General features: G+C 40.3%; 2 protein-coding genes across 5 annotated transcripts in view; one reads left to right on the forward strand and one right to left on the reverse strand.

Annotated features, from left to right (window-relative positions):
* The first annotated feature begins 49,676 nt into the window (after nucleotides 1-49,676).
* pcdh11 (protocadherin 11) lies at nucleotides 49,677-173,344 on the forward strand. 3 transcript variants are annotated; one of them, XM_031862749.1, is made up of 7 exons: nucleotides 49,677-50,490; nucleotides 56,041-56,621; nucleotides 62,434-64,941; nucleotides 102,594-102,653; nucleotides 122,704-122,739; nucleotides 128,574-128,811; nucleotides 169,244-173,344. In XM_031862749.1, exons 2-7 carry the CDS (start codon nucleotides 56,082-56,084, stop codon nucleotides 169,702-169,704), a joined length of 3,843 nt encoding a protein of 1,280 aa, XP_031718609.1. In that variant the 5' UTR covers nucleotides 49,677-50,490; nucleotides 56,041-56,081; the 3' UTR covers nucleotides 169,705-173,344. The 3 variants fall into 3 exon arrangements, with proteins under 3 accessions (XP_031718609.1, XP_031718610.1, XP_031718611.1); XM_031862750.1 differs by having other exon boundaries at nucleotides 128,613-128,811; XM_031862751.1 differs by lacking the exons at nucleotides 102,594-102,653; nucleotides 122,704-122,739; nucleotides 128,574-128,811; nucleotides 169,244-173,344 and adding an exon at nucleotides 69,374-71,447 and having other exon boundaries at nucleotides 49,692-50,490.
* Nucleotides 173,345-242,485: 69,141 nt separating this feature from the next.
* klhl4 (kelch-like family member 4) overlaps nucleotides 242,486-265,958 on the reverse strand; it is a 29,205-nt gene continuing 5,732 nt past the window's right edge. The window contains exons 1-11 of one of the 2 annotated variants that reach the window (XM_031862666.1): nucleotides 265,191-265,922; nucleotides 257,629-257,796; nucleotides 256,487-256,623; nucleotides 255,952-256,148; nucleotides 252,610-252,822; nucleotides 250,956-251,142; nucleotides 250,640-250,864; nucleotides 247,436-247,598; nucleotides 246,224-246,436; nucleotides 245,007-245,178; nucleotides 242,486-244,670 (exon numbers count right to left, since the gene is read on the reverse strand). In XM_031862666.1, coding sequence (XP_031718526.1) covers nucleotides 244,611-244,670; nucleotides 245,007-245,178; nucleotides 246,224-246,436; nucleotides 247,436-247,598; nucleotides 250,640-250,864; nucleotides 250,956-251,142; nucleotides 252,610-252,822; nucleotides 255,952-256,148; nucleotides 256,487-256,623; nucleotides 257,629-257,796; nucleotides 265,191-265,645 — 2,190 coding nt within the window. In that variant the 5' untranslated portion in view covers nucleotides 265,646-265,922 and the 3' untranslated portion in view covers nucleotides 242,486-244,610. Of the gene's footprint in view, nucleotides 244,671-245,006; nucleotides 245,179-246,223; nucleotides 246,437-247,435; nucleotides 247,599-250,639; nucleotides 250,865-250,955; nucleotides 251,143-252,609; nucleotides 252,823-255,951; nucleotides 256,149-256,486; nucleotides 256,624-257,628; nucleotides 257,797-265,190; nucleotides 265,923-265,958 lie in introns of those variants that run through there. The other variant, XM_031862667.1, reaches the window with a different exon arrangement.

Genomic DNA, 265,958 nt, shown 5'->3' on the forward strand with positions numbered 1-265,958 from the left:
TGTGTGTGTGTGTGTGTGTGTGTGTGTGTGTGTGTGTGTGTGTGTGTCTTTAAAGAACAGGCATTAAGAGAATGGGGACATGCATATTAAATATTTGACAATTCCAGTTGCCTTCTTCTTTGAATTCTGAATTAACTACATTTCAATCAGATTCCACGATCAATTTCCTTGCGTTACGTTTTGTGTGTGTGTGCGCGCGTGTGTGGAAAATCAAATTTCCTATCGATGAATTTGAAATTGAAATTCTGCAGCAGCACCAAACTCCTGATCTTAATTGACCCCAGCCTCACCACGTATCACTTGTGTTTAGTCATCTCTCTCTCCTCTGGAACAACCAGCTATTTAATTAAGGCAATTATCCTGGAGGACGACATTGTTTTTCCGAAATAAAAAGTGAATTGCCATTGTTATGAACAAGGCACAATTTTCCAAAACATTTGAGGACTCAACACAAAGTCCATGAGGCCACTGACACATCAAGAGATATGTACGCTGAACAACCACCATTTACATGCTTGTTTGTCTGGAATTGTAGGAAATTACTGTTGTGCACTAAAAGCTATTCTTGTAATTGAGATTAAGTTAATTAGAAACAAGTCTTCTGTAAACAATTTCACGGTATCTATGCTGTACAAGGGACAGCCTTCAGAGTAGAGGGACTCCAAGTTTATTTCAGCCACTACAGAAGATGTCTGTTATGCTGCTATCGTAATACAAATTATTATGAAATCCTCAGCTTCACACCAGCAGACCAATAATGTGTCTGGTGAATGCATTATCTTGATAAAGTTCTTGACTTATAACATTTATCTGTACAGATCTGTATTGCATCTTGGTAAATCAATTCTGCGTCATTAAAAGTCACTCTGCTTGTTACTGCACGAGATGCCTCCTAATATTGCATTTTAAAAGTCAATTACGCAATCAATAAGGAGAAAATGTTTCAAACAGGATATTAAGAAAGATAAGATGCCAAGCTGTCAATATTATTAATAGGAATGTTGCTGTTCATAATATAGCTGTGTCCCCATGGGTACATTGTTAAATTCATTGAAATATTTGTCTACAAAAGGCCAAACAAGTGTACGAACGAGGATTCTGTGACCGGCTGCTCAAAACACCATAAATCAAGATTTTCCTTTCCTCCTGAGCTCCAAGTTAAAGTTCCCTAAATTGGTTGCACAAAACACCTTCAAGTCTTCTCCTTAAGGTTTCCTTAAAACATTCAAGTATTTAAGGTATTCCCTTGATCTTGGTCTGAAACTTAAGGAATCCCTTAAAGTTAGTTAAATCGTTGAACAAAAGACCTCAGCAACCAAAGCAAGGAAACAACTTAATTAAGGTACCTCCTTCTCCATCCAGCTCTATTTTAACTGTACTATGGCAGAGTTGATGGCGATCTATGAGGGCGTCAGGACGAGAGAGCTGGGGAGAGCACACCAGTGTTGGAAAAGTGCTGCCCACGGTGAAAACACACATGTAAAAGGAAGAAAATGTATTTAATGATTTACCAACGTTTCACCAAAATGAACGCATCCCAAGACGAGCGTTCCATGACCCGGAGAACCCAATGGATGCGCTCAACGATGAGCAATTGATTTTACACTATTGATTTCACCGGCTGTCCATTCATGATTTGTCGGACCTTCTAGAGTTCGATAACTCTACTTTCCGCAGCTGTGCTCTTCCAAACCTGTATTTCAATGCAGCAAATACCTTAATGTTTTTCACCAAGGAACAATTCTTAAGGGATTCAGTGCAACACCCTCAAGCAAGTAAGTCCTTCAGCGAAGGAGAAATTATGCCTTAAGTGTCATACTTAAGGAGAAAATTTAAGGTGTTTTGTGTAATCGGCCTCTGAAGCTTTAAAAACAAAAACAAACACATCATACACTGTTGAAGTCAGGCTTCTTCCTGAGCATCAAGTTTAATTAGTAGGATGGACTGGGGATAAGGAATGAACTTGTGTTTAAGAGTTAGAGTGTGGTAGTGACACGCTGCTTGATCCCTGGCCCCAGTCATCACCTGAGGGACTCCCTTTAAAAGACACGGGAGGTGAGAGAGTCCACTGATTGCCCTCAGGAGGATCACAGTTGCTGGCATGCAGGACTGGACATCTTGTTAAGGCTCAGTAGTTCACGGTGAAAATGAATAGCCCCCCCCCCCTCCCCACAGTTGAGTGGGAATTTCAGGAATAGGACCCTGGCTTTCTAACAAGCCATTCACAGAAGCCAATTAGGACTCGGGGATACCAGAGATTCCAGGGCTTAGGGAAGTGAATCTTGCCTTAGCCAGGCCCCAGTCTATAACTTGGAGGACGATTTCAGTGTTGTCTGCTGTAGAACAAACTCGGGCTCTGGATCAATCTCACCAGTGGACCAAATCAGATTTCCCTTGGTCCAGTGTGCAAGGACTGAATGCAACATTACTTGATATAACTTAGTGTTTTGACACGTTTCTGAGGCCTGTCAACAGGATCTGCTCTGAGCGTGTTCTTGGGTTCCTGCCCCAATTTTTTTTTCCAGTTTCTTTTTAAAAGGACTGTTTTAGAAAGCACAGTAAATATAAAGTACAGTAAAGTACCTGATTTGATCATACAGAGTCCTTGCGTATCATGCTGATCCATTATTCAGTCTTGGCAAGCTATATGTCCACTCTCTGTGCAACTGTGTGCAGTTATACATTGTTTGAGTAGACACAGATCGCCCCTATCGAAGATTGTCCTGAGGGTAGTAACTTGGTCTGTAACTTTTCTGCGAAAATCTAACCTACTGGACATTTGTGATACCTCTTAACCTGTATGTCTCTAAAAACTACAACAGAGGGCACACTGGAAGAGGAGTTAAGGGCACATAGATGCAGTGTGTTTGGTTTAGTTTACAGAGAGTGCACAGAGAACACACAAGGAAAAACAACTAGAAACTAAACTATTTTACTTCTACTGTGAATTGTATTATTTTACTTACTAAATTATAAATGTGTTTTTGGCACACGGATTTAATGTACTACTAAACTGAACTGTTATGGTCTGTCGTCACACCATCTGTAAGGTGTCACTGATACTGTATCAAACAACAGACGCATAATGCATCGGGGAATTAGGCTTTACACTGCAGAGTGCTGAGATTTGATTATACAAAGTCAGATTAAAACTGTTTGCAGTTCTCCACCTGTTCAAGAGTATTAATCACTTTCAACACAGTCTTTAATGATTGGACAATAACTCAACTAATTTCCTTTCTCGACTGCTAAAAACAAAAAGGATTAACCTGTTGGCCACACAGCCCTGACCAAAGCTAATGGGGCTTTCTTGAACAAATCAACAAGAATCCATTGTAGAATATTACATGGATCGCATGCCTATAGTGTGAGGCGGAATAGTTATAAAAGCAGATGAAGTTTTTGCTTGAGTACAATTTTCAGATGCTTGTACTACACAAGATATGAAGCAGGGTAAATGTGGCATCCTCAACCCCCTCTGTTTGATCTATAATAACACTGCACTGGGGCTAAGAGCATGCTTTGTTCTCTTTAAAAGCCCTACCTGCATAAATAATAATCTTTTAGAAGGAAGTGAGGCCAACTGGTCTGAAATCATTCCAAACCTTAGGGCAGCAGCATGTTTGGTGTTGGTATTACTAAAGTCTTGTCATATAAAGCACATGTTAAAGACTCAAGGACAAGAAAAGTAAGTAAGTCGACAAAACTGCTCAGCACAAGACTTCATTCAGTTCACCCAAATGATGCAGACACACACACACAAAATATAAAGTATAATACTGAACTTCTCTTGATATCTATGCTTTCTGTTCTTGTATTATTTGATCAGATGTTACTATATGCGTCACAGTGACTACTGCTGTCACCCCAATACAATTTGGGTGAATGAACTTTGTTCATGTTGTGAAACTCAATCTGCCTTTCCAAAAAAAAAGTCTCAGTTGCCCTGAATGATCAACAGACCACCATTTTATTGGGAACTATTTAATACCAAAACATAAAAAGTTGTCATGGCCACAGCTGTTCCAGTCTCCCTTATATTCTCTGTCCTCACTCCTCTTTTCATGCTGTTTCTGATTTTCCTTATTGTGTTTTTTTGTCTTGCTTGGTAATTACTCTACTCTACTTCACCAGGTACCCTTTGTGTCTCTCACACCCTTTGTGTAAATCACATCAGGTGATGCTACTCGGCCGATCAAATATGTGTATTCCAATAAGCATCGCAACTCCAGTGAAATATACACACACGCGGGAGAGAGATGGGAAGATAGACCCAACAGTTATAACAGAGTAGCTATTTCACATGACGTGGACAACAAGACCAGAGCCTTTTATGGTCATTCTTCACATTGACAGTTCAAACCCAGTATGCCAGTATGTTTAGAGACTGACGATTATAAAAAGGTTATAAAAAGTAATATGAAGCGCCACTACGAGACAAAGCACAAATCTTTTGAGCAAATGTACCCCCTCACATCCGAAATGAAGGCACAGAAAAAGAGCCCAATATGATCAGAATCCTAACACATGAATTCACTGCCCAGAAATGATGTTAACAGAGAGGATAATAGAGCTAAAACAAATGGTTTCAATAACCACTTGTAGACTTTAGAAGATGAAAAGAATATGGATATCGTGGTATTTTTTATTGACATCACTTCACACTTGAACATGAACTGAATTTAAAACTTCAGAGCAAGGTCAATTCAGTTAAATTAGTTTTACTTTATTTCAAGATAAACATTTTTCAAAACCTGTTATGTAATTTATTCTTAAATGCAGCCCTTATTTTACTTGAAAGAACATTTATAGTAACATTAACATTAATAAGTATATATTATTTATAATTCATCCAGTTCAATTTGAAATCTGACAACAAATATTGTTGAGGTATTATTCATCCAATGTAATCTAACCACTCATCCCAAAATATTTGGAGCCCAAATGCAAGCACCGTTGTAGTTCAGGAATGATCTAGGGTCACTTATGCTTATCTGGACTGAGAAACAAATTCCCTATCGAAGGGTATTTTGGGGGGGGGGGGGGGGGGATTGTTCCAACAGTATTATCCCCTGGCATGTAACATCATGGGGATATCGACTAAATGCACGTTTTAATTATTGTGATTTGATTTCAAATGTAAGATTTGGTGGAATATTGTTCACAAACAGTCTAAGGAATGACGCCTATTATTCTGCTTACTTTTTTGACAGACAATGATCTGCAGGAGACTGTCCCTGAGGCAAGAAAACATTTGAAGCTGACCTTTACTATACCTTCTACCACAGCATCTGTGGAGAGGACCTTTTCAGCGTTGAGGCGCATAAAGACATACGACCTAATCAGAATGGGACAGAAGAGGCCTCCGTCCTTGGCTCATGTTGCCATTCAGAATGAGAGACTTGTGAAACTGAGGAATACACCCAACAAGGAGGACTTCTACAACATAGTCATTGACATCTTTGTCCAGAGGGATAGCATTTTGTCTCATGTAAGTGCCTGGCACTTACACCAACACTGGCACCAAGCACGCTCTCTCAAGCGCTTTGTCTTTCTTTCTCTTTCTCTCTCTCTGTTTGTTGTGTAGTTTGTCTGCCTAACTAATGTCATCTATATTCTATCTATACAAAGTGGACATATCCTTATGCCACATTAATAGGTCACTGCCTGTCCAGGCAAAGAATTCACAGCATCTCACTCTTTGAATATCATCCGATTTTGCACTGATAATTGATGCTGTGTCTATGCGTGCCCCAGGGGTAACATGTAAATAGTAAATAAGAGGGGACCCAGTGAAGATCCATGGGGGACACATCAAAAGAGAAGTAAAAAAAGTAAATCATGTACTATACTTTCATAATTAGTTTCACCGTTCTCCCCCAGTTGATCAACAGTTATCATTCATCACTTTGCATCATTTTGCATGAAAAGAATGCTATTCACCTGTGGCTTTGACTAAGGCTGGTCTGCAATTTTTTTAGTATGCTGTTTTGGTATTTTCTGCTTTCTACCACTGTTGCTAGTCCATTGTGCTCTGTGTTACCACATTGTGATAATTTGTTGCTGTTTTTGTAACAGGTCAGTGTACCGAAGTGCCCACACTGACACAGAAGAATTCTTTATAGGCAATTAACATGGTCCATGTTCAGGATCACAGTCGGCACCAAGCAGGCAGGAAACAAGTCAGAGGATTAGCAGGAAGGTGTGACATCAGCAACGGGTTATTAGAACAGGAAGGCAAGTAACTGGAAGGCTTCATGAAAATAGAAATAGCTTGAACACTAAAACAACACACTCACAGGCAATCTGGCAAACGACACAAACTGCCTCTACATTTTCACACACACACACACACACATGCACACACCAATTGGAGATTAGGAGCAGCTTTAAAGGCAGACAGCAGATGAACACTGATAAGAAGCGCTGGGTAACGCCACTGATTTCCCGAATCAATTCTATTCCAATTGACAAGGTCCTGATTAGATTCAGTTCCAATACAAATATTGCCTGGATATGAAAGAGATTCTCAGAGAATTAATGCAGTAAATTGTACAAGGAACCCTCTAACCTGGTGCATTATTAAACATATGAATGTTTACATAAAGAACACACTTTATGCCCGTGTTCCGACTTTGATGCTGGCGGTGCTACGGTGTAAAAATTGCCAAGATCGGGTTTAAATTCAATCCACATGTTTACATATCACGTCGAACTAGTTGGATAAGAGCAGCGTAATGTGTGGCTGCAGTGAGTGAGTGAGTTAGCGATCGAAGTGGAGAAGGAATAAGCCGTAAAGTTGTCTCGTGTTATTAAATGTACAGTGTCACACACACACACTTTTTTTCTGAAATGAACTGGCGCCTGCTGCTTGGTGGTGCCTTCGGGGGACTAGCTCCCAGCATGTGTTGATTCAATTGAGGTTCGCTAGTTCATGCAATGGAAATGGCATATATTAAAACAAGGGTGGTCAATTAAAATTCAGCGAGCTCCAGTTAGAGATAATTTCCTCATGCAAAGGTCCGGAACATCACAACAATGTCTAACTTGCGCTATGATTTAGTGCCATATACAGTATATTCGAAGTAGCCTAGTGTTGTATCAACGTCTATGTAGTCAAGAACTGACTGTCAAATATAATGAAGAAAGTTCAATTTAAACTGACTTTTCAGTCCATAGAATGTTCGGGTGATATTTTGTGATCCAGTCTCAACAGTGCTAACCCTAGACTAAAATTCTATTTGTACTGTGATCTTTTAAGAAACGCTTTGCTTAAGCAAAAGGAACATATTCCTATTCAAATCTGCACACATTTTGATGTTTCTCAAACCAATGACTGGTGATGTCTTGTGTTCTATTTAACTGTTGCTCAGGGGGATCTTTGTCGCTTTCTGCCCTTTCGATGTCAAGTCTGGTTGCATACCGTTTACACAAAATAAATAAGTAGACATCTACTTGAAAAGAGGACATTTTCCAACCTAGAAGCATGAAAAGACTATTTAAAAAAAATAAATTCATTATTTGTGTAACAAATTAAGCTTTTGTGGCAGGTGACCCCAGACTTTTGAACCGTCTTTCATGGCATGCTCCCGACATACTGGGCAGGGCACACTTGACTACGATATGGCCTAATCGCTGGGTTCAGGGGAATAGAGCAGCTAACAGCTCAGCTGCTGATACCAAGGACAGACAGGATGGACCTCTGAAACATGATGCATCATTAACAACATGAATAAAACACCACAAAGTATATAGTAATCAGCCCGTGGCCTACTTGTCTGTATGTTTAACAATTTTATGGAATATTCATTCCACAAAAATGTCAGATTTGTCAGCTGTTTACTTTAAACATGAAGGCCTTTGCACGTAAGCTGTTGAATGTACGCATCGAGTTATAAATATAGTTATGCAGTTTAATCAGTTTTCATTTGTTTTCACCAATGTTGCATTATCGCAGTCTACTGGAGAGCCATGTATCTTTCCTTTATTTGTGATTTTGTAGAACTGTTTGGGTACAAATCACTGCATTTATTTAATGCATTGTGTTTCACAAGTTACATAACTTGACATTTGTTATGTTATTATTATCCTAACACCATAGACAACCATGCACACCTGAAGCTCCACAATATGCAAACAAGGGCAGAAAACAAACAAAATGCCTGTAGATAACTAAAAAAAGTTACATTTCAGCATGTCAGAGGATTACGTTAGCACCCTGTGTCTATGAGGGGCGCAGCTGATAACTGAAATGATGATGGGATGGGACAAGTTAGCTGTCAGCGAGACGTTAGCCATGCATGAGTTAGCAAGTTACTCCAGTGTGCTAAGGCACTTGCAAACATAAAACTGCCTAAAACAAAATGCTTGTTGCACAGGTGCAGTGAGGCATACTGAATGTCAGGATTCAACGGTTTTCCCATTACTCCTGCTGACGTCTCAAGTCTCATTTCCTGCATCCTCTGTTTTTTTCAATTCTGCAGCCTATAAACAAAGCGTTGGATTATTTACCCTGTTGGTAATGCATCCCAACACACAGCAGCTTTTATGCATTGTGATTGCTAGCAGACTGAAGTGACAAGGAGGTAACCATACCTTCACTCACTCACAGTTTCCGTGTAATCTTTTGCTCACTTCTGTCGGGTAAGATCCTGCAGGTGAGGTGTCAGTTTACCATTAGCAACCAACCCTAACCACTGCCGAGCCGAAGGCGATATTTCAAATCCTACTATAGCGACGCCATGACCCGCCCTACTCTGCCGTACTAGCCAATCAGAGGCAGAGTAGTGCGCCATATAGCAGACTTCGCAAGCCGCAGCAATAGTCAAGTGACATGAGGCAGGGTGGATTAATGTGTCATTGTAGATCCTTCAACCATGTAATTTATCTTTTTACCTTTGGTGAAAGTAATTAGTTTAAGGATTTCATACTTTCGATGATATTGTTCCGAGCAGATTCACAGGTTACCTGTTGCAATCTATCAGTACATGTTTGACCGTTTTGCTTTCATTACGGTGTGTTCATAGTCCAGTAGGGTGCTTCATAAACAGAGTAAATCATTATTATATAGATAAAAATACCATGAAAAATTGTCCCCACTGCACATAAATAGAGAAAATATATTATTATGAAAATAATGATTTGAGTGATAGTTCCACCACTGCACATAGTTAACACATTAGAAAGGAATAATTCATATAATACCACCTCTGCACATAAATTAAGTAAAAAAATATTATAAAATGTATCAATTTAATGTTGTGACAAACTATCGTTTGCACTCTGGCCGCACATTACACACAACTGTATGTTAAACCCTGTTAATGCCCTTATTCATTGAAATAATGAATTGCAATTCCCTGCAGTTGAATGACTCCAAGTCATAAATAATTACCCTTTCTGACCCCAGCACAAGCGGTGTTAACGATCTCTTGACCTAAATTTGAGGCCCGTAATCTAGGTGTAATTTTTCATTCAGAGTTGTCTTTTGATGCTCAGGTCAAGTGTTGCAGCCATGCTTTGTCCATCTGAGACAAGTTAGAGAAGATCAGGTCATTCTTTTCATCTGCAGAGCTCGAAAAGGTCATGCTTTGTTCTCCTCCAGATTTGCCTACTGCAATGTTATTTATTCTGGTATCAGCAGGCGAAACAAGGATAATGCAAACTTAGTATCTTCTCTTTAATCTCTTCTTAAATTTCACTTAAAGCCTTTTCTTAACTGCAGGTACTTCTTTTATCTTGTTTTACATCTAGTGTTTTGGATGTTATTTGCTTCTACCAGTACTGATTTCATACTTTCTTCATTCATCCTTACTACTCTTACTCATTCCACATTCTGAACAGACTTGAAAAAGAGTTGGTTGGTTTTCATGCTCCCATTCATATAATAAAATAAAATATATTGTGTTTGAAGCTCATCTCAGACTGAACCTATTTACGAAAAATTGATGTATGGAATTCCTGAAAGTGAAGAGTATTTTCATGATGGGATTAGAGGTAATTGAGTCATCTGTGCCTGCTTGTATTTCATTCCCTCCGTTTAGGTTTACACCGGGGTAAGATTTGAATTTTGTAATCAGCTGAACCAACAAGTAAGATGAGCTTGGAGCCCTTCCTGTTGATGCCACACCACATTACTCCCACTCTGACGGTGTATTATCCCAAACTTTGTTGTGGACCATGAAAGCCACTCAATCTTGTTATCGCTTATACACTAACATCTACTTAACAAAAGACTTCCCAAAGCCTTTGCCGTGGTTCGATCTTAATAGTCTTAGCAGCATTAGACTGAGAGCAGACACAAAAGGAAGATCACTCTTCCTTCCCCCACAATTAAAAAGAGATTTGGGCTATGACTCAAATCCACTGTATGTTTACAACATGGGAGGCATGGTGAGTGCGCCTGTTTTACTCAACAGAGGAACTTCATACCAAAGTAATGTTGACATGCAACTATGTCTTAGTACAGCCATAGATATAAGAGATCAGGAAAGTAACATCCCAAGGTCGTAGAAACACCAGCGACAAGCTGAAGTGAGCAACACAAGATTTTACCCTCTCAACGTCATTTGAAGAAAGTACAAGCCTAAGTTTTCCTATATTCTCCTTCCAAAGAGGCAAGCAGCAACCAAAGACAGTATTTGACTTCAATTGAAGTAGGCTTAATTAATCATTTGTTATGACTTCAACTATGTTTTCTCTATTTTAAAGTTTTCCACAATGATAAGTGTAAGAACAATACCGTTTGTGCCAATCATATAATACATTTAGTGTCAGGATCCCTGTCAGACCAGACACCTCCCATGGCCACACAGCTGCAGCCACTCCAGCCGATTACTTCCTGCAGGCTGACACACCAGACTCAGGTCCCACTAACGCTTCCCCTGGCACTATATAAACTCTGGTCCTGCAGTCTGGGGTTGTCAGGTCGTACCGTCTTTCACCCGCTTCAAACCCGTTGCATCTTCTGCCTCGAGCGCCTGCCTCCGGTGTCCGTCGGTCTGGGAATCCCCCGTGCCCTCCATTGTGTTAACGGACTACTCACGCCGTCAAGCTGCCAGCCCTCCGGTGTCGAGCCACGGGACATCACGCCGTCAAGCTACCAGCCCTCCGGTGTCGAGCCACGGGACATCACGCCGTCAAGCCACCAGCCCTCCGGTGTCGAGCCACGGGACTCACACCGTCGATCTGCCTACTCTCTGGTGTCGAGCCACGGGACATCACGCCGTCAAGCTGCCAGCCCTCCGGTGTCGAGCCACGGGACTCGCACCGTCGATCTGCCTACTCTCTGGTGTCGGACCACGGGCTCCACACCTTCCTGTCTTCTCTTTATTCAGGCTAAATAAAACCTGTTTATATCAACTTCTGTCTCCTGTGGTCTTGCGATTGGGTCCTAACCCATGAACTCCTGTGACATTTAGGTCTTATGGAGAATCATAAGTCATCTCCTATCCATCCTAGCTTTCTCAGAAGTGTTCACAGATAATCAGATATGTCTTTTTAATTGTGGGAGCTACAATTCAATTGGTATCTTACTGAAAAAGTGATGTAAGTTTTGCAATGCTTTTTCAGCTAATAAATCAGCGCGATAAAGAGTCCAGAAGGTTTCAGGGGGATAGGATTTCGATGACTACCTCCCTATTTGTGCACACACACATTAGAGAACAGACAGGCTCGTATTTGAAAATCCACTTAAAAGTCATCAATGGGATATTTTTCCTTGAAAGGTTTCAGAGGCGCACCTGTTTTGTCAAGCACACACTTAACTAGGGGATGCATCAAAAGGACAGTGTCAGTCCTTCAACAAGGACAGTCATTTTAGTGTACCTCTCTGTGCCGTCCGGGAGAATTAAGGATTCTTTGACAGCTTTCAAGTAGCTGTAGCCCCCCCTGTCTCTCAATTGAATCAATACAAATTCACAGGTGCTGCTCTTTATAATGTAAACCAGCATTACAACAGAGGGGAACATGAAAGGGTGAGACCTCTTCACATTTAATTAAAGATAATTTTGATCATATACCGAACAAATCCCTCAGTGTGAGTGTCACACGGCATAGATCCCAGGGCAATTTCTACATTTCAAAACGATTTCTTTTACATAAATGCTATTTCAATCAGGAGAGACAAGTGAATGAAGTGAAGATAATTTTTCACTGTAACAGATTCTTACTTTATGATAATGAAGTCTTTGGCACTTAGACTCTACAGGGAGATTTGTAATGGAGGGGCATCTGCTCTGAGCAACAAGACAAATGCCCCATGGAGACCAGGGCCTGGTGATGGTGGTGGCTGATGGTTCTGCTGACACTGGACGGTGATGGAGGGGCGCTCGATATACTAGCGTAAACGAATTAAAGGCAGAAAGAGAATCTTTATTTAAAAAAAGAGACAGTAGCAAGATGATAGGACAACGATGTGGCACTGTGCTATTGGATAGATGTGACCAGCTGATGAGAACAGCTGATGTCTCAATTGACAGCTGCAGACAATGACAACGAAGACATTGAGTGAGCATGAGAGGACTGAATGGCAGGATGTATGAGAAAATAACCACAGGCCTAAGCATGCGAAAGTATAGTCTTCCTGACTGAAATTTCGCTAGAACTTCATATGAATGGTTTAAAGGGTCAGGTTATACTACTTGTATACTACTTGGTCAGCCTTTTTACAGATATTGCAAATACTGTAACAATGCAGCACAACAAGAACTGCATAAATGATTTGTTTTTCAAAAGCAATATTATTATATGCACATAAATAGTTTATTGTTTATATTGTGTAAACAGAAGATTACATTGTGCTGCACCTCATATTTTCTTTGAATAGCTTGTGTGTGTGTGCGTGTGTGTGGGTACTCTGCTAAAGTAGCCCGAGTGAAAATGAATTGACACATTAGTGCCGGGGCTCTTTAACGATTTGTCAAAGGAAATTAGAGCGACTGCTCTTCATGATGGTGCTGCATAGGAAAGGAACTGGGGGAGAATAATTCTGTCTCAATTCATTTTAAGCTGAAGGCAGGTCAGGGTTGAATGGCACCATTTGGCTTTCGAAACTAATGCCCATGCATATCTTGATTGCCTGAACAAAAGCGCAGGGTGGCCTTTATGGGTCCTGCAGGATGGGTGTGGGGAGGGCTAAGCCTGTAATGCTCATTGCTGGAGATGATCAGTGACAGCTATAACCTTAAGGCACTATTACCACCAGCAGCAACCATCATTTGGTTATTACATTCAACAATGTAGTCTAATGGGTAGGCAATTGCTGACATCTTTGTTTCCTCATACTGAATACTGCAAGCTATACTGCTTCTTGTGGAGACTTATGGATTTAATATGTTGCTGGGATGAAAAAAATCCTAAATGTTGTTGCATAATATTTGACTAAACAATTACCTGGCTAAAATCATGGTAAAGACATTGTCTAATGGTTTAGAGTATAAACATTCTATATCAAGCAAGAAGATTCTCAAGTGTTTTAAAAGCAATCTGGGTTCTTGTTCTTTCTGCTTCAGCACATTTTAGTTGGAAGATGAGTCGTCTTTAAGAGGACCAATGCACCCAATGCAGTCCACAATTAGAGTCACCCTTCACATGGTACAGAACAGAGTGATATTGACTGCTTCCACTTCAGTGGAGTTAGTCGAGATTGACACACAATGAAAGCGCAGCGGGGGAGGGGGAATTGTGAGAAAAGTGTGCATGCTTTCTGTGGGCTTTCAAACATCTCATGTATTTACCATGAACTGTAGTTTAAAGAAAATGTCCACCATCATTGTAATTATAGTTTAAAATGGAGCCTGCATGCTTTAACCCAGCTCACTGTAGCCTGTGGAGCAGCACACTGACATTTCTATCTACCTGCTAATCAGGATTGCCTCACCAAGGTGCACTGGTACTGCTTTTATAAACGGTCATTTTAATCTCAAAACCAGCATCCACAGAATCTGCACCGCACCGAGCCTCTCCCATTTTCCCCACGAGACTTTGGACAACAAGGGAAAGTCACGCTAACAAGACCCACCATCTCTTCCTACCTCTAAAACGGGCGGGACGATGCGGTTGGGACTACACCTTACCCCACTAGGGTACTGGGAGCACACCACACCAATGGGAAACGACTGTCTTGTAGTGGTACATTCTAAAGGTGGCCAGCAGTTGCTATGAATCATGTTGACGAGCAACGAGGTGGAAGCCAACTATTTGTTCTGATCTTATCTGTAAGATTGTACAGTTCTGTCAACCACAGGCCTATATGAAACACCTAATCCTTCCACTTGCAGTAGACTAAGCAGGTTCAGCTGACCACACATACTGTGCTGTATAAGAAATGAGTTATCTTCTGCTCAGGGGAAGGTATTACCTGCTTACCTGCAAGCCAGGCTGAAATAGATACATTGAGCGGGGTCATGTTGCTGCTGGCAATGGCTGCGAGGAGGTAGGTTTTATTCAGCTAGTATACCGCCTCTGCTCCACTACGGGGGAAGCAGAACATCTACTGACCAGCTAGCTGTATAGGGTCAGCATACCAACACCAGAGTGGAATGTCTTGGATTTGCTTGACAGTCCATTGAAGTCACAAGGCTGCAAAGTCTCCTGCCAGACTTACTTGACCAACTGCCAAAAGCTGGTCATGAAAGGAGCATGAAACACAAACAATTTTGAAGTCTGTCTGAAACATGGGGCCAAGTTCAGGCAGAGATCAATGTGTCGGCATGGCTTCTGCTGTTCCTGGGATAATTAACTGGGAAGTCTTTTTCCACGGACAGTGGGGTAAACTGTGAAATCTTCATCGGGTACAGGAGCTTGCTGTCATCATCTTCTGGACAGACAGCTGGATGCTACCAGCAAGCACGCCCTGTGGAGAAGCAGGGAACTTTGTGTCATCATCGTTATGCCATAAGATCTTTCCACTGCTGCAGCTGATGAATTTACAGAAACACTCTGCGGTCAGACAGGCTCTACAGGCAAAGCTGTGGAGCCTGTTGGAGGGTGAATCCTGTGTGAAAGAGAGCTGCAATATCCGTCTATGTGATTAAACTAGCAATGTATCGTACATGGGGGCTCAGTGATAATTACATCAGAATCAAGGCTGACCATATTGTAGGACGGCATATTAGGGCAATTGTAATTAGTAATAATTGCGAAGCTATGGGAGTGGGGTAATATTCGGAGAAAAAAAATCCAAGATTTAAGTAGTAAATTTACGAGAAAAACCTCTCAAATTTGTGAGATTATAGTCAATAATTTATGAAAAAAAACAATAAAATACTGGAGTGCAAAACCGTGGTAAAGCCAGCCGTCTGAATTCCGTTTCTCCTAAACTAGTGTTATTATGGTAAGGTTGACGAACGACTTCTACCTTTGACTTCGCTGCACCACAGCTAACACTAAAAACCTTACTCCAAACACACATAGTTACACTGAAGCAAAGTGGTTCCTTGACAAAACCCTTCCACTATTTGGCATTAACATGGTTTTGCAATTTGTTTACAATTATGAGTTTTTTTCTCAGGATGTTGCTCCGTAATTATTCTAATGTTTTTTTTAACCTGCAATGGCCCTAATACACTGTCATAATAATCGTTCTTATATGTACAAGTAAAGTCATCTTTATTATTCACTTACCGGAGTTCTGTAATCACCAAGTATGTAAAATGTTGTGGGCAAAATAGTTAAATCATCAATATAAAAAAACTTCACCTCATTTGTTGTGAATGTTTTATCACTCTATCAGGAAACTGACCTGCTGTCTCAAATTACTGCAGGTGATACAGTCTGAGGTGTAATTAAAAAACAATTAAGAAAATGTGGCAAGCTAAGATCACCTTCACCTCCCCTCAACTAAACGAGGTCATTAAGCATTCTGGATATGACTTTTAGGCAATAACCAGGTGTGTGTGGAGGCAGAAACCATCACAGTCCATCAAAGTGCCACAAATGCATGTGTGGGAGGATTTATATTTTAATGTGTGTAGCCTGCTGCCTAATATTTAAAAAATAAATACCTGTGACCCTTCAGCAATCTGGATACTGCTGAAAGATTATTGTACGCCACAGCTACATGAGAGACTAATTAATTGATGATCAATTCATCGACTAATGGAAAATGAATCTGCAAATATGTTGATGATCTGTTCATCGTTTCAGTTAAGTTTTATGCAATAATGCGAGTCTTTACAATGTGAGGATTTGCTGCTCTCCTCGGTTTTACATCATTGGAAATGGAATGATTTTTTTCTCTCACACGTTTCTGTAATATCCATATATCACATCAGTAACAGGTTGTTATTTCAGCACTTGTTTACCCCTTGCTGGCCAGCTTTTGGTCATACCATTGACAATTCCAATGAGCCATTTGGGGTTAATCATTTTTATTTATAATTTTGGACAGAGATTAATCCATATAATTTTAGGCTAAACGTCGCTGGCACCCAGGTAAAATAGCATAACAGATTATTTCTGTCAAGTGATTCACACAAATTATTAATTACAAATTTCAGGGTACATATTATAACACAAATTATCAAAAAGTGCACTACCAGGCTCTGTGCTTACAATATGCTTCTTTTGCGTAACTCCAGACAATGAAAAGCAGCTAAAAACATAAAGGCACATTCATATTACTAGTCAATCTCATGCATTGCTTGAAGGCGTTTTAAAAAAATCTTTGGAGATTTTCTGTTGAAACCAGCTTCCTTATTTCCCTCCTTGAAAAGTAAAGGTTTTATGACTCCTCTTTTGTCTGTTCTTTTAGTCGCTGTCTTCATTCCCTCAAGCTCCAGTAAGGTCCATAATTTCACTGTTGTACCACGCAGCCTTCTCTGTTTACTGGCAGTTCTTTTTAAATTAAAAGTCACAATCTGGCTGTCAAGCAATTGTTTCTGCCTAGTGGCAATAAAGTCATCAACTATTTTAAGTGAAGATGCACTCTCTTCCCGTCGGTGCTCTAGACGATTAAATGGCAATAGTCTGCCAATATCACTTTGCATTAATTAGATTGAAGTCTGAGTTTGGTGGAACACAACATACATCCCCAAACATACCCAGGCACAAATTGACTCCTGTGTGTGTGTGTCCGCCATGCTCAATACACTTCCTGCAGTTTCCAGTGCAGTTTTTCAATGTCACACTACTGCCTACTGGCTTTCTGTAATATTATACTGCACTTGTCTTGTTCGACTCCGGGTTGGCTTACAGATCACAACTTTTGTCAGTGATGTGTTCATGCCCTTTAAGCCCCTATCCATCCACGCAGTGTGACCTGCAGTATACTGACATGATAGTGACATGGCTAGTGTTTCACAGCGGGGGCAAGAGGCCTACAGGGAAGTCATAATATCACTCTACTTTTAAAGTCAAACTTATTCTGATGCTATTACACATGGCTTAAATGTTATTTGCTCTTAGTGTAATAATGATAACATTGTAGTCAAACCTTTACCCAGTTAGGTTTGTGAACTACTTACGTACTATGTGAACTACTTACAAGCCAGACTTTTAATTCATGCCACACATGACAATACTATTACAGTACATAAACTCATGTAGCATATTATTCAGTAACAGAAAGCATACACTTTGACATGATCTTATTGGTCTTCATAGTAAACCTTATGTAGCTGATGGTCTAAAAAATGTGAACAACACTTCAGCGTTTTACAAAAGGTAATTATGCTGTTGGTGTTGGAAGATGATATAACGAGGAAACTGCTTTATCAAACAGCGTACTGCTCTGAATAACAAAACTTCATAAGTCTTCAAAAATTCTTTCCTAGTTTGGTGCATGAACTGAGTAGAATCAGGATGAGCAAAGCACTTCTACACTTGTTACCACGGAAACCATGCAAACCTAATCGCTGAGGAAGTGAGTGGGAACAAGCGAAAGTCTTGTTTTATCTCATCTTCCCTTTCATAGGAACCTGTATCAATGTAAAAGGCTGCGCACACAATAGACACTGTAAGCTGCGTCTCGAGGTTACAGAGCATCTGACTGATGTCAAGGCTTTTCTACGGGGTTGGTGAGACATGTCAACCGTGTGGGATGTACAATGGCAGTTCCAAGACTGGCAACACAGTGCAAAACAACAGGTTGCAATTATGAAGTCATAAGGTCCACAGAATTACAGGAAGACACAAGCCCTTACATTATGTGCTGCAGCCCAATAGAGCCTAAAGAAACCCATTTTCTTATTACCAAAGAAATAGAACCAATGCATTTGTCATTGTTTAATTGCCTTTCAAGATAAATAAATGCTCTAAAATAAAATAGGCGTGTTTTTTGATAACTGTGACCTAAAAGCATTACCCTACAATTGGGTATGTCTGTACCAGACGCCATATTTTGCTGTGTGTGCTTTTAATTCCCTCGAAATGTACCACAGACTCAACATATTAATGTACAAATTGGGTTATCCTTCCTTCAAGGTCTCCAGCCTTAAATTAATATGACATCTTTGGCAAGCAAACCAGAATGGCTTTTAAAAGAATTTAATAAAAAGCACCACTGATGAAATTAGCTAATGCCCATTGACATTTTCTCCTGAGCGTTATAAGAATAACTGGATTGAGTGATCATATTTCCCTTGGTTTCTGATGCTACCGTCTGATAGATTTTAATTTAATTTGTAAGTGAAAAGTTAGTCTTAAGGTCAGGTGTGGCACCAAGGTTTATTCTGAGGCAATAATGCAACTATGGTGCATTTAAAAAGCCAAGAAAAGGATTACTCCTTTTCTCTGGCAGCGTTAATCTCTCATAGCTTTGTTTTTCTTTTGTCGTGCTGAAATATTGAAAGCAATTTAGTATGTAGTCGGGTGATTGTCCGACTCAAACTGTAAGCTTTCACAAGAGAGTCTCTGTCTGATACGATACAGTATAATCTGATCTCCAAAAAACTTGTATTGTATTCACTGCTTTCGGCAACTAGCAATTACGAACATAGGTTCCCTGCCGTCATTCGCGTCTGAATACGCTTTTAATCTTACATTCTCGATTCACTAGACAAAAACTAGTGCAAATCATTTTCCTTGTTCCATATCACATGTCGGCTATAATGATGGAGGCCCACACAGAAGACTCCAGCAGACAAAAAAGCAGTAGCTGTACGTCTTGTAAACCCATGAGAGCAGCAGCCTGTGAAACAAAGCAGCTTTCACTTTTATGTCCTTTCTTTCTCTCTGTGGTTGTTGGTAAAGTTGTGAGTAAATTTGCCATTAAAATGGTGGCAAGAATAATAGTTGTTTGAGCTTCTCAATCCATTTGAAGAATTCTTTCTGGAGTATAATGGCAGGCTTTTTATATGCCATGCTGTTGCTCAAGGATGGATGAAAGTGTTGCATTTTTTTAACATTATTTATTTATTTCCTTTAAAAGTCTATTTTTCCCACTTTATTTATACATAAAAAAAACTTGATGTATTCTACAGCTTGTTTACACTTCAAAGACACTGGTGTGACTATGTGACTATCATTGGGATTAAACTGGATACAATCATGATAATGACAGTGCTGAAAGTGATACATTTAGAGATGCCTGCCCGCTTATACGTATGATATTTGATGAAATATCATCCATGGCCTGTAATGATGCACCTCTGATGTCAGTGTCACTTTGTTTTTTAAGGCATGCCCAAACTTTTTCTGACAGATAACACAGTATTGTTCCGAGTCAAATGACACATTATCTCAATATAATACTACTTTACAACATCTTGTTTTTTGCCTCACTAATAGTCCTATACTGACATTGTTCAAAAAGTAAGTTTATCATTTCAAACACAGAGGAAAATCAACACTTTTTTTTTCTTGTAAAAGTCTTCAAGGAGACCTTATTAAAGCACACTTCAGCTGTATGGTTAGCTGACTTTGAGCCATCGAATCAAAGATTTTGACAACTCCCCTCTAAACCTGATTCTACAGTCACTGCCTCACTGAGAGTCCAATTAGTAAGAAGAAAAGACAGACATCGCACAGTCTAAAACAAGCATTATAAAATATAGGAAAATAATGCACGTTCAGCTCTTTCAAATGGTTTTGTTCCTTAATTTTTCCAAACAGCAATTGGTATCTTAGCTGTAAACTCCAGGATGTTTGTGGCTATTACACAGCAATGATGCTGCATGTATGTAGCAGTGGCATTCAATGTGGCAATAGATTAAGATGAAGAGTGGTAATTGATCTGAAACAAAAATGCTAAGTGCTGTTAAAATATGTCTGGAAGGAGAAAAAAGAAAATCAATGAGAGTCAGCTGCCAGTCTGTCGGTGAACTGAGACAGGAACATTCGCCTCGGTTTCACTGACTTGTATTGGACTTCATTATTAATGACAAATATGCAAATATTAGATTAACACTGTATCTTTTTGGACAGTATTCTTGGCATATCATTTCTAGTTTACCAGCTCTTGGCAGCTGAGCCAAACATAATTTCCGGACACTGTAGCTTGGCAAGTTCCTCCAGTGCCATTATCATTGACCTCATCCATCTCTTATGTCTAATGTATACATTGGGGATATCTCAGCAAGGTGAACAAGTTCTCTAGCATTTATGTATTTATATTGTGAGTGCTCAGCTGACAGATTTCCTGAAAGCACAATAGCAGCAGCACATCCACATTACGAGAACTGTGTGCAAACAACAGAACCCTCTCGTCTGATAACATGTGAAACTAAATATTATCGTGTAAAGTAGAGAAGCACTGAAGTCAAACAAGCGCCACAAATAATTATCTTTTTCACCTTATGAAGGAGGCACAACAATGATCTGGAAAAAGGCTCAAATTCCTTTGTTCAGACATCAGCTTTGTTGCCATCTGTGTTTTATTGTTGAGGATGTGGTTTCTTCCCATGCTGCTCAGGTGCACCCCAAGTTGTCCATATGCGTCAGTCGATGTATATGTCCTGTGATGGACTGGCAACCTGTTCAGTATATGTCAGGGATGTATCCTTACCTTCTGCCCTGTGCGTGCTCAGAGCCGAACTTAACCCCTTCAGCAGCCAGACTCTGAATTACAATGAGCCTGTAAAGGAAATGAAGGGATATATGCGATGTTGAGGTATGTTTCAGCGCTCAAACTAAGAGTGTGAAGTAACCCACTGCTATTTGTGCTGAAATTCACACTTTGTTTAGAGTAACACAAATCAGCACTAAATACATAGATTAGCTTCCAGTAAATCTTGAGCTCTGTCTGGCTCTTCTGTAGCACAAGGCACAGAAACCAAGGGACCCTCATAGCTGTTATAATTGCTCATGTGAGCACATGCTCATCCGGACAGACAGATAATGTGGCATTATTATCACAGCGGCAGAAATAAGTGGTGAAGTGGCTTGGAGTTCACAGTGAGGAAAGAGCCGTATTTCTACTTATGATGACCCGAAGAAAAGCAGTCACACAAACACTGACAGTCATTTTGAGTTAAGAGAAACATCTGAAGAGTCAATTTGTCCAAATGTAATTATATTTCCGAAGAGCAGGATGTAGTTAAAATACCACCATGAGTGGAGGGCAGAGGTCTTGGTGGATGGATATCTGTGCAGTTTTTTTTTTAGATAGTACAGACTGCTGGTTTTTAGAGTGAGACTAATAGTTATAAATGAAAGAAACATGAAAATAGAGGTAAAAGAACTGTGCCAATGTCTCCACCTAAATTAAATGAACTTCAGATGCTCTGATTAAAATTGGATAATCCCCAAACTTTGGTTTGATAATCCAATTAAAACCGCTTGCAATTATGCTCAAGGGTAATGGCCCTTTCTTGTTCAACATTAAGCATGGACTTACAGTACATGTTTCAGCGCACTTTGCCTGAGCAATTTCCTAAAACTGCACTTGACACTGAATATAAGTGAAAAGGCAAGGGAATCAATTATTTTGTTCGCAAAACAAAAACTGAAAAGTCAGCAAATTACAGAGTAAACTGTGGACCTGATAAATGAAGTGGATTGCGGTACTGACAGATTACATATAATTTTAAGTGCACATTCGAGCTTGGTGTTTAACAGCAGGAGAGACGATCGAGCAAAAGTCTGGAAATCTGTTCTTAAGGTCTGCCTCTCCTTTAAAGACTTAGTACGAATAGTCTCTGTCATTTAGGGTCCATTCATTTAGAGGAGTACAAAGTGATGTTTTCCCTGAAGGATTACTTGTTTATAAGAACAAGAGGCTGTTCAGATACAATTTAAAAGCACTTGAATTGCTTGTCTACTGCTACGATATGTGAATATTTATGACTACTGTTCGGCTTTCAAATCTAGGAAGAATATACAGAATACAGAATATAATACAGAATATAATGTGTTAAAGTTCATGGGTCATGGTTGTGAAAGAGTTGTAAAATAGTGTATATTATGTTGGGGCCAATTCACCAACTGTTTTCAGGAAGAAATTTCTTCCTAAAGCCCGCTTATTCAGATGTTGGGAAGATTCTGACATTCACCAATGTTTTGTTATTTGGGATTTGTTCGTAGAAAAGAACAGAATTTACTTCAGTCAAGAGCACACTAACTCACGTTTGAGTGCTGACATGTTTGTGCCTATAGATTAATCAAAAAGCTTGGGACAGAATCATTCCCATACAAATGCTGTTTCAATAATTCACTTTCAGTAATCTAAGTCTGCATACATTGTTCATTTGGGGTCTTTTCATACACTAACCACATACGTAAAAATAATGATATATCTTTTTTTATATTAGGCAACGATAGCCTACACTTTTCAGGCCTGGCACTCGCACACAACTTCAATTTACGAGGATAATTGGATTCCTCATTATAAGAAAACAAATACAAACAATTCTGTGGTTTCTGAACACACCATGAAGCTGATATAGACTTTTCTTCAGAACATATTTAAGAAAAAACATAGAAATATATTGGTGAATAAGGCCCACTGTACTCCTGCTGTACTATCTCAACTGGTTTGCAGTTGTAATATTGTTCAGCTTATGTACACTAATAGAGAAAGAAAAGTAGCCAATGCCACACTAAGTAGGACGCCAGCAAAGATGTGACGGGCCTTATAGTCAGAGGGATTTTTGGACTCCAATCTCTTTTCGTTGTTTATGCAGGTCAGTTTCTACTTATTATTTATTGTGTGTTTGTGGAGTTTTTTTGTAATCTTTTTTTAGACATTTCAACTCCCTTGCAGAATGCAGATGGCAGGAAAACTGAAACCAGTCCTCAGCATTACAGAATTTGAGGTCATCTTTCATTGCACTCATACTGCCCTGGTTTCTAAGGAAAGCAGATAGCTTCAGAATCTGTAGCAAGACACCAGGTGTGAAGGTAGTGGTAGATTCCAGAAGATAAATTAAAAGAAAAATATCACAAACAGAAATGACAGAAAAAAACAAGAAAAAGGCCTCTGGGCAAATATCTGTTTTACACAGTCTGAGCCTCTGGGCCGCTCCTGGCAAGATACTCACCAAATGACAGCATTTGGTTGGTTATTTCATGGCTTCGAGGCCATTTGCCTTCATGTGACAGGTTATGTATCCTTCTCCACACTCCACACCAAGAATTGGCTGGCTTTATTTTATTTATTTTTAACTGAAATCAGCAGGGGATTTAATGGCACTCTGGCAGATCTGTTTTGCAGTTTGTACTTTTAATGCATTTACCTTATTTTCTGTTTTTTTTCTGTTGGCTTCAGGTAAGCTAAGGGTCAACAACAGATATAACCTTTTATTCTAAGTCCTAAAGTCATAGTATAGCTCATAGTCTGTAAAACGTCCAACCACAAGGATCATATGTACTGTTTGTGCCAATCAAAAGAAGAGACAAGAGACTCAAACCTTCCATCTGGTAAAAGCCCATGATTGACAATTTTGTGAGAAAATTCTGGTAAACTGAAGGGAACAATTAATTCCCCTTTGACAAATCCATCCACTTGAGGCCTGTTTTTGATCACCGATCGTTTAAAGTGTGGAGCAGATGCCTGTATCAGACCAGCAGATAAAACATCAAATTGCATAATTTTAATCATTTCTTCAAACATTACAAAATCCAACACAGCTTACATATTCACATATGATGCCATGAAGAGCCACAAAAAGATGCATGAGGCTGCATGCACAAATGGCCAAACACTTGACGACTCCATAGAAAGCCAATAGCGGCTCTGGGACATGGGACACTGTGGGCAGCAACGGTGACCATCCACCAGCAAAAAATTGAATCAGCGAGGCATTGTTCCTCAGAGAAACTCTTTCTGCCTCTGTGCTTCTGTCTTTCTGGGGACAAACATTAGATTTTATGACCTGGCAAAGGTTCCGCAAATACCTCCCCTCCAGTGACTCACTTACACCCATGCTGTCTGCAATAAACAGGACAAACAACATCCTGCAGTATGGAAGTATTTGCAACAGCATAGTGTAAGCGTTGTGGTAATTGGCCATACTCGTAAAAAGTATGTACATCTAGATAGCGTAACTTGGATTTAGCACTCTGTTTTCTTTACTAGCTCCTGCAAACACATTGCTGCATTCTTACAGAAGATTCTACTTAACAAATATGAATGGAAACTTCCGATGCTAATCCCTATTATTTGACAGCGTAATCTCAAACACATTTCTAATAGTGACAAGTTCATGCATTCAAACTCGCCAAGTACACATTAAATGCTGATTTGAATGCATATATACAAGTCTTAAGAACCTGACTCATCAGTAGAAGCGTCATTGTCGATGAGCGGCAGCAGAGTCAAGTGATGAGCGAGCTCAGTCAGCCCATTCATTCCTACACTATTGTATCTGTATATAGCCCGCTGTAGCTGGATAGAGAATCCAGCCAGATGCTACTCAGCGTCTGACACCGCACTCCAGTCTTGCAGTGTGGATGTTGCGTACGCTCTCTTCAGATTTCCATCCTCCTTCATGTAAATGATATTCATACAGCTGAGACACACGCATGAGCACCCCAGACTGGCTTCTGCACATCTGTATGTAAACCAGCAGGGAAAGGGCTCGGATGTGTAGATCAGCCAGAAGCACTGTAGCCACTGTCACAGCTGTAGGCTGAGTCCCTTAGGGAGCTCTCCCCCAGCCACCATGTAAAAAAGTGCCAGAGCACATCTGGGGCCCAGCAGGTGCTCTGCAGTCCCATGATAGATTGTCCTTTGCGGCTAAACCTTTGGACTGGTGTCCTTGTGCATCCGAGCTTCACATTCAGTTCGGATTACACCTGAAACATTGGGATAAGGGCGAGAAAATAGACGATGTGTGCATAAGTGTAAGAATTTTAGATGCCAATAATGTGGTGACAAACGTATTATTGAAGGAGGAAAATGTGTCTTTGGCGCTGATGATAGAGATGTGATTGTGTTGACAGGCTCACCCTGAAGGCCAAATATCAGTCTTGTAACAAGTGCATTTTATCACAATGTTTTGTGTGTGTGTGTGTGTGTGTTTTTTTCTTTTTTCTTACAATCAAGTAATCAACTGTGGCATGCTGTCCCCTGCCATCCATCTATGTAAATTATAATACTGTTGTGTCAGGAGTTTTGGGCCTTTAAGGACAAACTGTAAACATTGTTTACATTTTTATTGGAGTGTGGAAAGGACAAAACAAGGATAGCCAAATGTCATCCTGTCTCATCATTATTCTGTGCTGCCATGTGCCAATATCAGAGATAAGCAAGGGCTGCATAATTGCAAAGATAACTTTCATTTAAGCAAGCTCTAATACTTGTCTGTGGTTCTTAATTGTATATGTACTCTGCAGAATGTCACTGACCTTCGCATCCCCTATTGTTTATCAGTGAAACCATCAAAGTTATAACTAAGTATCTGAGAGGAGCACTGTGATAAATGATTGATTAAGGAGTCAAAGTGTCTAATTGCTTTCTATAAATATAAGAAAACAAGAACATTGCTTGTGTCAAAGTGTTTGTTGCTTACTTAAAATAAAACCATGAAACCATGACACTGTTTCCATTAACAACTAATTTTGTTTTGTTTTTAGTCAAGTGTATTTTTGTAACGTATTTTCTGTTGATATAATTTCAAAACAGCACCTAACTGTAAGAGTTTTCACAGAACTGAACAGGTTGATTTTAAAGTATGTAAGGAACTGTAAGGCTTATTAAAGCCTATTATAGGCTGTTAGAAAATACATAAAATGAAAATCATAAATGTATCAAATAGCAGAGCGTTGTATACAATTGCAATCATCAGACTGTGTGATTTATGAAAATGTAGACTAATGTACAGCCAGAGCCGCCAGCTTGCTGCATTTACATTAAGTATTTATTTAAGGGAAAACAACTTTGCTGCTGCCTAAAGACAGACGAGTCCCGAGTCCAGCAGGGTTCTTGTGATCCCTTCATCAGTTCATGCATGTGTTGTCTCGGTTATCAAATTAATATTATTATACAAGACTTCAGTTGGCATTGGGAAATTCTCAAAAGCAAAACAACAACAACGAGGAAAGACTACTTACTCAAACTGAATGCAAAACGGAGACGACGCTTCTCTGGCAGATGAGAAAGAGAAAACAAGTAAACAACAATGCAGATGTTTGAGTTAAATAATTCAAACGTCTTTGGCATCAGTGCTTTTGTTGAAATCATGCAAAGATCTCCCATGGGGAGCCTTGGGCTTGACACTGATGGCAGTGGGGCAATGCAGCATTTACCACAATGGCACTAAAGAGAGACAAAATAGGTAAAGCTCAAATATTCTTCCCTTAGAGTGATCGCTAGTCGCTAGAGGAGCCTGTGAACACATGTTTGGGAGTTCATGGGATAATAACTGAAAGGTAAAAAAAGGAAATCAGAATATGATTTGTGATTTTGCCTGACTGCACTAAATGCTTTATAACGTTATAAAAGAGGAAGCAGCTGCACCTCAACCAGGTCCAGATCCCACACAGTTCTCCCAACACCATTAATTAAGAGAAAAATGTCTACAGATAGTCACCACTGTCCATGCCAGAGAACCAAGTACAGTTTGGGTCATATTATAAAATATAGACAGAGCAATGGAGAAAAATGATCTGGTCTGGGATTGTGTGAGTTAAAAAAAAGTCTCATGACAAAAAGCATATCCCTTTCTTGTGACTTTTCTGAAAATGCTGCACATTTAAATTTTCATGGTTATCTAAAAAGCATTAAACTGTGGCTTGTGTTCTGAAATGATTTCCCCCCCGTCCCCCCCGTCCCCTCGTCTTTAGAAGGACATACATGTATATGCCATTTAGAATTAACATCACAGGTTTACACAAGTGGGTCAGTTACAGGCTTGGCCGTCCCACTTTGAGGCAGAGCAAGGTGTTGTGAAAAATGATTTTACATTGAGAGCAGACCCAAGTTTGAAAATAGCTAATTGGATTTTGATTTGAGCTCTTCCACCTCCAGGTCTAAGAAAAACATATTGTATGTTTGTGCATCTGAATCCTTTCCCCTTCAAATTGTCTGGGCTTTGATTTCTCGACATATTCCCTCGCTGCTTTTTTGCTTCAGTGCTCTGTGCACTGTGTTGTCTCCCATCTTCTTGTATCCGTCTCCTATCTCATCCCACATGTGCTTCCAGGCAACGCAAGGCTCACAGCCTGCTTTCCATAAAGATAACATTGCTGAGTTAAACAGATGGGGTATAAATGTTCTCTCAGTGATAAGTATTGGCTTAGATACACCAAGAGATAGAAAAGACTATTCATAGTATCTTGAATCTTCAACAAAATATATGAAATATTGAGTACAGTTGGCTGTCAGAACATGTGCAGAATGCATGCTTGACATGTTTCATGTAAGTATTTTCATCATGCATGCAAGCCTACATTCCTAATAGGGGGCACACTCGCACTCCCTCTGACGTGTTTGTGTCATGTGTGTGTCTCTTCTAAAGCTAATAGCCACATTATTTGTAAGCTTTACTGTGCATCTGTGGAGCTGCAGTTGATAGTCTCTAAAATTTTGTCAGCAGTAATAAAAACTCCCAGATGTTAAGATTCAAAAACACCCTGTCGATCCACATTGCCCATTAAAGATCTGAGACGCTCTCAACCCTTAACTTCATTTAAAACTACATTTTTAACATCCAAATGTTCAGATTAGATTGTAATAATGGTTGTGTATAGATCTATAAATCTGAGCTAAAATAGGACATGTATTAAATATGTAGAGTATGTACAGTGTGGCGAAGGCCACATGACCCGACATGTCCTTCTCTTAAATCCTTGCTGTGGTGGCATTTTTATTTAACACTGGTAGTTGCAACTTAATTCTAAGTGTTACTGAACTCCCTGTCAAACATTGATAAATCTCCTGGTTATACTTAAATCAATATGGGGGCAAGGTGGTGGGTGAAAAACCTTTATAATCCTTGCCCTCAGCAATCCTTTGCACGCAGGCCAATTTCAGTCTGGTTTTATCATTTGAGCCTGACAGTTTGCAGTATGTTGAGTGGACCCAATCCATATCGTCTGATACCACTCTTGGCCCACACCCATTAAGAATTCCAATCAAAGTTGCTGGACTGTGATTTTAGTGTCAAAGGAAAACCTTGTTTGTTTATGCACTTGTAAGATATCCAAATAGAATATCAATGTGGGAGGCAATTGAGCAAGTACTAATCAATTTCTGCTAACATGAAAAATGCAACAGTAGCCTCCTTAACGACAGAAAATATGATTACATTCTTAATGTTTTCATTTAATTAATTACAAGACATAAAGCAATGACACAGAAATGAGAATTGCATGTAGAATGATCTATCCTACATAATAAAAGCCACTGGATTCTTTTTTTAATCATCTCTAGTCTATGTGACTTTACTTTAGCAATTTATGCCAATTACAGATTTGATTGTTTACAGATGTTGAGCGTCACTTATAGTTTTACAATCATTGTAATGTTCATTAAGTGCCCCAATTCTGTCAATAGCTTGTGAGAAACTCACACATACTGTTGATATGTAGTTGTCCAGACATGTAAATGGTTAATATATTTTGAAACCCAAGAACCAGATCTTTTACGTATACTATGGTTATTGTTCCTTGTATTTTCACTCCAAATCAATCCCTCGTAACAAGTCAGTTTTTTATTATTCCCGTAATTATATGACAGTTGTAATGACATCTGGAAGTTCAACTGAATGATATATGAGTAAATCAGCTAAAACACATTTAAAATTGAGGTGAAGTAAAAAAGAAAATTGGAGGATTTTAAACTTTAAAAAAGTTCACAGTTCACTAGCAGTTGTCAAAGCTATCAGTTAAAGCAAAAAAAACATAAAAGTGAAAGATTGATGGCAAAATAACAAGGATTTCTTTCAGTTTGATATGTGAAGGCCTAAAATGGATCTTTGAATTATAGATTTCATAGGACACAGCAGGTAGATCTACATCAAATGAAAAGCTGCAGAGGTTGAGCTGAGAGAAAATGTCAAAATGAGTTTTTTTCATATTATATGTACTGACTAAGGGTCGGTAAGCCAAGTATATATAATAGTGTATTCTGTGATCCTTCTCTGTCGCCTGCAGGACAAGCGCTGATTGAAGCTCGGTGCTTCCCCTTTCGAGAATTTGTTAACATGAGCAGGTAAATGCAAGCTGTAATGAAAAGGTAGACTATAGTTACTTTGAAGAAAAAACAACATTTTTGACATTTTTCTCCGACCACACATCACATTTAGTGACAAACCAGCTATCTCGCTAGATGTCAAAATGAGACAACACTCCATCTCTTCTGTCTCATGTAGATTATTTGCTATTTGGCCGTGCAGGTTTTCATGTCTTCAAGGCGCTATATTGAACATCATTGGGATATCTTGTTAGCATTCCTCCAATTGAGGCCCATCTCACAGGTTGCGGGAGACAGAAACAATCTTGAAAAGCTCCTCCTAGGCTGCGAGAAGCATGCATCAAATGAGTGAAGCATCAGCACACCAACAGTTAGAGGGAAGCCACAGGGACATGTATAAAATTGGATCTGCCATTTTCTGAAAAATGTACTGTTGATTTGATACTTTTCGAGTCCAGGTTTTGTTCCAGAGGATGTCCATAATAGTCGATGAAGATAAATTACAGGTGCTTGCCACTAAAGGAAAAGGAAAGGAAAAGAAAGGAAGAGAAAACAGATCTCAGGGGATGTCGGTCTGATCTCCCTATACATTCAGAGAAGACTGTCCAGATACTGTACACGGAGCATTAGTCCATAGCAGAATGAATAGATCAGAAGAAAGGCTTACTAAAGGGTGATGTAGATTGACATTTAAAATCTTCATAGGTTATTTTGGTGTCCCAGAACAGTTTGGTCGATGTCGGTGAACTTGCATCAGTCTTTCCCAAAGCTAGAAATCAGAGGCAGAGCCCTTGAAGTTGTGATGTCACCAGGATGTAAAATCGGGGGCTGCTGATTTGTGGGGGCTGACTGCGTGCAGACGTACTAAGTTAATAAAATTCTTGCTCCTGTGAAGCAGAATGTGACCCTCATTTGGGTACAAAAATCTTACGACTGCACAAAGTCAGCATGCCATTTAAAGTCAGCTTTTGCCTTAACTGTCCAAGGGCAAAAGAATAACAGTTGGAAAATGTATATAATGTGTGACATTCCACTTTGAACACCGCGACCATAAAATTAGTTTGTTAACTCTTGTGTACAGTTGAAAAGGAATACGCTTCCTTTGAACTAGCCCGGTCCAAATTCAATGGGGGTTAAATTAAAGAGAGATGATGCCCTTATGATACTTTCAGCTAAGACTTGGTTATTCTTCAGAAAGGGATGTGTGTCTCCATGCACGCTCACAGATAAATCCTTATTTGTCTGCCTGTGCGTGTCTGTGCCTTGTATAAAATTGTCAGTGCTGGTGTGTTTGAGTGAGAGCCTGTGTTGTGCTGTAGTGGTGGCTGACAGCCTTATTGGCATTTTCTATGGTGATTTCTATGAGCTTACTCTATTAGAATCACAGAGGGCTTCCATCTAGTCCGTAGCAGCCTGCATGCAAAAGAAGTGTCCCTGGAGCCTCTGTTTACCAACCAAGTCGGATTTGCTGCTCTCATACGCAGCCAGGCTAAAGCTCAGCTACCCAGCAACCCCCTCCAGTGTCCCTCTCTCTGCCCTCGCCACCAACACCCCCACACACCCATCCACCGGTCCTTGAGGCTTTCATTTTGTCGCACATCCTTAGTTTACTTTTTGTCAGAATCTGTTCAAAACTTTCCAGACTGCAGGCTTTTATGTAAATCTTTTGGCACAAAAAAAAGAAGGAAGCCCTGGTTACAAGCCAAATCTGCATCCATGAAAGAAGGAGAAAAAAAAACACTTCAAAGAGAATTGTTTTAGTCTCCAAATAACAAAATTGAAGAGGGATTTTATTGTTGCTTTGACAAAGTAGAGGGAGGGACTTCAAGAGCTTGTTAATAAACATTGAATACAAGCCGTTTTGCCTGAGTGAAAAACGTCTTCAGGCTGCTTCGAAATAGAATAAGAATGTTTGTTTTTCAGGTATTTAAGCATTATTTGATGAATTTAAGCAAGTGGCGTGTTTTGTCATGAGTTTCTTATACTATTCTTTATTTTTCTGTTTGGCGCTTTGATATTCCCAAACAAAGTCATTCTCACTCTGAGTTTGAAATAAAATGTTTGCCTCCAAGAATTGCTTCTGGATGATACAGAAAACAATCCCAAGACAAGACAACAGCGGAATGTGTCCATCTCATCCACGCTGCTCTTCGGGGAAGAAACTTCTCACAGTTGATGAAGTTATCCACCAGCATTGTACTTCTGCTGATGTGAAGATGTCATACGCCTACTTTTTCCTTCACAAATATACTGTATGAGAGCAAAAAGAACGGAATCATTTTAAAATTGTCTTTAACAGGGTATGCAAGCATTTTATTTTCAACTCCCATAAGGTTTGGGAACTCACAAGAGGCAAACAACAACAAAAAATCTGGTCGAAATGGAAGCAGTATCTTGACTTTTAGTTTTTAGTCTGGGTCAAGCTCCAAAGACACTGAGTCCCCAATTTTCCAATGTGCACATGGATATTTCCGGTCATTGGACATCTCTTCATTAAAAAGGATTACTTTCCCCTTGAAATCGGAGATGTAATGCTGTGCTTATAAAGAAAACAACCAAAAAGAACATATTGCTTACAGAAACAAACAGCAAAATGGCACAAATTAATACTACACTTCAAGAAAGCTTCGTTTATCGCTTCTTTTTGGCAGAAAATATTTAGCATTTAACTCTGGAACACATACTTGGCTCTGTGTTTATTCGGCCTGGCCTCTCTATTTGCCCTCATTATAAAGGTCTGACCAGGCTGCCAACACACGAAAACAATAAAAAGTAAACATCAACAGTCAATAAGCAACAGGGATGGCAGTGTACCAAACATGAAAACAGGACAAAACTGATATCATCATCTTCATTATTCTTAGGAATTTTATTTATTTCTTTGGCAAGAAGATGAATGTGAATTTACACTGAGCTGTTGTCTTGGTATTCATGGACTGGCACAATGCTGTCATTCTTCTGATCAGAAATAAGCGGGAAGATAGTTCAGTGATGCCACGTTAACTAGTTGGCACCAAGTATTCGTATGACATTGTCAAGAAGAAATTACTTTCTGTCTTTACAGTAGACATCTGCTTGATAGTTTCTCTGTGCACCTTCAAAGCTGTTTCTCTTTCAGCTTTTGTCTGTTGCCAAACCGAGCTGAGTCACCGACTGTCACTTCCAGCTGCAGTCTGTAGGCTCACCAGACATGAAATCAATACTCAACATTTTCCCTCTGATGGACACATACAGGGGACAGACACATTCCCCACACCAAGACTGCACTTGATTGAGCTTCACTTAGATTGCTAATGTGACTGATGGACTGACACAGACAGCTCTACAGGAAGTTACTGTGTGATCTATTGTGACAATCTCTTGCTGACAGCAAGGAAGTGTATTTGAATGAGTCGGTGCTTTTGTGTCCAGCTGTTAAATGCTCTTTGCTTTTCCTTCCTTTTCAGAGGTCCACATCACGGCCACACATCCAACGCTGTATTTGTAGTTTTTAACCATTGCTTGTGTTGAAGACACTCTCATTAACACAAATGCTCGAACAAGGGTCCGTTTTTAAAGCTTTGTCTTATTGAGTTGGACAATGAAACAACTGCACACTAACAGCATAAAACAATACAGGTCTTCATCTCAAGGGAAGACCATGAATTGCAGAGTAAAATCCATTGTTTGAGACATTCATTCATCCATTCATTCATTCTACAGCATCTGGCAGTGTGGGATGGGGTCATGATCATGTCGTTAAGTTGCTTGCAGACATTCTAAAATGTAAATACTTTAGAATATTTTAGAAAATTATAATCTTAGCAATTAGCTTTCGTTTTTTTGAATATATCAAACGGAATTGTTTTTGGGGGTTTTTTTTGTGCAAAAATGTAATACTTCTTACAAATATGCATAAAGCAAAACAATGAAATAAAGCAGTGTGATGTGTTCTATTCTTTGTGCATTACCACACAGCAACAGCTAGGCCTCCTAGATGAGAGGATTCTGTGCATCAATATGTTGTTATATATGATGTGTACAAATACAGTCTAAGAAATAATCTTTGGGTGTTAACAAAGTTGCTCTATAGCAAAGATGACACATCACCGGTTCGCCAATGGTTTGAAATGGTATACACTTCCTGTCTCCTAAATGGGTGTGGTCAATGCATTTTTTCCTCTCTCCCCCATTCCCCCACCAGTGTTTGGAAGTGTTACTGAACTTACACTTAATCAGTACATTCGTCATATACATAAAAGTAGATACATGAAATTGGATTTAACCAAGCGGCAGAAGTGAAACCATTACGGTAGTGTCTTAAACTTGCATTCTTTCAAATGGCCATCAAGAGGTGACTAATCTGGTTGCAAAAAGAAGACAAAAGAAAAAAAATAAACTGACTCCTCACTTGATTTATTACCTCAGTAAACATTGTAAACATGAGTTTATGGTCTCAATCGCTAGTTTCAAGTCATCTTCAATACAGCATGATGTTGATTCAGTAAATTATGGTACCATTTAGAGTGAAATAGACCATAAAGCAGAGTATACTTTAGGGCGGGGCTACCTTCTAATTGACAGGTCACTACTTCCACCAGAGCCGTATACGGCATCTCTTATATATACTGATGGCAACAGTCACAATCCAAGATGGTTACGGCCAAAACTCCGAACTAACACCAGTCCACAAACCAATGAGTGGCATCATAACGACTTTGTCCACTTCTTATATACACAGTCTATGGATTTAACCCATTCTCCCGATTTAATCGACTCAGGACCTGCCACTAGTCTTCTAAAGGGGCGGGGAAGTGGCGAAACCCACTTGAATCAGGAAACTGACTCTCAGTGGAGTGTGTACTTTCTATTCTGTCTCTAGCGTTAACCGGCCCTGTGGTTGGCTGGCAACCTATCCAGGGTGCACCCGCCTTTTATCTAATGTCAGCTGGAATTGGCTCCAGCGCCCCTGTGAAGTGAGTATAGCTAATGGATCGATGGACAGTCAGCACCACATTTTACGGCTTTTAACACTTTTTTAAGAGTGCAATAAAAATGTCACACTTTTCAAAGTTTACATAAAAATAATGTGTTATTGCATTATAATTTTCTGCACATCCCATCCCCAGAATAGTTCTTTGGAGACAAAAAAACCTATGCTTAAAACCACATGTTGCTTTTGTTTCTGTATATACCAATGATTTTCCCCATTCCTGTTCATGGAATATTTATAAGTACGTTATTTAAATGTCAGTAATTTGTTTAGTTTCAAAAAGTTTGTATACAGTGGCAGACATGATATGAGGTTGAACCTTACCATTGTTAACCTGAGGGGGAACCGGAGAGGGGGTGCAACGCTTCAGCCATTATCAATTGTAATCCCTTTCTAAGTACAGTGCAGAGTGGCAACCATTAGCTAACCAGTAGAGTACACAAACTGGGACTTAGCAGCATTTATTAGCAGGAATATAATATAATATTCATAACTATGTTTTATTTAGCGTATTACTAGAAACTACATGGAGTCCGCTTTGTTGCACCGCCATGTTTCTACAGCCGCTCAGAACGGATAAACCAAACACTGGCTCTGGGTAGGGCCTTTTGCTTCTTTGCGTTCTTACATTGAAGGCCAATGTAGTTGTCCAAGCTTAGAAAGGGAAGGGTGAGCGGAAGGGTGTTCAGTTGGATGCAATCTGCAACCTTACCACTAAATCCTACAGTCTGCTTCTTTAACTGACGACTTTAATCTACTCCTCACCCTAATATCAAATGGTTAAACTTGTGGGACCAAGGTAAACACAAATGGGGGCAGAATCCCCATTATGTCATGGTGCGCTGCATTATTTTGCCACACAAAGTAACTGCATTGTGGTTCAGGCTTGTTCCTGTTATGCCTGTGTGTTCGAATTCTATCATTCATTTGAGCTGCTTGCATCTTATAGTTTGGTAAACTGGTGTTGACCTCAGAGAAATATATACATACATTTATTTTTTACAGTGTACAGAGATTACCTTCTCAGTTGGCTCTTAGATTCAATACCAATGCATACCATCAATTCCTATGAAGGAAAGCAACGCAGATGGCAGCAGTGTCCCTGAAGCAAGTTGCTGTCTACCGCAAAAACATTCTGTAAATGCCGTTGATGCGGACACATTTCATTTATTTGGTCATCATTGTCCTGGCAATGGCATTCGGCCTGCTGTGCTCCCTCCACTATGCTACCATTCCTCTCCCACTCTTCTGTCACCCTCCTGCTATTAGACCATGTCAAAGCAATGTGGGTAGTTTTGAAAACGTTTATTTTTTCTGTTCTGTTTGGCCTTGGATCTGCACTAAGCTGGCATCATACAAGAGTGATTTGATCCAAGGTCCTTACACTCAGGAATAACCGTTTGCCTTGGTCAGCAGCCAGCAAGTTACAACCCAACCTATGAGGTCAACATATGATTGTAGTTACTTTACAAAAGAAAGACTTGTCAAGGATAACATATCTTTTACATGACAGATATTTCAAATATCAAATATGTTTTCTCAATTATTTTGCCATCTTTGCCAATCACAATGCAGGCTCTATGAGAAACACAAAGACGCAGAAATGCCGGAATGAAGGTAAATATGGCAAGGACAAACAGAAAGTTCAGTCATGTTCTGTCTTTGTCTTCTATCAAGCTCAATGGCCTTGACCACTCTCCTCTGTGAAACGGTGTACTGAAATGTGTGAGTCGTAGTTTACAATATCGTCTTTATCTTTTCTCGAGGTCCTGAAATGTACTAGGAACCAATGGGCATTCTCTCTGATTTTGCAACTAAAAAAGCGACAGCACCTTCAGATGACTTATACAGTCAAGGAGGACTTCGTCTCATCCTATGCCCATTTGAAGCTGCCCTTCTTGTCCAGGTCTCACAATGGCAGGTGATCTTCAATTAGCCTTCAACATCTGCCTGAGAGCTCAGCTACTGGTGTCCAAGGCCATCAGCGTTGTTTGGATCCTCATGCCATGTCCACACTACTCCGTTTTCAAACGTAAACGGAGTTTTCAAACAAAAACGATCTCCGTCCAAACGGCGTTTCAGCACAGTTTTCGAAATGATCTCCGTCCATACTAACACGCCTGAAAACCAATATCACGTGACTCTTCACATACACTGGGCATGCTCGTGGGTGTCGATGTAAACAGGAAGTAGATTGGTTGCTTAGTTAAAAAATATACGACAGAGTAATAAAGTAGTCTTTAATAATGAAAGGTTGTGTTTGATACTCAAGATCTTCTCTAAAATCTTCCTCTATGAACTCAAACAGACACAGTTCGTGGAAAGTTTTATTTTTCAGACTTAGTTACAGCGCTGCAGGTCTGCTCTATCTCTCTCTCTCTCTCACATATCAAATTTACTTTAAAATCAACACTTACACGTAACAGTTTGCTAGATTATGGGTCCATAAATGTGGCCAACACACGTCTCTCACTCGTTTCCTCGGTGTTGTTGTCTGTTCTCACTCGTAGCTCTGCTGGTGGCTTAACTATCTGTCCTACTGAATAGCATTTACTGCTAACCGTGACTTCAGATGGCCGTTCCGTAGGGCTGATAACGCCGCTGGTCACGCTGGTCACGCTGGTCACTGATCGCTCCATTAACAGCTGCTTCCTCCGTAATAATGCAGACTTTTACTGAACAACAGTTGCTAGTAAAGACAACAAGGTCAGCAACGCCTGTAATCAGTTGTCCATGTTAAATTAACCTGGTAGTCACGGGATAGACATGTGACGAATCAGGGAAGGACACATCATGACTGCTAAGAACCAATCAAGTAGCGAACGCGGGTGTGGGCGTCATCGTAATCTTATCCGGTTTCGGCCGTCCACACGAAAATGCAACCCCGGAGTTTTCAAACTTATCTGACCTCGGGAGCCTTTTCAAACTTATCCGTTTACGGTGCTCTAAAACTCCGGCATAGTGTGGACGCTCAGTGTAAACGTAGCAAGTGGATGTGGATGTACTCTGTCTCTATACCTCACCTTAGGATCCAAGTGGGGTGATGAAACTTTCAGTCCTGTTGACACACAAGACTTCATTGTCCCTGCCAACAATGACCATCTCACACTTAGGCTATTGTTATTATACGTGGGTGAAGGAAGAAGGGTGTTCTCCTTTCCCCCCGACATATAAGCCTTCACCTTGGTAGAATGTTTTGCTCTTGTAGCTGGGAGTCTACACGTCCTTCTATCACTGTATCTTGAAGCTTGCTATTTCAGTTTTGCACCCCTGCTGGGCAGCAATAAGCATTTAGTCTGGGGTGAGCTGCTCTTCTCTCTCACTCCGTGCTAGCATCAGTCGGAGCTGGAGCAGGTGAACTCAGCCATTTTGTTGGAACCCTCTTCTTCTGACAAATTTCCCCAGCCAAGGCTGGGTGGTAATGCACAGACACTGTGAAACAAACATGCTTTTATTCTTCCCAGGAGAATCTCCAGACGGCAGAGCGACATCCCACTGGCTGTTTCACAAAGGAAGGCGATTGGTTCCAGAGAGGTTTTTTTTGCAGCACAGACATCTCTACCCATTTGCGGCCATCAGTAGTCAGAACAAAAATGTGACATAGACAGTGTGTGTGTCCTACGCTGTAACAGGCTTCAACTTTGTTTGGCAACTTCTTCTGGCTGTGTTTTTCTTATCCTTGGAAGGTTTTCCTCCGAGTACTGGTGGTGAGTTCCTTCATTGTTCACGCTGTTAAATCCTTTTTGGGCTCTCTGTTCAGCAACCCTCTCTTGCTTCTCTTTATTTTGCTGAAATTTGTTTGTTGGCCAAGTATCTGAACTGCTTACTGATTTTTGATTTGCTGGTAACCTTTCTCTCCTTTCATCTGTAAGAGCAACTTTGTGTGGAAGCTTTCCATAAACATATTAACATGTCATGTTGATGTCACAGCTGGAGGTGCCTCATCCCAGACTTTACGGTTAGGGAGCAAAAGCTTGGGGAATAAAACGAAGGTTTCCCATTGTAACCTGATCTAGGAGCACATTCACCAGTCATATACACTAGTATATGTACAGTATAGTACCTAGTGTCACAACAGGACCTAGCATAATCTAAGGTGCATGTAAGTGTGGTCTCGGCTTGTGCTCATAGAACTAATGTTACAATGTGTCACCCGTCTGTCTTCTCAAACATACTCCTTACCAACGGTGGTAGTAACACACCTTTCCGTGTTTGCCAACTACATGTAATATAAAGGAGAAACAATATCTTTTTTTGTATTGTTGTGACCACTCAGTGGACTCGGTTAGTGAAAAACATTTCAACATGTGAACAATATCTACCAGCAGTAGTGTGGACATCACCGGTCAGTGACCGTGTCAAGAGAGATTATTTCCACACTTTACTTTAAATAACACTTTGAAAGTTTTTTTCATTAGGGTGAGTGTAGAAATGTGGATGACTCATTCACCATCAGAAAGAGTAAATAAGTTTACTGTATGAGTGAATTTAATGTAGTCTTTCATGAGATTTTACATGGACATTTTACGGACAATTAGGGTCATTTTACAATCTCCATTCCTGTTAAACACGGATACACTACATCAAAATGCGAGCAGTGAAGCCACATTTGCTCCCATCATTACACTCCACCTTGAATTTAAGATTAATTGGATAATCATTCTCCAAAAATTTTAGCTGCTCTCCTTCTGCACCCATGGTTCTAACAATTTCATTGTAGTAAGTGAAACGATAAAAAAGTGTTAAAGTTCAAGTTACTGTGTCCTATAGGTAAGATGACACCCGTTCACCCAAAACATTTTTTAAATGTTGGATTAAACATGCTGATTCCCTCTTAACCACACTCCCTGTCAAGCTACACTTCTTCAAACCAGCTTTCTGTCACTTAGCCTTTCTCCTTCACCAGTCACCTTTAAGAAAAGCCTGTGCACTGTATCTCTTCTACGTAAACTGTCTCAGACATAGCAGGGTGAAACTTCCATTGAGATGACACCACCTTAACTGTACTTAGCAATGATTTAACATCCTTGTGTGACAGTGGTAATGGGAGCAGAAACCATTGAATCATCTTGGGGGCCATTATCAACTGTGCTGTTCATCAGTAACATTCATACATTAGATTAGATAGGCCACTACAAACATACACACAGTATTACTCATGCAGACCTCAGATTTCTCAAAGAAACACCTTGTGGAGTGGGCGAGCTAGCTACTAGCTCCTAAGGAAATAAAAATACATTTCAGAAAATCTATATAGTTATTTATGGTATCTGTTAATCACTACCTGATATCAGGCTGATCCAAATCGAAGCATTGTAACAGGAGTTGGTTAAAATAACATTTTTATAGCAAGATACTAAGGCATAGTTGTATGTATAAGTTGTCATGGATATATATGTTGTTAGATATTCATTTTGCCACTCTATTTACCTTTTCAGTCATAGAGCCATGTGTTCAAAGTTAGTTAACCCAGACATGAAACTTCCAAAATCGCATACTATGCACTACATACTTGTGTGCTATCGTTCAACGTACTTTTGTGTGAAAAAACAGCAGAGTGTATCTTTTTGGAAACACTGAAAAACAACGACCACGTCACTTCCTGAGAGCCTCTTTGCCAGTTGAAGACACGTAACCATGGTCACCCGTGTCAATGTCATGCGAAGAAACAATGATTTTTGAGACTCATGAAGTTTGAACTAATTTAAAACATATATTATGCCGAGCAAAGTTTAAACTTATTGACTTGTTATTGACGTTACAGAGCTTTCCGCCATTGTCTGTTATGAATGTTGTCGTTGCATTGTGGGATATTCATGCCAGCATCGTGTCCAGTGGTTGAATAGTTTGTGTAATATTGGTTTCATACTAAAGTTTCAGACATACCAAAAAATCCTGTTGTCGCATACTAAATGGCATGTTAATTTAATATGGAATTTTGTAGGCAATCATAGATTTCAAAAGTTGTTAGACTCATGAGAATCCTCCCACTGCTTCATTGTTATTCAATAAACAGAATATCAACGTACAGGTGAGGTCTTGAGAGTCTGTATCTTGGTAATGTTTGAATCCATTTGATGCCATCTTTCTGAAGTCACCGGAGTTTGTACTGCAAATCAATGCACGCAGTCTTTCCAAAACTGCGTGCATTGATATGCCCAGTTTTAGGCAGCAAAGCTAACATTAGGTTTAGGAAAAACATCATGGATGGGTTTAGAATAAGTAAAATTAAACGTAGTGTTAGTTTTGACAGGCCACTTAATAATCAACCTCAGCTCACATTCCAGCTATATCAGCTGATAGCCTCTCAAGCCATCCTAATCTGCCAGTGGATCAGCTAAATCCCAACTATGCATTTAAGTGGAAAATCCAATTCAGGATGTTTAAGCTGCTTTAGCCTGCTTACCCTTCCTCTGCAAGACGCTTGCAACCCGCCTCCACCCCGGCTCCTCCTCTTGATGCTGTGTCTGACTTAGGCCATGTTCACGCTTTACATTTTGAAAAAGCATATCTTGTGCTACGTTGACACTGAGCGTCCACACTAAGCCTGAGTTTTAGAGCAACGTTTAAAAACGCTCCCGAGGACGGATACGTTTGAAAACTCTGGGGTTACCTCCGAGTGTGGACGGGCGTAAACACATGAGTTTTAAAACGATGACATAGACCCCCGCATTGGCTACTTAATTGGATCTTCGCAGTCACGATGTGTCCTTCCCTGATTCGTCAGGCCTCTATCATGTGACCCTCATCTGGAAGAACGCAAACAAAAGCCTTGATTGTCGATCGACTACCAGGTTAATTTACATGGATAACTCATCAAAGGCATTGCTGACCTTGTTGTGTATGCTATCGGCTGTTGTGCAGTTAAATGTAGCATTTTATAATTCTACTACTGCCGACATGCGGAGGAAGCAGCTGTTATTGGAGCAATTATCCAGCGCCGTTGTCAGCCCTAAGGAGCGGACGTCTTAAGTTTAAGTTGAACTTTTATGTTTGCGGCGCAAGACAGGAGCACACACCAGGCGTACAGGGCACTTTTTACTGTTTTTTTGTTTGTAACAGGCTGTTAATTTAGCTTCAAATGTATACCATTATACTGCAACAACTTTGTTTATATGTTTGTGTATTTGAAGATAGCAGTGAGGGCTGCATAGGATTGTTTTCAACTCGTGTGATCCAAACATTTCCAATAACTCAACAGTATCTAAGAGTGTTGTATTGTGAAAAAAGATAGACTTAATCGTTTGAAAAATTCTAAACATGTTTTTATCATAACAAATATTCTGCTTCAATCTATATTTGTTACCGTTTAGCCTTTCAAAATCAACATTTGTTTTTGCTCTCCCGTCTGTTGCACATAAAAGGAGGATCCCACTGATGAGTTGAATTCATTAATGAAAGTTGATTTCATAAAAAATTTAAAAAACAACAACAAATCTTTTTAGTCAGATTGCGGATTTAGTTTTTTGGAGTGAGATCACTATAAAATATGACAGACATTCACAGCTTCGTTCGTAAACCTCAATAGAAGTTTAAAATGTAAAAAAACAAACAGAAAAAACATTCAGTACAGCCGTAGATAGTACTGCTTCATGCTTCATGTGTGGAAAGACGCTGATCTGAGAGTTCTAAAGCAAAGTCGTTTCTGTTCTTTGTTTGAACTATTTTTTTAACAACTGAGGGTAAATCTTCAGCACCAAGGACAATTCTGATGCCATTTATTGTTACCGTGGTATGGTTTGTAACAGACTGTTAATGGAGCTTCAAATGTACAGCAGGATTATCCAGCAGTGAGTTTGTGTATGAAACATGGTAATACAGTTTGCATTCGTTAGTCCTGATTTGTAGGTGGAAAACTTCGTCAACTTCAGAGTTCTGAGGTTTTCTTTTTTCTTGTTTGAACTTTTATTTGAATGACTGAGGGAACATCTTCAGTACCAAGGACAAATGGTTTGTAACAAGCGGCGAATGGAGCTTCAAATGTACACCACAGATTATCCTGCAATTAGTCTGTCTGCATAAAGTTAGTACTGCCTTGTGTTTAGTTTGGCTCATATAGCGGGCAATCTAGTGGCTGGTTGTTGCGATGATGCCAACTAACTAACTAGATTTAACTGTAGAAAATGAACTACTTCACATCTGTCAGTTGTATACAATCAAAATCATTACGTGAGGTTGTGGTCACTTCACGTATTTCTTTGAGATCATGTTGGATTTGCAGCCATAACAGCCTCCACTGTTCTGGAAATTAAGCTGCAGGTGGATGCTTTCATCCAGGTATGAGAGCATTAGCACTGATGTTGGGCATTTCAACAAGGCCTGACTAGCAAACGTGTTCCAGTTAATCTCAAAGGTGTTCAGTAGGGATAAGATCAGGGCTCTGAGCAGACCAGTTGAGCCTGTGCTGCACTTCATTTTGCACACTGAGACACTGTCATGTTGTTTCCAATCAATCAAAGGTATTCATGTAATGTTTGAACAGGCACCTCAATAGGGGAAAAGATGGCTTGTCCTCCAACGCTGGAGTAGATCTGTACTGCGCTCACTCAAGACCCAGGTCAAGCTAGAGGGACAGTTTCTGTCATCTAGAGTGCAAAGTGGGGAAACTGATGCCTGAATTAATTACTTGCTGTGTTGAAATTGGGATCTTGCCCGAGACAACAAAACAGATGCATGACTGGATGAATAGATGGATAAATGGTTGGATGAGCTGATTGATAAATTCAGTAGTTGGAAGTTGATTGATATTTGTCATTCTTTATGTTGTGTCTTTTCGAACAGATTTTCTCTTTGTGGCGCTAGCAGAGGCAGCCATTACAGATGAGGAAATCTGTTCTCTGTCAAGTCAGGGGATAATTTGTGCACTGCAACGAGTTAGTCATGAACTAAAATTAAATCTAATCTGAGGCTCGTGGTAGTTTAACATAAAACCATCATGCTAAATGGTTATTTTTCTTCAACTATAATAGCATTCAAGCTTTCAAGCATATAAAAGTTCTCCGTTTTTTTGCAACATAATGCAGTCTGCTTCAAGCCTCAAGCTAAGGAGCATGAAGTCTCAAGAGTGCAAAAGAGATGTCTGCACACATTGTCTTTGCAGTGCCATGTCTTTGGCAAAGGGGCATCCACAGTTAACAAGGCTTGCCTTCAATTTTACTCCTCAAACAATGGGTGTGTACACAGCCCATTCAAGGCAGGGAAAATGCAACACGACGTGACATGAACATCAAGCATTGGGCCATCTGGGGAGGAAGAGTGCCAAAAAATGACTCCTTAGTGAATATGGAAGCACTATTCTTTTTCTGTCCTGTCACACCCCAAAAAATTGTTAATGAAGGAGAAATATGCGTGAGTATTGATCTTCCCATGTGTTCCTGTGACATTGGTCCGATTCTCCTTTCCTGTGTAGAAAAAGCAACATTACATTTTTAAAATAGAGGGTGAAAAAAAGGCTGCGAATTCAAAGACGTTGATTGATTTCAAACCCCTCCATCCACCCTTAACTCACTTCCATGACATGTATTTTCCACTTGCTTTTGTTGCTAGCAGGGCCAGTTCCTGACCTCACAAAGGCTCCTCATTAAGATTGAAATCTTCACCACATAAAATTTTATTTGAAATCAATTCAGTGACCTTCACCATGCAAAGGCAAACGCATTGTCAAACCCGTCCCGATTTGAGGCACTGTGTTAAACGAGTGTTGCATATCTTGATTAATAAGTCCTCCGTGAGTGATTCTGAGGAGGTTAAAACTTCATCATGTCCGTTTTTTCACTTTTAAGGACTCGTGTGTGTGTTCTTAAAATAACAGGGGTGAGCAGTAGTAATGAGCAGTAGTAATGAGCAGTAGTAATGACCAAAAAGAGAAAAAACAAAAATGACTCAATAAAAAAGGCACCAAGCAGGATTAGTAAGGCTAACATAAAACACAGGGTTTGTATGAAAATATTTAAAGCTCTAAGTCTTTTCTGGAAGACAGAGTTATATAGTCTTGGTCCAGCCACTCCGTTGACAGGCCGCTCAACCCTCAGTCCAGTTCCTGACAACTGCTAGCTTGCTTTCTCCTTTCTGCTGCTACGCACTTGCGCCGCTGCCGTCGCCCATATAGAACTATGGTAACAGCCACCAGTTGGGACACCACATTAGTACTTGTTCACCCATCTTCTCACTTTGCCGCTCTCACACAACTTGTCCCAGCCGTCCAGACCACGTGCGGCTCACCTGGGTGAGTAGGCCTACAACTTGTGCAACTCCCACTTCCTCGGACCACCATCGGGTTCCGCTCTGCGACTGCGTTTGCCTGCTCAGTCTCTCTGCCTCTCTCCTTTCACTGCGTCTCTGTTCTGTTTCCTCTGTGGCTCCGTTTTGGCCAGCAGTCATACTCTGTCACTGTGCTCCCCTGTCAATTGTCTCCACAGGTGTGTTCAATTTAGCGGCTGGCTGTGGCCAAGTCGGACTCAAACAGAAACTACTCACTAGAATTCAACACAAATACATGCAAAACTAAGCATGTGTGTGCCAACCCAAAAAAATTAAAATAAAAAATATAACAAATATGAGATATAATGCATGCAACTCAAGACATAGCAACCCAAAATATAACTACAATAAAGTAATTAAAGACAGCAGCCCTTTGTAAAAGAGAATTTTGATCAAACTAGTTTGCCAGTGATTACGATCAGCAGTCCAAGTAGCTTTTCTTAAGGGTTTTTATGTTTTTCCCAACTATTGTGCGAATGAATGAATACACAAATACACATGACTACAGGGTGGGACTTTACTCAGCTGAATGTACAGGATAAAGCCAAGAAAACCATTCCCGTCTGACAGTGTTGCCCCAGGCTCTGTTTCACAGTAGACAGATGGAAGGAAACATCACCACAGCATGTACAATCGCCTTCATCAAACAATACACAAAGGCTGTTTTAACAGTTACTTCTTGAAAAAGGGAAAGATTTCCAAGAAAGCAGAATTATGATTTAGGCATCCATCTTCAAAAAGGAAACACTGTCGAGTTGATATCTGTTGATGTTCCGCATGTATTTTGGAGCATTTCTAATGTTTGTGTTTATTTTGAGCAAAAAGTGACAGACAAAAGTGAGTAGGTGAAACATTTGTTCTTCTTTTGCTCTGCAAATTGATCTTGCACTGCTACAGGAAGCAGATGTGTGATGTACATGAAAAAGAGCAGAACGGCATCACAATACTACCGTTTTATTATTAATTTGCATGCGTTGTCATTAGCTGCCACGTTTCCACCATTGCTTTATCATACAATGATCACATTTAGTTTACAACACATTTCAGCACAGAGGCCCTATTTTGTCATTTTAAACTTGTTTCTTTCTTTCTTTTTGAACTGATGGTGCAATTGCTTTAAGAAAAAATAATGAAACAAATAAAAATGTAGTATCTTTCACGGACGAACATGACATGACAAAACCACACAGAAGTCAATGCTTGTACATGCAATTAGTAGTTTTCAGACATGAACACACATTTGAATCAGCTCTCATTTAACAATAACCTATACCTCACACACACACACACACACACATACACACACATTAATTTGCCACTGGAACATTAGGCGAGGACATGTCAACTGACAATAATGGTGGTTCACAGTGCTGGCTGTAGTCTAATTGGTGTGTTGCGAATACATGTCACTCAATGCAAGACTCATTAGCCTCAAGAGTTGTGTGCCTTGTGATGTATTCTGCCTCATACCGCTTTGGCCAGGCTTCAACTTCTGACAGGATCTTGTTGACAGTGGTCTTCTCTGCAAAAGAATTTACTGTCAACTTGAGGCTGATTGGTTGATTGAGACAGGGAGATGTTTAATGTTTCACACAATTAAAATGGTGCTTCGGCCATTTAAAGATCATGTGCAGTTCTCTGCTGATAATATAAAGTTAGAATGACAACCGTACCCTTCTCTTAACGTGAACCGAACTGGAAGAAAATGATGTTAGATCTGTGATCATTTAGGATTTTTGTAGTTAAGCATGCAATGGCAGGCCAAGGCGTAGGTTTTAGTTCCTATATGGCGTCACTCAATCAGTTAGCTTAGGTGTCTTTTTAAGTAATTGACAAAACTCTTAAAATGCTGTTTCTGGGAAAAGTGTTAAAATAGCACGGTCAAAAGTCAAAGTCTAGAAAAATTCCATTCCAATTTCCCCCAAATCTAATCGCCACTGGATGTGATTTCTACAGTATACATAATATAAGGTAGAGACAAAGTATACAGTACATGAAGTAGATTTCTCAATGGTGGTTTTTGCCACCCAAGCAGAGATTATTAAAAAGCTAAAACAAGACTAAAATCTCAATATTTTTGTATGTGGAGACTTCCCATATTTTAAATGGTTGATCATTTTTAAAGCAATAGTCTGATACGGATGACCATGTGATGCCCTGGGATTTGTCTCTCTGCTTTTAGCTATTTTGCCTCCGACATGATAGACTGTAATCGTCTTGGCTGAAGGCCTTTTCTTCTTCACTTTACTGCTCTCGACAAAACCACCGTCATGCATGCTGCATATTCATACTGTATGGAAAAGTTCAAATATTATTTAATTCCGGGTATCTTTTTTTTGTCCATCTTGGGTTTCTACATCTTGTCTCTGAAATACTACCTCTGTTGCCAATAAGGCAAAAGCAAATATTGAATTGTCCTTGCTCTGTCCACTCCATCTTCCTCAATTCTCTTCTTTCTCCAGAGATCCTTCAGAAAGTGGGAGAGAAAGAGATATACAGAAAGAAATGACACAATAAGTGTAGTTTCAACTCGTGGTAAATCTCAGCGGTTCTTGAAAGTTGCCATGGATACAAACCTGTATGGACAAGACAAAAATAAGTTGTGTCAGGATGTCTCCAACTCTTCAAATGCGTCTGCTGTATTTCTACAGAATATTCTTTGGACACTTTGCACTGCCAACTTTCTAAGTTCTTTCGTTTTTATTGCTGGACAGAGAACATTTACAATTTAGGCTCAAATACTTAAGTATAAATAAAAGAAAGAGAAAAAAAACATGGCAGCATTTACCGGAGTGATGAACAAAGATGTTGGTACAGCAGCTATTTCATTGTGGTCTCTTTGGACAACTTATGCTGTTTAAGCTGAAAGGATAATAAAAAAACACAGAATGGCATTGAATCGAGTAGGCAAAGAATCTATCCTTTCTCAAAAACTCTGTCTGTTTAATACACGGCGACCTTGCAATTTAGCTCTTCTACCCCTTCCTGCAGCCACCCTCTTGCCCAGCTGTGCCAGACTGATAAGATATATTAGTGAGTGTGCTCTTTCTTCCAATTATTTCTTCAACATGTGTGCATGACAAGTCATGGATTCGTTAACAGCAAGCATGATTGAAGGCGAAAAAGGTATATTTGATCATATCTTAAAGAAACAAAAGCAAGCTTCTCTACATACCACTGAGTCCCTACAGGGAACCATTTTGATTTAACATTGTGGGGAACGGTTGTTATATTTGAATGTTTGGACAGAACACAAGTTAACAGTGATGTTTTAAGTCTTAATATCTTAATGTTAGCATTTCACATAACAGTATGTCCCCTGATTCTCCTATAGCATGAGATGTGTAATAGCCGTTCCACTTTCCGACTATTCCCAACTAACTGTTGATGTTTTCAAACTCAACCTTGAACTGTGTTGTATTTCAGAAACTAAAAAAATAGATGGGGGGGCATGTCGTGTTGGAATTATTGAATAGAACAAGAATCCGTGGTAAATGTCAGTGGCTGGACTATAAGAGATAATCTTCTGCTTTGGTTAAGATGCTACAACATTATAACCAAGGGTTTCTTGCCATAAATAATCAATCAAGGGTAAAACAGTAATCTCCACCAGTGTCAGACAGGTTTTACACACATAAAAAGCTATATTTCAGTTTGGTGAATAATAACAGCCCACTGATGCATCCTATAGGATTTGACACATGTAGATTTTCTTTCCAGCATATTAGAAATGCCAATAGTTTCCTCTGAAAGTTATTTTTTTAAATATAAAAAAGGCATATTGCATCATGCATGAGGAATTTTGAGCCTTCTGACAGATACTACTGCTTTTTGGCTGTTAAAAAGAGGTCTGGGGAACATCCTCAGAGACTAGCAGCAGAATTAAGAAAACACATATTGTTTGTTGTGTGCTGTGTTTTCTCACTGGATGAATAAAGATGGCTCTGCAATTTCCCAGCAGTCACTTTTAGAGTAAAATATTCTTTGGCCTAAACAAAACAGTCTGCTTGTCTTCAGGGATGAGTGTTGTGGCATGCAATGATGAGGGAAATGGTGAACAGGTGAAGAATGCTGTTAATGAAACCTTGCCAGGGGCTAAACTTGTTAAAATGCAAAGTTACGTCCATTTGTTGTATGAGGTGATGGCAAAGGGTAGATGATGATTTGACCTTTGCGTGACCATAGCCCTGAATAACCCCCATAAAAGCACCTGTTAGAGAGAAAAGTGTAAGCTTGATGGTTTGTGATCAGGGATGTTTGAGCCGGTCGATATGTTGCATTGATGCCTGTGTGACATTGTGCTCTTCAGCCGCGGGCAGACTTGTTGATGTTTCCCCGCAATAGGTTTTATGGTCCGAATGACACGCTGTTAAACAACGTTTAGCAGTTTGCTGAATATCTGATTCTCACGTTAGTATCATTTTAATGAGGCATTTGAGTTACATTGTCAATTTTTATACAATGACATTTTCCAGATAATTTCTTGTTGCCTTGCATTTCAAGTGTTCAAGGTTCGTAAACTGAACTGCGATAGGCTTATAGACCACAGGAATTAGGTTATTTGACACCATTTTATCCATGGAAACTATGGAAATTATGAGCAAACCCATTATCGGTCTAATTTCTCTTCTGATCCATGATAAGAGCTCTGCCACAGCCTGTTGACACTCTTGGGATTGTGTGAAAAGAAATTGAACCTCATAATTATTCAGAGGTGCCAATGATACAGGAGAACTAATTGGAAATGAAAAGCAGAAACAGAGCTCGGTATAAAAGTGAACAGTGCCCCCCTCTTGCTTGCAGGCGGATTTCTGGAGCACTGTAGCTACTGCAAACAGCAGAGGCATCTGTGGTCCACGCATACCCCGCCATCCACCTACATCTCAATGCAAGCAGCTCTCCAACGCAGTGCGGCTTTAAGAGGACCGGGGCTCTTAAATCTGCGGTTGGCTCCTCCTTCCGCCATGATGTCAGTCGGAGGGAGAGCGAGAGGGAGAGAGGTGGGCAGTGTTGAGGAACTGAGTTCATACAATACTACTGAGACATCTACAGCTTAGCAGACAGATACGGTGAACCGCCTATCCCGGCTCCTGTAAGTGATGCTGCGCTGAAGCACACTTTGATCCAACTCCATTGGGGGGCGATGCGCTCTCTGCATCCCTCCTTCAAGAGTTTTTATGGGAGCGTGCACAACCTCGAATCAGTCAAAACAAGTGGTCATAAAATAAATTAGGTTTTAAGCTTTCAGTTTTTCATCAGAAGTCCTTTTTTTGCGCTCTTGGATTGAAGTTTTACGCGCTGGTCAAGAAGCATTTAACGCGCACGTGCAAGTTCTGTGCCAGCGTTTTGATGCTGGTAAAACAAAAAGTAGGAATTTCAAGGCAAACGTAAGATAGGGATTCAAAGTTAATGTAGAACAAGCCGGGATCGATGCGTATCGTCGGCCGTGGGATTGCGAGCCCAAGACACCCGAAGAGGAATTACAGCGTCCTTTTCAATCAAACTTGATCGCTGTGCTTGATTTTTTTTTCTCTTGCACAGGAGGACCACAGTTTTTCTTAGCGCATGGATAAGTTTTTGTAGTGGATAACATTTTTTTTCTACTTGCATTACGTTTTGCTACCGCTTCTGATGAGGATCCTCTCCCACTTCAGTTTAATTCGTGGCACTTCTCTTTTTGTAAATCCGTGATGTCTCCACGCGACGGCACCCACGGCTGATTTTTCATCATATTCGAGCGGAAAAGGTAAGATTTGCTCTTAACCACGACTTTACTGCTGAGATCAAACTGTTTTTATATTTGTCTTACTTTAGTGCTCTCTGAGCATATGTATGCACATGACTGGTCTGTATCCTGAGCGCGTTCCGAGAAGCTGGAGAGCGCCCAACAGCCTAATTTGTGTGGTCCGTATAAAATTCAAATTGACGTCTCAATACCAGCGAGGACCTGCGTTCTATTTACAATCACTTAAGAGCAACATGAGCCGGGCGGAAAATGTAGTGCTAGTGTACGGCACTTGGATAAATCACTGTGTTGCGATAGTGGGTCATTTTGATTTTCCTAGAGCTGCTCCAAATATATAACTGGCGTCCCCGCGCACCTGATGTAAATAGAAATGATCCACGGACACGGCGCTCAATGGAGAATCTATCCGAGTTGTCGCATTGTGAGTGTATGTACCGCGCGGTTGGTCACGACTTCGGGCGTTATTTAGTCTTTGCTTAACACTGATCGCTAGATAGATAGGCCTACTTTCCAAGAGCATCCAACTGCAGGCACTTGTCAGTGCAGGTTTCTCAGCAGCTTGGCCGTTGAGCTCGGTGCGTGGGTGCGCGGTAACAGCGCGCTCCTGGTCAAGCGGTTCAGCTGTCACAGACCGTAACCTCAGGGGCTCAGTCTGTTCACGCTTGGACTCTAGGAAAAAATACATAAATATATTATAGTTTTCTACCAGAAATAGTTCAAATAGTCACGATGTAAATCCCCGTTGGCCGGAAGATTAACCGCCACAGTTGGTTGTTTGAGTTCCTAATACGTTATACCTGCTCAGTATGCAATAGATTATTACTGGGCCTGTTTTTAAAGAGTCCCACAAGGCCTACTGAGCTCTAGGTTTGCTTGAGAATTAAATCAAATGGTAATGTGAACCATCCCAAGGTGAGCAGTATATTTTGGCTTTAGGCTGAGGCGTTTATATTGAAAGAAGAGTCGGTGGGTAAATGGAAAGCAAGGCTAAGTATTTGTTTGATTTGAAATTCGCAATAAAACCATCTGCACATGCACATCCGCATTTCAAGTAGGTACAAGGCAACTGAAATATCCTGATTTATATAACAACCAAATCTCCAGTTATTCTTTTTATGCCTGTGATAAATTCAACTAAATATTGAGTGCATAGTGATGCGCTTAGGGGTCAATAACTTGTCAGAAAACTATGTGTTGTCAAGAGTTCATGGAGTAATTGAATAGTGTCAGAGATGCTTTCCAGGTATTGAAGATGTTGTTTTTGCTTTTAGTTTTAATCTTACTGTGTATGTTTGGTTGTTCACATTCAAGCTCCTTCAAAACTCTGCCTCCACAGTCGCATATACAGTTTATATAGAAAAAAAAACTTGAGTTTGCCAATCAGGCCATCTCTGGTTCATCTCTGGTATCATGTTGTAGTTGAACTGTCCTTTTTACTGCATAAGGGATAATATATTGAATATGACTCTCCACATTGAATTGAACCTATATTTCAGAATTCACGATGGTGTCTTGAGCACAAATTTCAACTGAAATATGGCCACATTGATATATATGAAAATGGTTTTCCAGTATCATTAAAAAATGCATTTCTATTTGAGCAATTATTCATAATAGGTTCGTCATAAGTTTTAATTTTTGTACTTTGTTTTAATTAATTGCATGGTTTCTCTGATAAATTAATTGTCCATAATTTAGAATTTTGTCACATTTTCATTAAAGATAATGGATTTTAAAGCCAAGTAGACATTAAAGATGATGTACAGCTACACCAAAATATTCACACTTATATTTATCATTAGGATTACATTTGCATGTATGGACTTCCCTCTTGAGGTCCACGATTACAGCGTTGTAAATTAGTTCGTCATTTTGCTAATGCAGGAGGGTCAGAAATATTACTTGGCGACCATTTCATTACCCAAGTAGTACAACTCTTCATAATCCAAGTCTATCTAAGAATGAAAAAACTGATTGACATGTGAAAAGCCACTGGTTTATGCAGCTTAACAGCATTGACGGACTTTATGCAAATATTGCAGAACAAATTATGGGTCAGAATTTTGATATATCAGCCATTTCCTGTTTCACTGATACAAGATGTGTGATGTTTGATGTGCAAATCCCAGTGATATTTGAACTCTAATATACATCTTTTGTCAGTATTAAATCTACTGTTAACATTGTCAATGTGGTCGTTTAAGCCGAGCATCATTTCATCGCACTCTCACTTTCCTGTAGAACTCAGGTAATGTCATTGCTGAAGTTTCCCAAGAGAAAACAACTTTTATTCCTCCACCATGTAAAGAGAATTGTTCTAGCTGTGTGGACTGAAAAAGAACTGACTGATCTTGACAGAAACCTGGTCTGTCAGGCTGTCAGCGATCCTTAAAGCTGCTAAAAGAGAAAAAGCCCAAGACAATCAAAAGTATTACTTCTACCAATGCCCTCTTTTGAAAATCTCTTTGGATCCAAAGGCATTATTGATGGATACAACAGTGGTGAAAACCTCGCTTTGACAGTTAAAGGACTCCAAACGTCTTGGTTCCCAGCCTCAGACTAACTACACAGAAAGTTTCCAGTTGAGGGTATCTTTAGGGGTGAAGGTAGGGGCTGACAGTAGCTGTATGTCTCCCCTCTCACTGCTACCTTTAGCCGATGCAAACAGCAGGAAGGCCTGTCCATCACACTTTTGTGTAAAGTGATCCTGGACCGGCCTGCTCCTCTTCACTGTGTGTCTCCCAAGAGGGAGACTTGAGTTTGCCTACTGGATTCAACCTGCTGTCGGGGGCTCAAAATAGCATTTCAGGAGACTAGTGAAATGTAAGCAAAGGAGACACTCTGACTGACACCTAGGATTTCTTTCTCCCTCCCTCGTACTTTTTCCCCCCCTTCCAGCACAATCCCTTCTCTCACCTAGCCTGTCCCTCAAGGACAGGCGTATAAAGAGTTGTGACAAGTGAAACGCCATGCAAATGTTGCAATAGCTTTATATATTTTTCTACTATATACACTACACCACATGTAGGCTCTATATGTATATCTCCTATACCAGTCATTAAGTTTCCTAACATCCCATTAGCATTGCCAGAGTGTCCTTTTTGTTACTAAATTTGTACTCCTACTCAAAAAACATACTACATCCCTTCATCCTGCGGAACATTATTGTCACTTATAAGGGGGAGGAAATCTAGATCATGCTTTGGTCCTTTCTTTTTTTTCACTTTTCTGAATCACATCCCATTTAAGGATGTAATTTAAACTTCATTATGCGTTGTGCGAGCTCAGCCTTGGACTGCACGGCGATCATCACAGTAAAGCAATTGCTGCTCACTCTCAGAGAGATGCACACTTCAAAGTAAAGGGTGTCACGGTAACTAATGGGATATATCCCATCAATATTGTGACTTGACAGTACAACATTGCCTGTGCTATATGTGTAGAATGAATTACCCTCACACTGATCAATGTCAGAGCCATGTTTTTTCATGTCACCCTGTTGTTTAATGAGTCTCATGTGACTGCATTATGAAATGTGTGAAAAGAAATCTGTCTTTACAGGCTGCATGAATGCCTTGCAATTGTTGCCGATTCAAAACCAGCTTAATTAAAGTCTTATTTTTAATCAATTCCCTTTTGTCGGTAGGCCGAAAGCTTCAATGGATAAGAATGCTGTTGCCTTGGCAATTTAGAAGACCCCTGTAGTGCAGTTTAGGTCGTCATACCTTTTCCACAGGATATTGTTTGACTCATGTAAATGGATGGGAATTTCATAAAGTAGGAAATATTATGATTCCCAGAGAGCTATTTGTGGTCCCTTGTTACTGTGGGGTATGAATGCATTTTCAGCACCAGCTGTGCATCGTTGGTGTGATGGCTGTCATACATTTTTGCCATACTTTGAAGAAAATGGACGTTTGATTTCAAGGCAGCTGCCTTATGAATATAAACCAATATCTTGAGGAAAATCTTGCAGTTGATAAACACTCAGGGGGGTTGGTGGACCTAAATACACAGTGGGATATGAGCAATGAACTTACAGTATATTAGTCGTTAAATATATTGCGCTGGAATACACATGGGGAGCCAGGATTATTATGAGAATTAAACATAGCGCTGTCTTGGTGGCTTCACCCTGATTCGCCATTGCACACTTCAACAATCTAAAGACCAGTAATGCAATGCTACTCTACTTCTAAAAAACCCACTGAACATGAATATACTTTGATAATTAAACTCCATTACCACCACTGTAATGCCAAAAGCCAATTAAAGCCTGTGTGGCCAAGCATTTATAGAGAGCTGTGTGATAATTATGGAATTTCATTTATTAACGATATCCAAGAATTGATTAAATGAATGAACAAATCCAAATGTGAGCTAGCACACTGCATGAAGTGAGTCCCCTAATAACTTACTAAATATGCCGCTAACTGGTGGAAGGTAGTCAATATTTCATACTAGTATATACTGGCAGGAAGGCATTGCAGAGTATGACTCCTTCATCATCTTCCAATGACCTACTTGGGTTGTTGGCAAGTGGGGTTCTTGCCCTTTGGCAAGCATTTGCACATATAAAACAGTTCAAGATTTTGTAGAACAACAGCATGAAATACAGTGGCAACCGAAGACAAGTAGATCTATTAATGACTACTGTTCAGTGATGGTAAACAATTTCATCTTAGGCATCACTCAGCACAAAAAGTAAACTGAAAGCTGTTCACAGTTGATGTTGGAAAAACCATTCGTCAGGATGTAATTAAGTTATGATTCAATTTTACAAATTTGACTGATGCCGGCACCCGCAGTAAATAACACATTGTTGTCTCCTTCCACAGCAGATACTCTAAACTGCGCTCTTATCATTCTGCGTATGTTTACACACATGGGCGTTCATGAAATATTTGAGAGCTCAATTGTTTGCATTCGGAGCAAATGAGGTTTTCCATTAATAGCTGCTGTCAAGCGGTACTATTGCGTGTGTGTGTGTGTGTGTGTGTGTGTGTGCACTGATACTCAAGGCTCAGTTCGGCTGCCTCCAAATAAGTCTGGATGTGGGGTGCAGTTTATGAAGACACCGCTGCACCATAATGACTGACATTGACTTGGATACGAGTTAAGTTTTTCTCTTCATCACATTTTTTTCATGCACGTAGTTCGTGAGCAAGCTTTCAAAAGCAAAGAATTTTATCACAACACTGGACTCCACCACTTTCATGCTTCTCAATAAAAATATGAAATGGTTCATTACAGCGATGAAATGGATTGATGGAATATGTGAACTACTAACCTTTACGTGTCTCCTTGCTCAATGGATGTCATCAAAGGTTAATTGTGTAAAACCGTCGTTAATTTGCTCTGAAAGACATACAAAGGATGTGTCATAACTAGTTAGGATGAACAGGTCAAGTTGAAAACTCTCCGTGAGGGGGAAATAGTAATAATTACAGCAGAACTTGAATGCCATGTCGTTTTGTGCACTGACATTGTATGTTCTGTCTTTCGCTCTTCTTTTTTCTCTCTCTCTCTGTCTCACCTCTCTTTTGGCAGAATTGCTGCTGTTCAAGTGAAGCTCCCATCCAGTCTTGAGTATGGACTTAGGAAGTCAGGCTCATGTGCTGGTGGTCTTGCTCGCCTGTGTGGTCTTGCCATGTCAGGCCCAGGAGAGGGACTACACGGTGAAGGAGGAGCAGCCAGAGAACGTCCGCATCGGGAACCTGCGCAAGGACCTGGACCTCAACCTGGACCCCAACATCAGGTTGTCCTCACCGCTGCAGTTCAAGCCTGTGTACAAGACAGGTGACGTGCCTTTGGTGAGGGTGGAGGCCAACACAGGGGAGATCTTTACCACCAATCACAGAATCGACCGGGAGAAGCTGTGCTCAGGGGTCTTCGCTGAGAAACGCTGCTTCTATGAGATCGAGGTGGCCGTGCTGCCAGATGAGATCTTCCGACTGGTAAAGATCCGCTTCCTGATCGAGGATGTAAACGACAACGCGCCCCTTTTCCAGTCCACTGTAATAAACATCTCCATCCCGGAGAACACAGCCATCAACACTCGATACCCAGTGCCCTCAGCATTTGACCCTGATGTAGGAATCAATGGAATCCAACATTATGAACTGGTCAAGGTGAGGCTCACCCCTATTTCATCTCTCACATAGAGAAAGTGACAATTAATAGGTATTTGTTGTGTTTCAGGGTGGCCTTAGTTATCTTAATTTTGACAAAATAAGTATTAATCGAGGTGGGATTTCTATAAAAGAAAACAATTGTTTAAATCACACTGTTTTGTGTTCGTATAAAGTCAATTTCTGAAGGCCCATTTGGTTCATTTATGAATATTGATTCTGTTTATTTAACACCAGGACTGCCACAGTACATTCCAGTCATGACTCCCATACATCCCTGTTGTATTGGATATTTACTGAATTCTCAGCTGTAATTGGATAGTACAAAATTATAAACACCCAAGTACCCGAAGCGCAATTTCTAACTTAAGTAGATGTTACTGTATCTCAAAATCTTCATGTTAATTGAATTCAATAGTGAATGAGTGAACGATATTGATAGTGAATGATACAGGCCTGGAGCCTCATGTTATTGGTACAGTACAAAGTTACTGGTTTGCTTTATGGACTTAATAGAATAAAACGCTTTTAGGCATTTTAGAAATCCAAGCACAGAACAATTACTTTTGATAAACCAAGGACCATTGTAGCAATATGTCTTGGAGAAACAATTACAAATAGATAAAACGGGTGAGAAAGTATGAAATTAATTGTCTTTTCAAATAGCTATGGAAGGCAAGCAGAATAGCAATCTGCACACATTTTATTGAAGGATTCTGACACACTGCTATGCCTGCAGCACGCCAGGGGTCTGATTGGGTGACTATTTGTAATCATTAAGTCCTTCCAATATTTACTGTCTTCAGATTTTTCTTATCATATGTTTTGCATGTAATATGATTCAGATTCTGCAGTACAGCTTCTCCTGTACACCTGCTATATTGCTTGTGTAGTGCTGTAGTCTATTTCCAAGTAGGAAATTCATTTTGACGCTTTGAATATTGGACCTATTTTTTCATAAAGTAGAATATGTCATAAGGCCTACAATATTTTATACCAGCCATTAATATTTCCATATGCATTATTTCATAATGAGAGAAGGCTATAAAGAAGGGGATGTTTTCACCATGTACAGTAATATCTGAGAACACGCATTAGAAAGTGCACACAAAGCATATATTGCATGTCCAATTTCCAACAACAGGTTACATGTGCTGAACTAAGTAGATATGTGAGAAGGAGAATACTGTATTATGTTAATAGGTGTCTCATGCAGAACAAGGGAAAACAATTCTTCATCATCTAATTGATGCTTTATTAAACCGCAGTGCAATTTTCTATGTTGCCTAATGGAGTCAGCCTTAAATCCAGAAATGTAGGATGATATCATGGACGCTTCATTTGCAGTCTAGACAACACTCTGTGCTTTGTGGATAGATGGATATTGGAGATGACATGAGCTCTTACAAATAAAGTGTAATTAAAGAGGGAGATGCAAGTACTCTGGAGGAAACCCTAAACATAATAAATAAAGAAAGGTTCGTGGATTTTGAGAGCACGGTGCAAAACAGAAATGACATGTCCATCTTGGAGTCTCACATGAAGTTAACACTGGGTTGGAATGAACAGAATCGTTTCTCTCCGTGTCTGCCTCGAATACCAATTTACATTTTTAGTCCCACTGCCAAGGCCTCTCCAGCGCAATGTCGTGAATTGTTCATGCCTGGAAAATCACCAACCAAATGTCCTGCTCATTATGATGATCATCTGCAATCATTTTCTTTGCCCTTTTCACAATATAAAGCTTTCTAAAACCCTCGCCTAGACTGTGGTTGTATTATCTTATGCAGGGAATTGTTCTTAGAGCGACCTCGGCACTGTGTCCCTGATTCAGTTCTTCTCATTATATTCTCATTGTACTCGAGATTAATTTCCTTGTGTTCCAGGTTCCATATGAGTAAAACACAGGGAACATCTTTAAAGGAGCCAGGAACATGTTCAACCTTTGGTATCTTTTATTTCAGAAGTGCAGTAGAAAGCCGAGGGTTTAGTGGGGAAGGAATGTGCAAGCATTTCCTAGAATAGCTCTTGGCCGCTAAGCCACCCTAGGACTATCTTTGTATGGTCCTGTGAGATTTGTCTCAGAAGCTCCCTCACAACGATAGTTTGCCCAGTTTCCTTGTGTTGTGCGAGGCACGGTGCTGAAATTGCTACCATTGTGTAGCACAGTGAGCCATACTCTGGTCCACCACTCCACATATGTAGCATGCCTGAATTGTCAACATACAGAAAGAATGAGAGAAACGTGGTAGCCTCTTTTTGTACAACTTTGTCCTTTTCCAAAGTTAAGAGGGACAACGGGTAATTTCATCGCACACAGTGGTCCGGCATTGCACATAATGGTGTAATTACCCTTTGAATGAAACTCTGCCGTCTGTGTAGTGGTGGTCTACGTCACCAGAACGGCAGAGAAGGTGTCCCAAGAAATGGTCAAGGTCAGAGTTACCAATCACATGCATGGATGGAGGAGGATCTCCCATGAAAGCAGATTAGATCACTTTATGTATTCACAGGATAACTCAGAGGCCAACACGGAAACATACCAAAGACCAAAGGAGATTCTGCTCTTGATGTTGCATGGGACTTCGACTGTTCACAAACATTGGCCTCTATCCTTATTTCATTGGTTTATGAGTTGCCAGAATCACCCACTACAATAATCCAAGTTCCATCTATGTCAGCATCTTCAGACATATTTAAGGTGGGCGTCGTGTTCCAGTAATTTCATGTTGAGCCATGTTCTACTGATGAAGTGGATGATGAAGTGGCTGTCCACATTTCAGTTGGGCAGTCTGGACGGCTTTTAGCTTTAACCTGTTGTCACCTACCTAGCATTTCCCTTGCATCATTTTTTTCAGAAATATATTTTTGAGTGAATGGAGTGGTCTTTTCGCTGGCACTCCAAGCCTGGGCTTGAATAATTTTATTCCTAAACTGATGCTAACTTTGCATTTGAAGATGCAAAATGTATTCAAGCGCCCTTCCCAAGTAGCAAGAAAAATTTGATTAATGCATTGCATACTGCCTATAGGCAGGGAATAGGGTTTTTGGGCCGAGAGCTCACTGTCAAGCTCTTCCAGTTTTCATTAGCATCCTATTTTGACACATTATCCTCTTCTAAGGGTTGACAAAAAGCGACAAACAATTCCTAGCTTCTTTTGTCTTAATTATATGCATGAGATCATGGCCAGGGGCAAAAGTGGATGAGGGATGGAGAGAAAGAATGAGGGAGGAATGAGAGCGAGAGACTGAGAGAGAGTGAGTCTCTATCAGCATTATAAAGAGGTGCTATAGCTTGTGATGAATAGCCCTCCCCAGTTAGCCCTATCCATGAGCATCACCGTGACTAGAGTCCTCCTGATATATTCACAGCCCGATCTCAGTCTCCTCTTAGTTTTAATAAGGTCATCAACTTGACTGAAAGATGCATCCACTGATCAGGCGCTGTCTGCAAAACGGGGTTCGGAGTCATCCTTCCCTCATCATCAGCCACCGCTGCTTCTGTCAGTGTCCCTTTTTCATTTAAATTAGCCATCTGTGAATAGATTGTGTACCACGCACATACCACATATAGAGTGCCATGATCCCTCTCTGATCGCTGCCAAGACCAGTAATTGGGAATGAATGGCAAGTCATCAAAGTTCAAGAACACATGTACCTGTACAGTACATGTGTGTTGGAAGAGAATACGGTATAATGGTCATACTTAGCCGTTTAGAGCGCTTCGTCTCTCTCGCTCAGCCTTAGGGTTTCCAGTGAGTGATTCATGCTAGTATTTGGCCTTTTCTTAGCTTGCCCTAGATCTTATCACAATCCACCAGGCTGATTCTGCATTCAGGAGGATGCACAGCCTGAAAGATAGCTCCCTTCAACTTATTGAAATGCGCTGAGTGCCGTCTTGTCAGTTGTAAAATTGTGTGAAACCAAGACCAAAAGCATAGAGGAAATGCTGGCTCATAAATCATTGTGCAGCATTCCCTTTGACACATTCTAACTCAACATCCTACTATTAAATCCGGCTTTGCCAAATATCAGTGCAGCAGATACTCAGATACTGTGCCGAATGTGTGAACTATTCAAACAACTGGGGATTGAGGAGCTCTGCGTGGATAGAGTAGTGCTTAGCAATGGAGCCCCCAGAATGTTGCCTTGGACCTTTCGGTGATGGCAGAAATAGTTCTGCAAAGCGATGAAGATTCAGCACAGTTCCTCCATAAAACAGTTTCACTAGATTTCCACACATATTGTATATACTGCTTATCCCTAAATGACTCTTGCTTGCCAGAAGGATCACAAAATAAGGTCTGAAAGATCATTGCTGCAGTGTTGGCTGGTTTAAGTAGTTCTGTCAATCACTGATATGTTGACAACATTCCCTTGGCAAGCACTTTTTTAAAGTACATAATTTACGTGCTGCAGCGGCACGTTTCCAAGTGTCGGCTACAACACTACGCTGGCACGAGGACGGTTCTAGATTTTAAAATCTACTGACGACTCACAATTTGGTTGAAATGTTATTTCCTTGAACGAGGAGAATGTATATATCTTAATCTCATTTGATAGCTGTGCCTAGACAGAGTAATCTCTTCCAACATTATGTGCAGCATGAAGCTTATCTCTTTAAAGAGGATGCTTTTTCTTGTTTTACCATGAAACTACTTTTGACTGAAAGAGCTTCAAAGGGCTTCTTTGTTTCATAATGTGCATGCAGCTCATTCATGGGCTTGATCTTCTTATTTCCTCCCCCTGCTCTCTCTTTCTCTCCTTTTCTGTCACTTGTATCCCTCTTTCGCCCTTCCTTTCCTTCCTCTCTTGTCTAATTTGAAAACATTTATGGATCCATACCATACCCCATCTGAAATTGTAAATATTAGTGCTGGTTTTTTGGGAGGAAGGCAATTACTCTTAACAGCCGGTGCCAGTTCCTCCGGTTTCTCATGGGGATTACTTATGCATTTGTTTTCAATTTCCTCCGGCTTTACTTTTGCCTAGATTTAGCCCTTCTTGAGCAAAAAGCCTTTCTAATATGCAGGGTTTTTCACTCCCTTCTCTTAATCTGTGGTGATCTGGTCTTGCAGTGTATTTAAAATGGGAGCTCACTGTTTTGTCTCCATTTCCAGCGTTCTCTCTCCCATTATGAAATAAAATTCTGCAAGGCTGCCTGCTCTATTCTAACTTGACACAAGATAGGAAAGTAGGGTGAAAAAAACAGGAAAGAAAGCTGAAGAGGTAAATGAATCCCTTCAAGCTGTAGTTGCAAGGAGAGGTGGAGGGACTTGATTTACTGCAATGGTTGGTCACATTTGTAAAAAATATGAATAATCTGACAATTTCTACGTTTCTGGGGCAAGTATTGTACAGTGTAGGGGGGAAATTAGTAAAACAATCTGATGATTAGCGTGTTTGAAAAGGCTTTTGATTAACGGGTGCCGTACTGAGATGAGTAATGCGGAGCCAAGAAGCAGCTGCCTTGTTGAAAAACGTGCTGGGCCATTTAATTTGCTCTTGACATTCATCACTGCCTAAAAGCCTGATCCCAACAAGGGTTACAAACGAACCTGAGAAACCTAAGAAAATACCTCGACAAGCTGTTTGGCTTTCTAAGACAATTGACAAATGTATAATTTATAAACAAAAAAGCAGGAGGAAGAATAGCTCAGAATATATTATACATCACTATTGTGATCCTTACCTTTCTTTGCCATTAACAAAGTGAAAATGTGGGTACAATTTTGGAAGTGGGGTTCACATTTGAATATTACGAGTACTAATCAGAAAAAGCGTAACACAAAATGTTGTCTTGTCTTTGCAGAGTGTCAGCGAGTTTGGCTTAGACATCATAGAGACTCCTGAAGGGGACAAGTGGCCGCAGCTTATCGTTCAGCACAACCTGGATCGCGAGCAGAAGGACACCTTTGTGATGAAGATAAAGGTAGAGGATGGTGGCAACCCACCCAAGTCCAGCACCGCCATCCTCCAAGTCACCATTTCCGATGTCAATGACAACCGCCCCGTCTTCAAGGACAGTGATGTGGAGGTCACAGTGCCAGAGAATGCCCCCATGGGGACATCGGTTGTTCAGCTTCACGCCTCGGACGCAGACCTGGGTTCCAATGCACTGATCCACTTTGCCTTCAGCAACCAGATCTCTGCCTCAACCAAACGTCACTTTGCCATTGACAGCTCTACAGGACTGATCACTGTGAAGCAGCCACTGGACAGGGAGGTAACTCCTGTTCACAAACTCATCGTCCTTGCCGGTGACGGCAGCTCCACCCCCTCCAGAGCCACAGTGATTGTTAATGTAACAGACGTTAATGACAATGTTCCCTCCATAGACACTCGCTACATTATCAACCTGGTTAATGGGACTGTTCTGCTGTCTGAGAATGCTCCTCTCAACACCAAAATAGCTCTCATCACTGTTACTGACAAGGATGCAGATCTTTATGGTAAAGTAGCTTGCTACACTGACCATGATGTTCCTTTTCGATTGAAGCCTGTCTTTAATGACCAATTTTTACTAGAGACAGCTGCCCCCCTAGATTATGAGACGACTCGAGAATATGCAATTAAGATAGTGGCCTCGGATAGGGGGACGCCTCCTTTGAACACTTCAGCTATGGTTTTAATTAAAATCAAGGATGAGAACGACAATGCACCCATCTTCCCCCAGCAGGAAATCCAACTTTCCATACCGGAGAACAATGACCCCTCTACACAGTTAATAAAAATCAGCGCCACTGACGCAGACAGCGGACTTAATGCTGAGATTATTTATACTCTTGGCCCTGATGCGCCTGACGGGTTTAACATAGACAGACGGTCAGGAATTCTCTCCGTTGGCAAACGACTGGACAGAGAGAAGCAGGAGAGGTACTCATTCACTGTCATAGCGAGGGACAATGGCTCCACGTCCCTGCAGAGCAATGTCACTGTCAGGCTAATCGTCCAGGACCTTAATGACAACAGTCCAGCTTTCACACACCCTGAGTACAACTTTTATGTGCCTGAGAACCTGCCTCTCTATGGGACTGTGGGCTTAATCACAGTGACGGACGCAGATGTGGGAGATAATGCGATTATAACCCTGTCCGTTTTGAACAGTAAAGATAATTTCATCATCGACCCCCAAACCGGTGTGATCAAGCCCAATATCACCTTTGATAGGGAGCAGCAAAGCTCCTACACATTTATGGTCAAGGCAGTTGATGGAGGGCAACCTCCAAGCTCCTCCTACGCCAAGGTCACAATCAATGTAGTCGATGTGAACGACAACCGTCCTGTGTTCGTCATCCCATCCTCCAATTACTCATATGACCTAGTGCGAACCACCATCACCCCTGGCGCTGTGGTCACCAGAGTGTTTGCCATTGACAATGACACAGGTATGAATGCTGAGCTGCAGTACAGCATTATCAGCAGCATCATCATCACATCTAGGGTCTCCCCTCGAGGTCTCTTTGCCATCGACAAGACAACGGGTAACATAACACTGCAGGAGAAAATAGTGGCAGCTGATCAGGGGTTGCATAGGCTGGTAGTCAAAGTCAAAGATCTGGGTCAGCCTGAGTCATTAAATGCTATCGCACTTATTCACTTGTTTGTCAATGACACTGTGTCAAATGCTACCTTTATCCAAGAACAGCTGCGAAAAAGTATGGAGACACCCTTGGATCGTAACATAGGGGACAGTGAGGTAACAACTCAAACCAATGGATATGTGATTGTTGTCATAGCAATCATAGCAGGGACCATGACTGTCATCTTGGTGATATTTGTGACTGCCTTGGTGCGCTGCCGACAGACACCCAGACACAAAGTGGTACAGAAGGGCAAGCAGAGTGGCGAGTGGGTGTCACCCAACCAAGACAACCGTCAGATCAAGAAGAAGAAGAAGAGAAAGAAGCGATCCCCCAAGAGCCTCCTCTTGAACTTTGTGACCATAGATGAATCCAAGCCTGACGACCCCACCCATGAGCATGTTAATGGCACACTGGATCTCCCTGTGGAGTTAGAGGAGCAAACCATGGGGAAGTACAACTGGGCCACAACGCCCACCACCTTCAAACCTGACAGCCCAGATTTAGCCAAGCATTACAAGTCCGCGTCCCCTCAGCCTACATTTCAAATCAAACCGGAGACTCCAGTGGCCCCAAAGAAACACCATGTGATCCAGGAACTCCCCTTGGACAACACGTTCGTGGTGGGCTGTGACTCACTCTCCAAGTGCTCATCGACTAGCTCCGACCCATACAGTGTCTCAGAGTGCAGCTGTCAGGGGGGATTCAAGACTGCGGGGCAAATCACCACCCGACAGGTAATTCATGACTTCCTTTTTAAACCCACCCACACTAGTCCCCACTCACACTCCCCTTACTGTCCCATGGTAGGTGATGTGAAAGCGGGAGGGTGGCAGCATGGAGCCAAGGGATTTTCCCACACAGACCATGACCATGTCTACATGAATGTCATTTGCACCTAAAAATGAAAAGAATAAAACACAATTTGTCACAATTAATGCAGCAAACTTGTCACTTTAGCGTTATTAATTCATGTTTTCACCCTCCTTCATAAGCACTCATAATTGCATAATCATTTACAAAAATATACAGGTTAATTTCGTATTCAAAAGCTTGAGTAATGGCAGCAGTGCAATTATGATGGCTAGCTATTTTACCTTCAGTCTGAGTGGTTGGTGGCAATGTAGCCTGATTTAGAAGAGCCTGGGTTAGGCGGCAATGATTGAACTTTCTACTGATGTATTTGAGGTCAGGGGTGAATGATGGTGTGTGCTAATATATTTGATTGACATGTCTAAACATGGCATATCAAAAAAAAAAAAGAAATGGCAGCGGAAAAAGTGCGACGGTAATAGCAAAAAAAAAAAAAAGTGATTTTAACGTCCTAAAACAACTTGATAAATACTCCCACTTTTTGTGGATTTTTTTCCTTATTAGGTGCTGTCTCAGCCTTTTTGCCAGTGAGGTTTTCTGTGAGAGAATGCTGATTTGAATGCCAAGGTACAGCAAAGGGCTTATGATTCCGTAAGAGATATGTGCCAAATGCGAAGTGCCCCAATAAATAAAAGCTGGCGAGGGAAATAAATGTAAATCAGAGTTAAGGAGAGGTGGCCTTGCTCAGTGTTGACAGCCAGAGCAGAGCACTGTGGGGAAGGCTGAGCACTTCTTGGGGCATGGGGAGGGGGTCACAGAGATCAAGGTGACGCAGAGCCTTGAGACCAATATACTTAAACATCAACGGAGCAGTAGTCCATAAAAAGCCTGCTAGGCAGACGTTGCATTCAGCCCATAAATGCTCTACTTTAATGACCCCCAATTATTGTTATAAATGGCATATGTAGATACACATGCTTTACATTCTTTAAATTACCTCACATAGGAGAGGCTGTAATGGCTGCTGTGATGTGTTGTAGTTTGTGTTAGAGAGGATACTGAAGATCATTCTATCCCCAATATGTACGAGTTGATATTTGACCTGCTACCACCAGCACAATCAAGGCTGCGCACCGGGTAGCAATTTATTTATACGGTTATGTCTCTATCCATATTTCCCCTCAGTGTCAAACATCAAGTTGAAATTGTTGCCATTTTCAACCATTTTATTTTTTTTGTGTTTCATTTTGTGATTTTATTTTAGGGTTTGGTTGTTGTTGCATTGGCTTTCGTTTTTGTTACTGTTTTGATCATAATTATCCCAACTGCCATTCATCCAATTCTGGGTCAATTTCATGATATTGCATCAATAATTGATTTTGTTTGATGAGGTACTTGCTTTTGTTTGTGTCTAGCCTTATATTGCACAGTTTTCAGATCTTTGGTTCATGTCTGTCTTTTTGCTCCCAGTACGCTTCTGTGTGACATCTATAAGCATTCAAATATTCCTCATGGCATAGTTTTGAAGAATGACTGTTGATCCTGTGAAGTATTGTGCTCAGGATAATTTATGAAGACACCCACACAGAGTTGATAGTCATTCCCTTCATCCACCTTTTATTTGAAATCCTGGTTAAAAGCTATCTGCCACGGTACATTATACATAAGCCAGCTACATGCCCTTGGTACCAAAGATTAAATTCATAATGTGTTTATACGACACACTGACGAGTTGTCAGGACAATTTTCCCCTCTTACTGGTATGACTGCCCTGAAATATGCAGAAATATTCAGTATGTGTTCTACAATTCTGAATTATTTTCTATCATGAATTTTATGCATCATGGACTTAAATTGATTTTCACTTATGTTGCTGATCAGAGTGGAGTATTTCTGTCGAAATAATTTAAAAATCAATGAATATATGATTAGTAAACATCCTACCAAATCTTCAGGCTCTGTTTGAATCAGTTTATTTCTAAGGGACTGTATACTTATTCATTGCTCAAAGAGAGGTCAGGTTCAGTCAGTTTAATATTCAAATGTTTTGGTGCCACATGCTCCCAGAATTTAAATATTATCAAGAAAAAAATGTCCTCGTTGGTTCTACTCACCAACCATATCATCAGTGATGTTAGGCTGATAATATATCTTTTTTTTTTTCTGTCCCCTTGAGCAATTGAAAAGTGAGGACTCCCACTTTAGACATTAGATTTCCCACCAGTTTTAAGTGTGCTTATTTAAAGCCCCTGTCATGAAAAAAAAAAAAATAGCATGAAGCTTTGCTTGAGGAGAATCGGTGGCTGCAAAGGTTAATTAAATGCACTAAAGGGTTAATCACTCGTAGTACAGTATGATTAAAATCACCGTAATTAGGTTTGGAATGAGGCTGATAAGAAGAAAAAAGGCAGCCGTCCTTTAAGATTATCATTGATGCCACGCACTATCTTTGTGAGAGTCGCGTTGTCAGGATCCAAAGTGATGTGACAATAGATGACCAGCTGGTTGTCAAAGCTATTATAATTCCATTGTTGCTTGATTTCATCTTTGTGCTCCTTTAAAGTATTTCTGTTTTCTAAAGTCTAAAGAAGAACACTTAAAAAACAGCACTCCTTCAAAAAGTGTGGTTGGTGCTTTTATCTGAGGAGGTAAAAAGATTTTTAAGAGATTATTTCAAATGTGGCTGTTAAAACAAAAGCTACATTTGGTCTGTCAATGCCAGCTATTCAGTCTCTCTTTGAGCCTAAACCTAATACCAGAAGTCCAAAACTAAAGATCACAGGCAGGTCTTCGCCTTTTCTTTTTTGTTCATCAGAGTGACAGATGGTGCTTTAGGGCCTTTACAGTGATCTCTCTTTGCCCCACACCCTCCCACGCACCTGAAGCAGCTGAAAATAAAGCAAAGACAAAAAGCCTACCCATGGAATAACAATGTGGAGGGCACAAAGGGGGAGATGTATATGGTTGAAGGTCACCAAAATGTTTTCAGGGACTTTACAGATGTAGCTGATAACGAGTAAAGCTTGTTAAAATACTTCAGAGACCACAGATTTGTGTCACCATATGGCTTCATTATTCAGCGAGAGCTGTACTCGCAAATGCGAACCTCCTCCCTCCCCTCACCACTCTGTTCAGTTTTTACACATCTCATCGTTTTCTTTTAACCCCTACCCCCATGGTATTAGAGGTCAATCTGCCTCCAGTGATGAGGAGCTCTTGTGAGTGCATGTGCTTTAGCGGAGGCAGATCAAATGAGTACCACCCTGCCTGAGTGATCTCACACATCAGCATGAATATGAAGGGCATAAAAAGGCTAATACATTATTTTGTTTGGCCCATAATTCTGGACACACGGAGCACATAGGGTCAGTGCTGAACAAAACTCCTCCTGTGACTCAATGTAAGATAAGCTGCTGTTGGTGTTTTTGTAGTATCACACACACACATGCACTGCAGTTAGACCTTAGACCATAAGTGTTGTAGTTATGCCATCTTTAGAATGCAATTCATTATATTATTCATAAAAACAGATCACATTATAAAAAGGATTGCATCACGAGGGCAGCATTGAACACAATATTTGCATCCCTTCATTTATTTGTGTGGGCGAAGGTATTGGCCTTTCACACTAGCCACCCATGGTCTGATGACAAAGCGCTTGTGCTGACTCATAATGGGTGCATAGCCAGGGGTAGAAGCCATGATTTTAAAAGGCTAACTAGGCTTCTTAATCAAATCTGATGTCAGTATTAAATCTTTGCTACTGATTGTGGCTTTATTTTATTTTCATTTTTTATTTTTTTTATTATTATTGTTGTATTTCTGTTGAGTCATTGCATTATGTGCATTACTGTGCCTTGCTAATGTAAGCACCATCAGGTCAGATTTCTTACTGATTCAGATACTGGCAGATGTGTTGCTAAACTTAGGAACAACAAAATGTCATATTCTGTACATATCAGAGGACCCACTGGCAAGGGTTCGAAAGAAAGAGTGGGCCTAAATTCATCCAAATGGCTTTTTTGAGGGGGAATGAAGAGTGCTGCACTAGTGTGGTGGGAGACAAAAAGACAAATTGGGAGTGATAATTGGATTGCATGCTCTGATAAGTACAGGAAAATGCACAAGCATGTGACACTTACAGCATTCTTCAAGGAAACCTGACAAGATAATGACTTGATTGCCAGCCGTGCCTTGAAGAATGCTTTTTTTTTTATCTTCTCCACTCTCTTCGGAGATTTTTTATTCAGTGTTCAGTGTAGCCTCACACTGATAAGGCTACAGCTTAGGCTGCTCAGAGCTCGATGATATTGTAACTACAATCTCCCTATATCTGTCTGTCTCTCTATATTTCAGGAGACGGCACTGAAACCACCACACTATGGCACACTCTGTGGCACAGGTACAGCTCGCTCCCACAGGATTAAAATCAATCTCTAGCTCCCACTACCTAAAGCGAGAAAGAGAGAGAAAAGAGAGAGAGAGAGAGGGCAGAGGGAGGAAAGAAGGAAGGAGAGAGCTGAAGAGGTGAAACAAGTACTTTACTGTCTCTACTGCCTCAAACCCCATCTCTTCATACAACCGAGAGAAAAGATGAACTTGGAGGGGCGGCGGGGGGGGGGGGGGATATCTCAGAAAACGAGAGACGCTTCATGTTGCCTGGCTGAAACTTGACAAAGCTCCACCTGTGAATCCGTTGGAAGTTTAAAAATGCTTTATTGAGTCGTATGCTATTACTTACCTGTGTCAGTGAGGACGATACTGTATGCCCTGAACCCCTCCTCCAAAACATGTCCCTCTCCAGCACCCACTCTGTAAAATAGGTGTTAAATACAGTCAGTAGATCTGTAAATTATGTTTATATTTATGTATGTCACAGAGTTGATGGTGTTTATATTTATTGATTCCAATTCTTTGCTTTGTTTTTTAAAACTGCCTGGTGGCCATTTTATTTTCTTACTTTCTGATTTTTGTGTCTTTTGACGTTGCTCTCTCTGGGTTCGCTCATGGAAGTAATGACTTGTAGTGTATTTATGCTGCAAGGTCTACAACCTGTAGGCTTACATTAGTACTGAGCCCACATCACAGTGTACCTTTTCTGTCAACTTTGGCCTCTTTCTGTCCCACTTTTGATGCCACTGGTAGCGTGGTTAGCGAAGAGCGTGGCTAACATTACGGAAATATGCGTGGCCCCACAATACGACCACATTTGTAGTGATTTACAACAGTGCTACCGATCGCCGCGCTGTTATTTCAGTGGGACGAATGGTAGGACAAGTTTAATACTTTGAGCTAAGCCACAATCACAAGGGACTAACTGCTGGGGTTATAATCAAAAGCTGTTTATGTAGGGCAGATTTGAAGACCACTAAGCCTGACCTTTTGTGTTTCGCTTTCAATTCAGAAGTGATTTTACCGGTGAGAATAAGAATAATCCTCGGGCAGTCTTTAAAATGAGTTGTTGGGCTTAGGCCAAAATGACTTGACTTCATGCAGTTATTTACGTTGACAAAATACATTTTCTGACGAGAATAATAACCAAACTGAAAAGGAAGTGCAGGCTTCAGTTTAAAAACAGCAATAAGTTAACATTTGACAGAAAATCCACTATGGTGCACTTATTACTACTTCTGAGCCGTTTTGTTCGGAGCATAATTTAGCTTCCACTGTTTCTTCACCTATAGAATCATTATGGTACAGTTTGTCCTGCCTAGAATAATTTCTACAGTATACACCAATAAATGGCTTGATGGGTTAGCAGCATTGTTGTTCAATAGTCCTGTTAATTGGTAAGCTAAAGACTGCTTTGATAGGTAAGGCATAAAATACACCTACAGCACATACATATAACCATAGAATTAGAGTCATTAAAATAGACATAGCCTGTGTATTCAATTGGAAATGTACAGATGGACTGCACCAGAGGCTGTTTCCCCTCTTGTGAGAGACTACATATAGTTCAATTTAATTACTGCACGGACTGCCTTTTTCAATTTTGTTCCGGACTGAACATGTCATGGTTCTACAGACTATGTCTATTTTAAAGCTTTTAATTTTATGCGAGTTGCCTCTTTTTGAGGCAAGTTGTTCTTGTTGAAGGAGGTATATTCATGTAATTATGGTATCAAATGTATTCACTACTGCGTAGGAGCCACAGTATGAAATATACATAGCATCCTAGCACTGTGTAATGATTAGATTTGCCTGATCTTTTGGGAAAAGAAAAAAAAAAATACTCATACATGGGGAGAGCTTTTGTCCTTGTAAGGGAGACAGACAACCTCACTTTTATTCAATGTGAAGTACAATATGCACCCTACATGATCTTTGTAATTGAATTTGATTTGCCAGTGTGGAGAAAACTGTAAATGTTTTGTTTATGTATGTGTGCGCTTCTGAAATTTATTAAAGTCTTTTGCATTGTATTGCATATTTTGACGACTCTTCTTATTCATTGCCTTGAGATTGCCTTCAGTCAGTTCAGTTTTCTGCACATTTTACTGTATCTGCTTTATGATAACAGTAAGACTAAAATGAGATACAACACACTGTAGAGTAATCATTTGTTTTTCTCATACACAGTTAGCCAGGAGCATATAGTATATGTCAAAGAGGCTGTGGCCTGTAGACGTATGTGCAGCTGTGTTGGTTTGGACACCATTAATTGGCCCATTTCAGCATGAGAAAAACTGCCCATTCCTCCTTTTCTTCTACATTTTGCAACGCACTTAACTAGGAGACTGAGATGGAGAAATGGTTATACATCTCTCATTAGGAACAGATTACAAATAAAAAAGTTATGGAAATTTGGTTAGAGCACATCCTTTGAAGTGCACAGACAGAAAACAGCAGAAGAAAAGCTTTTTTTGGAACACCATTTTTTTTTTCTGTTTCTCCTCCATGAGAGCTGATAATGATCATTTGATAATGATAACCCCGCTATTATGATGTACAGTAGTACACAAACACAGGGTTTTACACATCTGAGAGGAAGATTGATGCTGGAGGGTGCAATAACCGCTGCTCTAACATTGTGTTATGCAGTGTTTATGCGGATTTGATCCAGAAATACAGACTTGAAAGGCATAAAACAAAGCAAGAGAGGAGACAACAGAAACATGTTTAATTGCTTATCAAAGTTACCTCATATTTCAACACTGAGAAAGAGATAATCAGTTCCCTCGGGGAAGTTGTCCTTGGTGATTTGAGAAAATGATGCACAGTCGAGTAGAGCATTCTCTTATGGAGAGTGCATAAATGTCAGCCTTCTAATAATAGATAAATGTAAACCTGCTAAATGCCTCATTCTTTCTTAAGAAAAACACAGAGCTCGGGTTGAACATAAGGTAGCTGTATCTCTTTGAGCTCGATAAATTATGATTCGACTTTTCTTGTTATTCATAATTAAGCAATGAAATGTTTTCAAACGACACATGAATACATTTAGAAAAAAAAAACTACAACAAAGCCACAGCATTAATGAGTCTTAACATTTGTGCGTGAGGATAGAGTGGGCGATAAATGCATTCTTCTTCTGCTTCAGAGTGCAAAGCCAAAGGTGAGAAAGAGGAAAGAAAAAGATTTAGTGGAAGCAGGAGTTGCTGTTCTAGTTTATAACAGACAATATCTTTGTCCTTGGACCATTTTGTTGTTGCTCCTCTGTACTCACAGAAATGTGCAGTTGTTACGGGTCTCAGCATGCGCTTGTGATTTTAGTCGGCTCACATTAAGTGCATTCACGGTGTTTTTACCATCTGTAAAAGGACTTTTAAAGGTTGGCCCATGGTTGTATTACATTATGTGACTGAGGGAAGTAATTCCAGAGTTGCTTCATGACATATTGATTCATGATTTGGGAAGACGCAGTATTCAATGTCGTCTAACAGGCCAGGAAGCTAGTTATATGTATTATGTTTGATTACATTTAATGCAATATGTCTGCAGATGGAGAAACATATACAGACCCACCCAGAAGAGCTTGCACAGACACACAAAGCAATTCATTGTGCTGCGGTGGTGAGGCTATCCATATGTTCTTCATGAATTGTATTTTTTATTGTTTTCGACTTTTTTTTTTACCATTCACATGCTACCGGCCTTTTTCTAGTAAAGCTTGTCAGACAGTAGCTTCCTGTTATATAAAATCTTTAAATGCACTGCAATTATCAAGAATACATGTTCATGATCAGTTATGAGTAATATTTTTGAAGATGAATCTGAATCTACATATAAAGAAAAATAGAAGTGGTAAAAGCCCAGTAACCTTCCACAACCTTGAGAATGCAATCAGTACAATCAGTACCCCCCCCCCCCCCCATTATCAATTCTTCCCCTCTGATAAATGTAACAAAAAACCAGACCTATTTGTTACTCTGCGGATAACATTGCTATCAAGATGGCAAAACCCAGTTTTTTTCTCTTCTCATTACATTGATTTTACAAACTAACATTGTCCGCCGAGATCACAGTCATCTGCTGCAGATGGTATAGAATGACGATTCAAGACTACAGATTGCAGCAGTTGGCGTCTCAGCTAACCTTTTAAAAGCAGCGTGCACTGAGCAACCTGAGCACCACTAAGGATAATTTACAACATTTTTCTAAACTTGAAATTAAATCAGTAATTGAAGATCAGTTTGGATAAGTCATGAATTTGATGATTTTGGCAGCCACTCACGCATTCATCAAATCCTAACACATCAGGGTGTTTTTCAGTGGTGACATCAGAAACATTCAAATTCAAAGAGGCTTTATTGGCAGGGACATTTCAATAACAATGTCCCCAAAGAATCAAAATACAATTTGTCTAAATATTTGGACAATACACCATCACAAAATATGAATAGTAATATGAACATTATTACTACATTGATAGTATATCCTATGCATGTTTAGCGTGTGTGCTGAGGAATGGTTTATGCTTAGGGAAGGATGAAGGGGTGAGCTACAGCAGCTATATCATATCTCCAGTTTAACAGTAATGTTGTGGATTGTACGTAGGGACAGAATAATTCATTCAGAAATCATCTCTCCAATTACATTTCAACAGATCCCATCACACTGTGTTATGTGTGTGTGTCTAGGCCCTTCACTGTCCCTCAGGTTGTGGTATGTTGATTCATATTGGGCAGCAAGAGGTAGCTTGTCTCCTTCTCCTAGGAGTCATTTTTAATTTTGAGAGAGTCATGCTCTTTGAACTCTGAAATTACAGAAATTAACTTGTCAAAGTAAATGGTCCTTATTTCATTGAATGTTTTATATTTACATTACCTAAAAGTCCTAAATACAAGCTTGGGAGCATTTCTATTGCTTCTGAACAACTCAACATGACTCGCGGGCGTTGAATTATTCCCAGAGAGTGTTCTGCCAAGTCCCTCACTAGTGTACTGTGAGTGGCTAGTACATTTGGCAAGAGTACCGGGCTCCTTTTTGCTCACGGAGGAAGTTTGCCCTCAAGGCTTTCTGCCAGAAAGGGTTTATTTTAACCTAAACCATGATCTGTTCCTAAAGTTAACCAAGTAGGTTGTTTGCCTTTAATTGAGGATATATCTGGCAGAGGCAACATCTGGTATGTGTGTTCAATTTCTGTAATATTTTTAGCATGAAAGTGGAATTAGAAAATTAGCTAGCTAACTAGCCAGCAGCTTAATGAGTAAAATGTAATTTAATGATTCATTCACACACTCTTGTCACAGCATAGGAAAGCACATGGCTACCGCGAAACAATCTGCAAATGACAACACAATAGTTCTAGCCAATCACAGCACATTAGGGCGGGACTAAGTGGAACCAAATCCAGCAAATGGTGTCAACAATGCAAAGGTGCTGCAACGCCTCCGCGACAACGCTGTTATTAGCTGCTTGCGCAGTAGCGGCCATGCGCTAGCTAATGGGGCACCCTCACAAGCACGAACATGCACTAAAAGCACTGGCAGCCAGCCTTGCTATGTAAACAAAGCAAGGAGAAACTACCCACACTGAGGGAAAGCGACTTCATTATCTGCGCAGGTAACATCTGCCATTACACCATTTACAAAGAAAATAACTGTTTGCTGCTCCATTAATGCTCTGAATATCAAATGTAGCACCTTCTTACTTAGGGAAGTGGTATTTTGGCATTTTGTACTTCTACTAAAAGCAATGCCTCTCGTTTAAGTGTTAAAAGTATGAATATGATAAAGGCTTTAAATTGATCATTTAATGCCAAGTGTGTCTATGGAGAGGTGTAGGTCAATTAGCCCAGCAGCAAGTATGTTCCAGAGAATGAAGTGAAGTTATCCTGAAGCAATACTGACTGTTTAAGCAAGTGCTATTTATGCATGTGCTGTGCAGTGGAGCAGGAAACAAGAAGATGCTGTCTTTCTGTTGCACTCCACTCAAGGCAACACTCCACACAATTGCTGCCAAATCTCTGCCAAACTGAATAATTCAATCATCCCCCATAGCTGCGGTGGTCTAGCTACCTTTGTGTGTGCAACAATCAAATCAGTGTGGAAGCCCGCCGAGTGGTTCTTTCTGAGACACTGAGTAGCTCTACAGCCCGGAGATTGTTTTCATTGAAAACAATTCTGTTGATTAAACGAGGTGTGACTGTGGAGCGGGGATCAGAGGAACATCGATTGCTTGTACAATTGTTTGTTCCTTGTTAAAAGTGTGATCTAAAACAGTGGTTGCTGGTGTGCAAGGAGCGTTTGCCAGTGTGCCTGCAAGACAGTAGTGTGTCTCTGTCTTCCCTAAAATATCCCAGGTAGAGAAATCCCCCATGATCGTTCGTGTCGGATTAGCAATGCCCTCACAATTGACAGGGACTCTGAAGGTTTGGAGATGTACTTGCTTTTGACATGGTTTTGTCAGCGCTTGATTGCTTTTATTGAGTAGATGTTACTCCAGTTGTTACAGTAGGGATAAGTGAGCTTTACAAGCACTCTTAAGGAGACCCCCCCCCCCCCTTTAAAACAAAGGTTTCAACCATAGTTTTGCCCATGTAGATTTAAAACTAAACCCCCCCCCCCCCCCCAAGTGCGCAACCAAAAAACAGTAAACAGACAGCAAAATGTATTCATTTTGTTTTTGCTACCAAGTGCATCAGCATTCTGTGGACTTCTGCGACAGCCGCATAGAGGTTATTTGCATTGAAATTTGCCCTCATTTCATCCTCTTTGAAGCATACAGTGGAAAACCTGTCCGGCAATCAATCATGCTGTTGGGGCTAATATATGCAGTTTCCAAACTGTTCCACATCCCACTTAGGGTCATTGTTCAATACTCTGTGATGCTGTCAATATTGTAAAGCAGAGGCTCTTTTCTGAAGCGTAACTGAGTTGTTTCACTAAATGAGTTCCAACAGTCATAAATGAATGCAATTGAACGCTGTAGTGCTGCACTAGTTGTGTTGTGTGGCACAAATGTTAACCTTATACCATTTGTCACAAAAGCAACCATTCCTGGAGGTGATGTTTTAGCTCCAGAGAATAAACCGGTGTTAAGGACAGTGTCGCGACAGGATGCAGTTGTTGCATGTTTGCATGCTGAAGGTTGCCAGACTGAGAGGCTGCAATTTAAGACATTGTCCAAGGAGAGCTATGTCTGTTTCCTCCTTAATCCTGGTAATCCTTGAGCAGAATTCTTGATTTGCTTTTGTAAAAGAGATTGGGAGATGATTAAGATGCTCGTCCGCCTCCTTAGAATAGCTGATAATCTGGTTTGAACAGAGGACTCAGGGGGTATTTAGCCTGCCTTAACATTTGCCCAAGCAGATGGCATTGAAGGGGGGAAGGTGCAACCTTAGCCCCCAACCCCCTCCCTTTTCTGCATGTTCCACTTTGAAAAAAACAAAAAAAAAAGAACAGTGGAATGATAATCAATGTTGTTTATTTTGCTGCTTGACTCTTTAAGTACTTTCAGCCAGATTATAGGCTTTTGCAGGGGATAATCGGGAGGCCGCAGACAATTGCCTTTTTCTATCCTGACAGTATCCCCCCACGAATGCGTAAAGAAGGCGATTTAAAGTTGATGCCGACTCTTAATTCCTGATTAGTCCCATTGCAAACCCTGTTAAAATTAACTGGACACTGCGCTAATCGCTGCATTTTAAACACCCCCTGTTCCGGCGCAGTGGACATGCCACATCCAGGCATGGGAAGACATGCCATGAGTCATATCCTCAGTACTCACGTTTGAAGCTGCTTATTCCTCAATGCTGATGACACTCACACTATGAACCCGGAAACCTACTCCAGGGTAACTGTAACACTTCTGGACTGAACAGTGAGTGTGCTGACTTCTTCTGACTGCAGACAGAGGCAAGCCCCTTTCTCTTCTATGCTGTGCAGTAAAAAAGAAAAAGAAAAGAAAGAATCACAATAGATGTCAGGACAACTCTTACGTGCTTGAGTTTACTGCATATCATTTCACTGTGACAACTACAAGATGCAGTATCATGTCTTTTCAGTAACTATGGTAATGCAATACTTCTGATCACATGCAATATGTAAGCATGACTACATATAAGCAGTTAAATTGTTAACATTGGGCTTCTAAGCCCACATCTCAAACCTTATGCCTCTGGCAATCTTCTCAGCTCAGTACTGGACTCTCGCAACAAAAGAATTTGTCTGAGATCAGCCCATTAACTAATTAGAGCTTCCCATGACATAAGTAGGATCACTGTGGAAAGGTTTGGACGTACAGAAGGACAGTTTCACCAAAGGCATTTGATGCTTTTCCGGCGTCCTTTGTGCAGTTGTGTGTTCTATAACAGGATATTGTACATGGCTGTCAGGCTCAATCTGGGGCAGAAAACACAAAAGCCAAGCAGAGGCCCCCAATGCGACATTGACACAGTGCAAGTTAATCCACACGTACACAACAGCATGCCGATTTTCTTTCTGTGCTCTCACTTCATCCAGTGACAAGCAAAAGGGTTCAAAGTGAATGCTTGAAAAGCACTCTAATGTGAATATCTGATTACATTCAAAGCAGTTTGTACAAGACCCACGAACAGTACACGTTATAATTGCAACTACATCCACAGCTTGATATCTTTGTGTCATACTTGCTATGATTAATGCCGTAATTACTATTTTTTTCCTTGTCATCAGTGCTGTGCTTTGTAAGTGCTTCCTCGTAATAGAAACGCACTGCATGTCATGTGCTTCAGATGTGTATGAAAACTGCATATCAGCTTGGAGGTATGCAAAGAGCCATTAGCGGAGAATGATGGATGGTGAACCGCAAAAAAAGGCTAATGCTATGTCAGTGGTAACACAAATTATACAGCACATTGTAATGGCTCGGATCTCTACCTGTATCAATGTTAGGTCACTGTTGGCTCATTGAGTGAAAACCACAGCACAACAAAACAAACATCTCTTTAACAAGCTGTTAACAAAGTTTTGATCTGATCACTTTTCTCCATCAGGAGCAAGCTCCACTTTAATGAACTGAATAGCATGTTGCTTTTAATATACAATAGCTAATGTAAAAAAATATAGCTTTAGTGCCCGGGATCATTTACCACAATGAAGTGGAAGCACAGCCAGAGCTTGCAACATGAAAGCACGATAGAATCAGAGATGTTTTTGAAGTGTCTTCTTAAATAATGTGTGTGATATTCACTGATGCTCATAAAGAATGTATGTGCATGAAGTCTTCAAAAAAGAGCAGCAACTCATTCCCCAGAACAATCAGACAGATTACATGTCATTTTGACAGTTTTGTTTTGTTGCAGATGTCTTTGTCGCTTGGCCAGACAGTCATTATGAAGTGAAATGGCTTCACGTCATGCCGCGCCATGAATTTTGAGGGAAATTGGTGCTTCCCACACACCCCTTGAGATACCTCTTTTGCAGTTATGTCTTGGTTATAACTGTTACCTTTTTTTTTTTTTAAAGAACTGACTTCATTTACAGTTTCTCCCGGGTAAGGATATTGCAGTTTTGGTACTATCTTTTACAAGTAAAACCAATGAAACCGGAATCTGACCACTTTCACAATCCTTGTGTTTGATGGTCTTCCTCTCCAATAAATACTTTTGTAGCCAATCCGATGTGATTGGAATAGTTAGATCGGAAACACCATTTCATCACCTTGTTTTCAAGTTCGCTTCACCTCCTTCTGTTTCTTAGATCCCATGTACAGACCAATATGTTTTTCTCCAAATCAGTTTTCCTCTGCTTGTGTTTCGCTGTGATTGAGGTTACATCCTCTGTTTTCAACAAAAGAGAAAGTCCCAGGCCTCCAGGAGAATTGCACATGTATTACAGACAAATTCACTACATATATTACCAATGCTCCGCACATACAGACAGGCGCCGCTTGTGATGGAGCACACATGTTCAAGCCCAGAGGTAATGGACAACACTTCAGTGAATTGTGCCGACCTTATTGTATTGTGTGGATGATTGTGTTATGCTCCCTCAGATAATGACTGTGCCCTACTTTGACTTTGAGGTACTGACCTGAAATAAGGCACACAAGTGAAATCCGAGCCTGGATGAACCTGGAAGTGATTAAGGTCACCCAGGCACACCACATTTGTTTGACCCCCCCCAGTGACTCGCATCGACCAATGTCTGCAAATTCTTTGGGAGTCTTTTGTGGGGTTCCTGCTCAATGCAAACATTGACAACATATTTTGGGAAAAGTGTCAGGATGATTAAATACACCTGCGGGAACAGACTTTAAATGTATTTAAGTACCCCATTGTTCTGGGAGGTGCAAAAAAACGTGTTGTTCTCTCCTTACATGACATACGGTCTTTAGATTTTTGGTGACAAATCTAAAAAAAAGGTTCAACTCCACAAGTAGCCAAGAGTAATTCTTCCCACACATAATTTTCTGGATGCAACCAGCTGTTTAGCAGATATGAACCACAAGACTACATTTTTACGCTTCAGTTGGCCTCATTTGTTTTGACATTGGGCAACAATACGATATATAGTGTAATCGATGACTGGTGCTCAGCATGCTGCTACTCATGTGTCCAATACTGCTATGTACTCACTATGGGTGCTGACTGCACAGAGGGAGAGAGTCACTGAGGTCACAAATAGTTCAATGGCAACTATCAGTGAAAGTGCACAGTAATGCAGAGCAATGCCAGTGAGCCAATGCAAGAAGATGAATAAAGAAGTTTTCATAGTTTCTTATGGCATATGCAAATACATCTAAGTACTTAAGGATGCATCACATACAGGCAAAATAAAACATCAAGTGAGTGAACCCGAGTGCGTCAGATGATGATGCAACACTGAATCCTGGATTTGTCTCAATTGAACTCCATTCGGCTCCTTGATACATTATTTATCATGACGGAAAAGGCTGGGTATCCTAGACCAGGTGTCATTGACATGATGCATAGGTGCCTTCATGCTTTGGGGGAAACATGGATAACATGAGATCATGTCTGCCTTTTGAGGGTGGGTTGCACTGAGAGGATCTTGTTTTTGCAACCCGCTATTCTGCTGGGGATCAGTACACAGCTCCTTGCAACAGCCATGACTCTCAGATAGAAATTGCTCATCCTCTGGTGTGCATGTAAATCAGAGTGGTGGGGATAGAATGAAATAATGAAGTGAGCCTGCTTTTTTTTTTTTCAAGAGAGACCGTTGGGACCCACTATTTTTAGACGCAACAAAAAAAGATTGCCAGGGCTGTCCAGTCCCTCCCGTTAAGTTATGGAGTTTTATCCACTTGTCAATGTACAACCACTTGTCTCAGGGCTTAGACACACACTGGGAAGAGATGGAGGCCAGTGTCTCCCACACAATCTCAATTAAGCCTCTGTGGGATTCACGAGATGGATGTGTCCACGGATGGCCATTCTGTCCACACTAATAGATGATGGACATCGTCAGCGAGTTGATTCTGAAACGTACAGAACGTATCCATCGGCCGCACGGTAACCCTGTAAGATTACCCTCCCTGCCAGCAGGAAATGCTTCGCCACGAAGACAAATGTGGCAGATGAATACTCAGCATGATCCTGGGGTATTTGTCATCTGGTTGTTCTCTTTCTAATGGGTTTTTCTGCTGATGATTCAAGGTCAAAGAAGGACAAAGTGCTCGACACCAGAAGTTAAGAACAGATTCTTAAGAAGGATCACGAGACAGACCCTAACCTGTCAACCTTGTAGATTTCATAGTCTAAACACTAATCTTATTCTCACTGCATCTTTAGCCTTAGCTCCCTTCAAATCATATCCCTTTAGTTCATGATGCTCTTTATAAATCTCAAGGTTGTTACCGTCCGCATCAGGACATGCTAGGTTGTCCCTCCTTTTATCACCCAGGACTGCTCAACCATCGATTTATTCGTCTGGAACTGTGTAAGGGATGCATTCCCATAATTTATTGTTACACCATTATCTCCCATATTTTCGATACAACATTTAACCTTGAAAATGACGAATTTGCAGATGCAGCGAGACTGGATCTTTGCAAAGTCAGATATTTTCTGGCCTCCTTGGCAAGGAGGAGAGGGCAATAATGCTGCTATGTTTGCCTTTTAGAGATAACACCTCAAAGGTCATTTGAATGACTTGGTGTAATGTGGGTCATGTGGCCATATAGCCTTAAACGCAGAGAGCAACCAACTGCCTGGCATGTGAGATATTTCCTCTCTACCAGGTTTTTATTATATGACTGACGGGTTGCTTAGGTATGTGAGATCACTCCGTAGACTATTTCCAGAGTGCAGAGTCACACATATGGGACTGGGTGATAACACAAGGGGCAACATGTCCACATCAGCTTGGTTTAGTGTGAAAGTTATAGCAGTGTCTGTTCTACTTCTATAGGATTTCTCATAAAAAAAAGACCTAATGTCACAGAAATGGAAACCCATGAATGCATCCCTAACATTCAGGATTAGAAGGCCTCCAAAAGTAACTGCCCTTGACTACTTTAAAAGAAACACATAAAAGGCACCACATGTCAAGACACACATTGGCCAGCAAAGTGAAAATTCCTGCTTCTTATCTGTTTGATTTTGCACTTAGGGATTTATTTTTCTTCATCTTTTCTCTTCAAACATCAAGTACCAAAGTCATTTACATGTGCTAGGGGAGACCAGAGTTTTAAAGCACAGACACACAACTTACTGCTGTCTCGAGGCAGTCTATGAGGAAAATAAGGAAGTTATAGGGATGGGTAAACTAAGGAAAACTAGGAAGGGTAAAATGAAAGGAAAGAGAAAAAGAAGGAAGGTGGAGGAATAGAATGATGAGGGACATGAGAACGGTAGGGGGTGAGACCAATGAAACACAGAGAGGGTAATTCAATTTGACTAAAACTCTCTGTCGCTTCATACAACAGGGAGATTGGCCTAAACACCGAAATGAATTAAAATTCATGAACTATTGAAGAGTGAGCTGCCAGTTGTGTGGATAACATGATTCAGTTTTAAAGCAGGGTATTTTTATTTTTTTGTAATTACAAATAAATGAAGCTATTAGTTTACCTTAAATTAAAAGCAGGAGGGTTCCCAGAGAGATATCTGATCCCATGTGTAACTCATTTAAGACTGATTTGGGCCCCTATTGAGCTGGCAGGCAAACTGAAATGAAGCAGAGCATCTCAACCGCATATTATTGTCTAACTCCTGCTGGCCGAGAGCCCTTTCTTTAGCTTGGAAAGACAGCTGATTGTTCCGTACTTGAAAACCACACCTGTAAGGTACACTTTGGTAAAAAAAAATAGCAAAAACTTCTGGCATGCTAAAGTTTCCCCACTCCAATTTGTACGCTTGAATACATATTCATGAACGTCTACTCAGTGGAATCTGGCACGGGAGGAGCACACGCAGCTCGTAACGCTTCCAAAAGCAGCCAAATCAAAAGAAAATCCAGTGTTTGACTCTCCATCCACAATATAAATAAGTAATTTATCAATTGTGCTTAAAGAGGCATACAATGGGCAGAACAGGGAACATTGTGTAGCTGGGATAATCCCTTAGAAGATTTATCCTGACGTTGCCTTGAGGGGAATAGTGAGAGCAAGAAGCAGATCCCATTCCCGCCTTCTCCGTCTCTCTATCTCTCTCTTTCTCTGGATTCGTAGTCACTATCACAGCTCCTGATCAGCCCTGTTTAGTTATATTGCATTGTGTTCTTTGATATTCCAGTTAATCCGTGAAGTGAAGAGATTTAGCCCGAGATTACAGTGATCCAATGAATTTCCGATGATACACTACTCATGTCTGCAGCCCTGAGTGTTGCCACCGATGGTCTGACAGCCCCACAGCTTCCCTTAAGCTACTGTAGGCTTTTTGTACTGTAGCTCGAGTTTTCTTAATGTTGTTTTCAGTTAACGGAAAAAAAAAACATCTACATGCTAGCGGTCAAAGAAAAATGTGATCCCAGACATCTGATTCCATGTTCAGATGGAGCGCAGCAATAATTACACGTTCAGGTCCTGAGCTGATTTGTTTTTCTGTGGTCTGGCTAGCGAACCGGGTGACTTGATCTAACTCGACTCCGACAAACGGACCACAGAGTTCTAATTTCACTTTAGGACCGCCCAAGATCGTCTTACCAATTTTCCATCCATATTAAGCCAAGGTGAGTTGTGTTGCCTGGCAACAAAGCAAACAAGCCAGCATAGATTTGAACATCTGGTTGCAGTTCATGGATTCTATCAGTGGGAGCATTCTGTTTATGTGCAATTACTTGAACCAATCACATGCAAAAGCTTTTTTTCAATCTGGCTCCCTGAGTGCTGTCACTAGTTATTACAGTGCTTGCTATTTAGCAAAAGTGCATTTGCAGTTTGAAGAGCATCCCAAGATATTAGTGGCATCTAATTGCATTACCTGGAGGAGACTGATGGCGCCAGTTAAAACGGCTGGCCCCAGTTCAGGCTGCGTTGAAGGCAAGTGCTTCTTTACAGATTATTTGTCTCCGACTGGAATCTTTTGTCGACTAAGTGATTTTCTGACAGCTTTAAGCTTCCACTCACCTCACCAAACACCCCCCCCCCCCCCCCCCCCCCCCAGCAATTGTACATCTCACCAATAATCCACTTTCATCCATGTGTAACTAAAACAATGACAGCATGATAATGGCAGTTAGTGCAGCCAAATTTTGATTGCACAAGTCAAGATTCGTGCTCATTAACTTGTTTTGAATTGATTCATGCATTCATGTTTGTTTACCTAGCAATAGTGTAAAGTGTCCCAGCACAGCGATCCATATTCAAGCAGGCCAGCTGTGAGGCTCATCGCAGTATACTCGTCCATTTTGTAAAAGCCAGATTTTGTTTTTTAATCTTTCCTAATTCCCAGTGATCAAATCTCTCCATCTCTGTACCGATTCATTACGCTGCTCATCATTTCTGCATAATAGACTGAGCTCTCCATATACGTAGGTCTTCTTTGCCAAGGTGACAAAAATGTACAGTTTCTTCAGCAAAAGAAAGAAGTCATCTCAGGGGCGGCCCAACATCATTTCCCCAAAAGCCACAGGCAAATCATGATGACTGAGAATACAATAAGATGAAAACTGCCAAGTGACCCTCATAGGATATGTCTCGAGCACCTTCTGTCTCCCACTTCTAGATTTAGGAGGGACTGGAGGGGTTTTTACCTCACAGTCCTCACGTAGTCCAGTGGGACTCTCATCTCGGGAATAGCATGCCAGTTTTATTGAGCAGGGAGTGGCAGTGGAGAGAGACGAGGGCCCTCGGAGACGCCTGGATGTTTTCCATATTAAACTGCAGAGAGAGAGAGAGATAGAGAGCCTTAAGATCTCACTGGTGAAATTACTTTCATTTTCTATATCAAAATGCCAGATAAAGTAGCATAATTGTCGAGACTGTGACATATCTGTCTGTTGTTTGTGTGAGATTTTATCCCACTTTAGCGATCCCGCTCCCTCCTCTCATTTCACTTCTACCCCACCTACACATTCCTCTCTTCCTCTTCCACCCTCCCTCTTTGCCCCCTGCTCCCTCCCTTGCGCCAGTACCCCTCTTACTAATTCCCCAACCTCGAACCCCTCCCTTTTTCTGCCTCACTTCCTACAGAGAGTAAAACGTCTATGGGCATTTATAGTCACATTAATATGACCAAAGGATGTGGGGTAATAAATCGCTTTCTTTCTCCCAATGAGCCATAAGAAGTGGTGATAAAAACAACTTTTCTGTTGTTGTGCGCTTTTGCCTTGTGCAGTGAGGAAGGAAAAAAAAGAGCTGTGTTTGAAGTTCAGATTAGTCTTCAGGGAGTCCCACCTATTGGGACGGTTAACCTTTAGCCATTCAGCTATAAAGCAAGTGAGTTCCATTAAAATACATAATGCATGAAGTGCCGAGATTGCATGCCATTGATCAGCACTTGAATAAATTGAGTTGAAATCCTATTAACATAACCAGTTACACATAAAGTGAGATGAATAAAGTGCAGTATAACACCTGCAAAAATTAGCCACCATCAGCCACAGTTTTGTGACGGTTGAAGTAGTCAGAGTAACTCAAGGCAATTTAGAAATTAACAGTAATGAACTATAATTTCAGTTATTTATGCAATGGGTCGCTGCCTGCATTTGTTGTCTTTAATTGCATTTTAGTAGCAGCACATAGTAGTGTGGGTTTGGAATGCTGTCATACATAGTCCATTTTGTATATCAAACCCCCTAAATCCCTTTGTAATCCTTAGCCTCAGAGACATCTTGTTGTGGCCATTTCTTTGATTTATAACAGGACACAAGGTGACGTTTTTTCCAATGTCAGTTAAAATGTGTCACAATAGCAAATGTTCATTTCTACCAAGTGTATTGCTTTTGCCTCTTCCTCTCTGTTTCAATCGAAGTTCTTCATTGTTTTTATTGTTGTTTATTGGTTATTGCTTGTCCTTTTGGCTCAGTATGAAAAGTTGTCATGAGAGACGCATCAGAGCTGTTTAGCAACGCTGCATCCGAGGGAGCATCTTGACCGTGGCGCCTGTCTTCTTCTAGTGTGTGCGTGTGAGTGTTTATGGTAAGACAGACGAACCCCCAATAACCACACTCCACTTTTCGGCTTAAAGCATGCACATCCTCTCCCTTTTGAAGCAATTAAGGGCTATGCTGTCATCTTGACAGGTAGCCTCCATCTCTCTAGATGCATGCGTGCCACACGTTTTTGTGGGACACACATGCCACACCATTTTATAAAAAACATTTTTTTCTGTCTTTAACTCCCCCTCTGTCTTGTATCAGGAATAATTAGGTCAATTTATTCAGGTGGATACCCAGTACAACATATGTGTTTTCAGATTAGGTGCTGGCGAGGCTCTGTCACCCGACCTTGTGCAGACTGGGTGATGACCCAAATTAAAGCATGTTTCCTCCCCACCCATTGCTCCCCCTTCCTCCTCAGATCCCCCCCGCCATCGCCCCCAAACCCTCATCCCCCACCCCCCTTCCGGTGCCGTGCCAGCCTCCCCACAACAAAGCCAGAGAACGCCTGCCAACGGTAGCAGCTCCTTAATGAAATAGTAATTGTGACTGTGACTCGCATGCATCAGTCGCTTTCCTGTCCTGTTCTGTTTCATTGCACAATACACAGAGAAGTCGACGGAGTTCCAGCTATGTAATTTCATTAATGCTCAGTGTCGCACCTCTGCGTATAGTTTGTTTTCATTACAGCTTTACATTAGCTGCGATTGCTTTACCAGGTTTGTTGCCCTGTTGTTCCGGGTCTTAATAGCTATCTAAGAAATGTTGCACACAGTATACCGGAGTTACACCCAATGAGTGAGATGCATGAAGTGCACTGAATATTCCCTTAAGGAGATGCGTAATGAGATTTTTGTGTGGCGGCAGTAACAGCTGTTCAGAGAGACACAAGAGTGTGAAATATTTAAGATCAATACATCATTTATTTCACTGCGAGTCTATAATGGGCCCACAATTGTACGCTCCATTACTGGACACAGGGGCCTAGACTGCTGACCAATCCCATCTAATGAAAACAAATGTACTGGCAGGCTGAAGCAAAGAAATACACTGCAACACAGTTCACGTTCCAGTGTCATTTGGTATGAGGACTGTGGCCCTGGTCTATGCAGAACACCAGGCTTAGCAACTCAAGTGTGTCATTATGTGTGGGCAGGGAGAGGGAAAGCCAAAAGTGCCCTAATAGCAGACCGCTACTGAAACTGAAAACCAGGTCGCAGTTGTTTCATAGACATGCAACTGCAGTACAGAACAAATCTATCTATCTACCCATCCATTTATCCATCTATCTCTGTCTGTCTCTCTGTCTAAATTGCAAAAATCTCATTATGTTACAGCGTTACAAATTCTGGATATCATGTTGAGATGTTTCGACGATAGTGTCTTTTATAGCTCTTTCATCAAAAGCACAAATAAGATCAGGACTATTATTTCCAAAGTGACCACGCTGATCCAACATCAGTTTTAGCCTTGGATCACGCCGAAAATGGAAGAAAAACAAGGACATATTTAGTGATCCCAGATCAGCACACCTCCTCTGAGAGGACTTTGATGAGTGCAGCTCCCGATTAGATTAGAGGCCTCGACTGATGAATGTAATCCATCATCTTGTAAGCAATGGAAATGTATGACAATTTAGTTTCAGTAACTCTGTCATAAGCCCTTAGCTTTTAGTTTTCAGACTTGCATAACTACAAACAGACTAAAGGAGTACAAGGGAAGGCTCATGGGGCTGCATCTTTCACGGAACTTGCGGGATTTTGATTTGTGACCGTGACAGAGATTGAAAATACATCTTTCTACGTTGAAAGTGGCTTTTTTTTTTCTTTCTATTTCTCGCATTTTGTTTCTTTTGTTCACCTTTTGCCTTCTCACTGCAGGCAAAACAAAATGTGTGGTGGTTCCATTTCATCAACTAAACTCTGAGATAATTCATGTATAAAACTGGATGTTTTGTGAATGTTTCACCACTTTACTCCAGTTTGAGAGACGACAACTTCTTTGAACTTGATTTTCCCCCCATGGTGCAGCTACTGTAGCCCATGAAGTGCGTATTCTTACTGGGCACCGAGGGAATGAGCTGATCAGCGCTCTCAACACAAATCTTTTGTTTTTGTTGTTCGTGTCATATTTCTGTCAGGTGTGGCAGCTCATCAAGCTGAAATAATGAGGCCATGTTCCATGATTTGTGACAAAACTCTTTAGATATTTATGTCATCATAAACTGTTTCTTTGAACTGCTTCAAATAGTTGGTTCTTGCGACTATTTACCCAAAGATCCTTTTAAAATAAATTATAGTTGTGTATTGTTTACACTTAGACTACATGGTAGATTAGATAGAGGCTAAAAATAATGAAATAAAAAGCAAAACTAAACATATGCATACCGTAAACATTGAAATGATACATTCAGGAAACCAGTTTATAAGTGGGCGTGTGAATTTAATTGAGGCAGAATCTGTTGGGTGACATGATAGAGGGATGTGGGTGGGGAGTTTTAGCTGCCGAGGAGTTTAAATGTTTATGCTTTTTTGGTTTTATAATTCCTAATACCCATTAAGTGACATGAAATAATGTGATTTGCCAGGCGAATAACAATTTAAGTATTCCAATACGGAGTCTTACTTTTCCCCTGTAGTGTGATTATGGCGTACATGTTGTATGAATAGCAATAATAAGCACATAGCTAATCGCACTGAGCACCGTGGCTCATATTAAGCTGTTAAGAATGAGACAACAGTGATAAACGTCGGTTAGTTTTGTCTCGACCATATCACGAAACAGTGCGATAAGAAAAGCCAAACCGCACTTCCATTCAAGCGTTTCAAAAAGTAAAGTGCAGGTTTTGGATGAACTCTTTGTATGCTGCCTGCACAGACAACAGCTTGACAGTTGGTTTCAAAGAACGTCTCAGCACCTAAAGGGAGGTGTGCAAGGAAGGAGAGAGAACAACAAAAGTGGTTCAGTCATGCACATCATATCGTTCTTGTTTTTATTAATCCCTACTGTACATCTCCTTAGCACTTAAAACAGACTTTAGCTAGCACCCTCTAACTCACATCAAAGTCAACACTTGTTTGTTCTGTCATCCTTTAGAAATAGACATTTGCCCAAACAACTGACAGTCATGCTTCTTATTATGCAAATAGGCAGGTTGGAGTGTGTGTTGCTCTCAGCGTAGGGAAGCACTGGTTTCACATCAGATTACAGGGGGAGGAAAAGTGATGTAGTGGGTGAATGACATTATCGCTTCCAAAATTTGATTTCCACAGTTCCTGCTGACCTAAAAACTGAAATGATGTAATTTGAAGTAGTTGACCCTCTGTCAGTTTAAACCCCTGAAATCTGACTACCTGGGCTCCAATACAACTCATTTAAACCAGCTAAAAGATTGCATCTGAATGATATTGGACCAGGCGTTTCTAATCTACTCACGTTCGCTGATAAACACTGTATGTATTGTTTTGGGCACTGTCTAAACCGTTTACCTTTTCATTTTACTAGATACTGCATAAGGTGAAATGTTCATGTAATTGAACCCGATGTGTCGCCTCACATTTCTATAATAGCTGATTTGAATCATATCCCTTCAGTTTGGTGCACATGTCGCATTAAAACTTAATTAACTCGCCATCCACCACGTAGAGGTGGATGGCGAGGGATGCGAGTCGAATGTCGATAACGCACAGCGGGGAGAGCTTTGCAGAGCATGGCGTGCTCTAAAATCACACTAATTTAAATAATTGACATTATACATGCTATGTTGAATAAATAATTAAATAAATAAATAACACCTACGGATCATAGCTGGGTTTCTCATTAGAAGGCAAGCTGTGCAACTTCATGCTCAGGAATGACAGTCAAGTGAAGCAATTGCAATAATTACAGCAGCAAGAAAGAGTGTGCGTGCGCGTCGGGAGGGGTGGGGGCTTAACGGAAGGCAATGAGGAGGGAGGCGCTGACTGTCTACAGGTGCCTCTGATTAAGGGTAATCTGGGCAGCCCTCCCCTTTCTTGTCTCTGCAATGAGCCCTGTTGCCTCTGGGTGCCTCGAGCTCCGTGGCTGCCTGGTGTAATGAGCTCCAGAGCAACTCAGTGGCTGGCCCGCAGGACAGTCCCTACAGAGCCATAATGAGTACTCCGGTGTACCAATTCGTGCTCCCCACCAAGGGCACCCCCAAGACCGGTTCCCCTCAGACGTGGGTGGGTACGGCTTGTTTCGGCAAACCTCCCATAGCTCCACGCTCCACTCCAACTCCCTTTTCCGCGGTAACGGCATCCCCTCTGGGTTCAGTGTGATGTCCCTGCGTGTGTGGTAGGAGGGATGGCCTGCAGCCCAGGCTTGGCATCAATCACTTTACATGGAGAGTGAGGCAAGAGGCGGCGATAGGGATTGAGCTGCAGCAAAGATAGAGGGGAGGCACGGGACGCTGGGATGGAGTGCCGGATGAAAAGTGAGGACAGCTGAAGTAGCCGGGGATGGAAAAAGGTAAATGATGGTGGAGGAATGGAGAGGGTGAGCTAACTGACAGATGGAATAAGTGTGAGAGAGGCAATTGTATGAGAGAGAGAAAGAGAGAGAGAGAGAGAGATAGGAGTATGTGGGTATAATGAGGTCTATGGAGGAGAGAGGGTAATGAGAGAGTCAGAGTCCAAGGTGAGGAAAGATAGCGGGAGAGAGAGATACAGAGAGAGATACAGAGAGAGAGAGAGAGCGAGAGAGAGAGCAAGAGAGAGACTCTTTTGCCAAACAGCGGTCCCTCTGTTGGTGCTGGGTTGGATCTGCATGTTTAAGAAACTGCACTGCTGTGCTTTTTTCTGTCTTAAACAACCAGGACGTGGGTGAGAGGATCGACGGGCCTGACCACAGAGCAGAGCTTTGAAGCTGCCTCACGCTGAGAGAAACTCTATTGGATTTAGACAGACTGCCGTTCAAAAGGAAGAAAAAAAGAGAATGAAAGACAAAAAGAATTGGAAAACAGAAATAAAGACAGAAAATAAAATCGAATCTAAATAATTGATATATACGGCAAATATAAGATATCATTTTTAATGATAATCTTGACATGCTCCATACGTGTGCTTTTGCTTGTGTATGTTTATTTCTGTTTGGAAGATTAGCATTACAATTAACATTTTCCACAAGGCTGTATGCAGATAGCAATCTGGCAATCACAAAAATAGTATAGCATTCATTAGGATTATTCACCATCATTAATTGTGGTCGTGAACAAATGTTCAGGGTTAGAAATGATTCCATCTGTTTCTAGCATCGGTCGTCTTTTGCATTAGAAAGGGAAAACATAAAGCAGTCGTCTTCAGTCGTATGTTTATCCGCGTTTTGCATTTGTGGATGCGTCTCTCTGTGTGAACGCCTGCGCATGTGTGTGTTCTTAGACTCTTGTGAAGTCCAGGAGTAAAAAGGCACTCATCACCTTTCATCTGTGCTGCATTTATTCTACAGTAGCACTGCGGCAGCTGTTGCAGCCATATTTGTTGTCATTTTTTAACCCCCCAAAGAGTTGTAAACTTGATATTTTGAAACTAAAAGCCTGTGCTTCTTCAATGGCAGCCAGTCAGACCACTGTTGCACCTTCTGGCATCTGAGAATATGTTTATATTTTCTGAAGAAATACACTTGGGGATGGAGTGAGAGTGCAATATTACAACCTGATACACAATAGATACAGTAAAATGAGAGTTTTTGCACTACAATAGCTGCATCTTTATCAGAGGATTAGCGTGGTGCGTAGGATTGGACAGTGTGTCTTATTTTAATTGCTGTGTATTTCAAATCACTTCCCAATGCTCTTCTTCTTGAATAGAACCTCTGTGGGCCCAAAAACTGTCTTTTCAGGAAATGGTTCCATCTGGGAATAAGGATTACACTACTACTGTTATTAGTATTGTTATTATTTTGTATTATTATTGTTGTTTTTATTATCTTGAGAGGGATTAAGGATTTGTCTCAACCAGCGAGTGTTGCCCTGCAAAACACAAGTACAGCACCGTGTCACAGCGTCTTTTGTTCAGATCATGAATATATATAAAAAACATTAAATCCTGAAAAGGAGATGTTTTACATCCCCTGAACAAGGGCAATGTGCTCTTTTAATAACAGCATGTCACATAATCGAGTTTTAAAAAAGAATGATGTTTGCAGCAGAGTTCAGCACCCGTTCCAGAAACAGTTTTCGAAAGACGATATTGAAATTACAAAACTGCGTTAGGGCTCAAATGATCTACTTCTGTGATATATGAGTTGACAGATGAATACATTCAGGAAGTTGCAAGCTGGTTATCAAAAAGCTTTCTTACATTTTGCTTCCACTATCATCCTCTTTTTATTTTATGAAACATCAGCACCTTTTATCCTATTGTTACTTGTGATAAAGGACACAGAATGCCGAACACCGGCCCGTATCTCACAGAAAAGAGGAATATGTATAAATGTTAACAGCTCAATAAGTATGCAGTATTATATTGAGGACGTAAAACTTCTAAAATGTCCACAACATTGGTATAATTCCATGTTTTCACATGAGTCCCTTGGCTTCAGGGCAAAATAAACAGAGAGGACACCATAACAAAGCACTGCCCACAGCCACAATTGACCTTTGGGGTTCTGATCCCTTAATGTGTTTCTCTGTGTTGGTGCTGATAAAGCCTCCCTTTGCCGCTGTCCAAATCTATAAAGCTTGTTCCAAAGATGCTGGTAATGCGGAGTGAGAGACACAAATATCCGCCCCATTCTATGGTCATAACCTCTGCCTCTGCCATCGATAGCTATAATAGGTGTTTAGAAGGCCTTGTATTCTCCTCCGTTTGATAGTTCGGCATGTCATTCAGAGAACAAGGTTTGTGTTGAGGGGGCGGGGCGGAAGCCAGACAGTAATTTTTTAGTGAGGTCCGCTGAGGTCTGAACTGCAGAATGAGAACACCTATTCAAAACCAATCTCTTTTAAATTTGTAACACCCTAGATTTGCATAATTCATGTATGTCCACCTGAAACAGAAAAAGAAATAGATTTGCAATTCCATTCGTGATCATAACACTCCAGTTATTATGTTAGAAGCACATGTGGGACTTGAAGGCGCAGCATGAAGGGCTACTGCTTACAGATTGATCCCTGTGCAACACCAGTTATTGACCATGTCTTTACGACATTTTTTTCATCCTTAATAACGACAGTTTACTTCTCAAGAATTCAGACGTATTGCAGTTAGACCATGCTGATGTCTAAAACACTACTTTTTAATCAAAAAATGTTGTTCTATATTGAATCCAAGAGAAGCCACTAACCCTGTTAATATTTTTGTTTTAAACCGATATATATAATTCAACATTTGACAGCTGTCTTTGGTACCCCTAGTGGAATTTATAAAAATCATTAACAGACAGCTACAGCTATTTGTGTTCATGACAATCTATGAATGCTTAAAAAAAAATAAAATACTGTAGCCTATGTGGTGGCATCAGTTTAGTATTAGTATTTTTATCATGGATCTGCAGAGCATACCATTCTTGTTAAAGGATTATGGTCATGAATTTGTATTATCTGTTTGTGTGTGTGTGTGTACTGTTTAATTGTGTAGTCATTGCTTTAAAAAACAAGACGGAAGCTGTTCTTTTATGTCAATGATATACTTTGTATGAGTTAAATGTTTATCACTACTGACAAAATGGTACTGGTACTGGGAATGTTTAGTCTTGGTTGGGTAATACATGGTTGGTAATTCCTCAGTTTAAATGACTGGTATGAACTATTATGTATTAGATATCAATGTCTAGCTGTGGAATGAATGAAAGAGGATATTTTTGTGTGGAAAATAAATTTAAAAGTGAGGGTGATATTATGTCAAAACTAGACGAGTATTCACAAAAGCATTGGAGCGAGTACCCGTCACCAAAAAGGAGGATCACGTGGTTAGTGCTTATTCAATATGACATTGTAAAGTGGAATTTCTAAAGCTACGTAGGCAATGCTACAGTTTGTAATGTTGAGGTGTTTGTTATTGAATTGAAAAATGTGATGATTTATGAATTTTCTTTTTTGTTGATTTATTTGATTCGTACTTAAATATGATGTTTGTAATCATATTGTTTTTCAAAGCAAAGGCTATCAATCTAGAACACTGAACAATATAGATATACAATACAAACGGTATCTATCTTACCCAGATTACTTGTCTTAAATATGACTTCTTTGCATCTAGGGCTGGGCTATAAGGCCAAAATCTTCGATCACTATAAAGGTCATTTCATTTCTCGATAACGATATGTATCACAATATAGCATGTTTTCTAAAACTACATGAAATAACTACAGGGTTTTGATTACTCTTGTGTGAATTCAATACTTGACAAAGGACAAATAGTGATTATTTTCTCATTTAATTAAGCACTTTAGTGCAAAAAAACCCAACAGATTTTCTGATTAACAATTTATCAGGATATCTCTATATGATTTCATCACGGTATGATGCCATTGAATGACAATAAATAGTTATAGCCCAGCCCTAATTGCATTCTTTTATCCAGGAAGAGCACTGGGATTCATAATATTAGCTACCTACTGTCTTACCCCCTGCCTTTCGCACTGGGCTTCAGCAGCCTGCTGCTGCTTGGACAGAAAAACCCTCCACTGAGGTTTAACGCAACCAATGAGATTATTTCTGCTTGCATAGCAGCTCTGTCTCTGAAAAATGTTTGTGTCGCTTAAACCCCAATCTGCCTACATGTCCTGGTTCATGTGTGGCCGTGACTCCCCAGACTTGGGGTTTGTTCAAGGCATACTGCCTGCTAGTAGTGTGGAACACATGCCTGGCACAACCAGTGCCATGGGGGGACTGGATCACAGCTGGTTTGATTGGGGCTCTGGCCTTAATCGCCCACGTCTCTGCCATCAGAGCTCAAGGAGCAGTCACACACATGTTAACTGTGCCCATACAAGGGAAACTGATTGCAGCCTTCCAGATTCATTCCCAATCAAATACTGGTGTTGCTTTGTGAGATGGGTATCAATGTCTAACGAGAAAGCTTGGGCGAAGCACTCCACAAGCTACTTCAAGTCCCAATTCTCATGCAGACGAAGGAAGGGGTCTATTTTGGGACTGCCGATTGTTGGGTTCGGAATGGTAGGTAGGAGTCTATGCGTTAGAGATAAATATGTCTACTCCTGTGGAAATGCATTAACCATGCATCATTTAATCCTAAACACTTTTGCAAAGGGCCGCAACATAAAAAAAAAAAGAGGTTGTGAAAGGTCGACGTCGAGCAGCTCTGCAGAGAGGAGAGCAGACTGCTCATCAAAACAGAGCGGCTTCTCCGGAATTTGACAAACAGAAGATGATCAGCATACGTTTGCCAAATGTGCTGCAAGCATTCTTTTGTTCCTCCAATGCACTGTTTTGTATCATCTAAATCAAAAGCCACTGAGGTATTTATCATTCCTAACTCCTTTTCTCCAAAAGGCCTGCTGAGGACAATGGATTTGCGAATGCATAACACACGCACTGCGTAATTTGACTTTATGAGATGGCATTTATTTTCATTTATCAAAATAAAGTTTTGCCTGACCGTGAGAAGCAGTCAATAACAATGTACAGCTAATGTAATTTTGAACACACTTAATGCACTGCTCACCCGACTAGAGAGAGAACGGCAGTAGTAAATTGGTTGACTGTTGCTGATAAGCTGAACAGCAAAGCGGCATCCAAGCATTCGAATGAGGGCATTAACGGTTCTTTAAAACAGGAATAATGAAGTGATGAACGACTGAGTGTTGTGTTGTCTCTTGCTCTTGAGAGGAAGGTCTGCCAATGGAGGAAAATGGTGACAAGATTGACTTCTAAAGGATATCAGCAGAGAAGTAGGAGGTCATCAGAACTTAGCGAATATGATAATTGCGAACCAAAAAAAGAAAAAAGAAAAAAAGCTCAGCCTCATTTCAGGATAATTGTGTCTTTATATAAAAAAAAAAGCAGCTTCACACACACTCCTGCATGCACACACAGATATATTCAGTCATGCACAAACACTCACATACAAATGCGTACAGACACGCAGACCTCTCTTAATCTTTCCGACACACACACACACACACACGTGCTTGCGCACAAAATACACAAACAAGCTCAAATGCAGTGCACAATCACAAAACAAATGTCCCCACAAAGTAGATGAGCTCCACTCTGTGTCGAATTGAAAGCATCTGCAAAGCCAGTTTCTCTCGGCCGCGGAGGCGTGCATCAGCCGGCAGAAGCGCCTGCTCGGTGTCCCAGGGTGGCTCGCGTAACACTTGGCCTGCTCCCTAGCCACTGCCTGGATCAGAGAGGCCCACTGCTATCATCTAGGCGCTGGCAGCAGAGAGGCTAGGCTTAGAATGACAAATTGGTTAGAGGGAGTGAGTGACGAGAGCAGGCCAAGAAATATACTTTGAAGAGAGAAATGCATTCCGGGTTGTGACAAGCATGCCACATTATATGGTCAAGTGTACAAGTCTGACTCCCTCCATGTGGATTGATCCAGATCCCAAAGATACTTAAATGAGGCAAGGCTTTCTCATCAAGACAATGCCAGAATATTTATCTTAGAATGTCACCCAAAATATTACTGGATTAGAGAACTTTTCAGCACATCGTCTCTCTTCTCGTGGCCTCAATTTGTATCAAACTGCCGCTCCTCTCCAAACTATCTGAGCGATGACGATTTTGTTTGCCTCTTAGGTCATATTTTTTGCACCGACATTAGTGTAATATTTCTAAACATGTAATTACAACTTAATCCAAGGAGACTTCTCCCCTTATAAACCAGGAAATGTACGCAACTCACTCAAGATAATTACAGAAAGAATCAACAAAAAAGTGTTTTTGTTTTATTTTTATAATACCATGCTAATATGATTCTAATTGATTCATTATTGATTTAGAGTGTGTTACTTGGTTGACTATTTCAACAAACTAAAAATTTCCAAATGTTTTCTCCATCATGATCTGCCAGCAAATAATGCTGTCTGTTTACAGTTTGGCAGAGACTTGTGGAATGAAACATTCTTGGAAAGCAATGCTATGTTTAATAAATGATGTTTTTTGTTGTGTATTGAAGTAGAGCTTGATGTTCAGTAAGAGCGCATACACGGTGTAGACCTGTGGCTCCTGTTGGAGGTCAAATATATTTAAAAAAATCAAGTCGCCTCCTCTCTCACCTGAAGGCCACGCACTGTAGCTGAAAGCATCGAGTCGAAATATAAAAGCTTGAAACTAAAAAAAGAATAGAAACTGTGTGACCTGATTTTTAAAAAAGACATCATATGCTCAGAACTGGTACACAAACCTTTGTTGAGCCACTGCATGTATTGTGGTACACAACAATTCTATCGCTTAATTTAAAACCGTATCAGCCTGTGACTTTTCTGTAGGTGTCAGGTTTCTGAAAACTCAATGTTCTAATGAAATGTCATAGCAGTTGTAAAGGCAGTAAAAACAATATGAAGCTTCCCTGGCACATTCTAGATTATCATAAACCCACATGGTATGAAATCCGGTTCTAGTTAATCCACAGCAATATTGCACTTATCAAAACAATCCATGGCACAAAAGACTGAAGACTAAATCTCCAATGAACGAGGACTGGTGATCGAGTGAATAGTGACCGACTGAGTCATGTTGGAGATGTATTGAAAAAATGAATCCAAAGTGGCCTTGAAAGCTTAAATTTGATTTGAGTGTACATACTAATGAATGAATACCAACCACTATACTAAATATTTCATCATACCACATTTTGCCTATTGGAATGATTTACAAGAACGTGTTCCTGCTGTGTTAAGAGTGAGTTTGTTCTAAACACAGCTGCTTTCTAGGTTGCAATTACATTGTTTTTCTGCAGGCTTGTTGGCACCTTGGTCAAAGGCAAGCTCCTGTGTGCTTCTAGGACTCTCTCTCATGTAAATTAGAGCCTCTTTCCTTGCCAAAGCAATCATGACATTGCACTAGTGCAATGCTAGGTCTGCAAATAAGCCATGTCAGAAGCACACACACACACAAGACACCGGATGTAACCCTCTTGAATTCTCCCTTTGAGCAAACTGCAGAGCCGCACCAGTTGGCATCTCCAGAATTTGGTTTGAAGTTGATGAGTATTTTACTTTTGTTGTCAAATTGCTTTGCAAATGAGGCTCACCCTGGCACAATTTCAAAGAGCTTGTGCTATATGTGCAGCTTCCTTCAGGCACTCGTTTCTGAACCTCCATGCTGTATGCATATGCACAGTACTGCACTAAGCTCACATTGAAGAATAGATAAACATGCCGAGCAGGGACGGAGATGGAAGGCAGTGTGCTTATGTCTAGTTAGCCTGTCTGTATGTTGTCTCTGTGTGCCTCAGCTTGACTGACATGGTCTATCTAATAACATGGCAGGTAGACAGTATGAAAGCCTTGTAGGTTTTTACCCATTAAAATGATATTCAATCATTTTTTGATGGGGATTTCTTTTGCCCCGAAACCACGCCTTGTAATGATTCAAGGTTCGAGTGCCATTCACATTGAAATATTGTGTTGCTTGAAGCCACATCAAAATAATTGTTTTGATATGTCCCGTTTTTTTTGTCTTGGCAATGACATTAATAGGAGGTGATCGTACAATGAGGATGAAGAACATTTTTGAGGTTTGTTGACTATATTTGAGCCACGTAATCCCCTGGCTCGCAGTTATAGGGTTTCAGTCTGGGCATCACGGAAAAGGCATTGCTTTGCGATACAAGTGGTGCACATATTGCGTGCCCCTTTGATTGCATGTCCAAGTCAGCCGCTAAATAATAATAATGCAGGGATTGAAACACTGCAAAATAGCCCAAGGCTCTGAAATTGCTAATGAACAGCAGCATGGTGCAGTTGGGGGTACAGTGGGGGGGTTGAGGCATCTGAATACTTCCTGTTTCAAAGACAAATAATCTATGGTCGCTTTCTTTTATACTCAAAACATCTTTGTCATTGCGTCAAATGGGGGAAAACATTAAATCCAATATGGACTCAGATGGCTATAAAGGACTGTATGAAAACAAGTTTGGGCTAAAATATAAACGCATCTTGTTCTCCTTAGACGTTATCAACGTGCTAATCAAACTTCAACACAAGACAGCTTTATCTTGCATAGCACTTGTGTTTTACGCATGGTACACTCTCTTCTTTCACTCCCTGTCAAGAGGTTTTCACACATTGCAGAGAACCATCAAGCAAAGGGAAATCCATGGAGAGGGACAGAGACAGAAGGCAAGAAAAAGAGAATATATTTGGTGCTGTGTGCTGCAGATCAAAAACATGGCAGTCACATGATCAAAGGCATTTGATAATCCTTGAACTATATTGCTCCTTTAATCCTAGTGAGAGAACTATATTTTATTGGGGGTGGGGTTGGGGGGGGACAATGTCAGGGTGGCAACAGAGTAAGAAAAGCAGTAACTAGCTGCTGGAAACGCAGTTTACTAAATGTAGCTTGGCACTTTTGATGTAGCCGGGGAAGACGACTTAAAATACGAATAAAGCCTCCTTGTGTGTGTGGAGAATGGAGGCTGAGCTGATGGAGCTAGAAACACAAATGTGCCACAAGTCCCTGTCCACTCAGCACTGAATAGTGCTCTTGTTTTTTTCAGGGGACTTGTAAGGGATGTTGGCTTGTTGAGTGTGACCAGACTACTATATACTACATCTGGCACATAGAAACAGAAAGGAAGTTACGCAAGCTTTGGTCTAATATTCCTTTTGAGCGAGCTTGAGTTGGATAGTTCTGTTATACCAAAGGGTTCACCTACATATGTTTATAAATGAACCAAGACTGCTAATTTATAGGTTAGGTTAGTTGTAGGGTAAGAATAACGCTAAAGGATAAAAAAAAAAACTTGCTAAATCAGCATGTATCCAAGAAATCAGACAAAGAAACATCATGTTTCAGTTATCTTTCCGTTTCCTCAGAAAATAAATGTTGCTGTGCATCATAGCCTTGTGCTCTCTGGGCCTCATCAAATTACAATAACCACCTCAAGTGCTTTGAAAAGACTAAAACATCAATATATGGTGTAATCCAAGACCCTCGATTGCAAGGCTTGTCAATAATGTTTGGCTATCAGATGCAAAATGTTCCAGACCAAAGGTGAGTTGAAAAATGTTTTTTCCTTCCATTCCTATTCATGACTTGTCTCCTGATGACATGAGTATCATCGCATTTGTGTTTCCTGTAAAAACATGGACTGTGAGTTATTGCTCACAAAGCTGGCTGCTCTCCTCCGCATTGATAAAAAATGAATGATTACCAATTACTTTTTACATGTGTGTGTTACACTGGAGCTGTGTGACAAAAGAATATGGCCTAAATGAAAAGTGATGTTTTGCTCTGCTCAAAGAATAAAATGAGATTGTAATGGGGGGGAATCAGTAAAAAATAAAACACTGATTACAGCCTGGGGAGACCTTGCTATGTGATTGTGTTTGTGTCCAAGAAAGGGAAAAGGATTTAGATTATCTGTGGTTGGCATCACGCTTAAACAGGCTCCTTTTGTTACATGAACTAAAGCACTGCACTGAATCCAAGCAGCAACACATTATATTTGTATCTGTAAATATTGCTTCTTCCACGTCATTTGTGCTTTCACATTGAAGTGGTTGACGAAGATGAAATAGAAACCCTATTGTTTGCTTCAAATTTATACAGACATAAAATAAATCCTGACATTTGCTGCTTAGCAATGTTGTCTTCTGATTTCTGACACTGATTACATATTTCTTTCTTATAGATTTAGGGATCTTTGATTAACGATGGCCAAAGCCCCATTTACTATATAATGAAATAAAGTGATATTTTTATAGAGGTACTCTGTGATTGTATATGTTGTTCGTATGTATACCCTGTGCTCCACCCCCATGTTTTTTGTTGTGTAAGTATAGCATCCACTTGTAAACCTCTCAGTACTACATTCAGCACTTTAACGCTGTAGTGCAGGAGGCAGAGCCTCTACCACCAGGGTGTGCACAGGTGTACTGTATGTATACAGTGATCGGGATGTGATTTGTTTGTTTCTACACCTGCCATTCCAGCTGAACCGTGCAAGCGCTGATGAAGGTCCTTTAGACAAAAAGCAAAAAATAAGGCATTCTCTGCATGGATTAAAGTGTGCAGATATCTATTCTACCTGTTTGACGCTGATTACATAAACGATTTAAACCTTTTCCATTTTTTTAGTAGCACATCAGACCATTCTAGAGTGAGTGGGAGTTATATGGCGAACTGGAAATGTTTTGTGCTTCTATCTCCAGTATTGTTAAGATTGATTGTTAATAGTGGTACAGGGCATAATCGTCTCCATATTGTAAAAGCTGGAGTTCAGGTCATTGGAATGTCCTCAGTTTTTTATTCATCTCCATTTAAATATGCAATATAAAAGATAGAAGTCACAATGAGACTGCTTGGAATCAAGGTCATTCTGTTTCCCCCACTGTAAATCAAACCATCCTCACACATGCAACACACTCAAAAGCAAATTCCATCTATTGCTCTCATCCCCAAAGAAAATAACTCATGTTTATTTGTCACATCAATTAAGATATCATGGTCATATAGACTACTCAATCTGTTGGGAAAATTTTGTCTACTAATTCCATCATCCCAGCAAGGCCCATTTATTCATTTATATTTAATGACGCAGTGTTTATGCTGCAGTGAAAGCTTGGCTGTTTTTTTAATTTTTTTTTACTCTCTGAGTTGCCTCGGCCAGAGAGGTGTTCTCCTTCTATGTTGCAATGAAATATAGATGTTAAGAGTCTGGAGAGTTGAGTGTGTCATGTGTCCCGGTGATACCATAAGGCAGCCATTAATAGTGTCAGGGAGCATCAGACATACCACAGGCACATAATTGGATATGAGGGCATAACTGAAAGCACCTGCTTGAAATCAACAGGGCCTTCCCAGGAGGCAGGCCCTTGGTAGATTCTCAAAAAGGTTTGCAGAGCCCATCCACATCCCTGCTGGGTTTGCCTCGCTCATTTCTCTTTTCTTTTCTAACGGAGGTCAGCTCAAGATGGCTTCTTGTTTTCTCTTTTTTTTATGATGGCATTGTGAGTATGCAAATACTTTAAATCTTTGCATAATCACAAGCAGCGGGGCCATCTGTTGTTGGCTTGTTGACTTACCTTGCGTCAGCTTTTTAATGGTGTTTTCTTGTATCCGAGTGATGTATTGGTGTATTAACAATGTGATAATCATTTAACCTCAAAAAATGAGCTCAGGCATGTATGCAAAATTCTGAGCATATGTTCAGTGAAATCTTCTGACAAAGAAGGATTTAAAATCTTCGTGGAGGCACGGAAGGAGGGGGAAACTGGAAAACAAAACAAAATACATCACTATACCCACTCACATGGTGGACGCTAAGATGATATTGTCAAGATAAAGATTTAAAATACAACTGTCAACAAAAGCTGTGGTTTTGGATTAGTGGGCTGCAAAGATTGCGAGTCGCTTCACCCCTCTAAAATATATTGCAAAAATGCTAATGGTAAGGACTGGGGAATAAGCTGCAACTTCTGTCACTGGCGATTTGCAGGGAGATGCCCTCCACAGAAAACATGTCCCTGATAATGTGTTTTTCTTGTAGAACCTGATCCAGACACCGGAGAAGTCTTTCAACTCACCGCCCCCCATTTGTCCTCATAAGGTAAGCTCCAGTTTGCTTTCAGACAGGGGACAAACAACATTATGTAAAGTAACAATTATTTCAAGCATTTAATGTTATTTAATGTCTTATTAGCTTTTGTTTGTGTGCCTACTCACATGTCACATTTGTAAATTAGCTTTATATCATGTCAAGACCATTCTATGCACCACATTCCTTTCACAAAAATATTTGCCAAAGGATGTGCAAATTAATTTGCTTATCAGTTATTCTAAAAAGACAATATTTTCACTTAAAAATCAAGCAGATTTTTTACTCTCCCTGCTGTTTTTGTCTCTCTGCATTTCATTATTTCAACATTTATTTGACATGAGGTGAGACATGAGATTTATTCAATGATAATTAGTCCTGTACATGCACAGTCAAAGTCATCACTTCCCTCTGATGCTCTCAAGTCATTTCCACACATTGAAATAACTTTCCGCCTCAGTTCCTGCTCCTGGTGCATGCCTCTTGCAAATGTGATAATGTGCTATGTAGTGAAATTCACACGATTTCAGTTCACTTACCACCAAATGTGTCAAAAATGCCCGTGTCTTTTTCTGGATGAATGGCTGGTATGGTGGAGAGTGGCTTGTTGCAAGAGTGGACCTTGGTAAAAGGAGCCCAATGGAGGGAAGCTGTCTGACAGCCTGTCATCAACTGTTCAAAGCCTAACACTCCTCTACATCGCTAATGCACAGCTAGCTGTCTAAAATGACTTTGCTGGCATTGAAAGCTGTAGATGGTGTTGGACAGTAAATAATAATAAAATATGATTCGCCTCCCCCCCCCATGTCTGTCATTGGTAAATCACAGGGAAGGCAATCAACTTATGTTTGGAAGTCTGTCAACACTGCATGCCCTTCACATATCACCTGCACTTTTCATATTTAGGTTGCTCTTGATGAGAAATTTCAGTCTGACATAGTCAAGTGTAGGACGGGCTGTTGCAGATGTTTAATACAGGAGCACTTCGTTCTCTCTAGCTCGAGTATGTCTGTCAGTGTCCCGCCACATTTGGTCTTTCTCTCACTTACTCTCTTTCCATTTTCACACAGCTGATCAGGACTGATGTAATGGGGGGAACACCGTGGGTTTGCGGATCGTGTTATTCACTTTTTAGCTGTTAGCAGCGGAACATAATCTCCCTCTAGTCAGCTCACATTAGTCTCCATGATCCGCACCAACCCAATATGTGCAGTGAATGCAATGGGCCAGCTGGGCTAATTTAGTATGTCAGTCAGCTCTGGAGGCTGCTAAAACGAGTAAATGGCTGGATATGATTTATATGAAAAGAATATTCCGATTGTGATGGCTCTCAGAATAGAATATCCTCTGTCTTTTTACACTTCTCTTCATCTGCATTGTGTGCATCCCCCAGATAGATAGTGGAATGAACAGAGGGCTTTTAAACTGACTACTCTGTGATTATATTAAGAGTGCGAGAGCGAGGAAAGACAGGGGAGGGAGGAGATCGGGTGCCCGAGCACTAAGTATATATAATTGCTTCTTGACACATTGGCCAAATTCTGCAGTGCCAGGATCTGAGCGAAGATGATTAACGGCTGTCCGAGTGGGTGGGCACTGCAGGTCTTTCAGGGCCTTTGGTTTCCATAGCGATCCAAGTCTAAAGGCCATACATTGCATACTGGAAATCCCAGAGGTCTGCACGTTGTTAAACTACAATTATAACTCGCATCAAGAGCATTGTCTGTCCACAGCAGGCTCTCGTATTCATCCGCAAAGCAGTTTCCTGCTTTCTCTCTCTTTTCCTTTTATTTCCTCCTGTTTTTCCTAAATGGTCTCCTCTAGCTGGCGAGAAGATAAAGAGTGAAAATCTTGCATTCTGTGAATAATTGATGAGTGGGCTCACCTCAGAGCATCATTACAGTACGGCAGTCAGGGTACGAGGTGAGGGTAAGATCATATTTCTGACACTAGGCTTCAGGCGGTAGAAAATTGTCAGTTTTTCACAAGGTTTTCTTCTGAATCTACAACATGAATAACAGTTTCTCATTACAGCACAACAGGATAGGAAAGAATTTTGAAGAGGGTTGTGCACATGCATACATGTTCCAGCACAATCACATTTGTAGCAGAGATGGTAAACAGAAACGTCTGAAATAAGACAATTGTTTATTTCTGTGTTTTTCAAAATGTAATATATGAAATATTTAGCTATGGGTTGGTATGATATTGAAGAGCAGCGTTCTGGCTGATATTATTGTTAAGTATGTGAAAGAATGTGTGTGCATGCATGTGTAAATAGATGTCTATGTGAACAGTGCATTCTAGTTAGGTGGCAGATGGAGAAGGCAAGAATGGGGGTGGGGATCAAGCACCTCTGACAGTATGGGGCCTGCGCTGCACCCTGTTCCTGCCAGCTCTGAAATTGCTAAGGTAAAGCCGTGCCGCTCCAAGCCATTTTACAGTGTTACTTTACACACAAGATGAAAACCTCTGCTGTGAAATGTCGCCTAACAATTGAATGAGAGAGTGACGAACATGCGCGACAGACACGTTGCTTCTTGAAGCACGTTTTGTCCTGTGAGGTCTGATAAGGGTGTGATGATTGCCACAGATAAAATGCTGAGAAGATCCTGTGGGCAGCAGCATTTTCAAGCCAAGGAAAGGCCACTGAAGAAGCACATCTTAATGATGAATCATTCTGTATAATAAAAGAAAATCCCTCTGGCATCCAAACAAGAGGCTAGTCATGCAGCAATTAAGCTTAGTTAAAGGCATCAAGCTGACTATGGGTGGCTAGTGGCTACCTGAATACGTACATCCACGTGCATGTCCTTGCGTATGCAAGCACGCAGACACACACATTCACTCACTCAACCCGTCTTACACACACACACACACACACACACACACACACACACACACGCAGAATTCATACGAGGCAAATGTGATCTCAAAAGACAAGCAGCGACAACCCACGGCTCCATCAGAGTGCCCGGGGTTGCATTGGTGGCCATCGTCAAACAAATAATTCTTTGTGACTGAAAAAAAGCCAATCCAAAAGGTCATTTGTGACCTCTGGGACCAGTACTGTGCAGAATCTGTCACTAGCAAGCACCGCATGTCTGTGTCAAATGGCAAAAGGTATGCGGTGCAGCCAGCCTGCCGTGTAATAAAGACGGTAGGCCTATATGTATGTGGCTTCGCTGTCACAGTTGCATTAACAGGGCTCTGCAGTCTCCTGGCTTATCTGCAGAACATCAGACATGCCATACTGTATACTTGACTAACTTGAAGGACTGGTCACAGCTTGTAAATTGTGCAAGCTTTATATTTAAACGGGTTTTAGGGCCACATGTGGAACACCGTATTAATAAATATTATTGGATTCACATTTATTATAGTGGTAATTTGACTGATAAATCTCCAAATGATATTCGTCATTACAGAGCATGTTTAACTGCTATGTGTGTGCTCTCATGCAGTGCTCTTCTGATAGAGGTAATCCTCAGAGGAATCACTAACAATGACCAACCGCCATGCTTGATATTATCGCTCTCGTCACACGATTTCCACAACAAGGGTTAATAGCGTCAGAAATTCAGGGGAAATTGATGAAGGAATATATAATCCGTGCCTCCCTCTCAGCCAGCTTGCCATGCTCATATATCTGCATCAGACCACACCTCCATGTGGAACAAATCAATAAGATTCCATTTCTAACCAGATTCGTTTTTTTGGAATGGTGAAATCCCATCTTCATGGACACACTAACAAATTGGATATCCTGAAGGTTACATTTGAAAAAGAAACAGAAACAGACGTGCCATAGGCAGTTCTGTAAAAAAAAAGTATATGCCATGCATATTGTGTGTAGAAATTGCATATCACACAAAATTGTGTGAGTGCAAATGAGGTAACGCTCTTTATATTTCCCAGATCTCCTGCACTGTACTCTCTCTCTCTCTTTACTCTCCTCTCACTTGCTCCAGCATATCTCCCCCAACATCCCGCTAAACCAATCAGGGATTTAAGGGCCTCTCTTCCAATCAATTACCACCCAAATCAGTGCAGAAGCCTTTGATATAGAATAATTTGTCAAATCAGTGCAGATGGCTGGGGGCAGGTACCCCTGTGCCATAGGTCACATCCACATGGAAATCTCTGCTCAGGGTGGGATCTCCCGATGCTCCGCAACCCATTAATGGGAAGTCATTGTGTGCTCCAGGACTGCTGTCCAGCTGCCTGGTCCCATAGATTGCCAATGTATAAGCATCTTAGCCTGACTGGTGGATAATGCTAAGTCCCAGGGTCTATAATAATGATTTGGAATATTTTTAAAGGCAGGCTAAATGTGACTTTCAGAGATCCTAATTGAGGTGTTCATATGGACTGAAGAAAAGCTGCAGAATGTGTTCCAAGGTGCATTTCTAAAGTGCAGCATTATCACATTTGACCTACTGCGACAAAATATACCTTCGGTGCTCTTCATGTGAAATAATAATGTCCTGTGATACAAGTAGGGAATAGTTAAAGGGTGTACAGCTTTAACTTGAAGCAGTACATGTTACATGTGTTGGAATCCATAAACCAAATGTAATTACATTTTTACAATGTCAACAGACAATTCTGCACTCGCCAACTGCGTCTGGTGTGGAGAAAGTCTCCAAACATGCAGCACTCATCCATAGATTGTGCCATTAATGCGTGATTGGTTCATTCATTAAACAGGCTTGGGACAAAAGCAATTCGTCACTGTTTGTGTAGTGTCGAGTAGTGGGAGGAATATTAGATGTAAACTCTGTTCATATAGTTTGAGTTACCATAAAAAGTGACTAAACACACTAATCCATACATGGAACATAGGCCTTGTATTTGTAATTCTTTATGGGTTCTTGTTATTTTGATATTTTTCACATGGGCTGATGCTGTGTCAGCTACCTTTCTGTGAATACACTTCCTGTAACATCAGTTACTCTTTTAGGTCAGTGTAGCAGGGCCTGTTCTACATGATCTTTTGCTTAGGTTTCCTTATGTTTTTGTGTCTTGAGGTTGTGTATGCGGTCTTCTCGTCTTAGCCAAATTCAATTCAAGAGTTCCAAGCTAGCACTTCAAGCTTCAGCACTCTCCTAATCCACTGAATGCAGGTAGAATCTGAGTTCCTTCAAGACAATAATAATAACTGGTTAGAATGATAAAAACACTTGTAGCGTTTCCTTAATGGGTTGTACGCTTGCAGCCAGAACACCAAAAATAGAAGAAAAGGTCGCGATGAGTCTGTAGTAAGTTGGTGGCTGCTGATCTGTTGATCTCATAAACAGTGCTTGTGAAGTCTTAGTTTTGTAGTGAACAGAACAGTTTGACCCACTAATAGATTGAATTTATTACTGAACTGAAGACAGACGGTAGCAGACCGAAGTGTTTAAGTATTGTTGACAGAGACAAGATTGCTTCTCTTGTACCAACTGAAGTGCATTAGAAAAAAAGTAAAGCAACTACATCGATAGTCAGTGACTAGAGATCTATATACTCAACTAAACAAAACTATTCAAATTTGACGAAGTGATATGTAATTTCCACCTCTAAATGTTGGATAGCAGTGGCATTTAGTGTCTAAATGTGAGAATACTTTGGCCAGCCTACTATTAAAGAAGTTTAGCAAGAAGTTGTAACTGAATGAACCCATGTCTTTTTCAAAACTGTGGATACGATTAATGTTATTTAAGATTAATCATACCAAGCCTAATTTGTATAAATGTTCTAGAGGGATAGGGGATCACTTTGAATCATGTTGTATTTTGGAAATTGTGCTTTTGTAGTATAAACATTTGCCTAACTGCATTGTAGATTAAAAAAGAGTTGCACATTGGACTATACTGGCAATAGTGAGTATTCCGAATATTGTATCTGTCTTTTAGTTTAATAAATGTGACGGTTACATTGGCAAGGATATAAAGGAACATCAATCTGTGATGTAAAGAGTAGACAATTAAATGTCAACAGATAAAAGTGCTTTGTTTAATTTAAGCCCAAAAGACTTCTAATTAAAAAACAGATTTTGAGATTGAGGAGCCGTGCGCCAAGACTCCGGACTATTATTCCACAGAAGCACGTTTTGTGATGTATATGCCTTTACACTAAAATATAAATGTAAAATATATTTTTTTCAATGATATTGTATCCTTTCTTCTAAATTAATGAAAACGAAGAACCATACCTACCTAATAGATGTACTGTGCCAAGGTTACAGAGGTTATATGTATGTGTGAAATCCTCCTGGCTAAAACATTAACAATGCAACTACATTAGTTTTCACTGACATTGATTTTCTTGGCCAGGTTGTTATCATGCAATTGTTTGCCATTAGAAGAAAACTGTGTAGTTAGATTTCCATGTTTAATGACTTAAGCAAAGCCTTTGAGGCTTCATTAGTTTGCACAGTGGTGCAACCCGAACTAGATTGTCTAAGAAAGAGATAAAGTTAAAGCAAACAAAACTTGTGTCCTCAGGTGATCTGCCCCGTCAAAAGGGGAATACAATGAAAAATAACCCAAAACATAAATAAATACATTTAAAAAAAACTTCAACATCTAAAACCTTTAATTTATAGATCAAGCATTAATCATAAAGCGCTTAAGATTCACGTTTATGGTCCAAGTCATAAAAGAGCTTATTTTAATGATTTTATTCATGAGCAAAGTATTATTCAATACCTTCATGTTTCAGTGATGTATCCTGGCCTCTTACTTTCCCCTCCCTACCATTATAAATCAGTGCAGTGCTGTGGGATGACATGGATGCCAGCCCTCAGTTCTTTGTGCAAGAATCAGACAAGTTCTCTGTGGTGTTTGAAACACATTCTTTTAGAATATGTCTTCAGATCAACACAGCACAATTGTGTCTCTGGCAGACGGAACAAAGATTGCCCAAATTAGAAATGAAAAATAAATCTTGAAAAAAAAACTCAGAGGGAGGCCAATGACTGCGAGCATTCTAACTGAAACTACCTCAATGGCCGGCTGATATCTGCAGACACATTCTACCCAAAGCCATATTTGAGCAGCAATCAACATAATCATCAGCAAGCTGCATTTGCAGATTGCGTGGGTGTGTCGTCGGTTCTCCAATTTCACAATTTATTGTCTTCATGCGAGCAACACTTTTTGTGCTAATCAAGCTGCATTTCTAATTCATCTTAACATGTCAAGCTTTTCCCTGAATGTCATCACCTCTGTTTTATGTACTAAAGAGGTTGTTCATGTTTTTAAATAACTAATACATGCCCATGCATCAGTTAAATTAACTGCAAACATATGATGCCTTGTCAAAAATGTTCTGCTGCACTATGAGAGGTGTCTCCATGTGCCTCATTATTTTTTTGTTTGCTTTCTTCAATGCAAAAGTAGTTTGTGGATCATTGCCAAGAGACTGTTTAGATCATAGTGAGCGTCATCTCCCAATTTCTCACCCATTTTAAAGGATACAGTTCTTATGCTTTTATTTCTTGACACAGATTTCATGATCTTTGAAAAGCCTTGTATTAGACAGTAAGGGAAAAACGTAGAAAAATAAAACAAATGGAATTATAAGAGGAAATTGAAGTTTGGAAATGATTACAAGCATGCAAGCTCTCTAGGCAAAAACATGCTGCATTGCTCAGGATATTTTTCTCATCCTCAGCCTTTGCATATTTCACACTGGCGTAGTCTTCGGAGATGTAAGTCATACTGAGAGAATGTGACTCTGCATGCTAAAAAGGCATAAATACGAGAGCAAAAAAGAAACATAACCAGCAGATGACCTTATTACGCTCAGTGTGTACCATGCAGTAGCTATATTGCCTTTATTTGTCATTATTACCACCCGCCATTACTGTGAGTGGGAGGAATATCAATTTGACAAAGATGGCCTCTGACTAAATTTTAAGGAGCCCCCCTGTCACGGGAGACACATCCCGACTGTTCTGAGTGGGCAGATATGGCTGTGTTTTACTACTTATGGATATTCAGTGGAAAAGCACGGAGCGGGTCTTGCTGTAATAAGGCATTTACCAATGCAGAGGAGCACTGTGCACTGTTAGAACATATGTTAATGCCCTTGGCTGTGGCCAGAGAAACAGCAAGAGGTTCGGGGAAAAAAGCACATGGGACTGGCCTCCTGGCGCACACATTTGCCTTCTACAAAGATATTAATATGACTGGTACTCAGTGGTGAAAGAGGAGCAAAAATTACCCTGGCAGTGAGACAAAGTTTGTTTTGGTGATGGTGATGGACCCCAATTGGGTGAGGCAGGCAGGGGAAGAGAGACAGCTCTGTGCTCAGTGGCTTTTGAATATCATCAGTGGCACACTTTTAACTGACTGCAGTGCCAGAAAAACTGACATCAACATATTTGAGGAAGACATGCATGGAGCAAATGGGGATATGACTGTGAGCCTCGTCTCTGTGCTTTATCAATGTTTTACCAAGTCTGTGCCACTGGCTTTGCAAGAAGGGTTGTCTGTGTTCCCATGCAAGAGTTGACAGTTACAGTACATATTGGAACGAAGTTGTCAGAAAAATATTCAATTAAATGTATGCTGTTCATATAAGTCACCATTAGCGAACATGGAAGGGAATATTATGCAGTTCAACTGCGTTTTCACTGTGTGCTTAGAAATGCGGAACTTCCAACAACTGCCAACAATATGTAGATTTGGAGAGCTTATGCTGACAAGGATTCACTGCAACTAAGTAATCGCCTTGCTTTGCTTTCACATTCATATGAACTAGTGCAATGACTGCTGGGAGACCGTGCCGATTGCTTGGCCCCCCCGGAAGTTATCAAAAACAGCTCATTACTCATTGACTCCGGGGAGAAAAGTTTAGTTGTAACGTTAGTATATTCAGCATCCAGTTCACAACTGGAACGTGAACTGCAGTCAGTGAGCTGCGGCCTGTAAAGGACCTCCTGTGGACAGCCCACTTCGGATGGCACATGTGAGAAGTGTGCCTTCAAGGGCTTTCTGCCAGAGAACCCTTTCTTCCAGAAATGTGCTTGAATTTAGTCAACAAACCTACTTGGTTAGGTTTAGGAAAAGATTGTGGTTTGGGTTAAATTAAATCTCCCATCTGCCTGCGACTCAGTCCGCAACAGCCCCCTCCCCCGCTGCTACAAAAAGCCCCAGCAATATACACCCAAGTGTGAAGTAGATGGGGTGAACGGTCCTTGAGATATGAGGACATACAGACACACGCATACAGATATTTCTTGCTTTATAGTTAGATTACCTGACAAACTATTCATAAACTTGACATTTGTCTCACCCGAGACTGTGGAAGATGTAGTCTCTTCCTAAATATTCAGTGTATTGACTGTAAATATTTTATCAGGAGCAGAAAAGTCAAACCAGTTCTTGTGTGCTGGGTGCGTTCAATGTTGCTGTTATTAAGCAACAACTTGTGTTTTCCCTGTATAGGCAGTTGCCTTCTTTTTTACTAATCATTTCTATTTGCCAATTTTTTTATTTTATTATACTATATTGATCCCTTTAAGGGGGAAATTTGTCTCTGCATTTGACCCATCCCTGTATATAGGGAGGAGTGGGCTGCCCATGACAGGCCCATCCGTTTTTTTTAAACTTTTTAATCAACATTTCACTTGTAGCTGTACAAGCATTTCCTTAGTGTCGTGCAACATTTTGTCTGTCCATATTTGAGCAAATGCTGCAAATTACTACACAAGTTATTTTTACAAAATCCTGACAATCATATGTTTCCACTAAACGGCATCGTGCAACACTCAAAATGCACTTATGAGGTGGGGTAAGTACAAAGAAGAAAGCGTTGCTGATGCTAAAATTAAATGTGGCAAGACTGCTGTCACCGTGAGTTCTCCCATTCACAGACATGACAGACTGCTGCCAACAACGGCACTGTTATTCTTTCGACTGATCACACACACTTTTAACACAAATGTACAACTCTTGGAGAGTGCGTCACTGGTTGCCTGGTTTTTCTGGCACACGTGGTCCAGTCGCTTCCAAATTCACAGTTCAGCAAAACAATGTTTCCGGTCCATGATACCCCAACGGGGTAGCACCTTATTGCATTTAAAGGGAGAGTATGATTAGACAACGAGCACCAGCTGTGCCAGTCAAATCACCTGGCACTGCTCTCTAATGAGCCTCTCTCTTTCACACAACTGAATGCCAACCATGACCACCTCTACATGCAACAACGATAGTTAGTCTAACTGGGCTAGTAGTCTCTCAGGTATGTTGAACTTGTATAATCTGTGGCTACCAATACCCGATTGGTTAGGGTTAGCCTGTTAAATAACGGAATAATAAAGGCCCCACAAATTAAGTTTATATATATATGTATAACTTTTATAATCAGCTTGGTATGTCTCTTCATTTAACTATGATAAGAAATACTATGACTACTCTTTGTAAAGTAGAATTACATAATAAGGGCTAAGATTATTATTTATATTGTATACTGAGATACAGCAAACATATAACAGCAATGATGTTCTGACTTACCACCCACAGTAAATGGTTGCAGAGTAGATTCCAGATGCACACATAATGCAATTTTCTCTGTGATAAATCTGATCTCTTACAATAAAATTAATCTCAGTGCAATGGTCAGGTAACATATAAGTTGAAATAGCAACAAACGCAGTCTTTTTGAAGTGAGACCCATCAACAATTCAGCACAGAGAAGGCAATTATTCTTCCAGACATTGATAAAGTAGTATTACCGCTTGTTCACAGTCGTTGGACTGTTTAACAAGCTTCTTTGTAAAATCCTTATGCTTGTGGTGATATGTGAAGAATGGCAGTGAATACATTTTGAAACCCAGATGAAATGAGCTAAAAGCCATTATAGCTAACCATTTGGCTATAAATTCTGTTTTTAAATTAAAGTCAGAAGCAACTCCCAGTTTTCTGGAGATCATTTCCATAAATGTTATAAAACAAATCATTAATCAGTATCATCATTGTGCCTTATGTTTGTCAGTGAGTGACAAACATTCTGGCTTTGCTTCAATCATGAAGCCTGTGATACAGTATGTCATTGCACATCACAATCTATGTACAATGCCTCTGCCAGTCTCAATGAAGGAAACTGTCAGGCGTTTCAATGGGAGCGAGATCAAACGGATGAACAATTCACGTTACTAGCAGATCTTGATAAACTGACGTTTTGACACATCAAGGGGCTTTCCCTTCTCGTTTCCACCATGTTTCGTCTTTGACAATACACTTAGTGGCCACTTTATTACACGTACCTCCCCATTAATGCGGCTCACTCCCCCAGACACTGCGTCAAGCCTTTTTCACTCACTATGCAGCAGACAGCAATTGCAGACGAGGCTGAGAGGTTCACTTACTGTCCAGCTGGACCTGTAAGCCCCACGCATGTGTCACCGACATCTACAGTATATCTAGTTTAATTTCAGTCAAATGCAACAACTTTTAAATTCTGTGTGTGCGTGAGTGAGTGGGCATCTCTGTTTGATACCATCCTTGACTGCTGACTCCTCACTGCTCTTAACCATCCGGTAGGGATCACAGCAACTGCTTCAGTTTAAACTCTTATTTCCGCTACGGATTACGAGTTGTTCCTCCCTCGATTTGCCCGATTAGATAATACATTTGCATGTAGGTCTGTATAACCATCGCTCAGCAAATTACAAACTAAACCGAGCACTGGCTACAATGGAGCGCTACTTCTTATGTTGGTAGGAAGAGAGCTAGTTAGCTGTTAGCAGCTGGTGTGAGTCCTAGAGTGTGTTAGGCCAACAGAGCTAACAACACAGCACGACTGACAATTTCTGGTGAGAGGAAGTGTTACAGTAAATATGAAGCGCTACACAGTGAACTACAGTTTAGCTGAACGGAGCCGGTGCAGGCAGCTGCATAGATTAACATGAGAGCGTATCTGTTGCGTGAGACAGTCGAGTGAAAAAAGCTACTAATACGCTTGCAGTCAAGACAAGGGGTTAGACAATTGTGGTTTGTATTCATTCAATCAAACATTACAGCAGCGGTCGCTGCGGACACACCTGGTGGAGATCTGCACTCTGCTGAGTACACTTTTTCAATTTTTTTTTTACTGATTCTGTACAAAGTGCCCTATTTAGCGAAAGAAAAGCTGCAGTGATGAGGTGGTGTGAACATCTGCATACTGTGACACACGGAAGACCTTTGGACTGGATAAACGTGACATTTTACAGAAGTTTCAGTGTAGACACACGGTCATTAAAACTCAATCTCTGAAGAGTGGAGAAAGTTTCTCTTGCATCAATCTAATTTAAACTCTATGGATCTCTCGTATCAACATCAGAGGGCGTTGTTGGTTTGATGGTAGTGGGAAATATTTTCTTTGCACAATTAGGCCCATACATATCAAGTATTCTTCAAGCCATAGCATACTTAACAGATTATTCTGTTAGCAAATGGAGGCTGGAGTAATCTTCGTCCAGTGTATATTTATTTTGAAGTTTACACAACACACATAAGCAGTTCAGGCTTGTTTTGATGAGGTTGGGAAAAAACTAAACAATAATGGAAAAAACCAAAAGCAAATTAAACAAAAACAAACTTTTAAATAAATTCTAAACAGGGTACTTAAGAAGGCAATTCCCCGGAACAGTGCAGAACTTTTTGTTTAGGCGGTACAACTATTTCGTTATGTTCAGGAAAAGATCATGGTTTGGGTTAAAATAAGGAAAAACATAAAATAACTGTTTGTTATGTAACTTACACAGGTGGTGTTATTTAACAAAAATAAGGTTATGTGATTCAACGTCCATTTGATTTCACATGAGACATCAACAGCGGCCTCATGGATGAAAATTCGGGTCTGTTTGACCCATCTGTCCACGACCACTTTGTCCCTCTTTATATTATATTAGTCACCTGCTAGTATGCTAAGACATTAGCTAAGCATAACTAGGATGTAATGTTAGTGTTGTTGAGGGTATTGAAGGGCAAGATGTTCATCTCAGCAATGCAATGAATCCTCGATATTCTAGGAAACAAATAGGAGCTTGAATGAAAGCAGAACAAGGCCTCATGTGTGCCGGTACTTGGTGTGCTTATGATAGTTTGCTTCCATAAATACAGCCAACATTGTCGCTGACCAGGTGCAACCCTTCATATTGACAGGCTACTGTTTTTTGTCGAGGGGATTTTCTAGCAAGATAATGTGTCGTTGTTTGAAGACGGTTCCAGGAAATTACTTTACTTTAGTCCAATGGTCTGCACAGTCCCCAGATCACAGCCTAATAAAACACTTTTGGGATGAGGTGAAGTGGGATGTTCACAGAATTTGCGCCACTGAAAACCTGCAAAAACTACGCTGTCAAGTCAGTATACATCATCCCAATGGAACATTTCTGGCATCTTGTTGAATCAATGCCTCAAAAAAAAAAGTTGCAGTGCTGAGGGTCGAAAAGTGCCACACAGTAATACCAAGGTGTACCTAATGAAATTGTCAATGAGTGTATTTACAACCCTGGTAAAGGACTACACTTCAGTCAAAGACCTCCGGCTGAAATAGTCCTTCCCTTCCTTGGCTTCTTAGCATAGGCACCATGACATCCGGAATTTGCATAGTAGTAAAGATCAATGTAGCTCTTGGAGGCTGGTGTGGCACTTATTCAAAACAGCTCCCCTCTTTTTCCCTAGTGTAGTCTTGAGCGAAAGGGGGTGAGCAGGCAGTGAGTGATGTGGGTGAAGAAAGCCAGACACTTCCTCGGCCGGAGTCAACCTCAAAGAGCATTTTGTCATGTATCTTCTTTTGGTAAAGTACCTGCAACCCTCTTCACATCACCACTGAATCAAGGTCTGTTTCTAACTATTTGATGCTGTTTGATGTCGATGTTGAGATGTGAACCAAGTAAAACTGGCAGAGCATTTTTTATTTTTATTTTTTTTATCTTCATCTTTTAGCACTAGTGATTTTTGGAAAGCGATAATTATTAAGTTAGATGTCACTGCATTATGAAGAATGTCCTTCAAGCTGCGCCGTATTTCAAGGGACAGCTTGACAAAACTCACTTTGAATTTGGTTGAAAGCATGTCTAATTGAATTTTGATACGTAATTAAATCAAGCAATAAATCAGCCCAGATCCCACTGCAACCGACAATTCAACACTCCCGAGCACCACAAGCTAATTATGATGAAGTTATTATCTCAGCCAAAGGGAGTACTCTGAATGGCTCCTTCTGCATCACAGAGAATCTTTTCAACTAGACTGTACTCAACCTTGAGGAAAGGGCATCTCTCATATTAAGGATCCAGGAGATCCTATAAATGTCACTCACTTGGTTGGAAATGTATCAATGTTGAAACATTGTCCCACTCTAAAGCAGGTGATTAAAGCACTAGTGAAATGTTTTTGACTCGCATGTACGCATTAACATATTGATGCACCAAGCCAGAACTGATCTGATGTGTTGTAAATCAGCAATTACAGCTGGTAGAAATTTCTCTGAATAATCCCTTGATGTGTAGGAAGTGACTATATTGATTTAACATGGATTAAGAGCATCGTCCTCATCATCTGATTTCCAGTTTCATATGGTTAATCAATTACATTCCCCTGCCATTTAAGTATGCTTTAGATGCCATGCACCACACATGTAAGCTCATGGCACAAGGTATTAAATCATGTCTAATTATAACTTTGCAGCTATGTGTCGCATCACTCTCATAATACCTTCCTTAAGAAGACAAATTGGTTTGTCGGTAAATCGGGGTATAAAACAAAAATTAGTCGTTAGTTATGTCTGCCACATGAACCTTGTAAGTAAATATGCATACATGAATAAGGTGTGTATTAATGATCAGCCTGCTTGAAGCTGAGAAATCTTTTACAAATACATGAAGAAGTGAAAAGGGCAACATTCTCCAACTCCCCAGACAACCATACTAGATCTAGCTGGTATGGCTTTCGTAAATGAATCCTCTGCAACAATTACCGGAGTAGCCTCCTTCTGCATAATTTGATGAGCAAAGAGAAAATTGATGAACTTTTTTTAATTATTACGCCGCTTGGGATTCTGACACAAGCGCCACAGAGAGAGGAGGGGGTCTACCACTACAGCTGCCAGGGAGCTGCTTTTTTTTCTTTTTTTTTTTTTTTTTTTTCTCTTCTTCTTCCTTTCTCTCTTTTCCTCTTCCCACCTCCCCTTTTTGTAATTCACCCAATTTGTCGGTCCAAATGAAACAGCAAAAGGTTAGAGTGTGGAGTAATTAACAGCAGCTAGCCTAATGAAATTAGGAGGGGGCGGTAGACTGGAAGGATCAATACCTCGCTTAGAGTGAAGCAAGAGGGGGGGGGATTGTCCAGGGAAAACACACATATACAGACCACTTAATAATAATAAGCTGATGAAAAGGCAACATGTTGTCCACTTGTAAATCAAAATTGGTTCGAACACACTCCGACATTATTGCCGTCTAGTAATTGTGTTAAAGGAAAGCTGCTCCTTGTGCACACTCATGAAGTGTACAGGATTTACGCCACTTCGTGTGGTTTGCTGAGAGGGTTTCCCTTTATTGAATGTCAATAAGTACATCAATACACTTTGGACAACTGAACACCAATGCAGAGGGAAATGGGGATTGTATTTATCTAAGCCTACACTTAAGTATATTGAAGACTTTATTAGCCCCTTTTGATGAGGTGTTTTGTTTGCAACAGTTTTATCACGCTGTCTAAGACATGCTGCGTTTGCCAGAAATATAAGGGATGCAAACTTGAACTCTGCCCACTGTTTCTTGGCTGAGACATCCACGTCTCTTGTGCATGCACACACGAGCAGATGGCATGCACGTCCAAGTTTTCCATAGTGGATATTTGTATTACGCGTGCATATGTCTGAATGTGTGTGACTGTGACACGGCTACCTGACAAAGCTGTCATTTTTCTTCTATTGATGAATCCAGCCACGTTCATCTCACCCGTAGGGATAACTAGCTGAATTGAACAGCTCCTGAGTCAGTCAAAACAAATGTGAAATACGCAAGGATGAGCTTTGCCAGCTCAAGAGACTATGGCTAGCTGGCATGCTTCCTGTCTCTTTGCCTCACTCTGTGCTTCTCCCCACCTTCAAAGGTATTTACACTATGGAGTACACTGTAATGTGGGAGGCTGTAGAGATGGGAGCAGCAGATCTCATTAGTGTTAAACTATTAGGAGCATGGGGACCCCTGGGATGAGGGTCTTTTCAAAGCTTTCAGTCCAACTTGAAGTTACCACATCATACAGTCTTTAATTTTTTCACAAACTGCAGCAAAGCGTCTACAGGTACCGTTTTTTAAGACTTTGACCTTACTGCTAATTGATACAACTCAACAAAGCTTTGTACTGTGATGCTGTCCTATTCCTGACAGATTGATGAGGTCAGCCAATTTAGTATGGACGTATAAGCGCTGGGTTTTTATTTTCTATGTGATATTAATGTAGTGGAATACGTCCTTCCTTGTGAAGCCAACTGATCATTTTGACACCTGTCATCGTAATTGCTGAAAATGAGCACAAGGAATATGAAGTTGATTGTTATTCCTTATCTCGAGTTGACGGGGCTCTGTGTCATCAAGCTCACAGAGGTTAAGGGGAAAAACGATCAAAGAAATGGAAATTTGCTGTGTTTTAAGGCACGTGTGAGACAGCTCTCCAAGAATTGTCACTTATCACTTAAAGTAAATTGCTGTGTTTGCTGTTGCCCCCCCCCCCCCATCATTACTTGTAACAAGCAAGCTTTCCTGTTAGCTCCATCTTTTATTGCTCCGATATCACAGTATAGGAATTTTGAAATGAAACACAAGCCTACTAATGAAATTAACCACCAACTGTGCTTATGTTGGCAACCCAATAGTTGTGTAAAAGATGTTGCTTAGCTTTCATGCTGCTTTTAAAGAGGCATTTAAAGTAATACATGCAGAACTCTTTGGCCTGTTGTTGTAAGTTAGAAATCTAGATTCATTTAGATTAATTTTTATACTCTAAATGTACTAAGGGAGATTTACTAGCATATGTTCAAAAGATGATGGGAAATTCTCTTTTTAATATCCCTGGTATACACACAGTGGGCTCGTCTTTTTTTTTTTTGCACACTGCAGGCTTCACCGTAGATATAATATTAGCTACCCTCCAGCAACCTATGCACAGCTGGAATGCACTCTCACCTACCTTCAGACTATAACCCTTTCCTTTTACCTCTGTGCCATAGTTCAGATTCTCACTGGAGAAGACAGGTTATTGCAGCCCTCCAACCTGTCTCCAGTTCATACTGTAACTCAGTGCTCGGGAACAGATAGACAGTGCTTTACATGTACAAAAGTAAATATGTGCGTGTGGTGTGAAAGCATGCCATACAGTGTTATAGTATTTTAAATGCTCCTCCCTATATACCTTCATTGTGCAACGACTGTGTCTCAAAATTGGGATTGAGTTGGATACAGAAACATAGCACAATAAGGTCTGATATTTTTAATCAATTATTTATCCAATATTTTAATGATCAGAGTGCCTGGGGTGATCAAAGGCTCGGTTCGAGCTCCACTGCCTCTGCTCACTAAGTCATCCCTCTCTACTTTGATGTGGTTCACCAACAAATGCACTTATCTTAAGCATAGCTCTCTCTCCCAGGCATGCATGTGGGTGCTTTGAAACCGCTAGTTTGAGAGGCGTACATAAAGAGAGAAGGTCAATGACCAATCCATACTGAGGAGGAAAAAAGAAAACTCATACATTTATGGTCTCCAGCAATCAGATGTACAACTGCTATTTCGAATGTCATCCAAGTATGAGACAAGCATAGGTCACCTTCTCAGATCCCTCATGTACATTATCATATATTTAATTGGTTCGCAGGGTCTCTAACTTGAAGTATGTGTCACGAGATGCTGAATAAAACATTATTTGGAGAAGAAACAACTGCTTGATGGCAGCCTCAAGTAAAATCCTGCTTTAAATGACCAGTCACTGGATGCAAATGAGGCCTGACAAATGTTGGTGTGCTCAATTATGCAGAAAAAGGAAAAGAAAAGAACATTTTTAAATTACATTTATTTCAGAAATATTTTACATTCGTTATCCCTTTCAATTAATCTATAGGGGTTAGTGCTGTAGCATGTTCCAGCCATAATGTCAGACTGATGTGTGTAGTATACAGTAGGTGTAGTTGAATTATACTCGGTTTATGACAAGGCTATAAGGTTATAAGACAAATGGAGACATAACCTCTATATGTTTCCATATGCAGCAAATTCCTGTAGATTGTGTCTATATTTTATTATAATCTTTGCATAATAATTGCATGCCTCATATTAAATAGAAAGTAATCCAGACATCAGTAATTGTATATATCAATCCTTTCTAATCTTAACGATTATGGTAACTGCACTTTTGAGATCATAGTTCATGGATTTAGTATAATATTTTACGAATGGACCACCCAATGAATGCAGGGGCCTTATAGCAGGGCAGTTGAGCTAGCAACAAAAAAGGTTAAATAATGACTTTGAAACATCACCTTTTGTGCTAAATGATATAATATTATTTTACATCATCTATTTCAGACAATAAACCTTTTCAACATGGGCACAGCACAGCAAGCTGAAAACTAAATCCTGACTTGTTATGAAGTTCTTATTGCTAGGAAACAGTTGCCTATTTCTACATCCAGCTGACAAAAAGCAATGCAACATTGTCATTCATTAGGAGTCACGTTTCTCTCCACCTGACAAATGCAAGTCCAATGTTTACCGTAACTGTTAGCTCGGTTTTGGTCTCCACCAACTGCTGTGGGAAATATCTTGGCTCTTTAGCTGCTAAATGCTCCACTATGTTCACCAGTAGGTTGCTGACTTTTTCCCCCATTAGGTACTGGTTAGGCAGTTAATCAGAGCTATTTTGCTGAAAACAGCCCTTCTACTGTGACATGTTTGAGGTTGGTCATAACATGAAGTTATTGTTGTTAAGTAACAGCCACAACTCAGAGCAGAACAGAGCGGAAAAATTCAACGGTATTCAACAATATTCACTCTAGTTTGACTAGATACCTCATGGCAATTCCATGATTGTATGTTGACCTGTATACATTTCTTACATATGCCCTTCTCCAACTCGAAACATGACTTATTATAAATAATCTACAATACAATGGTTTTACTGTGCCGTTATTTGTCAGAAGTTTGGAGACCATTTCGTTCAGTTGTCCACCATGAAGCTCCATTTTGTTTTGATGAATAGCTTTGGGTGTACGGCTCTATTGCTCAGTTAGCAGCATCCCTGGGTGAACAATTATAGTGGGATAATCTGTTGACATGAATGTGTTTCCTGTTCATTGTCTTACCATTCTACCCCAGCAGTCCTTTCTGATTCTCCCTGTCTAAGTGGCTCCTCAGTGCCAGATTTATTTTATTTTCTTTGAAAATCAAGTCATGTAGATTATTATACACAGTACAAAGAAAACACAATTGGTGATTACAAATTAAATACTCTTATCTCTCTGTGAGTTATCTCAGTCCCCAGAGAGAGGATGCTATTTTGCAGGCTTGCAGTTGTCTTTTGTTCCCAATTTAGAAGCTTGTCGCTGTTTATTGTTAATTTTTGATGCTTCATTTGATATTCTTTTCACTTTCCTGCCTGACATGCCGAGAAAACATCTTTATCGAAGTGTCAGTTGTATGGCTTGTGTTGTCAGGATGTCAGGTTTGCCCTATTCTTTACATTTCTGGGGAGAGGGTGTGTACTCTGCAGCCCGGTGTGTTGGCGTGCCAACTGAGCACGGAAATATGCTTCACAAAACTCTGGTTCTGTGGAAGAAATCAATATGTATCCTAAATCTCAATTCCAACTTAAAAAAAGCCTTTAAACCACAAAATCTATGAGGCTGTCAATTGTGAACCCTGACTGACTTTACGAAGACTGGAAAGTTCCCAGTGTAGTTTCCTTTGTTGGTTTCACACACACACCCACACACACACACACACACACACACACACACTTCCATAGTAAATGCTCTGTAGAGTTACAGTCGGACAGTGATGTGAAATGTCTTTTTGTCTTTGCAGGAGGCCTGTCAACTTGGCAAGATAACCTCTGTGAACGTAAGTCTGTTCTCTGCTCCTTCTTGCATGTACATTTCCATAAGCATGAAGTTTATTACCATATTTTACACAAGTTACACCTATGTTAACATTAGTAAATGTTATAAATGTCTTAAAAATATAATATCTATAATATGATATAGATGGAAGGTTTTCGTCCAATAGCGATGATTAATCTATTAATGTTCATGACTCCACTTCTTTTTTAAATATTTTTCTGTAAAGTTACTAAGTCACTGTCATGACCATATTTTTGCATGGATTCTTACATCCTTGTAGTATTGTATTGGTACTAGTGCAGCGCCCGTTTAAAATATGCTTGCTCAGAACCGGCAGAATACTTGGAATGTGGTGTAGCTGGTTGCAGTTTTCTCAAATACCGCTCATACAAACAATTTAACCGAGCAATACACCTGTCAATCATAGTTGCGGCACACACCCAAGTCGCGGCCTCTCAAGGTGAGAAACAACAGAGAAATACACAGATTCACGGGAAAAAAAATTCCAGGGGCAACCTTTACCGTGAGGCAAGGTAGGCAACTGCCTCAGGGCACAACTAAAATGGCCCCAAACAGCTATAGATTTATTATGATCTTTAGATATTACAAATATTGAATTACCATACTGTCATTGTGCCCCGAAATAACTTTCAATAGGGCCCAGCAAGCCCTCAGAAAATAGGCTTTCCGAGACCAAATAAATTAAATATAAAAAAGCACCACTCTAAATCTTGTGCTCAGCAGAGATGTGCTCATACGTTTTTTGTAAATAAGTTGTTCACTATGAAAAAGCATTACAAATATGACATATTGATTGACCAAAACAACCAAAAGTTAACTAGTTGACGAAGAGGGGGGTAACACTTCTTACTGTGTACTTTACGTGACAACATTTCTTTACTGGTTATGTTTTGCTGATTCAGATTTGACTCAAAAAATACAACAATTAAAATATAATGCATTATTATTCATTAAACTGATTTGCATTATATTAGAATTGAAAGCATCTTGAACAGAAGTAAGTTTAATGTGCAGCAGAATTAAGAATTGTTTTTGGGGTACTTTTTCTACCCTTCCCAATACCAACATTCCCAGTTAGAGAAATGGTGAAAAGTATTAGCAGAAACATAGCAGAAATACACGTGGTGGAGGTTCGCTTACTTTGACATAATCACCGCGGTTATAAAGTAGAGCATGGACTCAATTAGCAGAGGTATTTTGGTGGCGGTAACGTTATTAGTGTCTTACACCAGGGAAATCTAGTCTTGCTCACGGGGGAAAAACACACCCAAGTTGCAGCATGCTGATGGTCAGAAACACTGGTGAAACACTCTCTGGTTCGCTTCTGCTTTCAGTTGGCTATCTGCTCGTATTGACTCCAGAGAAGTGAAGAAGAGTTTGGTTGTAGAGTGAACTGCAGTCAATGAGCTGCGGTCTAACATCCTCTACTCAGTCTGCAGAGCCCTGAAGCCCCGCCCCTACTACTTCACAGAGCCCTGTTCGCTTGTTTATTCAAAGTTTATTATTATTGAACATGTCATGTGAACGAATTGCACCATATTCGACATTGGCACTCCCTTGGGTCCTTACATACGTACATAACCCTTCTGTTACGTTTTCCTGTGAGCAAAAATGTCTTTACTTTCAATTGTCTGTATTGTTGCTCGTTCACGTGAAATATTCAACTCAGCTCGAAAGGGCATTTCCCACTTCCTTACAAAATGCCACTAACATTAAACTCAATTGTGTTGTGGCATGTGACCGTCATACCATCTCTTATCTTTTCAGTGTTTCAGGTCCTCTCTTTATCTTGCAGCTCATGTCCGCACACAGAGTTCACGAGTCTTTGGTCAATGAGAGCAGGACTGCACAATAGCATGCTGTTCAAACCTTCTCAATTGATAACATATGACTACACATTATGAAAGTGTTTTCGTTCTCAGGGGAACATCACAGTTCAGTGTAAGACCCTGCTTTGCTCAGACTGGAACATATTACTAATACTGAGAAGATCATCATAGCATATGACTCAATAATGGTTGGAAATGTTAGAATTTGATTTGTCAAAAATCACCCAGTAATCTCTCAACCCACTTGCTACAATCACCTCCTTCTTGAGTGTTCCCGCTAACTCATCATTTCACACACAGTGGCATATCACCTCAAACGAAATAGGCTGAGCTGGAACAGCATGTTCAAAAACAAAAGGATGCACCCGCAAAGTAAAATCACTAACAGTTGAGTGGATGATGCACGATCTTGGCATTATGCAGAATAGGGACATGTTGGACAGCATTTTTGGGATAAATACCGTAACATTGCTGTTGTTTTTTATATTTTATTTATTTCCTACACATAAGACATGTGCAACATGACAAATCACCATCTCCTCTGAACAGATTTATGCAGGTCTAGGTGTGCCCGCAAGCTGATCTTTATCTGAAATGGCAGAGCCAATCTCCCCTGATTCACTCCTAAGTGGTCCCTGTTTATCACTCAAAGTGAGGTGGTTGTCAGCCAAGTCCTTCTCTGTGCAGCACTGACTTCTTGCTATTTCTAGAGAGCTTTAGTTGGGGGAAATGCACAATACAACCGAAAGAGCTGTGGCCTACCAAAGGAAAAGGTTGCGGCCACCTGGCCTCTCCTCCCTCTATATCTAAGAATAACGGACTTCTAATCCGGTAACCTGTGAATCCAGCCCTATCTGCTTATTGTCTGGGTGCTTCCCAGAGGGAGGGTTTTGGATTGGCTTGCATGTTGTATGGCAGAACCTGGCATGCATCTCTTCTGTTCATTTTATCGCTGTGTACATACTTCTCAAGGCAGTGTTTTATCTGGCTGAACGGGCTTTGTTTGGTCTTGATATCTCTTACCGCAGCTTGTCTTTGCTTTATGGATTTCTGGCAGCTTCTTCAAATAAGTGATAATGCTTAGCAAAACACTCCCCTTGACTCCTCGATGAATGTTTGTGTTTGTTTGTCATGTTTATCTTTCAACATAATGTTAAATTCACATTAGTCATTGAAAACTTTTATTTATTTAAGACCAATTAATGGTATTTAATTGTAATTAATATTGTAGCTCTATACGACTTAGTACTGAGTGCGTCGTGAAATCAAATTAGACTTTTTCTTAACATCTGGCAGCAACTTGAATGGGCTTGAATAAACAGCCGTCTAAAAATGAAGATACTCCCTTATGCAAAATGATTATGTCCTAATTGTCACGGACAGCTGTTTGTTCTAATAGATTTTGGATGCCATTGTTGGAGCAAGTTTCCAATAATTAGAGTCATGTGGAGAGGAAGCATGCTTTTTGTAGAGCTGCCAACCTTTCATAAGTGGGCTCTTTCTTTTGCTGGAACCTGGACATTGCTTTTTGCGTGCATCCTCCAGTAAATTGAGAAACAGCTGCCAACGCCGTTTGAGAAAAAGTAGATATTTAGACTACTTGAAAGCGTGGGCAAACATGGCACACATTATATGAATTTGCCAGCAAGGTATTCATCTCTGTCTCAGACAATGAATAAAACCGCAGGAGGAGGGGGGGAAAACATTCCTCTCTATATGGAACCATCGAAATACACCTCATGATTTGGCAACAGAAGGTGTCACGACACATGCAGTAAAAACAAGATACATTTCAAGAAGTCCCGCATCATATATTTGTATGTTTTTAGAAATAAGTGCGGTGCATGTTTTCTTTCTTATTCTAATACAAACAACAACAAAAAGCTTCTGTTTTGGAGTTGTTTTCTCACAAGTGTTGAAGGTTGTGCGTTTATTTTTGTTTGTCTTTGACTCTATGCCCCTTTTGCACTCTTATTTCTTATGTCTTACTAGCATACACACACACACACACACACACACACACACACACACACACAGCTATTTGTGGCCTCAGGATCTAGATGAATCAAGTAAATAGAATATTTAACTAGCTGTTTCAACATCACAGCATTGAAAACCATTCAGTTGTGCTTTCAGGCTACTAATTGTGTGGATTTAGGTTAGTCAACCCTCTCTGATAGTTTTTAAATGAAGCTTTTTGTGCACTTGCTTTTTGGCAGTGTGTCCTTCATTAGTGCCAGACTTTATTTCACTCTCCCTCTCTCCTATTTTCCAAGCCTGATTCAGTCTTATCAAAGAACAATACGCGCTTATCTATGCACTATAGTGGCGAAGGAAAAATATGTTCGCACAGAGACATCGCCTCCTCCTGAGCATAAGGGAGCATGTGTTTATGATGTTTTTAATTCAGGACACACGTATTGCTCTTGTTGCTACTGTGATGAAGAAATCAAGATAGTAATTTGTGCTCCAGTTGTATTTGCTCTTGAAAAAATAAATCTCTTATCAGCTTGAATAATGGGATGAATAAAATTCACAGCAAAAACCGCAGCTGAGGGTGTAATTAAGTTTTATGTTTTTTATCGTCCTATACGTTGTGATGCAGTATGATGCTACTGAGGGAGTCATGTGAAGACATGAATTCAAGCTAAGGTATATTTCACAGTGACAATTTTACAATTTTACAGCCTCAAAGCCAAGTCAGATCGCCTCACTCCTGGTATCTCCAGTACAGATTGCCCACTGTGCCTTACCATGTGAATTATTGTAAGTTTATGGTGTGTTCTCTGGAGGAATCACTTACCTGTTAGCAGACATCACTGCACACACAGGATGTGTTTTCTTTTTTAGCTCCAAAGAAAGGTCGCAACGTGAACTTTTGTAAACCACCAGAGAAATCAAAGAGGCCTGCACCTTTCACAAGAAAATGCCCACACTCCTGTGATCCCCAAGACTTTACAAATCAAAGTCTCAGCCTTCACACACATTCCCACTTCGTTTGTGTCTAAACTGGGTGAGAAGCAAAACTAGCACATAGTTCAACCTCTTAATACACATCCTATCTAGTCACAGGATAAGAAGTCTCAATTATAAACCTTTTAGTCAGTTTATTATCTGAAAAGTAATTCACTAAACTCATAAGATCAGAAATTATTTTTGGGTTATGAGGTCTCTGTTTCAATTAGTCACCCCCCCACCACCCCCGGTGACAGGATGCAATTTGGGCATATTTGTCAACTAAAATCAGGCAAAAGTGATGAATGCAGTGCTGGGCAAGTAACAACAACACTTGATAAAATCGAGCAAGGGTTTCCCTTGTAACCGCTACTCATTCATGCATAAATGAGCATTGTTGTCACCACTCATATTAATAGTCTTTGTTTGTCAGTGTTGGTGTATCAAGTCTCTCTTTAGGAGCAGAGAGAATACCTGTAAAGGATACTACCAATGTGCATTCATCCCTGGAATAATGTGTAATTTTAGATACCTCTCTCTGGTGGTCAATTTTGATAGAAAGACAGTGTAGCAATAACTGAGGTCAAGGGTCGAACATTGAATTGATTATGACATTTGCTTTTTAACAAGGTTGTTAGTAGTAAGCCAGTTGACAATTGGAGTCACACAGGACACGAGCAAACGGACTCCTGGGTAAAAGTCACGTGTTTGTTTAACCGATTCATCCACCTTTTCCCGACGCGGACTTTCTCGCTCTTTATACTTTTTCACCTGACTTCCAGTGCACTTAACCTGAGCCTCTAATGTTGCTGCAGCGCAAAATTACACACGATAAATGCATGGTCAACACACAAACTGACTTAAGAAATTGGTTATTCGCCAATGTGGCTATTTACACCCGAATGCATATATAGCATGGCAGACACAAGCACCCAGGGATCCGTAGACAACAATGCTATTTGCACCTAACCGACTTGAGCACTTTCCTATCTTTAATTCTTTTTTTTTTTCTCCCACTTTTTTCCAACAGTTTCTAACAGAACATCCCTTGTTTGTTGGTGTGCTCCAGACCCAGCGCCGCGTGACGTTCCATCTTCCAGACGGTTCCCAAGAGAGTTGCAGCGACAGCGGGCTGGGAGACCCGGAGCCTAGCAGCACAGCCAGCACCACCCAACCTCTTCCCCTCAGTTTCCCCCAGGAGGAGTACTATGAGCAAACGTCACCAAACAGCCGCACCGAGGGAGATGGAAACTCAGACCCCGAATCTAGTGAGTACTGAATTTTGCTCAGACAGCAGGCAAATCTGTTATTTTTACGTTTTATTTTTTATCATTTTGTTGTGATTTTTTAGGCTGACTCTCCATAATATAGTTTACAAGTGACCATCTGTGTTTTCGGACAGTAAAATAATTCACTGAGATTACAGCTGGGATTGTCATAGAAACAAGACATCCTTGCAAACATTTAACAAGGTACCACGTTCTGGAAAAAAAATGACTAACAAACGAGATACACAGAAAAGTTGCTTTGCTATACCTGCTGTTTTTTTTTTAGATGAGTAGGACAACAGTTTTGTTGCACAAGAAGTCAACCAAGACGGAGGGCTGCATTTCTGAGAGAGAAATAAAACCCAGCAGTTTTATGTGTTAAGATTTAAAACCAAAAACCATCTCAGTCATTTTAGAAAAGCTAATTAATTGGATTTGATCAAAACAAGCTGTGAATCTGTTGTCATGGGAGTGCAGAAATTATATTAATGACAATTAATTTTGTAAGGTACAATTTTGTAAATGTTGTCCAATGCTAAGCTGTAGAAGGTAAGGGAATTCAACCTCTGAAGTTGGAACTGAATTTATTCAAATAATTCACAAGACAGCTGTCACTGCCTGGCTTACTGCCCAATGATGTTCTCCATAAAAAGCCCCATTGAACGCGGGGAAGCAACACTCCTTCCTCATACATATACAACAGATTTCTTTTAAACGCATTGCTCAAATAACTGGCTTAGGGGGAAAAGAAGTGTGCTTAAGACACACCACAGAGGATCCTGGGTTTTTCCACCAGTGGTAGTGTAGATCCAAAGCCTGTGCACCAGCAGCATGCCAATGATGCTGCTGACATGATTTTGCTCCACCTTAACATGAACAAGGCTATTCTCAGTCCCATATCCCTGTCCTTGTCACATACCAACCCCCTCCACTTCAAGCTGGATATTCTGGTCCTGGTGGGTTGGATTATATTTTCTGGAGGTAACCCTGCATCATATATTGCAGGCTGGATCGAGGCTCACATCGGAGCAGACCTTCACTCCTCCTGTGGCCCGTGTGTATCACTGCTAGAAACGCTTTAGCCATTGCACAGAGTTACTTGTCAAAAAAAATAAGTCCGTTTTTTTTTGTTATCTATCCAGCAGAGAAAATCTACAGCACAGGTGGAAATAGATTGGTTTGCATGCGCCTATGTGCAGTATAGCCGTTGTGTCATATCTGTAAGTGAGACAACAGTCCTTGGTGCATCTGCCTCCCCGGCAGCTGCGCTGACAGGTCCGGGGCTTGGGTGTCAGTGTGAGTGTGATTGTGAATGCATTTGTTAGACATTAGACAAGATGGGTGACATCCTGGCGATGGCTTCCTGTTCATTTACATGCAAAGGTCCGTCCCATATGTGATTTTTCTATTTTTGATAAGAGGATATTGCAAGCAATCTTTTTTTACAAGACACACAACCAGCTGACCTCCATATTCCCCCACACAACAAACACACACACACACACATGCACATATCTGTACACCAGGCACGTGTATAAACACAGATTCAAATGCATACATCTAATGCTCAAACCTCTCCTCCCCAGCTGTTCACTTTAATGTATTCACCATGGTGACAGCAGTGATTCATATATGGGACTCATTCACATACAGAGGCAATTGCTCATCATCTCATTAATATTCAGTGACATAAACATCTCATACCTCATAAACTTACTCAAATACTGCACTTATTACCCATTTTCCCTCTGGGGTAATATTTGTTGAAGTGGATTAGTTTTAGATAGAAGACCATGCTAATGTGGTAAATGCATGTGTACTTTTACAAATTGCTGCATTAAAAATCAGAGGGAGAGTGTTAACAGACTAACCAAGAGTGTAATATTGGAGTCTAATATTAGTAGTTGGATATTAGAAAAGTAATTTTACTTATTTGACCACAAAGCTCTGAGAAATACTATGTTGTAACCTTGATGGAGGGTTGTATAAACACCATATAAGAAGTGATTTGATTATTTATACATACATATATATCATTCCTTATGCAATATATGTAGAACTATGCAGCTTTCACATATCTATTGTTTGCCTTTCCAGGCTGCTAAGAAATAGTAATATTAAATATGAACTTCCTCTAAGAATTGAATGATTAAATATTCTCAACTAAAGTCATTTGCTTTTAGATGCTGCAGATTTAACACACACTTGCACACCCGTCCGTACATCATTTGAAGACGGAGTGAGGGACGCCTGACTCATCTGGCTCCATTTTCTTCTTCCAGAGGTTTAAAGATAAACTCTGACTCTGTTCTGCTCAGTTCAAAAGGAGAGATGGATCCTGTGCATGTTGACCATCTCAGAGATAAGTGCGTTGGTGACAGAGGGGGGTCTAAGATGGATTTGATATGGTTTTATCAATGAGCACCAGGCTGGCATGGCGGTGGCAATCTCTTATTATGTCGACTGAATTTGTAAAGCAGAAGGAACAAGGAAAAGTGGGGAGAGGAGATGGAATGACTCCAAGTGAAGAAGAGGAAATAGAGCTGAGAGATTGAATGACTGAAGCGTGGAGTCGCTAGAAAGAGAATTCCAGGAGTCAAATGCGGTTTTGTTTCGTAAAGGTGCCTCAGCTTGGACCAGAATGTCAGCTTGCTGAATAATTGTCCGTGCCAAAGGCAAGCCATGTGGCCTTCTTATGACAATGAATTTCTCAACTCCTCTTTAAACCTGCATCTTTATTAGGCCACCCACTCTTGAAATAAAGTTCATATGACATTTTATGTTTCTATTATTTATGAGTTAGGCGGCTGTTCATTTTATAGGCTCTTGCTTCCCCCTCCAGGCTTTCTTCACCGCCCGTCATCAGTCTCTGTGCTGTCGCCTCTTTTGTCACACACTGTTCCAAAGGTTTTGATATTTCCTCCCCTGCCTCGACAAATAGATAAAAGCTGCAAATTAATATCATTAGCATGTGTGTTTTGAGGTCCAACCCCCATACGTCTTGACAGCTGGCTCTTACAAAACTACACATCAAGAACAATTTGGCATGATGAATCGTACCTGTCCCTTTAAGCCAAATTGCAACACTTCATCAAAACATCAGAAACAGGAACGCATAATGATATGCGACGCATCTCTTCCCTCAAATAAGAAGGATGCGCTGTTTCAGTTGGCGTTCTAGTGGCTCAGTATCCTCGATATGGGTTTACAGAGGTTCACCACAGGCATCAGAAGTGACTGACTTTTCCTGGATTCACAAAGTGCATGTGATTCTGTTGTTTTTCAACAGTGAGCATTGGTCTTGTTCCGTGTGACGTGAATGCACTCGTGATCAGTTAAGATTTGTTGACATTAATGATTAAATCCTGTGTATTCCTTCTGTTGTTGACTTGATGATGTCCTGGACATTTTTTTCTCTGAATGATGGGAATCATCATGTCATGAACAGCACACAGAGCTAAGTCCTCAGACAAAGAGCAGCAAAGTGGGAGCAAATCCCTGAGTCGAAATCTTTCACATTTTTCAAACAATACACAATTCTGTTCTCTGGGCGATTTGTAATATACTTATTTCTTTCCCCTGTTGTTGGAGCTGAGGGATTTAAGAGCTTGTGCTTTTTGCCCACTTACAAGCAACTCACTACAGGCAGTTTTGAAGCAGTGCATTAGTCTCTGGGAGAACCATGAAAAGCTGTACAATATAGTGCCGTATCTTAATCTGTGGCATATGGCTTTCAAATGACCAGCTTACACCTTGTCTGTCTAAGATCTAAATCTGCTATTAAAATAAGCCAATCCTTTTTAAACACTGCAAGTATAATGAGATTATCGTTTTAAACGTGCTGCTAGTGTATTATAAAACTACAGACTTTTCACCAAAGGGAATTGCTTCATCAAATAACAGAGTTCAATCAATGATTTTGTTTGATATTTAAATTATTTTTACTTTATTTGTGCAATTTTGTGTCCAAGGCTTTTATAGTTCATTATATAATTCCTGATGCCAGTAGACAAATAATCAGATTAAAGGCTTGCTGGGTTCATACTTTGTGGGGGTTACATTCCCAACTCTTTGATTTCTGTAGGTCTAGAATTTGCATAATAGCTCTCAGACTGAATTTGCGGTTGACTGATTTACAACTGCCTTTTTTTTGGAAAAATCTAGTGTGAAGGGACCACTTGAATTTTTAATACTTTTCAAACCTCTAACTTATTACAGCGTGTCTGGCCGCCAATGCCAAGCTTGTGCTAAGATTGGAATTCAACTGTCTAGACACAATCTGCCCATAAATAAAGGGATTTCAAGAGGAAGCATGAAAAAACAAAAAGTCAGTTGGTTGTGATTGGAACTCCTCAACTAAGCGGGACCGGCCTCTGTGTAACACTGTTGAACTGCATTTTGTCATACATGCCAATAGTTTAGCACATCATTATGTGACAGCAACAACGCCAAAGTGTTCAGTTGAGTAAGCTACATTAATTATTCATATGAGTCCAATCTCAGTTTCACTTTGAGGGTTCTCAAATGCAATTAGAAGTAATGAATGTGCTTCTTAATTACAATCATTTGTGCAAATTTCCATTCCCCGTTGAATTTTTCTGTAGAAACATTGTGACACTGACCAATGGTATATCATTTGCAATGTGACTAAATCCATTCAGCATAGAACAATTAGCTGTAATTAGTGTTACAGTGTCATCAGCGACCAGGGGGAATGACTAAGCTGACATGCAAAGGAGAAGAGGACCCTTGTTCGGAGAGTTTAAAGTCCAACGTTGTACCAAGATCCAGATAATTGGCTGACAGGTTAGAAAGATGATGAACTGTTGTAAGACTCTAAGGCTTAGTTTTTTTTTTTCCCAACTTCTGATTCATGTAAAATTGGCTGAGGGGGCATTCTCTTTGACAGTAATGCCCTTTCTCCACATTAACACTTAGTGCAACCTTTTACTCCTGCCTGCCCATCTCGTCATCTGCTGCTGACAAATGAGCAGCTTCAATAAAGTAATTGAGAATGAAGTGCCTTGCTTAGGGGTACGTTCCTGGTGGTTGTTAAAAGATGGGAGGAAGCATTTCTAATTCATTTCACATCATGACCTTACAAATTGTCATGTTATCAGTGATATTCTGTCTGCGGTGTGTATATTTAATTCATGCCGCACATAAAATGGTAATGCAGCCTATTCCTTTTCTTGCAGTTATTCCACAACGTACAAGATAACTTCTTCAAACTCCTTTTTTTCACATCATGTGCACCAGTTTGCTTCTTGCTATATATTCTCCCTCATATAAATAAATAAAAGCCTTTGTGCCTTCTAGCTCCCAGAACTTTTTACAGCTGCCCCAGTGGGCCTGCAACAGAGCTAAATGAAGCAACAGTGAGTATTAACCTACATAGATTGGACCTCGGCTTTTAAGATGATTTGAGATTTTTTTTTCTTATTTCCTCTGCTTTTTTTGACCACCGGGGGTCTAGAGCCGAGTCAGCAGGGGATTTAGATGGACTCATCTGTATCCTTCTCAACCGATTGGGATTTGGTGGAAGTGCTCAGTTCTCAGAGGTGAGGTGGAGGGGAACCCTTGTTTTATCTGGTTCAAATGCCACACCAGTCGTCTAAGAGAGAGAGAGAGAGACAAGCTATTGATCTGAAGGAGTCAACTCAGCTCACAGAAATCTCTCTCCACCCTATTTCAAACGACTGAGGAGTGTCATGTTAAAAACCTCCTTTTCCAGAGTATTAGGCTCCTTCTTTGTTGCCCTGCCATAGTCTTCTGTGAAGTTGAGACGGGGGCTTTCTGTTACAAACAACAAAATCTATATAGAACAAACCGGGGAAATATAGGCTACTGAAAGATGTCTGGACAATCAGAGCATGGTATTTACAGTTTCCATACCATTAGCAGTGCTTCAATGTCACAATGAGCAGAAGAAAAAACACATAATATGGAACTGCAACACATTATCAGAATAATGAGGGCTGACTTACAAACTAATTAAAACAGACAAGACTGAAAACAGGCCTACAGCACATTGTGAGTGACACATTAGTATTTATTTTTAATGCAAGAGACGATTGTTGGAAGCTTTTTTTAGTTTTTCACAAGACATCTATAAATTCACGTCTTTGATTATATTTGTCTGGTTATATATGTGTAGTCTCATATATAATAAACATATTTTCTTTGTTGCTAATGCATCTCTAAATTTTTTTTTATTTCAACATTAGCTAATGCTCTGGTGTGCCTTGAGAGATGTGATTTGAATACTCAGAGTTCAGCTAGAAGAGAAAAACAAGAAAGTTGGCTGGATATGCCATGTTTGACTCTCTAAAAGTTGCTGCTTCAAATTCGCTCAGCAGCACTGTGACTTGAGTGGGCTTTTAAAGACCTGTACAATTAAAATACTCATTCCGATGTTGTTAACATGTTCAGTAAGTCTTGTGTCTGGTTTGGGAAGGGATCAATAGCTGCCAAGTTTGATCTTGTCTCTGGACAATGTATTCTGAACTCGGCGGGGATAGAGAGAGAGAGACTTCAAACAAGAATGGAGGCTCAAAGGCCCCAGCCAGCAATTCACTTTCTTCCATTTCACTGACTCTGTGATGCCTAAACTGGAATATGGCTTGGACTGCATATTAAACCTGTGAAATGCTGTGATCTAGAGAGGTGAACTACTTTAGTCTTTGTAGCTGATAGGATCTCAGTAACATCAAACAAAAATAATTAAAAACAACAGCAACACAACTTAAATGGAAAACAAATGGGCAAGCCATTTATTGGATGCTAATGGTGTCTTTGGCATATGATGCAAAAGGCAACGTATCACATCTTTTTGTCCTCGTTTTATTCTGGTTGAAATTAAGCGGCCATAAAAAAACGATTAAGTCAGATCATTTTTAACTTACTTGAACTTCTAAACTTTGAAGACATCTCCCCTGCAGATCTGGACACCACAAACCTCCCAACATCTTTCAAGAACCATGCTGTCCTTTCAGTGCGATGAGCCGAGGCCATACCTGTCTGAAAGAGCAGAAACTTTCACTCCCCTCAGAAGCAGGGGGAAACATGGGAAGCTATAAAATATAGATGTGCTAATGTTTTATTCAAGGCCATTTGTTATAGATAGCTTTTTACAAAAAAAAAAAAACCCACTGCTTTTCATTTTTAGTTTGAGAGCTTGTGTTTGCATTAATAGTTTCCTCTGCAATTGAACTGCTGCTGTCCCTCGCACCCATCTCACACAACATGTAAACCAGCACACAAACAAACACTGTGTACACAAAGTGCACACCTGCCACTTCAAACTTGAACCAAAAGCATTGTATTACTATACGTAATGGGGATTGGTCTTTCTTTGGCTTGAAAACAAAACAAAATGTAACATCCGTGCATATGAAAATGTGTGAACGCAAAATATCCTAATTTGAGGATTTACAGTGGGTACGGAAAGTATTCAGACCCCTTTAAATTTTTCACTTTGTTTCATTGCAGCCATTTGCTAAAATCAAAAAAGTTCATTTTATTTCTCATTAATGTACACTCAGCACCCCATCTTGACAGAAAAAAACAGAAATGTAGAAATTTTTGCAAATTTATTAAAAAAGAAAAACTGAAACATCACATGGTCATGAGTATTCAGACCCTTTGCTCAGTATTGAGTAGAAGCACCCTTTTGAGCTAGTACAGCCATGAGTCTTCTTGGGAATGATGCAACAAGTTTTTCACACCTGAATTTGGGGATCCTCTGCCAGTCTTCCTTGCAGATCCTCTCCAGTTCTGTCAGGTTGGATGGTGAACGTTGGTGGACAGCCATTTTCAGGTCTCTCCAGAGATGCTCAATTGGGTTTAGGTCAGGGCTCTGGCTGGGCCAGTCAAGAATGGTCACAGAGTTGTTCCGAAACCACTCCTTTGTTATTTTAGCTGTGTGCTTAGGGTCATTGTCTTGTTGGAAGGTGAACCTTCGGCCCAGTCTGAGGTCCAGAGCACTCTGGAAGAGGTTTTCTTCCAGGATATCTCTGTACTTGGCCGCATTCATCTTTCCTTCAATTGCAACCAGTCGTCCTGTCCCTGCAGCTGAAAAACACCCCCATAGCATGATGCTGCCACCACCATGTTTCACTGTTGGGATTGTATTGGGCAGGTGATGAGCAGTGCCTGGTTTTCTCCACACATACCGCTTAGAATTAACGCCAAAAAGTTCAATCTTGGTCTCATCAGACCAGAGAATCTTATTTCTCATAGTCTGGGAGTCCTTCATGTGTTTTTTGGCAAACTCTATGCGGGCTTTCATACGTCTTGCACTGAGGAGAGGCTTCCGTCGGCCACTCTGCCATAAAGCCCCGACTGGTGGAGGGCTGCAGTGATAGTTGACTTTGTGGAACTTAATCCCATCTCCCTACTGCATCTCTGGAGCTCAGCCACAGTGATCTTTGGGTTCTTCTTTACCTCTCTCACCAAGGCTCTTCTTCCATGATTGCTCAGTTTGGCTGGACGGCCAGGTCTAGGAAGAGTTCTGGTCGTCCCAAACTTCTTCCATTTAAGGATTATGGAGGCCACTGTGCTCTTAGGAACCTTGAGTGCTGCAGAAATTCTTTTGTAACCTTGGCCAGATCTGTGCCTTGCCACAATTCTGTCTCTGAGCTCCTTGGGCAGTTCCTTCGACCTCATGATTCTCATTTGCTCTGACATGCACTGTGAGCTGTAAGGTCTTATATAGACAGGTGTGTGCCTTTCCTAATCAAGTCCAATCAGTTTAATTAAACACAGCTGGACTCCAATGAAGGAGTAGAACCATCTCAAGGAGGATCAGAAGAAATGGACAGCATGCGAGTTAAATATGAGTGTCACAGCAAAGGGTCTGAATACTTATGACCATGTGATATTTCAGTTTTTCTTTTTTAATAAATTTGCAAAAATTTCTACATTTCTGTTTTTTTCTGTCAAGATGGGGTGCTGAGTGTACATTAATGAGAAATAAAATTAACTTTTTTGATTTTAGCAAATGGCTGCAATGAAACAAATAGTGAAAAATGTAAAGGGGTCTGAATACTTTCCGTACCCACTGTATGTTCTATAAATTCTTTCATGAGGTCAGAGGTCAGCCTGGTTCTTATTTCAACAAAGCTATTATGCTCCGGCTTAGAGGTGTTGTATTTCCATACAACCAATATACGGTTTATTGTTAACAACTGCATTAGTGAGGCTGAGACGGGGTTAGAGGAAGTGCATCTCTCCCCCTCCCTCTTTCTCTCCCCCCACACGCTCCATCTCTACCCCCCATCCCTTATTCCTCCCTTTAAGATATAGCGGCATAGACAGATTAAAATGCATGGTCTCATCCCTTTCTCATTTTTCACATGCAGTCGGTCTCAAGGATAAGGATGGCCTCTGCTCAGAAGGACTTATTGACCAAAATAACTGTGCATCAATATGTCTCCTGAAGGCTGAGCGGACCACAGAATCACAGGGGTTGTATTTTCACCAACTCTTTCAGCCTTTAATGTTATTGAGCTGGGTTGTCTTGATATGCTGCAGAACAGCATGGCAGACTGAGGAAATACTGTATGGCAGAGACGTTTTAAAGCTCCATTGTCCTTAAAAGAGCACATTTGTGGATGCATCAGAGCAAAATGAATGTTACAAGTATGCTGACAGATGAGAAAGAGGAACAAAAACAAGGTAAATTCGCTTGAAGAATGGCATGCTGTGACCAATGTAAAATTATATCGCTGCTTTCCTCTGGTTTATTTTTCAATAAGAAGTCACAATGAGAAACTGCAGTTTTGATGAGATTAAATGTACAGTGATAGCTGCAGTATTGCAGCAATGACATCAATGATATGATGACAGACGGCTACAACTATGATGCCATCTGTCTATATTTCGCGTATTAGCATATTTCAAGTCAAATGTGTCATTCACAAGGAATGCAATATTTTCCTGTGAAATCATTAATTTCACAGGTACGGGCATGGAATTGCAATACATCTCATGCATAACAGTTCTCACACACACACACACACACACACACACACACACACACACACAGACACAGATATGCACATAAACACTGGAATTCTGATGAAGTTAGCAGCAGTTAATTCAATTGGTTGGAATATAATAAAACATGCAGGTTACAGAATGTTTTTTAATCTGCATCCTGAGTTACCGCTGTAATTTAATCCAGGTGGTAAATGCACACACATGAACAGAATTACTCCCACATGTACTGTATTGTACATGTACTGTAGCAATCAACGTATGCACTGACTGGTTGATAAATTGGTATTCGCGGACAAATGGAACATTTGAGAAACCACGCACAGGCCGATAACACTGACAAATGGAGTGAAGATGTGGCAAGAATAATAAAAAAGAGGAGAGGAAGGTAGAAAGACTAGGATGTGGTTTTTCACATGGGATATGCTGAGGGAGTAGATTTCCAGGTAGGCCCTGAAGGACATGTTTGGCCTAACAGACAATGACAGGGGTCTTTGAGGGTCTTGACACTGAACACATAAACCGGGTTGTTGTGTAGCCTCCTCAGCAAGCGAGCCGAGGTCTTCATCACATTCACCGTGGTCAAGTTCGCGAGGCACTTCTGCCCGGGCTCTTTGTGAGGCATCTGTGGGGACCTCAAGGCAATGTAGCACTCGTGAGGTCAGTCAGCTGTCTGCCATTCCATGCAGAAACAGAAGCAGACCTGGTGCTTAATCCTCGCCAGGAGCTCTTGCAAGCCGGCAGACAGAATGTGTCCCTTTGTCCCCATTTCCTCCAGACACCTGCCTGATTGCATTGATTTGTCCTGATTCCATTTAGCCAGGGGTCCCACTGGATTTCAAGTGTCAAACATCTGTCATACAGAGGCTCCCTCATGCCGACTAATGCATCACCCTCAGACGAGCTTAACCCTCACAGAACTGATTGTGAGTACGCATCAATAATTGGATTAACGGAAAGAAAATGGCATATTTCCAATATTTTGTGGGGAAATTATTTCTTTTTAAAGTTTCTAAAACACATTTTTTTAAATCTTCATTCTGGTAACAGTAGTGGCTGATGTCTATACAGACATGAATCTGGATTCTTTGGATGTATTTCTTGATGTTCATTTTAGATAGAATGGCAAGAAAAGGGAAGAAGTAGAGTGTAAGAAGACTGTGTTAGACAGAGTGAGTTCACAGTGTTAGCAGAAAATAGACTGGAACGTCTCCCGAAGCCAGTTACAGGCAGCAGCGGCAGCAAAGTCTTTGTTATGATAAAATCAGGGACCTCTGCGAGCATGCCCTTGATTCTGCAGTTGGCTTAACTCGGCAGGTCACCAAGGGGAGGCAGATGTTGTCTCGAGGCATGTCCCACTGCCTCGGCGAGGGCTCCGGCTGGTGTCGCTGAGCTTACAGGTGCACTAAGCCGTCGCTTAGCCGCCACAGGCCAGCTCTGGGGATGTTGAAATGAGCGGATATGCTCATTTTGATCCACTGAGGTATAATAATTGATGATCAGCCCCGCTGTCGCATCTGGGAGTCACTGGTCCATGACATAATACACCCGTAATGCAACACATGGTGGTGTGGACAGAGGTGCCATAGGGTCTAATGCTGGCTTGTATTTCATGTGGTATAAAGGATGATTGAGGGAACACAGGTCCATATATGTAACACACCATAGAAAACCATCTCTTGCAACTTAACTTGTTATACATGTTGAATTCACGCCTGAAATCACCCCTGAAGGAACTCGATACATTTGATTTTTAATGCTCTCATTGTTATTATGCCCGTCTCAATGCAGCCGCTAAAAATGCCAGAAAATGTCGAACTGGGAACATTTTAGTCTTAAAGTAAAATAAATTAAGTTTAGTATAGTATAAAACTGAACGTATCACACATGTATGTGTGTTCTGCTAAAAACAAACACTTATTCTGTCTTAATTGTATATTTGAATGAATCTGTAGAGAATAATTGGAGAAAGGGTTTGGGGTTTTGGGAGAGAATGTTTATCTTTAAAGTCCAACTCCATCATATGTTGAGCTTAAAACCTGACCTACTTTCTTCCCCTCTTCTCTATATCTGCTCTTGTTCTATTAAAAAAATGAATAGGATCCTATTTGGTTCCCTGATTAATCACCGTTACTTTCACAGATGCATGCGAAGACTTCAAACACAAGGCACACAAAGAAAACATGCAGGCATACAGAGGCACATACATACACATGCACCTTGATCTGAATCTAGCTGAACAAACCTTTGTACAACTAAGAAGCACCAAAACACTACCATTGACAAGCTAAGGGTCTTTGAAAGCCTCCACTCGCTGATCCTTCTTCAGTGCGGTTCTCCTGCTGCAAGAGATCAAACATAAACACAGCAGCCCAACTACTCAAAACTCAAATCGAAAAATATCCCGGTGTGTCTCAATAACCAAGTCTCACATAGCGCTACTGCCTCTATTCAAAATGAACGTGAAGTACTGAAAAAGTTGGCGTTTCAGAATAAATTCCAAAAGGATCAATAGGCTGCCATTGTCCAGGCCACACTGAACAACATTTAAACCACTGAGCGGCTTTGTGTGTTCAAAAAAAAAAAAGGAGCTCTGTTCCATGTTTGTTGTCATTGTTGGTCGTCAGTGATCCGATCAAATTTTAATCACACTATTCAGCCTCATTGATTTCAGTTTACCACAGATTGTGTTGAATGAAATATTGTTTTCCTCTATCAGTGGCAATTACCCAAAAATGAGAGCTCGATATCACAGTGCAGGCTTGGTGTTTGTGAAATACTGGGTTTGGTCTTGTCAGCAGCTGCTGAGATTTAAATAAGAATACATGGATACATATACTTGTGCAGCAGACGCAGGCCTTTGTGCTCTAAACCAGGCACTCATTTACTTTAATATACGTTTTAATACACCCCTTCAGCAGCAGACTTATTTTCATTGTGTTTTTCGCCTTCATGGTTTAGGACAAAAGAAACCATACATCCGGGACAAACTCCAATCCCTCTATACTGCCGCCTTCTGGACTGTCCTCAGTGTTGAAAAACATGTTTGGTCGTTCAGGTCAAGAAGGCAAAGGGATCCTAGCCTGTGTTTGATCTAAAAATGAAAGACATTGAAATAATGCTGTATATCCTGGAATATAACTGTTCCAATCTTTTGTAAAGATAAATCTTGTTTATCGTTCTCACATGGAGAACCTTTCGGTTTTTTCCCAGCTAGGCATTACAATTTTTATTGTTGTGTTGCAAATGATTAATATTAATTTTCCCAAAGTGAAAAATGTGCATACTTTCACTGAACACTGGCAAAATCCATCTGTCTTACCTTTGGAGCATCTGCCATCGCTTACAGGGCCGTCCACCTCACGAGTCACAGAGACGTAGGGACATCTGTCCCAACAGATAGAAAATCAGGATAGGGGCCATCCATTCTCTTAACGCTCTACTGAACTCTGTGTTATGTTCACCATAATTTGCTTTTGGTTGCTGCAGCATCCCGGAATATTGCTCTGCAGCAGCTCAGACAAAGAGCTGCTGTTTGTAATGTGTCCCTTTTCGGCCATTCTGCAAGCAGATAATTTGATAAACCCCCAGACGTAATGGCTAAGCTGCATCCTGATAAATGTGGGTAATATGACATGGGACAGAGGATTTCCCTAACAATTTCTGAAGAGAACTTTAGCTATTAGGATGATTTGATATTTTCCGGAGGGAGTACATTTGATCTGAAGGTAATGTATTTTGTTGGCATTCAGTGTAACACTGTATGACTTCTTTAGTTACGGGAATCGATGCATATATTGTCTGTGTTGTTTTTAAGCTGGTTTGTGAATGTGGATGTTGTATTTGGATTTTTTTCAGGCAATATTTCCTTTTTAAATTGTTTTTGCAGTTTCAGATACAAAGCCCATATTCCACTGGGAAAACTATAGAGTAGGGTTACAAATACAAAGTGTTACACTATTCCCCATCTTGTGTTATAGTGCCATAATGCTCTTTCACTTCTCCCAAGCAAGAACACTCTTCACTGCACACATATTATTCATAATACCCTCTTATATATTCTTGAATACACAAATCAGAATAAAGTTAGTGAAACTGACCATACAGTGACCCAAAAGCTCACGCAGCCGCTCCTCCTTCTCTCATCTTGCTTTCTCTCAATCTTCTGAGGGTAAACGCGTCAGCTATTCCTCATATGATAAAATATGCAATCTGTGCCTGCCAGTCTATGAGCGAGTTTCGGGTTAATCCTCATGAATACGTGACTTTGTCTGCATGAATAAATGAAAACCTGCTCACTGGGTAATTGAGGTGCCGTGGCACTAACAAATGAGGACACAATTTGTAAATGGGATTTTCCCCCCCCCCCCCCCTGAACTGGACCCATGGTGTTTTATATCACATTAAAGCGCTGACCAAAATCATACACAATATAAAGTAGATATGACATTGAAATGTTGGATTCTCCCCTGAGGAAAAGTTCTATTATGTTTCCCTTATAAACCATTTGCTTCAATTTTGTAGAAGCTCAAGTGTAAAAAAAGAGCGTGGATGGCTAAATATGCCTGGTGCAAGAAAACACTGAATAAGCCATGATTTAAAATGATTTGTCTATTTGAACGGTTGACAGTAAACAAAACTCCATCGAATCAAACATAGACATATATTTGAATCAAAATATTTTTTTTATATATAATATATTGACAATCATATATTTAATGAGCTAGATTGTGGAGTTGATTGCCTTCTAGAAAACATCTAAGTGTAGGCTACAGAGTGCAATGCAGTCGGAGAGAGACAGAGGACAGAGAGATGCAGCAGACAGAGTCGAGGTCACCCGTGATTCCATCAAGGCTGGTTGCTCTTCAGAAAGTGTTCCATTTTGTATTTAAAGTGGTCCCAATTATGGTCAATTTTGTGATGTGTGCGTAAGGGATTCCATATGTTCATCCCCTTTATAGAAAAAAAAAGCCTGTCTAAAGGAGGTTTTGTGACAGAGCACTTTGCAATTTCCCACAGCAGTGCCCCTGGTAATTGAGCCAAAAGCCCAAAAAGGTTTCAACATGTCACTAAGAATCTCAGCAGCCAGGTTACGTAAACATTTATAGAGGACTGTAGTGTTGGCACATTTAAAGCAATTATCAGACTTGCAGTTATTTGGAAAATGAAGAGCCTTAGGATATATGCAGCATATAATGTTGAACAGATGTAACTCATTTCAATGTCTATTTATTCAGTTTTTATTCAAGATTAGACAGACTTTTAAATCTTACAGTGCTATCAAATTAATACATTTTGGTCATTCATTTCACTTACAGCATTTGTTGAATGCTGTCTCCTGAACCCAAATAAATAACATGTTTTGTTAATTAACTTGGATTATGTATGGAACGGTAGAATGCAGACATGTGAGATATTTTTATTTAATATTCAGAACCACGTTATTTTGCTAAACCTAACTTAAAGTGGTTTTGTTTTCCAAACCTATAACTTCCTGTGAATACGGAAGTTTATTTTGAGTTATAGTTTGAAGCTTAGAAACACTGAAGCATTTGACAGATTGAGGTGAGAAAGTAAAAAATACATTTTGAAAGTGTGAGGATGAGAATAACATATTAAACCTGGTCAAATGTCTATTAAACCTGCTATAAGTATAAGAACTGGCCACCTGCTACAAAGAAATATGGGGCACCATTTCACCTCTTTACTGGGTCCATGCAATCTAAATTTACATTCATCCATTATAAAAAAAAAGAGCCAACTGTGTTAACCAGTAAGGAACCTTTCTTTTTTCTCTGAAGGGTCGTGGCAAAGCACAACAATGCTACATTAGAATATGAAACTGGCAGTAAATGAAGGTTAGACAAAAAGTTAAAATGATATTGTTTTTTATGAGTGTTGTCTGTTTGCTATTGTTATTCTAACACCCTTGGTAATTGCCTTGAAATCCAGTTCACACTTGCACAGGGACTGACGGCAGCAATTAGCTTCTTTTAAACAAGACCAGAGATGTATCATTTCTTCTATCTTGGGAGGCAAGCGTTATAATGGTCGACAATTGGGGTAGCATTTACTGTAACAGCAAAAATACACAACTATTATGATACTTAACTCACAAGATCTGATGACGAAGAATGCCTCGGGAATGATATAATCAAACTCAGATAGGGCAGCTCCAGCTTTTAGCCCGTCATTTACCACCACAGTACACTTTTCTGGTGTTCGATATCCCACCAAAGCAAGCCTTGAGAAGTGCATTGATTTCTGTGGGGTCCTCTTTGCCAGGCCTGCCCCTCACGCCTAGTGCTTGACCCACTTATTTTCTCATCTTTCGCTGTTTTCTCATGAGAGTTATGCCTGCACGCTGCTTTTCCCATTACAGTGAGAGTGGATGCAGGCCAAGTATGATTGCATTGCATAGTCTGTCTCTCCCTTGCTCATTCTCTGTCTCTCTCTCTCTGTGTGACTCACACACACACACAAACAAGTACACACACTGTCTACCTGAATGAGTTAGGTGATACCAGCTCAGTTAGCCAACAAATAAATCACTGAACAAATTGACATATGTGCCACAAGAGAGACAGTCTTTAAAGGAGTCATTGAACACTGCATGGACTATAAGATTTTCAGCCGTGATGGATATTGACAAAGCACTGAGTTTAACCCAAACCAAAGGCCCACACTAATCCAGTAATTCCACAAAATATCACTGACCATATGGAGCTGGGCGGCGTCTTAGCACTGTTAAGAGGGCTCCTGCTGTCCATGCCTATTGAGTGCAACTTAAAACAAATCAAATATATTCCAATCTTAATGCAGTCGTTTAAATGTTGGAATTTTACACAGCAAGTCTTCAGTTAGCGGAGAAGCTTGTATACTCAAGGTTTGAACTCCCTTCACCCTGTCGGACAGATGTGTGCTAGGTAAACTAGGCCTCCTGATGGGCACAGATGTTATATCGTAACATTTTTTCATACCCCCCTCCCCCCCCCTCATATGTTTTGTACACAGTACACCTTAAGTGTTAGCTCGCAGCAGTGTAGAGACAGCCTTTAGCTACAGTTCAGTGCTGACAAATCTGCTTTAACAACATTATAGTAGAAACTAAACAGTAGACTCATACCCTAAGTTGTACGCAAACAGAGGAAAGCTAACTTAGCAGATCTACTTTAATCAATCTTGTTTAAAACAATCAGGTTAACATCTTAATCGAGCTGATACAAGGAAAGAGCGGCATGCTATTTAAACACAAAAAGGCTCAAAAGTGAAACCCACAATGCACTCTTAGCCGATATGCTGTTGCTACGTGCAGTGAAGAGTCCCACAATTTGCCTGAGGCAGCCTCACGTATATAGCTGGAAGCCAGGCAGAGCACTCTTCTATGCAGCACTTTTGGGATTTGGTTTGGTAGTGTGAGAAAGCTAAGATCTGTATTTTTTCACCTTGTTGGAGGTACAGCCAGGACCTGAACAACTTTTGGGCATTTTGTTGATCTTGTAAATCGTTGTATACATTCACTGAAAGAAGTATATTTTGCCTGGTTGAGCTAAGGGTTAAATAAAGTATGTGTCTCTAACAGGGGCCATTGTGTTATTATTGTTATTATAGCCTTTATTTTTGCTTAGATTACAGTATTAATTACAGTATTAATTATTCAAAATGATCAATAACATCAAATTGAAAATAGAACACAATGCTAAACTGTAATGTTTAATAATGTACTTGTCTGCATGGACATCTCTCAAAGACAATCATTCATTACTAATTAGTTATTTGACTAGTGCTCTGAGACTCTCATTGTGATACTTGCTCAGCCAGAGAGGAAGGAGAAGGCTTGCAGGCAGCAGAGTTTAAGGCTTGAGTTTAGGTTTCGTTGGAAGGCTGCATAATATTTCCTAATAGGGTTGAAAGCGAGCTTGAGGCAGGTCTATAGGGATTCTCCCTTCCTCTACTGGATTATCATTTTAAAGCAGCTTCCTTGGGACGATCCAGAATGAGCATTATACAAAATAGACTATACCAATTTAGTTATTTCACCAATTTACTTTCTTTGATATGATTTGCAAAATATACTGTCCACCCTCTTCTAATCAAGTTCCAAAGGCGTTGTGAGCTTTCCTCTGCACATTGCTGTCATATCTATCATTTCTGACTGAGCAAGGACTAAGCATAAGCTGTCATCAGAATAATGCATTTAGAAGCTGATTTGTTTTTATTGATGAAGGAATAGCAAAGCAATTTCATACCCGGTGCTGATGCAAAGAAGTATGTTTTCATTTTCCTAAATAATTCATAAACAGAAAAAAAGACCTAGAACTGAGACCTCTTTTTTTGGAAACGTGTGTCAGCGGTCTCTCCGTGGACCTCGTAGCAAATATCAGAGAGGCGTCCCACTTTATTGTTTTATGCAGTTGACATCCAGTGAGAAATACATATGCAGCACGGCAAATCCTTGAGAGCAAGTTGCAATTTCATATTGAAACAGATGGTGAAATTACAATTAAGTATTACTATTGATCCTCGGTGGAAGCTGAACTGCAAAGGATCCATCACACGGAGCGGTTGCATTTTCAACCCACTGTGTCCATGTCATAACCGTAAGACAAAGCCTGTTCCTATTAGCTGCAAAATCTGACCTTCTTCAGGTACCTCTCTCAGATTTTCCTTGCACAGCAATAGCATTTGCATTTTTCAGCAGAGGCAGGATTTGAGCAAAGACTGTGATTGCTCTCTTTGCTAGATAAATGTTTAAAGAAGACATGCAATTTGAATTGCTGCAGAGCTCATCAATATGAAATTGGACTAGTAGAGGGAAACAAAATGTAAGGACGCCGCCTAGCACTCGGTATGCCCAAATCCAACACTCAACCCTCCATCAAATCCCAGACTATTTCCCACCACAGCAACAAAGGGGTAGACTTTCAGGAGGAAAAGAAAGAAATCCTTAGGCTACTACCTTTTGAGGATTTTCCTTGTTGTCAACAGCATAAGTAACTTGCAGTACTTTATCAGAGCATCTGCAGGGTAAGTCTCAGAAGAAAACAGAACAGCTTTTAAGAGACGGAATGAATGATTAATATATCATACATACTTAAAAACACATGCAAAGCCGAGTTATTGATCAACCAAAACCAAACTCTATTGATAATGAAGTCACTTTGTCAATCTTTCCCGTTTACAGCCAGGCGATAATGTGTTTTAATGATGAGAATAAACAGGTCTGTTAACTAGCATTAAGTATATCCATCTGGGGAAAACGTCATTGGGCCTCTGAGGTAGTTATCTGTCAATCAAAAGCTGATCCAATAGCATTCATAATGTCGCTAAAGCCCACCCGCAGTTTTTTGCCCCCAAATCCTGCTGTGCTTGAAGATGTGTTGGCAGCACCAAATTATTTAATTGTATTTTTAATTCTCAAGGGTTGTCAGGAGCCTCGCAACAAAATAGAGTTTCCCAATATAATCATGATTACTCGAGGGAAGGTGAAGAAGAAGACCTGATGTGAGGCAAATAGGGATGCTCCCAGCAAACTAGGGGGCTGAGCACTTTTGACAAGTACCACCTCCTTAGTTCTTCCTCTTACTATCAAGCCGAGTCCAAATTTGACTAATAACCGAGCTCTGTCCTACGCATACGTTGCTCAACGGAAATAAATAATTTGTATGGAGAGCGAGTCAGAGTTCAATAGACATTCTGTCATCGACTCCTTCGGCTGATAACACGCAGAAGGCAGGAGGGCAAAAGGGAGCCATTTGCAGAGTTGACAGATTCCATCATGGATGACTTTAGCATACCATAGTGCTGCTCTTTCCCTGCCTTTTGCATGCCCTCTGCAAGTAAAAGGAGTGATGAACCAAGCTTTAAGGGCTTTTAGAATGCTGGAGAGGTCAATCTGTGCACGGTTGTTAAAATCCGACAACTTCACCAGGCCCTTTTAACAAGATCGAAGCCATTCTCTACCCACAGTCCAGGCTTCACATTTGTATCCTTTTAATGTACTTTGCCCTGATAAGTTGCTCGCTGAGTTCCTGAATAACACACTTGGCTGCTACCATAAGTTTTAGTGCAAAACAAATATATCTCCCAGCAGTTGAGTTCCTGCTGTGCCCTGACTTGTTCCCTGACTTTTCACCGCTGCTTGCAGTGATTGGAGAACAGTAGCCTCTGATCTCAAGCTCAATTATTGTTTCCTAAAACCACTGTTTAGTTCATTGGCTGGTAGCCATTATGCTGTCTGTGCCCTGAAATATTCCTTCGAATAAAAGCTGAAAAAAAAATAAACGAGACAGAGAGAGAGAAAATATAATCAAATTACACAACATATTCTTCCCTGATTTCTAATACAGTGGCTGCAACAGGAGGAGGAAATGATGCATTGTTTCATTAGTATCTGCAGCTGAAGAGTTAATCTCTTTGAAATTGTTTCCCTTTCATTACTCTAAAACCCCAAAGCACTGCAGGCAGGCAAAAATATATACACACACAAATCACAAAGTTGGGAAAATTAAAAATCGGAATAATGGTAACTTAATAAAAGTAATTCATCTGACTAAAAACAACTGAGCAAAATGCATGTAGTCTGTTCATAAGATAACACGAATGAAAAACGGACTGCCGTGAGTCATGTTTCCAGCAAACATTGTAAATGATTGTTGACATTTTAGTGCAGAGATCTTTAGTATTGACGAAGCTGTGTTGCGCTCATAGAAACACAAAACATCCTCATACACAGTGAATACTGAATAATTGCTTTGTTGAGTATAAGACGCCCTTGATCCTTTTCTTTCAGATATTTTGAGTTTCTCCCCCCCCCCCCCATCAAAATAAATAAATCAGAAGCGATTGAGGCTGAACATGGCAATCATATTCATAGTGTGACATGTTTTGCATCACAATTCTACCTATCTATTCGAATTGTCAAAATCGTGGGCAGCTGCAGTCCATCTATCTAATTTTGAAACTGCACACTGAATCCTTTTTTTCCTGTCCCCTTTCTTCAGTTGCTCTGTTTGCTTGTACTGTGTGACCTGTTTTTCTATAGCATCATTTAAAGAGGTTCTTGTTACTGTAAAAGCCTCTTAATTTTCTATTTGGATATGTTCATCATGTTGCCTTGACAACAGACATGGCTAAACCGTAGTTCAAGGGCCATGAAAAGGGCAGCGCTGATGCCCAGAAATGGTAATATCACCTGGACTGGGGGTGTCTGATGTCTCCTCACTCTGATCTTCCCTTTGAATATGTTGTTGATGTTGTGAAGTCACATTTTCACACAGCGTCACCACGTGCATGTGTGTGGTTTGTGTGTGTGTCTGTGTGTGTGTGTGTGCATTTTGCCAGTGGTCTGGCAATCATAGGGAATAACACAGCATGATTGCACACTGCCCTTGAAAAAAAATCTATTCCCAGTTGAACTCAAAACAGCCCGAAGTCTTTTCTCACCAAACTCAATATTTTTCCTGTATACATTCAGCTATAGGTGGACAAGAAACATAAACAAAAAGAAACAGCAGTGTTCGTGGCGCTGGATTACTGTAAGACACGTAGAGTGTGATTTTACTCAATCGGCCCACACAGGAAAGAAAATGTTGTTGTCCATCAAAGGAATAATTAAGTGATTTGCTTTTTCACTGAGTAAATGTAGGATTACAGTACCACATAAGATATATATCACAACATATCAACATGTGTGTTGAATTTAGCTTTTTTTATTAGAACAAGGGCTTTAATGTGCATCCCAGGTTAAGTGTTATTTTCATCCACATGTCAGTTGTTTTTATCTGGAAGCATTTTAGAGCTGACATGCGTTGTCTTCTTGTTAAATGTCACTGACAGGTTTTGACATGAAAACTTAAGTTAGCAGTATCCAACCTGTCATAGTATATTTGTAAACAGCTTACGTTTCCTTCTCCAAGCTTAGGGGAAAGGAGGTGAAGCCTGACAGCAGACAAGGGTTTTTAACAAACATCCCCACATGCATACATAATGCCCCATTTCAAAAAAGAGAAAGTTTGCCGCTCCATTTAATACGTATATTTCTCCGAGCGCCCAGAGGATACCTTCTGTCCACAGCTTCTATGGGCTGCATGCACTATACTTAGCAACTCTGAATCTTACTGTATGGCAACACAGCTTACCACTTCTCCTATCCATGCATCAAGGGAATGAGTGATTTAGTGTAATAAGATTATGCCTCCTGAGGAATCCATGTGCCCATGCGGAGTCAAAGTTTCATGCAATAATCCATCTCATGATGAATTGCCTCGAGTTTTTGTGGGATGAACTTTGGTTTTCTGGGAAAACTTTGGACGTCATGCATTGGCTACGTCAGCTGCTACATGCTGTGTCTATGTTGCGTGGATATTGATTGATGTAGCTAAGTAGTGCGATTACTGTCCTACACAGCAGCAGACAAGGCCAATAGAAATCCTGTGGATTTCTGTGGCTCAAGCAGGTTTAACTCATCAGCAGAATCGGGATCTCCTTTGTCCTCTGGGAGTTGGACTTGGGATACTTCAAGGGCAGGTGTGAGGGGACAGGTGACCCCTGACCTTTGCCTCCCTCTACCTGACCTTAGAATGAGATTTCTGTATCTGAGCTCAGGCTTAAATCTTTATCACTAGATCAATTTGATGATGTATTGAGGGTTAGCTAGAAGCTCGGGATAAGAGCTCGATATCTAAGTACAAAGACACACGTGGGACACAATGTGTCTGTTTAGTCACCTCTGTGTGTTCTACACATTCTACACATCTGCCTAATTCAGCAAAAGCACACATTGTGCAGCGCTGGGAAATGCCCCAACTTCGCGATAAATATGCAGTATCGTGATCAGCACACACTAATAAATAATATACTTCATGAGCAGTATTCAGAATTGGCAGCTTGAATCAGCTGCCTAAATTCAAAAGATAACCCAAAAGATGCGAGGGACTGGTGCTACAAAAGTGCTCATTGCTTAATTCAGGGAAATTCTGAATTATTCTAATTTCCACCGAGATTTCTGAAATATACTGGTGGTAATCCAGTGATGCTCGTTCTGTTTTTGTGTGGTCATTTAGTCCACCAGCTGAATAAACAACTGTAATATGCACATATTTTTAAAGTGTTTTTAAATGTGTTTTTGCATTCTGTTCCCAGCCAGTTAGTCTTAAAAATCGTCACTAAATTGACTGCACTATAAACCGTGAAACTTTTTTAACGAGGCAACATAATGTACTGGATGTACGACATCCAGCGTTTACCAGACAGATCAGATTATTATATTGTGTGTAAACCCCACTGCCCACCCCAAAATGTGCTTACACAAACATACACAGAGAGAACATTTTGTCACATTGACTTGGCAACTGGATGTGACTAAGGATTAAGGATGGCTTGCTTGTCAAAACACAATCTCTGAACACAGTCTTGATCCATAAGCAACAAGACATCCGTTCAGAGCCAGAAAATGACTTCCTCTCTGTGAGGAAGTCTGTGACCACAGAGGAAGAGCAAAACATGAATGACTGGACACATCATGAATGAGCAGAGAGCGAGGTTTGTATGGCCGCTTGCCTAATTCCTATTATGCTCATTTTGTTCCGTACCATCAATCATAGTATAGACTATTAGACTGGTATTAGGGTTTATGACTAAAAGTGTGACAAGACACTTTTTCAACTCTGAATAGTTTCTCTTAATGTGAAATCATATTCCACAGTTGAGTCAGCGTGTGCACTGTTTTTCCTTTTCACGTTGAGTAGAAAGATCTGAATTATTTGTTGGAAACCTTAAAGAGGATATCTTTAAGATTACCCTTTCACCACGTACAATATACAATTCTAATTACACAGCAAATTTTATGTTAGGCATTGACTTTTTTATTGCATGTATACATTTTATTTTTACACAATATGTACATGGGTAATAGTGACTTGGTGGCACACGTGGCTGAAACATCAACCAGGTGGTGATTGGAAATTTCTCACCTTTTGGAAGGAGCGAAAGTAAACAGATGGCAGGCCTTTAGGGTCCATAGCACATTGTCGACAACGAATTACAGTCCAGAGGGGAATGGGATGGCTGATAACCTCCATCCCATGGTTCCATCTGCTGAATCCTAAGCAAGGACGGTGCATGCAGACATGCAAACCCAGACACTGACATCTTGCAAGCTTGATGAAGAATTGTACAAAAGGTGAATCCGGAAGAATTATTAATCGTTTTCAGGACGTGTTATGTAGCTCTCCTGGAAAATATGTGTTTTGGTAGTGCAGTACGTCACAATGTACCAAAATAACATGAAAAATGGTGCAGAAATTGTCAGTCGTCAGTTAATTGGCGCTAAATTAAATATTTGTTCAATTAGAATTCTGAATGGCGGTCATTTTTCTGATCACAATATCCAAATAAAAGCTCAAAATAAAAGAGTGACGATGTAACAAACTACGTGGTATGGCCATTCAAAAGGAATCAACCTCGCATTTGTACCTTCAATACAAAGCAATCTCTTGACTGTTTCCATGACGTCTATTCAAAGCCCCTCTGTATGGCTCTTTGGGGTGATCTAGAAAGAAAAGAAGCAAAGGCAATTGTCAGAAAACACATGCAAAGCCCGTCTTTTGTCCAGTTTAAACAAAGTGGTTCGTCATGTTCTGTACATTCACCAGGTTTTCAAAATAGGCTTTTAAATCCTATTGTGGCAGAACAAGGCAATGTTCTTAGAATCAAATAGAAAAGGAATAATGTTGTATCTAATTGCAGTCCCTTCACAATATTCTCCAACTGGGTTTAATCTAGCTCCATTCATGCCCGTTGTAATCACAATTTAGTCTCTGCTGCAGAATTACCGCCAAACATAATTCAGGCTGTTATAATTACACAACAGGCGTTGGCAGCAGCCTCTGAAGTCACCAATATAAACTACATAGATACAGTTAGTATGTTTCCTTGATGTCTCAATATTTGAGGGCTACAAGGAAAACTGGACATTAGAGAGTCACTTTATCCAGCTCCATTGAAACTGCAACCAGTGCTGCAGCCACTCGCTCACTACAAAACCTGCTGCACCACGATATTGTTTAGCCTGTTTGTATGTGACGGGAGGTCCCCTCTCCTGCCACGCTTCTCTGAGGACTGTTACACCAAGAAATCAAAGCCTCTGCTGAAACAGCTGTTTCTACTTATGTAATGGCTGCAGGATGACTGTTCATATCCTGGCTCGTTGAAGCTGTCACAAATCATTAATCCTGGGCCTGTCTTTGGGGCCACACTGTCAAGTTGTTTCTGGCCGTCTGTGGCTAGACAGAAGGAGGACACGTCATTTAAGCGTTCGCCTCACACCTTTGAAATCTCACAAGACAGTTTAAAATAATCTGACCTCACCTACAACTCTTACCATATATGTATGTTAATTAAATGTATATATGCTGTATATAAATACTGTATATAAATACACAATGTAGGTATATAGTTTTCATATTTTTTTTATTATTTTGTGGGCCCTTGACTGTTCAAGGACAACCACAAGAAAAGAAAAAAAGAGCGAGCACATTGAAAGCCATTGCACATTTCCTGGTGGTGGGGTTTATGTCTGTTGCTCTCCCTTGTGCAATGTTGCATATGTTGTCGGATGGATGTATTGCTGGTGACACACTGCAACAGAGAGCCCTGCAGAGGTACCTCAGACCAAATGGCACATCAAGGGGTTTAGCTGCAGCATAAGTGAGGTCTTGAGTAACTTTTCATGCAAGACATTGAAGAGAGACACTAAGAGACTACATGCCCTCTACTGGTGGATAAAAGCAAATAATTGAGCACTTTGGTTCCTTCCTTATGTGCTCACTTGAAATAATGTGCCATATTACTAATTTTTCACATTGTTACGACAAAGGTACGTAGAACATAAGTAATGCATCTTGCTTATGCTTGACCTTCAGAGCCATTACCTGCAGAGATGATTACAGGTTACAGGAATGTGTTGTGGGATTAAGCAGATTTAATTACGGCCAAGTTGAATTATAATACATATTTGATTGTGAATGGAACGCGGAGATTGAGGCACATTGTTCAAGAAATAAAGAGTCTGATTCTTTTTTTTATTCATATTTTTCATCTACCTATTGCTGATATTTGCAAATTGGAACAAATGAATTATACAAGAATTGAAGCGTTAAAGTGAGATGTACAGTTTAGCCCAGCCCATAATTGCTTTTTCAAAGACTAGCCTTGGAAGTAATTAGAGGTCGCAGTACAAAACACTAACTATTCAGATAATCAGCCTGCCATTAACACTTTAGGGCCTGTATTCCGTTATCAGCTTGACCCGACTTGGAAGATTGACTTTCCCTGCCTGATTTTGCTTCACTCTTTAGACACAATATGTTTGATCGATTAGTGCAAAGGTCACCATGTAATACTCCCAGCATATGTGGTCCAGGAAGTTAATGACTAAACAAAATGGTGGGTGTCATACTTTTCAGCAAGACTGTTGTTTAGCAGCCCCATGCTGAGCAGAGTAAACTAATTAGGAAACAAAATCTCCTTTTAGTGCCTGACCTTTTAATGGCGGCCATTGAAGGACTTGAGTGTGAATTTCATTATGGAGAGAAACTCATCTTTATTGATCAAATTAAAAGGCAGGTTGCGGGAGGTGTATTTGTTCATATTTCTTTCTGAATTTGCTTTACCGGATAGGTTCAACTTGTCACGGATGGATACATGTTAATGTCGGAGGAGACTGAAAACTAAAACCGACCATACAAAGACAGTCAAAAACCCCACTCTTTGATTTTAGACAATAAGGTGAAAAGGAGAGACTATATTTAATTTCTATCAGACACACCCTTTGGTGGTTTCCTGACCATATGGTCAATGTTCATTTGGAAACAGCTATTAGGTGCAAATAACTGTGAATAATATATGCCAGCACCTTGACAGCTTTAAAGACAAACAATGCTTTGCTTTCAGTTGAAAGTCATGCAGTTTTATTTATGGTTAATTGAATGTATTTACAGAATTGCAGGTTGAATCATTGATGCACCATCCATGGATCAGTCTTTTCACAAGGAGGGAAGTGAGCATCCTATTTATTACGGTTATTTTCCCATTAAAACCTGAGAAAACATCAAAGGCGGGATGATTTAATTAACAATGTGGAGAGTCTGTGTACAGCCGTCTGCATTTTGCAAATTACTCTTTGCTAAGAATAAGAGACTTATCGGGTCCATACAGACATCGCTGCACACCTCAAAAGAAGTTGTGTTGACACCAGGAAGGGGAAAATGCATGTCTCTCCCTGACAGAATTATCCACTTCACAGGTATTTTCAGTTTACAGTTTACAGGTTGGAAAATGAATACCCTTTCTTCTTCTGCCAGAAGAGTTTACCATTATTTGTCGTGTGCTCTGTGAAGTGTGGACTGAACGAGGAATAGACGGGGAGTTAAGTGTCGTATATATGGAATATCATTGTGATTTCTTCCCTTATAGCATTTCAATTTTTGAATTGTTTTCGACGGGAAAGCGTCTCCTGGAAGCTGTTTCTAAATGATTATTCCCCCTCTTGCAACTTGGTTTCGGGAGCTTTCAGTCTGTTTACTTGTGGCTAAGATGTACAATGTAGCCAGGCAAAACCAGAGAAGTGCCCTCAACATGTTTAATATTGAAAACGAGTAATATTTTAAATGTTAACCACTTAAAATGGTAATGGTCCCACCTTGCTCTTTGAAGACCTATGCGAATCAAAGAGCAATTGAAATTAAGGGGATGGGAGCCAGATGCATTCCTCGCAGTCTATAGGCACTGAACACATTGTTGAGATTGTTTCGGCAGTGCAGCTAGCTTGTTTAAAGGTCCTTCATACAGTGTTTTTCAACATCTCAATGTTGTCTTCAGGTGAGGTATGATGTCTGATTGTATTTCCGTAATGAATTATGAATAGAAAATGACTGGGGTCACATGCTCGCAAATTAGAAAATTAGTTTATTCTGCTTGTCAAAGAGATGGATGGTTAACATCCCGCCTTCCTTCAGTCTGACTTCAATATGTTGACTCCCTCAGAGCCACTGTAAATAAATAGAGTGAGTGTGGAGTGGAAGAGGGATAATGAAGGAAATGCTACGAACCCTGCTGAATACAGGAAATCATCGCTGGATGATGTCCAACAAAAAGTCAGCCTTTTTTTTTTTTTCTTCTTCTTGTATTGACAGAGGAAGTTGCCTGATCCAGTGCGTGCTTTAATAACGAAGCAGAATAGCTGAAGTTGTACCCGCAAGAAGAGAATGAAATCTAGAGAAATAAACAGCAAGAAGTGAGTGTGTACGAGAGAGGATAGCAAGAGATGGAGACAGACAGAGAGATAGAGGAGATAAAAAGGGAGAGAAAATATATATATATATAATTTTTTTTTAAGGGGTGACACTTCAATATTATACCTATGTTTTGTTGCACTGTTCCTCCTCCTGCTTGACATTTCTGGGTTAGAAAGTGCCTATTACAGCTCACTATTGCCATGTTTCACATAAATTCACATTAAGATGCTTCCACAGAAATGGTCTTTTTCGCTGTTGAGGAGCAATCTTGCTCTATTATTCAGGTCATGAGCAAGCCGCCATAGGTGAGGGGAAGGAAGAGCAAGGCAGAGTATTGTGGTGATAGAAATGACACATTTGATAGAATCGCACTAATTACATGCGTGTACTAAATTGTTCTCCGATGCCTGCACACTGTGTTGGCTAATGCCATGCTTTGAATGACATTCTGATTCTCACATTATTTCAGCGAAGAGTGAAGAGAAAGTATCTTGTGCCTTACCGTTTATTTTAATAATCATTTTAATTATAGCATGAATCAATCATGAACGACCTTTAGTAACATTCGATGAGCAGCCGGTTTTCTTGCAGAAGAAAAACAATAAAGCCGTCAAAACATGGTGACAGAGGCTTTTAAGCTAGTTTGGAACAATGCTAATCAAAAACAAGACTGACTACTGCTACCACAACTACTATCACTACTACAACTACTTTACAATAACCACTCATGACAATGATAATAATTTGAAATGTAGTCCTTGCTTGCTTGTTTTTACTCTTGATTTCCCCAGCCTAACTGTTCATTGCCGATGGATGGGGAGTGTGTGTGTGTGTGTGTGTGTGTGGGGGGGGGTGAGTGTCATCAATCAGCATTAACCATCAGCTCTGAGGTATTGACTGATGATTCACCACGGCAGAATCTCCTCTGACTCTAAAATGAAAGGCAGCAGCGGCAATGTGAGGCAGAGACACTCAGTTGATTGGCACCTCATTGAGTCTGGCAGGGGAGCCTTTGATTGCACTAGCTGTCAATATCACGTAATTGTTTTTCTTACATACATGGTGCCCTCTGTTTTTGCAGCAGGCTCTGCTATTCCATTTGCCATTATGCCATTGCGCAGAACTTATTATCATTTTGATCCATTATTATGAAGTGCACACATTCGCCGCCCATACAGGAATTTTATGGCTTAATTTACCCGCTTGTTGATACTGTGAGCAAAAGATAGAGTTTGTGCACCACCGCCACCCGATACGTCATTGTAACATCAGTGTATTAAGATTCATAACCCATCCGAGACAGCCAGATTAGCTGCATATGGTTGTAAATCTGCCCTTCACAGCTACCCGAGGATGTTTCAGAGTAGCCAGTTATGCCTTGAAGCTTTAATTGGGCCCCTTTTAATTATCACATTAAGTGTGTTACTGGAATACATATACTGAGCACCCTTCTGTCTTGACAAGGGTGAACTCAGCTTGTATTCACTGAAGTCAGGCTAAAATTGAGTTTAAATTTCTTCTTAAATGGCACCCATAACCGCCAATGAAAGTGTTCAGGGCTGAGAGAGCAACCCTGTTCCCCACCCCAAGGTCAGCGGGGAAGACGAGATTTAATTGGAATTGAAACTGTCTACCTGATAGTTTGAAATAATTAGCATTATCAGAGTGGCGAAAAGGAGAGTCTGGGATGACGAAAAATAAAGAGGACACCGGCCCTAGATAAAAGTGGCAGACGGGTGGCAAGTCATCACTTCTAGTGAATTGAATGTCACTGTGATTGACTGGACTCGACTCTGCATGTCACACATGAACCTCAAACAAGTAATGCCAGCTAGATATATACGGGACATATGACTACTGAAACTTTGCCAGAAGTTCGGAGGGGTGACCTGTCATTTCTTTTTTCTTACACAAGGCGAGTGTATCGTTGGAACTGCTTTGACCCAGGGTGTCACGCAATGGTCACTAAACGGTCAGCTTCTTATCTCGGCAAATACATTGTTATGGATGCATGGCTCCAAGAATCATCTACCCTGTAGACTAGTAGCTTTCTCCTCCCACCCGTAAAACAAACTGCCACCCCGATGGACTTCAGAAGTCACTTCTGCCGGGCCCAACATTTCCGCACCAGTTAATAAAGGGGAAATGAAATGTATCAGTGTTGCTGTCTTTGCTCATGGTGAATAGAAAATTATCATAGAGATGGGTATTGGTGCCTTCACACACTGAATTACATAGAGGGTGAGCCTGTTTCTCCTTGCACGCACTCACTCACATGCACACAAAAAACCCAGCAGCTTGAAATAAACTGCAGGATGAAATTGGCTATAGTGATATCATCGTAACGGTGGTGGTAATAAGCCAGGAAGCTCGGGCAAATTTCTCCCACAATTCTACAAACACCAGTTTGACATTTCGGGCATTTTTTTATTTGCCAACTTCCTGTCTCTCCACACCTTCCCCGGGCTCTGCTAAGACATGTCAACATTAGAGTCAATGCTAGATGCCAGGCAGAAGAAATGTGACATACCCCTGCCTCTTCGTGGGAGTTTGTCGTGTTAGAGGTGGAAGAAACAACTGACATAAAGAGGATGGCACCCTGGGTCAAACAATATATACAAGTGACCTCAGGGCCTGACAGGCATGCAAAATCAAAGACGCAGGGTGTTAATATCTGATAGTTAGCGCTCGAGGCTAAACAGCATGAAATACATTAAGGTCAATGGGTTGCTGGCAGTCTCTAGAGCAAACTTAGTCGAGTGGCTATTTTCACCGACATCCTCCTCTGTGGACTGTTGTAACCATTGGAGCGGAGCATTCTCTTCATCATCACATACAGAACACAATCACGGAACCTACTTTCTGCTTTTGCCCTTCTATTTTACAATACATTTTATTTTTTCTGGAAACCGAAGCTGTTAGATTTGCCACCCTAGGAATGAAAGCAGTACTGAAGACACGAAAGGAGGTTTTGGAGGCCAAATTGTTTGAGTGCCCTGTGATTAAAACTGCTAACAATATATTGAGATACAATCTAAAACAATGACGGCGAACTATAATCAACAGGAATATAATTCATTATTTTTAGGACTTGGTATGGACAATTCTTTAGTATAATCAGTAATCCAATATCCATGTTAGCAATTTCTCATTATATAAATAGATTCAAACTGACTACAAATTACATTCACTTACAATTGCATTGGTACTTGCACGATCTAAAAATGCTTGAGCTTTAGTATGGAATAAGATCACCGTACATCTTTATTATTTGCAGTTCATTTGTGACAATAGAACTATGTGATATCACTGGCTGAGTCAATTAATTGTCTTTATGTGAGGGTAACACTGTTATGATGAGCCAGCCTCATGGTTATTTGGTCTGAGAGTGTAACTGTAGTGAACGGGTTGCCTCACTTTTAAGTGCCGATACAAACAGCAGCGAAATCAGGCTTTTTCTATGCTGGAGTAAATTGAAGTCACCACAGCAACAGCATATTTTAAGTTTCAAACGTGTTAATCAATTCTAGTTTTTCTTTCTTCACAGTTTTGAAACATGTTCCTGTTTTTTTGTGTTATTTATTTGTTAAGCTTAACAACTTTTTTTGCTTGTGTTTCAGCAACCCAGCCATTTTACAAACTCTCACCCCGTGTCTCTATCTGTATCTGTTGCTCTCGCTGTTGGGAACGTTAGTTGACAATGCCTGCACTCAACACATCCCCAAATGAAGTGCATAGTGACAGAAACATTAACACAAGCCACTGAGTGCGACTGTGATTTTAGTGAGAGCATATCCGTCAGCAGGGCCTGGAGGAGTGAAAGGCATATATCTGAACTTTCAACAGCTGGTGTTTGGTTGGAGGATTGTGACAGTCAACATCAAAACACTAAAAGTAAAGCTTTGATTTATTGAATGTGCCTCTTGGGTCTGCTTTCATGTTTGCCAGTGATACATTATATGACTTTTCTCCTGCTTTCAAGAACATGGCGATGCGGATGAATTAAACATGTTAAGCAGGAAGAGGTCTCTCTCTGAAAGCCTTACCCTTTTCATGATAACCCCTTTTTAGACATTCAGTGGACTTATCACAGCGTATAAATAGGAGAGAATTCATTATTCAAGGGAGGTTTCAGTGAAAAATTAATAGTGGTCCCGGGAGGAGGGTCTGTGGCGCTCCGGAGAAGGAGAACCTTTAAAGTGTACATGCACAGGGGGATCTGTAAAGAGTCTGCCCCTCATGTTAAAACCTTTACCACGCAACACTACACACTGATATTGCAAATATAAGTTTGCTCAGCATTAATGACTGTGACTAATACCGCATACAGTCTGCATTCATGCCTAAGCTGTCCTCATAATGTTTTGAAGAAAGAGGAAGGAAAGTAAGCAGAAAAGGGACAGTGTGAGTGTCTGCTTCTGACACCGACACCTCGTATAGATTACACATTTTCCGGATTGCCTGGTAGGACGAGACACTGGAACTTGAGCTGTTGACATCTGAAGAGTGAGTCCTTTTTTGTGACAACATTGAAAGATTTCACTTCACTGTACAATAAACAAACGCCCTAGAAAAACACAACGAAAACTGTACCGCAGGTCGTCTTCTGAGCTCTATCATATAAGAGATTACAATTTCCACCATGCCCAGATCACTCATGCACTGAAATCTTGCCGCCGCTGGTGCTGAGTGGTTTTCAGCCTGCCAGTTATCCGTTGAAAGATGGGCTTCACGATGCCTTTGTATCCACTTCCTATCTGCCTGGCCATGGAGGCAATAACAGTAATGTATGGCTAAGGGAAAACAGAGCTAATCATCAATGACTGCAAGATATATAGCATATGCGGTGGCACCTTGTTTATTACCTTCTCTTCTCCTCCTGCTGAATCCATCGGCTATACAGACAGGCTGCCAGATCCGGGAGCTTCTTCAATGTTAATTTGATTCATTGTTGTTTTCCATAATAATTGGGGGCAATGGGTCAGTGTGATGAATTTGCTTGTTACATGACACAGGATGTTGCACAGTGATTGCTCTACAGTTTGTCTCTCTAGTCTCTCCCCCATCATGTGACGCAAAGGCCTCATTCTTATTAGCTTTTACCTGAAAAAAAAAAAATCCATTTGTTTTATCGGCTCATACGCAACAGGTTTTTCCTCTTCTTTGACGACCTGCGTATCCCTAAAAAGCTTTTAATTTGATATTAAAAGGAAAGCAAAGAGTTTAAAGTGACATTTTTAGATCAAAGTCATCTAAAAAAAACCCTCATGATTGATTAGATAGTATTTCTGCTGGAACACTCCAATCTTCTTGCAAATATCAAACAGCTTTGTCAGGTCCCACTTAATCAGCCTATTTTTTCTTTTTTTCATCCCCCTACAAAAATGTCACTTCCTTTTCATTCCACGCTCTTTATTTTCATTTCCCAGACCTCACATTATCTACACAATATGGAAATGTTCAGACAGTCATCCATGTGCAATGAATGTTAAGGTGGATTCACATTTTTAATCTCATAAATATGTATTTATGTATTGCTTCCTTGTCAGGGACAGCACACCTACGGCATATCTACACCATCGTTTAGTGTTTGCACAAGTGCAGACTTACAAAAAGAGAATAAATGGCTGCTCTTGTGTGATGTTTTAAAAAGAGAGCACTGGTGTGTGTGTGCGTGTGTTTATCTACATGAGCATGTCTTGTGTTTTCTACCCCTCATAGAAACTGCATGCCTCCTCCTCTGTGTCTTTGTGGTGATGAGTGCTGATTGCAGATTGTTATGGTGTTTGCACCTCTCCTCTATCTGGCCCACGCTGGGTATTTGGCCAGGCCTGATTGTGTTGATGTTGACACCGGCATCTTGTCCTCCGGTGGGGAGGCCCAATAGTAGTCCACACATAATAAAGGAGATGTAATCAACCAATGTCACACACAGAAAGTCAAGTGTCAAGAAGAAAGCTGTTGCGGTGTTCTACCTTATACCATCTGTGCTCTCTGTTGATGGAAATCACACAATTGCTGTTGTTGATGTTGGCATTGCTTTTTTTTGTAAACATTTTATGCTGAGGCGATATGAACATTTTGAAAAAGTTTTTTTTTTCTCTGACAATGAGGGTGACTTTGTGACGAAGGAATCAACATTAAATTAGGTCTGTACATTGTGTTGCTCTTGTATATTCTCAGTGGGGAAATGGGTGCTTCAACCTAAACATACTTTTAATCAATGGTAACAAAAAGAAAGAAGCAAGTGCTTGGCACTGGGTTGTTCAAGGGATCCTTTCGGTCTTTGTGCACTTTGTCCTCTCTCTGTGCTTTGTTATTTGTTTTGGTGTTCTAATCTCAGCCAAGTCAATAATATTCTTTGTTGTCTGAAATTGTATGTCGGGAACAAAAAGACCTCCTCCTTTTGTTGAAAGTACCTGTCTGTGACTTTTCACTCTCTCTCAGACTCCCAGATAAAGTAATCATTAGATGTTGTTTTCTGTCTGCAATTACTTTCAGTTACAATGGGTCAAACACTAGGAAAGCAAAAGGGGTCGAGAGTAGACAAGGCTAGATGGATTACAGGCGATGAACTGTATAGGTCCCACAAGTGGTGATAAATACGTATGTGGCTCAGAGACTCGCCATGTTCAGCTCAGTAAATGCATCAAAACTAATTAGTCTCGAGTATATATGGACAACCTCGCTCTTTTATCTGCGTCACATTTTCTCCTTTGAAAAAGGCCATTTATTGTATGTGGCACTATTTGTCTTTAAATGAAAGACAAAAGAAGAGGAGCAATGGCCATTTCTTATATCTCACTTAGTATCGCTGCTGCACAGAACTGATCTGAAATGTATGTTTCAGTGGAGGAATCCCCTGCACTATTATCATTGGTAACTCATTACCATTCTTAGGGCATGTGATAGCTGATGAGAATGGCATTTACTGTAGATATAGACAGGCCGTATAGCGATATTTCTATTGTTTCATTCCACATTATATAATAAAATACAGTTAATACAAATCCCACAGTAGCTGTTTACCCCAGGACGTCTCCGTATATATCTTAATACATGTCAGCCTCCTACATGGCACTACTGACCTCTGCAGCCCGGTTGATATCTGCCTTCCAAAGATCATGCCAAGTTTTTTGCTGCAATGGAATATTTACTTCCTCCTCCGTGCCCTTGTCAGCAGTGACAATGACAGCTCTTATTGCCTTCACGAGGATTATACTGTATCCTGATAAAGGTAAAGAAAACCAAATAGCATTCGAGTCTGACGTACAGAGGAAAGTTAATTTTTAGTCACATTGCCATAGAGACGGGCTATTTCCAGAGAAGACACGTACCTTGTCAACAAGCCTGCATATTCCCATGTCATACATCATAGTCATGTATAATCAGGACTTCTTAGTATTTCATATAGTTTTCATTCCTTCCGAAAGCGGACTGAATAGAATCTTGAATTGAAGTTGTCTGTCTTGTATTTGTTATTCTGTGAGGCATTAGTCTCTCCTTCAAATGATGATTGCCAGAGCTGTGATGAAAGTAATGGCATCTCTCTTTTCCGTGCAACACCAAAAGGTTTTAATAGCGCTATTATTATTAATGACCATCCATTTGCTTATCCAGATTGTACGTTTGGAGTGGATATAAGGCCTACTGAAGTGATAAAGTCTTGGTAATTACAAACCCAATTATTTCTACTGTGATTCTATTTGTTTGAAGGAATCTTCCACATTCTTGTCTTTCTGTCTTTTGGTCTCCCTCCAGACTCGAGACACATGCTCATATCACCTCTCTTCTCGTCTTTCTCTCGGTCTCATCTCATCCCCCATCACACAAGAACACATAATATGATAATGATGATATTTGTGCACTCATATTAGCTGCAGTACTTGCAGTATTCTAGGATGGTGCTTTTACTCTTGATGAAAGACATGTTGGCCGTATACAATGTCTAATACAGCTGAATATCAGCCTCTACGCTTTTTATTTTATTTCCTGGCACCATTAAACCTGTTTGAATTGACACAGAGGGGCAGAGCTGTAGGTGAGAATGCTTCGGATGGTGAAAGGTTTATTTTCTTGGCATAATAACATGCTGGAAAACAAACAAATATACTTTAAATATGGCACTGTACATGCTTACATGGAGGAAGTCTGCAGCACTTGATAAAGCTTTCATTTTGACAATACGAGTGAGTTTGATGAATATAAGTTTCAGGCTAAAAGAATGAAAAGACTGCACCAATTAACACCACAGAATGAGTCTGAGGCGCAGTCCACCTTCCTGGTGGCTGTTTGAGGAATTTAATGTCCTAGATGCATGCAATTATCCTTTTAATTAGCAATAATGAGTTTGTGCATGCTGAAATAATAAGTTGAATCGTGATATGTGTGCAGACCTTAATGTGAAGCTCATCAAGATGTAACTAGCTCTGTCAGTAAATATCATCAACTGTCATGTTAAATATCTCATGCTATTATACTGGGAAGCTAATGTGCATCCTAGCCTGTGTGCGCGTGTGTCTGCCTGTCAGAGCTGGTGTTTGCATTAGTGGATTTCATGGCCACTAGACAAAGAAATGAGCGAGATTTAAAGCATACCAGCATAATAAAAAGGTAAAATATAACGCGAAACAAAGTGTCAACATTCCAGAAATCTGGTTGGTAACGTAGCTCTTGAACAACCTCATGAGTTTGAGCCTTGCTCTGTTTATCATGGCTATACAAATAATTACATTACCTTGATGCCAAAATCCAACCGCTTATCTTTATATTACCAACTGTGTACAGTAACCTCAATAACAGGCAGCAGCATGGCCCTGAAAAGTTGAATTACTGCTGATTATTTCAGCATTACAACCTGTATTAATATCCAAAAACAGGAATGGCCATAAACACAGCAAATATTACCAGAATAATCCTGTATTAACCACTGTTATAAAAGATTGTAGGTGAGACGCTGGTGTGCATACAAAGCAGTTAATTGTTTTAAATTAGAACATGAATCTGTTGTCTGGGACAGTTCACTATCAGAGCTGCACTTAAAGGGACATTATTATTGATGAATCCCCTGCATGCCAGCTGGTTGGATTATTACAAAATGTGTTTAAACAGGGGCTGGATACAAACATATGTACACTATATTACAAGCTAATACGATATATGTAGCATTTTTGAGGTAGGCTTTGTTAAGACTGGTTCAGAAGGGCTTTTATTCAGCTTTTAGTAGGCTCGGGGTGTACTGGACTGCATTCGATTGAAAGAGGCTCATGTGATACCTGTGCTCATGTTCTGTTTTTCCCCTGCTTACTAGAACACAAACTAAACTAGATAATAAAGTAATATAAGTCTCAAAAACATGTAGAGGGGCCAATAAATTGGATTGCAAAATATTGCAGGCATTCAAACTATTGTGTCCAACCCTCTTGTATTTTTAAATTAAAAGATTTTAAGTGTGTCCAGTCAGATTTGAAGCGGTATTTCCATTTAGTGGCATGCAGCATGCTCTGGCCTCTCTCTTACACATGTCCAATGTTTATACAAGCTGTAATGTTTGACCGCACAGATGGAAGGTCAGCTGAAGGTGGATGCAGCAGTGCTCAATCCATTGCTGGCCAAAGGATGTGTTGATGTTGCAGAACAAGACTGCTGTAGGCTACTGCTGGTATTGACCTTGCATATGACCACAGGATCAACGAGAAAACCTTGGACGGGGGCACTGTGGAGCATCTAGAAATCCACAACACGACCATTGATCATATTACCTTATGACAAAGCAGTGTAATTCGCTTGCAGGCTTTTTTTGCATCAGAACATGAATTGAATACCACTTCATTCCTGGAGTCAGCAGCAGTCTGTTATTCGGGTTGATTACAGGTGAACTTGTGTTAGATGTTCAGTCAAGTCTAGTGTAGAGTAACTAAACAGGTATCACAGTTTTGTTTCAATGTTCTCAAATGAAAACAGTAGGTTTGATCCAAGCCATGCCGTCTATCACAACCAATTGTTTGCCATTATCCCCACTTGTCTGCCATTCAAATTTCCTTGAAGGGAACGTAGAAAAGAATGTTCTCAGCATCAGGGGATCCATGGCGTCAGTGATGTGTGATTCCTCCCGAAAGCTCCGCGGGGTACAGTTGTTTCCCCTGAATACAAAAGACAGCGGCATCACAAGCAGGCTGCGGCATACCTCTAGCTGACGAAAGCAGCCAGAGCTGTCAGCAACATCACTCACACCGTGCTTCCACCCTCCCCACCCTGCCACCGCCTATCCACACTATCCCGCTGGAATAGAAAATAGTACAGACCCATGTCTTTTTTGGAACGTCTGGATGTGAAATTTTGCATGCAGAATTGAGAGGCAGTGAAGGCTGTTGAAACAGAACTGCTATGAGTTCAAACTGTGTGAAGTCACAGAGCCACAGACTTCCCTTTCATTTGTAAAGTACACTACGTTAAAGACAGCTTCACCTCTGGCTGCACTGATCATTTAAAGTTGAGGAGGAGGGAGGAAATCTGGCAGAGATGCCCTTTCGTGTGTTTTTGCGAGGAACACTTATTTGTGCACGCTTGTGGAATAAGAAGTTCATGCTAATAGCATTACCTCATCAAAAATGACGGTACCCTGAGAAAGGCATTACTAGTGGCAGAAAACACTCTGAGAGAGATTGAGTCAGGGCACGGCCGAGACTTGGCTCGGCCCTATTGTGCTAGCTCAGAGAATAAGAAGGCAGCATCCATTTTTTCCTTAATGAAGTTAGTGACCCTCTGAAAGGTGACACATTTACCGCCCAGGGGATTTATACACTCCTGCTCCAAGGCTCCAGTTCAATATGGAGAGGACAGATTTGACTCCATGTGGGCACTCCAAATATATCCTCACAATTTATACCAGGTGATTCATTTTCAGACACTGCTCTTATAATTAAAGTCGACGTTGTTCTATTCAATCTGCGGCTGCGTGGAAATACAGAAATGCATTGGGCCGTTATACAACAATCTCGATAGTTTTGGGAGGCCAAGCTGGTATCACTAACGCAATCAGAATATTCATTTATATTTAGTAGAATGCCATAAAACAATAAACAAGGTGGCGAGAAGATTTGCGGATGTTTGTGGAATCGAATTACACGGAGCATGCAGAACTTGAGCGCGTAAAGGAATAGCCGTCCCTGTGTACTGGGGTCTAAGAACACTTTATTATTTATAGCATCCTTACTTATGCAAATATACTAAATAATTTCTACATGACAGCTTGAAGCTGATGCCTAGAGGAGCGATGTGATGTTTGAATGAGGACCCGTCTCTCCTTTGCATGGCCTAGGAAACATAACATTGCAGGCTCCTAGTTGCCTTGGTGCCCGCTGTTTTACATTCTAATTATCTGGCCTGACAGGCTTTATTGCTGAGGCTCAATGTTGAGGCCTCATCCCAGACTCATTCCACATATGATGTCAGTGCCGGGATAATGAGATAAGATAGTTTGAGTGCTTAGCCTTGCTCAGTGGCCTCCTCGTTCACTTTTTAGTTTTGTTTTCCCTTCCATGCATGCAACTATAGATGCTGCCACAATTAAGCATGTATATGAATTGTACCTGAATATGCTAAAGTTGCTCACAGGATACTGGGGTGATGGGATTTCTTTGTATGAGTTTTCTTATTTGTCCAGAGGGGCTTAAGGTGTGCCACATTGACAGTGATTAAAATAAACAAGGCTTTGTTAAGATGTTCATTAAATATTTAACACAGCAAAGCCAATACGAGACACAGACAGCAAGACATTTTTTTTTTCCCAACTCTAATTAAGCTGCAGGGAATTCCTTGCATATTGTAGGTAAACAGACAGAGTCATGGGAATACCAATGGAAATTAAATGCTCTGTTGGTGTTTTTCTCATTACGAGATGAAACAAAACATTTATCACTGACTTTCATTTCAATAAAAGGCTGACATTTTCTGGGTCAAATGCTGATAAGATGACAACTTTCTTCCACTTACATTGTGATTCATGAGTTCATGCAGTGCTCCTCAGCACCCTGGTAAAATTGTTGCATTCCAACTGCACTCTCTGTATGTTTTGACCTGTTGGATTAACTGTGTTGTTTAATTCTTTTTCCTCTCCTCTCTTTTTTTTTTTACAGCTATCGAGGTGAACCTACAGAAAGCCTTGGCTGAGGCCTCTGAGACCTGTACCCAGGAGTGTCTGATACTGGGCCACTCCGACAGCTGCTGGATGCCACCAGCCTTGGCCCACTTCCAGGGTCCTGGCAGCAACAGCCCCACCTCCACCCCAATCACCACCACCATCACCGGTACAATGCCCTCTTTTGGCTTCCAGCAGAGCTGCGCCCGGGGAGCCAAAGCTAACATGATCAGCATGGGGGTCATGGATGGCCGCCATACCCTAGGCAGGTCTGTGCCCAAAAAAGATGAACTGGACAAAGGGATCAACCGGCCACAGTTCTACAACACCCTGGATAGACACTGCAGTAAGAAAGAGGACCCCTTCAAGGTCATCCCCCTGGCGAGCTTCTCCTCTCCTGGGCAGCAGACGCCCACTGGAGGGGGCAGCAGCTCCTTCTTACATGAGCACCAGTTGTAAGAGTAAAAGACAGATCTCCATCCATAGACGGCTTGTTGTCAGTGACTTTATGATCAGTATGTATGCGTACGTATGGAGGTATGCATCATTTGAATTGACCAGCTCCGGCTCAGTTTTACTAATGAATACATATGAGAATGGATTCGATCATGATGATGTTGTTCAGACAGAACCATAGGGGGTGAGTCTTACAGCTAAAGCATTAGAAAGGTAATGTAAGTCTCAACACAACAGGCCCATGTATAATACATATAGGTAGTTCTATACCAAAGTAGTTCCATCACAAAAAAAAAAAAAATGAATTTTGCTTTCAGTTCGGTGATGTTTGCTTTGTGACAAGAAAAGGCAATGTAACGCTTCGAGCCTCTTGGTCCCCGATAGTGACCATTTATGTGTGCAGAAACACTTGCAAATACAGTACTTTGTGTTAGGTGAGCTAAATCGCGCTTACTGTTAATTATGAGCTCTGAGTGGATGATGTTTCTCTTGAAGTTCTAGTGACGTATCGCTCTGTATAACACGCAGCACAAACTCTTTTGGTGGTGGAGGATTTTTCTTTTGTCTCGCCTGAACGTGTTTCAGAAGTCTATTTTGGTCAGGGGACTGCAGAAGGATAAAAAAAAAAAAAAAAAGTCTACAAAGCATAACTAGGCCAATAGTAGACAACACCGGCAAACTTTTTGCATTCTACATTTTCACCGTGGACCAGCACACAAAATATAACAGAAAAAAAAACTCCTGCACATGCACACACTTACCCAAGATGTTTTCCATATGATGGTTGCTCCATCTCTGCCAACTCCATTATGAAAATGTTCACTCCTTGCATTTTCTCTCAGCAGCTTAACCTTGAAAGATTAGCGCTTTGGAAACATACGCTTTATTTCCTTCCCTTGTTTCTTTTTCTCACATTTCGCTGCTCAGAAACACTCGCATACGGTAATAACAGCTATGGAGCTAATTATGAAATTCTCAGTCCAATTACTTTGATGTGTGATCTCAGCAGCGACCGTCATTCTGGTTTCGGAATTGTTGGCTAGCAAGAAACATGCGCTGCATGTGCGGAGGCAATGAAAAGGTGACAAACGCTAACAAATAGCAGCTTTACACACTCCCTCTCTTCCAACCCTATCATTGATAACACCTTTTCTTCTTACTATTAATTACTTTATGTGTTTTTATGCAACTCATTTCGGCAATTTTTTTTTTTTTTTTTATCAGTTTTCACTCTTTTTTGGCACTGGAATAATAGAAAATGCAAATTCATTCATACATGCACTGCATCACTGCCTGTGTGTGTAAATTGTCCTGATGATTATAACTACTTCAGACTAACTTGTTGCTGTAACAGATTGGGTGCAGCATACTCTATTGCTACAGCAATAAGTGACTTTGCTGATATTTTTTTTCAGCAACATCCAAGTCATGTGTCGACATCAGGTATATGATTCATGCGATTCATTTTCTCTATCTTGCAAATTGGAACAGGCCTAAATCTATAATGCAACGCGGCATTCTCGAGGGAAGGCGCGAGGGAAATTGTGTTTGCATGCTCTTAGCTACCACACCTTTTCTCTCTGATACTTGGGGTCAGGAATCTTATCATTATAAAGAGGATTTATCTGAGACTCAGTGAAATGATCACTTAAAGGAACAGTCTGTCAAGGACACGGAAAAAGGGGCAATTCAATTTCACCTCAGTCAATTACGAAAGTGAAGTTAATTCAAAACAAGCATCTAAAATAAATCCTCCTATAAACACTGCTTTATGAAAATGTCCCAGTTTAGGGATCCAATTTCACCTTATTTGCTCATTTTTTTCTCTATTGCTTGTCATCTCATTTCAATGTTATAGTACTGACATATATCACCAAATGGTATAAATAATACATATTTAATCAAAAGGAGCACATATCAAAGGGAACATACATCATGATGTCACTGAAAATTGAATTGTATCACTCTGACAACTGCAAATCCAACACTTCATTTTTCTTTTCTTTTATCCAAATGTTGCCCCAAAAAGTATTTTCAGTCTCTGTGTACAATTAAAAAAGTAGGGCAAAGAAATTCCTGGTTGGATCTTTCCCACAAAAAAAAATCTGAAAAATAACAATTAGGTTTTTAAGAAACTTTCCCCTTCACTATAAATAAGAACAGACACTCTGCTGTTGGAGTGTTTATAGATATGACACAGGAAATTGTGTCCTTCCTCATACCATGGAGGGTAAAAATATCCATGAAATATGTACGGGATAATACACTGTCACACTGTCATAATAATGTGATTGTTTGAAATAATTTATCCAAATCACATGTGTACAGTAAGCACAATATTACCTTTCTATAACCCTCACTTGTTTTAACTTACTCTGCCCACATAACTTCTGTGTATTGTAATATTGCAGCAGCTACATTAATTGAAAGACAAATTCTAGAGGGAATAGTATAATAACTGCATGAATGTACATCTGTAGGATATTGGTTTTGACACCAACGTGACTTTTTTTGTCTGCTGCTTGTCCCACTTTGTTCTACCATTTGCCCTTCTAGAGGTAAAAGTAGGGGTTTTGTACTTTTATTATTTCTCAAACAAGGAGCATACCACATGAATGTGCTTTTGTTTCATTTTTTTGTCATCTTTCATAAAACACAAAATGAGGAGGGTGATGACAGGTCCTCACTTTCGGCTCTCCCTGTTCTTTTCCTATTTTTTCCTAATTCTCTCTGCCCTAAAAGTAAAGACAGTATACATGAAATCTTTTTTTTTATTTTCTGAATTTTTCTATTCAAAACGTGTGTCATGATTACCATGTCAATTTGTGTCATAATTTGCATGAACTGTTTGGACCTCCACAAGGCCACACTTGACTATGTAGTTCATGCATCCATCATTAGATTCAGTGTCAGTATTGGTGTTTACTGCTCTAACTGTTTGTGTGTCTTTGGAACAAAACAAAATGTTACAGTGTACACATTTCAAACTTTGTAAATTGTGCGTACCACTTTTGCCTCTACGTACACACAAATATCTATTCTGTCTGGATTTTAAACTGTACATAGCAGTACCCCTAAAAACTACTACAACAATGACAAACTGCAAAGACACATATAGTAAAGACTAAAGGCTACATACTGGAATTCGATATGTTGATTCAAAGAAAAAATGGAAAACATGAGAAGTGATGAGATGACAATCTCTCTTGTAATGTAAATGGCTACATATGCATAATATTGGTGAGAGTGTGTTCGAATGTGTTTATAGGTGATCTTGTATGTGTGTGAGGGAGAAAGTGTGTCTCCTTGCATGTATGAGCGTGTGTGTGTGCACATATGTGTGTACTGGCATGCACCTTGCCAGAATATTTTATGTATACAAATGTATCTTACAAAAACTATATCAAAATATGGTATAAAACTGCTTGTATGCTTGTAAATTAGTCATCAGTGAGTCAGGTCAAGTTTTGCTTTGAGAGAAGGCAAATCTGTATTGGTCGGTTAAAGCTATACAGTCTGTGTTGTCATGCCTTTGTAAGATATCCCATTTAAATCTATGAAAAAAATGACCTTCCGTATGGTGAAATGATTTTTCTTGTCATTGAATTTTACTTAAGCCATTAAATATCGAGTCCTTAAAGTATGCACGTATTACACTTGTCCTTCACTTTACATTGTTGTTTGATTAGGTTCTTCTGAGAGCATTGTCAAATCAGTGATAGATGCGACATGAGAGCATGCTGTCACAGTATTCCAATTATGGCAATTACAAGCTAATGATATAAGACCCATCAAGTTGGACATGGCATTTCACCTTCATTTCTGAAAATTAATACCGCGGGGGAAACAACTCAACCTATGACATATATGTATATTTATGGGAAAAGAACAAAATATGTAACCCTTATTAAACACGATAAGGGGCACAGCCAACACCCAGAGTAGGATCAAAAGGGCTTTTACTTTCACAGTTCCAGCTAAGGAAAAAGCAGTTATACAGTATATCTCCTAAGGTTTAAAGATGCTCTGTATTGTTTTTTCATATTTTCTAAATGTCATAATTACAGTTAACAAAACTGAGTGATTCTGTTCGCCTCTATGGTATATGGGGAAATACCACAACACTCTTCTTTTGTATTTAAATAGCATTTGTCAGTGTGGAGACATACTGGGTACATACACAAACATCCAAAACTACAGCTGTTCTTTTTCTGCCTCTAGGGGCATCAGCTTAACCTGAAATTGATGATTGTGGATTTTGCCACATTCATACAAAATCACAGAGGATTTGGAACCTCAAATTTTCCTGAACGTTGCGCTCAATGACAAGTACATTTGTAAGTGTCTGAAATGTGAAGAATAATGGATACCTCAAGTTCATCATTCAAAGTAGCAGATTCTTTTGGCTGGCAGAAGAAGAAGAAAAAACTCCTAAGGCAACATTGACATATATAGTGTCATCTTCAAAATTTCATATGGTGAACAAACATCCAGCAGATACGGAGTAGCATTAGCATTCATTTGGAGTCCTGTCTCTGGCCTCCTGGTGGACTTATGTTCAATATTTACTCTCCTTTTAACTCTTTTTAGTGTCCACCAACTCCTGAGGGAAATATCTGGCTTTTGTGCTGCTAAATACTTTACTATCTTTACTTAGTTTCTCGCTGTTTCGGTGCTGAGCTGGTAGCATTCATTGAAAACAGCTTCAGCCACAAACAATGAAATGAGAACAAAAATACTAAAAAATGTAAATTTCATGATCAACATTATAAATTTCCTGATCAAATTACATTGATCAGGAAAACCAAAACAATGAGCTGAAAGACACTATAAAGCTCTGTGGAGCTGACAGGAACTGCAGTTTAGGTCAAATGATGATTTCCTGTAGGTTGATCGACAGCGACCCACATTTAATTAGTCATGTGATCCATTGAGAATATTGTTCCCGTCACTACTTTCCATCACGGTGCATGTTTTACTGACTAAGACAACTCAGTTATGTTTTAAACATTGGAGCAGTTCTGATGTATTTAGAAAGCAACACACACTGCTGAAGTCAAACTCTTGTGTCAATATACGTCAAATTCATGTGATCAAAAGAATTAATGATCAGGCCTCTAAAATGTAGCTTGAGGCACCTTTAGAATCTAAAGGGCACTTTGAGGGTTTCTGTTTCGGAAGGACGAACACTCATCGATCTATTCCTACATTTTTTTATTTGGTCCAACAATACAAATCAATGAGCTTCCCATCACAAGGTCGCACCTCTACTCATTAGACTGTCCAGCCATTATCATATCAGATCATAGAATCTAGGAAGCAGCTTATGAATTTCATAGGAAAATCAATAGAACGCAGTAAACCTTAATTTTAGCATTTTGTTTTCTAGGGCCAAGAAGTAAATGTCAGTTTATGCCAGGAGAAGAAAAAAGTATCTTTTCATTCATGCGTTGTGGCTGCTCAGAATGTCAACTTTGATTTACCTTGGACTCACTCTGCATCATCATCTCTCAGCATCCTCAGTGATACCTGGAGGCTGCTCACTCTTCATGTGTTCATTCGGCCTCAGATACAGAAAGCTTTGTACGTGGCATTTTAGTTTTTTCGTTGTTTTTTTTTACCTTTTTGGCAATAGCTTGTTACACACCTGTGCTGTGTATCTATTCATTCATCCATCCATCTATGTAACCCACCCATCCATCACTCCATGTGTCCATCCATCCATCCATCCATCCATCAGCTTTGATGCCTCAAAGGCAAACTCTGCAACAGTTTCGACAATCCCCTTGGGCTACATGTCCTACCTGAGGCCCTTCTGCCTTACTGCTTTATCCACAGATCTCTTATGAATACATACAAGCCCCTCAGAGAGGAAACCTCAAGCTTACAGTATGGTGCAGAGGTTGATGTTCACGACAACAGGACATGACAGGATCTCTTGGCACTGACTCCTAACTCGCGCAGCACAAAGAGCCATGTCATGTACCTCGTAACGCGCCAAAGGCTTGCTGGACTGTGTCATCTTGCAGCATCTTCAGCATATGTTCAGTCCCCAATCTCCTTATGAGACCCGGCTGTGACCTGCCCCATTACATTTTCATGGTAATTGGCTAATAATGAGACAGTGACAGTGCAGAAGCTGTCCACACTGTCAAAACACATGCATACCCGACTACATTTCCAGTAATTACTGCATATTTGAACAGAAAATACTTTGTGATCTTAACAGTGCACCCAATGCTTGTGTCTTTTCTCACCCCACACACCCTCCATCCCCATGTGCTAACAAGCCAACTTATTGTAAGCCTACTTAGTTCTCAAGGTGTCATCTGTTGAAGTGTCACGAGAACATATAGAGATTGTCAAACAGTACACTCATTTCAAATTGTAATTAAACTGGCCATCAGGTACCTTGTGGCTGTTTAGTCAACAGCAGGGTACTAATTACTATAAGATGACCTTTGGAATAATATCTGGTGAATTATTCATAGTTGAGAAAATTGCTTCGGAGACATGCCAGCGACATCCAAGGGACGGCTGAGTGTACACACACAGAAAATTCCACTCAAAGATTTCCGCCTTGCCCCGAGAATGAGGTCAGCAGATGGATGAAAATGTAACTTATTTTGTGCGAGAAAATGAGATGGATGCGATAAGCCCTTAAAGACAAAATGGATGTTTTCTCGACACAAAGAGGAATGTTACCGACCAGGAAATAGACTGACCCATGTAAAATTAATGTAAAAGATTCTGGAGAGAGTTTGGAGAAAGAAGATAGCCTTGTCACAGTGAGGCTTAAGAAGCAATATTATCCTGCTGTGCAAGTTGACACTTCTTTAGAGTGGACTTGACTCTGCTGACTGCCAAATAAATCCTTGTACTGGTGGTTCTAACATAATTTAACAAGAAATAAACCATATTTAGATTCAAGTTAGATCTCGTAGCATGCACGAGGATGTTAAAAACCCTGAAAACAACTACATAAAGAAACATAATGCATATTATTTTCTACTTATCCTTTGTTTATATATATATATATTTGACACCCTGTTAAGATAGAGAAATAATGATCTTTGCGGGAACATAAGAAGAACTGTTGCAGAAGAAATGGATAATGTTACATCAGAGAAAGGAGATTAAGACAAAAGGAAATGCCAAAAGAGAAAGTGAAAGGAAGCAGTGGCAACATATTTCAACAGATTCATCCTCCTGCGGTGACTTTCAAAAACCACTAACAGCATCCACTCCCTCCTGCTTTAAATGCTTCTGTGGGGTATTCTGCACAGAGAGGGCAGAGGTCTGGACGAGTTTCTTTCCTATCTCTGCTCAACCTTTAGGGACGCTTTGCAGAGATTACTCCCGGGACCTTGCACAGAAATGTTCTCCACATCTCAGACATGAATACATAAACAGTGGAGAAACTAGCCCTTTTTAGCTACACCAACATGTGGAACTCATGTGACAACAGATGAACCTGATGAGAAATCTAGGTAATATGTGGCTAAATCAGTGCGGCATGTTTTAATGTAAAAGATTTCTCTTTTTTCCTTCCCAAGACCGGCTTCTTCCAAGTTGACGGTGTCTCTGTCATGGAGGCACAAGTAGTCACCATTAGAATGATGTTAACCATATGGCATGGCCCTCTGAATAGACTCATTCAGTATGATCTCAGTTAAGTATTTATAGGAGGTTTTGAAAGAGGGTCAGAAAAAAAGCACTATTCACTGCCATCATAGAAGGCCCAAATGATTAGCTAAAATTCCGGGTAATTGGTAGTAATTAACATTGACCTTGTACTCTTGGGCATTAGAGAACCGAAGCGTTGCCAGAAAATTTCCTGCTGCCATTAGAGAGCAAGTAGGTGTCACGGGGCATGGTGAGGACTCAAACGCAGACAGTCAGGTGTAGTGAAAAAAGGTTTTAATGATAACCAAAAACAAACAGGGAATCCAGGGACAAGACAAAAGACGAGGGGGAAAATCCGGCAGGAAAAGGCAGAACAGGCAGACTGGAAAACCGGGAACAGGACGAGCAAAACGGGCGGGTAGGTCGGAAAACAAACAATGATCTGGCAGTGGGTGTGAGTGCGGCAGGGGTTTAAATAGTGAAGAGGCAGAGTGAGCAGGTGAGAGTAATGAGCTAAGTGTGACTGGCAGGTGCACTGAATGAACTGATTAGGTGAGTGAGGAACTACAGAAAGAAACAAAGACACAGAACACACAGGGCAAAGCCTGATCGTGACAGTAGGAGACAGCAGACCATACAGCAAAATAAAATCTTTGTAGCAGCATGTGTATTTAGGCCATGTCCATTTATATATTATGTACTTCAAAGATATTACTGTAAACTATAACATTTCTTTTATTCATTTTATTGGTATTGTTGATGCTAAGGAGGCACATCTGTAATGCTTCTGGACTGCCGTTCCCAGTGTTCCCAGTTTCACTTTCTTTCTATTTTTTTCTTTGTTGGTTTTGTAGCCATAGTAACTTGGTCCTGTTTACTTTATACTAATATTTGTTATACAGAAATACAAAATACTTCCTGTGAGCCAGATGTTTTTTTTCTTCTAAGAATATGATACCAGACCTGGAGTGAATAACTTTCATTACATGAATTGACACACTGGCAGTTCTTTCAGGCTGTACTGGTACAGCAGAGCTTTGAACTAAATGTCAACATCAGCATGCTAACATGCTCAAAGGGACACTGTTACCATGCTGATGTTCAGCACAAGATTGACTATGTTCACCATTTAAGTTTAGCTTTATATGCTTATTAGCTTCAAACACAAAGTACAGCTGAGGTTGATAGGGATGCCACTTGTTTTGTAGGTTTTTGGAAGCCTACTGCTGGTACAAGTGCACTTTTGGCCCACTGAAGGAAGTTCTGAGGATCCCTAAAGTAGTTGAAATATACACCTCAGGACCTTGAATATATGTAGCAAATTGCATGGCAATCCATCAATAGTTGTTAAGGTATTTCACTCAAAACCAAAAATGTCCACCTCATGGTTGCCCTAGATGAAAAGTCCTTGGGATCTCTAGTCAGCAGGAATCATCCCGTGAGGACAATCAATGTCTGTATGAAAATTCATGACAACTAATCCAAAAGTGTTTGAGATATTTCCGCCTGGACCAAAGCAGGTTACTATCCAAAAGTCACGCCACTAGCATGGCTGAAAAAGAAAGAAAAGAAAAAGTATAAAAATTTGGTTACTTGAGATCCATTAATAACAACAACACTGTCTTTAATTCTCTCAGGGTCTTCCTGCTTGAGTACAAAAAAAAATAAATAATATATATGTATATTGTGGGCTTGCCTAATAGGTAGTAAAGAGAAACTAAGTTCATATCATGCCCCTTTCGCAGTAAGGAAGTACATCAGAGAAACTGCTTTTACTGCGAGTTTTTTGTGCGTATCTAAAGACACTATCACAGGGCAGCCACTGTGCCTGACAAGTCTGTTCACGTTCAGCACACACGCAGCTTTCCTGCAGTTAAGGCACCAAGTCCCTGAAGCTCTTCCTCCATGGAGTTTATTGTCAGAGTCTCGATGGTAGGACTCCTCTCCCTCCTCTTTGAAATCCGGAAGATCAAACAAAACAACAGTGTTGACGCAGGGTGTGTTGTGTTTGTGGTTTGAATATATAATCAATTTCCATGGTTAGGGTTTTTTATTTGTTGTTGTATTGTTGCTAGATTACTAATGGATAATGAATGTGATAATATACCCCACTATGCTGTTTGTATATGTATCTATCCATCTTTTTCCTACCTTTTTCATTTTTCTCCATTCCTTTGCCATATACATGTGAAAATCAACTTGTGGGCTAGTTTGAATCTCAGCGAACTGACTTTCATGCAGTAATGAAATGCACAGTGACCAGAAACGGTTACCTGGACAGAATTTAAAAGAAGATATGAAACTACAGTGTGCTTTTCCAAAGCAGTATTATTCTACCCAATCAACCTTTACTTTCAAGAACATCTATTGAACAATAGCAAGTGAAAGCACGGTGGGATGAAAAGAGAGAAGCAACAGAGAAAATCAATATAGCAATTATGTGTGCAGATAATGGACATCAAGGTGTTATTTGGAGTGACCGAAAAGAAGAGGTGACATAAAGCCAATTCAAATAGTGCAAACATTTCATTGTCTCACATCTGGCGCTATTGGCATGGATTTAGTGTCACCAGGCTCTAGAAAACCAACAGTGTTTTTTGTTGTTTTCCTGCATCGCCACAGCTGAATTAGCATTGTTTAGCACGATGTAATCATTGGGTTCTTCTTTATGTTTGCACACAATCACCAGCCTCTGTTAGAGCGCTGTTAGCTATTATGTTTTTATCGGCCACACAAACCCTGAAAACAGAAGCAACAAACACAGCGATTAGCTAATTGAGATCTCAGACAACAAAATACACACACACACACACACACACACACACACACACACAAAGAGAGAGTGACATAGAGCAAGTGCCGGATAAAGAAGGACAGGGACAGGGAAACAGAAGAACGTGCGCGCACACACACACACACACACACACACGCGTGTATCCCCCTCCTACATGCTTTTACCTGCTCAAAAGAGGTCACCTCCAGTTCTGTCAACCTTTACAGATGGGTCAGAGATCTGGATTTGATAACTGGAGGGAGTTTAGAGAGCAGACGTTTGACAAGCATGACAATGCTCTGACAGCCCTCATTGGGCCATGATTAATGACTGACATCCCTGTCGCTTGTCTCGTACAGAATGCAAATGCAGCACTGGGAGAAAATTACCCTAATGTGGTCCGTAATTGGATGCAGGAAGAATCGCGTAAAGGAAGAATACGATGGTGCCTTTTTGCTCCTGAAACAAGGCTTTATTATAGAGAACACTACAGCGATGATGAGAGAGATGCTGCAGCATGATTGAAAATGACCGCCAGCAAATCCTTCTCATTTGTACTAACACATTGACATTTAGCACAGAGTCGAGGGATGAGCAGAGTCGATGTTTGGTGTCTTGAGTTGAAAAGTCACTCCTAAGCTGGCTCCCACACCTCATGCAATAATCATTTTCCTTTCGCTGCTTGGCCAGATGTCACTAAGTTAGTGTAAATTATAAGATGGGCGTTTCAATAGATTTTTTAACTATTTGTAGCACATAAAGACACACGATCCAAAGGTATTATCAGTATTAGCTACAAAGGTTTGGTATTGAGTAGGGGCTCTAGGTGCTCCTTTCAAACAGCTGACATCAGATTTGAATGTTTATGCATAATGGACATGACGCATTTGTCATTGAGTGTTTTGACTGGAACTGCGAGTTCATTTTACCTTCTCAAGGGCACAGAGTTCCAATGCAATGGCTTTGCTTGACAAACAAAAGTTTTGGGTGAATTTTGAGTGAATCAATTCTGACTCTTCACAAACAAAAACACAATATTTGGTTTGTATGGAAGCTCTGAATATACTGCATACATCCTTTATGCCCATGCCACAGTGCTAAAACAGCTGCTGTAGATGATCCTGCAAGTTGTCGAGCTGTGTTTCTATGTGCTTAGCCCTGGTGTGGTTTCATTCAGCTATTCAGCATCGCTTCGCCTAACACTATATCAAGTGAGCAAGTGCTTAAATGAAAGGACTGAATTAAAAGCACAGCTACACTTATAATTTAATGCTGATTGCTCCAAGTGCTTCCACTGAAAGATAGCATTCATGTCCAAGTTGATACACAGTGTGATAATGAATATTGTTTCACTCTCCAAATAACATTTACATTGAGAAGAATGGAAACTAGTATTGATGTTATCCGCTGTACATGCTGTGGCTTTATTTAAATGAGGCCAAAAATGACAGCAATCGAAAATATAGAGGCAAACAAACCCGAACAATATCAGTACAATCTCCTGTCATCATTTGTCTTTGATCGTCTCATTTGCAATTAAAGAGCAAACTGTAAACTATGAAAGCCGCTGGGAGGAGAAGTGGGAATAATTGTCACATAGCGACCTGGTGATGTTGTTGGGGGGAGGATGGGGGGGGGGGGGCATTTCCATGACACCCTCATTCTGGTGGGAATAAGTGTCAAAACTTAACACTGCTTTTGAATAATGCAGCATTTACAAAACCAAACAATTAAGAGAAAACTAAAGAAAAAAAAGAAGATTTATAGAGTAATGAGCAAACTTGATATTCTGTATTATTGCTAAAAGCAGGCAAGGCTGAATGTCTCTTGTGCAGTTCCTCATTATCCTGATTGTATAATAGATATAATCAAGCAACAATGTCCAATTAGGAGTGCAGAGACATGCCTCGATCTAAAAAATGAAAGGGATGAACGCACAATTGACACTGTAAAGTTGTTTGTATGAAACACTGGGGTTGCTCCCTCATCAGAGCGATATCGATGAATCCCGGGGCTTAAAGAAAAAAAAAAAAAACTTTGACGTATATCTGTGATATGATGGAGGCTATGGGATGTGAACAAACAGTCCTTTCCAGGTGGTTTGAGTGATTGCCTAATCCCCTGTAGCTCGATGATTGCTGAGCAAGGTCAGTTTGAAGGCTCAGACTGATTGAGTGCTGTCTGTGGTCGGGAGTTTGCTCCAGCCGCTGATGCCATTAGATGGACAGCGGCTGAAGATTCACTCTGGAGTTTTTCAACACTTGAACCAAACCTTTCCAAACTGGATTACACTGGTGTGCCAGTAATCATTGGGGCATACCGACGGGAAAAAAACATAAACAACAATCATCAAGGCTGTGTTATCATTAGTAATCAGGAGGAAAGAAGGCTAATATTTGAATTGAGATCAGAAAAAGAACATTCTCTGTGTATTTCAAATCCTGTCTGACTGTTGTTGTCTTCTTGCTTTTTATATACTTTCTATCACCCTGTCTACACCGCTGAGTAGAAAAATACATGATAACCATGTTATCTTCCCCAACTGCCTTCCCCAGTTCTGATTTTCATTTGCAAGGCATCAGACATCAACTGTTTTCTGCTAAATAAATCCTGTTATCAGCGTTGTCAAGCCGCATCTTGTACCTCATCAACACCCATTTATTTCTCAAGCTGTCATTTTGTTACTAAACTGGGTTTGTGGCATAAAACTCAACGTTTCCTGGGGCTACCCCCCCACCGCTATGTACATTCAAATACCGAGGGAAAGTTCTGTTCTGTATATGAAACTCCACTAGTCTGCAGCAGAAATCCTTTGTGCGGACATCTCTGTGACAGCTCCTTGGCAACTTGTACGCCTGTGTGCCACAAGCTCCCTAAGCTGACTGTTTGGATCAAGTGGGAAGAGGCAGCAATCCCAAAGAGAACAAAATAGCAGATCCCAGCAGCTTCACAGCCGATGCTATGAGATTTACTGGACTAGAGAGGAGGGTGTGTGTGTGTGTGTGCGTGTGCGTGAGATGGGGAGGGGCATACTTGATGTACCTTGAAATATTTTCAAATGTCAGACATATAAGAGTCACAAGAGGCATTATGTTTCCATAATGATGATGCTGTGAAGCTTAAGTGTAGCGTCAACATGCAAATGGGTAAGGTAATAAACCGGTGACATTTATTTTGTTGAAAGGCACAGAAAATGGATGAAAGCGTTTTTCCCCCTTTACCATGTGCACTTTGAAGTGTCAAGTTTATGAATTGTTGAAAATTACCAACACATTTTTTTCTCAAAGCAAATAATCTAATGTTCTAAAATGAAAAATAAATTTCCATTTTCTGTTTTCAGTGGCATTCATTATGTATCATTTGGGGGTACCGACTTGTTTGGGACAAGTCAGAGAACCGGATCTCTGCTAAGCCCATCTCCTACTAGAAAGCTGCTCCTCAGACACAGATGAACAGACCCCTCATAGAGGGGTGGGGAAATAATGTGCAGTATATAGGGGGATTTATTGGCAGGAATGGAATATGATTTAATATTCATAACTATTTCCTCTTCACGGAGTCTGCAGTGTGGCACCACCATGTTTCTACAGAAGCCCAAAACGGACAGCCTTTCACATTTTTATGTTACCTGAAGGCCAACATAGATCTCTGACACGCTTAGAAAGGGAGGGGTGTTCAGTTGGATGTAATTGCAACCTCACCACGAGATGCTACTAAATCCTTCACACTGCTCCTTTAACCTAAACCTAACCTTAAACCAAGTTTTTTGCCAAAAATGTAACCATTTATGTTATGGGGACTTGCATTTTGTTCACAAAAGGAAGGTGATTCCCCATAATGTGACTGTGTAAATAGATTTATGTCCACAAAACATAATAAACACACAAAATGTGTACTACAATTAGTAAATCTAAGCCCAAACATTTTGCCTTTTTGTCTCTTGTTATTGTTGGTATATTTGCTGCTGCTGTTTTGTTTCGGTTAGTTTGAGTCTAGTTTGTTTTTTCACTATAAATAAATAAAAGAATAAAAAGAAAGAATGTAATATTCCATAAATAACTATCTTTGACGAAATAAACAAACACAAAACTCAAAACTTTTCCCAATTCGACATCCGACTACAGATGAACTCAAGGATGGTTTTGAGCGTACACGGCTTTGTTTACATTCCATTTTTCATCTCTATTTCCCGACCCTCACATAATCCCCTAAACCACACACAAGTCCACTCTCCACTGCTGATTCTCAGGCAACTGAGCTTTAAAGAAACAGGCAGAATTGGTTCCAGTCCAATGGACACTCCACATCATTTAATGTATTCCAGTCTATTACCACTTTTGTTCTGACACCTCATTCTTTTCCACCAATATATGTGTGGGGTCATTCAATAACTGACACCTCTCTTCCATACCGTAGTCACATCTTTGTTGCTGTTTGAGCATGTGTCACAGCTGAGAGGCCTGCATTTCAAGAGATAGATTTGCTGACAGAGATATCCCATCACTCCTCCGGCAGAGGCTTGTGCAGGAAATGCTGCACTGTAAAGGTACAGTAGCCTTGTCACTTTCATCAGAGGTAATTGATCACAGCAGACAACAGCTGATGTGTGCAAGTCAATTGTAGGGGGCAAAAGGATGCTGCTTATTCAGATAAAAGATCTCTAACGTTGCCATGAGTCACTCTAACTGATAGGTAGGTATCATTATAGACAGGAAATCAAATATACGTTTTTGGATAAATTTCGCCATACATACGTTACATGTCTTTAGCATCAACTCATTTCTAACCAGTTAACATCTTCCCATTGGGACATACAATACCTCATCATACACTTGACAAGCTGTCCATATGATGCACTTGAAGAGAGGCCTCTAGCTGCCATAGTGCAGGTGCACTGGGAAAACCATTCTGACTTTAAAAAAAAACAAAAACAAGCATACCCTGGGACTTCTCAAATGCCACTTAGCATTCAAGGGCTTTGTGATTCATTAGTAGCCCAGCAGACTGGTTAGATGGAAGCAGCTGTTATCTGGTTCCATTCCTTATGCCATCAATGTCACAAATAATCACATGCAACAGGTGGTTTAACAGCTACAGGTACTTCCAGCCTGCTGCATTACCTTCCATTATTTGTTATTCATTATGTATACACAAAGTTGGCCTCATCAGATTATTGAGAATGAAGTGCATTATTTATTTGTATTATTTTTTTTGTGTTTAGCTTTACAGTTTGGAGCTGAATTAATTTGTAATAGACTTCTAACTGTTCTAACTGTTACTGACAGACAAGGTTTCGATCAATGGATCTTCATCAGGTGGACAAAATTAAGTGACTGATGCATCATCATAGGAGAACATGACAATCATCATATGCTCGTCACATATGCTCGGCCAAAAAAATAGAAAACATGTAATTGAAAATTGGATAAGAGAATATATTATGGCCTCTCTTTTAAAGTATGAGGCTGGAAATACTGATATTTTTCTTGCAAACATAACCCATGAAAGGACCAAACTAACAATGAATTGATGCTATATATAAGTAGGCTATAGTCTGTCAATCCAAAGCCTAGTATATGTTAATCCTTTGTGCTGTAGAGACCCATTGTTGTTCACAAACTATTGCACTGTTGCACTGGGTGACATTCATTCTTCATTTCAATGAACATGGGCACTGTAGTTTACTGAAAGTCAAGCCCATATACACCATCCTGCTGCCGTACATACAGTCCTCACTGGAGCAACACGTGTGTATCACTCCGCAGCTGAAAATAGGTCCCACAAATAGACTATTTACTCCTGTTTAAGTAATATTTGCTAAAAACTACAGTGCCCAGCTGTGAAGTCTTTCTTTGAAAAATGTAACTATATATTTATTTCTTCATTATTTCTTCGTAATCTTTAGAAAGAATTAGTTGGTTTGAAGGTGAGTGCGAGAGTCATAAAATATTGGACAGAATAACACATTGTTTGATTTGGTATTTTCATGTAGTTTGTTGACAAGAACAAAATATTGAATAGTGCCTGCCTTGTTTTTTTCATGTTTATCGAAGTCAATGAGGGCGTATTTAAGTGCATCTGCTATTATAGGGTTAGACACTTTCATTAAAAAAAACTATAATTTAAAGTTATTCAATACATTAACTGGAAAAAGCAAATTTCTTTTTCAGGAAATGCAGTCCAGATGGCCCAAGAAATGGATCAACACCTCCCAAACAAACTCAGCAAAAAAAATGGAATGTAAAATTCAGTACACCGCATAATTCAATATACCCACTCTCCTGATTGTGTTGATTGATGGCATAATGTTTAATTCTGCATGGTACAAACACATCTAATTTGAAAACCCTAGCTAGCAGAACAGTTTATGATGCTATTTATTTGATGTTTATTTACACAGGGTGGGTTGGCTGATCATACGAGCTCTTTCCCATGAACATACTGCTCCTCATTCTCCATCACGAACACTCAAGTTTATGATTCAGCAGGACTCTGGAGGAGCGCACAGTTTTGCTAAAGACAGTTATAAAAGAATATCTCACAATGAAGTTTTTTTTTTAACTGTCTGTTGAATGTTTATTGGCTCTTATGTCATTCTATGAAACACACTGTCCATTGTTTGCTGTCGAAAGTAGCCCTGATACAGATTGAAGTGGTGGTTTCTGACCAATCTTGGCACATCCCTCCCGCTGAGAAAAGACATCATAATTACCAGACGCTGTGAACTGGACACTCGTCCCCTTTTAAATGGGGGAAATGATGGAAGTGAGGATGGATATGAAAGTCTTATTTGGACATAATCACACCATCTTCCAAACCTATAAATTATTCCGAGAATGCACAACGGGGGGGCCTCTGCTAAGGGACGGATGGCTCTGCAGAGTTGAGAAGCAGGAATCCATTTTGACATCCGCATTACTTCGGATTTTTGGTCATTTTCTCTGATGATTAAGAGGATATTTCTTGGTAACTTGTAAAATTGGTAAAAACTTTAAAAGAATATTTCATGTGGGAATGAAAATCAACTTTATTGTCACACATGTACACAGCAACCTCTGCATTTAACCAATCCTAGTAGTAGGAGCAGTGGGCAACTCCAGGGCAACAAACTGAGCTGCTGATGCCGCTACTGTATATGTCATGATCTTGGTCTAGATTGTGTCTTGTTTGTTTGGCTCCCTGTCTTTGTAGTTTTCCCTCCTTTTTTCTGTGGATCACCTGTGTTGGATTTGTCTCGTCAGCCTTGCTTCATTTTCTTGTGTTTCTTCCACCTATTAGCTTTCGGCCTGCCCTCGTGTCTGCCCCCCATCTGTCTTGTTGTCTGATCAGTTTCTTATGTATTTATAATCCCGTCTTTTGTCTGTTGGTTGTCGGTTCGTCTGATATGTTTCTTATGTCTCCATTTGGATCCATCCCCAGTTGTCTGTTCTTTAGACCGTGACAATATGAGATTACCAATTTCTATGGTTTTGTCGCGTGGAGACAATCTGTGGCTAGATTTGTGTTTGTTTATAACCGCTTACTGACATTTGAGTCAAGAAGCAAATTGCTCCACTTTAGTCCATAACTTTACTTCAAAGACCTCCCCTCATCAATCGTAATTCATAATATCAGAATTAAACATCTGTTGGTCCTCACATCCAAGCTGTTTTCAGTGTTTTTGATGTTTAGCTTCAAGTATCTTGTATAATGTTTAATATACAGCTTAGACACACCTTACCAGCTGTGAAGATGCTTTACTCTCAACCATACATTATTTTTCTTCTGCTGTGATTCATATGTGTTTACATAATACAAATGGATCACATTAACACATTTCTGATCATTTGGATGGCCTCTGGATTCATGGGCAATTTTCTTAGGTATGAATGAAGATGAAGTTGAGGAGTGATACGATTATTTTTTTCTGGAGAATTTAGACAATGCAGAAACATAGGCACACATTTTAGCCTTATTTCTGGAAAACACACAAGAATATAGAAAAAATGTGATTCCTCAGTTTCAAATTGTCGTGGACACAATAGCAATTTCAGGGTTGTTCAAGTTGAGACGGTGCAAGAGATCTCTCAGGCTTGTCGACCTTTATCTCTGCAAACATCAGAATCCCTATACAAAAAAGCAGAAAATGAGCTATTGATTTTCCGTTTTTCTTTTCCCCCCTCACTTTCTTATTCCCCTCCGGTATTGTCATTCTATAGTCTAAATGAAGGTCAGCATTGGTTTCCTTGTCACTGCCACAGAGAGACACAATAGAAATATAGCAATCCGTGTTTTTGAAAGAAAAAGGTCTTGCAAGATGGGAAGTGGTTGCTTTTGTCTTTAGGGATTAATTGGGTCAATACAACTTTTCTCTTTAGAGCAACACGGCTTTCAATATGTCCTAGTTGTGCGCACACACTGTGCAACGGCGCATGCACACGCATACACTGAGAGAAATAATTTGCTGCATACAAAGGAGAGAAACACACCCATCAATAACAGAATAGGTGACATTTAAAGCAGTATTTTGACGGCAGTCTTTTCATAAACTTTCTGAGCTAATGTGTGAAATCAAATAAATGACAGTGTCGCCTGCAATGAATGGGATATTGATTTATTAACTGCCATTTTTGTACCACGTTTTTTATTTAAGTAAACTCAATGGCATCGGTTTCAAACCTTCAAATCATGAACTACAATATCTCAGATTCAGAGGAGCGGATAAACACTTCTGTCCTCTCTCCTGCTGTGTGAGGGATATAAATGTTTCTCTAATATAGACTGAACTGTCCCAGCAAAAAATGGATAACAGCACGAAGTGTCTTTCCCCTTAGGGTGAGCCTAAATAATATTTCATAATCTACCTGGAGTTACTCCTCAGTAGATGTACTGTAAGATTAGATTGTTTGTTACCTGTCTTAGTCTGTTGTCCTGATGTGTCTGTAATCCTCTTAAGCTTTCTTGCTATCTAAATCAAGCTGAGAGAAAAGAAAATAATATGATGTTTTCTTTGACGCATTCACACCCACAGTGCAGCCCAATCAACAACACTGTGTTTTATTTGACCTGGGAATATTTTTCTTGTCATCTGGCGAAGATTCCTGTCATGATGTTGGGTACATCAGCGGGATCAAACGCTTTCTTAAATCTGAGGTGATATCATTGTGTTTGACTCGGTGTGCCTCTCTCGTCTCAATTCATCACCTCCCCAAGGTGAGCACGCTATCTTGCCAAAACCAACTCAGTGTACCGCGCAGGAGCCTTTTCTTGCATATTCTTCCCACTTGTTTATGGTTTACTGAGCAGGTCACTTCCCCTGCTTGCTTGAACAGCTGCTTCATTGATGACCCCACCCCCCCACCCCTTCCTAACAGGGTTTGGAAGACTACTCGTATGCTGCTCCCTGTCAAGTTCTCCTTTGCTTGTGAGGCCTGCTGGTGACCTCATACACAGCCTTTACTGGGGCCATATGAATAATTTATCCTTTGAATTTAGACCAACCCTGACATTTCGATGTTTGATGCCCACAGGCTTTGGCTTTAACAATATAGATAGTGCTCCTTTCCTCTGTGCATCATCAGATACAGTGTGAAAGCACAGCAAATGCACTCGATATCAGAACCATGGATATCAAGGATTCTGTATGTTCCACACACTGAATTCCTTTATTCTAGTCACTCTTACTGCAGTATTTATACCCATACAATTTAATTTTATACAGGTTGCCGATATTTTGAGTTAAAGACATTGTGTTTTGTCAATAGGAAATGTAATCATTGCCATGGGGACATACTTACAGAAAGAAATCAACTCAACATGATGCATTCAGGAAAGAATATCAACTGAAATAGAGCAAAACAAAGTCATGTAAACTTAGTCTGTGAGTCTGTATGGAACAAATAGACAGTTACAGCTCAAGGACTATAAGCATGAATCAGTGTGCCACAAAATACAAGCAATACAGCAATAAAAGCAAAATACTACAGCCTGTATTCAAAGCTTTGACTAACTCCTAAATCCATAGACACAACCAGCAATGCCTTGGGCTCAGATCTTGGAACAAACATGAAGAGCAGACTGTTGCATATACCTAAGTCCCCTTTAGAGGAGCAGTCTGTGCTGGCCTCTCTTTCACAGTGTCTATTTTGTGTCAGACTGTCCAGATTTGTTGTTGATTTACATGCACAGGTGTAGTACTTGTAGGTCTGCACCATCTCCACCTCTTCACCCGGCATGATGACAGGTGTCAGTAGCTTTTCGCTCTGCAGGAAATTCACCACCAGCCCCCTTGATCTTACTGACATTTAGCTGCAGATGGTTCGCCTTACTCAACCAGACACCCATTATAATGAAATCATGAAAGAAGTGCTGGAGTGCATGATCCAGAACTGAACCTGAAGTCAAAAGTGCAGCGTGAGAATCACGAGGGAAAGTGACCCTTGTGTGTGTGTCTGGTGTTTTTGCTGTTGCAAATGGCCAGATACATTTAAAAACAGACAATTACAGAGCAAAGGATATTTTTAGCATACTGTCATGAGTGAATACGGCTCTGAACTTGTTGCATCAGGCTTCACTTGACTAGCATTTCTACGTATGCTGTAGTTTTCATCAGTCTTTTGGATATCACTGTTGATATAATGGTCAACAACATCACTAATCAAAGAAAAGTGTTTGTTTCCAAACTTTTTCACCTGTTTACTTTTCCGGTTTATAAAACACCTTGACTTCTTTTTCACAAAATCTGAACATATGTTCAGCGCTTTACTTTTAATTTGCTCAGAAAAACTTAGTTCGATCCAACTGAATACTGCACTTTCAACAAAACCAGGACAAAAGAAAAAAATGCTCAACCTTCATCACAGTAAATTCTTTTACATATTCAGTACAGCTTGTTAAAACCTTGGATGAGTTTTATCAATGAACAATTGATGTTACATACCCACCTATTCAGCCTCTCATAAAAGATGAAATTTGATTGACTGAATGCCAGTTCTTAAACTAGCAGCCACAATGAAGAAGTTCAGTTTGCTCTCAAAGCATCTCACTTACATCAACATCAGGTAGCTCATGACAGCTCACATGGAATCTTTTCTTCATTGTTCTTTCTATCTAACAAAACTCCCCCTCAGTTTACTTTCTGAAAAGACTTTGAGGGACGTATTCTAAAATGTTGTACTCTGGTATTTTCTCAGATCTGACTTTTTTTTCTCCCCAAGGACATATCCTCCCGCTGCCAAGACCTGTCAGGCAGGAGCATCTCAGAGTAAAGGGGTTGAGAGGACACCAATTAGAAAGCCATCCTCGGCCAAGAGAGCCAGCGGCACAGCTTGCCACAGGAAGTGGGATGTCGGACTTCCTGCATGGGGTCACAGCTGTTTGCGGGGAGGTTACCGCTACCAGCCAATACGTCGTACCGTTTAGCGTCTGACGAGGCAGCCCTCATTTGAATAGCAAAGAACCATCTCAATGTCACCAATAAATTTACATGATTTCTTCCCTGCTACAGCTGGGATCAGAGTGGGGACTTTGCTGGAATTAGGGGAGCGTGACAATGTCAAAGGAGCAGGACCAGCTCGTTTCAAGTTGGCTAGTTTTGAAGTAAAGATTATTACTTCATTTAGATACAGTTAGGTAAAATTTGTACACATTAAAAAAACAATCGAATCATTAATGTGTAGACATGAGCATACCATATACCTCAATGCACTGTACTTCTCAACTGAAAAATATACTCCTTTTTATTAATTATTCACGCTTCACAGATTAGATTTTTTTTAAGGCATTTTGCATTCATTTTAGAATATGACAGTATCGGGAAAAGGGGGGAGGAGAACCAGGAGCATTGTATTCATCCTAAACCGCTCGACCCCCAGGACACCCAGCTTTTTGATGCATTTAAAACAAATAACGGCTACACTCATTTCTCCCATATAGTATAAGTAATGAATATCAGTAGGCCATGATACTGTACAATATGTGGTTATTTGAAATTAAGTTTTATACATTTTCCCAAAAAATTTGAATCAATGTTACAAACACCGTTTAAAATAATAGAATGTCTATTCAATAAATACTTATTATTTTGCAAGTAGTTCTTCAAAGGGACAGTAATAAGAGATTATTTTATATGTGAAATAATTAATGTTTGATGTTGGGAAGAATCTCTTCAAACATCAGATAAGTAATCAAAATCTAAAAGCAGCTTCTGCAGAGAAAAAGAGATTCAAGTATCTTGACCTAAGGTGGCGAACAACTGGGAGCGTGGCAGGGATGGGAGCGTGTGATTGGCTCCTGCTATGAGCAGCTGTCTAGAATGCCCATATTTGGGCTCAACCCAATTACATCCTCTGATCCCGTTCACTGGGCTGATGCAGTCAGAACCATTAATCTCCTTGGCTGAGCCATGTGTTAACAGCCAAGACCCCTCCACAGCCAAGCCCCAACACCAAGGTTGAAAGTCATGCCAATCATATTGACTCCTTTGACTCTGACGTCCCCTTGGGCTCCCTCGTGACTAAGGACAAAATCTCTGTGGAGAACACACAATGTACAGTAAACAGGAAGCACTCCAGTCAATGCCGTTAGCCTGGTATTTCTGGACCGAGGTTCAAACAGCAGTTACAGTGTGTGTTTCAGATCTCCGGTGCAGGTGTGCTGTGCTGGAGAGCGGATGGAAGGAGGAGGAGGTCAAAAACAAGTTTTTCGGATCTGGGATGTTAACTACAAAATATCCTGGAGCTGTCAGGGACCAATTCCAACAAATCATTTTCAAAAGGGACAGTAGAAAACAGTGGAGCTTTTCTTTTCTTTTTTGCTACTGCCTATTTTAGACAAATGAAAGGCACCTTCAGATCGCAGTCTACAAATGGCTCCCCCGACAGAGAAAAAGAAAGAACAAAAGAAACAAAAAAAATGTCCTCTTTACTTCGGCTTCTCTGAATTTTTAAACTAATTCAATAACAAAGACCTTTAATTTAAACCAATGGTTGCGTGTCTGAACAATAACCAATAGAAAAGCAACCCATCAGATTGTTTTGACCTCTGATTGGCTTCTGTAACCGTGATTAATGTCCATAACTGGGGGAATAGAAAGCCTGGCTAATGTAAAATTAGGGAGAAGTGGCTTAATCAGGGTCTGAATTACATGGACCCTCAGTTCCAGTTTGGTGAGCCCTTTTTTGTTCACAAAGATTAAGGGAGGAGTCAGGCAGCCCTCCATTGTTCCACTGAGAAAAGAAACTCATTTGCTTTGAACGATAAATGTCTTTCGAGCATAAATCATGTCCCCTAATCCCTTAACCAACGCCACTTAATGCAAATTGTCTCTCATTTACAGATCACACAAAAGAGACAATGGGGAAGTTTGCACACAGAGCTCGTAGCATTGTCCTTCCTGCTGGGGACAGATGGACTTTCACCTAAGATTGCAAGATAAAAGTTGTCTGTTGGATTTCATCCAGTGTGCTCATTCTGCATCTGTCTTTGTACTGAATAAACACTTTTCAACTAATTTCAATTAAATTGCTGCTGAGACAGTAAGGTTAAGATAGATCGTTTTCTTTTGTATGAAATATGAAAAGAACGTCTAGACAAAATGGTGAGACTCTTTTTATTTTTATAGGCCAGCCTTCAACTACTTTAAATTGGGTGTAACTTAGGTCTATTACACACCTTTATTCTGTCTCCAAGCACCATATGATTCATCTACCCAAGGGAGGCAGGTTGACATTTAGCTCCCTGTGTGCATGTACTCCATTTCTATTCCCATGACAATGGTGACTTTACAAAACATGCAAGCATCTGAATTTCTAAAATGGATAATGGATATCAAAATGGAATAATAAATGGTCCCATGAGCTGCTTCCTCATTAATAAGAAGCTACAAGATGTACAAAGTTTTTAGAGCATGCATGCATGGTTTTGAATTCCGGGTTTTCTTAATTTTAAAACAAACAAAAGACCAAATAAAAGTGGAGTGCAACACCTCCATAAAACCTTTGGTTTGGAATAGGAATTTGGGATATACTCTATAAGATTACATATGATATCAGTGTTAAGGATGATATTTTTTCTATAGGAACTTGCTGTCTGAAGAATGGTGTGACCTTACCTCTCATACTAAAATAAACACCACAGGGCACGCTGAGCAGGTTTTATCGACAGCTCTTCGCTGTGTGATGTCCTCTCTGCTATAGCGGCTCTGAGGATAAAACGCAAACAAATAAAGCTTGGTTGCTGTGTTTTTTTGTGTGGCAGCAAAATCCCATGTGTATCTGTGGCAGTATCTGTGTCTGCGTGCTATGAAAGTATATAAAAGGAGTACATTCATGTGTGTGTGTGTGTGTCTGCGTGGCCTACAAGCAGGGGGCATGACCATGCAATATATTAAGATCAGTGTGTGTTAGTCTATGTTTTGTTTGCATCTAGCCTCTGTGTGTGCTTTAGTTGGTCCTCAAGGATCACATTGTTTTCAGAGGGCCTTGTGTGTGGCTGCAACATCTGCTTTGAGCGGGTGGTCCATCTCCTCTTAGCTGCCATATAACAAGTCATCAGGGATTTTATTCAATGAATGCCCAACACAGAGGGCATCGTAAAATTCATTGTCTCACAAGGGCGTTGTAGAGGTTGCTTTTTACGTCCTACAACTAAGTGTTAATGCAAACTGGTTGCTTTCCAGCAATTCTGTAAATAAAGTAAATGTTCTGTCTTGATCAGAAACAATGCTCTCCTTTTTTACTGTAAATAGTAGCTGCATTTTCAGTTGCTAATAAGAGAGTCTCAGCACTGTTGGGTAATATCAGAAAAGTCCCTGCTGCTTATTATCATTAGTGTCATTTACGGATGGTGTACATCTCAGCATGTTTGCACGGAACACAGCAATGGTGCACTTTCAACACTGGCAACATAGCAGGAGTTAAAATTAAGCTTTCATCCCTTTGGATAGAAGGCTGTTTTTAAATGCCCCTGGCTTTCTTCCAAGCTCCTAGCCTCAAGCCTATGGGTCTAACAAGCATGATGCTTTGAGGATTGACTTGTGATTCATCCCAAATGTACAAGCTGATTACTATGCAGACACTGAGTCAAGTCGAGTACAAAAATGTGCTCCTTATTTTTACCAACAATCTTTTGGATGTCCAGAGAATTAAATGTGTATTTGTCTGTTTGTGTGTCGGTGTGAGCATGTATTTAATGGGCACCAGCTGAAACTTTGATGTAATTGATAAAAGAAGCTGTTCCCCTAATCCTAATGGCACAATTCCTTATGATCCTTTATGCACAGACTTGCAGAGGATCAAAGAAACAGAGTTTTGCCCTAGGCAATAAAAGATGTATTAAAAATGAGTTTGAAGGATAGATATATTAAGAGGATAAAAATCCTGCAATTTATTCAATTGATAAGTTCAGCATTGCCTCTAGTTCACAGACTATTTCCATCATTCACAAATAAAACTGCTTCGGTAACTACTAAACCAACTGCTCTTTGTTAGGACTAGAAACATATACTTTTCTCTGTCTCTAATGAGCTATTTTTCAAAGTAAAAGTCACAATGGGCTTGGGCTCCTCATTTGTCCTATGTTCTCAACTGGATGATACATGTGGGACTCATATATAGGACTCATATATAGGCCTACTGTATATGAGCATGACTTAGCTACAATCTCTGCATTTGGTCATTTTTTAATCTGACGGACAGAGACTGATGTCAGAGATAAACAAACTGAGATGAGTGGTGAATTTCTCACTCGAGTAACAAGTCTTCTCTCAAATAAGGAGAGGCCGTCCTGGGACCCCTCTCTCTCTCTGTCTGTGCCTCATTCCACGTGTTGGATCTGGATCTTCATCCTCCAGTTGGTTCAGCCTCGCCTCTTATCTCTCTCTTCCTCTGTGTGCTTGTTTCATTCTCTGACCTGTGTGAATGATGTGTTTCACTTTTGCTTCTCGCGTGCTTGTCCTCGTTTCAGGTTACATGGTAGAGAGGAGGTTGTGTGGCTTAGGCTCTAGCTGCTTGACATCCTCCTGAAAGATTTCCATCATTTAAATTCTATGTATAATTTCTGTCATTTGGATTGTCTATACTCTAATTTCATTATGTTAGTTATTCTGTACACAAGACATCTACTGCATGTCTGTTCATCCAGGGTAAGGGATCCCTCCTCACATGCTCTTCCTGAGGTTGGTATATATAAATAAAATTGACTTGACTTGAATTAGCACACGCTAGCAAGCAAGCAAGCAATCCGAATGTACCTTCCCAAGTAAGTGCAGATATAAGGACTGAGCAGATATTCACAACAGAAAACAAAAGATCACATCTCAATTCTGTCTTCAAGGTAAAGTATAACTGTATGCCTATATAGAAATGAACTAGAAGGGGGAGACATTTTCCAACTGATGATCACAATACCTGTACTGTATTAAAAAAAAACTAAACTGGCTGTGTGGGTGAAAAAAAAAAATCACACAGAAGTCCTGGGTAGCGTTTTGTCTTGAGTCGAGTGTTTCCAGTGGCTGAGGAATAGAGTGAGACAAGTCCTGGTGAAATAGGGTGCTGCTCCCTCACAGGTGATCTATAGTTTGTCAGCACCAATCAGCCTGGAATGGGAGAACAGTCCATTCATCTCTCATGGCTTATTGAAGAGGGTGGGCTGCTTTTGAATGCATCAAACCCACAGCTCCTTCCAGAGGCAGTATTGGATTGAGTCTATTTATCTTCCTCTTTATCAGTTGAGAATGCACTATTTAGATTTATACTTCCATATGATTCTTCTCACTTTGAAGAAAACCCCCGTACACACAGCACCAGGGCTAGAGCTCCTAAGCATGAGAAATAGTTGCAATGAATATGTCTTACTGACATCGAGTAAATATTGACAGGAGGTCTCTGGAAAACATCTGTAAATGGCATTACCTCAATATTTCTTTCAGACTAAAGTAAAAGTGATTACGATACAGATGATTTTATACAGAGAAAAAATATGGTGTTTTAGATGCTCTGAAACAGAAACATATGCATACTACCTACATCTGCATTTAGAGAAGGCATCTCAAGGTCGACAGAGGATTCCAGTTTAACACTGTAGTACTTATAGTACTTAACCATATAGTTGTAGGTGTTATGTCGATGAACTCCAGGATGTCTTAGGATATATTAATCCCATTTTTACGCCTGTCTTTTGCCTGAATGCACCAAAGTATCCTTATTAATCTCACTGCACGTTCAGTGAAATAAAGCCACCAGACAAGCGTGGGCAAATGCACATGCTTCATACAGTAACCTGTACAAGTAATAGACATTCATTTCAAAAGTCATGGGAAATACCGTCCGGTTTTCTTTGGAAATGCCATAAGTTACATGTAACATTTGATTCATGACATTTTGACAACCTGTTTTTATAACTTTTTCTTTTTTGAGATGAGTGTATTTTTGTACTTGTAGGTAGTTGTTGAAAGTGCAGGAATAGCAACTGTTCCGAATATTCCACCATTGAATCAGTCTTTCACCAAAGGGAAGTGATCGGCGCATGCATCTCGAGAACACCCAATATAAACCCCACCCCCCAACCTCTGAAATGACCTGTGATTGGCTAAAGTATCCCGTAAAGGGCTAGATTTTGTGAAGCCTAAAAACAGTGTTCAAGGGTTAATATGACATTTTTGCCCAATGATTCCATAAGCATATTGCCTGCCCCATCTTTAATGCATCCTACATTTTTGCTGACTCATAGTTTGTGGTTAATATGCTGTTATATAATGTGTCGTTTCAGCCAAGTAATTTGGTCAAAGATGTGCTCTAACAGAGCCAATGATTCCCATAAAGCACAACTAGCCATGCTTTATTGGCTATATGCAGCCAAATACAAATACAATATATATATTTCTAACACTATATGTTAACCAGCATCAAAAAATGATAAACTGGTTTAATTTACTGAGTTAATACAATTTCAGTTATTAGTTATTTTACTGTTAATAAACAATGACATTATAATTAATACTGTTTACTATTTACTAACAATGCAATATTTCATGATACAGAATAAAGTGTGTAATGCAGTAATGACGGTAAAAGCAGGCCATAGTGGAAATTGTCATGGGTATTGTGGGAACTAGAACTAAGTTGAGAAATGAATTAGCCTATGATTAAACCACAGTCTTGTTAAATATGATATCTGGAGCTAACAGGCAATTGCTAGTTTTTAGGTCTGCACACAATAACATAAATGTTGAATGCACAGTGCATGGCTGACACTTACAGGGACAATTAGATGCTTTTAGATTCAAATAAGATTAGCCACCATGCAAAAGGACAGCAGAATACCACAAGATAAAGAATACATGCAACAGTAGCTGCCTGTCAACCTAGTAATATTCAGAGTTCAAATGTTCAGTCAAACGACCTAATTGATGAAATACATATTTCTCCTGAGATTATTCACAGGCTGCTACATTCTTCTTCACTAAGCCTTGTAAACAGGGAGGTGATAATGTTTCTGTTTTTATCATGTGGCCTCTCAGATTGGTGTCTAATGTACAATATAAAACTCATAATTACGGATAATTTAATGATGCTGTAGGCATGATGTGATGCCAATACAAACTCATAAACATTGTTACGAATGCCCTCTCACGTATTAACTGCTGTCCTTTATAAAACTGGCATCATCATCAGAAACGTGTCCATTTATGATCAGGTGAAATGTCATCAGCCCTCATTAGGCATTTACATCGTGAGGCACATTACAGTCACCTTTCTATTTCAAGTGTGTGCGCTTTAGGATGTTTCAAGCTAGAGACAAGACAACCAATGAGTGCTAAGTTTTACCAGCGTCATTGTTGAGCTGCCACTGTGACAGCTTTTGGAAAGCACCTGGATCGTGTTGTGAAGCTCAATGGGTTAATCAGTCAAATAAATTCCTCCGCCACATAAATGCCACGGTTGTCTCTTATTGTCAATTCGACCTTAAACCACACCTCACCACACTGTATCTTCCAAATTTAGTCTGTGTCCTCTGTGCTGCCTAGCACCAACTTTTAAAAGTAATTCAAGATTTCATCTTAAAAGAGTGGAATTTATTGCATTCCCATAAAAGCAAGCACTACCAGAGAAGCACAATGCATGTTCAATAAAACAATATGAGATCATAAAGAGTGAGCGATAATGCATCTTGGGGGCAGATTAAATGAAAATCAGGAAACCAATAAGGCTTGTAGTAATGTACTCTGACAGGCTGGCTATAAAATGGGGCAGACACTTACATAACAGCATGCCACACCATGTTTTGTTTTTTTCAAAAAAAATAAACAAATTGCAGATTTTATTGACTTCAGATAACATGACTTACATTTTAAATCAATTATTGTCTGGTAACACATTTATTTATTCAAGTATTATAGTATTACTTTATACTCCATAAAGAAGTATTTTAGTGAGACATGATTATTTGCAGTACTACACGGGCTCTATGGGTCCAGTCGTGGATTTCAGACACTACAGATAAGGCCCGTGGAGAAGGCTTCAGCAGGACATTGCAACACATACATTCCATTTTCAAACGCTAGATAAAATGTTGGCATTGTACATTACTGAAACCCTTGAGATATGTTGAATGTAGAGATTTCTAAACCAAAATACATTTCATGAATCTGTTCCATATCAGCCTTGTATCATGGTTTAACACACAATGCCATGTGGTTAACATTTTGAAGTGATTGGTTAGGTTTAGACAACATAATTACTTAGTTAAAGTTAGAAAGAAGATCATGATTTGTGGGAAAATAATAACATAAGAACATAACCTAACGCAATACCTAATAAATTACAACAGCGCTTAGCGGACTTTTTACGAAATGTTACTTATCAAGCGTAACAATGTTATATATAACAAGCATCACCATTTAGTTTCGGTTTCTGATTGAACACGAACAGCGGTCTCCTTGGTAAAAGTCATGTGTTCTTTGACCCATCACCTGCCCTTTGTAAACTGTCTTGCTCTCTCAATAACAGGCCGCTCCACATACTGTGGCACTCTGCGCATCATTGTACCACATCACTTGCTTTGACCGAATGCAAAAACGTCCACATAAAAAAAATACAAATAAATGCCCACCTTCTATGTGTCCATGCTTTGCAGAAATGTACAATGCCAACATTTTTTCCTGCCGATTGGGCGCTCCACTCTCTATCGTAAACTTGCACAGGACTCAACGGATGGGAAAGTAGTGTTAAAGTTTAAATTCAATAGGTTTTGAAGGTTTCATCATAGCACAACAATCATTTTAATAGCAGCACTATTCACAGGGTGCAGGGCTGAGACACAAATCCATGCAGTCTTTCTCTGTCTTCATCGCTCCATTCCCAGAGGTATCAAAGCCTTTCTCTTTGTTGCCATGGAAACGTTTTACCCTTTACGTTTCCCGTTGTCACTTGTGTTTTTTGTGCTTGTCCATCTCAATGAGGCAGGCTTCTGATGGTATTCACCATGAGACACTTACAACAGGGTTGTGGGAGCTAATGAACTCTGAGACGTACGTCAAGTTAGCCATCGTGGGACTTTGGCTTGGGGAAATAAACCTTTATTCAAAGGGAAATTCAATAGAATAGTGGTAAAGGAATATAAATTCAGATGGAAAACAGAACTTGGGTCTGTAGAGAGTGGATCTGGTTATAAAAAGACCTTGTAATAAGGTCCAGCAACCTACGTCTCGACATAAAGCATGTATTCATTAGAGTGATATTAGTGGTGCTGTAGACATTTAAATTGCCTATACGCCCACCTGTCTCACAAGACTCTGGACATTGCTTACGTTCAGCTAATGCTATATTTATTTTACAGCATATATAAAACAAGACAACCAAAATATTATAGAAACTATCACACCTTTGAGGAAACATCATAGAACAATCGCAATACACACAATGGACTTATTTCACAGAATGTTCATTGAAAACAAGAACAATTCCTGTCCTGATTAAATCCATATGGTTCATTTGTGTTCAGTGTATAAATCCAGTGGCTTTCTCTGTGTTACAGTTTGTTCACAATTCCCCCTCCTTTAGCGAATGAGGAAATCGTTTCAACACCCCAGAATATCAGGCTGAAGGCCGATCCATGATTAGTATTCTCAAAATGACATGTCATCGATTCTCTGTGCGAATAGCAGCCTCATCTGTATTTCTTAGTTTTCAGCCTTGCTTAGTTCGGCCAACATACACCAGACTGCACGGACATTTCAGTATATTAATATCTTGAGTGCTGCTGTTTATAAACCCCTGGATTCAGAATTTCTTCCCATGTGCGTGGTTACACAAACCCCTTTGCATCAGTTGAGTTAGAGCAGTGAGCACAGTGACCTCACCGATAAAGGCCTGAAGGAGGAGATGGTATCCATCCAACTTGGCTGTGCCTTGTGACTGCAAGAGTCTGACACCTGTTGTCATAAATCACTTGACAATGAACCAACAGATGATGTCAAAAAAGTGATTTTATTGACAGTGCTTTCAAAGGATGTTGGATTGCAGAAAGACAAAAAGAGTTCTTTTGCATTAAACATCCAATCTGTCTAACTTTTATGGCTTGCCTAAAATACACACATGCCTCCAAAAGACTCCTTAGAGACCTATAGTGGCTACTATCGGCAGGTTAATGGAACCTCTGTCCCAATTTGTTAATAGTTTTATCAGAAAATAAATCACGTCTGTGGGTGACACAACTGCTGTTATGAATATTGAAGAGCTTTGATGTAATGACAATGAACAGTTTCTGACTTTTGATGTACAGAGTTTGTACACTTCTCTACACTCTCTGCAGATGACGATTGGAGCAATAGGTGTTCCAAGGTTATTTAAGTGTGGTTGAAGTAAGTCTATGGCTGACTCTCCACTCTGCTGTGGCTGCTGCGGCTTTGATCTCCCATTTGCTTTGATTATGTTGCTTTAATTTCTTACTTTCTAACACCTGCGCATACACATTCTCCACTCATTCACCACACACACTACTGACACCACTGATTTCCAGTCTGTACGGTTTACATTTTAATTTAGCTTAATTTGGTTTAATTTGATTGAATAGAGCTTCTTTTGTTAAACTGAGCCATATTGTGTGAGAAGAAGAAGAAGAAGAAGAAGAAGAAGAAGAAGAAGAAGAAGAAAAAAGAAAAAGAAGAAAGCACACTTCTTTTAATTCCTAGAAGGGAAAAATATAATTTTTTCACTCCATCAATCAATCGTTTTTCACTCTGTTGTCATTTACACACACAGGCCCAAAATACACACATGCACAAACAGGAACTACTGTATGTGCATAGGGCAGAGAAAGGGGCTGCCTCGTCTGTACAGACAAAGAAAACAATAACTAAATACTGGCACAATCCACAAAAAGTCCGCCTTTGAGGGATATCTTTACCAGAACCCCACTAATCTCAGCCAGACAAGCATTAAACTTAGAAGACTGTCTCGTCCACTCATACTTTTCCAAACCTCCATTGTCCACGTGGATACCATCTACCTCTGCCGGCATTTGGTGTGGTCACTGTGCTCTAACTCTACTGATTAAAAGGAGTTTGTGCACCCACGCGTAGGGAGGAAATCCTAATTGCAATGGTTATTAAACTGCAGTAGCACTCACGTTATCTATATACTGAAATGTGGTCCGATGTATGTTGGCCAAACTAAACAAGCTCTAAAACTGCAGGACTGCTTTTCGCACTTAGAAACATGCGATGGCATGATGTGAATACAAATCATGGCTCTGCCTCTACCCTTATCCACTGTGGTATTGAATATATTCCCTCCTCCACTAGGGAAGTGGACACGGTAAACAAACTGTTGAGCAGAGACAGCTACTGGATTAAAACACAGATCATCATTGAATCCTATGGATTAAATGAAGAAAATTATATATCTGAGATGTGAGAAATGAATCCAATGTGCTCTTTGTGATTGCTCTATGATATTCTATCTGTCTATATTAGTTATAGCTCTTAAACTACAGAATTTGTCAATCATTGTCACATGCCTCTCAATCACAAAGACAACAGGGAAAGGGTATCATTTAGCCCCATTCAGCAGAGCTTTTTGTGATGATTACTGAGTGACTCATTGTTTTGTTGAGGATTGCCATCAATTTTTGAAGTGTCCGTGTACGTGTGTCTGCATTCATCTATCTTTCTAAGAAAGAAAAAACAAAACTTTAACTCTGAACTTTATTAAATGAAGATATTTTCCGCTTTACAACTTTTTAGCATCATCCAGACAAAAGATAAATGTAACAAGGATAAAATCTGTCTTTGTTGTAATAAGCTCATATCATGAATTGCAGCATGCCCTGAGGCAATATCTCACAATAATTGTATGGTGTTATTAATTGCTTTGAGAAATCATTAAATCGATTAAATAAGTGCCAAATACAAAACCTGTCCAAACCATTGACTGCCATCACCACATGTGTAGATCTTGGTTTAACAGAGATGAAACATTTATACATGGAACTGTCCTAAATGTACAAGACTGTTCGATTTAGACATTGAAAGACCTTCTTAGATATCTCACAAATGTCTTCGGATGTGCTGGTCACGGATCTGATTTTGTCAAAACAATCCCACTGATCACATCTATAATTCCATTGTTCCTTGAAGAAAAAATGAAATGTATCACTAAACACAGAATCACATGACTGAAAGGGCTGCTATGTGCTACTGCTTATTCCACTGAGAATCAACACCCCAATGGGAAGTGGCAGCTTTCAACTCATTGTTTGACATTTAATATAAATTAATGGGCAGACACTTTAGCCTACAAGCTCACACAGGACTTGTCACTTCAAAAAGGCAATTTGGTGTGCTCATATTAATGCGGATGTCAAAGGAATTTGCTGAAATATATGCAATGGAATTGTAAGATTCTCACAGTTCAGAGGCCTGAATAATCACTGTCCTCCCAATCAGAGCTACAATCCCTTGTTTAAATTGATATATGGATGTAGGTGAGACTAAGGGAAAAGAAAATTACTTCAAGTAAGGTATGGCAGGGAAAGGAGGTCAAGGACAATAATTAAATAACGGAGAGTGTTCGAGGATAAAAAAGCCAGAATCTCCGGACGAGAAAGAGTCTCAGACCTAACTTAATTACTAAAAGTGCTTACCTTCACCTGGACATCAAGCATACAACACAATACAATTTGTTTCCTCATTTATCAAATAACTAATTTCCATACTCCCAAGGGGCCGTTCAAATTGTGTGAAAAACAGCAGCCGTGCTGCTTTCATCCTTTTTAACCAAGATGCTTGGGAGGTTGCGCTCCTGTGGCGCCGGCCTTTATTAAGCAACCAAAACGTGCGCACTGTCAGTCCGCGACACACATTTTAAAGCTCTGGGTAGCCCTGCACTAAAATTATTAACTTCTCCACACCTTCACCATAGACTGATATTTACAAAAGAAAGAAAAGATATATGCCGGCTGTGATTGGTAGTTCCTTGTCACATGACATTGCTGTGCGCGTTGCAGTGTTCCAAAAGAGCTTGGGAATGCTTGTGCGAAATGTGGTTAATGGCAGTTAAAGAGTGCAGCTAGACAACCAAATACACAAATTACCATGTCAATGTCAATGATGATATCAAGCTAAGTAGGTCCTCTCTTATGTCTAAAGATATCAACTCATGATGTTGACTCATTTAAAGATGTCTTTAAATGAGTCAATGAGGGAGTGGACACAACAATGTTTACTGAATTTTGCTGCTCTCCCCCTGCTGGCTGTTAGGAAGAATGCAAGTTTAAGGAAATTCCGCATTGGCTTAATTTTTCAGACACGGAGGTGTCTTCATGTATGGTAGGCTAACATCAAACTAAAGCGATAAACCAGGCCAGTAGCCAAAGTAATAGACTAAGCTCCTATAACACTATTTAAATGCCAAAAATTGTCTTTACCTCTATTCAAATGTGTTTTCAACTGAATAGAGGTTAGAGCAAGTGACTATATAACACAATGCTACATATTATGCAGTGTGCACATACTGTAGGAGTATTTATTAAACATATACAAGCAAAATGAATGGTGCTACACATGTTACCAGTATTAACATATGCTGCCAATAAAAGAAAATACATAAGAAATACATAGCCTCCGTAGTCTATTGTTGTATTTGAAATGCTTTAACTTCCTTGCTCTTACTTAATAACAACAATGTGACTCTGTTGCAGCTGCTTAAATGTTGCCATCCACACTATCTTCTGTGTGGTAACTTTATCCATTTCTTCATTTATGAGATGTAGATGTAGAAACAGGTTTCCACAGCTAGAGCTTTGGAGAACTCAGCTGGAGGCTAGATGCAGACCTGGAGATAAGTGCAGGCAGGGGGTCTATTAACACTTAGGGGAGCCAAGCTTGACAGCTCCTTACTCATCTTGGCCCCCCAGGGAAGCTTGTTCTCACTCCGGCACTGTTGTGATGGTCAATACCGGTGCTTCCAGGGACACCTGGATGTAGGCTGGGGTATTCGGTCATTGTAACAATACTGCTCCATTTGGGATTTGATCCTGTGCAATACTGGAGCAGGGCATTCATTTCTTGTTCTTGTTTTTTTGCTGAACTCAGACAAGCGCAGTAGGCTATTGAATATTAATGTAAGTTCAATGCATGTCGACCTACACATTGGCTTACAGTGCAATTGAGGGCTTCTGTATTCAAAGCAATATTCAGTAATCATGAGATCATCAATCATTTTGTCTGGTTATGCAGAGACTCCTCGGGTCCAAGAATCTATCAAGGTGACGTTTGGCCATTTTGCTCTGTATGTTACACTTGTGAATCAAGAACAAAGAGACAATTGTTGTTGTTAATTGCACAAAGTATTATACTCCTGATGTAAAAGCCATGATTTGTTCTTGAGTTGCAATCAAATGTGACAGTTTATTCGTTTTTCTTTCCTTTTTAGATACATACTGTATGAGTATTTTTTCATTGGGACAGGCCCTCTCATAACAATGTTGATGACAGAATTCCTCAAACAAATTTCAACTAGCAAATGCAAATAGCTAAAGTAGCAATGCCAAATACGTTCTAAATTAACCAGATGTGTTGTACACCAAGAGGTGTAAATAAAGAAAAAACTAGCCGCTGTTGCAAATGAATATAGTGCACAGATATAAGAAATCTATTGTTTTATTTAGTTCACTTAGGTTGGAGGAGCTACCTATCATGACAGCTAGCTAGCTAAGCTTGTGAATTTAGATGTTTTGTCACCACTTTTTATGTCAGAGTGCAATAGCCGGTAAATTCAGAATGACGTTGGTGTTGTGATTTCAGGGATGTTCCCTTTCGGGTAAAATACTCCCTAGTTTATGGACTTACCTGAACCAAAAGATTGGTGTGTCTCCTTTTGTTGCTGGAGTGAACAGGCTAACTGTTGCAGAGAAAAACAATTTTAGTTGAGTTTTGATAAGTTACAAAACTCTTTTAGAATTTACCTGGACAGTTATATGTTGTACTGTATTTATTTAATGCTTATTTATTTCATAATCTGACATTGGTCAGTTTGGAATTCCATATTTGTGTACAGTTCACCAGCAAAATATTTATTTTCATTTTCTATTCTTAAAAAATGTTGCCAAAATATGTAAGTTTAAACGGCAAACATACAGAATCAGTGACTCCATATACTGTATGTCCAGCATGTAAGGTTTCTCTGTCATGGCGTATTTGAAAGATAGGTGTGTAGACAATAACACCTCTGTAGAAGTAAAGCTGCCGCATGACTGTGAAATATATGAATACGTCTCTGCAGTATGTGCATTGTGAATTGTGTGTGTGCCATTTGATGTGTGCACACGTGGGTGATATTTTAACTTGAGCCAATGTGGCAGTTCCCATCTCCCAATGGATTCAAAAGGGAGTTCATCTGTGTGTCATTCCAATCCATCTCACCGAGCGCTTCCCAGAAAACTGATATGCCTATGAATATTTGCTCCCATCCTTATGTAGATGTGTCTTAATGGACTCTGACAGCTGTGTGGCTATTATTGATGTCCCTGCGAAGCATAATGAAAGTGAAATCACCCCTCAACAATAGGTGGCAGCTAAATGGTGAAAATATTCTCCCACTCTGACAGGTTAGCGTGTATCAAAAAATGACCCCACCATAGCTAAGTCTGGAGTAATTAGTGAACTAGAAACATCAAACTCATTTTCTCTGAGATGCTTGGTGGAGATATCTATCTTGCACATGTAATGAGTTGCTGCCGTATAATCCGCTGGATGATCTTGCCCATGCAGGAGGATTTTTAATGGCACATTCCTGGACAGGCGTTCAAAATGTGCCTTGCAGTGAATAAAACAATGACAATTTTGTAACTAAAGTTGCTCATTTGCAAATCTCCATATTTCATCGGAATGCAGGTGGCAGGCATTGAAATTCTGGTCACCTCCCAGCTATGGTCATCGTTAATTAAGGCGGCTGTGTTCTGACTTATTGACCCCCGTAGCTCAAGGGATTTTGATGGGTTATGGAAGAGCTCATGGAATCTGGCCCGTGGCCCAAGTTCTTTCCGTTTTGGTCATCCGCAGTGTTTGATGCATGGCAATTTAAATCCTCTCGTCTAATTAAATGTGATCTGCACTTGTGCTAAAAGACTTTTTTTTTTCCCCTGCTCGCTGAGAGATATCAGCTGCCTCTCACACAAGGTGACATTCCACTTTTCCATTATGCAGGATTATAACAGGCAGGTAGGACTTGGAGGATATAGTGTATGTAGAGGGCTGCTAGCACACTGGAAGTCCCTTTTTTTCCATTTCTGGTGAATGAGTAATGGTGATGAGCAGACTGCCAGCCACAGGGAATCGAAGGGATTTGGGGCTTAATTCACAGCTTAGCTACCCCATCTCTGGTGTCAGCACAATGCAAAGTTCAGTACTAAATCATTAATAAAATAATGCCATCAGTCAGCTAACAGTCAACGCAAAAATGTTCAATTCCAATACCTTTTGCGGTCAATACTTGAACTCTGGGACGCAGAGAGAGAGCAAAGTGTCAGTTCGGCTGACAAAGGCGCGTGTCGTGATACACAAATTTTGAAATAGACTATTTTCTATCTTTTATGTGCTGTTCTTTAAATAATCACAAACAAATTAATGTCAACTTGAGTATATAGGCATAACAATTAAAACAGCTCCTTAGAGGTTATTAATTAAAAAGTATTGTTAAAAAACATATGTATGTCAATAAACATTGTCAGTAGATGTTAGGATGAGTCAGTGTCTGGCAGCGTAAACCCCTTCTCTTTATCTCTAAACCTGACAGTACAGTGCAATGACTAATGCATGGGAATGAAGTACTGTGAAACGCCTTTCACAGTACTGGCGTTCTGCTTAAATGGACTGAATAGTATACGTTTTCAATCACATGAAAAGCGCACAGAGAATATTAGAATAGTCTCAAAACTCCACACATAAATGTAACCAAATCCACATTTGTCAGCACGTTCAATATGCCTCGAAAAATAACTCAGGGATTTGTAACGTTATAACTTTTGAGACATAATATTTGAAGGGATATTTAAGTATTCATACTGGGAAATTGATTGACCTCGGAAAAAAAAGTATTCGCTGATTTACTTATGTCTCTTTCACGATGTAAGTCTATTATATGGGGAGTCTTTTTGGGCCCAATGGCATCACATGATGCACCTGGAAGTTGTAATGGTACAGTTTACTACGTAGAATTAGCTTTTTTATGTTGATGACTTTGTTTGGGGCCGAATGGTAAACTGTAATGGTTGGCTAACTAAATGTAAAATGGGCTCCTGCCTTCTAACAAGGCTCTGGTAGACCTACCCATTCATCACTGCTTGCTTAAATTTTCACGTGTGCTGATTCAATCAGGAAGGACCTATGGGGACTGCAGTTTAGCACATGCCATAACGTTGTCTTCATGGCCAAACCTCATCAGTCGAGCATCCTATGCCAAAAAAACGAACATGGAACAAGCTAAGCTGTGACAGTACACTTGCAGCTGGGCCCTGCTGATGCTGAGACGATGTCTCTGGAAACACAAACAACTAGAATAACCCTTCAAATATTGCACATCTTGCTGTTGCTTGTGTCCAAACATGAGCTGTGGGTTAAGTGCCCTTCTTAGATTTCTCTCCACTGGCCTGTGGTGCAGTGACCTTTCACAGTAAACCTATTCCCGTTGCTCTTATGGTTAAGCTGCTGAGCAGAAAAGAACAGGCTACTGAGCTTGGCCCAGCCAGCGGAGCTTTTTCCTGGGAAAATCGTCTCCCATGGAATCCGCCATCTTGCACTGCCATACAGGAAGCCCAGAACGGACCCTGGCTCTGGCGAGCCATTTGCGTTTGACGTTATCTGAAGGTAGGGATTTGTTCCGAAACCCGTTATTAGACAGGCCCGGGTACTAAATTACTGGAGTATTGATTATCCCCGAAATGACTGGTGTTTTTATTAGTCATTTTAAATATTTTTATATAATTTATTATCTCGCTGCCTTTGCTTTGCTTTCTCTGTCGGGCTGAGCTCTTCAACTTCACTCAATTGTTCATTCAATGGGTTTGACCAAATCATGTGCTGGTGCAACCAACTGAGAAAGAAGCTGGCACCAAAGCTACCATCGAAAAAGTTATCCTGAGGCCCTGCCTGAGCTGGAAATTTAAAAGAGCGGATCTGAGTTGTGCCTCAAATAGAATCCATCCTTCTTGTCTGAAAACATTTAGCTCTAACACATCAGCACAATGCACTCAATCCTCCAACCCGTAAGGATGACAGGGACAGTGACAGAGAGGTTGCATAATTTGTCCCGGGAAGATGGCTTACCAAAATTTGATCCTCCTACAGCTGTTTATGCGCACTCCTCAAGAAGTGTTCCGCCATCAGGCCTTGTTCAGTGCAACTTGTGTGGAGATTTGTAGCTCATTCCCCTGTACATTCATCAGATGTACCTGCTGGATGTATCTGGGTATTTCTTCAGGGCTGTGCTTAGAATTAAAGGATTGAGTGAGAGTCTTGTAGTGCTAATACACTACTACTAAGAGCTCAAAGTGTTGTTGAGTTCATTGCAGTGGAGCTTATACTGTATGTTCAGAATAAGTGCCACCTTGTTGTTGTCCACCTTCTGCTGAGGATAGAGTAGGTGTGACAGATCATTAGTAGCTGGCCTGTTGCACTGTGTCAATCAGGATTTGATGCAAGTTGACGGAAAAGGTAGATTTGGTCCCGTTAGAGGATGAAGTTCTAAAGATGTGTTCAGACAGAAGGCAACGTTTCTGTCATAATTTGATATTAAGTTAATGCAAAGCCACAAGTGAACCAACAGACACAAATCCAAAGACCCAGCAGCGCCTCTACTCTTTTGTCTTGATCCAAAAAGCAAACGGACACATATTTGCTCTGAATGCATTGGGACAAAGACACATACATTGAAGTGTTTCAAATTGAGGTAAAAAAAATAAATCACTCTTATCCCAAGGTTTTATGACTCCAATTCATGATGGTTCAGTTACTTTACAAACTTACAAAATAAGATGTTTAGTTATAACTTTAACTCAGTATACACAAGTACAGCTGAAATGATCGATTAATCAATTCACAGAAAACACATTGGCAACTATTTTAATAATTTACATGAAAGTCATTAAATGCAAAAACATTCAATGCTTCCAGATCCAACAATGCTTATTTTAAGATTTTTAATTCATAAAACAAGCAACAAACAACAATTAATTAATCAAAAATAATCTGCAGATCAATCCATGATGAATAATAATGACTTCAGCCTGATATAGATATCAAGATCAGTAAAATAAACCTCCACAGCCCCATCTCAACCTACAACAACATTAAAATCTTGCTTTTTCTTTAATGCATGCAAAAATCGAATGATAAAATATATTAATAGTATAACATACACATAGGGCCATTTTTCTGCATTCAGAACTTTTACTCTTAATACTTTAGGTAAAATTTCCTCATTATACTTACATCCTTTTGACTGAAGTTTTTGACTTTTACTTGTAACAGAGTATTTGTACAATGTGGTATTAGTACTTTTACTTAAGTAAAGGATCTGAATACATCCTCTACCACTGCCTGCCAGCAATCATTGAACTGCAATCGTGTCATGCTGTCATTATAAACAAGTGTGACAGCAGATGAAGAATAAGTTATCTGTTGCATCTTGATGGTCTCTCCTCAGTACCACATATGGTAGTGCTGTATCTATTCATCTATTACTGTACAATACATTCAACACTGGTACATCAAAGCCTGTTGGAACCTTAAAAAGGCTAGTCTTTGCCTTACAGCAAATGTCAGTTGGCTTTAATCCATTTAAAAGAATTGTACATCACAAGACAGTGTTTTCAGAAAGGCACCAAGAAAGCTTTAGTTGCCGACACAAAGTCTACTTTATGATAATGAAGCTTTGTATTCTTAAGAGTGTGTGACGCACTTTCTTCCCTTTAGTTCTCTATCATTGTCCAGCAAAAATGTAGTTATCTTGATCATACTCTCTTTTTCTGAACTTTACAGGAACAAAGCACTGCTTTATTCTCTTAAGGGGATTGAGATGTGCTGACAGTGACTCTGATGCTATAAAACTCCAATATAATGGTTACCTGATGCACAAGCTCTATTGTTGTAAAACCATTCACACAAAGCGGCGGAAATGATACTCACTGAATGGAATGGCAATGTACGACTAACTCAAAGGAGACACATCAATTGAGTCAGAATGTGTTACATTTTAGCAGCTGTACATCCAACTAGAAGCACTTGTAGCTTGAAGTGTGCTTAGTGTCGCTGCCAATTCTGAAATGAATACCCTCTCCGCGTCCGATACCAACATTAGCAGGCAATTGGCTAGAGTAAATGGGAAAGTGGATAAACATTATTTATCACTTCATGCAAACATAAACAGTCTGTTCACATTACTGCTAAAATATTTAACAAGATTACAGCTCACCTCTAAGTAATACCTTTTGAATATTCAAAAGAGGCACCACCAGACAAAACAACACTTCATAGTTTGAATAAAGGTGTTCATTCGAGGTATTGCTGTGATTTTGAATGGCAATTGTTTCTGAGCGGTCAATGTCAGGTAAACAAGAGGAAATGAACGTGATGAAGGATCTGGTTGGTTTTAGCAGTACACGACTTCCTCTCAAAACTAACCCTTTGGTTGCTCTCCAGGATTTGATTAAACTTGGCCGACCTGTTTGCATACTAATGTGATGAAGTGCCTTTAAGTGTCCAGGCTTGATTGCAATATGTAGTTTGATTGCCATTACCCTCAACAAATTCTCCTTTACAATTGAAGAGTGAAGTTTCGTCTGACACATATTTATGCGATGTTTGGTAGTGCTGTTGCGCTTACAACGGTACTGAGGCCATTTTGGATGCAAAGGATTTGAATCAGCACCGAGTGCCCAGGGAAACAAAACAAATGGTCTTAATTCTAACAAATTGTTGCAACGCCAGTGGGCTTCTTCCCAGCGGCTCTTTTATAAATTGGGACATAATGCGGCGGTAAGTCAAAGCACCCCACATTTTTTATGGGACAAACTCGATGATCTGTGTGTGCCAAGTGTGGGGTAGAAGACACACACCCACACACACACGCACGCACAAGTACACTCCGACTCTCTCAGGCACATACAGACACTACACCTGCAGAATTGTAGGCCGAGCTAGCTGGCGATAGTGGGAGGGGATATAAATGGCCCATAGCGGATCCATTCCCAATGGGCAGAATGCGATAGTCAGGCAAGTTCAAGGTATAATCTCTGTTGGCCCATGAGGGGACTAATGAGTGACTGGAAGAAGGGGGAGGAAGATGATTATACTTTACATACTAACCTTGGCAACTGGGCCTGTCCTTTAATGACGGCATAATTCAGCATTCACCTTGGGAGACTGCCATGGGTTTTGGTTTATGAGGTCACCCGAGTAACCTCAATCATTCAAGTGCATGCTCTGTCTTTGCTTCAGTGACTTCCCTCAACACACACACAGGCACACTGGCACACACACACACACACACACACACACTGCCCCTGTGTTACAGATAGGCTGCCTGCCACCACCAGGCGGGAGAACAGGTCAGATCACAATCTTCTTTAACTGTCCCTCCCTGTTTGGGAACCTTGTGCTGGGCGGACTTGCAGTTATGAGTGGATTGATAGATATGCATATAACTCAGGATTAATCTCTCGGTTTGAGTACAAGGCAGAATATTGACTTTGATAAATAGATTGAGTATATAACCCATAGCACTGTTCATTTAGTGGTGTTCCAATTCCTCATGAGTTGATCATTTTGCCACCAAGTGACACCTTGTTGTTTCCCATTAAAAAAAAGAAGCTGTGTATTAGAATAAAGAATAACCATTGCGCACGCAAAAATCATGTGACTGTGAATTTACCCAATAATTATAATTACTGGATTTATTGCTTTGCCAGCAATTCTTTTGTCACCTTTTCCGAAGTTGTCTTCTGAGAGATGGAAAAGTCTTGACACACTGTAGAAAACCAGGCAGACATAATTCCTTTGATCAATAGAGTGCTTATAGCTGTGCCACAGCATAATGATGCAGTAAATCTAGATATTTCAATATTCGGCTTTCAAAATGGAACTTCTAAATCTTTACTGTGTGATTTGTTTATCCCTGCTGCTACAGTGGTTTTACCGTCATTTACTTACTTTTAGAGTTGCCATTTTGCTGCTGCTGAATCTCTACCCTCAACCAGCACTAATTGATACTAGATCATATTACACATTGATCAAAAACAGGCTGCGCCACGTCTGAGAACATCGTCTAATTAGATGATGTATATTTCATATGGCTCTTTTGCAATACAATACAACGTGCTGATGTATTAGAATATCCATTATTCATACAGTACGCCAATACATTTGACATATTTATTTTTCAGTCTGCTTTGGCTGCCAAGCTATTTCAGAAGATGCATGCATTTGACACAAATTTTTGGATGCATTGTGCGGGTGGGGCAAAGTGGCTCTCTTGTCTACATTATTAAAGGCCTCAGATGTGTTTTTCTTGTTTTCAGCTGATGGAAATATATTATCATGAAGCTGTGGAGAGCTGGAGCCGCACCGAAATGTATTAACAGCTCCTGACTTGCTCTGGTGCAAAGTACAGGATGAGTATGCTTGACTCTACAAATATTGCCTGTGCTCCCCGTGTATACAGGAGAAGCGTGTGTCTGTGTGGTTATCAGAGCAGAGTTTAAATTTCAAGTGTATGAAATCATCATTCGCACTTGTTATGTTAACTCTGGTAAGAGTACAGAGCTTCACATGACCAGAGGGTTAAAACATAAGGGAACGTTGGAAAAAGCATTAAATATATTGGTCGTAGTGAAATGAGGATTCAACAATTACATTTTGCCAGCCAACAAAGCAGCTCTTAGATATTTTTTACGCTGCATAATGTAAAGAGACACCCATTCTATCAGGCTCATCACAAAGTGAGGCTGCATTAGAGAAGACGGTTCCATTCCTTACTAATTGAAAATACATCGATTCAGCCTATATTTGCTCAGATGAAATCCTGATGCTGTTGTGAATATTTCTTAGTAACCATACCTCTGTGCAGAGAAAGATAGACTCGCCAACAATAGATCTTGTTATCCCTTTGTGTGTCTATTTCTATAAGGCTAGTGAAATGACAAACATCCTTTTTGTAGTTTACTGATCTTACAGATTTTGGAAATGAACTCATGATTTTCAAAGAGCTGCAATCAGGAGCCACCTAGAAACACAGTTACAGAGTGAAGCTTTTACTCTTTCAATGGAAATGTGGAACCATAAATCAAGACCAATGGGATGCATCATGACAATCCATAAAAATTGTTCTGACCATTTTTTTGACAATGAACATACTGCACAATGACAGTGAATTTCGGAAGAATTACAGTTTACTATCACTCAATCTCCTGCCATCTCAATTACACTCAGTACTTAGTCTTGTCAGATTTAGCCATGCAGAGACTCTTTAATGAAGACTTTCAGCTCCTCTTTAGAATTTACGGAGAGCTTTGATGTGAGTTGCCAACTCAGATTGCATTCAAGCGCCTGTCACTTTTCCACATTCGAAGGAGGGGCGATGGAGAGATGTACAGAAAAGAGAGAGACCAGCAGGTGTGTGTGCTGAGCCTAGCAGTGTAGACAATATGCTGTAGCCAGACACAAGCCAGAAAACGGATACAGGCAACCATTGACGGAGAGGTTGTTATCATTATCCGCGAGTGCTACTCCTCAACCAAAAGTTCCACTTTTATTTGACCATTGTTTGGGAAAAACAGTAGAATTGATCTGGAATTGATCAAAAACGCCCGTACTGCTCTTTCATCTAAAGGGGATTTCATTGATCTGCCGAAGTCCTTCTCTATAATTGCTTCAGTGAAGTGTAGGAACAGCGGTTTCAGGTGGGTAGGTATCACAGGAAAGAACACAGCTTGGACAATTTACAGATCCTTAAAGTAAAAAGACCCCCTCATCCCCCCCCCCCCCCGCCACCCACCGCAGCCCATGTCACTATCCTTAACAACTGCATCGACAAACCCAGTGATCTACTGAAAAGAGAAAAAACATTGATTACCATAGCCAGTAGCCCTGTTGATGTACACAACTTATAGTTTAATGTTTTTATTCTTTTTTTTCAAACCAAGCATCAAATTATATATTCTGGAAAAGCTGTACAACAGCCAAATCTTGTTAATCCACATTATCGGCACATCTCTCTGCCTTGATGTATGCATGCAGGCTTATATCAGCCAACAGGTTTTATGTTGCTAGACTGCCACCTAGTGAATGCTTTTAAAAGCTCCCCCTCTTGTTGCCACACGAGAAGAGACTGATAGATGCAGCGGCTTTGAGCAAGGTGTCTAAGCAGACCCTTTTGATGGCAACACATTTAGGCTGTTGCCAGCAGTAACATAAAAAAATAGTAGGTTTGTAAAAATCACTAAGGAATCGAATCACTTTTCACTTGGCTGCTTTGTTGGGTATTTTAGATATTGTAAAAAACTGGAAACTGTTCTATTTAAAGTGGAAGATGTGTCTGTCATTTGAGACTAATCATAATGTGAGCTAAAGATGCAGAAATCTGTGTTTAATAAACAAGTTGCTGTTTCAACAGCAATTAGAACTGCAGTCGACCCATCTGTCGTCCTAAACATCTAACTCTTTCTTCCTCCCCTTTTCAATCCTTCTTCCTCCCCCATCCTTCTAAGTAAAAGGGAAAAGTACACTTTCCATTAGTCCATTCCACAGCCAGTGGAAGAGTTGTCTAATGGAAAAAGCAGAGGCAGTGGCTTCAGAGAAATTGAAATTACTCAGCACAGCTTTTATTAGGTACATAAACCACAGTGAGTTGGCTCTGGTGCGCCTGACAGAGTCTCATAATACTTGTCAAAACACAAAAAGGAGGGAAATATACATGAGCGGGATAGAGGGATAATATCAGAAAGGTCAGTGACCCTTTGTCTGCCAGTGAAGCAACTGTTACCCCTCCACTGAAGCAAAGCCTTTTGATCCTGCCTCAGAACAGAAAGTACATACACAGCTTGTACAAACTAAGTAAGTCCAACTTTGTATATATTTCCAAAAAGCCAGAAAATCAAAATGCAAAAGAAAGACGAGCAAGACATTGGGAGGATTGTTGTTTCCAGCCTGTCACTGCCACTTGGCAGTGCAAACAGAGATTTTGTATTATTTGGCCAACATTTGAGCTTAATTTGACAAGAACTAAGAGAAATAAATAATATGTAGGTGGCTTTAACAAGAAATGAAACAGTTTACAGTTACTTTTGATGAATTTGGATAATTTTGTATTTCTTATTCATAATCAGGAGCCATCTGAGTTGGATCACTTATCAGACTGCACATCATGTCTCCCAAATATGCAGAAAGTGGTGACTATCTCGTAGAACTGAGTAATGACTAGCCTGGGTAAGTATTGTTAAGGGACTGTTACAGCAAACCCAATGAATTGCACAGCGGGGGCTAAATGAGAGACAGAGAGACCGAGGCATGATTGTTGCATTCTCTGGAGATGGTTTTGTCTAAGGCCAGGCGAAGGGGAATGTTGCCTTATCTCTGCTTTGATTACCATTCGTCAAAAGACGATTACACACATACGTATTACTAGGATACAGATGCTATTTATTATAAAGCAACATTGCTTGGCAACTGGATTACTCTCTTAAGATGAATCAGACTTCCTCCTCATTCACATTTCATTTCAGTTTCTAAAATGGATCTTAATAATAGATGAGCTATAGAGCGACAGAGAGAAAGGGAGAGAATAACATTTAATTGTCATGCTGGTTCTGGTTTTAATGTTGGGCTGCAGTGATGGGGTCTTTTTGCAGGCTTAAATCAATTAAAGCGCTTTGAGGGATGAATTACCCAGCATTTTACTGTAAGCATATATTCTGGTAATCTATTGAACAATGGCATTTGTATAGACATAATTTAATGAACATCTGGTTTTCTGAGGATGCCTAATGATTTCACATTCATCTTCCTCTAAATGGCTAAAGTGCACGCAATTACATTTTTAATTAGCTGTGAATATGTTTCTGTCAATTGGAGTGATTCATCTCTTAAACATGAAATGTATCACATGATTTCAGAAAGGGTGTATTTGTTCTGATTTTAGAACAAGTCTAGGTCTTTTGGGTGAAAAGTTCTGTAATTAGAATATAGGTCTCTGAAAAAAAGCATCTCTAATATTTCTTGATATTGCTTTGTTCTCCTCTTTGCGAGAGGAGACAAATGGATCATCCTAACGCAATATTCTTACAACTTAAAAAATGTAATGACAGGAACACAGATTTAGTTAATCATTAGACTTCCCAGCCCGACCGTTAAAACCCTGCCGTCTGTCGCTCAAAGCAAATCAGGAAAATCTCCAGGTCCCTAATGAATACCGTTTGGCACTTCCCATTCTCCGGGACCTTTCTGACTCCTCAATGTGGTGCTGACAGTCATTTCTTCTGGACCGATCACTAATTCCTCATTAGAAATGATGAGCTTCTTCATCACCTCTCTTTGGAAAAGGTTAGGCCTGGGCCCAGAGGAGAGTTGGGGAGTCCTTCACTCGAGACCTGATGGAAGCTTCACAGGCCGGCAGCTATTGATTGGGGGCTTCAGGTTGCCTCTCCTCCAATGTAGGGGTCTGCACTGCAGCATACTAAGCTGATGTGTAATCAATGACTCATACCACAGCTGGCCTCTGTGCACAGACCCGTCAAATTATACAGTAGCCATCCAATATCTGACATAGTGTGTTTTAAAACTGCCTTCCGGAAGAATGACGCACACCGTGCACACACACGCACACACATACACACACACCAACGCACACAGGTAAATACACTATGGAGCGCACACAAGCTGAACGGTATACAAGGATGTGCATACATGTGCAAAACCTTGCAGACACTCACAACCCCCCCCCCCCCCCCCCAACATACACACACACACACACACACACACACACACACACTCAGGCAAGCACAAGCAACCACTGGGTCCTGCAAGGCTACTTTGATTTTTCTCCCTCTGTCCAGATGAAATGTTTATCATCTCCAATACTGTGTGAAAAATATATACAAGTTATGAAACCCAATCCTTCTTCGAAACTGTTGCCGTTGGAGTCTAGCAAGCACCAGCCGTGAGACGTGGCCTATCAGTGCACTTGGCCTAGCAGCAGCTCCAACGTGCCCACCTCCTCTTCATGGGGCTTAATGATATGCACAAGCACACTCAGGGGCCAGCTTCCCAGAGCATTTAATCCTCAGAGATATGATACTATGCTGGATGTTGTGTCATCCATCACAATCTCTCCTGTTTTCTTTTATGTCCCTCCCCCTCTCTCTCCCTCATACCATCACGCCATGCTCACAGTTTGATTAGGTGCTCTCTATCTGTCTAACTGACCGTCTCATCTATCAACTTTTAATTGATGAAGTAATCCCACTCCTGTTGATGTTTAAATTAAGGACTTTGCCAATACACTGTTTTTGTTGTTTTACTTTGCTGCTGTCTTTGGTGCCAAGTGCTCTTTGCTGTGATGTTGAACTAAGCTCCCTAGAGGTATCCTCTCAATCAAAGAGTGTGTTAAGCAATGTTGCATCTTTTTACTTTCATTTCCCATTTTTAAAGTTAGCGTATCTGTATGTGATGTTCTTTTTTGGCCTGCTCAACCTCAAGTTGGCATCTCCGCTCATTATAGCAATGTAGTTCTTCTTCTGTTACATTTTTCTTGTCTCCAAACAAATAAAAATGCACCAGAGATCTTTGTCTTGGAGAAGACCTTTGTGTTTAGAACGGAACAGGTAAAAGCTTCGACATTATCGAACATTATGTTCTGATACCGGGTATCCAAAGACACATTTGTTTTTATGAAAATGTCAGCAGACTTTTACTTTATGTGGATGCAAAAGCTTTGAGCTATTCCTTGTATACATCACTAAAAACTGCATCAGAGTTTCACTGGAAGATGCTTTTGCATTTGTCAATATAAATTCTCCAGATCAATATTGTTAAGTCAACACATGCCCATCGACACAATCCTTTATCCATTAAATGCTCCATTACATTGTCCCGACGGTTTCCCGACAAGCCATTAGGTAACAAAATCTCGCAATGGAAACCCAGTCTCCTCACATCGGTCAGTGTGGAGCCTTCATTGCAATATGTTCGCCCGCCTTCCTCTGGGTTTTACAGCGCGGGATGAAAGACAAATGGATATCCATTAGTAGTGTATTAATTACATGTCGAGAATTACTTTGTTCATCAATCAAGCAATTTTTCCCTCCACTTGTCAAGTGTAATTTGGTGACACAATGAACAAAATCTGGTAGGCCTGCTCTGATCTCCACTGTTAACAGACTGTGTAGTGTTGACAGACTGGAACACTGAATGCATCTGCCTCTCGTTTCTTCTACGGAAGCACACCGCCGTGCCACCCTGCTGAGCAAAGGTTCACAAAAACACCTCGAATAGAACTGACGCAAATTATCATGTCAAGATAGATTAATTGCAAAGATCACTGAAAGACTAATGATTACCACTGTCAGAATGCATAGATGAGCAGACACGACAGTGCAACCGCTTTTCAGTGGGCATCATATACAATTATCTGTTCTTCTCTGCAAGAATGAATGTCAAAGTGGCAACGCATCGAAATCCAAATACCACAAATGATTAGAACATGAAGATTCTGAGCCGTCATTACAGAATAATGGGACACTGGAGGGGAAGTGTTTGAGTTCTTTTTATATACAACTGAATTACTCAAACTGATGTACACTACTATACCTTCCCTTTGGAGGACACAAATCATGTGTAGTGGGTGATGTGACGCATCATCAATTGGTACATAAAGTAAAGCGTTTCAGCAAAGATACTTGTTACAAATAAACATATTAGTTTGATATGAGAAGGTGGAAACCACATCATTATGTGCTAAATAGTTTTACATTGTAAAGGGATACGTTCTGAAGATATACTATATCTGTACACTGATTTATATCATAATATAATATCATAAAGCCGTTATCTCTCTGTGATGTTCTCTTCTTTGATTAGGATGAGATTAAGATAAAGAAATGAAACCAGGATGTAGATTGGCCACTTTGCCTTAACTCAACACAGAAGGTAATATTTTAAACATTCAGTGTGTAACACCATGTCCAAAATATTCATGTATAATTTACTACATTTGTATCATATTTTGACCTTCTATGTTATTATCGTGTAGCATTAGCAACTGCACTATTTCTAGTCAGTACACACATAATTGCATAATTTATATAAATACGGTTACATTTAGTCGTTGCAGAATACGAAGCATAATATTGGATTGTCTCTGCAGAGGTATGAGTAACCCTGGTGTAGGCCCTGAGGCACGAGTATGACAACAGAGGTAAGAACAAACATTTTTTACCTCCTCTGAGCCTCTGCACTGCATCCTTGGCCAGTTTAGTGCATAGCGGGCCCCCTGCAAATACACCGTGTGATACCATTGACACAGATTATGGATTTTACCTTCTTAAAAATATGCTATGTGGGAGCGTGGAAATGTCAGGGAAAGCACCCAGGCTCTGAGATTTACTGGGAATTTATAGATCACCAAACGCTGCTCTCTAAGGAGAACGAGAGGGAGAGTCCATGCAGGAGGCTCGTCAGAATGCAGCCACTGTTTCCTATTTCACCCCGAGCAAGAAGCGATATCTGGCAAATTTGCATATACATGCATTTGCACAGATCCAATCAAACGTCAAGGTGCTAGACACAATTCCAGGATTCAAAGCTGAATGGCAACCAGTGTTTCAGTGTAACTAATACGCACAGCCCAAGGAAGTGGAGGGGGAGGGTGGCTTTATCTTCGGAACAGATAATATTTAAACCACAGAGGAGTTTTAAGCAGACTGCATATCGCAGCACAGGTCAGGTCACTCGGTTTTGTTACAGCTGGAGAGTGTCAAGCAAATAGAATGGATTAACAGTGGACAGGTTATGCTGTCATGTAGCATTCAGTTCAATGGGGCATCTGTTTGTGTCTAGTGTTGAATAATGAATTATTTGTAGAAAGCATCAAATGCCTCAAAAGTATTTACCTGATAAACAGGATCATAACACATTTTTATGGTAGATGTGTGACCAATTTCGGATCAAATCAAGGTTACTCGGTAAAGCCTATGGCCTATTGAGATAAGAAGTTATCAACACTTGTATCTGTGAATCTCTGCATAGAAAATCTCATTCTCTTTGCTGCTCTTTTTGTGGTCTTATGCTGTTTCAAAGACATCTTTCTAGTTTTCTTTTTGGAGTATATCAGCTGCCAGTGACCGCATACTGTAAAACCAAAATGCAGCGCTTTTTAAAATCATATTAAATCAAAGCGTAATGATTGTCAGAAATCTTTTTTTCCCCCCGAAATACAGTTAATGAAAGTGGAGAAAAACAGTGGAGGAAGGGAAATGGAACAGAGGTGAGTGAGAGAATATATTAAGCCCTGAATGGAGAGATGGAGGGAAAATATTCCGCGTTCGCAGCCTTCAGAATGTGTTATTAGGGAATGATTTCAACAGGCTCTTAGTAGCTCTCATTAGATGGTGTATCAAACCAGAACAAAACTCACTTCTCCTAACTATGTGGAGGAAGTGGATTGGAAAATTAAATGGGGAGAGGAGAGTGAGGGAGCAGTCTCTGCCACGCTCTTGACACTGTGCCCCTGCTCCCACTAACAAGTCCGCTCGGTCGACTCGCACTGAAAGTCATTCACATGGTCTTTAATTTCACTTCATTGATTGGAATTTAAAGCCCCGGAATATAGCAAGGAAGACATTAAGATTATCTGTTCCCTAAACCCTGCACCGAACATTTGTTTTTAAATTGCGGTACAGTTTGGCTGAAACCTTGTCTTTTGAGTTTGCAGCCCTAAAACTTCAGAAACTTTGCAAAAGTGAGCTTGCACTCGCTGTTGGGTACTATATGAGTGCCTGCAGTTTCTAAAGAAGTATATATTTATATACTGCATGCTGTAGATCAATAAAAGCAACATTTCATTAATCTTGACATGCTGTTCTTGCTTGATGCCAGATGCTGGGGACACAAGCTGTCTAAACAATAGACATGCTCTTCAGTGCTTACTTTCCCTTTCCCCGTTTTTCTTTGTTTGCACTTCCAAAGACAGCAATACATCTGTCAGCAAGATATGATTTACATAAACATCAAACTATTCTTCAGAGTATCTGTCAGGGAAACTCTTGAGACTTGCAAAATATTAGCATTTCAAGGTTACATTTACACTATGTTCATATCTATTTTGCATATACTATTTTTGTGTGTTCTTAATTTATCGTTATATTATTGCGTATGTCTTTGACCAACGCCAGGGTGTTGAGATTGTCGGCATGTAATTACTTACACAATATGATCAGTTTTGAGTCTCAGCTAAAAAACAAATACTGCTGTTAATACTTGATAGAAACAGTCCATAACTTGTCATCATCTGTGTGGTAAGATGCAAGAAAAACATTCCAAAATCATGCCGTATCCGGATGGTGATAAGAAAGTAAATTGAGAGAAGACATACAGTATAAACAGTATTCCAATTCATTTCACTCAGCAACTGCATGCAATCAAATCTTGAAATGGAAATTACACCTTGGACAAGTGCATGGCTATTTTATGGGTTGCTTTTGCCACTGATTGTATACCACTCATGTAGTACGACAGCTTTTGCATGCTGGAATTGCTGTTGATGATAACTGTAGGGAAATTTCACGTTTGTCTGCAGTATGTATTTTGTGTGTGTGTGCTCGTGTAAATGCCTGTGAAAGAGAGGAAAGGTGGCCCTCTTGATGTAATTTGCATGATTAGCTGTTATTGTTAAACAAGGCTGAGCACTGGCCTGGAATTACAGTTGTACAGAGAGAAGCAAATGAACAGAATGATGGATTTCTTTTCAACACCAAAGACAAAAAAATCTCAAGAACATGACATTTTTGTAAACATCTAATCTGTGCCTCTTCAGATGGGTTTAGTTGTTGTGGTTGTTGTTGTTTTTCTTATCTAGAGCCACTTCAATTTTCCTCAAACTCCCCCTTGTGTACCTCAACTTTCCTCTTTTTTTCCTGTCGACTAAAGAAGCCACACAAAGGTTAAAGAATTACATATCACATGAGTAATAGCTAAGACCTAAGTCGACCTCCTCTCCTGGATCTACAATATGTGGTCTCCTGAACTTAAATCTCAAACATTATACTTCAAGTACTGTATAAATCAATATTACCTTTATATGTGCTATTTTACTTCGCTCCAGTGTAAGGATCGATACTCTATGAATTTTTAAGTGAATCTTGGCTTCAGGGATTGCCTGTAACCTGTGGCACTGACAATCTCATCTGTGCCTTCAGCCCTCCTCAAAGCTCTGAGCTAAGTTTGAAGTACCAAACTTATGCTGCACCCAGTAGTATCAGCATTATAATGTAAAACAACATTCAGATTCTTAGTTATTTTACCTGGAAAAAAAAATGTTCTCCTGACTTCATTTCTGGTTTAAAACAAATGCCAAATTATGTCGATGGAAACAGCTAGACGTTTAAATTCCCTCAGCTCTGTGCTGCGTTTAGACTAATACTTCAGTGCCAGTAACGGATCTGTAAAGAAGGCCTAGCTCCTCTGTCAGTAATAACAAAAAAAGGTGGAGCAGAGCAGATTCGGGCTTACATTGTTTCATTTATGAGAAGTGAACAGTATTACATTTCAGGTTTAAGCTTTTCAGAACAGTGTACGATTTTTATTAACAAACTTCAGGTTCACTCTTTTTTTGAATCTCTTTCATTGCTGACCACTGCACAGGTGTCTTAAAATAAAGTTTCCGTGGTGTAACAGTTCACAGACAGCTGCTGGCATGTCTGTGATGTGTTTGCAACTAACACAAACTTAGACACACTACATAATTGGCTGCTTTGCATTTTCTGGATGAGTTCGACTTTTTTCTATTTTGAGCTGACATCCTCGGTTGGCTTTTTTTTGTTGAGTCTTTTAAAATGCTGAACATGTGTGTAGAACATTGCTCTCAACTCTAAACATTGCAGTGGCTGCAGTGGACGTGTTCAACTAAGCAGTATGACCTTTGATAACTGGGATTAACCAGTTCGAACCAGTTTGAGTTTATCGTGCCATACTTTACTGCTGTTGTGAATGAAGTTGAGTTCAATTCAGTTTTGAAAAATGCAGCTAAAAAATTGAGATTTCAGATTGCTTTAATCCTTTTGCAAACCTTTCCATTTGGGTATAATCCAAATTTTTAAGATGGACTTTATTTTGTAACAATTTCGAAAGGTTATGACATTGTTACAAAATGTTTCACTAATGGACACTGTCTTACACATTTTATGTCAATTTTAAATATAAAGAGTATTTAATTAGGGTTAGAGGTTATATTTAAAAATATAATTCAGTTGCTGCAATTTCTCATCAAAAAGCCCTCAAGCTATCTCCAGGCATTGGCAGGTGAATCTGTACATTTCTTGGGAATTAAGGCCACCAGCGTTTTGCCCCTGATTTCAAAAGCTATGGGGCAGAAGATAGAGACGTGAGATTTAAATACTGCTGATGTTGTGCCCAAGTTGAGAGTTAAACTACATCACAGCTCGGCTCCGATTACGAATAATTTTGCCTTGATATGGATTTTTGTGCCATTTAAAGGAAACATCAAAACAGGAAGTCTGTTTGGTGGTGTTGGGCCACTGACAGCTGAGTCCTGAGCAGCCAAAAGACTGAATTTGGAAATGCCTTCTTTTTGGGAACTGCCATTAAAATATTTTTCTTACAGCAAAGACTAACAATAGGAAGTTCAGCAATCTGAGACACTGAGTATTGTTGAAATAATGTCTGACACCAGAGTGGGGGAAATCAATCTAGAAGTGTATGCTATTCTTTATAAAATTAAATCAACTTCAATCAATCAAGTGTTCTCCAATAATAAAGCTGAAATCTGCTTTGTTGTTTGATAATTACAGCCCTGATTGGATCCTTTATCTATTGTTTTCAAGTCATGATAAATGTGTGTTGCTTTTTCTGTAATTGATCTTGTGATGTAATTTAAATTAAATTAAAATCGAACTTTCATTACACAGAATTTATTTTAGGAGATGTATGTTTGGAACCAATGCGCACATCATGGTCAAAAAGTCCTGTCTCCCTTCTGAAGTTCAGTACGTTATTTGGGGACAATGGATGGCATTGGTGTAGTCAGAAATAGGATCCACCTCAGAATTTGATGCAGTTTGAATTTCCTGTGACACGTGATTTCTAGTCCTTATCATCACCTCAACCTTTCTTAAGTTTCCTTGGCAGAGAGAGGTAATATACCGTACGTTGGGATGGGTTGGACTATAATCCCTGTGGATACAGTGAATCTACATTGGCAAAAGGACAATAGTAATGATATTCACCTAATCTCCCTTGACAGATTCAGGACATGCTTTTCATTAACACAAAAGTGGATAAGAGAGCAATAAGCACTGTTTCAGAGTTTACCTAAATCCTTTAAAGCTAACTGAGATTCACATTCTGGTGTTGCCTGTCTCTGTCTGCTTGGGCTTAAGCCAATGGGGTACCATATTTACATAGCTCTTTGACATACTTTTTCAGCTGCATTTTTCAAGGTGTACATTCAGTGTGGATGAAAACATTTAAAAATTGTAAAATCTGTGGCTGAAAAAAGATGCCCTTTTCAAATTCATTTCATGTTTCCTATAGTGCTTAATATCTTAATATAAACCGTCGCTATATAATGGAACTGCTTATACAGTTGGAGTGCTAAATCCAACCATTCTAAACATATTGCGAGAAAAAAGAAATCACGAGCTGATGATCTCATCAGATTATGATCTCATTCAGTTTAATTAAAATCCACAGGTTCCAGTCTGTAAAGCGTGTCTACTTTGGCAACAGCAGTCTTTATCGTCTGAAACAACAGCATCAGATTATGCTGTCAATTATTTTTGGTAGCAACAGGTGTTTTTCAAATGCTTGTTATCTAGATTTGATAAAAGGAATTTTGCATTTCTTGATGTTTGGAGGAAAGAATCGGAAGGGATCTAAAAATTAAAAAAAAACTTAACTTTTTTTCATGAAGAGAAATAGTGTCAGTGGAGTTTCCATTCAGATTGCAAAGTAGGTAAGAAGAGGGAGGATAACACTTATTTTTCTTTTTAATTAGCTTCATTTGAGGAATTATCCAGCACTAATATAATGGCTCGATTCATCTCCCACACCATCTGGTGTGAGAGCGGTGTACCTCTGGAGCTGATTGCTTTCCCCCGGTGCTGTGTCGGGGTAATAGGCTGTTCAAAGGCTGCTCTGGGCTCGGACAGCTGAGCAGAGGTGGGGCAAGAGCAGCTGGCCTTGGCGGCGTCACCTGCTGCCTCTCAGCAGTCTTTCAAATATGGTCCGTCCGTGCCCGAAGTTCAGTATCTATGTCTGCGTATGTGTGTGTTTGTGCACATGTGCAACATACTTGAGAGTCAACTTAATGCTGAGCACAAATTTCATCCTTTTCCTTTAGAAGAGAGAGAGAGAGCAAGTCATTAGGACACTTGTGAACATCTGGAAGAAGTGAGACAGGTGACAAATAAGTAGTAGTGTCTGGAGATGATACCAGCACTTCAGTTAGGTGTCACTTCTGCTCCTTGTGTTAAATGTCACTGTCAAAAAGACACATTATTTGCTTTATATAAATTGCTTTTTTGGTGAACTGTTCACAAGCCTCTCTCTCAAACACTTGAGCTCTATCTCAGCATCCACACCTTTTTTAATCATTGCATTGTCACTGACGTTTTTGTTCAAAGACTATATTTGTCAAAATGGAGGGGGTTCATTTGAGAGTTGACATCTGGTTTGCCCTGAGGCCCATCCAGAAGTGCACTGCGCCCACAGCTTATACCTGTTGACTAGGACCTGCTTATGGTCAGCAAACTTGTGGTATGAATGTAATTTACTACAGCTTAGAGGAGGATGAAGGTCTGCACCTGCAATTTAAAAGCTTTGCTTCTAAAAACTCCCATCACCCCTGTTTCCAGTCGCAGGTTTTCATGGAAAAATACAATTCAAATAGAAATCAATTAATGGAGGTTTAAGTAACAGATAACATGTTTTCTTCCAACATGCTAGTAATTAGCGCCCTCATACAAGGACACTCTGGGTGTCTTTGGTTGTATTAAATGTTGTCATGGATTCATTAGACGCTAAAAAGCTTTATCCTTGTCCCAAAATGTTTCCCATCACAATATTATGCAAGATGTTTAAATCAAACTCAGTGAAAACTGCAGAGTCGTTTTAAGAGACAACAGACCAGAATGAAGATGATTGTACTGGCTGACTGACTGACTGTCCTGATAGTTAACGTGAGCTTGTTAGAAATTAATCTAACGGAGAAGCTCTGATGCCAACACTTTTGGGACTCAGCCGCTTTGTAACTCAGTTGTTTGGGTTACTGCGAAACTGTTGAAATATGAGCAGGTGATCACAAATAAGGGCACTGCTTTATGCAGGAACTGTATGTGTGTGTGTGTGTGTCTCTGCAGATGGGGAGGTGGGTGACCAGGGGGAAGGGTGGGGGTTATTGAGGGTGTCTTATCTAACAGTTGAGCAGCTTTATGGCTTCTAATAGGCACCCTGTCAGATTGAATTGTAAATATGGAGCACCATTGTGCATTCAGAAGTGTGTACATCCTCTGCTTCATTTACCAGATGCTAAGTCATGACCAACCCATTTATTACACCGTGCAATCCACAATTAAAATGGAGAGAGGCTCACAAGGAAAAAGCCATTTACCTTAGCCCGAGCTGCACTTACACACCAGACACAAATTTCACTGTTACTTGAAAACTTTCCATGCATGGAGCACATTATCATTTGATTTCCATCCAGAGTTCTCAATTAAAATTATACAGAGGTTGCATTTCATTACCTGAGCTCGGGGCAATTTGCAGGCCATTAAGCTTCTACCTGTATCAGCGGAGATGTTTTCGAGGTGAACATCTGGGGTTGAGGTGGCAGAGCATGAAATGAAATGCCCCTGGCTCTTGGCTCTGCCTTTTGTCCAAAAATGGCTAAGGGTATTAGAACGCCATGCATAGTAAAAAGTGTGTTTCTGCGGGTGGCAACAAATTGGTCTGGGAGGTGAATTGAAATAGAAAATTGACCATGAATGTGAGGATACCAAGTGACGGTATTTAAGGATGTAGAATTTAATGTATTTGTAGTGTTGGGAAGCAGGAATTCTACTGAATTTGGTTTATATTATTATTATTGTTATTATTTTTGTTATTATCATTATTGTTACTATACGTTTACCCAGCTTGCATTTGTCTTCGAAACCCATGAACATGACACCAATTTCTTTGCTGTCTAAATCCTGAATACCTGTAAAAATGCAAAGTGTTCCTTGCTGAATTCCTCATAAAGGGATCAAGATTCTCTATAAAACTCTAATTGATTTCTGTACCACACAATAATAAAGACTCGCCATTAGGAAACTACTCTTACGAGACCTTTCAAGAATCAGATCTCATTATACCATGGATCTAATGTTTTCCTCCAAATCATGATTTAAAATACAAACTGCTATTATGTCGCGTAATGATATAATGTAATTTGTTTGGTAATGTAATAATAAACTGCAGCTTACAATTAATCTCTGGAATTCTCTGATCAAGATCTGATATGTATTCCCTCTGCATATTTTTGCTCAGTGTGAGATGAGAGTAAAATATGCTCACAGAATGCGGTGGTAGATAAAAATAATCATATCAGATTTTCATTTCAAGTTATTTGAATGCCACAGTGATGTGGGTTGCATGAACTTCTTGGAACTAAATGTTATTCTTGTAATACCTCACCATTGTTCATGGAAATTCATGAACCTGATATGGATGTTTGTTGAAGTTTTAAGCAGTACAATTTTTCTAAATCTCAAATTTACTGTTTGCCTTAAAAAGTTGACTTTTCGGCAATGTTGTATTCATGTAGTGTATCCTCTAAACAATCAAATAAAACAATAAGTAGCACTGCATGTTGAGGTTTGGTATTCACATTTATGGAGGAGATCATACAAATGAATTAGAACAACTGAGCAATAATCTATATTTCATTGCCTCTGATTTAGCATTTCTCATTACATTTGACAGGATGCTGTCACATGCAAAAATTGCATTGGCTGGTTTCCTTTATGTAAGAAGCAATATCTATGCAAAGAGCTGTTTTATCAAGTGTTACTGGGCTTGCTATAGAGTACTACCCTTTAATCTTCTGTAGTTAAAAGAAAAAAAAAATGTCTTTAATATCTTTCATAAAAAACATTCAGGAAAAGAAAAGATCAAAACCTACACTTAGTGCAGGGCAGCTTTGGTGTGCCTCTTTTCACACTGTTGTGAATAATAACATTTCTTTGTTGGGGATTATAGGTCCTTGCTACAGGGTGTTCCAAATATTTTTTCTTGTGACAGCCTGAAATAGCTTTTACTTTGTCAAATAACTGCAGAATTGCTGTCTAAGTCATGCAGTGAACATTCGAAGATCACTTTCCTCAACACTGGGAGGCGGCTGCATTGAGAGAGCCCCAACACAAGCTAGCTTTCATTTATGTTATCGTACTCCAACAGTATGGGGATCTCACTGGAGATTTGTGTGGTACAAGTTGTATTTTCGATGATATGCAGTAATCAGGCCCTTTGAGTCTCCTTCTGTCTCTCTCCCTCTCTCTCCAGGCTGTCTCTCCCTCTTTCCCCTGCCCTCACTAAAGCACTCAAGTTTTGCAGTATTTTAGCATTACATCATTCCACATGGCACACTATTAAGCTTTTGGGAACTGGGAAGACAGCCCAAGCCTTCAGATTTGTCAAAGCATTGAGCTCCATTGTTGCACTGAACAGATGAATCGCATGCTGACCAAACAAGCACTAAGCTAGGGGAAATAATTAATGCACAGTCCTCTTTCTTTTTTTTTTTCTTCTAATACAGCGCATGGACAAGTTGTGACACCGCGACTAGATTTTGTTCCTTTTGTGTCAATATTGGGGACAAATATTTATTCTGCAAGATGCATGGCCTCCATCTATCCCTTCATCTGCCCATATGGTATTCCATCCAGGTACGATGTCATGGCCACGCTTAGTTATGCAGTGCAATCTATTGTCTGCACTGCGGCAGATTACCATTGCTTAACATGCCATACAGGAGACTTAAAGAGGCAGCACCTTTCACAGTGTTGCATCCTGCTGGCAACTATGTTGGAAAGCCTGAGGCATGCTGGGAAGCCTGGTCTTTTAGTATGGTTTCCTATGCTGTGAAGGACATGCAGTACCATGCAAGAGAAGAGGGAGACTCAATCAATTAAAATGTAATATTCACTGTTTGTCCTGACACTATATTCACATTTTGTATCATTGGTTAACTCAAATGTTTTTTGTTCGTGTTTAGTTCTTTTAATTTATAATTTTTTGTCCAAGAAAACTTTAAGCAATAACTTGAGCCTACTTTAATGAAACGTTAACATATGCGTTGACTGTTGAGTTCACTGAGTATGTTTAATCATGTTGAAATATTCCAATACCGTTTTTTCCTTTTTGATTGCGATACCTGAACTTGTGTATCTGGCGATACCAATGCGTGAAAAAAAAAATAAAAAGGTTTAACCTGTCATTATTTTCTCTCTAATATCTATTTTATATTACCGTTAAAATATCTCCATCAAACAGCTGTATGTCTTCAAGTTTCTCACCAAAAACTACATATTACAAGACCTTTGAATACATCATAATAGCGTTTTACCTTTGCTTAATATTACTGAATGGAGATGAGTCAATTGAACCTCTGTTAACAGCTGGTAACTCTGTCAAATTGGATTGTGCTTCAAACGACTGCTAACAGCTAACCTCAACAAGTTCTCTTTCTGCTGATTTCAACACAAATTAGATTTTCACAATGTAACATTCTCAGCCAAAAAATAGGGTCCACCAGAGTTTTTAACCACAGATGTTTAGTACTAGTTTGCACATGTGCAGTACCAATTGGATAGCATGTATGAATCGGGTAGCAAGTGACACGTGTTGTTGTTGTGCCTGTGTAGTGTAAATGGGCTGATACGTTATATGATAACGTGATATCGGATCGGTGCATAGACTCACATCCTCGCTAATACCCGATCCAGCATCTTAAGCTGTATCGGAGGCATTTCCTATCCTTGTATCTGTATTGGAACAACTCTATTTGCAGCATAAAGGTATATTGTAGTAATGTCTTCCTGAGAAAAGAATGAAGTCACACTCTGTCTGTGTGTGTTGTAAGCCAAGCTTCTCTATTCTTTGTTTATTTCGCCAGTCCGTCTGACGTCCCTCAATTTAGCACCTATAAGAGCTAGCTCACATGCAAAATTCCCTTGAGAATTTCCCTAACACTTGCTGAAATGTGATATTCTAAGGGGCAAATAAGGTAAAAATGTAGTTATGATCAGGTGTACAAACCCACTATTTACAAGGTTGACATCTTCAGCCTTCATACCTGATAACTTTTAGTATTCCATCTAACTCCATTCAATACCAAAATACAGATTCAACCTAAATAATTGAACACTACTGCACGTCAAAGAGGGGTATCAGGCATGAACCTTAGGATGAAATTGAAGGGAAGTTCTTTACCAAGCTAAAGGCTATATAACGAAAGACTTTGAGTACAAGAGATGTTCCTGCAAAAAGATGTGTAGTAAGATGAGAATTAGTCTTTTGAAGTTGTTATCTGCATGCATATGCTATGAGATTCAGATACCAGGCTATAGAAGGATAAGAAAGGTTCAGCTTTTCTCCACCGTGGGCAATCCTCCTGGCAATATTGCTGCCGTGTGGGTTTTGCCTCTGTGATGCACATTGCCTGGGGTTAAGCAAGAAACAAAATGTTCTAAAAATGTATTAAATCAACCCTGGTGTGCCTCTGTTCAGATCCCATCTGTAGGTAGTCACAGACTATTGCCTACAGCTTAAACATTGTTGCAGAAGAACGCTTATTATAGTATATCACACGATTGTACTTGCACGTTATATTTTTCTTTAGAACTTTCATTTACTTGTCGTGTTCACATAACTGCCATTTCATCCTTGTGTGTAGTGTTCGTCACTGTATTGTCTTCATTAATTTAAACTAGGTTTGACGTAACCTGTCTTTCTCCTTGAGCTTTTGAATTAAGAACAGACTGCATACATATGAAGGATTTAAAAAGTGATTTTAAAGATAAAAGTAATCTGTATTTACATAAATGAAATTAATTTCAGTTACTCTAATCACTCATGTCGATCAGGACTTTTCTGGGGAAAGTGTCTTGCTGCATAAGAAATAATAAATTACATATTTTTGAATTTGTTTTACTGTAAACAGAGGGGGAAAAGAATCGGGTAGCACAGAAGCAGTTTTGGAAACAACAGCTGAAAGAAAAACAAAAAAAATCATCCCCCGATTTTACACCTATTACAACACTCATCTTATCATCTAAAGCAGAGTCTCTTGGAAGTGATGCACAAAACACAACATGCTTGTAACAAAGATAATGCCAGGAAAAAAGCAACTAAACTGCAGTACATATTACGACAAAGATTCGGCACAAGAAATTGTTCATCAGAACACATCTGTCAGGATCCCTGTCAGACCAGACACCTCCCATGGCCACACAGCTGCAGCCACGCCAGCCAATTACCTCCTGCAGGCTGACACACCAGACTCAGGTCCCACTAACGCTTCCCCTAGCACTATATAAATTCTGGTCCTGCAGTCTGGGGTTGTCAGGTCGTACCGTCTTTCACCCACTTCAACCCTGTATCACCTTCTGCCTCAAGCACCTGCCTCTGGTGTCCGCCGGTCCGGGAATCCCCCGTGCCCTACTTGTGTTAACGGACTACACACCGCCGCTCTGCCCTCCGTTGTGTTACGGACTACACACCGCCGCTCTGCCTGCCCTCCGGTGTCGAGCCACGGCTCACACCGCCACTCTGCCTACCCTCCGGTGTCGAGCCACGGGACATCACACCGTCGAGCTGCCTGCCCTCCGGTGTCGAGCCACGGGACTCACACCGTCGATCTGCCTACTCTCTGGTGTTGAGCCACGGGACATCACACCTTCCTATCTTTATTCAGGCTAAATAAAACCTGTTTATACCAACTTCTGTCTCTTGTGGTCTTGCTATTGGGTCCTAACCGTGAACTCCCGTGACAGAACGACCTGACCATAATGGACCCAGCAACCACAGGAGTAGCTACGCCGTACAGACCTAACAGTCTGCTGGAGGAGATGAGAAGTTTCGCTGCTGAAGTTTCTCGGATTGGCTGTTTCGTGCAGGAACTAGCCTGGACAGTCAAGTCTCCACCAGTTCCAGCACCAGCACTATTCCCTCCTGTCCTCGATCCACCTGTCTGGGAATCCCCCGTGCCAGCTCCGGATCCCTATGACGGAACACTGGGGAAGTGCCAGGGCTTCCTGTTGCGATGCCAACGGGTATTTGACCGTCAGCCTCAGACTTTTGCCTCGGACGGGTCCAAGGTCTCCTACGTGGTTGGATTACTGCGGGGAAGGGCTTTGGACTGGGCCGCGAGAACATTAAGTTTTGATCGGCCAAATGCTGTGCTTTTTGTGGACTTTGTGGAGGATCTGAGGAGGGTTTTTGACCCTCCGGTGGACTCTGATTATATGGCTAAGCACCTTCTCAGCTGGAGACGGGGCCAAGCAAGTGTAGGGGAACACTCGGTGGTCTGGCCAACTCCGGCTCCCCGTATTTGGATGGCATTCCGGCCGACACCGTATCCAGCTGCTGCCTCGGAGCCGCAGCGAATTCTAGTTCCTGTTCCGGCCGCCTCAGCCCCGCAGCGACCTCCAGTCCTGGCTGCTGCCGTCTCCAAACCGCAGCGACCTCCAGTCCCCGCCGCCGCCGCCTCCGAACAGCAGCGACCTCCTGTCCCCGCAGCATCGACCTCCAGTTGCCGCATCGACCTCCAGTTGCCGCATCGACCTCCAGTTACCGCCTCAGAACCGCATCGACCTCCAGTTGCCGCCTCGACCACCAGTTGCCGCCTCGGAGCCGCGGCGACCTCCAGTTGCCGCCTCGGAGCAGCGGCGACCTCCAGTTGCCGCCTCGGAGCAGAGGCGGCAACTGCGCAGCGGCGACCTCCAGTTGCCGCCTCGGAGCAGCGGCGACCTCCAGTTGCCACCTCGGAGCAGCGGCGACCTCCAGTTCCTGCCGCCGCTGGACCAGCATCCTAATCCCCGGAGCCCCGACTCAGAGAGTCCGAGTCCAGCCCGCCTGAGCACCCGTGTCGGAAGCAAGTCCGGCCGTCCGCCGGAGCACCCGTGTCCGGAGCCCTTCTGCCCGCCCGGCCGTCCGCCGGAGCACCCGTGTCCGGAGCCCTTCTGCCCACCCGGCCGTCTGCCGGAGCACCCGTGTCTGAAGCTCTTCTGCGGCCCTGTGGCCGGTCAGATCCAGTCACCCATCCTCCAGACACCCTCTGCCCACCCTTGTTTGTTGTTCTGGACGGTGTACATCTGGAATCCGTTCCTTGAGGGGGGTACTGTCAGGATCCCTGTTAGACCATACACCTTCCATGGCCACACAGCTGCAGCCACTCCAGCCGATTACCTCCTGCAGGCTGACACACCAGACTCAGGTCCCACTAACGCTTCCCCTGGCACTATATAAACTCTGGTCCTGTAGTCTAGGGTTGTCAGGTCGTACCGTCTTTCACCCACTTCAACCCTGTATCACCTTCTGCCTCGAGCACCTGCCTCTGGTGTCCGTCGGTCCGGGAATCCCCCGTGCCCTACTTGTGTTAACGGACTACACACCGCCGCTCTGCCTGCCCTCCGGTGTCGAGCCACGGGACTCACACCGTCGATCTGCCTACTCTCTGGTGTCGAGCCACGGGACATTACGCCGTCAAGCTGCCAGCCCTCCGGTGTCGAGCCAACATCACACCTTCCTGTCTATATTCAGGCTAAATAAAACCTGTTTATACCAACTTCTGTCTCCTGTGGTCTTGCTATTGGGTCATAACCGTGAACTCCCGTGACAGCATCATGACAGCGTTACAATTTATCTTCGCCTAATACTAGTTTGTTTTTTTTTCTGAGTAGAGCTTGAGCGCACCATAATGCCAGTCAATATGACCTCCACTAATTGTATTTGTTACCTCCATTACCTAGGGGAAGACCCCGCTGTTGGCAGACGAGCTGATCACTGCGATCATTCCGAGCAACATGCATGGTTATGAATTACAAAATAAAAAGTGGCTCAATAAGTTAGTTGTTTTAAGGTTCTTTCACTGCTTATTTTCTACTTGCAGTTGTGACACATTGTGAGCTTTATGTCTTCTTCAATTGCTGTCAAATGCTATATGTGTGTGAGTCTGTGACATCACTGTCTGTGCTGCTGTGTGCTGACGTATAACTATCATACTGCGGCAGCACATGTGTGTAAATATGAAACTGATCGACCGGTCACCAGTCATGGCTGATCAGTAGAAAACCTACCTGTTTTCGAACAATCAATTGGCGCATCTTTAGTTAAGAGGTATTTACAGATCAACAGCTAGCTTAACAGCACTCTAGAAATTACATCCCCATGGCAAAGATGCATGGTTCAAAACATTGATGGAAAGATCAATCAATCAATCATCTTATAGTTACCCAGGGCTGGGTCGCAGGGGCAGCAGGCTTAGCAGTGTGCTCCAGTTGTCACTCTCCCCAGCAATGTTTTACAGTTCTTCCTCTAGAACCCAGAGGCGTTTTCTGGCCAGACGAGATATATATCTCTCCAGCGTGTTCTGGGTCTACCCCGGGGCCTCTTACCAATTGGACGTGCCCTGAAAACCTCTAAAGAAAGCCATCCAGGAGGCATCATGATCCGAATCCCAAACCCCCTCAGCTGGCCCTTTTTGCACACAAATAAGCAGCAGCTATACTCTGTGCTCCCTTGAATGTCTGAGCTAGGGATGTTGTAATTAGATTATTTTCCCATAACCTTGGTTGAATAACGTATTGCATTGAGACTGTAAAGTTGGCAACAGCATCTAACAGATGCTGTTATATCGTATGGTGTTTCCATTTAGTAATATTATGCTGTGTTCATGCCCCATTCAGTAAATATTTTTATTAGACGCTGGTAAATTATGCCGCTATCATGTGTTCAAATTTAATCTTGTAAAATCTAGTTTTGTTGAGAAACTTTAATAAATAGTTGTTTTCACAGCAATATTGAATAGATATTAGCGAGGAAATGATGACCCATTTATCTTCCTAAGAATAGCTCAAAGCAGCTTATAATACATCATAAAACCTTCCAATAAAAATATTTTAACAAAAGAAATACAATCCAATCCTTTTTTTAATGCAAAATACCACTAGATGACTTTAACAAAGTAAAAGGATATAGTTAATGATCATAACATGTATTTTAGTTCATTAGCTCTTGGCCTATTAGAAATATTCTAAATAATGAACATGAAAACTGTGAAACCGTGATATTTCCTCTGACAATAACTGTCATATCAAAATTTCATTTTGTGACATCCCGAGTCCGAGTTCTCACTGTAAGAAGGAAATTCATTTTGGCCGCTTGTACCCACGATAACATCATTTCATTCACTACCCAAAGCTCATGACCATAGCTGAGGGTCTGAACCTCGATGGACTGGTAAATCGACGGCTTTGCCTTCCAGCTCTCACGGCAGAAATACTTGAACTCCCTCACTTGGGGCAGTGACATACTCCCAACCCAGAGGGCGCAATCCACCGCTTTCCTGCAGAGAACCATGGCCTCAGACTTGGAGGTACTGACTCTCATCCCAACCATTTCACACTCCGTTGCAAACCCGCCCCAGTACGTGCTGACGGTCACGGTCCGATGTAGCAGAACAAAACCACATCTGCAAAGATCCTAATTGTTTATCCTTCCAGCACGTACATATATCCTAGCCTTGTATGTAAACTCAGATTCACAGTATTATTTGCAACCAAAGCACCAACACAGATACACTTAGTCTGGTGCTGTCACACAAAAAATATAGTCATTTTGATGCAGAAATGGAGGGGATGCATTTAACGTTGGTATTGCCAGTCTTCAGCCTATGCCTACTGTAATGTTCATCACAAATGCATTGTGGTCTGTTGTGGTTACACTTAACACGGTTACAAATTAGCTGGAATGGAATGAAAATTTCCATTGTTGGACTTGCAGCATTCCTACAGTATGTGTTTTCTGTATTTGCAGTAGGCTTCCTTTGTTTCCATAATAATATTCCAAGCATCCTTCAGACATCTAACATCTCTACAAAAACCTGACCCAATGCATAGTGGTGGACATTTGTTGGGTCTTCATCCATTCAGGGCTCTCCATTATGGCTCTAGATGAAAGATTTAGAAACGGTGGTGTTCTCCCTCAGGCTGTAAAGCATGAAGCCTAACCGACCTCACAGCAGAAGTAATGGTCCACACCTTTAATTGTCGCAGGCTGTTCATCTTCACTAACAATAGCAGTAAGCAATGGGTCTGGGAAAGAAAGGCAGTCGTGTCTGACAAAGGAAGTGATTTAGTTCTGGAGGCAATTCATAAGCGGACGTTGCAGGGGCAGCAGTAATGTGCCGAGAGAAAGATCATGTGGGGTAAGAGGCGTAGCAGACACAATAGTGGCCCACGAGTAACGTTAGATTTTTTTCATCCTTCCATTGCAAAGATTTATCTAAAAAAAAAAAAAAAAAGAGGCAGTAAAATGTATATTGTGTGTGTCCTTCAGGGGAGCGAGAGCTTGTGTTATTGAAGTGGACATGATGCTCTCTGAATTATAGATGCTGCAATGGCTTCGAAAGTGAGTTGTACAAGATAAACTTTATCATCACGGCTGTGTCAGTCAGAAAACAAACACGTCTCATTTAAAGTATTGGACTGTAGGTGATCCTCTGGTTTTGATGCCCCTCATTATCCCATTTGATGTCAAAACATCATTTGATACTCAACTTTCAAAAGTCTGCTTTTAGTTCTGTATTTCTTTCAAAAGAGGAAAAAGCTGCTATGAAAAAGTGTGCCATTGATGGGTCACTGGCTTACTGTCAGTATTAGACATGTAAAATAAGAAAAAGACAAGTGTTGTTACCAAATTAAAGCCTGTTCCCTGTGAAAGTTGAGGCCCATTAAAATGATAGATTGCATGGTGTATGCAAAGGGACGCTTTACACCCACAAAACAGTCTAATTGCATGCATTCCTGTAAGAAGTCCACAAATGTTGAATCTAGATTCTCAGGCGTATTGGCAGCAAGCTGCTAGACAGCAGATGACTAGCTTCAAACGAGTAGCGAGGGGGAGGGATGTAAAATCTTGACAAACAGTGAGAGCCAGTGTCCACATCATCTCTCGCCCCTGACAGGCTTCACCATGCATGAATTCAAAGCTGGTAAAACCATGGCTGGATTCATTTTGATCTGACATCCATCATGTAGATCAGTGTTGTGGTTTCACTGTACTGTGTCCACGATAAGATGTTTTGACAATCGGCCCATGACATCTGTTAAAGCCAGTCAAGAGAAACTGGGACCAATTTGGCTCTTCTGTCACAAGTTATTGTTGGCTTTTGGCTTCGAGCACTTTTTATTCTTATTAGAATAGTCACACAAGTACCAAAACTATTCCTGAATGTAATTGCACTGTATGTCTAAATTGAAAAAGTTAATTTAAAAGCATACATATGAAGCTAATCATATTCATTCTTGATCATTTTTGAGGTTGCAATTCATGGTGCCCGTTGTATCAGATTGTGTGATTCTGTAATGTGTTCGGCTTTTTTTTCCTCCTATCGCTGCTGTTTCTTTGCCCTGGAGAGGGTTTGCAAATTGGAAAATTGGGTGGGACTGCAGATTTTGTTCTCCTTTTATTTGTCTGAGGGAACCAGAAAAAAAAGCCTTGCAGCGAGTTGCCGGAGGGTAAATGAGTTTTGTGTACAAGTTTAAAACCATTAATAAATAAACTACATGATGCTGCGATATTGATGATGATATAAGATACAGGCTAGTATAAAGAGACGGGGGGCTCTTTGATGGTTACCACTGCATAGGAAGAAAAAACAGCCCTTCTCTCTACTCTCTTAATTCTGACAGTGATATTTAACCATGCAGTGATTTAGTTAATAGCATTGTTCGGATCGGCTTAGAATATAAGTCTCATAGCTCAGTTATAGAATTACAGATAAACTACCCACAGTATTCCTGCACCAGCTTGCATGGCTCAAGCATGGCGGCATGTGTGTGGAAGGCGTTAGGCAGATGGGATATGTCTGTTATCTCTCACTCAACATAATGAGACGCGAATGCGCTTCACCAATCTTAGGGCCCGTCTGATGGCAAGAGACACGGTGCCCACTCGTACGGGAGGGATCTCTCCCCTCTTCAAAGATAATGAGATGACAATGTATTCAACTATCATTAGATAGAGACAGGGTTTTGGGGGGGGGGGGGGAGGACTGGGGGAGAAACATTCTACAGCACTTGTCTGCAGCCTTTGATCAGACGAGAAAAGCAACTGTCACTCTTTGTATCAGTGCTGGTCTCATGAAAGTGCAGCTAACTACTTTATCACTGTAACTGAAAAGCTGTAGTTTGTGTAGTTCCTCAAGCAGGTGATTTCTCAAGCTCACCTGGATTGTAAGCCCAACAGGAACACACATCTATATGGTTGCTGTCCTGCTGCCTGTGTGATATGTTTAATCTTTGTCACTCTCTGAATTCAGTCTCTTAAAAAAAAAAAAACACTTGCTGTGTGACATTACCGTCACCTGGGAAGAGAAGACACAACATTTTGCCTGACATGGCAATCCATTGCAAGATGTCAAAAGTGCCATGTTAAAGGGCTTATTGAAGCAGGCTCGACGAGACAATCTTATTCTAAGTTGACAGTTTGTTGTGGCACTTGTAGAGGGATCCATCTTGCCTTTTGTTCCCATGGTGAAGATGATCCCTCGCATGCTGTTTTTTTTAATTCTCAGTCTTTCTTATAATACAGTGTTTTGACAAATAAACCACCCAAATCCATTTTTTACAGGCATTCTTCAGTGAGCATTAGGCCAACTGATCTGCGTTGAAGTTCTGAGACTGTACTTTGACAATTATGCAGCGTTATCATTTATCTGGCAGAGGAAAATGTGTTTGGTGAAATCCAAAAATCTGTGCCTGTAAAATGCTGTAACATCTTTGCACTGCAATGATTTGTAATTTTATTTAGACTTTTAACCTTTATATATTATATGTTATAGAAGAAAGCAACCTGGTATACATACGGTATGTCTTCACAATCAATATGGTACATTGTTTGCAACTTACACTGTGCTGTTGCATCTTTTTCTCATCACTTCCCATCTCTGTTCACTGTCAAAGAAAAAAAGGATAATAAAATATGAGTGAGAGCTGCTCCCTCGCTCCTACAAAAAAAAAGGCTCGGCGCAGAGCTCAAAAATAGAACAATCATTTGTCACGGAATTATGAGAGATTGTTCAAACTTTTGCGACGCCAAAATCCCTTTAAAACCTGACAATCATCTCTCAATTCAGGACTTTTCTTCCTCGTAGGTTCTGTGCTTTCCTTAACTCAGTAAGATGCTCAGTTGAAAGTAAGAGAAGGAGACGCCTTAACATCCAATTTCCCAACATTTCATCATCGTGTCTCAATAATTATGCAGGGTTATTAGCTCAAGTATTTGTCCTTGGCATTCTTAATGCCAGTTGACATTTATTATGAACAGTAATGATATTGGAAATCTTTGATTCGCCGTTCGCGGTGGTAAGTGTGGTTTGGCGTGTTCTCTGCAGTGCAACAGCACCCTCTCTTGATAATTTATGATATCATTACATCACCATGGAGGAGCTGTATGAGAGTGTGGGAAACTGGTGAAATATATACTTGAACTCAAAACTGCTAAAATGAACTAAGCTGAGCTCTCACTAACAAAACCAAAATGGATAAATGCAAAGCTAAATACTTGTATTACTAAGTTCCTGTAGGAGGAGTCGACGATGTAAATTTGTGTTGGAAACCTCTGCACTAAAAAGCCCTTAATCCTATTCCCACTTTCTGTTTTGTTCTGTATTTCGTACTACACTGCACTGAATGGACAATATCCAGATCTCATTTATCACAAACCTTAATACCCATTATCTTAAATCATCGGTTTAGCTTTGTCTCTCTCTCCTTTTTTGTAACGTTTCTGGGTTAAAAAGGGGTTCAACACTTATTCATTATTTGGGGATTTGGCTTTTTTCTGGTGTGATTTAAAAATATTTCAGGCAAGAAGGAACTGTTTTGTGATGATTAATATGGATTAATACATAAATTACATATAAAATATAGAGAAGTATCATTTAGTCAGCATGTCGAATTCTTGGGATTCAATTTAAAGAGGAACTGAAGACCTTCTTTTAATGATATGTTTTATTGTATTTAGGTCATGTTAAATACCTAAAAGTGTTAAATAAAAGGATCCAAAGGATTATCATGAAATGTTTGTAACATCTGAGTTGTTCAGCTAGCTAGAGTGAAGTCAGTGCTGCACCACCTTACTTTTAAATTATCAGTATTACTTAAAACAACAGTCAAATAACTCTAGTGAAAGTGTAACCTTTACCATTGTTAGGTTGTATGGTAACATAAAGCACTTTTCCTATGGCCCTTTCATCCACATCAGGCTTGGAAACCTTGTGACTTTGAGGTATGCGCTTATCATGTGACGCTGACTGGCTCAGTGTTTAGGTCATGGGGTGTTTTTAAACTATGGGTGGCAACTAGACTGTCTAACAGATATAGAATTTGAGATTGAGCAAAACTGAGCTACCGTCAGGAGAATAATCTAATGATGCACATTTGCAACAAATTATACACAGCTATTTTCCACAGATATTACACTAAGCCTTTGAATTAATACGACAGATATAAAGTGAGATATACTGTAAATTCTACATGCTAGGGTGTTCAGTAACATTATGCTCTGAACAGGTGAACTCAGGGGAAAGCTATTATCCTTTATTGATCTCCATTATATGATCTGACAGAAGGAGATGCAGATAAACAGAAACAGAAAGTTGGAGAAGGAGATTAATCTTCACACGGTCGGAGATACGGATTGAGTAAAAGAAAAAAAAAAAAAAAGCTATTCCTCAAAATGAAAAAGATGAAGGTGTGTAATATGTTGTGTATTTTGAAAATAACTAGAACTTTGCGTGTGAACACATAAGCCAGTATTTTGTATTCATCAAAATCTAACCAAACAAGAGCGAGGAGGTTGGGGGGACCTTGAAACTATTTTGAGGATAAACAATGAAAAAACGAAGGCAAGCAATGGCAGTTGGTCCTCAGTCTGTCGAGTGATATCAACAAACATGCCCTTGATTTAAAAAAAAAAAAACGTCAATTCTGCAATGAGAAGAATGCTGAGGTTAATGACGACTTCAAAGAAGCTTCCAAGTCTGTTTAGTTAAAGAATCAGTTTAGTTTACTCAAAGCAGAACAAGAGAAATCAAAACCCGCCCGCTGAGGGGCCACATTCAGCTCTAAACATGGATTTGAACATGCAGAGAAGACTGAAGTCATTGTATTTATAGTTTTGCATGCTGTACAAAATCATGATTAAAAACTAACATTTGGACCCAAAAACATGTTATAATTACAGTTGCCATTGTGATAAAGTTAATAGTGTTTCAACTTTTATGAGCAGAACAACCAACTACGAACCTAAACATTTGAATCAAAGTCACATTAGTGAAGTTCTGTGGAAATCAAGTGTCCCGAATGCATGAGACTCAGAATGCTGGTTTGGATGCACCTGGTGTCACTCAGCCATAGTTTGCTGTTATTTGTGTGTTGTTCTAATGGTTGTGTTGTGAAGGTACAACATCATCTACATGACCCTAGACAGTACAGAACAGACAGTGATGTTGATATAGAATATTGTATAACTCAAAACATTCGCTCAGTCAGCATGCACAGAAATAAAGACAAAATAATAATAATAATAATAACAACTGTAGTCACCAGAGTGCACTGGTTTAGGTATGATTCTATCGACACAAATATAGTTTCAGAAAGTTCACAAAAATCTACAGCAATGTGAAATATCAATATGATATATTTTCTGTAATTCACCATTTTGTAAACTTTTATACAATGCGTAACACGACTTCTAAGACAAGCAAATGACTTTGGTGTTTTGTAGCTACAGGCTCAATAAAAAAAGAAAATGTCCAAATATATTTTTCACCAAAAAGTTGGATTTCATTCCTGTACTTCAAACTCATGTTCAAAGTGGTCTTCTTCCCCAAAGAGTAAGAATCTTTTCAGACCACCCACGAAGGAAAGACACAGGAACAACGTTACATTTATGTATCATAAGAACTTTAATTTGAGTAGCTATAAAGTGAAATATAAACCCCAAAATATACTGTACTGTATGTGATGGCACTGATAAGAAAAGTCTCTGTATAGATGTAAACTAACCTGCAGGCTTATTTGCTCGAAATGTTGCTTTCACATTTAATTTTTACAGACGTACACAGAATGTTTCAAAAAACTATCATAACAAAGCAGTACAACAAAGGCTTGGCACTTGCTACAGCTCTGCCCAAGTCTATGAAAATTCTTGATCGCTTGAGAATGTGGAGAATGTGCAGTGCATTCCAGTTTCTGAACTAGTCCTCCCCAGTTGACAGGCATGTCCACTAATGATAGAAACAATGGCTTATGGGCAAGGCTCTGTCTGTGCTTCCTTCAGAAAAATATGGAAAGCCGATTTTAAAGAAGGAAAAAAAAATAAAACATGACTCTCGAAGGATGTGTCCTTGATCCGTTGTTTTGTTTGTCCACTCTTCTTCGCCGCTCTTTCATTTGTTTCCCATGCTGTCGTGAGACAAAACGCTCAAGGCAATTTCACCACCACCACGCAGGCGCCTGCCCTGCCAATGTTGAGAGGGACCTCCTACAGGATGACAGAGGGGTTAACATGCAGCCTCTCATCTGAGGCTCTCTTCAAAAGGAATCTCATTCTACTTCATGCAGATAAGAGGGCTACAGAGGCAAGCTAGAAAAAACATAGCAAGCTATAAAATATTGATAGCATTCAGAGACTTCAGCAGATTTATCCTCCCAAAGCGTGTTAACTGGAACCCTGATGTTATATGTAACCAGTTCTGGCAAAATAAAAGCTACAATTTAATTGAACAGTTTTAACCATTTTCAATTTTCAAGTTCCATATTTTTATTTATATCCAAAACAATAATAAGAGTTGTGTAACTGTGATAAATGATTAGTTACCTCAGTCCACTCATTGTTCTGCGCATCGTAGGACTCGACAGTGTTCAGATATGTCTGGCCATCGTATCCACCTACAGCATAAAGCCTGTCACCCAGCAGGCAAACACCCACTGCGTCCCGGGGAACACTGAGGGAGGACACTGTGGTCCATGTGTCCGTCTTTGGGTCATACCTGTAATACAATGTTTCGAATGTTTATTGCATTAGGGATTTTATAGTTAAAACAAATTTAAATTATCCAATCAACATGAATCTCAAGAGGAAACCCGTGTCCCATCCCCACTTAATGAGAAACCCTGACGTCCCCCCTCTTTAATCACAGATGTCTGCATGGTTAACTTCTTTCAGCACACACAGAGAGCCAGATTGAAACTAAAAGCAAAAATTGTTTCTTGGACAGCAGCTGGCGGCTGCTGGGTCCACCGAGAGCTGGACTCAAGAGTGAAGGAAGATGAATGCTGAATGTCGTTTTCACCATGTTGCCGCTAAAAATGAGGACAAAGAAGACACCCTTCATGATTTTCTTTCAGTGATTTCTGGATAATGAAGTCATTTAAATGTTCATAAATGCCTTGCTGAAAGTTGATAGTATCAAAGTTTAAAGCTTTTTATCAGTTTCAAGCAAATCAGTTTATAGTTTGTAAAATAGTTCAAAAATATGAATTTGAAAGCTAAAAAATATTGTCTGATATTAGAGACTGCTACATTAAAATAATAAAATAATAAAATGCTGAATTTAAATGACTCAAAATGCTTTCCAATGAGTAAAATCACTGTTTTAAAGATCCCTTTATTACTGCCTCATTGATTAAATGCTGAAGGATAACTACTATTATTTGAAAACTAATTATTTAAGTAAATGGGTGTGTGAATAAAATGTCAAATGGTGGTAAAATACAAAGCAAGAAGGTATTCTGAGCAGTGACTTATTACTGGAGATGCTCTACTGTGAGTCAGATATAGGATATGACGGCCACCAGATGGTGCCAGATATTATGAAATAGAAAACATCTGTGGAAACTATGATCTCTTCAATTGAGTGTTGTGGTATAATACAGACATGTCTCAAAAGGCAGGAACAGGGTGGGGATCATGAGTTTGTCTCCCTTTTGTTCTTACAGCCTCATCCCCACCCATGTCTGAATTCAACTGCAATCCAGAAGCGCTAAACATTTCCGTGCTTGTGTGTTTTATCCAGAGAAGAGGCTTTTACCGACCTTTCAACACAATCGGAGAGTCTAGAACAGTGGTTGGAAGCTGGCGCGTCGTGGCCGCCTACAGCATACAGGAAGTTGTTGTACGTCGCCACACCCACTCCTCCTCGCCTCTTGGCCATGGGAGTACACATGCTCCACTTGTTGGTGTGCGGATCGAAGCACTCCATTGACCTCAGACATGAGCTGCCGTCTCGACCGCCGACTGCAAACAATCTGAGAAATTAAATAAACTGGGTTCAAAATCTCTAACATCTGACATGTACGTACATACAGTGCTAGTGGAGCTGGAGGGAGTATAGCTCACATCAGATAGTTGTAAAAGATTATGATAGAACAGTGATGATGTGACAGATTTTCAATATACATCAGTGTGGATGGCATTTTTTTAAAGGCCCGTACCTTGTGAGTGTTCTCTCCCAGAAAAATCACACCAGTATTTTAAGTGCTTGTAGCTCACAGGCCCGACAGAAAGTAGAGACAAGGGAAACACTTTCCTTCTTGACCTAGATGCAGAAATAACTCTGCATTGACTTTAACACTGAATACTGGATGTAGCCGAGCAGCAAGCTTGTTCTTCCTTCGGCACACAAACCTATTTAAATGAGGCTGTGAGCCAGTCGGTTCTTTGCTTAATTTACTATTAAATAGTGTTGTTAGGCATTTAATACATACAAATATACAAAGTGTTTTGCTTTTATAGAGTCTTGACTACCCTGAATAAATTACCACACTGATCAGAACAGCCTTTGCTGTGAGCTGCTAACTACTGCAGCCACCGTGTAGTTTATCTCACACAGACCACAAAGGTTGATGCTGCATTCAAGAAGTACAATGTTGTCAAACTATTACTGCACCAATGCTGCACTTCAGCTTTACCTTGACTTGTGCACTCTGAATTACATCATACCTGTGTTACTGCATGCTCTATTCCAAGTTGCATATTGCATTAGTTCTGTTCATTATTCAAAGCAAATTTTCGAATTTTTCACGTTTGTCCAGTTCAGTCGGCAAATACATTTTTTTAGAATAAACCTAATCACTACTTTATTTTGTTTTTGTTAAAATCACATAGTCTTTGCATGACGACCACAGATGGCTTATCTTAATTAAAGCAGACATGATGGTTGTGCTTCAATTTCAGGTCAAACTATGTGATTTAGATTTTGCTAAAACATGCATAACAATGTCTGTAGGTTTGATAAAGCAACTTACTTTCCATTGAGCGCTGTGACTCCCATGGTGCTCCGTGGTGTTGACATACTCGCCACATAGTTCCACTGTCTGGCCTGCGGGTCCCAGCGTTCCACTGTGTTGAGGTAGCTCCAGCCGTCGTGGCCTCCCACAGCATACATTGGGCCCTCCAGCACAGCAATACCTACACAAATGGGAACAATAGATTTGAGTTATTGGCAGTAATGGGATATATTAATCCATCATTAGTTTATAATCACCTTCAACTAAGAATTATGTTTCCACTAGCTTAGAATGAGCCCTCATATTTACATAGGGAGCATGTCCTCTTCACTGCTATGTTGCACTGCCATGTTTCTACAGTAGCTTAGGACGGACAGACCAAACACTGTGGCTATAAGAGGGCCTCTTGCGTTTTAGGTGACCTGAAGGCAACCATAGTTCCCCAATGCATGGAAAGGGAGGAGGTGAGCAGAGGGGTGTTCATTTGGATGCAATCTGCAAGCACACGGCTAGATTTCACTAATCCTACACACTGCTCCTTTAGATTATCTCTGTTGAATCTGCCCGTCTCAGAGTCTGCATTATGGGTCATTCCCGGCTGTTCAGCTCCCTTGTGCTTCATACTTGTGTATTAATATGTGAATTTGTTTAAGTTGATCATGAACAATCAATGAAATTGAATGACATTTCCAAATCAAAGCCTTGTTTTCTTGAACCAGTTCTTAGAGAGAGCTGATGCAGAGGTATGTTTTTCATTTTAGAGCTGGGCAGGGTGAGTCATATAGCTAACCGAATCTATTCAGAAAACAGGAAGACTGTAAAACTGCGTTGTTATTCCTCATTCTCAAGTCACAGAGGAAAGCAGTTTTCCCCAGCAACATAGCAGAGGATGTTTCAACACAATGGATTTTTATATTACCGCCCTTATTTCCTTTGGTGAGAGTTCAATTATTTGGAGGGAGCATGAGGGCAAGACCGCATTCAGAGACCCTCGAATGACATAAACACTGTGCAACAGAAACAATTCTCATAGGGAGACTTCCTTTTATTACCGACTGGTGGCTTTGGAATAAAGAAATGCTTTTTTTTCTTGTCTTCACCCCTAATGCACACAGCAGGAAATGGTTGGCCACGGGTGTTGATAGACACTAAGCTCAAATATATTCACATTCAAAATATGCACGCCACAGCAGCAAGAGATATTTGCTACGGGAAAGATCAAAGACAACACAGGTAATCTGTACAGTGTGATCTCCTGAGCAGGCTGATACCTCTGACCACGCTGGGTGAGCGAGCTGAATGCTTTGACAAGATCTCCCTGTTCTGTTACCCAGACCTGTTTCAACTGTGAATCAAAACGCTTCTGATATGAGATTTATTGGGCAGGGAAGGGTAAGGAAGCGCAGGGCCGAGCACCACCTGCCAAGCTTTGATAGGAGAATGGGAAAATATCAAAGGTCTATCTCAAAAGAAATGTTTGATTTCTTTTTTTCCAGCACTCCAGCTGTTACCTTCCTGAGCATGCATCCTGCAGTTTTTGGTGTTTCATAACACCAGGTAGCCTGAACGAGCTAGAACCTCAAACCTTGAAATAGTTGTAAGAATTGTGTTTTCACACATTCACTGGAAACATGATAACAAAGGTGGAAGGAATTTAGTGTTTCCCATTAATTACCTAGGCTGTGGCAGCCTAATTTGTCCCGCCACAGTTTCATAATGAATCAAAAATATTTTTACACTGCTCCACGGATGGGCTGTCTGCCCCTCTTTTGGTGCATTTAACAAGTTTCCCCCTGGGGATGAATAAAGTATACATCTATCTATCTATCTATCTATTTCTTCCGCAGCTATGTGCAGCGACCAGCTCTATTTCACCACGAAAAGTGAAAGTAGCTGGCCGCACTGGCCAGGTCGGCTTTAAAGCAACCCTCGTCTGGACTTTGTTGCTTCCGGGGGCCATGAACTTAGTGCTCGCTGTGTCCTCATTTCCTGCGGCGCAACTGTTAACCAGGGCGGACTGCCTAGACTGCACAATCTGCGGCGATGCCGGTACCCCACGCACTCCATCTTGAAACACGACACCTGTCTCATTTACCATGCTTAGTGGGGGTGACTTTCTTGCTCTCATCGCATTCATATTCTTACAACCAATGTGTTTATGATTCAAATATTTACTAGAACACAGAGTACATTATACTCTGTTACAAGTAAAAGTCCTGCATTCAAAATGTTACTTTAAAATGCCTATATCATTAGATTATAATTGTTGATGTATTAATGTGTTTATACTTAGTAACTAGGCTATATACTAAATAATACATCATAGTTTATAAGCTGGTTTATATATTTTTTTTATTAAGAATCTGAATCTGCAAACTAGCCTAAATAATGTAGTGAAGTTAAATGTACAATATTTCCCTCTAAGATGTGGTGGACTAGTAAAACAAAGGACAGAAATACTCAAGTACAGCACAAGTACCTCAAAATTGTACTGAAGTACAGTACTTGACTAGCCTAATTGTGCTTTGTTACATTTCAGTATTGTTTGAAAAAGAGCACAAAATAGTTTACAACAGCAATAAATTCATATATATATGAATAAGAGCACCAGACTGATGCCTTTAACCTTAAAATGTACATAATTTTCTTCCAGGGGAGCTTGCCTCCCGGAACCCTCAAGAGGGTCTGAAGTCCACAAAATCCTGTGAGAAGCACTAATTTAACTAAAATATTTAAAAAAATAAACAAAATCTCAAATATGAACAAAGATACTTTGAAGTAGTTTTCTTGATGACATGTAGATCTGAAAAAAGCATAATTGATTAATCAACGAATAAGTCATTGATCATTCAAATTATCAAATAAAAACACTAAATATCCACCGGTTCCAGTTTCTCAAATGAGAAGATTTCACACATAACAGTAAACAAAATATCTTTGGGTTTTAGACTGTAGCATGGATAAAACAAGCAATTTGAATCCATCAGATTGAGCTCTGCAAAATGTCCTTGAATGTTTTGTCATTATTTTGTAACACTATATTGACCCTACTATTAATCAGTAAATCGTGAAAATAATTGGGAGATTAACTGATTGTTAGTTGCAATCCTATTGACATATTCGTCCTCGTTCACCACATTTCCTTTCTGTAATTATTATATTATCTATCAGTGTGGTATTTTCTTTTTAGTGAAATAAGTGGAGCTCACGAGACACACTCACCAAGGCCATGCCTGTGTGTTGACATGGGAGGCATAGTAGACCACACTTTATTGATCGGATTGTAACACTCCACCATGTTGGATGTCTTGAGTCCATCTCTCCCTCCGACCACATAGAGCTTGTTGTCTATAACTGCGACACCAAACTGCAGCCTGCGTCCGTTCATGGCTCCAACCTGGACCCAAGTGTTAGTCCGCAGGTCGTACTTCTCTAGAGTGGTGGATCCTAAAACCACACACAGACACAAGTGTTACATTTTCAATATACTGTCTTGCTGTTAAGGAATAACCACTGCGTATATGCGCGTGGGCCATACCTTTGGTAGCATCCATCCCTCCTACAGCATAAAGTGCGCCCACAGTAGACTTTCTAGGTTTGGTTCTTGGGCTCTGAAACATGGGACGTCTCTCAGGCAGAAGATGGTACTTCATGGCCTCCATCAGCAGCTTTTGGCATTCCAGATCATCGGAGAACATCTTGTTGTTTTCCAGATCGGCAAGGAGCTACATTTCAAGAGATCACTTTTAATAGGCTGCATTGTAAGAAATAATGTATTAAAGATATAATGTGTAGAAAAAGGGCCACATGTTTATACAAATCACCATTAAAGACATTTACTGAAATACCTGTTAATCTAAAGCCAGGTTAGTCTCATGTAGATTTACTTTTTATATGATTAAGCTTAAATAAAATACAAACACACTGTGTAGATAAATACTGTAGATCTTCAGATGTGGTGACAGCAATTCTTTAATCATATGGTTTATTTTAAGTGCCATTTGTAGCCACAGTAGTCATATTTTGTATCTGTTTAGAAAGTATCTCACCAATTATTTTGGAAAATAGCCACATAAACATCGTTCCGAGCCTCACACTACAGATTGAAGTAGTAGCTTTTAAAAGAGAGCATGTTTTCAATATTTCACCACACATTTTATTTTCATGAATTAAGTTTTTTTTGTTTTTTTTTACTAGTCATCTTGGTATATGTCACTGCTCAACTTTTTTGTTTTTTTTGTTTTTTTTTGTTTGCAGACAGCAATGTTGTACGTAGTTTTTTATCCTGCATCTATTCACCTAATATTAAGTGAAAAATAAAGCACATGTGAACAAAATTAGTTTAAAAAAAAACTGTCCGTGAAAATTAAGCTGGCATAAAGAAGGGCGATATGTTCATACTTCAGATCTGTCAAAAATTCCTATCTGGACTTGATGTTATGTAAATTAGGCAGAGATGACACAGTTGTAAAACAATGCTTACTCTCAGAAATACAGCATTCATAAAACATGAGTTGCAGTGCAGTGTTTAAAATAATAATAATTCAAACATAAGCAAGCATAGTCTGACAATGCATATAAAAAGTCATGTGTATCTGTCATGCCAATTTGATTTATCACTCAGAGGGGAGATTTTTCTTCCTCAGCCACTAACATAAACAAAGGAATTATTGACAATGCAGTAGTTCATTGCCTTTCAGTGGTCAATTGGAAGACTGAGGGTCGGTGGTTCTCTTGCAGTAAATGTATGGTGCTTAAAGCTGAAACAAGTTGTCGATTCATAAAATGCTAAATATTCCTTATCATCTCCAGGACTCCAGGAATGGCTGCTTTCATTTTGCTTTATGATAGTAAACTGAACATCTGAATATCTTTAGACTATTACTACGACAAAACAAGGCATTTGAATATTTTATGTCAGGCTCTGAAAGTTATTATTACCATTTCCTGACATGTCATAGACAAAACGTCTGAAAGCCTGTAAAACTATTAAGAATACATTTGTAAAAAAAGTGTATTATAAATCCAAAATCTGACCCGGGGTACGTACAGTAGAAAAGGTCATAGATTACGCCTTCTGTCACAGTAAGCCGTCAGTTTAGTTGACAGCTACAAACTCGAGCAAAAGCACAGTATATGATCCTGATCATACCTTTTTCTTACCATCTCTACCCCCTCACCCGCTATCTCACCTGTGGAGGAAGAAGAGGCAGGCGGATCAAGGCGAGAAGCACCCCAAGGTCCTGTTGTCGATGCTGGACGTCGTACCGCACCCACATCATCAAAGCCTGGAAGATGGTCTCCTCATCGGGGACGTTGATTTCATCGCTCGAAAGCAGCTTAACAATCTCAGCCGTGGGGAGCAGCAAGAACTCCTGGTTCTGAATGACCTCCAGGAAGTGTTCCTGGAACGCAGAGGAGACGGGTAGGAGGCAGATAAGCATCAGTCATTAGCCGAGGAGTACGCTTGGTGCAGCGTTGCGTGTGTGTGTGTGTGTGGCTGTGTTTCTGTAGGACAGAGAGGTGAAGAAAAATGAGTGCAAATAGATAGAGAACGCCAATTTAGAGGTCTCTATTGACAATTTATTATATAACTGATGGTGAAATACTCTCTCACACATTTTGACACATATCTTAACATCCATGCAACAGCAGGCTACAAATCAATCTGGCATAAAGCGTCTGCAAAAAAAGCCTCTACATAAGCTCATACAACATTTTTGCTGCTGATTGTACATGACACCGTTAAACCAAAATTAGATGCTTAATGAGAAACAAAAGCACTGCACACCAACATTACCATCACACCAATACAGTGTCCAGCTCTAAGTTTTTGTGGGAGCTGTTCTCTATTGCCTTTCTTAAGATTGATCTTCCATTTGCTGGCCAGAAGCCGAGACGATATTACTGCGCTGCATGGCTACCTCTTCAAGGACATTGTCTCTGGGCAGTTCCATTAGAGATGATGCTATATAAAACAACCTCCTGCCTCTGCAGTATGTTATATTCAACATTAAAACACATGAGAGACATACGGAGCAATCCTCTGCCATAATCAGGCCGATTCCTTCTTCAAAAAGGCAGCCGAGCATTAATTGTTAAGCTGCTTTAATAACTGAGACTGGATGCTCAACAATTAAGAAAAACAAGCAGGCTATTGATCATTAACTTGCAACAAATTACAGAGTCTCTGTCCAATCCATTATGAGAGTGTCTTTTTTCAGAGCTCAACAGAGACAGCCCTAATGAAATGAGGGACATCTATTGATCTGTTGTGGTAACACTGAGGGAGAAAAGCCATCCAACTCTTTTACGTTGCTTTAAACCAATTATTTGTAATTACCAGTGCCTAACAGCTGACAACAAAATTGAAAGCTCAACCGAGTTTATTTCATAAACATTTAAAGGGATGTGTTTTTAGATGCTGGCAAACTCATTGGTGGGTAAACTGCTTGGAAAACAAGATCAGCGGGAGAGGATACTAATTGATTTAACTACTGCAAAAGAGTAATTGCGTAATAATAGTGTTTTCTGAGGCGGAGGAACGTCGATGTTTAATGGGAGTGAGGGCTGGGAGAATTACTCTTTAAGAACATGTTGATTACCATGCAATTTGCAGAGGCTGGCAAAGACAGATTGCTATATTTTGCAATTTTTTCGAAATTTGGATTCATTCAAATACACAAATTCTGTAGTATTAATTATTATTTCTGAGTGTGCACCTCTGTGTCTGTCCACGCCTAATCTCGCATTCTGTTGCAGCAAACTGCATAACATTTTGGATGGTCAGCTATGAATGAATGCTCCTCTCGTTGTTTCTCAAAACACCTTTTACAGCCTGTTTTATACTACCATTGACTGCTCGATGACTTCTCACTCACTACTCTTAACAGGCCCCGCCCGGTAGGGGCCACAAGCGATAATACAGCTGAGTGCATCATCAAACCCCAGCCTCTAGGCATCACCCTCACGTTTGAATGCTTAATGTCAAAAAAATAGACTTGACGCTTCAAGTCTCAGTTACGACCGTGAGGCGAAGCTGAGATGCGCATCTGGACGTAGCAAGTGTGAACATCTGCAGAGATTAAAATAAGAGCGTATCTGTTTTGTGATACGTGTGAGTGCAAAAGACGTCTGATACACTTGCGGTCCAGACTGGGGGGTTAGCCAATTAGCCAATTGTGGGTTGCATTCATTCATTACAGCAGCGGCCGTTGCAGACTCACCTGGCAGCAGATATGTAACTGAAATATAGTTTTATTGCTGGAAAGAAAAACTGTCATCCCAAACAATATAACAATACATTTTTTCAACGACTGCAATGAAAGAGGGCAACTCTTTCATAAAGGAAAAGGATGTTGGGGCGGATCTCAGCAGCCTTGCTCTAACAGGAAAAACAAGCTTATCAAAACACAACTTGCTCCACTCACAAACCAGATGACGGACTTCGCGGAAGCCCACAGCTCTCGCTGCTCATTACTGAGGCAATTGAACAGGAAGTTGAACCTCTTGTGCAGTCTGATGATTAGATTAACCTCCTGGTCCTGGATGGGGCCTATGTAAACAGACTGAGCAGATGTCCTCTAGGAGATAACGCCTGCCTCATGCTGTCACTTCTGCGTGGCCAAACAAGACGTTATCTGACAAATATGTCCATGAATCTTAATCAAATGCAAATATTCCTTGCAGAAATATATAGCAGCCACATTTTCACAATTCTGGCAGTGCACTAATCAATATGAAGCAACGTGGTATCTCTTAGTAACAGCCACGAAACCAAATTAGATGAAGTAAGAGCATGAAACTTTTCAATTTCTATTCAAATGTGGACGTCACCCATGTCTCTGCTGAAATTAGATGATATAAATAACCAAGACACCGACAGTTTACGCCTTTACAGGTTATGACAGGTTATTTTAATTAGTCTCCAGAGGACAGCCATACATATTTCAATGTGTTATGTACAGTATACCAAGTGTTATACTATATATGTATATATATATATATACAATATTGTTTAATATATATTACATACATATATACACATATATACGTATATATTGATATACATACATATATACAGTATATATATACAAAACTACATATATATATATATGTATACATACATATATATATATATAGTATACTGCATTCACAAAACATTGGTTATTACACGTTATATTGAAAATACATATATATATGTATACATATATCTATATATTACACTGCATTCACAAAACATTGGTTATTACACGTTATATTGAAAATACAAATCAGATGTGCACTGAAAGAAAGGCTTTGATTATGTGCAGCAGACTAAATTTGATTCACTGTAGTGTAGGCTGCCTCTCAGTACATATAGTGTTAATTAAACCACATTTTAAAATACTCTTGTTACTGTTTCATTAGCACAGCTCCCTGTGTGTAATCATGCAATGAAGAGTCACTTTGAGAGTGTGATCTCTTCCTTCAAAATAAATAATTTAGCCCACCCCAGCCATGTAAATGTGGTAAAGCGCTAATCGCCCTCCTACCATGGTGTAGTTATGAGCCACATTGAGCAGGTCCACGCAGCCTTGGGCGTCTGCAAAGGAGCGTATTCCCAGGCAATTGGAAGGATGCAGCTGTTTCATCAAGAAGTTACAGCAAACCTGGATGACTTGTGAAAGCTGGAGGAGGCAAGCTGCCGCCAATAAACTCTCAATGGTCTCCTCTTTCAGCTCAAGGACGCCTGCAATGTCAGGACAAGCAAAACACATTTTTATGTCACGACTGGATGTAACCATAATGGTAAATACAGTCGCAGGAGAAGTATTGCAATCAAACAAACTGGATAATCATCATTATATAATTTGACCCCATTTTACAATTTCAATACTGTTGATATGGATTTTCCCAATGTTTCTCCAAATGGATTTGTCTTGTAGAATAAAGCAACGCTAAGTTTAAGTGTTGACCAGTCAGTCAGCCCAGTGATGAACTGCCTTATTGATCCATTTTAATCATGCTGGATTTCAGAAGTCTCATAACTACTAACAAGAGCTAGTGAATGTCTTTACGAGCACTCACCGGTGTAGGCAAAATGAACCAGGGATCTGAGGGCCTCTGGATCGACTCCCTCCATTTTGATCTCCTCCTGCTTTGCCTCTCTCACGTCGCTGGTGAACATAGCAGCAAAGTAGTCCGACACGGCACTCAGGACCAGTCTGCCGTAAAGAAAACGCAGTGGATTAATGCTCTTGTACCGCACATGAGTTTGCATGCATGCATCATTCCACTTGTGTATGATAAATGAAATTACCCCACATACTCCATGTTGTTAATAGCTGCACTGGTCAGACTTCTAATTTTGTTAGCTCATTTGTCTAGCTCTCATAACACGCGTTGATTCAGGGAGAGATCATATGACAACACAAGGAATTGAGATCAAGTGACACAGTCCAATAGTCTGATCCCATATTTCCATAATGTTGTGGTTTCTAATAATAAATATATATATATATATACTTATTATATCATGTTTAATTTATTTTGTCATACCGTCCCTGCTTTACTTGGTTGTGTCCTATGAACAAATACAAAGCCACATTAAAACAGGCCGTCAGAGAGCTGATTTCTACAACTAGGTCAGTCACTGATACTCCTTTCTCTCTCTGTGGAGAATTCTGGTTTCTGTTTTGTGAATCTATTTGGATGAACTAACAAAATATGCTGGCAGGCAGACATACACAAGCACATGCACTCGGTGAACGTGATGCAATGAACGTGATGCCTCTCTGCATTCAGGAGATTTGATCTCATGCCACTCAACCGAGGGCTGGATGCCCAAATATTGACACCTCCATGTATTGGATCGCCGTGCTCTTCCACTTCACAAATGTAATGTGGAAATGAGGAAGGGCAGAGGTGTGTAATTAGATCACAGCAATGTGCATTATTTAGATGCAAACCAGGGAACATGGAGTTTGCATATCTTTCCTGTCACCTGAAAATCAGAAAAATCTTGCTTTGAATTTTAAAGATTATTTGATTATTCGTCAGATGGATTGAGACTGACGAAATGTATTTAAGAATGCGAACTGTGGTCAAGACCAACGCCTGAACGCTTGCATCAACAACTTAATGAAATGAATCCAGATGAGCTTCTGTATCTCTTAAATCAAACCGATGCAGGTGTGATTAATGAAATCAAAGAGGACACAAATACCAACCTGTGAGCGGGTATCTTATGATCCCCTGCTATCAAGAGGACATCACACAGCTGCTTGTGCTGGAGGTAGGTCTCCATCTTACGGAAAGTCTGTTCTGCATGATTTGTGGCCTGGAAAAACTCATCAGAGGAGTTGGTGGTCATTCTGGAGAAGGTGCTCAGAGCCAACCTGTGGAAGAGAGAGGAGATGTATAGACAAAAGCAATAGACCCTGTCTGTATGTCTACAGCATCTTTACATTCTGTGCGTCGTGTCCATTTAATTGGAATACTTCTGCACTTTCTGAACATTTGGTCATTGTACCAGGAGCCATTTAGAACATTGCATGAAGTCTTCTCTAAATAACCAGAGAAGGTTTTGTTGCGTTAACCTTTGGCCATTGTTTGTTTTGGACATTGCCATGTGTAGGAAATAGTAAACTGTAACCATAGCTTCACTTGATGGGGACTCAGGCAAAAAACAATAACAACAACAACAACATTGGACCCTTCAGGTGAAATTAACAGACAGTTTATTTAGGGAGACTAATTCATTAAGCTAATTAATACATTTTACCCTCTGTTTCCTCTCCCTGCCCACTATCATAATTATGAAATAATAAAAATAAAATTGAAAAGCTGGACAGAGCAAGATAAGAAACAAATGATTGAGGACACAAAAGAGCTTATTCGGGCACATGGCACTCCTGAATCCTCTATTCCCTGCGGTGTAACTGCATCTTTCTTGCCGCTCTAAGCTGAAATTAAAACTATTATGGACTAAACTCCACACATAAGTCGATAACTAAGAGATGCAGTCTTATGGGACAAGCAAGCACCACAATCTATGCAACAGCTTTCCAGACAGAATTGAATGTCTGTATGTGTGTATGCCTTTGTGTCTGTTCCTGTGCGCATCTGCATATCTGTGTGCGCACGTGGGTTTTCCAAAGACAGGGACTTAACAAGTGAACAAGCCTGTTCCTTGCAGCGTTGTGGCGAGGCTGAGTCCCTGTCCCCACGGGCTGCTAGATTACATGCTGTTCTACAGGCACCCGAGTAATCCCTCAGACTCGTGGCAAATAATGCAGCCCAGACATTTTGGTGTCCTTCACAGAGAAAGTCCACTAATTGACATTTAGGGTTGTTTGTTACGCTACACAAACAGACCCAAGCCGCCTCTCAGAGGGAATTTACTATCATCTCACGGTCCTGCGGCTGTGTAAAGACTGATTCTGCTCAAGAAGAAAAAGTCACTGCTCTTTAAATTGACACTTTATGTCCCCACTCATTACCAGTCATACTGATATGAGAGCTGCATAAACTAGTAAAAGTTACAGATTCATCAATCCAAACGAACTGAAAACCCTGTCATGCTTGGCAACACAATGTACTGGCGCATACCAATATTGATAACACAGGAGGGATGGAGGTGGTGATGGCTCTCATCGATGTCCTGACTAACACACTATTGTAAAGTTTTTAGCAAAGTGTTTGACTTTCTCCTCTTTGATTACCAAAAGCAACAACATTTTCCCCCTGGGAATTGTTTATATCGCCCTCCAGTCAGTGCAGTATATACTGCTGTAGTCTAATCTTTATGGGGAGACTTTATGCTAAATGCGAGAGTAATTTATTGCCCTGTCACGATTATTCCCCACTGACTCTGGAGTCTTGGAGAGGAACACCAAACAAGACTGAATAAGCAATAGGGCCTTAAAACTGAGATGCATTGCCTTTGTATTGGCTCCAAGGCATGCTGTAAGGATTTTTCATGCCTACCAATCTCTCCGACACTAATTGCTTTGGTATCACATTCTGGGGAGCAGTAAATTTCTCTGTGGGGTATATTTCGCTTTCAGTAGAGGGTTGAATCATCAGAGGTATAGCCCAATTTTATTGAGGCACTAAAGCCCCAGAACACCTTGCTCCAGAGAAACTGCTGTAGGGACATTGCTGTACATCGCATATTACTAAGCAATTCAAAGAGAGTCACAGACTCTAACATGCTATAGATTTCTTTTGTGATCCTTCAAACTGTTTCAATGAACTTACTTGCAATCCTAGAACGAGGAGGTAAATTCGCCTATACAAATGAATACAATCCCAATTTATCGTACAGTGCACATGTATTTATTTCAGTGAGCAAAGTCTTTTCATTTGATCCTCACACCTTCCCAAAGACATCACAACAATGTGAATAATTGAATCTGAGAAAAGAACTGCATATTTAAAAACTCTAAGATATTCAGGTAAATCAGAAACAGTGGTTAGGAGCCTGTTTTAAGGCTGTGCAATGGAATCTTCATATGCTATATTTTAAGCACAAAATACAGTGCTAATACAAAAAAGACACTCATTGACAATAATACAGAGGAGTTTTTTTAGAATATTAAAATGACATGTTCAATATCCCTTCCGTCCACTGTAATCAGTCTGACTTCTCACTGTGATGAAACTACCCTTCTAAATGAATGGTCGGATGATTCAAGATGTGCTTTCATCAGCCAGGATTAGCCCCTAGCTGTAAAGGTTATGAGTCAGACATGTTGCTGAGTATCTCAGTATTATTCCAACTAGTGTCAACTCCATCCCTCTACAAATGGGAAAATCGTTCCTGCCCGGCCCAAATGGGATATGTCTCTTTCAAAATGGATTATAACCGCCATTTGCCCCAGAAGGCTGCTGAGTAGCTTGGGTTGGGTTGAGAATCCAACAACTCCTACAAAGCCTCATGCGGCATGTGCCAAGTCTATATATTCCATGAGATCTTTATGCCTCATGTGCTTTGACAATCGGTATTGCTGTCATTCAGCTTTGTAGAGAGAAATATATACACTGACTGTAATAACTTGATCCCAGCAGTGAGGCTGGGATGATAACTCTGTGCAGAAATAGATTTTCCTCTCTGCTCTTTACTATCTCACCAAGGCTTTGCAGCAGACATTCTTCTTCTGATACCATTGTTATGCCGGACATACTTAATATTGATAATGATGGATGAAATGGAGCTGCATACGGGAACCATGTCTTTTGAAATCTGCTCTGAATGTGGCCAGCTGGCCCTTTATGCTAGAGTGCAGTCGAAAATTGTCACATACAGAAATTAAATATTGCTTCCTTATAACTTTTCCAAAGCCGAGCACCTTGTAAAGACGAAGTGATGGTGTAAAAGTCATGTCAGCAGAATGTCTCTGAACAGCTAATGAACATCTCAGGTGGCATACCAATTCCTGTTTTGAATATTAAGAAACTGCATCCAGAGGAGAAATCATGCACAGTGAAAATGAAAAACCAGCAGTTGAAATATCTGTTCGTTTAATAATGAAATTCTCCATAACTGACTTGCACACTTAAGTGAAATATCTGCTTGGAGCCACTGAGGAATAATGTGCCAGGAGATGAATGAATTTCAAAATAACGATTCAATTTTTCCTGTTGTTACGCATAGCATATTAATACTGGAATTGCCTTGAAAATGGTACAAATATGGCACATTTTAATGGTATTGACATGGTAAATCTTAATTCCATATTGCTATTTTTTGGTCCTTGTCCATAGATTGACTGTGATTACAATGCTGAGCTCTGCATTGTAATGCTGATGAATTTAGTGTAAATTGTGTGTGTGTGTGTGTGTGTGTGTGTGTGTGTGTGTGTTGGGGGGCGACATGTAAGTGAAAAATGTGCAGATCTTAGCAGAAAGCTCCTCAATGCTTTGCTGATGGCAGGTTAACTCGCATAGTGTATGAAACTGTCATTGTTGGATTGTCCGTAATTTATCTGCATCTAATCTTAGTGGGTAAACAAATGAATCCACATTATTACAGCAGTGGGTCCTGGGTGGATTTCTGTATATTAGATATTTATAGATCTAGATCTTTAGATCCTTTGTGCATTTGGGCTTAAACCTTTAGACTTTAACCTATTGCATTAGATATGTATGTTATTTGGGGATACCCTAAAACAGGGTAAATTAGTTAAATTAGTTATTTTTTTGTTGTCTATACGATATCACATTGTCAGCTTGATTATAGTTGTCCATGCCTCTGATTATTTTTCATTGTAAATTACAGAGTGCCTCAGAAACTGTTGAATGAAGTCATGGCCCCGAGTGTCCATGTGAAATTCATAGACAGCTGTGTCGGGGATGATTTCCTTTGAATTCCATTTGGGAGGGAAATGACTGATCCACATTTGAACAAAAATGAGGAACGTGTCGAGCATATAATGCTGCTCTATCTCTGTTCACTGCCTTCTGCAAAAGCATGAGAAGGGGCTCCGGAAAACTCTAGCTTGATCTTTACCTTCCATCAGAGGTGGCCTTGTTGCGTACAGAATGCTGATTTGGCGAAGTTGAAGAATGCTCAGAATCAATTATTTGTGAAATACAAAATCCTTTACACCTCTGAGGATGTCTTTTGAGATTATAACAGATATACTGTATTTTGCAATTTACAGCCTCTTAAAGACACCTCCGCTGGATGTGTCACAACCAGACCAAGACCCTATAAGCCGTGTGGTGTTATGAGACATCCAACAAATATCTGAATTACTGCTGTTGACAGGGTGAGAGGTGGTGGTATTTCTTCTCCAAGGCAGTAGAGAGGGAATTGAGATATCATTCAAACTAACAGCCCGCTGACTCAAGCCTCTGTTAGTGTTCATGTGGGAGAGGTCAGGGTTTCCATTCCATTCAGGTTAACGTCTGTCATATATTCTCTGCCAATGATGGGGAGAGGTTATTTGGATGAGAGTCATGAGGACGCAACAAATAGATAGTATACAGATTACTCTAGAGCGAGTATAGAGAGTTAGGAGAAAAGGTGGGAAACAACATGGTATTATCTGCTACTTATTTCACTACGTTTGATTTGACAACTCTAACATAATGAGAATAATTATACCAGCATAGACCACAATATACATATATATGAGTCACTGACCTTTTAAATTATCTTCAGTACTCTATGGCATCCTGGCAGATTTTTAGAATGTGCTATAAAACTTAATTAGCTACATTAAATACAAAGAGAAATCTATTTCATTAGCTCAATGTTAATGTTTCCAAGAACATAAATACCTGTGAACCAATGTGAACATTTGCATTTATCCTTAAGCATATAAACATCAAATATCAATTCTTAAAGTCAAGCAGAATCCTAAATATATGCTCACATTGTTAGGATAAGCTGTTTTTATTGTCTTTGGCAGTTTGACAGCAATCTTAAATAATAATAACAAAAGTGAGAAACCAAATCAATGAAAGAATGAAATACGCTGATGGCATGGATTTCTTATAGACATTGCGTGAGTAAAGCTAATCGCTGAGGGGCATGTACCACAAAATGACTGACACGTATTTTACAACAACAGAGTAACGGCTAAAACTTTTGTATTTTTCAAAGTCAGCAGAACTCATTTCTTCTTTCAGCCTGAGGGATTGTGACAAATTATGTGTCAAGGATTTATGATGTGAGACATAATAGGGCCACCCAGCTGGTGGAGTAAATGGATGTGCATATCTCAGTGACATCCACACATCTGCATAGCCACCGAAGAGCATGCGAGCCATAATGTGTCATGCAGTCACTGGCCTAGTTCACTGTTCAACTTTGTACACCTACTGTACAGATGCAGCGCTTGTCCAAACATTCCAGCAAATAATCCTTCACAGATATCGAGTGACCGCATTTCTATTATCACGCACTTGATTGGAAAAGTGCCACCATGCCACACACAAAAGGTATTTATCTCAAGCCAAACTCATTTTTGCAGCCTTGCTATTCAAGCCACTGCAAGATCAGAAAACACAAATTCCATGATTTAATAATGATGTAAAAGAGGTGCTGACATTGTGATGCATTTATTTATATGAAATGAGGAAGTGGCTGTCAATATTCTTAATGATATACTGTTATTTAGAAGAATGGGTGATTTCATTACTAAAATTCAAACAATTAAAATACTGTCAAAAACAACGTCTGATTATCAAATTCATTGATGTATATCCCTACAACCAAGTACAGCTGAGCCAAGGAAATAATGTATTATCCACCAGAGAAGGACCATTCAAAATGTCAGTATCATGGTCAAAATATAACGGGTAGTAGTTTACATGGCCAACATGAACTCAAGGTCCCCCTTGAGAGCCTGAGAGTTACACATTTTAACTGTGAGGCACATCTTTTATGCATGTACTTTTGACATACAGGGACCCCAAAACATGAACATCTGCCAATTATACCAACACGAAGACGAGCTGATTCCAAAACCGGATCTTAACTCAGAATAATTCATGTTCTGTTCAGGGAACTCGACCGTCCACTGCCCATGGTATTCATTTTATCCACATTGACACATTTTTGGCTGCAGACAGAGAGTGTGTATTTAGAATTACCTGTCGTATCATGGTGAGCTTTATAAAACAAAGGGGACAGGTTCACTTCCATTGTTCATTTCATCACCAGGTGCATGGAACAAAAGCACGCAGGAATGTTTAAGGACCAATCACCTTAGAATGTCACAGACAAGATAAAAGGGAAGACTTGGTCTTTTCATCTTTGATGCGAGGTGCTTTTCGTGTTCTGCCAGACAGCACACACACACACACACACACACATAAACACACACGTAGCTCTAACCTGTTAACTTCCTGGAAGAAGATGTAGCATTTCAGGGAAGACGGGGAAAGAAACACAACCTGGAGATGCAGGTGGTGGGATTTATAGCAAGAAACACATGTATGACCCTGATTGGTTTGGCGTCAGGGTTTTTGAAAAGACGTAAGTAGAAAATAAATTAAATAACATCTGCTAGCCACAAGCTATGATAGCTTTTGGCTTATAAAGTGGTTGTCGTGGCAGTCTAGATAGTTCATGTGATTGCACTGCTTCCTCTTTTTATACGTCCAGTACGATGTAATGGCTCTTTCCCGCAATCCACTTTTAACTCTATGGAAGAATGCAATAGTGTAATGTGTAAAAACGAAATACTCTGGAGGAATCAGGGAAAGTCATACAGTGCATGTAATCTGGACTACAACACACACAAGGCAGCAGAGACAGCCTTGGCTTTTCGGCCAATGAATAATTAAAAGGATGCTTTATTGGTTTATCCTCCCTAACATGCTGTGGACAAGGAGAGTGTTTCATCCCCAGGTGAGCCATGGTGGCAGCTGCCGAGCCACAGCAAACTGGGAAATGATAGCTGTACAGATAATTTCATTTTAGCTTCATTAAAGGATCTGGAAGTGCAGATATTTAACTTAATAGACTGTAGATATACGCTTCATATATCTATGTATTTAGTCTCAGAAATGTTGAAAACAGATTTCAAGTATGGCTGTTTTTTCCTGATTGCAACAAAACATTCTTGCTTTTTGATCCTGAGGTGCTGCCTCAGTCAATTAGATGCAGATTTTATCAAGAAGCTATACTTTCACTGTGAAAGGTGAGGGAACCATGGCTTCCCAAAACAGCTTCCCATAGTCTGGTTTCCGCTAACTGAGCATGCACAGTGACTGATGCTGCACCACATAATATATCTGTGTCTCCTAAGAATGTAATGTCTCCTAACAGTCATACCTCTCTCTGGCCTCCATCTCTGCAGTTTCCACTGTGCTGTTCTTTACATCTTCCTGGCCAGTGATGGTGTCCTCTTTCCTTGGGGTGCTGGGTGAGGAGCTGCTCTTTGAAGATTCCTGGTTGGCCTGGAGAGCCTGGATGGTGTTCTGTTGATGGTGCCATGATTGTTGACCTGCTCTGACATAGACAGGTGTGGGCCCTGGCGTCGGAGTCAAGATGCTGTGGACCGGGCTGTTAGTCTTCCAGAGTCCTCCAACACCTCTTTCCCGTGAGTGACTCTTCAGCCGGCCCTGGACAGCCGGCCCTCTGTGATCCAGGCCATCCTGCTGGATGTAGCCTCCCACCCCGCCACCCCCTCCACCACCAGATGAACCTTGGGATGAATGGCTGAACCAGCGCCAGCGGAGCCTGAGAATCTGCTTCACGTCAAATTCCTTCTTCCCTGACACAGACATCCTCCTCTGGGTTGGAGACGAAGGCAATGGTACGTTGAGTCCCCAAAAACATGGAGAGCAGAGAAGAGGAGCGCCTCGATTTCAGTCCTTACTTACTATAATGTGCGTCTTCTCTTCCGTTATTGTCTCACTACTATCATGTCCAACCCCTCCTCCTTCTGTTACTCCTCCGTTGTTCTTTTAGTGGAGATGGAAAGCAGTCCTCCGCAGCTTTTGTTCCTGTGCCTGAGATTACTACCCTCCCTCCAACTCTCCCTCTCTGTCTTTCTCTCTCTCTCTCTCTCTCTCTCTCTCTCTCTCTCTCTCTCTCTCT

The sequence above is a fragment of the Anarrhichthys ocellatus genome, unplaced genomic scaffold (genome assembly GCF_004355925.1).
Source record: "Anarrhichthys ocellatus isolate YVR2014 unplaced genomic scaffold, GSC_Weel_1.0 scaffold27, whole genome shotgun sequence".
NCBI classification, from domain to species: Eukaryota; Metazoa; Chordata; class Actinopteri; order Perciformes; family Anarhichadidae; genus Anarrhichthys; species Anarrhichthys ocellatus.

Excerpts from the sequence above, each read along its gene's own strand:
- pcdh11 (XM_031862749.1), top strand. The coding sequence starts at position 56,082 with ATGGACTTAGGAAGTCAGGCTCATGTGCTGGTGGTCTTGCTCGCCTGT. Across the intron at positions 122,740-128,573 it reads GCAAGATAACCTCTGTGAAC|TTTCTAACAGAACATCCCTT; the intron begins GTAAGTCTGTTC and ends TTTTTCCAACAG. Across the intron at positions 128,812-169,243 it reads AAACTCAGACCCCGAATCTA|CTATCGAGGTGAACCTACAG; the intron begins GTGAGTACTGAA and ends TTTTTTTTACAG.